Source organism: Mercenaria mercenaria, chromosome 1, assembly GCF_021730395.1.
Source record: "Mercenaria mercenaria strain notata chromosome 1, MADL_Memer_1, whole genome shotgun sequence".
Classification (NCBI taxonomy): domain Eukaryota; kingdom Metazoa; phylum Mollusca; class Bivalvia; order Venerida; family Veneridae; genus Mercenaria; species Mercenaria mercenaria.
This window is the reverse complement of record NC_069361.1, coordinates 84,460,683-84,709,730: the sequence shown is the minus strand read 5'-3', so window position 1 is coordinate 84,709,730 and position 249,048 is coordinate 84,460,683. Positions and strand designations below refer to the sequence as shown.

The 249,048-nt window shown below is 35.9% G+C and overlaps 7 protein-coding genes and 1 long non-coding RNA gene across 8 annotated transcripts; 6 read left to right on the top strand and 2 right to left on the bottom strand.

Annotated features, from left to right (window-relative positions):
• The first annotated feature begins 2,106 nt into the window (after nucleotides 1-2,106).
• LOC123531952 (uncharacterized) lies at nucleotides 2,107-4,478 on the top strand. The gene is made up of 3 exons (XR_008372755.1): nucleotides 2,107-2,246; nucleotides 3,731-3,903; nucleotides 4,262-4,478. It is a non-coding gene; the product is annotated as an uncharacterized LOC123531952 (long non-coding RNA).
• An 18,709-nt stretch (nucleotides 4,479-23,187) lies between these two features.
• LOC123531965 (protein cornichon homolog 1-like) lies at nucleotides 23,188-35,606 on the bottom strand. The gene is made up of 5 exons (XM_045313289.2): nucleotides 35,454-35,606; nucleotides 28,252-28,320; nucleotides 27,563-27,675; nucleotides 25,721-25,864; nucleotides 23,188-24,716 (listed from the first exon to the last, which is right to left on the bottom strand). The coding sequence occupies exons 1-5, from the start codon at nucleotides 35,532-35,534 to the stop codon at nucleotides 24,689-24,691; spliced, it is 435 nt and encodes a 144-aa protein (XP_045169224.1). The 5' UTR covers nucleotides 35,535-35,606; the 3' UTR covers nucleotides 23,188-24,688.
• Nucleotides 35,599-51,472, top strand: LOC128559895 (uncharacterized). Its single transcript, XM_053552919.1, has 3 exons — nucleotides 35,599-35,755; nucleotides 46,500-49,669; nucleotides 51,354-51,472. The coding sequence occupies exons 2-3, from the start codon at nucleotides 46,545-46,547 to the stop codon at nucleotides 51,421-51,423; spliced, it is 3,195 nt and encodes a 1,064-aa protein (XP_053408894.1). The 5' UTR covers nucleotides 35,599-35,755; nucleotides 46,500-46,544; the 3' UTR covers nucleotides 51,424-51,472.
• On the top strand, nucleotides 51,438-84,947 carry LOC123531973 (uncharacterized). The gene is made up of 10 exons (XM_045313301.2): nucleotides 51,438-51,777; nucleotides 52,220-52,344; nucleotides 52,634-52,695; nucleotides 53,446-53,564; nucleotides 56,035-56,192; nucleotides 59,576-59,774; nucleotides 67,923-68,152; nucleotides 77,394-77,538; nucleotides 79,186-79,271; nucleotides 80,261-84,947. The coding sequence occupies exons 1-10, from the start codon at nucleotides 51,657-51,659 to the stop codon at nucleotides 80,366-80,368; spliced, it is 1,353 nt and encodes a 450-aa protein (XP_045169236.2). The 5' UTR covers nucleotides 51,438-51,656; the 3' UTR covers nucleotides 80,369-84,947.
• Nucleotides 84,948-91,710: 6,763 nt separating this feature from the next.
• On the top strand, nucleotides 91,711-105,577 carry LOC123531983 (protein amnionless-like). Its single transcript, XM_045313310.2, has 13 exons — nucleotides 91,711-91,912; nucleotides 92,238-92,401; nucleotides 92,713-92,812; nucleotides 93,787-94,007; nucleotides 95,321-95,476; nucleotides 96,708-96,804; nucleotides 97,479-97,564; nucleotides 99,392-99,521; nucleotides 100,095-100,199; nucleotides 100,395-100,509; nucleotides 101,662-101,866; nucleotides 102,657-102,764; nucleotides 103,321-105,577. Exons 1-13 carry the CDS (start codon nucleotides 91,876-91,878, stop codon nucleotides 103,411-103,413), a joined length of 1,617 nt encoding a protein of 538 aa, XP_045169245.2. The 5' UTR covers nucleotides 91,711-91,875; the 3' UTR covers nucleotides 103,414-105,577.
• A 3,072-nt stretch (nucleotides 105,578-108,649) lies between these two features.
• On the bottom strand, nucleotides 108,650-181,773 carry LOC123564681 (usherin-like). Its single transcript, XM_053552903.1, has 48 exons — nucleotides 181,573-181,773; nucleotides 180,404-180,791; nucleotides 179,747-179,974; nucleotides 179,011-179,142; nucleotides 175,570-175,695; nucleotides 173,374-173,495; nucleotides 166,674-166,851; nucleotides 165,219-165,647; nucleotides 164,194-164,502; nucleotides 163,670-163,855; nucleotides 163,370-163,483; nucleotides 162,472-162,644; nucleotides 161,877-162,006; nucleotides 159,841-160,028; nucleotides 159,267-159,414; nucleotides 152,381-152,695; nucleotides 150,234-150,413; nucleotides 149,575-149,725; nucleotides 148,688-148,827; nucleotides 148,005-148,141; nucleotides 147,594-147,729; nucleotides 146,717-147,013; nucleotides 146,182-146,400; nucleotides 145,589-145,780; nucleotides 144,933-145,181; nucleotides 144,395-144,607; nucleotides 143,672-143,874; nucleotides 143,094-143,302; nucleotides 140,070-140,169; nucleotides 137,132-137,277; nucleotides 136,457-136,587; nucleotides 133,017-133,204; nucleotides 131,730-131,880; nucleotides 130,858-131,061; nucleotides 130,327-130,524; nucleotides 125,891-126,045; nucleotides 125,211-125,409; nucleotides 124,841-124,948; nucleotides 121,307-124,300; nucleotides 119,590-119,789; nucleotides 118,902-118,997; nucleotides 118,280-118,524; nucleotides 117,823-118,043; nucleotides 116,311-116,493; nucleotides 113,754-113,843; nucleotides 113,176-113,426; nucleotides 112,377-112,589; nucleotides 108,650-111,239 (listed from the first exon to the last, which is right to left on the bottom strand). Exons 1-48 carry the CDS (start codon nucleotides 181,747-181,749, stop codon nucleotides 111,162-111,164), a joined length of 11,820 nt encoding a protein of 3,939 aa, XP_053408878.1. The 5' UTR covers nucleotides 181,750-181,773; the 3' UTR covers nucleotides 108,650-111,161.
• Nucleotides 181,774-198,335: 16,562 nt separating this feature from the next.
• On the top strand, nucleotides 198,336-200,455 carry LOC123532004 (uncharacterized). The gene has a single exon (XM_045313339.2). The coding sequence runs from the start codon at nucleotides 198,451-198,453 to the stop codon at nucleotides 200,287-200,289; it is 1,839 nt and encodes a 612-aa protein (XP_045169274.2). The 5' UTR covers nucleotides 198,336-198,450; the 3' UTR covers nucleotides 200,290-200,455.
• Nucleotides 200,456-232,374: 31,919 nt separating this feature from the next.
• On the top strand, nucleotides 232,375-236,385 carry LOC123531996 (uncharacterized). The gene has a single exon (XM_045313327.2). The coding sequence runs from the start codon at nucleotides 232,384-232,386 to the stop codon at nucleotides 234,292-234,294; it is 1,911 nt and encodes a 636-aa protein (XP_045169262.2). The 5' UTR covers nucleotides 232,375-232,383; the 3' UTR covers nucleotides 234,295-236,385.
• Nucleotides 236,386-249,048: the final 12,663 nt, after the last annotated feature.

Genomic DNA, 249,048 nt, shown 5'->3' with positions numbered 1-249,048 from the left:
CACACTTGCCATTCAAATGTTAATATCGCATGGACAGGGTCTGTTTCGTGTCCGGTCCAGAACTCTGTCAACCATCAAGTGATTACAATATTACTTGGCGTAAATATTCCCCATATTCAGACGGCGTGTCATGCCCAGACCCAGAACCCTAGCTTAAAAGTAACTGTCACACTTGGAGATCAAAGGTCAATAGGGTTTATTTTCCTGTCCGGTCCATAACTTTGTCACGCAAAACAGGATTTAAATATCAGTTGGCACAAATATTCCCCCGGATGAGACAACGTGTCACGGACAAAACCCGGACCATTCGCTGAAAGATCAATGTCACACTTGGAGGTCAAAGGCCAACAGGGCCTTTTTCCTGTCCGGTCTGTAACTCAGCAATCCTTAAAGGATTTTAATATTACTTGGCACAAACGTAGCCCATAATAAGACAATGTGTCATGCGCAACACCCGGACCCCTAGCTCAAAGTCACACTTGGAGGTCAAAGGTCGATAGGTTTTTTTTTCTGTAAGGTCAATAATTCTGTCATCCATGAAGGGATTTTAATATTACTTAGCACAAATGTTTTGCATAGTGAGACAACACGTCTTACGCAACCCCTTATCCCTAACTCAAAGGTCAAGGTCACTGTCAGAGGTCAGTAGATTTTTTTCCCTTTCTGTTTCATAACTCTTACTTGACACAAATGTTCCCCATAAAGAGAATATGTTGCGTGCAATACCCAGACCTCTAGTGCAAAGGTCAAGGTCACATCTGAAGATCAAAGTCAACATTGATCTTTTCCTGTACAGTCTTTAAAATAATTTTCTTACCATTTTCTTATATAAGCTCATAATTAAAAGAACTGTTGAGTATTTTCTTCAGAATTACTTCCCTTTAATATAATGTCTTACATTTTTTTCTCATATTTTCCCACCAGTTCTACAATGAAATGTTATCAAAATTGAAATTAAATACTTTTTTATACCCCCACAAACAGTTTGGCTGGTTGGTTTGTCTGTTGGTCCATTGGTTTTTGTGGTTTCCAGACAATAACTCATAAAGGTTTTACAGATTTAAATAATTTTTGGTACACAGGTGTAACATCATAAAATACAGGTCAAGTTCGACTTTGGCTAAGACCACCATTTTTGACGTAGTTATGGCCCCTTTCCTACTTAAAATTTGCCAAACTCATGGTTTCCGGACAGTAACTCATGAAAGGCTTTACAGATTTAAATAATTTTTGGTACACATGTAACATCATAAAATACAGGTCAAGTTTGGCTACAAACCACCAATTAGCTAAAAACCACCAATTTTTGACATAGTTATGGCCCCTTTCCAAATTAAAATTTGCCATACTTCTTTGACAAGGCCATATTGTGGGTCACTCCTGTGACAGTTCTAGTTTATATTTAAAGATGCTATGAAACAATTGTAGATTTTTGAATATGCAAATTTTAATCCAAGTGTTGTGTTATAACATATTGTATATATTGTACAATATTGTTCATACATCATTGACAGATATCGGATCAATATGTTATACTGCAGTAGAGAAAATAAGGTGCCTTCCAGTTGGGCACTTTATATTGAATGGCAATACTTAATTCATTCACTTGTTCTTTTTCGAAATTCTTGTTTTTTCATATTTGGTACATTTTAAGTCACTTATGTGGAGATTTGTTTTTAAGTGAAAACTTTTGGTACCGCCGGAGCTGACAACACTGAGTAGGACCACTGCCTGACCTTCCACCTATCTGACGAATTATGGAATGTCAAACTGCAAAAACTGGGCACTTGATGGTTTTCTTCTCCATTTCAATTTTAAATTCAAAGAACTGGTTTGCATTTTCACCTGTTAGGATTTAGTACTATATCATTCCTACCAAAGCGTATTCTTCAAATTTTCGGAATCTGTTCTTTAACCGTATTCTTTGTCCGCTATTCAATAATTCAAACCTCTTTATTTCAGCTGTACCATCTTTAAGCACCCCCAAAACAACTATTAAGGTTCCAGTCCAAACTACCAAAGCTGTCACGTTAACCACGAAAGGATCAATCCAAACTTCCAAAGCTGGCAGTCTAACCACCAAAGGTTCAATTCCAACGCCAAACCCAACAACAAAGGCTGCAGTTCAGACTACAAAAGGTTCGAAAGTGACCACAGCACTGATAACAAAAATAAACACATTAAAACAAACTACTAAAGATATTGCGGTTACATCAGACAAATCCTCGGTGAAAACAACATTAAAGGTACAGTAGATTTTTAGCAAGTATCACTTTAGATTTGAACGAGTACTGATGGTATAAGCACGTTTGAACTGAAAACAAGAGTGCAAAACTGTCACAAACTAAATACTTATTGAGCAGGTAATTTGTTTTCTCAGTATTGCCTATTTCAAGGGCCATAACTCCATGGCAGCAGACAATCTAGGTGGTTACTGAACTTGGCCAAGTTAATATGACCACACCCATTCTGGCTATGTTTGGTGAACATTGGATTAGAACTGCTCAATAATAAGTGTAATTTGTCTCAGTTTTAAGTTATTCAAGGGCCATAACAAAAGTTAATTGGGACTAACTGGCAGTTATCAAGCTTATCTGAGATATTACACCCATAAACATTTTGACAAAGTTTGGGGAACACTGGACAACAACTACTAAAGTTTGAGCAAACACTGCCAATTTTCCTAAGTTTTAGTAATTCAAGGACATTAACCACTGAGCGACTGGGATAATTTGTATGCCAGTAAATATTATGACCAAGTTAGGTGCTCAATGGAAAGGAACTGCTGTAGTTAGGTGACACAATCATAGTTAGGTGACACAATCATGTTTCCCAATCTTGAGTAATTGAAAGGCTATAACTCCAAAGACACTAAAAAATCCAGCTGGATATCTAATTTGGCTGAGATATTATGTCCATACACATTGTAACCAAAGTTTGGACAATAGCAGAAAAGAACTGCTAAAGTTATATAGTAGGCACTGCCAATTTTCGTAATTTTGAGTAATTCAATGGCCGTAATTCCAGAGACTTTGAGGATCCAGCACATTATCAAACTCTGTTGAGATTGAAGTTTGGTCAATATTGGAGAAGAATGCTCAAGTAAAAGAGCAGACAGCATTTGCAGATGACACCTGGCTGCCCATCCGCTGTTGCAGGTGACCCCATAATATGTCCCATTTGATGGCTGTATAAATATCAGTAATCTCGTATTGTCTTTTCTATGGTAATGTGTCAAAACTCTACTGCATTGATTTAGATGATGTCATACAGTGACAGTGTTCTGTGTCTTTAATTATCAAGTGTGCTCCATCCTTATTATAAACCAAATGCTGAAGATAGCATTGCTGGGGAAGTCATTGGGGTTACTTGATATCGATTACATTGTTAAACCTGTATCTAACATTTCACAAGAAAGGCGCTTAGGATGAAACACACTGAACCTTTTCAAGACTTAACATGCTGAACATGACTGATTCACGCATCCGTGCAGTCTGATCATAATCTGCACTGTTTGCCATTCAGTCAGTAAATTTTTGGTATGCACCCCTTTTAACAGTTAATGGTACTGTCCAAATGGAGAGATGGACAAGTTCATTATAGAAATTTAGCAGGGTAAGGGTTAAGACTGTGGGCACAAGCACAACTATAGGGGGCATATTGTAGATATACTCAAAGTAGTCCCTTCATTTAGTCATTTTTTTATTCTTTTCTAATAATATTTTTGAAGCCAAGCGCTGCAGGAGAGTCGCAAGCTGAACCTGTATCAGAGCCTGCTGACACGGGCGCCACTATAGGGGCCGTTGTAGGAGCGGTGATTGGAGTTGCTGCAGTTGTTTGTGCTGTGATACTATTCTGGAAATTAGGTCTATTGAAAAAATTCAGGGAGCACTATTGCAAAAGGTAATCTTTTTTTTAACATAACATCAAATAACACATGTCAACATTTCAGAGAAAGAGACACTAATAGACATGATAATAGAAGCATAGGATTTATAGTCAAAACAACTGAAACAAATTTTTACGGAAAATTCATACATAACAGGGTGTTATTTGATTATGCACGGTATTCTCAAGATTATCTACAAATTCTACTAAGTGGATGCTTAAAGTGATTACAGAAGATTGGCTGTTTTGACAGAAGTGTACATACTATGTATTTTTCCCATTCTTCAATTTGATTTTCAAATCAAAGGTGTGTACCTATGATGCTAAAATATTTTGAACTAATTAAATTTAAGAAAATGTTCACTTTTTCCAGGTCAAAGGTTGATAACTATGATGTAGAAAATGGCGAGGCTACACAGAATGGAACAAAACCTGCAGAAAAAACATTAAAAGCATTGTAAAAGTTTATATTTCAACAGTCTCCAATTTTAGATCTCAGACTAATCTTCTGTGCCCCAAGTTTAATTGAATATGAGGACCAGTCTCACAACTCTCACATCTGATTGGATGATTCTAGGAGTAGTCATGAAATTGACCAATGGAAATGTTTCATTTGAGACTGGTTGATGGGCTAAGTTTAATAGTATTGGACCATTGTTAATAGGTTTTTTTTTAATCAAACACGACACAAGACAATTTCTGCCTTAAAGAAATATGTACATAAGTACTTAGTAGGTTATATTATTTGATTATATTTGATTAACTTTTGCCCTAGTTCAAAGAATAGGACAGGTAGTGTTAGCTTGATAAAGTGTTTATTTTTCATCATAAAGAGGTAAAGATGTACTATATTATCAGAAATATTTGCAAATGATTTATTTTTGCTGATAATGCATTTTGCATTATTTCACTAAAATAAATTCTCACTCAAAGATACACCTCCAATTATTAAACTATTCTAAAATTTCGAGAAATTTTAGCCATGCAGAAATATCTGATATTAAAGTAATGCTGTTTGTTCATCAGCGCATGCAACATATCTTAACATAATCTGACACTGGTGTTTGCACAGGCATTATACTCCATTGCTGTACCTTAATACAGACTGCATAACCTGATATTTATTTTTATTATATACCTATAGAAATCATACATGTCAAGTTCCGTGGACAATTTTCCAGGAGATTTCAGTTGAAAATCCAGGATATTTGATGAAAATCCAGGAGATTTTTTCGACGTACGTTTCTTAGGAAATTTTTGGTCGAATATAATACTATGTAACAGTTTAGGTCCGATTTCGGCAATGTTTTTAGGTGCTTAACTTGCTTTATAAAGCATTTCAACATTTATCATGTTGAATACGATTGATTCTGCCTTTGCGACCAGTGTAAATTGTCCATGCAGTCTCATCATGATCTGCACTGTTTGCCATTTAACAGTCAGTATCTTTTTTGTAAGCCCCCATTTTAACAGTTACCGGTACTGTCCAAAATGAAAATTTTAGAAATTCTGCAATGTAAACAAAACAAAAAAAAAAACAACACATAGGTTTATAATAACTTTATTTAGTTATTACAGTATTCTTTGAGCAGAGGAATAGGAATTTGGATGAAATTTTAAATTTTATACTGGCGAGTTTCTTTAATGTGAATAATCTGCAGGGTTTTTTTTTTCGGCGACGCCGTCTAAATTCGTTTTCGTTTTCCTATGCCACGTGATTTCAGTTTGCCAATCAAACTACTTGATAACGCATTATAGACAGACATCCCAACTTTTTCTGAATGCCAAGTGGGAGTTTTTGCTTTCCAAAGTGGGAGATTGAGGTGTTCAAGTGGGAGATTTTATACCGCGGTAATAATGTTCATGATAACAAAGCTTTTAACAAATCTAATGATAATATAAACTTATTTGCCCTTATAAAATCACTAGTCTTAAAAAAATTCACTTGTCTAAATCTTATTATTCATGCATTTTTAATGTTTTGGAACAATAATACATGAAGCCTTCTGTGCAAAATTAAATAGTTATGGCACTTTAAGCACTATGTCTAAATTCAAAACACCACTTAGAATTAAACCTGCACTTTTATTTAAAATATTCTTTTGTTGGAAAGAAGACTCCCCAGGTGAATTTTACATGACAAACAGTACAGCTGTTAGAACTGTAAAAACAAAATGTATATAGCTAAAAGAATAATAGTTCAAGCATAAATCTTCCTTTTTGATAAATTATCTATAATAGATAATTTATCAAAAAGGAAGATTTATGCAACACTCTGCCTGATTGGACGAGAGTGTCAATTTTTTTCACTCTGTTGACTGTGCTACGCTGAGTGAAATGTAGACAAAGCGTTTATCCTAAACGACGCTGCTCACAGTTTTAAAGCCAACTTTGGTTCAGTATATTTAGCAAGAATATTGATATATCTCAAAATAATAAGTAAGTTTAATAAATATGATAAAAACCTGTTCAAATACCAACATATATCAAATTAAAGAAAGAGCTGAATACGGTCTGCGTATCACATGAATAAGGGTGTGATAAGAGTCTTTTATGTAGAGAAGTGTTTTTTAAAAGATTTTCCTTGTTACAATTGTCGTCTGTATATGAAAAGGTTTCTTGCTTTTGTGACTTATTCAGTTTGCATATTAAAATGAGTACTTGTTTGCTTTGATATATTTGTTACAAATTATTTAACTGACTTGTTATATATGAATATTTTTTTTTAGTATTGTATGCAAGTATTGAACTCAGTTGAAATCTGTTTTCATTATATATATGCTATATAATGACTGAATCTCATTTTACACTGAAATGAAGGTACGTTGCATACAGTTTACTATGTGATATAACTACGGTCAAACTTTGCTTATGCGTCAAAATTTTGCTTATGAAACAGAAATATTGAAATAATACATGTATGTTTTGCTTGACCTTCACTTATTATAGGTGTGATGTCATTGTCCTAAGATTCACGAATAGCGAATGTGCATTTGTTAAGCGGATAGTTGGCCTATTTTAGAAATAAATAAAAAATAATATGAAAAAATCTTTAATTGATTTTTTTCATATATTCTAATCAACTTGATTTGTAGCACTTTATTGCCCGCAGCCAACTTTGTTCAGCTGGACATTTGACCTTTTATGGGGTGCTAGAGCTAAAACTAATGCCTTTATACAGCTCCATGAACAGCTTGGTGGATCTTTGTCATACTGCCTGGAGCACTTATAAGGTCCTCTTCAAATTTTATTTATACTAGGAACATGGCCCTATTAGGGACCATATGTAAAGTAATTAGCAGATTTTTGCATTAACCAGTAAAATGAATGGATTTTTACAACGTCAGTGTGAACAATATACGTAAGTGCTCCTGCTATTTGTTACAATGGGGATAGGGCTAATTAGCTTAAAAATTAAACACTTTTGAATGACCTTTTTTATTGAACGCTTATGAATTTCACGAACTACTGCGTATTTATTGTCTAAGTATAAACGACACAAAATGCAACCTACGAAATTTGCGAAAAAATAAAAGAGAACACATAAATTGTTAAAGTGCGTGTTTAGTTTTGCAATTTGAAAATGGTAGATGAAAATTGAATGATAGATAAAAATTTTATAACTTCTTTCCTTATTACAATCGCCGACCATCATTTTTAAATGATATTCTTGATCAATTCTTAGATTTTTTGCAGATGAGCAAACCTGAACATAGATTGGAAATAAATCCATTTCAGTCGGATTTTTTAATCTGCACTGAAAACTGCTTTTTATCATCAAATGATAATACAAAATCATAGCATGTTAAAAATGTTTAAAAACTATTCAAAGTTGTTTGCTCAATTATTCCAGCAGTGTAATGAATAAAGTTGGCCTTTATCATCAAATGTACCCTAATTATCCTTTACACACTGAATCTTCGATGAAACAATGTTCCTGTCTTATTCATCTATTATTCTGTATCGCACTCGCCAATTAACAAATTTAAAATGCACAGAACATCACCTGTTTCAGAATGTAACAGTGGTGACTTGTTAAACTTTTATCAATTAGCTGATACATATCCAAATAGAATGTTATCCCGCAGGTTCTAGTCAAATCTCCAATGTAAAGAGTATTAATTTTTTTCCTTTTGATTCTCGCGAGAACGTGTGACTAAGGTTACCTAACGCGCTTACAGTTTAAGCATCTTTGCATTCAGATATTGAAATCTCATGTGTTCCTACGATGCTAGATAAAAAGCGCGTTAAATTTATGTCACGAAACAGAAAATTAAAGAAGCGAATAGTGGGTATACATTCAGGGTGTGTGGTCTTTAAGAACGTGTTTTCTTATAAAAGTTTACACTCCATTGTTCTTATTGTTTTTCTATAAGTAGCGATCTGTTCTTTTGGGACTATTCAGTCTTGAAAAATGAACTGTATGCTTAGAATATGTACGAAAAAACGTTATGAAGTGAGTGAATTTTATTTTGAAATAAAAACACTGGAATTAGTGTCTGTTTCACTATAAGGGGCAATACATGGATTATTTTGAAAGTCTGAAAATGAAGGAATGCATACAGTTATCTTATGTGAAAAACGGTAACAATGCTTAAACGGTAAAATCTTGTTATGATGAATTTGAGATATAAATTTGTTGGACCAGCCTTTTATATTTTGGATCTTGTTAAAGACCTAGCAATGTCATTTCGCTTTAGCGATCAGTTGCCTAATTAAATATTAAATTAGAATGATTTGAATAAAAAAACCATTTAATGATTCTCATGATTTAATAAAACTGAATTAGATACATATTATATTGGCCTGCCAGGGCAACTTTTAGCATACCTTTTAGGGGTGCTAGAGTAGAACTGAAATGCATTGTTCATGTCTCATACATTGTATCTCATATTTGGCACATAATAAGCCTCTTTAAATTATTATAGACCCTAATGAACGCACTTATGAGAAAATCAAACCTATTTGTTCTTAAATTGTAATGAATTGTTTCATTACTCTAACATTTCTCCTGCATATTTTGTACCAAAAGGACCTTAGCAAAAATGTAAAATTAGGTGACCTTGAAGTTATATGAATTGCGAAATTCCAAGGAAAAAACAAACAAAAATTTGCGATAATTAAAAGAGAAATAAATTTTTGCTGATTAGTTTTCATGAAAATGAAGGGAAATGCCATGTAATAAAATATATCCTTTCTATTAAAACGTCCGAATCTAAAAATTCTTAAATTCCTTGTGTTTTTGGATTAGATCAAAGCTGACATAGATGGCATATATCCATTTCGTTTTAAGATCCACGTGAATTCACTCGCATTTTTAACTTCAGTTGCTAAATAATATTGAAATTAGCATGTTTTAAAAGAATGAAAACTATCTTAGTTGTTTGTAATATCCACGATAAGATAAAATAAATTGGAATCTTGCTGCTCTATTAAATTTATCCTATATATTTTGCGACTGGTGAACTCGATGAACAGTTCCTGTCTTTCATCATTTTCTCATATTTGCACCCCAATTAACAAATCTTGAAAAATAGCAGTAACCTTTCAGAATGTCAATTCATCGGACAAGTTAAACATTTTCAATCTATAGGCTGATCACTACCAAATAGAATGTTAGCCTCCGCAGGCTAGTCACAAGTAGTCCAAATGTAAATAGTACTAATCTTTTTTCCTTTCCTAGTGCATTTTCTCGGCAGCAACGTGCTTACTTTTACCCTACCGCGTTTCAGTATGTATCACTTTGCATTCTATTGAAATCGGCATGTTCCTATCGCATGCTAGATAAAAATGGCGGCGTAAGAATTTAATGTCACGAAAAGAGAAATTGAAAGAAGCGAAAAGTAGTAAATTCAGCGGGTTGTATTTAACGAACTGTAGTTTTCTTATATAAAAGTTAACACCCCATTTTCTTTTTGTTTTTCTAAAGTAGCGATCTTGTTCTTTATGGGAATATAAGTCTCTGAAAATCTGATATGCTAGAAAATGTCGAAAAACCGTTATGAAGTGAGTGAATTTTATATGAAATAAAGAACAGCTGGATTTAGTGGTGTTCAGCCTATACCAGTAGAGTGATAAATTACGTCAGGCACAGTGTGTAATTAGGGATTTAGTTTGATACAGGAAAGCATTATCTTGGAATTTTGGATTTCCGGGAGAAATGATTGATTTCCGTATGTCCGGGAAATGGACAAAAAATCCGTGAGACTCCCGGACAATCCGGGAAACTTGACATGTATGATAAATTCTGTCAAAAATACAGCATATCACAATGAACATGCAGAAAAAAAATCTGTGTTGTACCTTTTGTATTGTATGTTGCCAGACTACTTTCATTTAATATGCATGACCCGTAAGTTTTATAAATAGCACACACTAAAACTTCCAACATTGACAAACATTTAATAACAAAGATCTGGGATTTTGTATTCGGCTCTCGTGGAATTTGCAAGGACGGATCACACTCGGCAAATGCACGCCTCGAGAGATCCAATCTGGCAAATTCCATTCTGATTCAAGCCAAATACAGCATCCCAGATCGAGCTACTATTATACTAACAATATTATATATAACTTTTTTACTACTTGTGTATGTGTAATGTTTACTAGAACATTCAGGACCATTCACTTTATTAAAAAATTCTTGATCACAGTTGGGTTGATTTTTTTTTATGAAAAACCTTTGTTAACACAACTTTATCAAATATCTGCGAGATGAATATGGAATGTTAATTTTCTCCTTTATCTCAGAAGCATCTCAGATGCTGTTTTCCTTTTGCAAACATGTTTACATACATTATTCTGCATATATAATGTGCCAGTAAGTTTAAATAAAAGGTTACAATCATAAATATCAGTTTTCACAAATATAAGGTAGTTTTGCATGATTAATTGGAAGTGATGGTGTAATATCATATAACGTGAATACCTAGAATAATGCTTAGTAGCCATTATACCACCAGTGTAATAAATATTGCCAGGAATCTATCATACCTCATCTATTAACCTTTACCCTGCTAAATTTCTAAAATGGACTGGTCCATCATTCAATTTTGGCAGTACCACTTATTATTCAAAGGGGTGTTAACTGAAAATTTACAAACTGAATAGCGAACAGTGCAGACCATGATCAGACTGCACGGATCGCAATGGCAGAAACGCTTGCCACCAGCAGACTGAAGGTTAAATGTTAAAAGGTCAGTGCTACTGTCTTTCTTAAGGTTAATCTTAACAATAAATAGCTTTTGATGTAAAATAATTCAAAACTAGAAAATGCTTTTGTAAAAAAGCGCATGTCTCCCCCAATGCAAAGTCCTATAGGCAAGAAGTCAATAGGGGTCAGGAGCGAAAGTCAAAGAGACACTGATCGTTGGCTGCAATAGGGATCATCTATTTGGCATGTCCAATCATCCCGCTAAATTTCAACACTCTTGGCCTAGTGGTTCTCAAGTCACTGTTGAGGCTTCTGTGACCTTGACCTTTGATCAAGTGACCTCAAAATAAATAGGGGTCATCTACTCTGCATGTCCAATCATCCTACGAAGTTTCAACATTCTGGGTCAAATGGTTCTCTAGTTATTAATCGGAAATGGTTTTCCATGTTCAGGCCCCTGTGACCTTGACCTTTGATGGAGTGACCCCAAAATCAATAGGGGTCATCTACTCTTTATGACCAATCATCCTATGAAGATTCAACATTCTGGGTCAAGTGGTTCTCTAGTTATTGATCGGAAATGGTTTTCAATGTTCAGGCCCCTGTGACCTTGACCTTTGACGGAGTGACCCCAAAATCAATAGGGGTCATCTACTCTTCATGATCAATCATCCTATGAAGTTTCAACATTCTGGGTCAAGTGGTTCTCAAGTTACTGACCGGAAATGGTTTTCAATGTTCAGGCCCGTGACCTTGACCTTTAATGGAGTGACCCCAAAATCGATAGGGGTCATCTACTTTGCATGTACAATCATCCTATGAAGTTTCAACATTCTGGGTCAAGTGGTTCTCTAGTTATTGATCGGAAATGGTTTTCCATGTTCAGGCCCCTGTGACCTTGATCTTTGACAGAATGACCCCAAAATCAATAGGGGTCGTCTACTCCAGCAGCCCTACAACCCTATGAAGTTTGAAGGTTTTAGGTCAAATGGTTCTCCAGTTACTGACCGGAAATGGTTTTCAATGTTCGGGCCCCTGTGACCTTGACCTTTAATGGAGTGACCCCAAAATGGATAGGGGTCATCTACTTTGCATGTACAATCATCCTATGAAGTTTCAACATTCTGGGTCAAGTGGTTCTCTAGTTATTGATCGGAAATGGTTTTCCATGTTCAGCCCTGTGACTCTCTTTGATGGATGGACCCAAAATCAATAGGGGTCATCTACTCTTCATGACCAATCATCCTATGAAGTTTCAACATTCTGGGTCAAGTGGTTCTCTAGTTATTGATCGGAAATGGTTTTCAATGTTCGGGGCCCTGTGACCTTGACCTTTGACGGAGTGACCCCAAAAACAATAGGGGTCGTCTACTCCAGCAGCCCTACAACCCTATGAAGTTTGAAGGTTTTAGGTCAAATGGTTCTCCAGTTATTGCTCGGAAATGAAGTGTGACGTACGGACGGACGGACGGACGGACAGGGCAAAAACAATATGTCTCCTGGGGGAGACATAATAATGACATAAAATAAGCCTTAAAGTGGCAATGTTTAATCGACTCCGATTGATAGTTGACAAATTGTGAAAAGTAAAGCCCTATACATTTTATTTGGCCTTAGTGACTGGACATATACATGAAAAACTCATCACATTCAATAGATTTTCTTATAGAGGCCCATTGTAAGAACTGATATACTGTGAAATCATTTTTATTTGCGTAGGACTAATTTTCGCGTATTTCGTGCTAGGAACGATGCGCGAATTTAAGACCGCGCTATTATTATTTTTTTATTTTATTTTTTCATTTATAAATTGAAAATGCGCGAATTAAAGTCCATTTTTCATGCCAGCAAATTTAAATGATTTCACAGTAACCAATATTTTCAAAATGGTATAACAAAAACATCAAGCACATAACCCTATTGTTTTTACTGGCTGAATTTCCTTGTCAGAATTGGATAAAATGGTGCCTTGAAAAAGAAATAAGGGTTTATTACAGTAATTAAATTGTAGAACAATATTTGTTTCACAACTTCAATCACAAGTGCAGAACTACCTTAATGTCAATCTAGACTTTATTATCATCCTTTTATTTGTATAAATCCACTCAATATCTTAGTGAAAAATTTTGTCATACCTTGTTTCATTTTTAAAGAATTACATATAGACAAATAAGCAAAATGAGATGTGTTTAGTATTTTGGCATACTTCAATTATGTAGTTACCTAGATTTAAAACATAGCATCACAAATAATACTAGAACCATAATCTATACAAATAAACACTAAATGCTGTTCTTGTGTGTTTTTTTATCAACATCTTGTTGTAATTGTACTCTATAGTGATTTTTCATAATAAATTTTCTATTCTTCTGTATGTATTATTTTTCAATTACCCGAAGTCTCACAGATCTGAGATGAGAGGAACCGAGACTTACATAAAACATGACTGAGCAATGTCTAGCTTACCACGTTCTACATGAATGGCTGATGCAGTTTGCTAGAAGCCCATTAACTTCATCTACAGTTACACGAGATGTCATTTTCTCAAGCACCCTATGAATAAATTTCAGCTTTTCTACACAGATAATGTAGTGGTGGCCCCAGGGAAACTGGTGTTTGCTTTTACATCAGGTTATGTCATATCGGTGTGCCCTTTCTGTCTCATGATAATTTAACTCTGCAAGATGCAGGACAGCTTTAAACCAGTACAAACTTTCACTGACTGCAAGCCAAAACCTTGAGAAGTGACCAATACATTTTAGTTAATTTAGCACCCAAATGTTAATAAAATACAAATCAAGACACTGACTAAAACCTTTAAAAATATTTACTCTAGAACAAAAACTAGACAACATGATAAATCATTAAAGCTGATAAAAACAAAACATACACTGGAAATGGAACATGCAGTTTCACAATAGCAGTAGCCATTTACAACTGAATCCGTCATTTGTAATCTCAAAATGTTTTGTTGTTTCTACTAATGAATATCATCTACTATTTGTTCCACCTTTTCCATAACAAGATTTTTCCTGGATTTATCTTGAAATTAAGACAATACCATTAATATTACCAATATAATATGTCATTTTAAAGAACCCTCAAGGCGGTAACAGACACCTTTTTAATTCTATAAATACTTTTATCAGTTATAACTTTATCCTTTGATAGGTCATTTTTCATTATATTTTTCATACTGGTTGCCAAAACCATTAATTTTTTTTAGATTTATTTGTTGATGGATAGTGAAAAATATTTCACTAGTCTATGTTAATGTTTAGCCCAAAAGCAATATTCCCTTTAGAATAACAAAATCTTACAAAATGAAGCTAAAAAAATTATCAAAACAATGTTACAGATTTTGTGGATCAAACAGTATATACTAGAAAGTTATATACCTGTATGTTTTAAATAGCAAATGGCTGTTTGCAAAATACAAACTTTTGTACAATCAATATGACATGTACCTAAGACCACCTCCTAATAGAGGCCATTCCTATAAAATATGCTTACAAAGTCCACTAATATTTATTTCCGTTGAACTATATACAGTGTACATTTAAATTTTACCTGTGATGAAAGACCATCTGTCAACAAAGACCTTTTATTTCATTTCCTAAATGTGGTCTTTACAGTAAGGTTTAACTATATTGTTGTTGGGAATATATGCATACAGCACCAGACTGATACTCCAAACAACAAGACACATTATTTCAAAGAATGAAAAAAACAAAAAAACAATTTATCTTATTTGGGTTTTACGGCGCACCAACACAGTATAGGTTACATGGCGCCAAACAGGACTACAAATTTTAGTTTCACATCTCATTTACATTGAAATAACAAGAAACGCGGCAATGCCACGAAACCAGGTTTTCAACACTTTTCATAAGAATAAACAAGAGTGCCAGAATGTTACAATATACGCCCGTCACAGCAAATTTCTTTACTCTAGCACCTGTATTTGCAGATGTAATTTTAATTTTGTGGTTGTTTAGTAATCATTGTAATTCTTTTGTTTTTCTAAGTCCACAAAAAAAACTCCTTACCAGGTAGAGATACCTTAAAATACACCTAAAATTAGAAAGTAACAACTATGTAGTACCACAGAAAAGTGGTCTTGGTTTTTCCCTACGGTCAATTATAAAAAAAGTTACAATATAAGTTATTTATAGTAACAACTAAGGGAAGTTAATCTTAAAAAAAAAAAAAAAAAAAAAAAAAAAAAAAAAAAAAAAAAAAATACAAAAAAAAAAATTGTAAGTCCACACAGAAATCCTTACCAGGTAGAGATTGGTCAAAATACACCTCAAAATTGGATGTAACATGCATGTTGTACTACAGAAAAGTGGTCTCGATTTTTCTCTACGTCTAGTAATGAAAAAGTTACAATATAAGCTATTTATAGTAACAACAAAGGGAAGTAATTCTAAAGAAGGGGACTGCGCAAGACACTTCGTCTCATGATGGTGTATAATTGTGCCAAGTTACATCAAAATCCCTCTATGCATGAAGAAGATATGCTTCAGACAAAGTTTTTATTCTTGTATCCTTTGACCTCTAAGTGTGACCTTGACCTTAGACCTAGGGACCTGGTTCTTGCGCATGACACTCCGTCTCATGATGGTGAACAATTGTGCCAACTTTCATCAAAATCCCTCCATGCATGTAGAAGATATGCTAGCCCTAACCCTAACCTAACCCTATTTTTAGTAACAATGACCTTGACCTTGATCCCAGAAACCCAAAAATCAATCCCAAGCTACAACTTTATATAAGTTTTCTATACACCAAGTTTCATCATGATAGCTCATTCCTAAGTTAAGTTATTGACCTGAAGCCCTTTTTCTATTTTAAGTAACAGTGACCTTGACCTTGACCCCAGAAACCCCAAAATCAATCCCAGCCTTTGTCTTGATATAAGCCACATACATACCAAGTTTTATTCAAATATCTTTACCGAAACAAAAGTTATTGACTGGAAACCCTTTTTCTATTTTAAGTAACGGTGACCTTGACCTTGACCCCAGAAACCCCAAAATCAATCCCAGCCTTTGTCTTGATATAAGCTACATACATACCAAGTTTTATTTAAATATCTTTACCGAAACAAAAGTTATTGACCGGAAACACCAGTTTGACGCCGCCGCCGCCGCCCGCCCAACCGACATCTACCCCAATCTAATAACTCAGGTTTTCGTTGAAAACCTGGTTAAAAACAGGAGGTATGGAATCAAAATTTGCATACCTGCTGGAATCACAGAGTTACAGCAAAACCAAGTGTTAAGACCCTATTAGTTGCCTCTTACGATCATGCAAGGGTAAGGCAATGGTTCCAATTCTTTTCATACACTGATCGTCCCAGAACCACATGGGGCACAAAAAAAAACAAATTGTTTAAACAAAGTACTATTTTGGATTTCACATGACAAGGTAGTTTGACTACATATGGAAAAGCTATTCTTCATAATGATGAAATTATGCAAACAAGCAGTAAAAAAAATATATCAAAATTCATACATCAGTATTATTTGATATTCTGTATCTTTATAAATATGTATTAAGATCACTACTGGCATAGATTCTACACACTTTATATGACAGATTCCTGCCAATTTAAATCTTAACTATGTAACTACCGGTAACACAGTTTTGAGCATTTCTGTGTATTTTGCTGAAAACAAAAATTTCTTTTCATCAATAAATACTGCCGTGTACTCATATTATCCTAGTGCTTTGTTTGACCTTTTTATTTACAATTACTATTATATTTAAGAAATAATAAGTTCCCAAACGTGGTTTATCGTAGAATAACCTGTGTTTTGAGTTCTTATGCGTAAGAATATATCACGAAGGCCGTAGGCCTGAGTGATATACTTTTTCGCATAAGAACGAAAAACTTTGGTTATTCTATGATAAATCACACTTGGGAACTTATTATTTCGATTCTAACATGACATACTAGTATCAACAATATAACCCCAGATAGATTTTGCTCTACATGTATGTAAGTTATTTGCTGGTTGTGTTAGAATAAGAAATAAACATTCTTACTGGGCAACTGGGAAAAATGGCAAAAATAAGGAGGCATGATAAGGGGGCATGCCAGTTAAAGACTGGGTCTTCTTAGGACTGATCTTGGTGCCAAGTATTGTCCTACTGAAACATATGATTAGATTTTCATTTAATTCTCACACTAGTATTAAAAGCAGATAAAAAAAACTATCCTGTTTAAATATACATCATATTTATACATTAAACAAGAGGACCATGATGGTCCTGAATCGCTCACCTCTTCCCACATGACCCAGTTTTGAGTACGACGTCGTTTTTTCTATTATTTGAAATAGTGACCTAGTTTTTGAGCTCATGTGACCCAGTTTTGAACTTGACCTGATTGATCCCAGATAAAAAATTTCTGACCATTTTCATAAAGCTCATATAAAATAATGTCTTAGAGAGCAAAAACGTTTTCCCTATTTTTAGCCCTGGCCAGTCTGACCACACTAAACCCGGGTTCGTTGAAAACCTAGAAACACAAGGTGAAAAAATTCAGATCAATCTTCATGAAGATCCAAGTGAAAAATATGGCCTCTACGATCAAAAAGAATTTTTCAATTTTTCCCTATACCTGTGTTTCAGACCGCATGTTGACCCATGTTTCAAACAAGTACCTAGATGTAAATCAAGATGAACATTGAAACCAATTTCAAAATAGAATCCAATGAAAATATATCAGAATCAACAAGTATTATTTGATTATTTGATTTTATACCTATTTTTAAAGGTCACTACTGCAGATTCAAACTTGACAGATTATCCAAATAACAATGTGAACATCCGTACAAATTTTTGAAGCCATTCAAGTGTATGGCTCAAAAGTAAACAAGTTTTTTTCATTCAAAATACTGCCTGTTTTTATCCAGTTTTGGACCTTTATTTCAAATTACTATATATATCAAGAATAAACATTCACCAACTGTTATAAAAGATCCCTGAAATTTTTAGGGCCGTAGAGAGGTCACACAGCGTTCAGGTATATGTTACCTAAAAACCTACTGTTATTTTGAATCCACTGGAACCACTTTCGAAACTTGACCTAGATAAATATCCATAGATTGCTACATGTCTGAAATTTTTATGGAGATAACATTCACGGAACTGGAAATGGCCAATAGAGCAGGGGGGCTCCAGTACAAGGTTTTTGCTATTAGTATTGACCTGAAATGATAGTTTTTTGAACCACACGTAAAAGCAGATCAAATTTGTTTAGATATCATCAAGTGAACATTAACGACCAATTTCATGAAGCTCAATTGCACAAAAGTGTTGGAGTAAAGGATTTTTCTATTTTAAATACTGACCTAGTTTTTGACCACATTGACCCAGTTTCAAACTTGACCTAGATATCATCAAGATGAACATTCTGACCAATTTTCATGAGATCCATTGAAAAATATGGCTCTACTAGAGGTCACAAGGTTTTTCTATTTTTATACTACTGACCTAGTTTTTGAAGGCATGTGACCCAGTTTCAAACATGACCTAGATATCATCAAGGTGAACATTCGACAATTTTCATGAAGATCCATGAAAAATATGGCCTCTAGGAGGTCAACAAGTTTTTCTAATTTTAGACCTACTGACCTAGTTTTTGACCGCAGTTGACCCAGTTTCGAAACTTGACCTAGATTCATCAAGATGAACAGTCAGACCAACTTTCATACAGATCCATGAAAAATATGGCCTTAGAGAGGTCACAAGGTTTTTTATTATTTGACCTACTGACCTAGTTTTTAAGGCACGTGAACCCAGTTTCGAACTTGACCTAGATATCATCAAGGTGAATTCTGACAAATTTTCATGAAGATCCTTGAAGGTATGGCCTCTCAGAGAGGTCACAAGGTTTTTTTCAAAACCTACTGACCTAGTTTTTGACTCCAGTGACCCAGCTTCAACTTGACCTAGATATCATCAAGATAACATTCTAGACCAACTTTCATGACAGATCTTGAAATATATGGCCTCTAGAGAGGTCACAAGTTTTTCTATTTTTAGACCTACTGACCTACTTTTTGAAGGCAGTGATCCCACTTTCGAACTTGACCTAGATATCATCAAGGTGAACATTCTGACCAATTTTCATGAAAGATCCATAAAATGGACCTCTAGAGGGTCACAAGTTCTATATTTGACGTAATGACCAGTTGGACCAGCAGGGTGGACCCGGTCAAAGAAGTCACCTATCACTTGTGACATGTGAGCTAAATGAAGACATTGAAAATATCTCAGCAAAGGTCACAATTTTTTCTATTTTAACCTACATTTTTGGACACAAAATACTCACTTAAAACTTTTACCTAAGAATATACTCAAGATACATTAACCAAATTTTATGCAATATTAAAAATATGCCTCTAAGAGGCACAAATTTCATATCTAGACTTACAGCCTAGAAAAGGGCAAGTATCACTTCAATGACCAATACCAAAACATTCCTACCAATTTCAGACAAGATCTGAAATGTAGACATCTACGGAGTAAGTTTTATCATTTTGTAACCATATGACCATTTATCATTATTTGTACTAATAACAGATAACACTCTGACCAACTTTTACAATCAAAATTGTTTAAGATTCACATTCATTATTTCACTACTGACCTATTTTTAGTACTCCAGTTTGAACTTGATTCTAGATGACAATATGATGGGACGCATTCTGAAAAAAATATGAGCTCTAGAGAGGTCCAAGGTTTTTTTTTAGAATGGACCTAGTTTATACCTCACGTGTACAAACATGACACTGTATCAAATGACTTCTATTTTATAATCTTGTGAAATATATGCCTCTAAGAAGGTCACAAGTTCTCTCTAATTTTAAAATCATTGCTCAAGTGTTTTGAAGAGTGATATTCATACCTAGATAATTGAGTGAACACTGACCATCTTTTCATAAAGATCCATAAAAATGTGAAGATTCACACAAAGTTGGATGTATTGTATAACTGACATGTATTCAAACGAAGACTCGACAGTAAACTTGTATAATATGACAGCTGACTAAAGAAACACAATTTTCTATGCTAAAATCTAATTTGTTGTAATTACAACATTTGGAAATAAAGTACTTTTTTAACTATCAAAAATTAATTCAGTCCCTTTTATAGATATGTAAAATTGTATAACAAATATACATATCAGAGAACAAGCAAAAGGAAGTCTCACATCAATGATAGGACCATACAGTCCAATACCAACCCCTTCGTCAGAATTGTCAATTTAAAATACTTCATGTTAAACAATAAGTGCACCTAATAAATTTATCATATTGTTTAAATGCTGAAAAACTTTTGCTATCAATTTTTGTTAAATGTAAAATGGGATTTTGTCTGCATTACAAAATTGACTTAGGACTCTTTGTCTAACAGGGACATTTTCAAGGAAGCATTTTGAAAAACAAGATGGGATAGGAGTTTTTTTTTAGAAGGGTCGCAGTCTAATAAAACCTGAAAAGCAATGATAGGATAGGATCTTCACTCTGAATAACTATGTAAATGAAGAACACTTAAACCATTTAGACAGTATAAAATCAATCTCACAGTGTTACATGATGTTGAAACAATAGATACATTAGACTATGACAATTTTAAATTAGTATATATATAATATGAGATTCTAAATATATTGTTATAAGCGAACATTTTAAGATGTTCAATTAGAATACTGATCCTAATGTATAAACCATCAACAGTGCTGAAACGACACATTTTCAAGCATCGTAAACCCTAAATTAAAGACAGTCCCCATTTGAAATAAGGACCATGTTCTATTATAGAACCTTTTCACCCTCTATGCCTGACATTTTCAAATATATTCAGTTTACCTGTACATGGATTCAAAAGGAGCATCCATGTTACAACCCCCTCAATAATTTTTATTTTTATAAAATTTCAATACAGTACTCAAAACAATTAATGAAAATTGTTAAAGAATAGATTGTCATTCTAGGAAAATATTATTTCCTAATCATCATAAATTGGTTTTCAAAGAATAACCCGGAGTTTGGGTTTTGCATATGAAAATATGAAAAGCACAGGCCTTGATACTTTCTACGCATAAAAATTTGACAACGAGGGTTTTTCAAAAACTTTGTTTAGGTAGTTTTTTGATTCAACACACATACATCAAATAAACCTTAGAACGAGAATACAGGGAATTCACAACGTAAATAACTGCTGTCCCAATTAAAAACACTTTAAACATTGTTAAGTCGTTTAAATTGCAAATCAAACCAGTTAGATGTAAGTCAAAAGTAGTAGGTATATTAGATGAGCAATTAGAAGAAAATTAACATTTACTGATCATAATATATCACAAGAATATAAAGCAACTTTTAAGACATTATAATTGTTCCTGTAATAATGAAACATCAACAGTTGCTACTTGACCATTTAAGCATCTTTCACACCCTAAGATAAAAGCCACTTGCCTTCTGAAAACAGAGAAAGGCCTATCGCTCACCTGTCGACATAAGATACCATAGAATGCTTTTCTATTATTGAAACAAGGAGCCATGTTAACCATGGCAATCACGGATATCATAAGTATAAAGTCTAAAGTCTCAATTATGAAGTCCTGAAAAATATTTGGGGCAAAGTTTTAAGAACGACCAGTTAGTTGAGGCCGCCAGTTTCAAAAAGGGGACCTAGATAATCATGGTAGGTGGAACTCTAAATTTTCATGAATTTTCCCATGAACAGTATGCTATAGATGGTTTTTCTATTTTTCCTACTGATATTAGAACCGAATTGAAAGCTACAAAACGACCTAGATGTCATCAAGATACATTCAGACACAATTTTTCATATAGTTCCCATGAAAATTGCCCAAATGGAATTGAATTTTGTGTTATTTGACATTGAACTTGTTATTTAACAGTGCCCAAATTCGAAAAAACTTGATACCAAGGTGAACATCTCTTATTACATGAAATCATTGAAAAGTAATCCAGCTGACCTCAGAGAGTAAGGTTTGTCTATTTTCCTACCCTATTTCGGTCATTAAAAACCAGTTACAACTAAAACTAGATATCATAGTAAAACTAAACCGAATTTAATAACAGACCAAAAAAAATATGGTCCACTAAAGAGGTCCACAAGGTAGTTTGTTACAAATACACCTAAAATGGATGTGACCTCAGTTTGAACTCCCAGAAAATAGGTCTCGACCCAATTATAATGAAGAATTACAAGTAAAAGCCTTTAAAGTCACAAGGTGTATTCCCTATATTAGACTCGCATGACCTTTTCTCATGATGAGTTTTAATTGCCAAATTACAAACAAAATCACCCTTCATGCATGAAAAAAATGCTTCGGAGCAAAGCAAAAGTTTATCTGACCATCGGACGCACGTGACGGACCACGACGACGGACCTGGTGTTGCCAAACTCCTTGTCCTTTGGTGAACATTGTGCAATATAGACAAATCTCTATCATGAAGAAGTGCCCGACATTTTCATTATTGTATCATTTAACATTTAAGTGTGGACTCATTTCACTCTAATAGATTGTTCTTTCCAGAATATCAACTCGTAGGGGTCAACATTGTGCAAGGTAATGAAAATTGTGAAAAAATACCTCGTACAATTTTTAAAGAAAATAGATAAAGGGCAATAATCAAAAAATTAGGTTACAGATAGAGATTTGGGTTCTTTGCATATGCAATTCCAAAGCCAAAGTGTTCATTTCTATGTATAAGATGAAAAAATCCTCCAAAACTTTGGAGTTGTTGATCAGACAAAAAAATATTAAGAAAATAAGATATTTGTATCAAAAAATTGCAACTTGGTCTACGCCGCACGCATTTCCCAAGTGTTCTACAGCTGTAAGTCGGATTTTGCAGAATAACCTCCAGTACTTTGGATTTGCTCAAAAGATGAAAATGTTTTAGAAATAAGATAACAGGTGAAATAATTCACAAAAAGATAGCAAGTAACTTATTTGACCTTGCAACTGTCATGTCCTCCCAATGCTGTTCTTCAGTGTACAAAGCTAAAGTCAATCCCTCCAGTACTTTTATTATGCCTCGAAAAGCAGAAGGCACTAAGCATTTACTAATGATACGAACCTTTGGGAGGATAAAAAACCTTTGCGCTTACTGCACCAAGTATAACTTTAATTTTATCTTTTTCCATTTCCAACAAAACTATGACATAAATGTAAGAAGACTAGAGCTCGTAGAACACGAAATGCCCCCCTTGATGCATTCAGTAATTGCACAAGGAACAGAAATTATTTGCTCACTGTAAACAAAAGTTCTACTCTTCTGGTTCAATGTGACCTTTACCTTTGATCTACTGACCTCAAATTCAACAGGGGTCATCTGCTGGTCATGATCAACCTCCCTATTAAGTTTTGTGATCCTAGGCCCAAGCATTCTAAAATTATCGTCCTGAAAGGGTTAACTGTTCTGGGTCAATGTGACCTTGACCTTTGGCCTACTGACCTCAAAATCTATAGGGGTCATGATTACTGGTCATGACCAATCTCTCTATCAAGTTTCATGATCCAAGGCCCGAGCGTTCTCAAGTACAGTAATCATCCGGAAATGGTTAAACTGTTTGGGGTCATTGTAACCTTGACCTTTGACCTACTGACCTCAAAATTAATAGGGGTCATCTGCTGGTCATGAATAACCTCTCTATCAACTTTCATGATCCTTGGCCCAAGTGTTCTTGAGTTTTCGTCCGGAAACCATCTAATTGATCCTGGCCAATGTGACCTTGAACTTTGACTTAATGCCCTCAAATTCAATAGTGGTCATCTGCTGGTCATGAACAAGCTCCCTATCAAATTTCACGACTCTAAGTCCAAATATTCTTGAGTTATCGTCCAGAAACCGTTTTACTGTTCCTGGTCACTGTGGCCTTGACCTTTGACCTACTGATCTCAAAATCAATAGGGTTCATCTGCTGGTGATGAACAACCTCCCTATCAACTTTCACATTCCTAGGCCCAAGCGCTCTTGAGTTTATCATCCAGAAACCGTTCAACTGTTTCTGGTCACTGTGACCTTGATCTTTGACCTACTGACCTCAAAATCAATAGGTCATCAGCTGGTCATTACCAATCTCCCTATCAACTTCGATGATCCTAGACCCCAGCATTCTTGAGTTTTCATCTGTAAACGGATTGGTCTACATTCCGACCGACCAACCAACATCTGCAAAACAATATACCTCTCCTTCGAAGGGGGGCATAAAAATTAATTAATGTATCATTGTATGTCACTATATGTTTTCACAGCACTGTCAGATTCTTGTCATTTATATACAAAAAGACCCCACAAAACTTTTCAATTTTAGGAAGAATTTAGTGAAATTTTAACAGCCAAATAAGAAAAGAAATTGAGCAATTATCGCAAATGGCTCAAAAAAGTGAATTTAAGGCCAATCAACACAATGTCATTCATTAAAACCTGTTTTTAAGCATGACAGAGCACTGATTCCTATAAAAGCAAATAAAAACTCTAGGAGTATGATAACACTCATGGCAACACAAGGCAACTGTTGCCTATAATTATGTGACACTGTAATCTCGCTGTCAGAACTTTGTTCATGGCTACACACACATACACTGCAACTTTATGAAGAAACCAACTCGTAGATCATACTGAAATAAATAAATAAATATATAAAATATGTACTATATGCCTACACCTCATGTGCATCTCCATATATTAAATTAATACAGTGTCACCTAATTATGAAACATCATGATGATACCACCAGGGATTTAACCTTTAGCTTGCTAAATTTCTAAGATGGACTGGTCCATTATTCACTTTGGGCAATACCATTAAGATTTATTAATCAAAGGGGTGTTCAATGAAAATTTACAGACTGAATAGTGAATAATGAACAGTGCAGGCTATGATCAGCCTGCACGGATGTGCAGGTTGATCTTGGTTAGCACTGGTGCAAAGGCAGGATCAATTGCCTCCAGCAGGCTTATTGTTAACAACTGGGTACGAATCTCTGTATATACTCAATGCAAAAGTGCCAGAATCACAAGTTTAGCAAGGGAAGAGTTTACAACATTGCAATGTATCGGTCAAAATGGTAGCTATAAGTCAAAGCAACACTGATCTACATCAATTTTCTTATGTGATAAAATTACATGTATTAATAAGAAGAAAGAAATTTTCTGGTTTGCAATTACTACTGTGCCAATATCTGCTATCTCCATGAAGTAAATATGATATTCATTAAACTGACAAAAGAACACATATTTTATTAAAACTTAAGAAATAATGAGTTAAAACTCTGCCACTTGTGTTCTAATGCAGTTGGCTACAAGATTTCCAAAATTCAGCTGAGGTCACTTTTTTGACATTTCGGGAAATCATTATCGTTTGTGGGTGACTAATTTTTGTTGATTTAAGGTTGCTTCAATAAACGAAATTAAACTCCAACCAATATATAAAATTATCGTTTGCATTACTTTACTACTTTGAATCCATAAATGTATGCCCTTACTAAAATGCCATTTTGACTGAAACCATAAAATTCCATGCACACAAAGTTAACTGAATTCACAGTAGTCTCATTTCAGTTTTATGCTATCACTTCATGACTATTCAGAAAGTGAAGTGGTGGTATAACTCTAAAACACACCTGTACAAGTAGTAGAAGAACGAGATAAGATAGAAAGCAAGTTTAATCCATCCTTCTCTCATTGCTCTGTTTAACTGATCGGCGTTCATTATAGTAGTTGGATCATACAATCCTGGCTGGCTCATCACAGGTCTATTACTGTATCTGTAAAACATTGGCAGGCAAAATAATGTAAATTGAATAATATTAACAACTGTTTCATTTTCGCTATTGAATATTTTTAAACAAGAAGACTCATAAATTATAATTAGTCATGAATATAATCTTGCACACAATAAAAGTAGATTTTTCGCAAGGTATTTATTTTGACACTTTTCTCTGTCTCACCATATATAGGTAGAAACTTCTTATATGATAAGTGGGTCACTTAGACCCACTGTAAGAACTTACCTCATTATAAAAGAAGCTATAGGGGGCTTATCTGAGGATTTCAGTGAAGAACATAACAAGAGGGTCATGATGACCCTGAATCGCTCACCTGAGTAATATGAGCCACATGTTTCAAATGGCAAATTGACGCTAAAATATTAGAAAGTAGGTCAGTAGGTCACATTCATGGTCGCTGAAAGTCAGTTTTAAGATTGGTGTGCAAAACTGTATATGTAATCCAAATTTCAAGGTTGTATCTCAAAAAACAAGAAAGTAGGTCAATAGGTCAAGGTCACAGTCAAGTGACTCCTAATTGCTTGGGGTCATCAGGTAATTATAATTAAACAGTCTAGGAAATATGATCTGATAATTTTTGAAGTATTTATTCCTACATAAATCATATAACAAGTGACCCCCAGGGAAGGGCCTCTTTTGACCCCAGGGGCATAATTTGAAAAATCTTGTTAGAGATCAACTAGGCAATGCTACATACCAAATATGAAAGGCCTAGGCCTTGAACTCTCAGGAAAGAAGATTTTTTTTTCCCTATATAAGACTATGTTAAATTTGGGACCCCCAGGGCAGGGCATCTTTTCACCCCAGGGGCATAATTTGAACATTTTGGTAGAGGACCACAAGGCAATGAAGCATACCAAATATCAAAAGCCTAGGCCTTGCAGTTTCCGGCAAGAAATTATTTAAAGCTTTTCCCTATATAAGCCTGTGTAAAACTTAAGACCTCCCACCCCAGGGCAGGGCCTCTTTTCACCCCAGGGGCATAATTTGAACAATCTTCATAGAGGACCATAAGGCAATGCTTCATACCAAATATCAAAGGCCTAGGTCTTGTGGTTTCAGGCAAGAAGATTTTCAAAGTTTTTTCCTATACAAGTCTATGTAAAACTTGGGACCCCTGGTGCCGGGCCTCTTTTCACCCCAGGGGCACAATTTGAACAATCTTCATAGAGGACCATTAGATAATGTCACATGCCAAATATCAAGGCTCTATGCCTTGCGGTTTTGGACAAGAAGATTTTTAAAGTTTTTCCTTTTGGTTGCCATGGCAACCAGAGTTTTGCATTGAATTCAATTCTTTGAACAATTTTGAAAGGGGGCCACCCAAGGATCATTCCTGTGAAGTTTGGTGTAATTCTGCCCAGTGGTTTTCAAGAAGATTTTTTTAGAAAATGTTGACGGACACACGATGGACGACACACGCCGGACATTGAGCCGTCACAAAAGCTCACCATGAGCCTTTGGTTCAGGTGAGCTAAAAAAGTATACTGCGAATCACAGTGAAGAACTTACCTTCTTAATAAGAAAAGATACACCATTTATTTGAATGGTTCTGTGAAGATTTTAACTTCTTTATAAAAGAAGCAATACTCGGCTTACTTCAGGATTACAGTGAAGAACTCAACTTCACATGATAACTTATAAAAGGAAGACTGAGGATTACAGTGAAGAACTTACCTTCTTATATGATAAGCTATAAGTGGTATATTCAGGATCACAGTGAAGAATTCCATAGCAAACAGCAACAGAACGTTGAAGAAAATGTGGATAAAGTACTCAGGTAACACCAGCTGCAATAGAAAATAGAAAACCTGTGAGCCAGACCTGTTGTCTAGATACTTATTATTCATGAAATGCCTTGATGTCATTTTAGCATTGTTTTTTGTAATGCTGAGTTCATTTAATGTTATAACAGTGTTTTACAGAAGCCAGTGCTAGGAGGTGTGAGGGGAGCTTCACATTTCATCGCCTCCCACAAAAAGACTCAATCAATCCAAGTATGCTATTATTTTGATTTCCTGACTGTTCTATACTTCTGAAGGATCTCTGCATGTATTTAATTTCCTGATATAAATTAACCTTATAGTTATACACCTATATCACAAAATTAACGTCTTTTTTATCTGAGCTCTAAGGTCCATCAAGGTAGCTTAGGGAGAGAATTCAATATCACGTAAACAAGTTGCGAGTCTGATTCCTTGTTCTCCTTGATTAACAACAAAATGACAAACTCTAAAACTGAGCTTTAATTTCAACTAAATAAATGTCCTGATATTTCCTGAGAAAAACTTGTTAAAAAGTATCCAATGAAGTAAATTGATCTGTCAGGTAATTAACTCCTTGTAATAATATATGTAGATACTTACAGGGTTGAGGCTGTTACACTGATCAATAGGATTTTTATAGTCTGTCTTTAACTCATCAAAGGCAATTATCTGAAATCAAAACAATATCATTTCATTTAAAAAAATGTTTTTCAAAACAATTAAGACATTTTCAGTGTTTTGTTCTCGTTTTTCAAATTATAAAATTGAAAACAAAAGTTGGACGATTCTTCTTTGGACTGCTGAGCATGTCTAAGACTAGTACGATAATCAATCCATTCTTTGTCTTATCTGAAGCAGGTGTAGAGCTGTATCACAGAAATGCAGACCTGTATGCAACTCTGTGAAAATTATGAAAATATATCAATCTGGTCCTGAAATAACTGTACTTGGAAGTTTTTTTTATTTGTATTTCTAACTTATTGCCATTTTTTATTCTTGCCAAATAAATTTCACCATTTTTACCCTAACTGGTAATTTATCTCACAACTCCTAAGTTTTTGGTCCTAGTTCCAAACCACACACCTTGTCTATAGAAAGTACTCACTGCAACACAATTATCAAGGCTTAGGGCCAAGGACAAAAGTTTCATTTAAATGTCCTTAAGAGGTTCCTAAGTTGTCTGATTTATTGTTATCTTACTCACAAATTACCCATAATCCAACTGTTGACAACTTACAAGCATGTCAACATGATCAGAACACACACAGATGGCATATAAACTTCTGTCTCCTGCAGAAACTTGTTAGATTTTCTCAAGAAGCATGTAAGGAAATCAAATTATCTGTCACATCAGAGGCAACTGTATTTTGGCCTATCAGCAACTTTTACTTCACTTAAATCTTGTTAACAGAAGTTTGCATTCACATACATTTTGTATTGTACAAAAAATACATGGGTTAATTTGATCAAAACTAGTGAAAGAGTTCAAGGATCTAGATATATTGTCTTGGAATTATTACGGACAAGGCATGTGTGAAGTTTTGTTATTTTATCTTTTACAGAACACCAGTCCTGGGTTTATTAACAAATGTTTAGTTTAAACACATGCCTTATGCACAATATGCCATGTCTATGAGGGAGTTCAGCTGACTAACAACAGTTAGTTCTAGTGACATACTGGAACAGGGATTCAACAAAAAGAATATAGACGCCTAGGTTTTGTAAAATAAAGCAAACCCCGGGAGAGAAAATACCAAGGTCTTTACCGGCGCTCAAACCCCAAACCTCATATGTTGCAGACATTCTAACCAAAAGAGCTAAAGAGTTAACCCAACAGCAAGGCTGTTGGAAGTGGCCTATAAACCTACTATCTCTACACTTCTCACCCCTTACTTTTTCAGAGCTCACCAGCTCTCTAGAATGAGACACTCTTTGCCCACCGCATGAGTCTGTCACACACTTCTGACACCATTAAAGTAAATCCCAGGAGAGAAAATACCAAAGGTAACTAGGTCCCTACTGGAGCTCGAACCCTGGACCTTATGATTCGTAGGCGGACACTCTAACCACGTTGCTAAAGCGTTAACCCAACAGCAGGGCTGTTGGAAGTGGCCTATAAACCCAATATTCCAGCTAGGATTTGAAATTGAAATGGGTGGAGGTAAAAAAAGGGCACTTCAAGCCGCAAAGTGGTGAGCGTGAGAGGGGGTAGACCCCTCCTACTAGGGGGTTTGGGGGATTCCCCCAAAGAAATTTTTGAATAATTGGACATCACCTGTAAACAAGGCAGGAAAACGGTTGATATTTATGACGAGTCACTGTTATGCTGTGTATTGTCAAAAATATTAATACTATTTGAAAATGGCAATATATCCTCGCATGCCCGTGAGCAGTCCTTTTAATGATTTCCAACAAAAATGCATTTATAATCTATAACATTTTTTACACTTTCAGAAAATTTTAATCTTACTTTATTAAATGCCCCTATATTCCTTTCAACCAATGCATTATTTTCAGAACAGTTTTCCAAGTTATAAAAAGAAACTAACAAAAAAATGGCACATGTTAGCCATATTGGAATGCCCAAGGTTGTGTTGTCACACAAAGTTATTTGTCAAATCACGTGACTTTCATTGATGAAATGTAAACAAAGCAGATGTAAATTTTATCCTGAATAATTAGCTTTTATTACAAAGAATCTCCAAGAAATCTTAGAGACTGGGAAAAAAGTAAGTTTTGGTTGATTCAGAATGAAATTATGCTAATAATTCCTTTTTTCTCTGCATAATTTTTGTTCTTCAAAGAAAAAATTTACAATGACAGTAAAAAGTTTTTCCATGCTTTGCACATGTGCGGTGACAGATCTCATGAGATACACTTCAAAACAAAAATGGCGACGGGTCAAAGGAAGGGACGGCTCAAAGGCTCCCAATGATAGTAATTTGATGAAAAGGGCAAATGGCGCTGGGAAAAAGAGGCAAGGTGCAACGCCCCACTATTTAGGCCTAGCTGGAACACTGAAACCTACTATGACTATAACAAGAGCTGTCCGTAAGACAGCCAAGCTCGACTATTCGAAATATTGACCCAGAAACAAGAAAATATTACCCAAAAAAGTTAAATATCAAAAGAGTTTTAAGTTCAAAAGGGGGAATAATTTGACCAAAATGCATATCAGTTATGGGACTTGCTGCTATTAACTAGTTTTATAACCCCGAAGGCACATGAGAAGTTTCAATTCAATATCTGCATTAGTTTTGGAGATAGAAACTTGCATGTAAAACTTTAACCAGAATTTACAAAGTCCAAAAGGGGGCATAATTTGCACAAAATACATGCCAGAGTTATGGGACTTGATCCAGTGAGGTAAGTAATTGATCTAGAAAAAGAAAAAATAAGTTTCAAATCTATATGCCTTTTAGTAATAGCTGTATGTACTTGCACGCAAAACTTTAACCAGAATTTGCTAAGTCCAAAAGGGGGCATAATTTGGCCAAAATGAAGGTCAGAGTTATGGGACTTGATCCTATCAACTAGTTTTATAACCCCGAAGACACATGTGAAGTTTCAAATCAATATCTGCATTAGTTTTGGAGATAGTAACTTGCATGTAAAACTTTAACCAAAATTTTCTAAGTCTAAAAGGAGGCATAATTTGCTCAAAAAACATGTCAGAGTTATGGGACTTGACCCAGTGAGGTTGGTAATTGATCTAGAAAAAGAAAAAATAAGTTTCAAATCTATATGCCTTTTAGAAATAGTTGTCTGTACTTGCACACAAAACTTTAACCAGAATTTTCTAAGTCCAAAAGGGGGCATAATTTGGCCAAAATGAAAGTCAGAGTTATGGGACTTGCTGCTATCAACTAGTTTTATAACCCCGAAGACACATGTGAAGTTTCAAATCAATATCTGCATTAGTTTTGGAGATAGTAACTTGCATGTAAAACTTTAACCAAAATTTTCTAAGTCTAAAAGGGGGCATAATTTGCTCAAAATACATGTCAGAGTTATGGGTCTTGACCCAGTGAGGTTGGTAATTGATCTAGAAAAAGAAAAAATAAGTTTCAAATCTATATGCCTTTTAGAAATAGTTGTATGTACTTGCACGCAAAACTTTAACCAGAATTTTCTAAGTCCAAAAGGGGGCATAATTTGGCCAAAATGAAAGTCGGAGTTATGGGACTTGCTGCTATCAACTAGTTTTATAACCCCGAAGACACATGTGAAGTTTCAAACCAATATCTGCATTAGTTTTGGAGATAGTAACTTGCATGTAAAACTTTAACCAAAATTTTCTAAGTCCAAAAGGGGACATAATTTGCTCAAAATACATGTCAGAGTTATGGGACTTGACCCAGAGAGGTTGGTAATTGACCTAGAAAAAGAAGAAATAAGTTTCAAAGCTATATGCCTTTCATTGATGGCTGTATGTACTTGCATGCAAAAACTTAACCAAGTAGTGACGCCGACGCCGACGCCAGGGTGAGTAGAATAGCTAGACTATTCTTTGAATAGTCGAGCTAAAAACAAGAATTTGGACGTTTCGACCCCAAGACATTTCGACCCCAAGACTTTTCAACCCCAAAATTTAATTTTCTTGGACAATTCGACCCCAAAGACATTTCGACCCCCCAGAAATAGTTGTATGTTTTCATTTTATACAATGTATTTCTTCCATTTTGCATATTTTAGAAAATATGAATATATAGATCTATATAAATTGATTTAAGTTGTTAAAATCATACTTTTAAAATCATACTTTAAATCATGTGTATTTGCTAAAATATTTAATATAGAAAAAAGTAAAATGCACTCTATATAAATCGCTTGTTAATATCATACTTTAAATCATGTGCATTTTGCTAATTTAATATTTTATATAGAAATATGATAATAACTTTTTTCCCCTCACTTAACAGAACAGTACTCACATATTCTTATATTTCGCAGTAACGGGGATTTCGTGTTTGATATTTTACAACTGGAAGGAATGTCGTTCATAGAAAAGAAAAGAGCAGTTAATGCTGACACATGTTTATAAATATCCGATGTCACCACAATCGCTTAATTAATTGTTAATTGCAATGCGCACTGCAGATAAATATACACATGCTGTATATCAACAAACAATTAATCAAGGTGTGATAATCCAATCAAAAGTGATATGTTGTTTGTAGTAGCAATTAAAGGGATCTACTGAGAGAAACAATATTATTTCAAAGAAACATAAATTGTTATTTTATACGATATAAACTATTTTTCTAAGTAGTTTACTAAAATTACCCCAAAAGAAGTTATTCTTATTCCCATTAATTGAAATGTGTAACCTGCATCTCTCTGCATATATATCACGTTTTGCTGATTATGATTTTAAATATCAATATTATGAAGATGGTGACATCTTAAACTTCTATGAATGACATTATAATTATTTATATTTGGTTGAATCCCATCGAAATGAGATGCATATATCGTTCACCAAAAAAAAATATAAAAAAAATAAATAAATAAAAAGGTATTAAAGATGTGACGTACTTTATTAAAATTACTTTCGTAATTAAAATCATCGAAATCGGCACATGATTTAAAAATCATTATTTTTTTTTTTTGGAATATAGCCGTGTACTAAAATAGTCTTTAAGATGATTTGAAAAAATAAATAAACATCAAGTATGAAAATATATTATATGAAGGTTATTTTAAGATTGATAATCGGAACAATTTGTTCATAAATTATTTACATAATAAACGCGGCTGATACATAAATCCCGTTATTTTCGTTAATAAAAGAATAATTCATAAATGATGATATTTCGTTTTTGTGAGATAAAAATCACTCATTTTTCATATGAAGGCATGTACTAATACAGTCTTTAAGAAAGTAAAAAAAACGAATTTTAGAAAAATAAAGAAATTTAGACAAATATGGCCCATTTTCGTAAAAAATCTTATTTTCGCGAAAATAACCTTATTTCTACATTTTAATTGGTAATTAAGCGTTATTACATTTTGAAATTGCTTAATTATCTATAGATTAAAGATTTGCAAACATGCCTGAATCACCCTTAAAAAGATGAAAGAACAATATAATTGTTTTATTCATTTAAATTACCCTTTTTAATCAGCTTGATATTAATGACGGCATTCTTTTAATCATTAATCTGTAATTGTTTTATTCAATCATTACCCTTTTCAATCAGCTTAATTATAATAATGACGGCATTCTTAGATGTTTTCAGGCATATCATTGAATGGGGTCGAAATGTCCAAGGAGTTGGGGTTGAAATGTCTTGGGGTCGAATTGTCTCTTGGGGTTGAAATGGCTTGGGGTCGAATTGTCTTTCTAGCCAAAAACAAGGGATTTGTCTCTTTGACAGCCATGTCGGAAAATGTTTTAAACTGTACCTATTAACTGGAACAACTGATACGGGGACTGGAAACCGGCATTTATCTTATCTTATGCTGTCGTCCAATCGAAGCGTATGCCGTAGGTTATTCTGCTATTACTCAAACACTTACGCCTTACAGTTTAACTCGTCCTTTCAGTGAAAATCTGGGAAAGCATTTGTTGATTTTTTTGTTGAAAACAAAAGTTCTGCCATGAAATTATTGCCTGCATCTGTTTTTAAATGGAAAATATCTACATTAATGTTACTTTTCGCCCTGTGAAAATGGCTAAATCTAGACTTGTCTTACCCAGAGAGAAAGATGTTGTTTTTTACATGATATTTGCCTTGTTGATTCAGAGTATTTAGAACAAAACAATTAGGACATATTTTAATGAAAATAGCAAGTCAAAACTGTAAACTGTTGCCTGAAAATATTTGTTTATGATATTGCTCTGTTCTTCACCATTTAAATGCGTGTTAAACCTAGAAAATTTTCTGCAGTTTTATCTAAAAGTTCGGAATACTAAATGTAACTTCGTTGTCGGCCTTTTTTTAAAAAATATATTGTTATTTTAATTTAAATACATTGTATTTTTCACACATCAGTTTTAAGATTAAATTTATTAAACTAATTTTTGGACTAAACAACAATTTCGTTTGAAACATTCCCTACGTTCAAGAAGAATGTTTGTTTCTGTATGTAGAAATCTGACATTATAAACAATAATTATAATTATGGCTCTACAAGATTAAGAAAAGTGTCAGCTTTCTGTTATTTTCCAATTTTTTTTATTCAAATCCAACAAAAATTGGCCCTAAGATGAAGGTTTGAAGTTACGTGGTAAAATATTTCTTCAGGGAAGTGAGCTCGAGTTAATTCGTAGTAATTAAGCATATCACCACATGCAGTCGCATCCTGTTTTTGCTTTAGAATCCCTTTAGATCAATATCTGATCATCTAATTATCGCCACTTAACATGTGACTGGTAAACCCTTTGAACAATAAGTGTTATAGCTCCATGATTAACATGAGGTAATATGCTAATTACACGCTAATCGATAGTGGCGAAAACAAAATATCGATCGCTAACGACTGGTCGATATTTACAGGTATGGATGACAGCATAATACAGATAAATGTATTGATTTATACGGAGTTTCTACTCCCCGTATTAGACCTTCCTGCTATTAAGAGGCAGTAGTGAGCACAAGTTGGAAATGTAGGTCATTTGACTTCACTAGAGTAGAAAATTCTTATTCTGTAGATCGGGATCTATTAATTTGTCCGAATTCAATTTAGTCGAAAATAACGCCTCTGATACATATGGAATATTTGTCTCACTTTACAAGAAAGAAATTTGAAAGTAGGTGTAACATTAAGCATAAAGATTATTCTTTTGAAATACTTACATGGAATATTGCAAAAAATATGAGAACGGCTGTCAAAATGAGTGCTAAAATGTAGCAAGCAGCAACAAATGTAAACGCCATTTTTTCGCAGCTGGTTCTCTGCTTTCCTGTATGGGTATCAAAGATTTATGAATGAAGCTGAGGAAAAGAAAGCATTACGGTGTCTGTGAAAAATCACAATTATGCTTTTACAAGCAACCAATCGTAGCAGTTTACGCTACTCTTGCACGCGAAAAGTGACAGCGCAGCGGGAATTATTCATGGAGAAAAAAACAATGTTTATGTTGTAATTTATATAGATTGTATGTAGTTTTTAGCTCTAGTAGATTCTAAATGATAGAGTTTAAATGTTCATCTTGTATATGAGCAAAGAGACCAAGTATAGTACACTGGCGGATAGTCCTGGACTAGTCTAAATAATGAGACCTCGGGTAGACCGATTTTACATTTGTTGAATTTACGTTGTTACTATAGGTCTAACCAAAAAATCAAAACTAGTGTGTGGGAACTGGTCGATGAAATTACGATATAAGTATCACGATTTTCTTTAGCCCTAATGCTTACCTGTAAATCATAAAGAGTAAAAAAACATAAGAACAGACATATTTATTAAGAATTCTGTTGTAAAATAATTTAAACCTCTAATTTCAACATGTTCACTTCATGTAATGGCGGTCCGAGGCGTGACCAATGAAAACTCGGGTAATTTGTTCACCCGTGATCGCCATTTTCCAATATGTAGTAAACTGTGTTAAACCTTGGCATTATTTTACTGCCATAGTTTGAATTTTTCCAAGACAATCTCGGTAAATATTCATACATGAAAAGGAAACAATACAGGCTTTCTATTATGAATTTCTTTTTTTAATCCTTGCAATTATAACAATTCCGCCCAAGTTCCATGGGTGTACTTACGCAAGAAAGACATGCTATCCATCTGTTACCTTTTTGGTTTTTACCGGAGCGGATATCGACAAGTCAAAAATATAACCGATATTAAACTCTCGAGCCAATTTTTGGACTAGTCTGACTGCCAGAAGCTGTGCAATGAACTGCACAGAAGGGATTGCTCATGTCACAATGACCAAACTTACCAGACTTACTAATGTAAGGGGTCATTGTCTGTTTTTATATAATTCACATCCCATATTATTATACACATATTCCACGATTCCATTTCATACTTCATCAGTTATCACATTTCTACTCATTGTTTCGAATAAGCATCTACACCTTCATCTTAACTACATTCAACTACCATACAATACCTCATTTATAGTTACTAGCCGCCAAGTACGTCCACACCATGGCATCCAGGTAAAATTGACAACTAAGAACTGAAAGTCTGGGTCCTATTCTTTTATTTATTTATTTTGGTCCTTCAGGTAAATAATCATGTTATAGTTATTCGATTTTTCCATTCCACTCCATATCATTTTCATATTTCGTATGTAAATAAAAATAATGATGATTTTGCAATGCCAGCGCCGAGAGTAAAGATTTTGAAGTGAGAACTGAAAATCTGTGTCCCCCTACTTTTTTATTTATTTATGCTGTTTGATTGCCCTTTCAGATAATTGAAGTTGGACACTGTTTATTTCCCTAATTCCCTCGATTAACATTTTCCATTGGGTTAAATAGTGAATTGATAGGAGAATGTTGTATGCGCGCCGAGAGCTACAGTTTTAGAGCTTGAACTGAAGATCGTGTCCCCCGACTTGTTGTATTTTTTATGCTGTTGATTGCCCATTTCAGGACCTGAGGAACCACGTTTATCCGTAAGTGTCTACTGACTGGTAACAAATTTGTGGCCAGTGTGGGGGTGTATGTCACGGTACGGACTTGGTCACGTTAGGGGAGGAGATGTGTCAGGCAGCCGGTTAGCTCAGTCGTTAGAGCACTCGCCCTGTAAGCGAGGGGTCCCGGGTTCCAGCCCCGGACTGACTGCACATTTTTCTCACCCTGTGACACTTATAAACCATGAAATCGTAAAGGTCATAACAGTAATAGCTGTACAGGTCAGGATGGCCCAAGTCCAAGATGGCCAAAACGGCCCAAAACCAAGACGGCCTAGACCATGACGGACCAATTTTTATTGTACTGTATGAACCAATTGAAGAATTTTAATTTATTATATTTATTTTTATGACCCTGAAGGTGGGCATATTAAAATTGCACTGCCCGTCCGTCAGTCAGTGTGTGCGTGCGTCCATGTAAATTCACTTCCGCCCTAAAGGTATTTTAACAGTCAGGGGTGTAACTGTTTCAAGTTATCGCAGTTTATAACCCATTTGAGTTACTGCTTATTCTTTCATAACTTGTTTCAGTTATCATTAAATATTACAAAGCCCTCCTGTGCCAATTCCTCATTTTGAATGAGACTAATGCAATTATTTCCTGAATCCTTGAACTTTTATCTTTCCAGCTATGCAGTAAAAAATTTTACGCAAGGCTGATAAAGCTTTACGTAAAAGATTTAAATCTATAAAACTCTTAACATCCTATTATGCTTATCAGGTCATGATCAGACTAAAAGAGAATTTGTTTAACCACAGTTTGCTACTAATTTAAAGGTCACTTTGTGAGAATAGCAAAAAGACTTTTTTTGAATAACTTACCTGAGTTAACTATATTTTATAACTAATACAGGTTATAAAATGCTTGAAAAAGTAACTGAAATAGGTTACATAACTTAAAACAGTTACACCCCTGACTGTTTAAAGGTAAATTTATTTACCGTCGCTTTGTGAAACAATTAACATATGCTCTGTAGAGCTTTTAAGCGACCCTATTTTAAGAACAGTTAAAACCAATTATACCTTACCCCAGCAATTTGCTGGTACCCATATACAGCTGGGTCGACTGAGGCAATTGTGATAAAGTGCCTTGACCAAGGACACACTGCAATGGGTGTAGCCAGGATTCGAACCAAGGGCCTTCACCTCCGCAGAAAAGCGTCTTAGCCCTCTCGACCACTGCGCCCACAACTCTGCCATCCATACAGGGATTTTGAAATAACTTTGCATAAAATTTAATGTGACAACATGTCATGTGCAAGACCCAGACCCCTAGCTCCAAGGTCAAGGTCACACTTGGAAGTCAAAGGTTAACAGGGTTTGTTTCATGTCCGTTTCGTAGCTGCCATTCATCAAGGTATTTTGAAAGTACTTTGCATAAATGTTCCACATAATGAGAGGATCACTTACGCGCAAGATTCAGACCCTTAGCTCCAAGGTCAAGGTCACATTTTCTAGGTTAAAGATTATTATGGTCTGTTTCTTGTTCGGTCCATAACTCTGCCATCAGTGAAGGAATTTTAAAATTACTTGGCATAAATGTTCCCTGTAACATGTCATGCACAAGACCCAGATCCCAAGCTCCAAGGTCAAGGTCACCCTTAGAAGTAAAAGGCTAGCGTGGTCCATTTCTTGTCTGGTCCATAACTCTGCCATTTATCAAGGTATTTGAAAATAATGTCTCAGGTCAAAGTCACAAAATGATTCATACCTAAACTATTTTGGCATATTTTGCGCAGACAACTGTAGCATTCTTGTGCACGCTTCGGGATCATTTGCCACTAATAGTGACAGTTCTTTTTTCCTTCATAAACTGACTCTTCGCTCAATAGGGAGAGCACAGATCTACAAATCACGGGGTTGTGTTCAATCCCTGGGTGAGGCATTTGTTCTCCGTGATGATTTGATAAAAGTCATTGTGTCTGAAATCATTCATCCTCCATCTCTGATTCATGTGGGGAAGTTGGCGGTTACTTGCGGAAACAGGTTTGTACAGGTACAGAATCAAGAAACATGGTTAGGTTAACTGCTTGCCATTACGTAACTGAAGTATACTGTTGAAAAACGTCATTAAACCCAAAAGCAGTCTGTCCGCAACCGAAAAGGTGTGCTTTTTCCCCCAAATTCTGATGGAAAAAAAAAAAGAAATGGAAGGTTATAAATGTCATATGAGAAAAGTGCATCTGAAAACCATAATATAAAAAACTCCTTTTAAGGAAAACACATTCAAACTGCCAAATGTTTCTCACAGCAGACGATGCACTACATACCTTGTGATGATGTTGATGATAAAATTTAGCTTTTCATGTTCAATACATTTTGTATACATCCAGTAAACTAGTCAAATAGTTCGTGACTAGAAATGTTAGGATATTGACGGTTCAAATGTTGATTTTCATGTCCCAGAAGGTGGGCATGTTAAAATTGCACTGTCCGTCCGTGCTTCTGTGTGTACATGTAAATTCTTGTCTGGGCTGTAACTCTGCCTTCCATAAAGGGATTTTGAAATAACTTGGCATAGATGTTCACCATAATGAGACCACTTGTCATGTGAAGGACCCAGACCCCTAGCTCCAAGGTCAAGGTCACAGAGGTCAAAGGTTAACAAGGTCTGTTTTGTGTCTGGTCCATAACTCAGCCATCCATGAAGGGATTTTGAAATAACTTAGCATAAATGTTTACCATAATGAGACAATGTGTCATGCACAAGACCCAGATCCTTAGCTCCAAGGTCAAGGTCACACTGAGAAGTCAAAGGTTAACAGGGTCTGTTTTGTGTCCGGTTCATCACTCTTGTTATTCATCAAGGGATTTTGAAATTACTTGGCATAAATGTTTCCCATAATGAGACGATGTGTCATGCACAAGATCCTGACCCCTAGCTCTAAGGTCAAGGTCACACTTAAAGGTTAAAGGTTAATATGGTCTGTTTCTTCTCTGGTCCATAACTCTGCCATCGATGAAGCGATTTTAAAATTACTTGGCCTAAATGTTCCCTATATTGATATGACATGTCATGTGCAAGACCAAGACCCCTAACTACAAGGTCAAGGTCACACTTAGAAGTCAAAAGTAAACAGGGTTTGTTTCTTATCTGGTCAGTAATTCTTCCATTTTTCAAGGAATTTTAAAATTACTTGGCACAAATGTTCCCTATAATCAGGGGCGTAGCTAGCTTTTTATAAGTTGCAGGCCCGGTAGATCGAGAGCCGAAGGCGCAAGTTTGGTACGGGGGTATGGGGGTATCCTCCCCAGAACATTTTGAAAAATTAGAGTGTCTGTGGTGCATTCTGAGACATTCTGGTGGATTAAAACCGATGCTTAGCCGGAGGACTTCGGGTCAATAAAACACAATAAACAATCAAAATTCAGCTTGTGATTAAGTCAACATAACGTATGACTGACCCAACATTATAATTTAATTTTCTGACAGCATTTACAAAGAGGCCATTTACCATTAAAATGTCACACATCTGGTCCATAAATTTTAACTTTAATCCATTGACCAGATTGACGCCTTTTCGCCGTTAATTGCATCACATAGTACGAATTTTAAGCATTTTATTATTATTCTAACACGACCCGTCACATATATATAAATACACAGAGGAACCACCTACACGGTGTGTATGCCTATCAGATGCCATTATTCTAACACGACCCGTCACATATATATAAATACACAGAGGAACCACCTACACGGTGTGTATGCCTATCAGATGCCTGTCTGTGATAAATGAAAAAAGGATTTGCCTCTGTTCGCGCACAAGACCTTCTATGTGGTAAGCAATGAACTCCAACGTCGCCACTGTCAGGGAGCTAAAAAAAATCAAAATTTTCGTCCTGAATAAAAGCACATGCATACCCTTGCTTTTTTATCGTTAAGTTTGTTTTATCACTTGACACAAGTCCAAACGAAGATTGAATGAAGACGGAGGGTACTGGTTCCAATAAACGCCATGCGCTGTTTATGAAATTGAAATACAACTTTCCTTCGATATAACAAGTATCTAGTACCTTAGATGTGAAGTTATTGATTCTATTTTATTTGTAAATACATTTTATGTGGTTATTTCTATCATGTTTAAGGCTTAAAAACTTCGTTAATGCATGGGATCCTTCGCAGTCAGCGCAATTTTGCCTCTCAGGATCCTTCTTGAAACTCTGCACACGGCCGAGAACCCTCTCGGACACAGTACTCTATCGGCACCAGCACCCTCTCAATTTAACTTCAGTGTTAGAATTATGAGGTGGTATTCATATATAAAGCAGCACAATGATAATACAGACTTGTGTGCCCGGGCGGACGGGAGTTCTTATATTTTTTACGGTACAGTACAGATGTGATTGCCACCCCTACCCCCAACTCAACACCAACATGAATAGCCCCTCCTTGAATTCTAGTTTAATTAAGTGATTACAGTATTATTCAAACACTTTTAAGTCTTTTTATTATAAACCAAGAAGGGTTTTACGGTATATTGTCTTTTTGATTAAAACAAGTTTCTCAAAATGACCTACTAATGGTAATGCGTCCATTTACATCTAAAAAGGATTCCAGTTTAGTATCCCTTCCTTGTGTAATTCGTACGTGTTAGAATGGAAATAGATTTTAGTTTTGCGTTCTTTGATGGCAAATAAACACGTTTTATTTTGTTCAGATGTGTCATAATTAATTAATAAATCTCTGTCTTATCTCCTGGGTCAGGATAAGGTGAACCCGATGATGCCATTTTCAAATTTGGTGCCAACATACTTAGCAATGTCTATTTGCTGACATCAACAATGTTGTGGTGATATACGAGCAAGAAAGCAAATAAACTATCCATTTGTTTTATTTTTAGCTCGACTATTCGAAGAATAAGTAGAGCTATCCTACTCACCACGGCGTCGGCGTCGGCGTCACCCCTTGGTTAAGTTTTTTGTACCAGTCCACATTTTGACAAAGTCTTTTGAGATAAAGCTTTGAAACTTTCAACACTTGTTTACCATCATCATGGCAAGTTATAGGCAAGAGCACATAACTCCATCAAGGATTTTGGCTGAATTATGGCCCCTTTTGACTTAGAAATCATGGTTAAATTTTTCGTACCAGTTCATATTTTGACAAAGTCTTTTAAGATAAAGCTTTGAAACTTTCAACACTTGTTTACCATCACCATGGCCAGTTATAGGCAAGAGTACGTAACTCCATCAGGGATTTTGGCTGAATATGGCCCCTTTCGACTTAGAAATCTTGGTTAAGTTTTTTGTACCAGTTCATATTTAGACAAAGTCTTTTGAGATAAAGCTTTGAAACTTTCAACACTTGTTTACCATCACCATGTCCAGTTATACGCAAGAGCACATAACTCCATCAAGGATTTTGGCTGAATTATGGCCCTTTTTGACTTAGAAATCTGGGTTAATATTTCGTACCAGTTCATATTTTGACAAAGTCTTTTGAGATAAAGCTTTGAAACTTTCAACACCTGTTTACCATCACCATGTTCAGTTATAGGCAAGAGTACATAACTCCATCAAAGATTTTGGCTGAATTATGGCCCCTTTTGACTTAGAAATCTTGGTTAAGTATTTCGTACCAGTTCATATTTTTTGTAAAGTGTTTGACATATGGCTTTTAAACTTTTATCACTTGTTTAGTATAATAGTCTCTATCTGTAGGAAAGAGAACATAACTCTGTAATTTATTTTGGCTGAATTATGGCCCTTTTTGGACTTTGAAATTGGTTCTGTTTTCATACAAGTCCATGTTTTGTCAAAACTATTTGACATATGGCTTTTAAACTTTGAACACTTTTTATGCCCCCGAAGGGAGGCATATAGTTTTTGAACCGTCTGTCGGTCTGTCAGTCTGTCTGTCGGTCTGTCAGTCTGTCCGCAATTTTCGTGTCCGGTCCATATCTTTGTCATCGATGGATGGATTTTCAAATAACTTGGCATGAATGTGTACCACAGTAAGACGACGTGTGGCGCGCAAGACCCAGGCCCGTAGCTCAAAGGTCAAGGTCACACTTAGACATTAAAAGATAATGCATTGATGGGCGTGTCCGGTCCATATCTTTGTCATTGATGGATGGATTTTCAAATAATTTGGCATGAATGTGTACCACAGTAAGACGACGAGTCGCGCGCAAGACCCAGGTCCGTAGCTCAAAGGTCAAGGTCACACTTGGACGTAAAAGGATAGTGCATTGATGGGCGTGTCCGGTCCATATCTTTGTCATTGATGGATGGATTTTCAAATAACTTGGCATGAATGTGTACCACAGTAAGACGACGTGTCGCGCGCAAGACCCAGGTCCGTAGCTCAAAGGTCAAGGTCGCACTTAGACATTAAAGGTCATTTTTCATGATAGTGCATTGATGGGCGTGTCCGGTCCATATCATTGTCATTCATGCATGGATTTTAAAATAACTACGCATGAATGTGTGAAACAGTAAGACGACGTGTCGCGCGCAAGACCCAGCTCCGTAGGTCAAAGGTCCTAAACTCTAACATCGGCCATAACTATTCATTCAAAGTGCCATCGGGGGCATGTGTCATCCTATGGAGACAGCTCTTGTTTATCATTATGATTTCCATAGAGTACATAACTATTTCGGCTGAATTATGGTCCTTTTTAGCTCGACTATTCGAAGAATAAGTAGAGCTGTCCTACTCACCACGGCGTCGGCGTCACACCCTGGTTAAGTTTTTCGTACCAGTCCACATTTTGACAAAGTCTTTTGAGATAAAGCTTTGAAATTTTCAACACTTGTTTACCATCACCATGTCCAGTTATAGGCAAGAGTATATAACTCTGTCAAGCATTTTGACTGAATTATGGCCCCTTTTGACTTAGAAATCATGGTTAAGTTTTTCGTACCAGTTCATATTTTGGCAAAGTCTTTTGAGATAAAGCTTTGAAACTTTCAACACTTGTTTACCATCATCATGTCCAGTTGTAGGCAAGAGTACATAACTCCATCAAGCATTTTGGTTGAATTATTGCCCCTTTTTTACTTAGAAATCTTGGTTAAGTTTTTTGTACCAGTCTACATTTTGACAAAGTCTTTTGAGATAAAGCTTTGAAACTTTCAACACTTGTTTACCATCACCATATCCAGTTGTAGGCAAGAGTACATAACTCCATCAAGCATTTTGGCTGAATTATGGCCCCTTCTGACTTAGAAGTCTTGGTTAAGTTTTTCGTACCAGTTTATATTTTGTGTAAAGTGTTTGACATATGGCTTTGAAACTTTTATATTTTGTTCAGTATTATAGTCTCTATCAATAGGCAAGAGTACATAACTCTGTCATCTTTTTTGGCTGAATTTTGGCCCTTTTTGAACTTGGAAATTGGTTCTGTTTTCATATATGTCCATGTTTTGTCAAGACTATTTGACATATGGCTTTTAAACTTTAAACACTTGTTTATCATTATGATTTCCATCTGCAGGCAAGAGTACATAACTCTTGACAACTATTTTGGCTGAATTATGGCCCTTTTTGGACTTTGACATTTTTGTCAAAATATTTGAACTGTGGCTTTGAAACTGTTAACACTAGTATATCAACATGATTTCCATCTGTGGGCAAGTGTACATAACTCTGTCAACTATTTTGACTGAATTATGACCCTTTTTGGACTTGGAAATTAGTTAAACTTTTCATACAAGTCTGTGTTTGCCTAACATATAACTTAATAACATATTTGCCATCATGGTCACACATTGCCACTTAGTGCAAGACTAATCGAAATCCACAAATACAGGAAATTTTTTTGTTTAATCCATTTTTTTCTTTTGTCTGAAAATCTATGGAAATATTTTGACCCCATTCTTCAATCAATTCTTCGAATAGTCGAGCGCGCTGTCATACGACAGCTCTTGTTGGACTTTGAAATTGGCTCATATATTGCCATTTAGTGCAAGACTTCTCGAAATCAAAAGTAATACATGAACATTGTTTGTCTAATCTATTTATTTCTTTTGTCTGAATATCTGTGGAAATATTTTGACCCCATTCTTCAATCAATTCTTCGAATAGTCAAGCGCGCTGTCATCAGACAGCTCTTGTTTAATCATGGAAGCTCCATTTTCTCCTAATGATATGTTCAGTATTGGTTTTTAGATTATTGGCTCCTACAGGCTAACCCCACTCAACCTTCGATTTTTATTGCATATTTAGCATTTTTATTTTTTTGTTTTCTCGGATAATCTGCAGGCCCGGGCCTGCAGTGCCTAACAGAAGCTACGCCACTGATAATGAGTTGATGTGTCATGCTTAAGACCCAGACCCCTAACTCCAAGGTCAAGGTAACCTGCGGAGAACTTTTTTTTTAGTCTTGTCACAAAATGATTCATACCTTCACTATTCTGGCATATTTTGCGCGGAAAACTGAAGCATTCTTGGGCATGCTTCAGGGTCATTTGTCACTAATAGTGACAGCTCTTTTATTGTTTGTATTATTATACGCGCGATTTTATTCACACCACTCCCCAACCCCCAAAAAAAAAAGTAAAAAAAAAAGTAAAAAGTTGCAAAAATATAGAAAAAATAGTTACGTCTTGTAATTGTACAAGAAGAGAGGTATAAATCTCCTAAATGTTTTTTATTGGAATTTGAAACCACCAGTGATTCCATAATTAGTTGAGTTGCCCATGTCCATCCATCCATCCTTCCATCTCAAGAAATATTTTATCCATAGTCATCAAATCTTACAGGATTGCCGTTCAGCATGTGAAGTTGTGCACCTGGTGCTTTATTAGGGATTTCACTTAGCCAGACCAAAGTTATAGCCCTTGACTTAGTCAGAAATATGCATATAATGTGCCTAATCGTTTGTGTCGCATGTATCTCGAAAAGTATTTGACCCAGGATTTTGAAATATCATATGAATATTATTTAGCATGTGAAGTTGTGCACCTTGGCTTTTGTTTGAGATTTCACTGAGTCAGACCAGAGTTATGACCTTTGGCTGAGTTAAAGATATCCAGAAAATGGCATAAACGTTTGTGTCACATAAATCTTGAATGTATTTGAACTAGGGTGTTGAAATATAATACGAGTATTATTCAGTGTCTAATTTAACTCCATAAAACTTCCCTCACCACAGAACATTGTACTTCTTTCCCTCTCTTTAAAGGGTTCATCTTCGTTTCCTCAAAACGTCAAACACTAAACCTAGACATAATATTTAAAGAAGAGACATGCTTTGAGCTAGATATTTTAAATTTTGCATTTCAAGATTGTTTTGTATTTCAGGTAAGGGAGTCATAGTTTGCTTGGAGAAACTCTAGTAGAAGTAAGATGGCAGAATCTGTTTTGAAAGAAATAATAGAAGAAGTTGTACAAAAAACTGAAAATTACTCAAAAGAAGAAAAAAAATCAGCAGCTAGTGAAGTTGCTTTGAAATGTGTAGACACTATAGCAAAACATTTAATGACATTAAGAAAAGAAGAGTTAAAAGAGGTAGTTAGAAAGGAGACCAAAGACTTGAATGAAATGGAATGTGCATATACAGAAACTGACAAGGAAATTGAAAGTGAAAGTGAACCTAGTGATGAAATACTCAGTGATGAGAACAACAATGACATGTTAACAACAGAAGACGAGGCTGAAGATTTTCTCAAACATGTCCTCAGAGACACAAGTGATAGTGATAGTGATCAAGATGCTGAAAAGGGAAGTAAAGGTTTTGAACTATCTGCTGAAGGGTTTGAAAGTATGGGAGGTCCATTAAATGAGAATGAAACAAGTCTCAGTGTTGCTTCTGCCTTCGGAAGCATCGTGGATACTCCTGTCATGACAGAATCTGAAAAAATGTTGAAACAGACAAGCCACAGTGAACTTGGCTTGAAGGTCAATAGCATGAAATCGCCTGTTATGCAGGAATCAGATAGCGCTCTCTCTAATACTTCTAATTCTTTTCCTATTACATCAGTTATAAGTGTTAGCAATGTTGACAAAGATGCAAATACATTAAGTAGCTCCGATATTTCGTTGCAACAGACTAAACCAAGCACTGAGGAAAAACCATCAGATGCTGATATCAACAATAATTACTCTGACAACAGTAGTTCCAGTAATCTGTTCGATGCTTCATGTGTATTCAAATATGACTGGGCTAAGTGCTATAACCCGTATGTTACAGACAACCGTGATTTGTCTACCCCAGATGCGGAAATGGAAAATATCTCACCAGAATTATCTTGTTTGATGCAGCTAAGCCCGACTGCAACTTACGGGAAAGATCATGCAATTGGCTGCCAGAGGTTATATTCAAGACAACACCCTCAAACTGTGAGGTCGGGTTCTACTTTGAATACTCCTGACCCAATATTTTATGAAGACACAGATTCAAATGAATCAAATATGGCTATGTTTAGAAAGTATAATGCAGCTGTGACTGAAAATCCAGTACCCGCTTGGCCAGATTTGGATGTGAACAATGATTTAGATGCAAATGATGCCATTAAAGGAACCAAGAGAAAACATTCTGATGTTGATCATCCGGATGAAATTGGTACTTCCCCAAACATTTTGCCAGATTCTGTAGTAACAAGTATCATGAACCAGGGTCGGCCACCAGATATTTCAACGTGGAGGGCAGTAAATTCATCATGTGACACCCAGGGCAACTTCATGAATGATGATATTGATGGACATTGGAGTAAGCCAACCTGCACTGTCCAACCTTTCCAGAACAATGGACTCTTCAGCGATTCTTTGGTAAATGGATTTAACAGCTTTGGAACAAATCAACAACAAGCAATGTATACAGCGTCTGTATATAACCCTTATGAGCATGCAAATAACTTGAGTGTGTCTCAGCAACCATACAACCAGTTTAACTCGGTTTCTACATTGTTGAGGTCTTCGTGCCAGTTTACAACAAACCAGGCCAGAAATCCCACTAACTATGCATCACAGTTATATAATAACAGCTTGCCTAACTCTGCTGCATACAGATTAGATTTTTCAAGTCCTGTAAATGTTGGTTCACCAGGTGTGTTAAATTTTGTTTCCCATCCCCCATACCTTGGAGTTGATCTAACTCGACCACTTGCAGTCCATGCTAATAGCTTACCAAACACAGATTATAATACTAGTCTAAGGTATTCCAGTGTTCCAAACAGACATGGTTTAAACGTAGATGACTTTAGAAGTTTTTACCAACCTCATTCACAGGGCTTTCAGCAAGTGTCATTTAGAAATCCTTATTTGAATCAGTTGAATCAAAATCCTCCAAGTGCTACACAGACATTCGTTGAAAGTCAAGCTATTAACTCGCAAGGAACCACTTTGGACAGTATGGTTAATGTAAGTGATGAAAATAAAGAAATAAACCAAGTTACAACATCTGGAACAAGAGACTTCAATAACAATACAAATTCAAATGTCGGTGAAAGTGGTGTGATGGAAGAAGACCAAACTAGCATTGTTGGTTGCAAAGAATGTGATCTTATCACAGACAGTAGTAGCAAAAATGAAAGAAAAGAAGCTGAAAAATCTAGTGACATATCCAATAATGTTCTTGGCAATTTGAATATGAAATCCAGTTCTGAAGAACCACCAGATAAAGATACTTCATCAACAGATGATTCTTCAGCCAGCCATTTGAAAACCCAGGATAAAGGTGTACAAAGCAATGAAGCAGATTCAACAACTATTGATCTGACAGGTGATTCAGTGGAGGACAAAGAAGGTTTTGATAATGAAACAGGAGGGATTGGTTCACCAACTCCAGCTCACATCTATCCAAAAATTCAGAATAAATATTTCACAGAGATTTACATGAGGAAAAGCCGGACAAGCTCTCCGATTACATCGTTTTGTACGGCTTTGGATCTTAGTAAGAGAGAGGAGAAAAAGGATATGAAGAAAGCAGCAAGGCCAACTGTTCCACAAAAGATCTTGCCATATGGGGAGCCAGATATTCCAATATCAGCTATATTAAATTCAGTGCAGGCCCCAACACTTGCCTACAGTGGAGCTATGTTAGTACCCTACATGAACTCAATTTTTGCTGCAATGGCTAACCTGAATAAAACTCAAACAACATCTACGTACAGCTCAGTTAGTACCCTGGCAAATGCTGCTGTAGGTACAAAAATGGCAGAGACTGTTCAAAACACTCCAAGTGTTTCACCATTGACTCAAACAAACAATCTCACCTTAAATCAACAGGTGCTTATGTATTCAAACTTCCTGCAGGCAAGTAGGTCAGCTGTAAGCACTTCCACCACCACAGAGACTACTAGTAACCCGCAGAACACTGGAAATGGTCAGACAGTCAGTGTTCCAACCGTGAATGTGAACAGTATCCCGCTTCCACTGTATGCTGCTCCAATACAGTACCCAATTAGACCACTGGTCCCTGTGGTAAATCAAATTGGCAACACACAGGGGCTTGTCAATCCGTATATGTGTAGGTATGTTATCGGATATCTTCTCTTGTTTGCTCAAGAAAGCACAGCATGCTTAAGGAGAGCCATTCTGACCACTCACTGTCTGTAAATGAATCTCCTCTGAAACTGTAGGCGGAAGTTGATTAACCTTGGCTTGGATGGTCCTTTACATAAGTTGTTCATGTGGGTTCCGTTTGGTTTCACATATAGGTTGCCAAGGTTACAAATCTAACGCCTTGTCCTAAACTGCTGTCCAATTTTAAATCGCTTCACAGAAATGGTTCATAAATGACCCTCTTTCAAGATTTTCAAGTTATTCTGATTGGTCTAGAAACATTGCAGCGAGGGACAATGGAAATTTTTTTCCCGTTATGTGTTTTGTAGAACCTTTAATATCTTTTCAAACAAATTTCATCTAAACCATTGGTCCCATTTTAAAAACAGTTTTACAGAAATGTTCCTTGGATGATGCTTTATGGAGAAATAAGTCTTATTTGTTAAAATACAGGGGCTTTTGTTGTTGAGTGGTTAAGGCCACTGACATCACACCTGTGGGTTCAGAACCTCACTAGGGGTATAGAATTCTTCATGTTTGGAAGTTGTTCAGCTGACTTACGGAAGGTCTGTGGTTCTACCCAGGTGCCCACCCATGTCTGCAGTAATGCCCAGAGGGATACCAGGGGGACTTCCTCCACTATGAAAAGCTGGAAAGTTACCGTATGATCGTTAAACCAAACAACAAAAATTGTCAAATTGTCCACCAGAGATTGTCAGCTATACAAATATTTGTAGAATGACCCTTTACCAAGATCATTCAGATTATTTCAGTTCATCATATATAATTGCAACCAGTTTCACTGTATGTACATTTGTATATACATATAGTTGAATAATTTCATACAAATTTTCTTTGGATAACCATCAACCAGAATTTTTCACATAATTCCGATTTGTGGAAAAAAACATGGCCAACAGAGCTAATATAGAGAGAAAAATCTTCAAATGCAGTTGCCTTGAAAATTGATTTTGAAATAATTTCAAAGAAATGTTTTTTGGTTCACCACCTACTAACGTTATTAAAGCCATTTTGTTTTGTTAAGAAAATGGGCTACTGGGGAAGGGACTAGTTTTCCTTACATTACTCAATGTAAACTTTTCTGAATCTGCAGGCCAGTTTCCAGAGTAATTTGGTTGAAATGTTTCTTATTTCTGGTGAGCATTATAAGGTCATAATGACCCTATTGTTATTAGGTTATATAGTAAAATATTACTTTTTCAACATGAGACTTAAAATGAGCTGTGCCATGAGAAAACCAACATAGTGGCTTTGCGACCAGCATGGATCCAGACCAGCCTGCGCATCCGCGCAGTCTGGTCAGGATCCATGCTGTTCGCTTTCAAAGTCTATTGAAATTAGAGAAACCGTTAGCGAACATCATGGATCCTGACCAGACTGCACGGATGCGCAGGCTGGTCTGGATCCATGCTGGTCGCAAAGCCACTATGTTGGTTTTCCCATGGCACGGCTCAAATATGTATGACAATTAAATAATGCATTTCTGAAATAGGTAATTCTGTATGAGAAGCAAACAGCTGACTTTTTTTTTGTGAAATTAAAAGTAAAATAACTCACAATCATCTAGAAGTTTTGCTTTCTGATAGCAAGTTGAAATTGGTTGTTACACATTACATTGTTAATCAATTCCAGATTTAACCTTGGTGTGGTGTGCCACTTCAGACAGCTACAGGTGTGCCAATTCAGACAGCTACAGGTGTGAATATTCCTTTTAATACTTCTGTAACCCTAGATACAGCAAACAACAACACCATCAGCAGCTCAGTCAGCAGTAGCAGTGTCTGTACCAGTACTGTTTCTACTGCTAACAGTAACATAATTAAATCTGCTGTTGTAAAGGCAAAGAAAACTAAATCAAGTACTGTGCCGAAAAGACAGAGGAGTTCACCTATAGAAAAAAAGGGGGTGGCAACAAACTTGAGAAAGTCAGCCAGTATGCAAGAAGTATTTAATAAAACATCATTGCCAGCAGTTAGAAAGAGTATTTCAGCTGTAGAGGGATTAAATATGTCAATACAAGGCAGTAACTTCAGTTCAAGTACTCCTACACAGTCAAGTAAGCAGGTTATTTCTGAATTCGAGCTATTTGGTGCAAAAATTAAGAGTGTAAATGTAGATGTTTTTTTCCTGTTAAAATGCTTTTATATTGAAAAGTACCTTTATGTATAGGAAGCTGAGTGAAAAGTATTTTCAAAATGCCAGTATTTGGTTTGAATTTCCATCTGATGTATATTCTTACTGCAGTCAGTGCATGATCATACTGGCAGATGCCAGATGTAGTTACCATTTATATAGAGAACTTTCTTTATTATTCATTTGAAATCAAAATGTTTAATGTAAAAGCAAAGGCAGGATTTGCAGAATATGTTAATAAAAAGTTTTCGAACAAGTGTAGAATTTCCAAAGTTGAGACACATTGTTTATTTGCCACAACCCCTTTGAAGAAGGGAGACCTCTGTTTAATGGACCAATATTTATGATTTCTAGTTATATTTTAGGAAGTCTTGTAACGTACCAGCCTGTTCCAGAAGGGAGGATGTTTCGCTCATTTGCCGATCAAAAGAAGAAAGTATTCAAGGCCAAACATTTTCCATTCACTGCTTTACAAATTGGTTCTTACGAGGTATCATACACTAGTTTTCTGTTTGAAGAACTGATTTGGTTTACGGATTTATCTTTTTGTAGAATTTCACAGGGCTAATCCCAGTTATTCGGAAAAACATGACTATTTAAAATCCATTTATTCCAAGTTTTGGTAAGTTTGAACTGGCAGCTAATTAATGCAAATGTCAAAATTTTCATAGCTAGATCAAAAGTTATATGAGTGAGTCTTTACTATGAGTTTTTGCACAAATAATTTATGAGATGGAAGAATTGATGAGAAATAGGCAGATTGTTGTTTGTACTTTCAGTATTCATGTGGTCCGAATTGCAATGACAAGGTAGCCAGAGTGAAGATTCTCTTCAGTAAAAAGTAGGTCTACATTGTTTCCCTCAATAGTATATCTGTATTTTATCTTGAATTATAAACATGATTTGGCCTTTCTTCTTTCATTGAATTGTTAAAAGATATTACGTATACCTTTTAATGATTGTTGGAATATCTTCAGTTTTTGATTCGGACAACATTTTCATTAAAAACTGTCCAATTTTATATTCATCTGTAAGTCAGTCAGTCATTTGAAGTCACTCATCATACACCACCACTAACATGTTCTTTCATGTAGTATCAGTTAAGGGGCCTCCATGGTGGAGTGGTTAAGGTCGCTGACTTCAGATCACTTGCCCCTCATTGATATGGGTTCGAGCCTCACTTGGGGCCTTGAATTCTTCATGTGAGAAAGCCATCAAGCAGGCTTATGGAAGGTCGTGGTTCTACCCAGGTGCCCGCTCGTTATGAAGTAATGCAGGGGGGGGGGGGCACCTGGGGTTTTCCTTCACCATCAAAGCTGGAATGTCGCCATATGACCTATAATTGTGTCGGTGCGGCTTTAAACTCAACAAATGAATAAATAGTATCAGTTCATTTTGAAGAATAGGTTATTACAGGTACTTAATCCAAGAAAACTAATTAGGTTAACTGCCAATTGCTACAGATGTGGTACTGAAACACTACTGAACAAAGTGTGTTGAACCATGTTATTGAACTTGCCAGAAGGAAGTTAATAATGTCCTCCCCAGTTGCTACAAATATGTTGTAAGTTTCCAGATTTTTGTTTCACAGGCTGATGGTGTATGAGTTTCAGTTGGAGAGTCCAGATGGATCTCAGGGTGTTTATAAAGAGATGGTAGAGATTTCTGTCCCATTTTGGAGCATCATCAGTTTATGGTTGTATGACAAAGGTAACATACCTGTTCTATAAATACAAGTATACAAGTTTTGAAACTGAAAGTTTTATAACATGGTTAAATCACCTTTAAAAGAGTATTGGAAATTGTCTTTTTATGCCTCCGGCATCTACTGATGCGGGAGGCATATAGTGATTTGTCCTGTCCGTCCGTCCTTGTACAGGTTAACCAAATGGGACCGTTTCGTCAAGCATCAATACCCCTTACTAGAATGACTTGGTACTAATGCAGTTGTAACCTGTGACCATTCCTCATCTTCAGACATCACCTGACCTCAGTTTGACCTTGACCTCATTTTGGACTTAGGTTGCTTTATATGGGCCATCTCTTGGTTAACCAAATGGGACCGTTTCGTCCATCTCTTGGTTAACCAAATGGGACCGTTTCTTCTAGCATCAATACCGCTTACAAGAATGAATTGATAATAACACAGATGAAACCTGTGACCATTCCTCATCTTCAAACATCACCTGACCTCAGTAGGACCTTGACCTCGTTTTGGACTTAGGTTGCTTTGTATCGACAAGGATGCCACCAGGGGCATCAAGTGCTTATTGAACGCAGCTCCTGTTTTACCTCTAATTCATGCGGAGATGTTGGCAGTTACTTGTGTAAAACATGTGAGTACTTTTAAAGAATCTAAGAACAGTATGGTAAAATGCTGCTGGTACCAACATGTCAGTACTTGTCAAAGTCCAGGAGTTGTGTTAGGTAAACTGGCTAGCATTACCTACAATATGTTTGTATGCGTTCAAAATCCAGGAACAGTGTTCAGGTAAACTGGCTACCATTACCTACAACATGTTGGTATGCATACAAAATCCAGAAACAGTGTTCAGGTAAACTGGCTACTGTTACCTACAGCATGTTGGTATGCATTCAAAATCCAGGAACAGTGTTCAGGTAAACTGGCTACCATTACCTACAACATGTTGGTATGCATACAAAATCCAGAAACAGTGTTCAGGTAAACTGGCTACTGTTACCTACAGCATGTTGGTATGCATTCAAAATCCAGGAACAGTGTTCAGGTAAACTGGCTACCATTACCTACAACATGTTGGTATGCATACAAAATCCAGAAACAGTGTTCAGGTAAACTGGCTACTGTTACCTAAAACATGTTAGTACTATTACAGAATCTAGGAATGGTGTTTAGGTAAACTGGCTGCCTTTAGCTAAATGAAGTATTGTTATACCAAATCAGACAAGGCTAAAGTAACTTAAAATGTGTCTATAAAGATTTCATTTTTAGCTCATCTGATTTTTTGAAAAAAAATGATGAGTTATTGTCATCACTTGAGCGGTTGTCGGCGTCGGCGTCGGCGTCGGCGTCGGCGTCGGCGTCTGCGTCGGCGTTGCCTGGTTAAGTTTTATGTTTAGGTCAGCTTTTCTCCTAAACTATCAAAGCTATTGCTTTGAAACTTGGAATACTTGTTCACCATCATAAGCTGACCCTGTATAGCAAGAAACATAACTCCATCTTGATTTTTGCAAGATTTATGGCCCCTTTTGTACTTAGAAAATATCAGATTTCTTGGTTAAGTTTTATGTTTAGGTCAACTTTTCTCCTAAACTATCAAAGCTATTGATTTGAAACTTGGAATACTTGTTCACCATCATAAGCAGACCCTGTACATTAAGAAACATAACTCCATCTTGCTTTTTGCAAGAATTATTGCCCCTTTTGGACTTAGAAAATCAGTTTTCTTGGTTAAGTTTTATGTTTAGGTCAGCTTTTCTCCTAAACTGTCAAAGCTATTGCTTTAAAACTTGCAACACTTGTTCACCATCATAAGTTGACCCTGTACAGCAAGAGACATAACTCCATCCTGCTTTTGCAAGATTTATGGCCCTTTTTGGACTTAGAAAATGTCAGATTTCTTGGTTAAGTTTTATGTTTAGGTCAACTTTTTCTCTTAAACTATCAAAGCTATTGCTTTGAAACTTTCAACACTTGTTCACCATCATAAGCTGACCCTGTACAGCAAGCAACATAACTCCATCCTGCTTTTTGCAATAATTATTGCCCCTTTTGGACTTAGAAAATCATTTTCTTGGTTGAGTATTATGTTTAAGTCAACTTTTCTCATAAACTATCAAAGCTATTGCTTTAAAACTTGCAACAGTTTTTCACCATCATAAGTGGACACTGAACATCAAGAAACATAACTCTATCCTGCTTTTTGCAAGAATGATGGCCCTTTTTAGACTTAGAAAATCATGGGTAAGACAATATTTCTATTACACAAAAAAAAAATCAGATGAGCGTCAGCACCCGCAAGGCGGTGCTCTTGTTGTATTTGATAGCACATTCCTGCATATGCTTTAGAATGAATACATCTACTGGAGGTTTACAAGTTTAGAGTTTGTGACATTTTAAAGTGATTAATATATCGAGAGTGAACAAAAAATGATTTGACAAATGAGAAGCACTGTTTCTTTTAACTGGGTGTTGTTTCAGATATGAGAGTAGAGGTGAAAGATGCCCCAAAGATTTTTCTTGGGAAAAAAGGACCAGAGAAGAACATGGGGCACAAATGTAACAATGCTGTAGTTTACAACAGAAAGTTGAGGATGGATATTACAGATGGACAATTGTCAAGTTCACCATATCACTACGTAAGACTCTCCAGTTCATCATACTTAATGAAGACATATGTTAGAGAGTACTAACATTCTTGCATTTTTTGGGCTTGGTTGTGCCAAAATTTATGACTACACAGAATATGAGAACACAAAACTAGCATTTTAACATATACAAAAATGGAAATCAAGGTGTATTTATTGTGATATTTTGGCATCTTTTCTTGTGAACAGTTAATATATATTACAATAAGAGTATAAGAATTATGTCTTCCCAATAGGTTGGGGAGACATATAGCTTTTGCCTTCGCTGCCGTCCATCCATCCGTTTGCATTAAGCTTGTCCAGCTTTCATAGGTCAAACTACTGGCTGGATTTTGACGAAACTTCACAGGATTGATCAGTACCAAGCTTAGTTGTGCGTATTGCTGGCATGTTTCGCTTCGCTGCACAAAATAGCCGCAAAGGCTCAAAGTAGAAAAATCTTGTTGGGTTTCCACAGGTCAAACTGCTGGCTGGATTTCGACAAAACTTCAAAGGAGTGGTCAGTACCAACCCTAGTTATGAATATCACTTCGCTGCACAAAATAGCTGCTAAAGATAGAAAAAGCTTGTCCAACTTTCACAGGTCAAACTGCTGGCTGGATTTCAACGAAACTTCACAGGAGTGATCAGTACCAAGCCTTGTTTTGCATATCGCCAATACATTGCTTTGCTGCACAAAATGGCTGCCAGAGCTAAAAATAGAAAAATATTGTCCGGATTTCACAGGTCAAACTGCTGGCTGGTTTTCGAAGAAACTTCATAGGAGTGACCAATTCCAGCCCTAGTTGTGTGCATATTGCCGACATGTTCCACTTCGCTGCACAAAGTGGCCGCCAGATGTAAAGATAGACAAATCTTGTCCGGCTCTCACTGGTCAAATTGCTGGCTGGATTTTCGATGAAGCTTCACAGGAGTGTTTAGTACCAAGCCTAGTTGTGCATATTGTTGCGAGCTGGTAACACTCGCAATGACGGATGTGTAATTCTACTAGATCAGACAGTCAGGCAGATTTACTGTCGGAACATCGGACAGTCAGACAGACGGACAACGCTAAAACTGGCTAAAACTTTGACAGAGAGTCAAATGAAAAACAGACTCACAGACGGACACAGAACACCACAAATGACTCTGCAGCAATGGACGAAATAAATATAAGAGCTAAACTCAAGAAAATAAGTAAGAGCTTTAACGGTTTATGAAATTTATTAATGGTAAGATACTTGACTAGATTTAGTAAAATACCGAAGTTTAACAATGTCGGCAACAAACAACTATTCAAAGCATTGCAATGGCATCATTCAGATATCAAGTGAGATGTTGGTGGCTTACTATTATAAGTTACTAAATACAAGAATTAAGAATCACACGAAATCAGTCGTATTTTTATCTACGATAAAATTAAGACAACTGCAGAAAGTTTCCGAAAAATTATTAAACGAGATTCAGAAAGCTAAACCTTAAGAATTAGCAAAGTTTTTCTATTAATGCTTTAAAATAATTATGTTAAATATAACGTATTATTACCAAATAAGTACTAAGGTATTTTATAATGGATTTATAGTGCTGAAATGAATTTCTACAGAAAGCTATGCCCAAGATTTTACTGGCTGTGGAGTGCCGTCAAACAGTAAACACCGCCTTATATACGGGTACTTCAAACAAATCAACAGTGTTTGAGATAGTTCAAGAAAATCTAATAAAGGGGCGCAAAAGTATTTCAAACAGTTCCAAGACCTCAAACAGCAATAGAAAAGACGTACATGTGCACGGCTTAATAGCAGTTCTGCGAACAATCATCATATCAATATAGTACAGTATAAGGAGTCGTAGTTGAATGTGCGCTAAAATATACGAATAAATAATAAAAGTTTTCATCAAACACTATAGACACGAACCCCCTACTAGAAAAATGTACTAGATCTAAGAAACTTGATGATGTAAATAATAACTACCTGCACGTGTATGACGTGCAATAAACTGAAGTGTTTTAACATGGAAAAATAGATAATTAAGGCTTAAAGTATGGATTTTGTAGTCAGTAAGTGAATCATTTACATGTATTGAAAAATACTTAAGCCGATGAGTTACTAAATATTTGACACTAAAATATCGCATATGTATTGTAAAACACTGAAGAGCACATGTATTGTGAAAATGAAAGTAGGTTTGATTTACCGGCGCACTACACTATTGCTGACACGTTCCACTTTGCTGCACAAAATGGCCACAAGAGCTAAAAATAGAAAAATCTTCTTTGGATTTCATGTTAAACTGCTGGACAGATTTCGATGAAACTTCACAGGAATGATCAGTACCAAGCCTAGTTGTGCATATTGCTGACACGTTCTGCTTGGTTGCATAAAATGGCCGCCAGAGCTAAAGGTATACATGGGGGGAGACGTATGTTTTTGTGACAAAAACACCTAGTTATATTTCATATCAGTTTATAATTAATGGTTGTGAAGGAAAGAAGAATTGCACATGTTATGATATCATAAAGGAATATTTGAAAATCAAATGCTAATTTTTGTGCATAAATCATATTTGGACTTCTTGCAAAACAAACGTTTTGATACAAAATGTATAGTTACTATAAATACTAGTTGGTAAACTGATGTTCAAAAGTGTCACACATGTTGTTTGATTACATCTGATTGATCCTTTTATCATAAAACACTGAAATTGTGTTTGCATCGGTTTGCATTATGTCTACATATTAATATGCTTCAAAAATGAAACAGTTACAGATAAATTATCTTTGCCTGGCTTCAAAACAAGTTCTGCATTGCATTGCCAAATGATTAAATCAGTTGATTTGAAATGAATTGCCTCACAACTTTTTATTTGAGAGATAGCAGTCATGCTGGCTTTCGGAAGGCCTAGACACTTGCAGTATCCCAGGATGCATTTACCTACTGAGAACATAAATCTAGCTAGCAAATTACTGCGGAATTTAACTTCATATTTACTGTTTCCTAAATAATTTCAGTAACAAAAGTAGCTTTTTGTGGATAAGAAAAATTGTCTAGAAGGTTAAAAAGTTTTTGATATGAGGCAGAAAACCAAAGAAAATTGATAAAAGGCTGAAAACAAGGCACTGTCATCTTGTTGGACAGACCACGACTCTACAGAGACAGCTTGCACAGGAGACTTTTTCAGTTTCAATTAATGTTTTATTAAGAGACCATTGTGAGGGGTGAATGCAAAAGAGATATTAGTGCATAAAAAATTAAGAAGCACTTGGACTTCTTTCACATACACCTGTTAATTTTAGTTAACACACAAACTTTTGCCCTTCCCTCCATTGGTCTCTTGCTACAAGTTATACTGTAAGTGGTATCGTTATAGTAGTATTCTTTTTCATCTGGTTACAGATCCAGTTCAAGAACAAATATGCAGATCGTATCAAGGCAGAACTCAGAGAGTTTGATAGTAGGTTCGGAATGATGCTTCGTCTGCCGTTGATCGAAGACATGGGTAAATCTCTAAACTCAGGAAATAAACAGCCTTCAAGTCACTTGCTTGATCCCAGTATATGTTTGCCTACTGAGGATATAAATAATAATACTCCAGGTAATAAATACAGTAAAGTAAAGCTATTAAGACCTCCCTCCTTATTATTTATTTATTTTATTGTACCCCCCCCCCCCCCTTCAGCAACAAAGTTGTAAGGGAGGTATACTGGTTTCAGGTTGTCTGTCCGTAGACGCAATCTTGTGCGCACCATCTCTCCTTATCCCCTTGACAGAATTTAATGAAACTTCACACAAGTGATCAGTACCAATAGTAGTTGTGCATGGGGCATGTTAGGTTCTTTTAGAAAAAAAATTTGCAGAGTTATGGGACTTTGTTTTTTTGTTACTATACTATATACATAGACGCAATCTTGAGTGCACCATCTCTCCTTATCCCCTTGACAGAATGTAATGAAACTTCACACAAGTGATCAGTACCAACAGTAGTTGTGTATGGGGCATGTTAGGTTCTTTTAGAAAAAAAATTTGCAGAGTTATGGGACTTTGTTAGCTCACCTGTCACATAGTGACAAGGTGAGCTTTTGTGATCACGCAGCGTCCGTCGTCCGTGCGTCCGTCCGTGCATTCGTTCGTCCGTCCGCAAACTTTTGCTTGTGACCACTCTAGAGGTCACTTTTTTTGTGGGATCTTTATGAAAGTTGGTCAGAATGTTCATCTTGATGATATCTAGATCAAGTTCGAAACTGGGTCACGTGCCTTCAAAAACTAGGTCAGTAGGTATAAAAATAGAAAAACCTTGTGACCTCTCTAGAGGCCATATATTTCACAAGATCTTCATGAAAATTGGTCAGAATGTTCACCTTGATGATATCTAGGTCAGGTTCAAAACTGGGTCACGTGCCTTCAAAAACTAGGTCAGTAGGTCTAAAAATAGAAAAACCTAGTGACCTCTCTAGAGGCCATATATTTCAAAAGATTTTCATGAAAATTGGTCAGAACGTTCACCTTGATGATATCTAGGTCAAGTTCGAAACTGGGTCACGTGCCTTCAAAAACGAGGTCAGTAGGTCAAATAATAGAAAAACCTTGTGACCTCTCTAGAGGCTATATTTATGTCTCCCCCAGGAGACATATTGTTTTTGCCCTGTCCGTCTGTCCGTCCGTACGTCACACTTCATTTCCGAGCAATAACTGGAGAACCATTTGACCTAGAACCTTCAAACTTCATAGGGTTGTAGGGCTGCTGGAGTAGACGACCCCTATTGTTTTTGGAGTCACTCCGTCAAAGGTCAAGGTCACAGGGGCCTGAACATTGAAAACCATTTCCGATCAATAACTAGAGAACCACTTGACCCAGAATGTTGAAACTTCATAGGATGATTGATCATGAAGAGTAGATGACCCCTATTGATTTTGGGGTCACTCTGTCAAAGGTCAAGGTCACAGGGGCCTGAACATTGAAAACCATTTCCGATCAATAACTAGGGAACCACTTGACCCAGAATGTTGAAACTTCATAGGATGATTGTACATGCAAATTAGATGACCCCTATCGATTTTGGGGTCACTCCATTAAAGGTCAAGGTCACAGGGGCCTGAACATTGAAAACCATTTCCGGTCAGTAACTTGAGAACCACTTGACCCAGAATGTTGAAACTTAATAGGATGATTGGTCATGCAGAGTAGATGACCCCTAACGATTTTGGGTTCACTCTGTGAAAGGTCAAGGTCACAGGGGCCCGAACATTGAAAACCATTTCCGGTCAGTAACTTGAGAACCACTGGACTCAGAATAATGAAACTTCATAGGATGATTGGTCATGCAGAGTAGATGACCCCTAACGATTTTAGGGTCACTCCATCAAAGGTCAAGGCCACAGGGGCCTGAACATGGAAAACCATTTCCAATCAATAACTTGAGAACCTCTCGACCCAGAATGTTGAAACTTCATAGGATGATTGTTCATGCAGAGTAAATGACCCCTATTGTTTTTGGGGTCACTCTGTTAAAGGTCAAGGTCACAGGGGCCTGAACATTGATAACCAGTTCCGATGAATAACTTGAGAACCACTTGACCCAGAATGTTGAAACTTCATAGGATGATTGAACATGCAGAGTAGATGACCCCTATTGATTTTGGGGTCACTCCATTAAAGGTCAAGGTCACAGTGACCTGTTCATGTAAAATCATTTTTTGGAAATAACTTGAGAACCACTTGACCTACACTGTTGAAACTTAATAGGATGATTGGACATGCAGAGTAGATGACCCCTATTTATTTTGAGGTCACTTGATCAAAGATCAAGGTCACAGGAGCCTGGACAGTGACTTGAGAACCACTAGGCCAAGAGTGTTGAAATTTAGCGGGATGACTGGACATGCCAAGTAGATGATCCCTATTGCAGCCAACCATCAGTGTCTCTTTGACTTTCGCTCCTGACCCCTATTGACTTCTTGCCTATAGGACTTTGCATTGGGGGAGACATGCGCTTTTTTACAAAAGCATTTTCTAGTTTTCATGGGATCTGTATGAAAGTTGGTCTGAATGTTCATCTTCATGATATCTAGGTCAAGTTCGAAACTGGGTCACATGCGTTGAAAAACTAGGTCAGTAGGTCTAAAAATAGAAAAACGTTGTGACCTCTCTAGAGGCCATTTATTTCATGAGATCTTCATGTAAATTGGTCAGAATGTTCACCTTGATGATATCTAGGTCAAGTTTGCAAGTGGGTCACATGCCATCAAAATCTAGGTCAGTAGGTCAAATAATAGAAAAACCTTGTGACCTCTCTAGAGGCCATATTTTTCATGGGATGTGTGTGAAAGTTGGTCTGAACGTTCATCTTGATGATATCTAGGTCAAGTTCGAAAGTGGGTCACGTGCCTTTAAAAACTAGGTCAGTAGGTCAAATAATAGAAAAACCTTGTGACCTCTCTAGAGGCCATATTGTTCATGGGATCTGTATGAAAGTTGGTCTGAATGTTCATCTTGATGATATCTAGGTCAAGTTCGAAACTGGGTCACCTGCGGTCAAAAACTAGGTCAGTAGGTTTAAAAATAGAAAAACCTTGTGACCTCTCTAGAGGCCATACTTGTGAATGGATCTTCATAAAAATTGGTCAGAATGTTCATTTTGATGATATCTACGTCAAGTTCGAAAGTGGGTCAAGTGCCGTCAAAAAGTAGGTCAGTAGGGCAAATAATGAAAAAACGTTGTGACCTCTCTAGAGGCCATTTTTTCATGGGATCTGTATGAAAGTTGGTCTGAATGTTCATCTTGATGACATCTAGGTCAAGTTCGAAAGTGGGTCACGTGCCATCAAAAACTAGGTCAGTAGGTCAAATAATAGAAAAACCTTGTGACCTCTCTAGAGGCCATATTTTTCATGGGATCTGTATGAAAGTTGGTCTGAATGTTCATCTTGATGATATCTAGGTCAAGTTCGAAACTGGGTCATGTGCGGTCAAAAACTAGGTCAGTAGGTTTAAAAATAGAAAAACCTTGTGACCTCTCTAGAGGCCATACTTGTGAATGGATCTTCATAAAAATTGGTCAGAATGTTCATCTTGATGATATCTAGGTCAAGTTCGAAAGTGGGTCACGTGCCATCAAAAAGTAGGTCAGTAGGTCAAATAATGAAAAAACGTTGTGACCTCTCTAGTGGCCATATTTTTCATGGGATCTGTATGAAAGTTGGTCTGAATGTTTATTTTGATGATATATAGGTCAAGTTTGAACTGGGTCAGCTGCGATCAAAAACTAGGTCAGTAGGTCTTGAAATAGAAAAACCTTGTGACCTCTCTAGAGGCCATACCCTTGAATGGATCTTCATGAGAATTGGTCAGAATGTTCACCTTGATGATATCTAGGTCAGGTTTGAAACTGGGTCACGTGCCTTAAAAAACTAGGTCAGTAGGTCAAATAATAAAAAAACCTTGTGACCTCTCCAGAGGCCATACTTTTCATGGGATCTGTATGAAAGTTGGTCTGAATGTTCATCTTGATAATATCTAGGTCAAGTTTGAAACTGGGTCAACTGCGGTAAAAAACTAGGTCAGTAGGTCTAAAATTATTAAAATCTTTTGACCTCTCTAGAGACCATATTTTTCAATGGATCTTCATGAAAATTGATCTGAATGTTCACCTTGATGATATCTAGGTCAGTTTCGAAACTGGGTCACGTGCGGTCAAAAACTAGGCCAGTAGTTATAAAAATAGAAAAACCTTGTGACCTCTCTAGAGGCCATATTTTTCATGAGATCTTCATGAAAATTAGTGAGAATGTTCACCTTGATGATATCTAGATAAAGTTCAAAACAGGGTCACGTACCTTCGAAAACTAGGTCAATAGGTCAAATAATAGAAAAACCTTGTGACCTCTCTAGAGACCATATTTTTCAATGGATCTTCATGAAAATTGGTCAGAATTTTTATCTTGATAATATCTAGGTCAAGTTCAAAACTGGGTCACATGAGCTCAAAAACTAGGTCACTATGTCAAAAAAATAGAAAAAACAACGTCATACTCAAAACTGGGTGATGTGGGAAGAGGTGAGCGATTCAGGACCATCATGGTCCTCTTGTTTTTTTGTTACTATACTATATACATAGACACAATCTTGTGCGCACCATCTCTCCTCATCCCCTTGACACAATTTAATGAAATTTCACACAAGTGATCAGTAACAACAATAGTTGTGCATGGGGCATTTTAGGTTCTTTCAGAAAAAAAATTTGCAGAGTTATGGGACTTTGTTTTTTTTAGCTCACCTGTCACAAAGTGACAAGGTGAGCTTTTGTGATCGCGCGGTGTCCGTCGTCCGTGCGTGCGTTCGTAAACTTTTGCTTGCGACCACTCTAGAGGTCACATTTTTCATGGGATCTTTATGAAAGTTGGTCAGAATGTTCATCTTGATGATATCTAGGTCAAATTCGAAACTGGGTCACGTGCCGTCAAAAACTAGGTCAGTAGGTCTAAAAATAGAAAAACCTTGTGACCTCTCTAGAGGCCATATATTTCACAAGATCTTCATGAAAATTGGTCAGAATATTCACCTTGATGATATCTAGGTCAAGTTCGAAACTGGGTCACGTGCCTTCAAAAACTAGGTCAGTAGGTCAAATAATAGAAAAACCTTGTGACCTCTCTAGAGGCCATATTGTTCATGGGATCTGTATGAAAGTTGGTCTGAATGTTCATCTTGATGATATCTAGGTCAGGTTCGAAACTGGGTCACCTGCAGTCAAAAACTAGGTCAGTAGGTCTAAAAATAGAAAAACCTTGTGACCTCTAGAGGCCATATATTTCATGAGATCTTCATGAAAATTGGTCAGAATGTTCACCTTGATGATATCTAGGTCAAGTTCGAAAGTGGGTCAAGTGCCATCAAAAAGTAGGTCAGTAGGTCAAATAATAGAAAAACCTTGTGACCTCTCTAGAGGCCATATATTTCATGGGATCTGTATGAAAGTTGGTCTGAATGTTCATCTTGATGATATCTAGGTCAAGTTCCAAAGTGGGTCATGTGCCATCAAAAACTAGGTCAGTAGGTCAAATAATAGAAAAACCTTGTGACCTCTCTAAAGGTCATATTTTTCATGGGATCTGTATGAAAATTGGTCTGAATGTTCATCTTGATGATATCTAGGTCAGATTCGAAACAGGGTCATGTGCAGTCAAAAACTAGGTCAGTAGGTCTTAAAATAGAAAAACCTTGTGACCTCTCTAGAAGCCATACTTGTGAATGGATCTCCATAAAAATTGGTCAGAATGTTCACGTTGATGATATCTACATCAAGTTTGAAACTGGGTCACGTGCCTTAAAAAACTAGGTCAGTAGGTCAAATAATAAAAAAACCTTGTGATCTCTCTAGAGGCCGTACTTTTCATGGGATCTGTATGAAAGTTGGTCTGAATGTTCATCTTGATAATATCTATGTCAAGTTTGAAACTGGATCAACTGCTGTCAAAAACTAGGTCAGTAGGTCTTAAATTATTAAAAATCTTTTGACCTCTCTAAAGGCCATATTTTTCAATGGATCTTCATGAAAATTGATCTGAATGTTCACCTTGATGATATCTAGGTCAGTTTCGAAACTGGGTCACGTGCGGTCAAAAACTAGGCCAGTAGGTATAAAAATAGAAAAACCTTGTGACCTCTCTAGAGGCCATATTTTTCATGAGATCTTCATGAAAATTAGTGGGAAAGTTCACCTTGATGATATCTAGGTAAAATTCAAAACAGTGTCATGTTCCTTGAAAACTAGGTCAATAGGTCAAATAATAGAAAAACCTTGTGACCTCTCTAGAGACCATATTTTTCAATGGATCTTCATGAAAATTGGTCAGAATTTTTATCTTGATAATATCTAGGTCAAGTTCAAAACTGGGTCACATGAGCTCAAAAACTAGGTCACTATGTCAAATAATAGAAAAAACGACGTCATACTCAAAACTGGGTGATGTGGGAAGAGGTGAGCGATTCAGGACCATCATGGTCCTCTTGTTGTTACTATACTATATACATAGACACAAACTTGTGCGCACCATCTCTCCTCATCCCCTTGACACAATTTAATGAAACTTCACACAAGTGATCAGCAACAACAGAAGTTGTGCATGGGGCATGTTAGGTTCTTTCAGCGACAAAAATTGCAGAGTTATGGGACTTTGTTTCTTGTTAACATACTATGTACATACAGTCTGCATATGCAATCTTGTGCATGCCTAATCTACAAACCCTTGCACACAATTTAATGAAACTTCACACAAGTGATCAGTACCAACCCTAGTTGTGCATGGTGCATGTTACATTCTTTTAGATAAATATTCTGCATAGTTATGGGACTTTGTTTTTTGTTACTATACTGTATACATACAGTCTATATACATACAGTCCACATAATTATGCAATCTTGTGTGCGACAAATTGCAATGTACCTGTGTCAGTGCATGAGGGGGGTACATTCATCACCTTTAGTGATAGCTCTAGTTTATTTGGGTTTTATGGTGCACCAACACAGTATAGGTTATATGGCGCCAAACAGGACTACAAATTTTGGTTCCACATCTCATTTACAACGAAATAAAACATGAGGTATGGAATCAAAATTTGCATACCTGCTGGAATCACAGAGTTACTGCAAAACCAAGTGTTAAGACCCTATTAGTCGCCTCTTACGATCATTCAAGGGTAAGGCAGTGGTTCCAATTCTTTTCATACACAGATCGTCCCAGAACCACATAGGGCCCCTCGTTATTAAGACCTTCCTCGATATTAAGACCAAACATTTCAGAACCAAATAATCTCTTCTTTATATCAGTCAGAAGGGTAGTCTTATTCTATTTTTATTCTATTAACACATGTGAGTTTTTTTTAACAAATTTAATGTTGTAAAATTAATATTGCCTGCTTGATCTGGTATAACTTTGTCATGCTTACAAGCTGACTTACGATTTCCCTGAACTGTCATTGACAAGATGGCAGATGGGAAAATCCAAGAAAAGGTATTATCTATTTATTTGAACTGTATGGACTTAAAGCCTTCTTGTAAACTATCCAATGAATACATTTAACCCAGACAGATTGTATTTGTGAAAATTGCTATGATTTAATTGAATGAAAGTTGTGTACTAAAACTGACTATCAGGATAAGCAAAAACTTGAATCAAGGATCAGGTCATTATATAAATATTTCTCTCAGCCTACCATGTTTTTAGGCTTGGTTTATGTTGAACTTAACCTTTGTCATGCTGGGCAGGATTAATTCTGCCTTTGCGACCAGTGCAGATCATGATCAGCCTGCACATCCATGCAGTCTGATCATGATCTACACTGTTCGTCATTCAGTCAGTGTCTTTTTGGTAAGCACCCCTTTTAACGGTTAATAGTACTGTCCAAATTGAAAGATGGACAAGTTCATTATGTAAATTTAGCAGGGTAAGGGTTAATTAAAGAAAATGTATTTATTACAGTTTATTTACTCCGCATTTATTGCACCAGTTAACTGAAATTGTTTCCTCTTAAGAATAGTTTGAACCCCACATGTATTAGCAAGATTGGCAGACATATACGCACAGTTTGAAGGTATTTCTCCCAGAATTAGATATCACAATTGGTAAAATACAGTGGCATGTCAAGATAATTTCATAGTAGATTCAAGCTTATATCAGAATCAGAATGATGTTCCAGTTTAGTGTTTGAGTAATACGAACTGAATGTCATTCCATAATATTAAAGGTCCAGTCTATCAAAGAGAAGAGAATCAGGAAGTATCTGTGATTGTGAGTTGTTCTTGTACCGGAGGTTGTTCAGCAGAGACATGTCAGTGTTGTGTGAAGGGAACTACATGTACAGAGGGAATGTGTGACTGTGTCAACTGTAGGAACCCTCTGAATATTCTACATCAGCTTGGACTTCCGGCTGAGAGAGCAAGGACAGATCCATGTCTTATGGAAAATATTTATCAGGTAGTGTCGAGTAAATTAACACTAATTATAATTCAGTGTTAAATTTGTGTGACTGGACAATACTATGTTTCTAAGGTGAGAATATTAAATTTCCTCTGCTGAGATATGAAGTTTATACCGCAGAGGAAGATGATTTTTAGCTTGACTGTCCAAAGCATTATTTTGTACCCTCCCTGATCTCAGAACCAGCATCCTCATTGCCGATTAAAGTTTTATGACAAACTTCTTTCTTTCACTGTATCTTCTTATCTACTTTCCCTTTTATCATCAAACTTCACATGAGGATTGGTCGTTGTGAGAGGTTGACATTTGATAGTTTAGAGTCTGGTATCCCAAAGGTGAAGGTCACTGAGATATTAATAATTGAGCCATGCCATGAGAAAATCAACATAGTGGGTTTGCGACCAGCATGGATCCAGACCAGCCTGCGCATCTGCGCAGTCTGGTCAGGATCCATGCTGTTCGCTTTCAAAGTCTATTGCAATTAGAGAAACTGTTAGCAAACAGCATGGATCCTGACCAGACTGTGCGGATGCGCAGGCTTGTCTGGATCCATGCTGGTCGCAAAGCCACTATGTTGGTTTTCTCATGGCGCGGCTCAAAATTTTATATTGGTTAAAGTTTTATGGCAAGCTTTATAATTCCAGTGTATCTTCTTAATTACAGTTTCTAATAGTATCAAACTTCACATAAGGGTTGGTCTTGGTAAGGGGAAGACATCTAGTAGTTTTGGGTAAAGGTCTTCAAAGATAAAGGTCACTAGGGTCAGATATTGTAAAAGTGCAAGCTCCTTAACTACTGTCCCTTATCTATCATACTTTACATATAAAAAGAACTGAACTTGTGAAGGGACAAACGTCTTGGTGTAGGATCATGTACCCCAAAACAAGGTCACTGGGATCAAATTTGTAAGCATTGTTGAAAATTCTGTCAGTTTCTCTTTATCTTCTTATACTAACATTAATGTTGTAATGTTTCTCATACCCCACCTCCCATGAAAATGTATTTTTTAGCTCACCTGTCACAAAGTGACAAGGTGAGCTTTTGTGATCGCGCAGTGTCCGGCGTCCGTCCGTCAGTCCGTGCGTGTGTCCGTGCGTGCGTGCGTCCGTAAACTTTTGCTTGTGACCTCTCTAGAGGTCACATTTTTCGTGGGATCTTTATGAAAGTTGGTCAGAATGTTCATCTTGATGATATCTAGGTCAAGTTCGAAACTGGGTCACGTGCCATCAAAAACTAGGTCAGTAGGTCTAAAAATAGAAAAACCTTGTGACCTCTCTAGAGGCCATAATTTTCAATGGATCTTCATGAAAATTGGTCGGAATGTTCACCTTGATGATATCTAGGTCAAGTTCGAAACTGGGTCACTTGCTTTCAAAAACTAGGTCAGTACGTCTAAAAATAGAAAAGCCTTGTGACCTCTCTAGAGGCCATATATTTCACAAGATCTTCATGAAAGTTGGTCAGAACGTTCTCCTTGATGATATCTAGGTCAAGTTCGAAACTGGGTCACGTGCCATTAAAAACTAGGTCAGTAGGTCAAATAATAGAAAAACCTTGTGACCTCTCTAAAGGCCATATTTTTCATGGGATCTGTATGAAAGTTGCTCTGAATGTTCATCTTGATGATATCTAGGTCAAGTTCGAAACTGGGTCACGTGCGGTCAAAAACTAGGTCAGTAGGTCTAAAAATAGAAAAACCTTGTGACCTTTCTAGAGGCCATATATTTCACAAGATCTTCATGAAAATTGGTCAGAACGTTCACCTTGATGATATCTAGGTCAAGTTCGAAACTGGGTCACGTGCCATCGAAAACTAGGTCAATAGGTCAAATAATAAAAAACCTTGTGACCTCTCTAAAGGCCAAATTTTTCATGGGATCTGTATGAAAGTTGGTCTGAATGTTCATCTTGATGATATCTAGGTCAAGTTCGAAACTGGGTCACGTGCCATCAAAAACTAGGTCAGTAGGTCTAAAAATAGAAAAACCTTGTGACCTCTCTAGAGGCCATAATTTTCAATGGATCTTCATGAAAATTGGTCGGAATGTTCACCTTGATGATATCTAGGTCAAGTTCGAAACTGGGTCACTTGCTTTCAAAAGCTAGGTCAGTAGGTCTAAAAATAGAAAAACCTTGTGACCTCTCTAGAGGCCATATATTTCACAAGATCTTCATGAAAGTTGGTCAGAACGTTCTCCTTGATGATATCTAGGTCAAGTTCGAAACTGGGTCACGTGCCATTAAAAACTAGGTCAGTAGGTCAAATAATAGAAAAACCTTGTGACCTCTCTAAAGGCCATATTTTTCATGGGATCTGTATGAAAGTTGCTCTGAATGTTCATCTTGATGATATCTAGGTCAAGTTCGAAACTGGGTCACGTGCGGTCAAAAACTAGGTCAGTAGGTCTAAAAATAGAAAAACCTTGTGACCTTTCTAGAGGCCATATATTTCACAAGATCTTCATGAAAATTGGTCAGAACGTTCACCTTGATGATATCTAGGTCAAGTTCGAAACTGGGTCACGTGCCATCAAAAACTAGGTCAATAGGTCAAATAATAGAAAAACCTTGTGACCTCTCTAAAGGCCAAATTTTTCATTGGATCTGTATGAAAGTTGGTCTGAATGTTCATCTTGATGATAACTAGGTCAAGTTCGAAACTTGGTCAACTGCGGTCAAAAACTAGGTTAGTAGGTCTAAAAATAGAAAAACCTTTTGACCTCTCTAGAGGCCATATATTTCATGAAATCTTCATGAAAATTGGTCAGAATGTTCACCTTGATGATATCTAGGTCAAGTTCGAAAGTGGGTCACATGCCATCAAAAAGTAGGTCAGTAGGTCAAATAATAGAAAAACCTTGTGACCTCTCTAGAGGCCATATTTTTCATGGGATCTGTATGAAAGTTGGTCTGAATGTTCATCTTGATGACATCTAGTCAAGTTTGAAAGTGGGTCACGTGCCATCAAAAACTAGGTCAGTAGGTCAAATAATAGAAAAACCTTGTGACCTCTCTAAAGGCCATATTTTTCAACGGATCTTCATGAAAGTTGGTCTGAATGTTCATCTTGATGATATCTAGGCTAAGTTCGAAACAGGGTCATGTGCGGTCAAAAACTAGGTCAATAGGTCTAAAAATAGAAAAACCTTGTGACCTCTCTAGAGGCCATACTTGTGAATAGATCTCTATAAAAATTGGTCAGAATGTTCATCTTGATGATATCTAGGTCAAGTTCGAAAGTGGGTCACGTGCCATCAAGAAGTAGCTCAGTAGGTCAAATAATGAAAAAACGTTGTGACCTCTCTAGAGGCCATTTTTTTCATGGGATCTGTATGAAAGTTGGTCTGAATGTTTATCTTGATGATATATAGGTCAAGTTCGAAACTGGGTCAACTGTGATCAAAAACTAGGTCAGTAGGTCTTGAAATAGAAAAACCTTGTGACCTCTCTAGAGGCCATACCCTTGAATGGATCTTCATGAAAATTGTTCAGAATGTTCACCTTGATGATATCTAGGTCAAGTTTGAAACTGGGTCACATGCCTTAAAAAACTAGGTCAATAGGTCAAATAATAGAAAAACCTTGTGATCTCTCTAGAGACCATATTTTTCAATGGATCTTCATGAAAATTGGTCAGAATTTTTATCTTGATAATATCTAGGTCAAGTTCAAAACTGGGTCACATGAGCTCAAAAACTAGGTCACTATGTCAAATAATAGAAAAAACGACGTCATACTCAAAACTGGATCATGTGGGAAGAGGTGAGCGATTCAGGACCATCATGGTCCTCTTGTTTAGCTCACCTAAGCAATGCTCAGGTGAGTTTTTGTGATCACTCGATGTCCGGCGTCTGTCGTCTGTCTGTCAACATTTAGCTTGTGTATGCGATAGAGGCTGTATTTTTCAACTGATCTTCGTGAAATTTGGACAGAATGATTACATTGATGTAATCTAGGCCGAGTTCGAAAATGGGTCATCTTGGGTCAAAAACTAGGTCACTAGATCAAATAAAAGAAAAACTTTGTGTATGCGATAGAGTCTGTATTTTTCAACTGATCTTCATGAAATTTGGTCAGAATGATAACCTTGAGGAAATCTAGGCCGGGTTCAAAAATGGGTCATCTGGGGTCAAAAACTAGGTCACTAGGTCAAATCAAGGAAAAATCTTGTGTATGTGATAGAGGCTGTATTTTTCAATTAATCTTCATGAATTTTGGTCAGAATGATTACCTTGATGAAATCTAGGCCGAGTTCGAAAATTGGTCATCTGGGGTCAAAAACTAGGTCACTAGGTCAAATCAAAGAAAAACCTTGTGTATGCGATAGAGGCTGTATTTTTCAATTAATCTTCATAAATTCTGGTCAGAATGATTACCTTGATAAAATCTAGGCAGAGTTCGAAAATGGGTCATCTGGGGTCAAAAACTAGGTCACTAGGTCAAATCAAAGAAAAACCTTGTGTATGCAATAGAGGCTGTATTTTTCAGCTGATCTTCATGAATTTTAGTCAGAACAATTACATTGATGAAATTTAGGCCCATTTTGAAAATGGGTCATCTGGGCTCAAAAACTAGGTCACTAGGTCAAATCAAAGGAAAACCTTGTGTATGCGATAGAGGCTGTATTTTTCAACTGATCTTCCTGAAATTAAGTCAGAATGGTAACCTAAATGAAATTTAGGCTGAGTTTGAAAATGGGTCATCTGGGATCAAAAAGTAGGTCACTAGGTCAAATCAAAGAAAAGCCTCCTGTATGCGATAGAGGCTGTATTTTTCAATTGATCTTCATGAAATTTGGTTAGAATGATTGCATTGATGAAATATAGGTCAGTTGCAAATATGGGTCATCTGGGGTCAAAAAGTAGGTCACTAGGTCAAATCAAAGGAAAACCTTGTGTATGCGATAGAGGATGTATTTTTCAGTTGATCTTCCTGAAATTAAGTCAGAATGATTGCCTGGATGAAATCTAGATAGAATTTGAATATGGGTCATCTTGGGTCAAAAAATAGGTCACTAGGTAAAATCAAAGAAAAACCTTGTGTATGCGATAGAGGCTGTATTTTTCAACTGATCTTCATGAAATTTTGCCAGAATGATAGCCTTGATGAAATCTAGGTCAAGTTAGAATATGGGTCATCTGGGTTCCAAAACTAGGTCACTAGTTCAAAACAAGGAAAAACCTTGTGTATGCAATAGGGGCTGTGTTTTACACTGGATTTTCATAAAATTTAGTCAGAATGGTTGCCTTGATAAAATCTAGGTCATGTGCAAATATGGTTAGTCTGGGGTCAAAAACTAGGTCACTATGTCAAATCAAAGTAAAACCTTGTGTATGCGATAGAGGCTGTATTTTTCAATTGATCTTCATGAAATTTGGTCAGAATGATAGCCTTGATGAAATCTAAGTCAGTTTCGAATATGGGTAATCTGGGGTCAAAAACTAGGTCACTAGGTCAAATAAAAAAAATACTTGTTTATATTAAGATTTTTGCTCCAATTTTAATGATAATTGGTCAGAATATTTTGATGCCCCCAGCATTTACTGATGCGGGAGGCATATAGTGATTGTCCTGTCCGTCCGTCAGTACGAGGTTAACCAAATGGGACCGTTTCGTCTAGCATCAGTACACCTTACTAGAATGACTTGATACTAATGCAGATGTAACCTGTGACCATTCCTCATCTTCAGACATCACCTGACCTCAGTTTGACCTTGACCTTGACCTCATTTTGGACTTAGGTTGCTTTATATGCGCCATCTCTTGGTTAACCAAATGGGATCGTTCTGTCTAGCATCAATACCCCTTACAAGAATGAATTGATACTAATACAGATGTAAACTGTAACCATTCCTCATCTTCAAACATCACCTGACCTCAGTTTGACCTTGACCTTGACCTCGTTTAGGACTTAGGTGCAAAATCTATCGACAAGGATGCCACTGGGGGCATCAAGCGTTTATTGAACGCATCTCCTTGTTTTCCATGAAATCACTAGGTCAAACATGTTTACACTGTTATGGTGTGTTTCTCAGGTGAGCGACCTAGGGCCATCTTGGCCCTCTTGTTTACATTACGCACACCTGTATGTTGTACTTTTTCTAAGTACCAGTATCCTTTGTGTCCTCCAACGTCTTAGCCATACCCCCACCCATTTCACTCCTCTAATATATGTTTAATTTTGTTTCTTAGATTTCCTGATACCCTTCACTTAACTCCACCCCCATCAATCCATTGACGAAATTTACATTTTTCACATTAACTTCTATCTCATTCATTTTTAGCTCACCTGAGCTCAAAGGTGAGCTTTTGTGAGCGCCCTGTGTCTGTCGTCCGTCGTCAACAATTTGACTGTTAACACTCTAGAGGTCACAATTTTGGCCCAAACTTAATGAAACTTGGTCAGAATGTTACCCTCAATAAAATCTTGGACGAGTTCGATATTGGGTCATCAGGGGTCAAAAACTAGATCACCAGGTCAAATCAAAGGAAAAGCTTGCTAACACTCTAGAGGTCACAATTTTGGCCCAATCTTAATGAAACTTGGTCAGAATGTTACCCTCAATAAAATCTTGGACGAGTATGTTATTGGGTCATCTGGGGATAAAAACTAGGCAACCTGGTCAAATCAAAGGAAAAGCTTGTTAACACTTTAGAGGTCACAATTTGGGCCCAATCTTAATGAAACTTGGTCAGAATGTTACCCTTAATAAAATCTTGGATGATTTTGATATTGTGTCAACCTGGGTAAAAAACTAGGTCACCAGGTCAAATCAAAGGAAAAGCTTGTTAACACTGTAGAGGCCAGATTTATGACTGTGTCTTCATGAAACTTTGTCAGAATGTTAATCTTGATGATCTATAGGTCAAGTTCAAACCTGGGTCAGGTGGGGTCAAAAACAAGGTCACTAGGTCAAATCAAAGGAAAAGCTTATTAACACTAATCTTAATGAAACTTGGTCAGAATGTTACCCTCAATAAAATCTTGGACGAGTATGTTATTGGGTCATCTGGGGATAAAAACTAGGCAACCTGGTCAAATCAAAGGAAAAGCTTGTTAACACTTTAGAGGTCACAATTTGGGCCCAATCTTAATGAAACTTGGTCAGAATGTTACCCTTAATAAAATCTTGGATGATTTTGATATTGGGTCAACCGGGGTAAAAAACTAGGTCACCAGGTCAAATCAAAGGAAAAGCTTGTTAACACTGTAGAGGCCACATTTATGACTGTATCTTCATGAAACTTGGTCAGAATGTTAATCTTGATGATCTCAAGGTCCAGTTTGAATCTGGGTCATGTAGAGTAAAAAACTAGGTCACCAGGTCAAATCAAAGGAAAAGTTAGTTTACACTGTAGAGGCCACATTTATGACCATATCTTAATGAAACTTGATATGTATGTTAATCTTGATTATCTATAGGTCAAGTTCAAATCTGGGTTAGGTGGGGTCAAAAACTAGGTCACTAGGTCAGATCAAAGGAAAAGCTTGTTAACACTCTAGAGGCCACATTTAAGACTGTATCTTCATGAAACTTAGCCAGAATGTTAATCTTGATGATCGTTAGGTCAAATTCGAATCTGGGTCATGTAGGGTCAAAAACTAGGTCACTGGGTCAAATCAAAGGAAAAGCTATTTAAACACTTTAGAGGCCACATTTATGACCATATCTTAATGAAACTTGGTCAGAATGTTAATCTTGATGATCTTTAGGTCAATAGGTCAGGTCAGCGATACAGGGCCTTCATAGCCCTCTTGTATTTCTTCATACCTGCTCCACATCTTTGATTTTCTCCCCACCCCACTTCCAACACCCTGATCTGTCCTTCTGACAGCTTTTATTAACCAGGTTTTCAACGAAAAATAGATTGGGGTATGTCGTTGGTCGGGCGGGCGGCGTCAAACTGGTGTTTCCGGTCAATAACTTTTGTTTCGGTAAAGATATTTGAATAAAACTTGGTATGTATGTAGCTTATATCAAGACAAAGGCTGGGATTGATTTTGGGGTTTCTGGGGTCAAGGTCAAGGTCACTGTTACTTAAAATAGAAAAAGGGTTTCCGGTCAATAACTTAACTTAGGAATGAGCTATCATGATGAAACTTGGTATGTATGTTGCTTATATCAAGACAAAGGCTGGGATTGATTTTGGGGTTTCTGGGATCAAGGTCAAGGTCATTGTTACTAAAAATAGGGTTAGGGTTAGGTTAGGGTTAGGGTTAGCATATCTTCTACATGCATGGAGGGATTTTGATGAAAGTTGGCACAATTGTTCACCAACATGAGACGGAGTGTCGTGCGCAAGAACCAGGTCCCTAGGTCTAAGGTCAAGGTCACACTTAGAGGTCAAAGGATACAAGAATGAAAACTTTGTCCGGAGCATATCTTCTTCACGCATAGAGGGATTTTGATATAACTTGGCACAATTATACACCATCATGAGACGAAGTGTCTTGCGCAGTTCTCTTCTTTAGAATTACTTTAAATAGCTTATATTGTAACTTTTTCATTACTAGACGTAGGGAAAAATCAAGACCACTTTTCTGTAGTACAACATGCATGTTACATCCAATTTTGAGGTGTATTTTGACCAATCTCTGCCTGGTAAGGATTTCTGTGTGGACTTACAATTATTTTTTTTTGTATTTTTTTTTTTTTTTTCTTTTTAAAGATTAACTTCCCTTAGTTGTTACTATAAATAACTTATATTGTAACTTTTTTATAATTTACCGTAGGAAAAAACCAAGACCACTTTCCTGTGGTACAACATAGTTATTACTTTCTAATTTTAGGTGTATTTTAAGGTATCTCTACCTGGTAAGGAGTTTTTTTGTGGACTTAGAAAAACAAAAGAATTACAATGATTACTAAACAACCACAAAATTAAAATTACGTCTGCAAGTACAGGTGCTAGAGTAAAGAAATTTGCTGTGATGGGCGTATATTGTGACACTCTGGCACTCTTGTTTATTCTTATGAAAAGTGTTGAAAACCTGGTTTCGTGGCATTGCCGCGTTTCTTGTTTTGCAATACAACAGAGAACATTCTTTTTTCACTTAATTCATTTTCTTTAAGAGAATATTTTAGGTTTGGTTTATTGGCTTGTATTACATATTACTGCTTGACTTACTTTTGAAATCATCAAATTAACCAATATATGTCAGCTTTTTAAACTTGAACTGAAAGTTCCAGTCATTGGTATGTGTCCATGTCCTGACTGTATGTATGTTTTCACACAGATAAAGAGGTTGGACTGCTATGTAAAGACACAGTTGATACTGGAGTGTTGTCACACACCTGTGTTATTGTTTAGCTGTATACCCGGGGAGATCAGGTGTGTCAATCCTGAATGTATGGCAAGGTACAAGTACTCATGGTGTACAGGTAGGTAACCCAACTACATGTACTTACACTGTACTTATATGCATAGCAGAATTTTATATATCCACGATCAAGAACATAGTGGCTGCAATTTAGTAGGCTTAGTTTTAAATACAGATGAAACTCAATATCTTGAAGTTAAACTTTGCTTATTTCAAAGTTCCCACTATCTCAATGATAGGTGCACAAAATATCATTTTAAGTTGAATTTCTGTTATCTCTATATAAAACACTGATCCCTTGGAATTCAAGATACCGTGTTTCAACGCTATTTAAAAGTGATCCAAAAGCTTTTTTGAAGAACATTGAAAGCAGTTAATAACAGTTTACATGATCAGAGCTCCAGATAAGCTGCATATTTACGCAATTAAAATTGCAGAAATCCCAATTGAATTCATAGTGTGCGTACTGAAACGCAAGTAAAATTCCTAATACCCAATTCGTAAAAAATCGCTTGCGTATATCATTTTCCTTATGACTAGAATGGGTACGAGACTTTTAACACTAGATTTGACTGACTGGTTATACGTTACCACAGAACAGGTTGCAATTTATTTGAAAAATCACAGGACCATTCAGTCGGCTGATTGGTGTTATTTGAACGCTTTGTAAACAATTTTACGCCGATAAAATGTAAAAGAGGTTGTAGAAAAAACATTGTTGCAGCACAAACAAACAAATTAGTGGGATATTTTGCGGTTCAACAATGACAGTTATCTGTTTGTGACGATGTAGTGTCACCAGTACTGGATGACATCTTTTGGGAGAATGCATATTGCGGTGACCACATCGTTCGGGATATTGTGGATGAATTGATCTCCGACTGCATTAAAAGTGAAAAAGAAAAGACCAGTATGGAACATTCATTACAATTTTAAATACATTTTTGTATTAAACATTGAAGGGCGCCATTAAAGTAATTAGGTACTTTGTCAATCCTGTTTAATGATATATACCATGTATACTGTAAGCAAAAATTGCTCAATTGTTAGTGCGAGATTGGTAAAATACCCAATTGATTTTAGCAAATACCCAATTACTTCTGAAAAGGCTGGGTAATGATATTATTTTTACCCAATTCAAATTTCCAATACCCAATTCAGACAAAAAGTGATGGGTAAATACCCAATTGCACCAAAAGCTTATCTGGAGCTCTGCATGATCAAACTTTGTGTAGCTCAGTCTGCATGAAGAAATAAAACAATTCGCATCAGGTAATGTTTAGATTTGTTTACTTTTTGAAGAACATGGTCTGGAAAGGGAGATTATTTAAATGAATTATATTTTAATTGAGTAATGTCCATGAAGGCAAAAGTAATTTCCAGGAAGTGTCGACGTAACTTCTTATATCAACAAATGAAGAGCTCTGGGCAAAGACAAAGATTCTCTTAACCTTTAGCCTGCTGGCAGCAAGTGATTCTGCTTTTGCGACCAGTGCAGACCAAGATCAGCCTGCACATCCGTGCTGTCTGCACTGTTCGCTTTTCAGTCAGTAAATTTTCAGTGAACTCCCCTTCGAATAATAAATGGTATTGCCCAAATTGAATGATGGACCAGTCCATTTTAGAAATTTGGCAGGATAAGGGTTAAAAGAGTCAATGCTGAAATATTGGTAGTAGGCTGCTAATCTATTCTGTTCCATTTTAACAGCACGGCTATTGAATGAGGACAGTTCACCAAGAAATCATTGTATCAAATGTGGAAAATGCACAGACTTCAGGAATGAGCACTGCCAGGTAAGGTATTCATATATAGGAAAGTCACTGTTACACTAAGTGTTTCAAGTATTGAAGTAATTAATTTTGTTGTTTTGGCTCACATTATTTCATCCTCATGTTCCATCTGTTTAACCATAGCAGATGTTAAGGAACTTCTGGCCAACTTTTCATTTTTACTATAACTTTGTTATATTAGCTTGGAACCACTTTTTAATCTCAATGGAGAATAAGTAGTAAAATAAATTTATTGACAACATTCCCTCATGTTTGGATGTTGTTGAGTACTAAAGGCAAGAGAAATGCACTCTAGTTTGTCAGGTTCCTAGAGATAAAGATAAGCTTGCTTTATAAACAACATGATGTTTCATAAAATCAGTTGTCATACTGTGAGATGTATTTGATTGAAACTTGTAAGTTTGTGATATAGTGATTGAGACTGCAGACTTGAGTCCCTGTTTTTCTCACCATGATCTCACTAGAGAGCTCACATGTAAGGAGTCTTCATTCAGGTTCATGGAATGTTACTGATTCTCCCCATGTGCCTGTGTGTGCCTGAAACTATGGGCAGAGGGCACCTTGAGGTCTTTCCTCTAAAAATTAAATGTGGGAAAATCACTGTATGACCTGAATTAAGATCCATTCTAATATGCTTGTCTCTATTAAAACACTCTTAGGCTAGAATGACGTCACGTTAAAATGCGGTGGCGTCAAAGTATTTGTTGCGACCAAAAATGAGCGCTTCCGTATTTTATCTACTGTTTTAGATTAAGGACATATTAGAATCGAAATAATTTATAGCAAAAGAGTGTTTTAACACTATTTATACACTCTGGCGATAATACATCGTACAAATAATTGTGCCCTGGTGCAGTTATTACGCCCAATGTATAACCGCCATCGTGTATAAATAGTGTTAAAGCACTCTTGCTATAAATAATTTCCAAAATAAAAACAGAAGAACTTGGCAAATGTGTCATAACTGTTAAACAATGTACTTGTTGTTTCAGAGATGCAACATATGTTATTTTGCTGGGGAGAGTCACACATTGAAATGTCCTTTATGTCAGAGTAAAAGTAAGGAAGCCCTGGACTCTTCTACAGACTCTGACATTTAACATCAGATAGAGGCTTGAAATCCGATACTTTGAAGGCTTTATGACAAATATATGAATGGTTCGACATCAGGTGCTTGAAATCAAATACAAAAGAGCCTTGACAGGCTTGTTATCTGGGAAGAGACTCAAAATAAAACATGTACATCAAAGGCTTGACTTCAGATGCTTGAAATTGTACACATTGGAATCATGAAATGGATAACCAGAGATATGAACTCACATGCAAAATGCAGTTTTACATGGAATATATCTAGGTTTTAACATCAGGTTCATTAGAGGCTTGATTCCAGTTGGTCAAAGGCTGTGAAATCATATGTATGCAGGGAAATTGTGAGATTAAATACACCAGAGAAGTTGGTCATCAGATATTTATGTCTCCCACCACACAGTGGTGTGGGAGACCGATTCACTGTCTGTGTGTGTGTGTGTCTGTCTGTGTGTCTGTTGCAAATCTTGTCCGCACTTTAAGTTGAACATTTTTCATCCGATCTTCACCAAACTTGAACAAAATGTGTTTGCCAATAAATCCTCGGCCAAGTTCGATAACTAGCCAAATCGGCCCAGGCATTTCGGAATTATAGCCCTTGAAACTTGTTTTTTGATAATCAAAGCACTGAAAGTCTGATAAAGCAGTTGAGGTCTTGGTGCATGGTTGACACAGATAATTAGACAGTTGTGGGAGATATGTGCTTTTCTCAAAAGCAGCTCTAGTTTTTAAGTGTGTTATCGAAAGCATTAAGTTCTTACATCTATTTATTATATAATTAACATCAAACATATTGCATACTTAACATGTAAGACAATAGAGATTGGCTAGATAACGATATAAAATGAACATCAAATATACCTATTGTTTAACATTAAATACACCAGAGCATTACAGTAATCTAGATCAAGTGCAACACAGGCTTGATGTAAATAAATACATTCCAGGCAGAGCAGCAAAAACAATCAAATAGTTTGACACATTATCTCAAAATTGTTGAGGACATCAAATGTATTTAAGCTTGTTATCAAGTAATTTTTTGTTTGGGATCGTCATCTTCAAATACTTCGAAAGCTTCATATTAAATGCATTGGATACTTTCATTAAATAAGTTGAAGGCTTGGCATCAGGTACATTTAATTCTTATCAAATAACTGGTATCCTGCATTACACACTGAATATGTTTTTGTGTATAGATGTTAAGTTAATTAAAGGCATTTTATTAGATATTTAGAGGTTTATGTATAAACAAAAACTCAGGGACTCTATCAGGTACATGATTGGCTGGACATCAGGTACATCAGACATTTGTAAGTCTGGTTCAGCCAAGGTTGAAATATTTTGATCGAAAAATGTCATTAGTTTTCTAGTCTGTCAGTAAGTGTAAATACTTTTATATTTATTTGAAGATAAAACCTCTTTTGCATTGTTCATAATTTATTTGATTGTGTAAGGATATAGTTAATATTGAGGTCAGCAGCAGAACCCTTGTGTTAATTGTGCCCCTTATAAATGGGAGATTTATAATTGCCAACGTAATAATTTTGAGATGCACCATGGGAAAACCAACAGAGTGCATTTGCGACCGGCATGGATCCAGACCAGCCTGCACATCCATGCAGTCTGGTCAGGATCCATGCTGTTCGCTAACGGTTTCTCAAATTGCAATAGGCTTTGAAAGCGAATAGCATGGATCCTGACCAGACTGCATGGATGTGCAGGCTGGTCTGGATCCATGCTGGTCACAAATGCACTCTGTTGGTTTTCTCATGGTGTGGCTGATATATACATTGTGTGCATCAGTCTTTATACAGGAAAATCAGGTCATACAGCAGTAGTGATATCACAATTGTGTTTTAGTTTACCAAACAAAAGATGATATTATTTTGAAGTGTACAAAATTTTGCCCCTTTTTACATCAAAATTTTGTGGCAGTTTTGCATGTAAGCAAGTTTCTCAGGAATTACTTGACCAAATGTTTTAAGATTCTTCACATATTTTTTGCATCATTGGATGACTTCACATGGCAAGTTTTAAGCAAAACTTTGCCCTGTTTTCAGCTACGATAATTTAACTAAAGCTTTTTAGCTCACCAGAGGGTGAGCTATTGTGATTGCTCACCGTCCGGTATCTGTCCATCGTCTGGCCACACTTTTCTTTAAACAACATCTACTAAACTAGGCCAATTTTGTTGAAACTTAACAGGGATGTCCCTTGAATGGTCTTCTTCAAAAAAAAATTCAAAGAATTGAATTCCATACAGAACTCTGGTTGCCATGGCAACCGAAATGAAAAACTTCAAAAATCTTGTTGTCCAAAACCACAGGTCATAGGGCTTTTATATTTGGTATGTAGCATCATCTAGTTGTTCTCTACCAAGATTGTTCAAATTATCCTCCTAGGATGAAATATGGCCCGGCCCTGGGGGTCACATGGTTTACATAGACTTATATAGGGAAAACTTTGAAAATCTTCTTGTCCAAAACCACAGTACCTAGGGCTTTGATATTTGATGTGTAGCATCATCTAGTGGTCCTCTACCAAGATTGTTCAGATAATCCCCCTAGATTCAAACATGGCCCAGCCCCAGGGGTCATATGGTTTATAAAGACTTACATAGGGAAAATCTTTGAAAATCTTCTTGCCCAAAACCACAGGGCCTAGGGCTTTGATATTTAGTATGTAGCATCATCTAATGGTCCTCTACCAACTTTGTTCAAATTATCTACCTGGGGTCAAATGTGGCCTCGCCCTGGGGTGCACATGGTTTAAATAGACTTGTACTGAGAAAACCCTTTAAAAACATTCTTGTCTTAAACCATAAGGCCCAGAGCTTAGATATTTAGTATGTTTTATGCTCTAGTGGTTCTCTACCAAGATTGTTCAAATCATGACCCTGGGGTCAGTATAGGCCATGCCGGGGTAGTCCCTAGAAATAGACTTACTTGTTTTTGAAGCAGTGACAAAGAAATTTGGACCACAAGCATAATGTTTGATACAGATTTCAATATTCATCTTGAATTGTCTTAGTCATGACCTACTGACCTACTTTCTTGTTTTTGAAGGTACAGCATAGAAATTTGGCCCATGTTTATAACTTTTGATACTGATTTTAATACTCATCTTTAATATTCTGAACCCTGAACTACTGACCTACTTTTTTGTTTATGAAGCTACAGCAGAGAAATTTCGATCACCAGTTTAATTTTTTAGTAATTATTTTGAATAATCATTAATCTTTACCATGACCTAAGCAAAGAAATTTGTTTAAGCAAGCAACTAAACTCAGGTGAGCAATATAGGGCCATCATGGCCCTCTTGTATATGTAAGCTGGTATTAGGTGGAAGGGCTTCAAATAGTCGAGCACGCTGTCATTAGACAGCTCGTTATTTATTTACAGAACTAACTGTATCTGTTCAGGTAAAAGGTTTCTGGTGATTCGATGTGTTATAATTATGTATATTTTGATACCAGATGTGTTCAGATCTTTTTTGTTTGTTTTATGAAGTTTTTGTTAAAATGTCACAGAAGTACTGTGGTCTCAAGTTTTGTGTAGATTTATATGTCAGATAACTGTAGTACATATATTACAGAATACCCACATGTACATATTGCATTTATAGAGTAAAGTTACATGTACAGAAAAGGTACAGTTTAGCTTTATAAGCCGCGCCATGGGAAAACCAACATAGTGGCTTTGCGACCAGCTTGGATCCAGACCAGCCTGCGCATCCACGCAGACTGGTCAGGATCCATGCTGTTTGCTTTCAAAGCCTATTGCAATTAGAGAAACTGTTAGCAACAGTATGGATCCTTACCAGACTGTGCAGATGCGCAGGCTGGTCTGGATCCATGCTGGTCGCAAACACACTAAGTTGGTTTTCTCATGGTGCGGCTCATATAAGCTCTGTTTGTACACAACAAATTCTGTATAATTGTATTTATCGTATGTACAAAGATGGTTGGAGACAGAGGGGTTTTGTGGAAATGTTTGCACAGAGTGTTTTAACACAGCTGTTTATATGTACCTTATTTGTCTGCCAATGTAATAATGTTGAAATGGTGATCTAGTCAGGGTATTGAAACTGGATTGTAACATTTGTCAGCTAGACATTGTTGGGTCTTGGTAGTCATTTGGTTCAGGTTACTGACTTCAAACCAGTAGCCCGTCATTGATAAGAGTTAGAAACCTTGCTGAGGGTGTAGAATTCTTAACGTAAGGAAGCCATCTGGCACGCTTACTGAAGGTTGGTTGTTCTACCCAGGTGTTGGCTATGCCACAAATAACACCTGACGAGGCACCTGGGTTCTTAACATCATGTACAGCTGGAAATGTCTCCATATGACCTTAATTTTGATGGTGTGATTTTAAATCCAACACAAAGGAAAACAAGAAAAGTTGTCTTTAGAAAGATAAGTTTGGTTGTAACTGGTATTTTCGGCTGTTTGTAGCTTTAGTATAGTTCAAATCTTTTGTTGATTTATATTGGATTCCTTAGTTTTTTTATGTTCGAGGCAGAGAATCTCCTTTTCTGGCCATTAGATTTAGCAGTTTTTCTATTATTTTTGTTTTCTTATTAGAGGAATATAGTTAGTTAGTTATAGTTATTCAGTATAAATGATACTTAGGAACAATGTAACTTCATTTGACACAATATATTTTTGCCCCCTCCTTGCCCCTCCCTTAGGAGTTGCCCTTGTTGGTTCTGTTTGGGATTTCACTCAGCCAGGCCAGAGTTATGGTCCTTAAAAACACACATGAACTGCTTAAAAGTTTATGTTGCAATTAAAAATTTTTTTACCTAGAATCATGAAAGCATGTACAGTGACAGGAATAGGGGGCACTGTCCTATGGAAGCACATCTAGCTTTTAGCTCGACTGTTCGAAGAATAGTCTAGCTATTCTACTCACCCTGGTGTCGGCGTCACACCTTGGTTAAAGTTTTGCATGCAAGTACATACAGCTATTATTTAAAGGCATATAGCTTTGAAACTTATTTTTTCTTTTTCTAGGTCAATTTCCAACCTCACTGGGTCAAGTTCCATAACTCTGACATGTATTTTGGGCAAATTATGCCCCCTTTGGACTTAGAAAATTCTGGTTAATGTTTTACATGCAAGTTACTATCACCAAAACTAATACAGATATTGAATTGAAACTTCACATGTGTCTTCGTGGTTATAAACTAGTTGATAGCATCAAGTCCCATAACTCTGACCTGCATTTTGGCCAAATTATGCCCCCTTTGGAGCTAGAAAATCCTGGTTAAAGTTTTGTGTGCAAGTACATGCTGCTATTACTTAAAGGCATAAAGATTTGAAACTTATTTTTATATTTTCTAGATCAATTACCAACCTCACTGGATCAAGTACCATAACTCTGACATGTATTTTGGGCAAATTATGCACCCTTTTGGACTTAGAAAATTCTGGTTAAAGTTTTTCATGCAAGTTGCTATCTGCAGAACAAATGCAGATATTAAGTTGAAACTTCACATGTGCCTTCGGTTATAAAAGTTATAAAACTAGTTGATAGCATCAAATCCCATAACTCTGACTTGCATTTTGGTCAAATTATATCCCCTTTCCAACTTAAAACTCTTTTGATATTTTAACATTTTAGGTAATATTTTCCTACTTTTGGGACAATATATCGAATAGTCGAGCATTGGACAGCTCCTATTATTTGAAACGAAAAGATCTGCTTATTTACAGATTAAAATCAAACATTGATTTGCTTCATCTATATTGCTTTCTGCCATTTTTTTGTTCTGTTTTGTTTGTATATAACATTTTCATTTCTTTTTTGTTGATTTATTTTTTGTATTTTTATATTGTTTTATTTATTTTTCTGTTTATTTTCTTTCTACCCTAACACCCTGAGTAAAGGGATTTGAAGATATATTTGTTTTTGCAGACAGTGAATTGTATTATTATAGATTAGTACTGATAGAAAATTTTTGAAGATATTAATTTTTGTATTGTTTAATCAGAATTACTCGTACAGTAGTTATATTTTAAAACTGATTAGAATAAGTGATATTATTTCAATATTGGTTATCAGAAACCATTTAATTGTTATTTGAATTACAATTTCATGTGTAATCATTGCTGTTACTCACTAAATCATGTCGATATCTTTGTAATCATGTTGATATCTCAGAAAATCGTGTTGATATCTGCAGAAAAATCATGTTGACGTCTCTGGAAAATCATGTTGATTTCTCTGAAAAATCATGTTGATATCTCTGGAAAATCATATTTGATATCTCTTGAAAATCATGTTTGATATCTCTGGAAAATCATGTTGATTTCTCTGGAAAATCATGTTGATATCTCTGGAAAATCATATTGATATCTCTGGAAAATCTTGATGATGTATCTGAAAAAAAGGTTGATGTCTCTGTAAAAACATTTTGATATTTAAAAGTGGATGGGATGTTAATATCACTTGTAGATCACTGAAACTTATAAATAATATAAAGCTACCAAGAATAGGTATTTAATAGTGGAATAAATCATGGTTTTGATAACATTGCAGATTAGGACATGAACTAAGTCGATAAAATATCACTTCAGCATGTTGAACGCAGTTTACTTCAAGGGGAACAAGAGTTGTGTGCAAAGTTAAGAAATAAGTTTCATAAAAAAAAGATATTTGATAAATTGAAGTTAAATTTTAACAAAATATAACATGTAGTTGTATTTCATAGAATTTATTAGTTGCTGATATTTCACAGTGCCCATTGTGGCATTGCTATAGCAACAACATGACGTTATGATACACTTTTCTAACACACCTTATATGATATTTCATATCATAATATCAAACTTTGGGTAAATTTCCCTTTTACCCTACATTTTGTACCACATATTGAAATTTAAATTGTATTTGATGCGACTGATCAGATTTTCGTCCAGTGCAATACATTGCTCACTATTTTATACTTACTTGCGGTATTTTCTTTTGTTTATTAATTTCTCTCAAAGTTTATAGCTATGGTGCTAGTAGGACAGTTATGGTTTTTCTTCAGAAATAAACTGGTGAAACAAGACTTTCTTTTTTGTATGCCTGGAAATGTATTTAGGAAGTTATGATGTGAAAAAAAGGCCGTTATGCAAAGTCAGTTTGTGCTTCAGTGTAATTAAACAACAAATTTTAGCTCTATCAAGTATATATGCTCGCCATTAAGTCCATGTCTATGTTTTTGGTTAATGTTTTGATGCACTTTCACTTTATTATACGCCCGAAGAGACGTATTATGTTAGGACGCCGGTGTCCGTCTGTTAGCAATTTTGTGTCCACTCTGAAACTCATGAACCCCTTGAAGGATTTTGAAGAAACTTGACACAAATGTTCACTACATCGAGACGACATGCAGAGCCCATGTTCTGGATTGCTCGCTTCAAAGTCAGTGTCACAGGGGTCAAAGGTCGTATGACTTTGTTTCATGTCCGCTCTGTAACCCTTGAACTGCTTGTAGGATTTTAAAGAAACTTAGCATAAATATTCACCACAGAGATGACATGCAGAGTGCGTGCTTCAAGGTCAAGGTCACACTTTGGTGTCAAAGGTCAAATGACTTTGTTTTGTGTCCGCTCTGTAACTCTTGAAGGATTTCAAAGAAACTTGACACAAATGTTCACTACATCGAGATGACATGCAGAGCACGTTTTGGATGACTGGCTTCAAGGTCAAGGTCACACTTGGGGGTCAAAGGTTATGACTTTGCTTCATGTCCGCTCTGTAACTCTTGAACTGCTTGAAAGATTTTAAAGAAACTTAGCACAAATGTTCACTACATTGAGACGACGAGCAGAGCGCATGTTTTAGATGGCTCACTTCAAGGTCAAGGTCACACTTTGGGCGTATATTTCTCAGCATTGCAGTGCTCTTGTTATCTCTCTTATTATGCTATAGGTTTGCCTGAAACTTATTTAATAAGTCACAGTAACCCACATAATATGACACAAGGTCAGCAAGTTCCTATGTACAATTATACTGTGTAATTATGGAATGAATTTGACAGTTGTTTCTCATATCACCAACATCATGTATTACTAGAATTCTGAAATGTAGGTGTGTGTTATATTTTATGGGCAGATGGACAGTGATGGGTGTAAAGAGGGTAGGCATGACTTTGCCACCCACCCCTTTTAGTTTATGGAGCAGTGTACTTTGCAATGTTTTACAGGATTACATCGAAACATCCTGCAGATTATAGCCATGATTTGTAGAGGTGTATGATGTATTCATTCTTTGGAGTGGGCAGACATGGGGGCACATCCACTTTCTCATAGGGGTACTGTGCCTCCCATCTCCCACTTCTGCCAGAAACCCCTGACCTGTTTCACACACAGTTCTATATTTATACCCCCACCAGACTTTGTTTTTAGAGGAGCTATGTAGAAATCACTTTCTCCTGTTGGGTCCTTTCTAAGAGCCAGTACAGATATCAAGTTGAAACATACAATATATTGGTTAAAGATCATAAGTCAAGTTCACATATCAGATCTACAACTCTGATTTTCGTTGGAACAAAATTATCTGCCCTTTTTACTTCGAAAATTTCCCAAAATTGACATTTCTTCCAATATTTCTGAAATTTTAATGAAATTTCACACGAACATTTGAGAACATAATGTAAGTTTACACACTAAATTCTATAACTCACTCTGTTATTTTGACAAAATTATTCCCCTATTTGACAAAAAATATGGGTTTTTTAACAGCTCTCAAACAGATCGAAGAAATGCATTGAACTTGAAAATGAGTTGAAGGGATCATAAGTCCAGTTATTGGGTCACATAATTCTGACTTTTGTTTTTGCAGAATGATTTACCTTTTTCACTTTGAAAATGGCCCAAAGTGCATTTGATAGAAACCTCACACAGACCTTTGAGAACATATCTTTAGTTCACATCATTCTCTACTTCCATAACTCCTATTATTTTGACAAAATTGTTTCCCCTTTTTAATTAGGAAAATAGCAGAATTGTTGATTTCGAAAAAAATATTCTAAAACTAAGGTCTTACTTGGAGCTTCAGGATAGGTTTTTTTGTAAGAATCGTAAGGCAAGTTCATGTCCAAGGTCCCATAATTCTCACTTTAATTTGGACAAAATTACTTCCCTTTTTGCACTTTGAAAATGTCTTTAAGGTATTAGGCCCATAATAGGGTATCTCCTTTTTGAAGAGTACTCAATTTCTACCATAAACCTACTTTGACACAATTTTCAGGGGGGCGTAGGTTCAAGTCCCACTGGGACCAATTTTTTTTTCCCTTATTTTTCTTTTTTTCTAGTAAGTTTTTACTTCTTTCAAGACTTGTTATTGATTTATTGTACAGAAGTGGAAAATATTCATTTGATAAGCGATTTCTTGCTGTTCAAAGCAAATTTACCTCTGAAGTAGAAGGGGTAGAGTTAGACATCTTTAAAAATACTGAGTTACGTGTGGTAAAAGTTCTCTATTTTGCCTACATTATTTAGATTACATATTGTGGAAGAAATGTAGGTAGCTTTTACCTCTGCCCCACAGTTACTTTTGAATGAAGTGAGCAAAATTCAAAACAGACCCGCAGGATTCGACCTTAATTTTTCAATGTTGGAGATAGAATTCTGTCTCATCAAATCCATTTACTTGAGGCTCCCTAGAAAAAATGATACTGACACTTTTTTTTTTAGTTTTATAATTGTTTACCAATAGTTTGATGATTCTTTCATAAAAATAATGGTATAATGAATTCTCTGCAAACGTTTAGGATAAAGGCCGCCACTTTGAAATTTGTCCCTACTTGAGCTTGAGGAAATACCATAAATTACACAAAATTTATAAATAAAGGCATGGTAAAAGTTTTTGAAAATTTGCAACAAAGTGCGAAGCATGGTCAACTGTAAGAATATACCAAGCAAATGTCATTTTTAGCTCATCTGATTTTTTGAAAAAAAATGATGAGTTATTGTCATCACTTGAGCGGTTGTCGGTGTCGGCGTCTGCTTCGGCGTTGCCGGGTTAAGTTTTATGTTTAGGTCAGCTTTTCTCCTAAACTATCAAAACTATTGCTTTGAAACTTGGAATACTTGTTCACCATCATCAGCTGACCCTGTATAACAAGAAACATAACTCCATCTTGCTTTTTGCAAGATTTATGGCCCCTTTTATACTTAGAAAATATCAGATTTCTTGGTTAAGTTTTATGTTTAGGTCAACTTTTCTCCTAAACTATCAAAGCTATTGCTTTGAAACTTGGAATACTTGTTCACCGTCATAAGCAGACCCTGTACATCAAGAAACATAACTCAATCTTGCTTTTTGCAAGAATTATTGCCCCTTTTGGACTTAGAAAATCAGTTTTCTTGGTTAAGTTTTATGTTTAGGTCAACTTTTTCTCTTAAACTATGAAAGCTATTGCTTTAAAACTTGCAACACTTGTTCACCATCATAAGCTGACCCTGTACAGCAAGCAACATAACTCCATCCTGCTTTTTGCAATAATTATTGCCCCTTTTGAACTTAGAAAATCATTTTCTTGGTTGAGTATTATGTTTAAGTCAACTTTTCTAATAAACTATCAAAGCTATTGCTTTAAAACTTGCAACAGTTTTTCACCATGACAAGTGGACAATGTACATCAAGAAACATAACTCTATCCTGCTTTTTGCCAGAATGATGGCCCTTTTTAGACTTAGAAAATCATGGGTAGGACAATATTTCTATTATACAAAAAAAATCAGATGAGCGTCAGCACCCGCAAGGCGGTGCTCTTGTTTAAACATTACTATTAGGGGCCTAATACCTTAAAGTGCTATTTCATTTGATACTGTAAACGCACATATTTTTGCGGGGTCAAAATTTCACTAATTAAAAATTTTGAGTATGTTCATGAGGTTTAATATTCGCGAAATTGTGAAAATGGTATCCTGCTTGAATTAGAATTATACTAATGGTGAATATTTATGTGAGGATTAATTTTTGCAAGTTGTAGGACCTCGCGAATATAATGAAAATTAAACCCTTGTGAAAATTTCTGCTTTTACAGTAGAACCTTTGCATCTTCACACACTGTTGAATCATTGTACAATAATACACTCTGCAAGTCTTACTGATATCTATTTTATTGTTTTCTTGAAAACTCATCAGATTTCTTTTAAATCCAAACACTGTAATCTATAGGGAATTTCGTAACATTATTTTAACTTTTATATACAAATATATTATAATGAACCCCAGTCAATTTTACATGCATGAATGTAGTCTTATCTAAATTGACCAACAATTTTCATTAGCATAATTAAGAGAGTAGATGGTACTTAGTGTAGTGTGATACCAGATACTCCATGGTACAGCACTAGTACTGGGAGATAACAAATTTATTACTCTTTATTGCTTTTATCAGAAAATGAACACTGATTAAGGTGAATATTCATGATGCAAGCCCATTTTATAATGTTGCCTTGTGTAAAATAAATTTTTGGATAATTATTTTTTCTTCAAAAATATTGTGGAAAAGTTCTACAATGCAGATCCTGATTTATTTATTTCTCTTGGCATGTGGTAAGTGATTTTTTTTATTTACCTATTTCATACAAATCATAATGTACAATGAAAATGGTTTAAAATTGGTTATATTTATGGTTTAAATGTTAAAATGTTTAGATTGGAGATAAATTATTTGTAAAAGTTGCAATTATGGACATGTATGATTGTTACTGGAATTCTTGTGAACTGATCTAAATTACTTGCAAAAGTTACTGAAATTAAATTTATGTAAGAAATACCAGTATATTCTTGCAGCATCTTAAATTTATGAAACCTGAGAAGTAATAATATTTTTACAAAGTATTAATTAAAAAAATTCAGCACACTTTGTCACTTTCAGTTTCTAGAAGTGTTGGTCAGTACACCAGATGGTTGAGGAACACGAACCTGAACAACCCGTATAACTGGGATAGAGGCAACTTGCCGTGTGGCAATGACAGGATGATCCTACCTGATGATGGTCCTGTTGTCTTCATGCAGTTCAATACTACTATACAGGAACTGGTACTGTAAAATTATTTCATTTAAAAAATTTGGTGGTTTTAGCAAAATAGACCTATTTTGCGGGGACATGAACTCTTTGATTTCAATTTTCTTATGACAGAATTAAGAGGAAATTTACTTACTTATCCGGACTTAACTCCATGGACTGAAGCAACCATAATATCTCAGAAAATTAATTCCCATCCCAGATATTAATGATGTTACAGAATAAATTTTAATGTTTTATTAATCATCTGGGCATTGCCCCCCTCCCCCCCCCCCCCCCCCCCCACACCCACCCTCCAGGTAACAGACAGTTTGATGCATTTTAGGTGATGCCAAGAGATGGAGAGCTTGTGTTTGGTAGTTACGCTACTTTGGCCTTCACAAATCAGCCGGATCATAGTGCTGCTTGTCTAGACTCGGGCACAGGTATGTTTATTGACTATAATTTTCTGTTTCCGCAAAACAAATAAAAATCAATAAACCAGGCCCCAATTTCATGAAAAAACTTAAGTAATTGCTTAGCAAAGTCTGATGTTTTAAATGTTTGTTTTTTGCCATTTATGCAACTTCAATGTTGTTTTTCATCTTGAACAAACCATTTATGACTATTTCATAGATCAAAACACAACAATTCTCAATTTTACAGAAATCAAAGTATAGAAATGAAAAGTACTTAAGTTTGTTATATCGTGTTTAAATAGAAATATCATATTTGCTTGACTGAAAGAAGTACTGCTGACAAATACAACTAACCATAATATAATTTAGCTTTAAATACATTGTTAAAGAAAAACATCATTAAGTAACAATAACTTAAGCACTGGCATGATTTCAAAATAACAACAAAGTAATTACTTCAGTTTTTTTTCGTGAAATTGGGACCAGGCATTATTAGTCTTTTTCATGACATTTAATGGCAATTTTTCACATTTTTTAAATTGTTAAATGCGACTGAAAACTAAAAATTAAGTCATGGAAAATGAGAACTTTCATTACTTGAACCTGTTGTTGCAATAAACATTATCTTGTATTATGTGGCAAGAAATCACTTGACATTATATAAATCTATTTTGCCTTACTGATAATGATCATTTATTTGTAGTTCTTTCAAGCTTTCTAAAGCAGGTATACAGTCAGCCCTGTGCTGAAAGCTGTCATTGAAGAAAGGCCAAAAATATAATATCTGCTTGTAAAGGTTTCTATTTTCCTTTCCAAATTATCCATTAATAGTATATATTTACCTTGGCCACCTGTTAACAAAGACCACTTTTTTCTTTTCCCAACTGCTGTCCTTACAGACATGTTTGACTGTATTCTAGCCATTAGTACCATTAATGTTGAAGTCAGTTTTAACAGGACATAAAGCATGCGAGACAAGTTTTGCTTTTATTTCCTTTTAGATATAACATTCAATGCGAGCCATCCAGCAGACTGGTTGGACCCTAACAACTGGTGTCCTACTGATACAGAACAGGGGTCATGCAAGCCTCTTGCCATGCTGGACAGTGAAAAGATCCCTTGTGAGACGGACCATGTCGTGTTTCCAACTGGAAGCTCCTACTATGTGAACCTGGGCATCAATATAAACATCAAAGTGAATACTCTAAAAGTCTCTGGGAAGGTATGTTTATATTATCCCAAACACTAAATCTGTGTACCATAAGGATATTGTTAGTTCAATAAACACCATCAAAATTCTGTTCCAATATCTCGTGTCATTTAACAACATGCTAATGGAATGCATGGAACACATTAACAAAAACTAAAAAGAAGCTTTGAAAGTGTTCATTAAAAAGAATTGTTTGGGTGTAGCTCTGTTTTTTGACATAATTGGTCTCATCCATGGACATGGCCTAGTTATGAAAATTACAAGATTAAGATTTCTTATGCCTATACATCTAGACCTTTCTAAGTATTTAATACAGCCAAACTGTGACTCAATTTCGTAACATTGTGCTATTTATGGAAAAAGCATCAAACTTGGTACAAATTTAAATGGGTTTTACCTGAATTTAAAAGTGAATGGGAATGGCTGTAATATCCAAGATGGCTGACTTGTAAGTGCCAAAATCCAAATACTACCTCCCATAATCTGTAGTCATACTAGATGCCTCCAGGCACTGGAAATTTCTGAGATGCTCTTGAGCGTCTCCCACCTAAGAGGCCTGTACTGGTTCCTCCCAGGCACATTAAAGAACCAGACTCTCTATTTGCAAAGAGCTAGGCTAAGTTATCCAGACAGGCCTGTATCTAAAAATGATTTCTCTCTGTCTGTTCTGGGGGCTTTATCTCACTCTGTCCCTCTGGTCAGATCGCTCTGTGTCTGTACTAGTGGAGGATGCAAGTTTCCTCATCTGAAACTACTGTTTAGAATTAAGCAAAATTGGTATGTGCATCTCAGCACTAACCTGTCATAAGTTTGTTCACAGTTTGTTCAAATTGTTTTGCTCTACCCCTTTTCTCATGGATAATTGGATGGATCTTCAATACATTTTGGATGGACCTTTTTCAAAATTGTTAAATGGTCTGGCCTGACTGCACTGGACTGTAAGATGAACAATATCTTTAACCTTCCTCTTGGTCAGTAGCATACTTTGAAGAACTTTTCTGAAATTGGTTTATATTGTTCCACTTGACTGGACTGCTGGATGGGTCTTAACCAAATTTGGTCAGTAGCACCTTTGGGTGGATCTTTCTGAAGTTTGTTAAAATGACTGCCTCTCTTGCCTCAATTACAGCTAACATCTTTATAGTTGCCTTTCATACTAGTGTGTTTAATATGTATAAATGGTCAAAAGTTTAATGACAAATGAGTGAATTAAGGTCATGATGGCTTCTTCTTTTGCTTTAAAAGTCACTTAGCACTGTCGGGAGTGTTTGAGACTTGTAAGTGACACAAACTAGTATAACAAAAATAAACATTATCTTTTACAGGCCTACAGTACAACTTCATTTCGAGATTTCCTGGCTACGGAGAATGGTAGAAATATATTTCCTACACCCCAAACAGGACCTAGATCTACTATGACTATCATGAGACGTAGATGTACAGATGTGACAGGATGTGGATGTGGAAATGATCAGGGCCAGGTGTGGTTTGCTATAAGTAAAGACCTAAATTATATGTTGGAGTCATATTTTGTAATGCTGTGAAATCAATATTTGTGAGGCACTGTTTTTGTGGATTCTTGATTGCATCATTCCACAGTAATATTTCCCAATAAACAAATAATATTACAATTAATTTATGTTCAAAATGTGATATTTTCTCGAAATAAGTGTTTTGTCAAACAAAAAATTTTTTGGCCTATGAATTTTTGTATATCACAGAACTGTGTTTATTATGCTGTAGAACTGTACCCAAAATAAATGCACACACATGTACACCAGGTGAACTTAATTGTATATACAATAATTGGCTCAACCCTTTTAGCTCGACTATTCGAAGAATAGGGGAGCTATCCTACTCGCCCCGGCGTCGGTGTGAGTGTTAGCATGATCGTTAGCGTAAGCGTCACACAAATGTTAAAGTTTGCGTACTACCCCAAATATTTTCAAAGTCCATTGAGATATTGCTTTCATATTTTGCATATTTCTTTACCATCATGACCCCAGTCTGTAAAAAGGAGCAGGCAACTTTATCAAGCATTTTGACTGAATTATGGCCCCTTTTTGACTTAGAATAAATGTTAAAGTTTGCGTACCACCCCAAATATTTTCAAAGTCCATTGAGATATTGCTTTCATATTTTGCATACTTGTTTTCCATCATGACCTCAGTCTGTAAAAAGGAGGAGGCAACTCTTTCAAGCATTTTGATTGAATTATGGCCCGTTTTCGACTTAGAATATGCTTATTGTAATGTTAAGTTTTACTCATTGCTTATATTATACTATCAAGCACTGAGAATAGTCGAGCGCGCTGTCCACTGACAGCTCTTGTATATCATCTTGTTATTCAGGAAATACTGTGAAATTATTTAATTTCATTGCAGATTTTGTGTAGTTTCGACCAAAATGGCTTTTTCAAGGTCATATAAATTCATGGATTTCGAAGTTTGTAGATAAAAAGAACAAGAATTTCAAATATTTATTGGGATTAAAAAAAAAGTACCCAACAAATGTTAAATGAGTTTACAGTAGAATCATATTTGTTGTGCACATTGCTTTGGTAGGTATGAAATAATAATGATAAATGTGTTAGGAAATGTCTTGCAGCTTTTATTATTAACATGTATATATAGTGTATAGTTTTAGATTTATACATCATTAAAGTGGTAATGTCGTAAAAAACTCATGTATTTGTTAAATGAACTTTTTCAGATTTTGTCAACAGTTTGTCAGCTACAGCATGCTAGGTGTACAAGATCTCGATGTACCAAAACTATAAAGCCAGTAGGACACTGCTGTGATATTTGTGGTATGCTGTTTTAAAGCAAATTTTTAGGTCATCTGATTTTTTTTATCTATGAGATATTTTTATCACTTTATTGTTGGTATTGGCTCTGTTGTTAGTTTAGGTCCCTATTTTCTTGAAAACTTTGTTATAAGAGCTATAGCTTTAAAACTTTGTACACTGGTTAATATCTCTAGATGAGTAGGAAAATTAAAAATTGTAACTCTCACTTGCATTTTGTAAGAGGAATGACTGTTTAAATGGAATTTCTTTGTTAATTTTGAACATGTGTTTTTGTCTAGTTATTATATGAGGGTTGAACAGAAAACTGTTGTAACTCATGTTAAATAGAGAAAGAGTTACAACAATTTTCCATTCAGCCCTGTATAGCTGTCTGTTGCTTCATTGAAGGAAAGACTTAGGACTATAACATATTGTGGGTTGAAATCTCTTTTTGGGTGTAGAGTTCTTTCATGTTAGGAAGCTTAGAATCCCACTAGCTTGAGAAAATGTTAGTTCTGTCAGGATGCTGACCAGTGCCTAAAATAAAACCCAGAGGGTCAGTTAGAATCGTCCTTCACAGTTAAAGCTGAAAAACTGCCATGACAACCTGAAGTGAGTCAATAAGACTTACCCGGTAAATACAATACAACAAACAAATAAACTTACTTTATGACTTGCTTTCACATTTATTACAGGTGGGATGTTAAATGTCAGTTATGGTGTGGGTTTCAACTTTGATACTCTGAAAAATGGACTGCAAAGAAATTTTCTAGATGGCAAGGTAAGTGACCACTAAATATTAGAAACAACATTTCTTACCATTTTAACCCGGAACTTTTAGTGTCATGTAACCCAGAACCATTTAGTGTCTTTTGATCAGAAAACATTTATATCAAAACAATTATTGTCCACTTACACAAAAACATTTAGTGTCTTCTAACATTTTATGTCAAAACAATTACTGTCCACTTACACAAAAACATTTAGTGTCTTCTAACTGGAAACATTTAGTATCATGTAACCCAAAAACATTTAGTGTCTTCTGACCCAAAAATTTACCCCAGACTTTTAGTACGGTAACAATACAACCCAAAAAAATTTAGTGTCATGCAACTTCTGATGTAGGGGAGATAACTTTTTTTTTACTGTAATTGAGACAGTGCATGAAAGAGTTGTATTATGATGTGGTGGAAATCCCTGTATTGTTACATATTTTTACTTTTATACTTAGCACTAGTGAAATAGAAAAAGTGGAAACTCCACAGGTCGCTGAACACAACAAAAACGAAAATGTTGCAGGCTCGGTTTGATTGAGCCTGTTCATGGACGGTAATGCAAATGCATGCTACCCTCCACCCCATCTAGCCCTGGGTTGAGCGGAACTCAACATTTAGACATGCTACATGTACAAAAAAATTTTAGATACATCTGCAGATGTGTTCATACGGCAGTGCACACAGATCATGAAAACATGTTTATGGCCCCAAGCCCTAATGACAAGATGATGTTTTGTCTGTTACTGAGAGTGATAAATATATCCTAGTACCCAAAACTATTTTAAAATGAGTAAAGCATTTTCTGACAAGAAAATTTTGAAACCCTCTACTTTATACATTTATGGAAAAGTGACCAAACCCTCTGGTGGCCATTTCGTTTGACAAAAATGGATTAATTTGGACAATCTTGGCAGCGGGTCACCCAAGGAGCTTTTGGGGAAATTACTTGAAAATCTTTTCAACATTTTCTTCAAAGATTTTTCAAGATTCTACTGTATACATATAGAGAAAACTGACCTCACCCTTTGGTGGCCATATTTTTCAACAAACCATGATAATCTGAAGTCTTGGTAAAGGCTCACTCAAAGAACATTTTAATGAAATTATTTTAAATCTAGGTCAGCTGTTTCTGACAAGAGGATTTTGAAGTACGAGCTGTCCAGAAACTGACCACCCTCTCCCAGCAGCGTATTTCTTGACCAGTTTTTATAATTTGAATGAACTTGGTAGAGGTTACTTAAGGAACATTTCTTTGAAATTTTTTCAAAATTATTTCTGATGGTTTCTGACAAAAAGATTTTTTTAAGTGTTTCATTTCTGTTGCCATGGCAACCAGCATTCTTCTTGGAATGGATTGTTTTGAAGTATTTTGGCAGAGGACTATCCATGCAAAGTTTCATCAAAACTTCCACCAAATGGTTTCAGAGGAAATAGAGTGGTCAGACAAACAACAGGCAGTTAGTGATAAGAATAGCTCACCCCAAACAAGTTGTACTCCAGTGAGTTGACATGAGAAGGTATGACACATGCTAGAGTCATGTCAATACTTCCAAGGTCAATGTCATGGGTATTGCACTTACCATTTTCATATGACATTGGTACTGTACAGTAAAACTATTATATTCTGATGTTTATCTGGAAGCAAGTCCCTATAAGGTGACAGTTTGGTAGCTATTGCACAATATTAAACCCAACAACCTAGATGTACATAATCCCCGTGTCAGAAGAGCCATTCGAGGGGCATGACTTTTATTGTGTGTTTGTCTTCTTCTAAGTTATTAGTATGTAATCACTTTCCTAAGATATAAAAAAGTTTGTTTTTTTCATTTTAGGATGCTTATAAAAATGTTAGGTATATAGTCTCAAAAAGAAGTGATGGAAAGATACAAATAGTTCTGTTAGATGATGACGGTGTACAGAGCTCAAAAGTTACTGCTGAAATCTTTGCTAATCTAAATTCAGGTGAGTATAGAGGTCAAAAAGTTACTGCTGAATTTTTTGTTTGTCTATAATCCGATTAATAGGCCTACAGCTTGCAAAAGTTGCCATTGAAATCTCTGCTGATCTAACTTCTGGTGAGTATACAGCTCAAAGGTTAATGATGACACAGAGCTAAATCTTTACAGATCTGAATTATAGTGAGTACAGAACTAAAAATATGCCTCAGAAGTCTTTACAAATTTAAATTCTAATGAATACAAAGCTCAAAAGTTGATGTAGAAATCTGCTGATCTTGATGACTACCAAGCTCGTAATGTTGTGTCTTGAATGTTTGCAAGTTACAATATTGCTCTCTTGATAGCTACAGTGAAACATTGAATGGTCAAAGTTGCAAGGGGAAGAGTTTCATGCTTGTGCTATCCAGGGTTTCAGACAATCAAAATACAGAAAATGTAAGGAAAATGGTTGTGGACCACAGAAATTACTATACAGGAACCGTTGATGTTTCTAATTACTTCATGCTCATTGGTTGCAAACCAAAACATTCACAAACAGTATTTTGTATAACACTATTTTCTACCTTTATACCTTCAGATATAAACAATGGAGGAGTAAAGTATGGGATTACAGGGGTCCAGATGGTGTCGTCTGCTGCAGGAGGATCCTCTGGTGGAAAGACCAGTGCACACACAGGAACAGGCAATTTCTTTTGCTTTTGCTGCAGAATAAACTAAGTTATACTATCTACTTCACTGTTAAAAACAGAATTTTAACAAATGGCATATCTGACACCATTAAGCAAGTTTTATGAAACTTTTCAAAAGGCTGAACTATGTTTGTTAAATTATACAATAGCCACCACTTTAATATGTTTTGTATGTATTTTACCTACAGCAGGACAGAAACCATCAATGAGTAAAGGCTCTGTGGCCGGGATCACAATAGGGGTCATTATTGCTGCTATCATAGCATTGGCTGTGGGATATTTTGTGTACACAAATAAAAACAGGTAATTGGTATACACTTGTTGAATGGTTTTCCAGTTAATAATTTAAAACTATTGCCCAAGCTTCAAAGGAATGAGGGCCATTATTGACTGGCAAGCCATTCTGTAAGTATATTATTACATGACATCAGAAATTCATTCTCAGTTTTATTTTTAAATTTTTGACTCATTAGCCTAGAAAACATGTGCTGAATATAGGCTGGTAATTTAGCACAAACTGTGGTTCTGCAATTTGTATAAGAGTCTTGTAATAATATGCCTTATTCGTATTACAGCATGTCTATTTGCAGTAGACTATTAACAGTTTTAATCTTGAGTAGTTTATAGTCTCATCCTCTCAAAGGAGATCACCGCCAAATTTTTGTCAAATGTTTCAAAATTGAGGAAATGCATTCATTTGCTAGTAACTATCAAACAGGTAAAAAATAGGTAGTTCTGTGGGTTCAAGGCAATGTTTAGTTATAAAAACATTGTATGAAGAACTTAGTTGTAGTCTAAGACCTACTATTAAACATCTAAAATATCTATTATAATAATATTGAATTTAGTATTTTACAGATGATGCTATATGTTTTAAGATGTTTGATATTGAGATGTACGTTACTTAATTGATATGTTAGTTTTTAAAAACAAAATCTGGACACAGTGTTGTTCTGTACTGTACAACAGTTTGTGCAGTCACAGTATTTACTGAATTAGCATGGTATTTATGCAGTCTGACTTCTAGCCATGCTAGGCATGTTAAAACTTGTGCATTTAGTTGTTTTCCTTTATGATCTCATTTCCTATGATGCTGCTCGTCATGAATTATATGAGCCGTGCCATGGGAAAACCAACATAGTGGGTGTGCGACCAGCATGGATCCAGACCAGCCTGCGCATCCATGCAGTCTGGTCAGGATCCATGCTGTTCGCTAACAGTTTCTCCAATTCCAATAGGCTTTAAAAGCGAACAGCATGGAGCCTGACCAGACTGCGCGGATGCGCAGGCTGGTCTGGATCCATGCTGGTCGCACACCCACTATGTTGGTTTTCCCATGGCATGGCTCATTATACTTGTTCTGAAATAACCAATTATTTCTTGCTTGGTTTGCTAGAATTAAAGACCTTACATTCTACTCTGATGGTGTTTTATCATGTATTATTACACTTTCAGACAGCCGGATGAATCATCAGGTTTCAGTGCCAGCATATTTAACAAGTTCAACAGATTTAATGCCAGTCAGTTGCGCAAGCCCCAGGTGTCAGTGCCACCATCTGTAGGGTTCAGTTGGGGGTCCAGGGATAGTGGACTCAGCAGTATTAGTGCCACCACATCACAGGGGTTTGATAATCCTATATATGGATCAGTGCCTATGGAGGTATATAGAGGATATTCGTTTGTTTCAGTGTAAGATAAAAAAATATCTATCAAGAATGAACACCAAATGCAATATTTTCATGAAACGCATAGACACATGTGAAAACGTAAGATATGGTGTTCTTGTATGAAATATTTTGATGTTACATGTAAAACAAACAAATTTTATTTTTATTTTTATGTTTTGTCTAAATTTACCCATTTTCAGTTTCTTACCAATAAAAAATATATTTGATATTTTTCACTATGAAAATACCAGATATATTTATCTTAATATTTCAATAATTCACTGAAAAACATGTAACAAAGTTTGGTTTCATATTCAATTCTGTCACCATAGTAGAATGTACACTATAATTTAAGTACTATATCCTTGATAGGAATGTTTACTTTTGCATTCAAAAGGGAGTTTGAACATGAATACAGTGCAACTTTGTTGAGGCATGCCACTAGGAAGATTAAAACTTGCTTCTTGTAATCTGGCTAGAAACAAAATGTTGCTTATAGAGATTACACTGAATCAGTATTTGTTACTTTTAACAGATTACAAAATTATTAATTACCTGCTTTAATAGTTCCTTACAGTAATTAAAGAAAAGCTAAAGGAATTTTGGATAGTATACATGTACTCAAATTCTGATTACAAAACCTTGTAAAATTGGTCAACAGCTTTCCAGTAGTTGTTTGTGATGTATAGAATATAGAAAAGCTTATAGAAAAGCTTGTTGTCCTCCAAGTGAGCTTTTATGTTTATTTTCATCAGAATAGATGGGGCTTTTTTTATTCTGCAGAACATGAAGCCAATGGAGCTCGAGATGGCACCAAGTGATTTCGGATCCATGTCAGATACCCAACCAGAGAGAGGGTTTGAGAACCCACTTTATGACACAGATCACCAGGTAATGTTTCACTACATCTTATTAAAGTAATTACTGAATTAGTCAAATTAATACAGACTATCAAAAGATGTCTCCGTATGTCCCTTTCTAGTAATTTTCAAATAGCCGCAGTGGATGATAATATAAATGGGCTGTGTGATTGCACAGTGTTGCTTCAGGTATATATAGAGTTACAAAGAAATATGTCAGTTGATTCTAATAAAAGCATTGGTATGGAACTACACTTGAATGCTGAGGAATATATGAAAATTTTATATCATAAATTCTTATAAAAAACAATACTCCAAAAATTTAAGGGTTATATTTGGTATGTCAGAGACAGATTAAATTTTGCTGTAAAGTGAAATAAGGTTGGGAAGTGAAATTTAGTCATACAAATGTGACGTCCCTGCAGGCTAATCATGGTCTGAACTATTTGCTATTCAGTCAGTAAACATTCAGTGAACACCCCTTCGAACAACAAATGATACTGCCAAGATTGAAAGATGGACCAGTCCATTTTTGTAATTTAGTAGGGTAAAAGTTAAAAGATTTAAGATTTAATTTTGTATTTCAGGAATCATTGTTCAGTGATCCAACTGAGGTGGAGAATCCGGAACTACCAAAGGTCGTGACCTTAGGTCCCAGTCATCATGATACTGATGCATGATGGGAAGCAAGTGGGAGGCGATAAATCTGTTTTATTTTTTGAAGGCTTTACTGAAGAAAATTATCAGCACAGCTAATAAGTACGGATTTTCAAAACCAGTTAATCAAAATGACTCAACTAATTATTTCAAAAACTTTATAAAATATATACAGAGACATAGCAGGAACATCATTAAATGTACCTAAAGGAAAGCTGCGGGTTAACAAAGTTCAAAATTTACAGTGCAATGCATTTTTAGCTCACCTGTCACAAAGTGACAAGGTGAGCTTTTGTGATCGCGCGGTGTCCGTCGTCCGTCCGTGCATCCAAGCGTCCGTAAACTTTTGCTTGTGACCACTCTAGAGGTCACATTTTTCATGGGATCTTTATGAAAGTTGGTCAGAATGTTCATCTTGATGATATCTAGGTCAAGTTCGAAACTGGGTCACGTGCCGTCAAAAACTAGGTCAGTATGTCTAAAAATAGAAAAACCTAGTGACCTCTCTAGAGGCCATATATTTCATAAGATCTTCATGAAAGTTGGTCAGAATGTTCACCTTGATGATATCTAGGTCAAGTTTGAAACTGGGTCACGTGGGTTCAAAAACTAGGTCAGTAGGTCTAAAAATAGAAAAACCTTGTGACCTCTCTAGAGGCCATATTTTTCATGAGATCTTCATGAATATTGGTCAGAATGTTCACCTTGATGATATCTAGGTCAAGATCGAAACTGGGTCACAAACTAGGTCATTAGGTCTAAAAATAGAAAAACCTTGTGACCTCTCTAGAGGCCATATTTCTCAATGGATCTTCATGAAAATTGGTCAGAATCTTCACCTTGATGATATCTAGGTCAAGTTTGAAACTGGGTCACGTGGGGTCAAAAACTAGGTCATTAGGTCTAAAAATAGAAAAACCTTGTGACCTCTCTAGAGGCCATATTTCTCAATGGATCTTCATGAAAATTGGTCAGAATGTTCAACTTGATGATGTCTAGGTTAAGTTCGAAACTGGGTCATGTGGGGTCAAAAACTAGGTCAGTAGATCTAAAAATAGAAAAACCTTGTGACCTCTCTAGAGGCCATATTTCTCAATGGATCTTCATGAAAATTGGTCAGAATGTTCACCTTGATGATATCTAGGTTAAGTTCGAAACTGGGTCACGTGCAGTCAAAAACTAGGTCAGTAGGTCTAAAAATACGAAAACCTTGTGACCTCTTTAGAGGCGATATTTTTCAATGGATCTTCATGAAAATTGGTCAGAGTGTTTACCTTGAAGATATCTAGGTCAAGTTCGAAACTGGGTCACATGGGGTTAAAAACTAGGTCAGTAGATCTAAAAATAGAAAATCCTTGTGACCTCTCTCGAGGCCATATTTTTTTAATGAGATCTTCATGATTATTGGTCAGAATGTTCACCTTGATGATATCTAAGTCAAGTTCGAAACTGGGTCATGTGGGGTTAAAAACTAGGTCAGTAGGTCTAAAAATAGAAAAAACCTTGTGACCTCTCTAGAGGCCATATTTCTCAACGGATCTTCATGAAAATTAGTGAGAATGTTCAGCTTGATGATGTCTAGGTCAGGTTTGTAACTGGGTCATGTGCGGACAAAAACTAGGTCAGTAGGTTGAAAAATAGAAAAACCTTGTGACCTCTCTAGAGGCCATATTTTTCACGAGATCTTCATGAAAATTGGTGAGAATGTTCACCTTGATGATATCTAGGTCAAGTTTAAAAGTGGGTCACGTGCCTTCAAAAACTAGGCCATTAGGTCAAATAATAGAAAAACCTTGTGACCTCTCTAGAGGCCATATTTTTCAATGGATCTTCATGAAAATTGGTCAGAATTTTTTATCTTGATGATATCTAGGTCACATGTGCTCAAAAACTAGGTCACTGTGTCAAATAATAGAAATAATGACGTCATACTCAGTTCAACACTGGGTCATGTGGGGATAGGTGAGCGATTCAGGACCATCATGGTCCTCTTGTTCATTATGTATCTGTTTCATTGATGTTTGAACTTGAATTACATTAAGCAGAAATCTTCTTTAACTGAAATGCTGGAAAAATGGTTAAATATTGACTGTATACCCCAATAAAAGGAGAAATTGAAATAATCTTCATTTTGTTGTACTCTTATGTTCCTCCTGTCTTGATGATTTTAATAAACTTTTTAAAAAGTTGAGCCTCTTTACTTTTTAAAATTCCAAATATTATTAACGAACTGCATGTAGGTGCATGACCTTCCCCACAGATAAATATCATCTTTCTTACATTGTACCAAACATCACATTGAAGAGTAGCCTTCTTTATTTGTCATGTACAAAAGTTGTCTTGTCTATAATTGTATATGTTTGAATTTTATATCAATATCTCTGTCAGTATTAACAAGATTTCCATAACATGTGATGCAAGTGTTCCCTTCATGTAAAATTTTTTCCACCCAAGACAATCTCCTTAAAGGGGGATGTTCATTTCCAAGGGAAACATATTAGCACTTCAACATGTCAAATAATTAATAGTCATCAGCAAATTGGATACTCAGTTAGTGGTCAGCCAGATATATTTATCTTGCATATTAATTACCATCACATGTATTTTATGGTTTGGTTAGGTGTTATCAGTATTTTCTTTTTTTCAAGATAAAAAAGAGATTGTGGAAACGATGCTTTTACTGCTGTAGTATAATTTTCTTTGCGATGTAACTCATTGCAGACTTGGAGCGGTCTTCTGCACATGCCCGAAAGTGATTATCAGTTGTAGCGCACGGCAAAAATATGCATATTTTTGCATGTCCGCATGCATTTAGTGTACAATATGCATAAAATACTGACTAAAGGTTAGGGTTAGTATCACCATGGTTACAAAATATATACATTTTTGATATTTTCGTTAAAATTTAGTTAATTCGGTATGTACCGGAGTCTGTAATTTATACCGGCGCTCCAAGTCTGCATTGAGTCACAGTCTTTTCTTTGCAATGCCAGTCTCGCTATTAATTCTTTGAGGTCGTGTAGTCACAGTCAGTAAAATTTAATTCGTCAATCGTATATAACTACTGAAACAAAATGCAAGCACCTAGTTGGTTATAGTTCAATTTATTATGGATGCATTTCATAAGAAAAAATAGCATGATGTAATGAATGATTAATTATATAAATTAATTATGAGATTACTACATGTGTATATGTATACGCTGGTCAATATCAAATCGTAAATGTTATGTGCGTTGTCTGCAAATGTCCTGTATATACGACTTTTTAAGTTAAACTGAATTTCGTACTAGAGCATAAGTCGACGTACACTTTTGAGGATGAGACGGGGCAGTTCAACCTTTGAATTGGAATCACGCCGACTGGTAGACATTTGATTCCATGTCCGTGTTAATAATGCAATATTATTTGGTATTCCCTTTTATAATATTATGACGGCACATTTTGTATCTTTATAATTAAGTGAGTTCTTATGAATTTTATTTTAGAATAAATTTGCAGTATAAAATCCTCACAGTATAATACATAGAATGAATTCAAGACATTGTACACTCAAAGTGGACACCATGTAATGTGTTGGTATGAAACCTGGCCCGGGATTACAACAGATACTTTCACTCAACACTCAAATTTCAAATATACAAAATGCATTTCAAATATACAAAATGCGCTATTAGTTGTCTATGATTGCAAATGTAGATAAGAAAGACCTATGGAAATGTTATAAGTGTATTGAAAATAAAATTTGGTACCTTGTTTTGGCCTGGTTTACTAGTCATGAGGTATCTAAATGTAACTATTTAAACTAAGAGCCACATTCCGCACTCAGACTCTGGTAAATTACAGTTACACTATATAATTACAATATACTGAACTATACTTGAAAATGTAAAAGACCAATGTATATCACATATTCTTTCTCACAAAATATAGTGTCATTATGCACCTCAAAAGAGGAAATTTCACATTTTATTCTTGTAGCTGTATTAATCGCAGGATTACATGTACTTGATTATTAATGACAACCCTGTCGGTCAATTTTGAATGATATTTTCAAAACAGGGTAATAATGAGAAAAACTATTTCTGATAAAAACCTAACTAATCGTCTCTGTAGATATTGTTCTTGAAATGCATAAAATAAAATGGAAATATCTTGCATATTAGTGAACAGTTTGGTCCTTGATCACATACGTTCTGACTGGGTACATACTGGCTACTTTGACCAGTTAGTATATCAATGTACTTTTGTTGTTCATTGCAAATATATAGTATACATGTATAGTACATATTCCTGACTGATAGATAATCAAAGCAGGCCAGATGGCCAAGCTGGAAATGGATGGTCATGTTTGCTTCCAGTAATCACTGGGTAATAAAACAAATGAAACGATGATTCTTAATAACCTGACAATAAGCTACATGCTTTGACCACCAACCGCTACGAACATCCCCCTTTAATGTAATGCGCATGCAAATTCTTTTTGCCAATTACACTGTACAGCAGTGCCTTCACTGTTGCGTAAATCAGAAATGTATTATTAAATATGTTCAACACTAAGGTCAAAGACATATAGTCTTACAGACAGTTTTATATTTGACATTTTACTATATTATTTAAAAGTTCTATGCAAGTTTCTATGAACGGGACAATTTTCAAGAAACTGCTTTAATTTTTTGAACACATACTGAAGTTCAATGCATAAAAATCTTTTTCTGTTTAATATGATAATATACTAACTGGATAATTTAAGAAATAATATATCCCAAACAGTGATTTGTTGTTGAATAAAATCATTGTTTGGAGTTTAGATGTGAAGGAATTATTTCACGAGGGTGCAGCCCGAGTGATATAATAATACGCATCTAAACGACAATGATTTTATTCAAGAGCAAGTCACTGTTTAACATATATTATTTCGATTCTAACACGTTATCAAGGATTATTATGTATGTCAACTCAACTATTTGCCTGATTTCTGTTGATTTATTTTCCAGCACGCCGCTATGCCGCCTAACGCCATGACGTAATAATTGTGAGGTCAGAAAAATGAATTGTTGAATAATAACACCCAGTTTTCAGCCTTCTTTGTTTAATAGGAAAACAAATCGGGTCGTGTTAGAATATATGGTTTTCTACTGAAATTGATGCCTGTGGATGAAGTTGTTTATATGAAATAAAGAAATAACTGTCTTTGTACCATGCAACCTTTTGCAACTTGAATGGTCAAAGTACATGTTTAAAAAAAAATAACAAAGAATTTTAAATTACTGAAAATATATTTATTTTTTGTGTGATTTGTGTATGAGAAATAAATACAAATGCAAATAATAATAATATATAATGAAATGTGGTTCAGTGTAAAACAAACATATCTATAAACTCTCATGAAAATACTCACAAACGGGCAAAATATGAAAAACATATTAACACAAATATATTTGCATGTACATGGCATAATATTAATACATATTCATTTTCAAATTTTGTATTGCACTAACTAATCATCTTATTTACACAAAGATATTGCACATACACACCTTTATATTGCACAGTTAAGTTTTTAAACAAGGACTTTAACAAAATGTGTATCTGCAGGAATTGCATAAATAGTTTAAAAGATATACAATAAACAATATCACATTACACAGGTAAAAAACACAACTTTTAAACAATCAAATGGCAACTTGATAAATAAATGAAATGCAAAATGTTAACACACAAGACATTAAAATACAAAGAAACGCAGCTCACTCGGTCAATGGATCAACCACTGGGATACGCTCACAAATCATGCTGTCCCCAGACTTATACTTTATATTTTATACCTTTAGATCACCCTAAACCCTGGATAACTAGTTTTTGTTCATCTGTTTCCAGCATTTTACTGTTTCAGGAATGAAAAGAACTTATTTGATACATAAAAAAAACTTGAAAAATTGCATATCCTTACGCAAGTAATAAAAAAGCAGCATGCTGATATTAAAAAACTATCTGATTCATTGTTTAAAGTCTGCATCAGTTACTGTAGTCTCATTTACTGACTGTTCTAAATGGTATCTTCCAAACTTATAATTGCATATTCTTATGTCATTTGATTAAATGTACACATACATACATGAAAGATTTTCCTGTTTAACAGCATTTGTGTTTTGAATTTATATTTCAATCCATGTATTGCATCTATATGTAAACTATATTCTTTGGAAATACTGTTTATGCTCAGAGTAGTTTTAAAAGGGGCATACCTCCACATATACATCAAAATATCAAACAATTTAAATTACAAATGTAGGTATCAATGCTTATAAAGTAGCAAAATCATCAATATTATTAAGCATTTTAATACATGATGTAGACAACTAGTTAATTTCTGTCTACTTTTCATCTAAAGTCTCATATGTAAAAAATATATCTACTATTGCAAACAGTAAGTTTTTGACATACAAGTTTTTATAATTTAAGTCTAGCTAGAATCACTTTAATTTTACTTTTATTTACATTTTATGACAAATGAAAAGAACTTTCTACATGTAGATAACTTAAACATAAATCTAGAGGCATGCCCCTTTAATGAAGTAGAAAAACAGATTTCCATCGTTATAAATGTGTGTCTGTAAACGCTGTTCCTTTGTGACTCTACTATAAGTGGGTATCTGTAAACACTGTTTGTTCCTTGGTGATATCACTATAAATGTGTATCTGTAAACCCTGTCTGTTTCTTGGTGATATCAATATAAATGTGTATCTGTAAACACTGTTTGTTCCTTGGTGATATCAATATAAATGTGTATCTGTAAACACTGTTATAGACACTATTTTTGTTCCTTCGCATTACCACTATAAATGTGTATCTGTAAACACTGTTTGTTCCTTGGTAATATTGCTATAAATGTGTATCTGTAAACACTGCTCCTTGGTGATATCACTATAAATGTGTATCTGTAAACACTGTTTGTTCCTTGGTGATATCACTATAAATGTGTATCTGTAAACACTGTTTGTTCCTTGGTGATATCACTATAAATGTGTATCTGTAAACCCTGTCTGTTCCTTGGTGATATCACTATAAATGTGTATCTGTAAACCCTGTCTGTTCCTTGGTGATATCAATATAAATGTGTATCTGTAAACACTGTTTGTTCCTTGGTGATATCAATATAAATGTGTATCTGTAAACACTGTTATAGACACTATTTTTGTTCCTTCGCATTACCACTATAAATGTGTGTCTGTAAACACTGTTTGTTCCTTGGTAATATTGCTATAAATGTGTATCTGTAAACACTGCTCCTTGGTGATATCACTATAAATGTGTATCTGTAAACACTGTTTGTTCCTTGGTGATATCGCTATAAATGTGTATCTGTAAACACTGTTTGTTCCTTGGTGATATCACTATAAATGTGTAATCTGTAAACACTATTTTTGTTCCTTCGCATTACCACTACAAATGTGTATCTGTAAACACTGTTTGTTCCTTGGTGATATCACTATAAATGTGTAATCTGTAAATACTATTTTTGTTCCTTCGCATTACCACTATAAATGTGTATCTGTAAACACTGTTTGTTCCTTGGTGGTATTGCTATAAATGTGTAATCTGTAAACACTATTTTTGTTCCTTCGCATTACCTCTATAAATGTGTATCTGTAAACACTGTTTGTTCCTTGGTGATATTGCTATAAATGTGTATCTGTAAACACTGTTTGCTTCTTGGTAATAACACTATAAATGTGTATTTGTAAAAAACTGTTCCTTGGTGATATTGCTATAAATGTGTATCTGTAAACACTGTTTGTTCCTTCGTGATACTGTAACTGGGTGCTTCTATACTCTCACTGTCATACTGAAAATATGGTAAATAAACCTACTGTAACCTAATTATTTTCAAAAGTAACTTTACCAGTATTTAGTAATCCTATTCTGATAGAAGGACTTTCAAAAGGAGTAAAGGCATACGATGTAAACCTAATTATAAATATAAATATCTGAAAAACCCTAAGTTATTGTAATTATAGGTGTGTACTTGTCAGAAAATTTCCTGTATAAAATTATGCTTGGAATATAAATAATACTGACACTTGATAAAGGGGAACAGTGGTTTAGTGGTTAAGGTATCAGTCGCTCAACCCGGGGGTCCTGGGTTCAAGCCCCACTGGGGTCACGACCATGACCTCATATGACACCAGTACTGGTCTTTCCAGGAAGTGGACTCACAAGTGGTTCAAATAAGCTTAAAGCTTTCGTCACAATCAAGCTAAAATAAATTAGAACAAGGCAGTCTGAAAGACCTGATAATGGGAATATTACAGCCAAGTCCTATAAAAAATTTTCAAGGGGTTTTGGAGATACAGAGCAAACACAAAATGGAAGGCTCAAACCTTTGACCTGAGTTGTGACCTCGACCTTGAGCCGACATGGCTGACTCACAAGTTCTGCACATAGTCTTGATGAGGTGATCATTTGTCCAAAGTTTCATGAAAATCTTTTAAGGGGTTTAGGAGATACAGAGAGGACACAAAATGGAAGGCTCAAACCTTTGACCTTGAGCTGACATGGCTGATTCAGGAGTTCTGCAGATCGTCTTGATAAGGTGATCATTTGACCCAAGTTTAATGAAAATCCTTCAAGGGGTTTAGGAGATACAGAGCATACACAAAATGAAAGGCTCAAACCTTTGACCTTGAGTTTGTGACCTTGACTTTGAGCCCACATGGCTGACTCATAAGTTCTGCACATTGTCTTGAAGTGGTGATCAGTTGACCCAAGTTTCATGAAAATCCTTCAAGGGGTTTAGGAGATGCAGAGCGGACACAAAATGTTACGGATAGACGGACAGACCATTCCTATAACCCCCCACCACTCATGGCTGGGGATTAATAAACTAAACTCATGGTTCATGAATATTTTAATTATATGGGATTGGAGGCTGTTCAATAGGAGGTTGAGGAAGTACAAAAACCTTGATGACAGTAATACTTACACTACTGACAAGACCACTGTCAGGATTTCTGTCCCAGTAATAATCTTCGTCATCCTCCTCGGTAATATCGTCACCGAACATGGAATCAGAGCCTTTATCAATGCTGAGTTGTCTCTTGTTTCCATGACCATGGACATAAGAGGGATTAGTGACACCATTGACCACAGCACCGGAATAGTACCCAGACTTGTCCCTGCTGTTAGGTGTTTCTTCCTGATAGGTTTGAAATTTTGGTAATATGTTAATTTTTTTTAAGTTTTTCTCTGAATGCAGTGACTGTCTAAATAGATAAATATACATTGTTCAGCATCCCACCTTCCTATCTCTATCTGAGGTAAAAACTAACAATCTATTGTTTACATTTGCTTCACAGTTTTGTCTACTCACTATTTTAAAATATTATGCAAGTAAGTACACCTCTAGAGATATGTCTAACGCCAGTGTATTTGTGGAAAAGTTGTTGATTGTCAGCAAACTAAATTGAAATTGTCACAGTCTCAAAAAGGGCTGTTCAGAGTATAAGCAAGTTTGCTTCAAAATGATCTAGTCTTAACTATAACAATGACATACATGGAGAGTTCTTTTAACATCTGCTAGAAATGTTTGCCTGAATAAGATGGAATGTGTTGCCCAAACACCAAGCACCTACCCGTAGGTCAAAGTCACACTTTGTGGTCAAAAGTCATGTATGATCTTGTCCAGAGTCGTTGAGGCAGTGTGTCATTAAATGATGTGCTCAGCATTGTTAAAGTTCTTAAAGTATCAAATTTCTAGTGTATTATGACAAGTGTATAGTTACCATAGCGATCAAACTGCCATCATTAGCATCAATAATAAAGCTGAAAGGTTGTTTCTGTTGACGACCTTGTAATGGCGGCCTCTCTCTGATGTAAGGATTGGATTTACCACAGTTCCTAATACAACATGCTAGTAGTATAAGCAGTAGCAGTATTCCGACGACAACCATTAGCGCTATAAACCACACCTCTTCATAGAATTCTGGCTCTGCTGCTTGACCGTCTTTAGATCCAACAACTGCAGGTGTTGTTCCTTTAAATACGCATGTATTTATTTCTTATTTCAGGAAATTAATATTGCACAATTGTGTAATTCTTTACTGTAGAGAGTTCTTTTTATTTTTTTTTATTTCATGCAAACATTTACCAGACATGTATATTATTACAAAGAATTTTAAAAATATACAGAATCGGGTAGTTTGAATCTTCATAACGTCCGCTTATCCTTACCAAATTCAATGTTACTTTGTTCCAAATGTACCCAAACTATGTACATGTAGTTTTAAAAGTGCAGAAAAAGATCGAAGTCAAGACTTTTCTTTAAATTAAAAAGATTTTTATTATCTGTTCCACTACTCACCAACATTGTTTGCTGATCTTGGGTCAAACACTATTTTAGGTGACTGCACTTCCCCTGCCTCGGTTACACATTTTATCTTGAATATCAAATCTGAAAGAAGATACTGCCTTATTATATCATATTTTAGGACATAAGACATACCATCAGGAATGGTACTACATGTACTTTTTTCCATAAATTCTTGATCTTTATTGCACCACATTTCTACAGTACTCTTTATACATTCAAAATTACGTTATCACCATATAACGTTAATTTCAGAGAAAAAAAGCCACAAATGTTTGCTGTGCATAACACACTTTTATGCCATCTGTGTTATCATCTTATTTTAACCTCAGGGTCTTCTGTTCCAATGTTTCTGAGATTAAGGTAAATTACTAGATAAACATGAGTCTGTAGAACTAATCAAAGAGCTATACAGATCAGTGTATTAATCTAAAATTCAAACCTTTTGTATCATAAATAAAGAAATATGCTTGCATTTTTTTCTTATTCCTACCACTATTGACACTACTGAAAGGAAAATTTAAACAAGAGGGCCAAGATGGCCCTAGGTCGCTCACCTAAGAAACACACCATAACAGTGTAAAACATGTCTGACCTAGTGATTTCATGGAAACAAATATTCTGACCAATTTTCAATAAGATTGGACCAAAAAATTGGTCTCTTGCGATAAAACAAGCATTTTCTTAGATATGACCTAGTTTTTGACCCTAGATGACCCATGTTCAAACTCGACCTAGATTTTATCAAGGCAATCATTCTGACCACAATTCATGAAGATCAATTGAAAAATACAGCCTCTATCACATACACAAGTTTTTTCTTTGATCTGACCAAGTGACCTAGTTTTTGACCTCAGATGACCCATATTCAAATTTGACCTACATTTCATCAAGGCAATCATCCTGACCAAAGTTCATAAAAATCAATTGAAAAAACAGTCTCTATCGCATACACAATATTTTTCTTTAATTTGACCTAGTGACCTAGTTTTTGACCTCAGATAACCCATATTCAAACTCAACCTAGATTTCATCAAGGCAATCACTCTGACCAGATTTCATGAAGATCAATTGAAAAATACATCCTCTATTGCATACACAATGTTTTTCTTCGATTTGACCTAGTGACCTAGTTTTTGATCCCAGATGACCCATTTTCGAACTCGGCCTAGATTTTATCAAGGTAATCATTCTGGCTAAATTTCATGAAGATCAGTTGAAAAATACAGCCTCTATTGTATACACAAGGTTTTTCTTTGATTTGACCTAGTGACCTAGTTTTTGATCCCAGATGACCCATTTGCGAACTTGGTCTAAATTTCATCTAGGTAATCATTCTGACCAAAATTCATGAAGATCAATTGAAAAATACAGCCTCTATCGCATACACAAGGTTTTTCCTTGATCTGACCTAGTGACCTAGTTTTTGACCCAAGATGACCCATTTTCGAAATCGGCCTAGATTTCATCAAGGTTATCATTCTGACCAAAATTCATGAAGACCAATTGAAAAATACCGCCTCTATCACATACACAAGATTTTTCTTTGATTTGGTCTAGTGACCTAGTTTTTGACCCGAGATGACCCATTTTCGAACTCGGCCTAGATTTCATCAAGGCAATCATTCTGACCAATATTCATGAAGATCAATTGAAAAATACAGCCTCTAGCGCATACACAAGGTTTTTCTTTGATTTGACCTAGTGACCTAGTTTTTAACCCGAGATGACCCATTTTCGAAATCGACCTAGATTTCCTCAAGGTTATCATTCTGACCAAAATTCATTAAGAATAACTGAAAAATACAGCCTCTATCGCATACACAAGGTTTTTCTTTGATTTGACCTAGTGACCTAGTTTTTGACCCGAGATGACCCATTTTCGAACTCGGCTTAGATTTCATCAAGGTTATCATTCTGACCAATATTCATGAAGATTAACTGAAAAATACAGCCTCTATCGCATACACAAGGTTTTTCTTTGATTTGACCTAGTGACCTAGTTTTTGACCCGAGATGACCCATTTTCGAACTCGGCCTAGATTTCATCAAGGCAATCATTCTGACCAATATTCATGAAGATCAATTGAAAAATACAGCCTCTATCGCATACACAAGGTTTTTCTTTGATTTGACCTAGTGACCTAGTTTTTGACCCAAGATGACCCATTTTCGAACTCGGCCTAGATTTCATCAAGGTTATCATTCTGACCAATATTCATGAAGATTAATTGAAAAATACAGCCTCTATCGCATACACAAGGTTTTTCTTTGATTTGACCTAGTGACCTAGTTTTTGACCCGAGATGACCCATTTTCGAACTCGGCCTAGATTTCATCAAGGTTATCATTCTGACCAATATTCATAAAGATTAATTGAAAAATACAGCCTCTATCGCATACACAAGCTAAATGTTGACAGACGACAGACGACAGACGACGGACGACAGACGCCGGACATCGAGCAATCAGAAAAACTCACCTGAGCATTGCTCAGGTGAGCTAAAAAGTATTTTGGAAAGTGGAAAACAATTAAAGAATTTATTCTTACTGTCTTTAGGGTTTGGCCTTTCCAGACCATGTATACTGGACACACCCCTGTAGACTGTGTTACCATCATCCATAATAATCTGGTACTCAAGCAGACGACCATTCAAAACAAAGGAACCAGTCCAGTCTACCACAGCTTGAGAATCATTCTTTTCCAAAACTGGGTACCTTTTGTATTGTGGTACTGAAATTAGAACCGAATAACTGAAATATATTGAACAACTTAAACGGCATATACCCGGATAGCATAAAAAATTGTGAAGAAACCTTCACCAGGAGCCCTCTACAGTGTTAATTATGGATGGCTAATGCGGGATCATCCATCAATCCTACTAGCTCACCCTGACAATTTGGTTCTCAGATGACCTTTAAAGAATAGATTCAATCCCCTGGCCACTGAATTTCTTCTTTTCCATGATCATTGCCAAATCAGTTCTCAACAAGAACTCTACATGTATAACTTTTACATTTGGTAAAAAAATGAACAGATAGAAACCAACATGCATACTACCTTGGCTACGTCTAGGAAAGTGTACAGTTACAACTTTAAAATAAACTGCTTCAGGTAACATTAATGGCCTTTACTTTTCCAAAATGAAATTTATTTTTTCATGGGAAATTACAAAATGTGAGAATCACCAGTGAATTTGGACAACAGCCATATGTGATGCATTATTAACAAGCAAATTCGATGAATTGGAATCCCCCGCCGAAAGGGTCAGAGTTGAGGAACGGCAAAAAAATATATCCTGCAAAAAGTTAAGAATGTTACCAAGAAGCAAATAATTTCATTAGTCAATTAGTCAAATCAAATTAAAAGAAAATGAATGGTTTGTTTGGGTGGGGGGGGGGGGGGGGGGGTGAGGATACAACAGTTTACATGTTGATTATAAATATTGGTAGAAAACTAAAAAATGAAAAAAAAAAAAAAAAAATGGGGGGGGGGGGGGGGGGGGGGGGGGGGGGGGGGGGGGACCGGGTGGAGGTACACAACATAACATGTTTATAATAAATGTGCATGGAAAAGAATGGAAGAAGTTTAATGAAATTCTTCCAATTGGTTGGTTTGTTATGTACAGATCTGTGGATTTTTAAACAATTAAAGGGCAATTACTAAATGGAAAATTGACCAATCGAAAAAAACTTGAAGGGCATCGTCGCAGTATCTTGGTTCATGTCTATTTCAAATTTGATGAAATTCTACCTGTTAGTTACTGAGAAATGGCTGCAGACAGACATTTTTTATTAAATCAAGGGCAATAACTCTGAGGGAAATTGTCCAATCAAAAAAAAAATATGACGGGCATCATCGCAGTATGTTGGTTCATGTTTATTTCAAGTTTCATGAAATTCTACCAAGTAGTTACTGAGAAATGGCTGCGGACGGACGGACGGACAACGCCATTTCAATACCCCCCTCCCGATTTCATCGGCGGGGGATAACAAAAACTCTAAAAGTAAATATGATAGTTCTTTCAACAGAGCTCTGCATAAATGCTATTGCAGTAAATACCTATTGAGGTAGTCTCCACTCTAACCCATACTGGGAAGTCTAGAGGGCCGGCATCATTAACTGGAATAACCTGGAACTCGTAGGCTGTGTAGGGAGTCAGACTTGATACAACTTTCTCTATAAACATTCCTTCATATATAATCTCTGGGTCCCCATTGTTACATGACTGTTTGAATGGTTGTGCCATAGGTGGGCATGCTTTACGTTGATACAGAGTAAATCTGGAAAAAAAATCTTTACCTACAGTTTATAATGTCAAAATGGTAAAAATTGTCACATACATCTTCTAAAGGCAAACTGTTCTTCTAGTACATTAAACAATATACTTTAAATATTTCATAAAATGTAAGAAAAGTGTTAACTAATGGGGCTCTTCAGATTCTTATATTTCCGAACTTCTAAAAGAATACTGGATACTAAGAATATCAAGAATATCGGGTACCAGGTATGCGCTTACTTTCTGATCACTCCATTGGGGCTAGTAGGATGTTCCCATGCTAACTTCACTGCTGTACTATTCACACTAAGCATCTTGACTGGTTCCTGGCCTACAGGTTTTGCTGACCCAGTCTGCACAATAACATGTGGACTGGTTCTACAGCCCCCTGAAGTGCATGCCTGGACTGTGACGGCATAAAATCTGTATGGTAACAGTGGCACAGTCTCCCCAACCGTCTGCTGCAGATTTTTACCAGTACTATACTGAAATATAGACAAAGCAATAAAACTACGTTTCCAGGTCTACTTAGTTCATTCTGTCATTTATGAAATGAGTAAGTTAAAGCTGTACTGATAAATGTTCATATGCAGATGGTTAACAATGACCAAATTCTATTCTTAATAGATTGGTGTTTTTACAAGACTCTAAAATAATGCCTGGAGGAGCACCTTGGGTATTTCTTCATCATCAAAATTTGACAAGTTGCCAAATCACCTGTAACTGTATTAATGTGATGTTAAACTGATAAAGACAAAATGCAAAAGACCTAAGCAGTTTAAAATTGTCTAATGAAAAGTTTAGACAGAATTTAAATATACATGTACTTGCGATATTTACCAGAAAATCAGAAAGTACTTACCAATGTTTCATTGACAAGAACATTATAATATCTGACCACACCATTTGCTTCTGTTGGTGGACTGATCTTTACTGTAATTGTCGTTGCTGTTATTTTCTGAAATAAGAAAATGCTTTCCTCATTATGCATATAGTCAATACAGTTGCAACTTGGTATCTAGAACTTGTTTATTTCAAAATTCCATCTATCTCAAAGAATTGTTCAATTTAAGTCACGTCCCAAAAACACATGCACAAAATATCATTTAAAGTAGAATTTCAGTTATCTCAAAGTAAAACACTCCAACCCTTATAATATGAGATATAAAGTTTCAACTGTATAGGGTCCTATTAGAAACTGAAATGCAAGGTATTCTTTTGCAGAATCATGTGTTGAATCTACTACTACTACTAAAAAGTGTACTTGTGCAACTGTAGCACTAACAAAATCTGATAGAAGAAAAGAAAGAAAAATATTTCAAGCCATTCCATACAAGAGAATATGTTATCAATTTCTAAGGTGAGGTATGCTTAGAAATGGAAAGCCAAACTTCTTTAAAGCAAACTAAATGTTCAAAACTTCACATATACTCAGTTGTCTATTAACAAGTATCCCGCATAGACTTTCTTTTTTCAAAGACATTTCTCTTACACATCATCTCTATCAAAAACTTTTTCATAAGTATCTTCTCCTGTAAAGCTAAACTTACTTCTATAGCTGGAGCAGGCACAGTGTCTGGTGGGGCCTCTTTGGTCATGACAGATTTCCACAGGCTATTCACCTTGCCTACAGTGTTTACAGCAGTGACCATATACTCATACTTGGTGTATGGTAACAGTTCAGTCCCCCTGTCTGTGTACGTCTGCTGACTTCCATTGTACACAAGCTTTGTCAATCCATAGGAAATACCTAGGGAACATCAACACAATAGAACAAACATCTTTCATATATCTTTTTTCAATTAAAAGTACTGTAGGCGTACATTTATTAGCGCGGCAAAAATTTTTGGTGAAATATGTAATTAATGCGTGGACGTGAATTAGCGATCTCGCAAGACAGCTAATTTCTAATTTTAGCGCTGTCCGAGATGAGGCTCTTGGAGATTTACAGAGATTCATGGAAATATTCGAAAATAAACTTAACCGTCGGCAATTTTTATGTAATGTGTTTCTGCTGTAATTATACATCATACTGATTATGAAATCAACTTTTTTCACTGTTCGCGGGCTAAAGAAAGTACGATATATTTGAAATTATTTACTTAAGTGTTATACCGTAAATCTTTTCTTGTATTTAATTATAATAATCTGCGTGTTTTATATTCTGTATACTAGTTATAATTGCTGAAATAGAACGAGATTGTCACACATTATAATCATTGAATCCCCTTTGCCCTTCATGCATTGTGTCTTAATACAAACGTTCACACCTTTCCATAAACGAGCGACTGCAACAACGGACATACCCGAAGGTGATACGGAAATCGATAACAACTTGATCAAATGAGAAAAAAACACGAACTACAAGCTTAAATATTTTATTTTGTATGATCATATACTTAAAATAATAATATGAACAATAAACAGGAATATCATACGAGCCTTAAAATATCAGCAAGCAGTGTTACTAGTGCTAACTCTCAAGAGTATTTATTTGCAAAAGTTCGAAGAAAACATCATCAAATGAAAATGTACATGAAAATGCTTGGACAAATTAATGCGCGGACATGAATTAGCGCACGTGCGATAGCGGTCAAAGCGCTGTTATTAGTACACCGCTAAAATAAGTAAGCCTACAGTAGTGGAAAGATAGTGATAAAACCCACAAATGAAACACTATTAACCCGTACCCTGCTAAATTTCTATAATGAACTTGTCCATCTTTCAATTTGGACAGTACCATTAACTGTTAAAAGGGGTGCTTACCAAAAAGATACTGACTGAATGGCAGAGTGCTGATCTTGATAAGACTGCACAGATGTGCAGGCTGATCATGATCTACACTGGTCGCAAAGGCAGAATCAATCGTGTTCAGTATGATAAGGGTTAAAGTAAATCAAGTACAGTGAAACATGGATCATTCAAGGTCATAAGGACATGAGTGTAATGCCAAAGTTGTCTAGAATTTCAAGAGATCCAAGCATAGAAAATACCAGAATAAAGAAGCCCCAACTCAAGCCATCAATGCCTGAGCAAGTGGCATTTCACTGTCAAATGGTGTTTAACTATATTGGCACATCTGCTGTAGCATGAAATCTTTACCTTATAAAATTTACTTTTTCTGTTTGTTAACAAGAACGTTAAAATGTTAAATTTAAAAGAAGTTATTTATTCATATTTAAGGATCTAGAATACATCAAAATCAGAATTTTGCAATATCTTTAATTGATATGATTTATAAATGTGAGAAAGTTAAATGAAATTTACCTGTTGATAATTCAATAACTTGTCGGCGGTAAACTTCATATCTCTGTATTATGCCATTTGGTTTCAGCGGAGGATCCCATTCTATAAGCACACCAGCATGTGCTCCATCCTGATTGGCTAGAGCAAGTAAAGAAGGCGAGGCTTGTTCCTCTGGTCGCGCTGTAAGGGTGCGCCCAGTAGCACCAGTACTTAGAGCACAACCTCTCTCTGTGCACGCCTGGACCCGGAATGTGTATTCAGTCCAAAACTGAAGACCTGGTACAATGTAGTTCATCTGTGTTGGTCCTCCGGCATAAACAATCTCAGCATCTTTGTACACTGTGTAGTTTTTAATCAGTCCATTTGGGCTTGCTGGCATGGTCCAGCTGACTTGGATTGATGTTGCAGAAACTGCTGACAATATTGGAGGGTCAAGGCCACTAGGAGATGAGGCCCATGTCCTTGCTAAAGACTGTGGACTTTCAACACTTCCCTTGCGGTTCCTGGCTAGAACAACATAAGAATACTCCACTCCTGGCTCCAGATTGTAGTCCGTGTATGTTGTTCTAAGGGATCCTGATACACTTACACTCTCTGTGTAGACAAGTCGTTCATTCCGTCTGACATCATATGAAGTAATGACACCATTAGGATATTCTGGCTCCTGCCAAGAAATTTCTATCGAAGATGAGCTCATGACTCTGAGAATTGCTGGTGACATGTTTTTTGGAACATCATCATCTGTTTTTCCGGTCATATATCCACTGTCGGTACAGCCTCCCGTTGTACACGCTGTCAGTTTAAAAGTATAGTCAGTGAATGGAATCAATCCGGTGACGACATACTGAAATTCCATGCCCTCATAGACCACTATGCTATTCATATGAAGCTGGTAAGCACTTACCTCCCCTGTTGTTATCTGTGGCCTTTGCCAGGTAACTCTCAAAGACGTGGAATTTACAGCAAACAAGGTGGGTGGGGAAACTTTTAGAGGCGCTGACTCCTTTGTTCTAGCAATTGTTGGTTCACTTGTTGTACAACCACCACCAGAGCATGCTGTTATGGTATATTTATAGTATGTAAAAGCTATAAGTTCTGTGTCTATATATTTCTTCTCTTCTATTGCAGTGAAACTAAGAGGGATTGAATCATTTCTTTGCAGTTGGTAGCTTTGTATAATTCCATTGGGTCTGTCTGGTATATGCCAAGTTATATGTAAAGCATCTACTTGATCAGGAACCAGACTAACTTTTGGTGGTTGTACACCTTCAGGAGGTGCCTGGCTCGTAAATGCAGATTGCCATGGGCTGGCTGTGCTACCTTTAGAGTTACTGGCCTTGATGCTATACTGGTACTCAGTAAATGGTTGCAGATTTGAGTCAGTGTAAGTAAATGAGTCTCCCTCTGTAGATGTTGTCCTATAAACAACTACAGCATCACTAATGGACCTTTTCTGTATTCTTGTGTTAGTGCGTCTGTATACCTCATACAAAATTATCTTCCCATTCGCTTTGGATGGAGGGGTCCAGGTTATTGTCACAGAATTATGGGTAACTTCTCCCATCACAGGAGCATTCTGGCTTACCGGCATTGTCTCAGAGGTAAAGAAAGACTGACTGAAACTTTTTGTGCATCCAGCAGACGTACAGGCTTCAAGCTGTACAGAGTACTCCTGGTATGGCTCAAGTCTTCTCAGCTCAAACTCACGGTTCAAGCCCTGGAACACAGCCACTGAAGATCCTTCCTCATATATTCTATATGTTGTTACAATACCATTTGGATCAACAGGTGCCCCCCAGCGTAGTATTACAGCTAGTCCAGATTGAAGTCTTTCAATATCAAACAGTCCAAGTCCTGAGGGTGATGACTCACCTGTTCTGAAAGTAGTCCAAATGCTTGATATGTTTCCCGCTGAGTTAAACGCTGTCAGTCTCAACTTGTATTCTGAATAAGGCTGAAGGCCACTAATAGATGTTTGGGTTACTGCCCCATCAACTATTACAGTTTCTGTTTTTTCAGGAACTGTTGGATCATTTAAAGTCTTTTTGTATGTAATGATATACATATTAATAATGCCATTTTGTTTTGCTGGGTGAACCCATTTTAGGTTAACAGAAAATGCACCCAATACCGTCACAAAAGGTTGAGGTAATGCTTCAGGTGGAGCTGCTTTGGTACGAACAAGGCTCCAAGGGCTTGAAACATCTCCCTGTGAGTTCCCGGCCACAACTTTATGTTCATATTCTGTAAAAGCTGTGAGTTCCGAACCAGCATGACGTATATGAAAGGTAATGTTATTAACTCTGTTTATCAGAAGTTGTACGGACGACCCAGCTTCTCTATAATATACAAGATACTGAGTGATGATGCCATTTGGAAACTCTGGCGGCTTCCAATCAATGTCTATTATATTTGGTCCAACTGCAGATGTAACAGGAGCTTCAAGTGACCTAGGAGCAGATTCATATGTTTTAACAATCACACCTGGGCCTGTACCACAACCATTAGGAACACCTTGTAAACAAGCCTGTATCCGAACTTCATATTCCGTAAATGGCATGAGGTTTGTAATTCTTACTTCTATATCTAAACCAACACCTCTGTCAACTGCAGGGTGGCGCCCAGCATTTAACAACACTCTGTACTGATCTATCACACCATCAGACGGGGGAATAGCCTCCCATTGGACAAATATTTCTGTTGCACTAACAACTGTCACATTTTCTGGTTCCGGAATATTTATAGGCGTATTATCCGGCATGGTAATTGCGCTCGCCTCACTACTTGTATTTCCTGCCTTTGTTCCAGTTGTTATGAAGTACATGTATGTTTTACCAGGAAACAGGCTGTAGTCAGTCACATGAAAGTTTTCTCCAAGAAATACATGGATTTGGTTATTCACATCTGACCGCAGCAAGGCGTAAAACACAATGATACCATTAGGTTTTGAAGGTGGGGACCAGTACACATCGACTGAGGTAGAACTTTTTACTATCACTTCAGGAGGATATACTCCTGTAATGAAAAAAAATCATGAAAAAATAAAAATCTATTTCTTTCTTCATTTTACCTTCTAACAAGCCATGTATTCACTAAAAATAGCATGTATCTTCAGTTTACATACATTTTACATGCATTTTGATCTGATTTTTTGTGTAGCATTACTCTTCCATTACTGTGGCTGCTAATTAAATATCTAAAATGTTACACAGATCTGAAATTCTCCTAACAATGTAGAATGAAATCTCCCTAAACCTCATGACAGCTAAATAAGCATGGATGTGCAGGCTGATATTGGTCTGCACTGACAGAATCACTTGCCACCAGCAGGCTAAAGGTTAAACCATCTCTACACTTCTCAAAACATTGTTACTGTACATTGCAGCGATATTTTGTAATAATTTATATGGAACACCCTAGCAAAAAATACAATTTAAAAACAAATTTTGACAGTACTTCATTAGAAAAAAAAAACAACAATAATGTGGATAAGTCATTTAAAATTATGAAATATTCAATTTAACATTTGAACATTAAGAGTATATTTGTGTATACCTTCAGGGGCAGCTTCTGGCATGAGGATAGATATCAGACTGCTGTTAGTGCATGCGACCTCAGTACATGCTGATAGTGTAGCATTGTATCTGGTATAAGGAAGCAGATCTGAAATTAAAAATATAATGCCTGCAGTGCATACCGCTTTAAAACTGAAATATGTAAGACCTATATAAAGGTTCAAAGGATAACCCTAATGATTCTATACATATTTGATGAAATATTTTACAAACATTTAATCGTATGAGAAAGGAGGTAACTCTGCTAAACATGAATGGAAAGTCAAACCAAGGAAAACATTTCTTAATGGTTTGTTACATGAACAAGAAATGCAGGAAAAAGAAAAAATATTACACAATGTATCACATACTTGCTATGACCATTGAGAGATCTGTTGTGTTGTAGACAGTATGATGGTGGCCACCCACAAAATGTATCTTGTATTCTGCAATGATTCCATTGGGAATATCTGGACTAGCCCAGGACACCAACAAGGCTGTAGAATTCAATATCTCAAATTTAGGGGCGTAAACCCCTTCTGGTGCTGCTTGGGCAGTGGCTACTGTGATCTGAAAATTTTGTGTTGCATCATTATAATAAAGTTGAATACATAGAATTTCATGGACTTTATGGTTCAAACTAAATACAGTGAAACCTATTTTAAGACACCACTCAAGGGAGAGCAAACACGAAGTCTCATACGACTGGCGGTCATTTAACACAGGTTCAATCTACATGAAACGTACTATAGAGGAACCTAAAATTAATGGTCTTATAACACAGGTTTTTGCTTAACACAGGTGGTCTCTTAAGCAGGTTTGACGATATTAACAAAATGATAAATTGCCAGCTGATACTGTACAAAAATTCAAGACAAAGTTCCGACACTTGATTGCTTTTTAACAAAATTTAAAGCCAAGTTCGACAGTTTGAGCTGTAAAAATAGACTGAAAACTGTTTAATATACTTTCTTTAGAAGATAACTTATGAATTATAAGTTCTTAGTTATTTAAAAAATCACATTTGTAGTCCTATGAGAAGAAGACTTACTGAAGGACTTGTTACACATCCTGCCACAGTGCATGCTGTCAGTAAGTAGGTGTAGGATCTGTATGGTAGAATGGTTGTATCATCAGTGTACCCCAGGTCCAAGCCCCGGTACAACTCTATACCATCTCTTACTAGAATGAATCTCAGGATCTCACCTTTAATATAATAATACAATTAGAAAATCTCAATATCTAAATCCCATGACAACAAGCATGAAAACCCTCCAGACATAATAGTACAATAGGGTTATTATAATAGTAGCTCGATCTGGGATGCTGTATTCGGCTCGAGTGGATTTTGCCATCTGGGATGCTGTATTCGGCTCAAGTAGATCACATGAAGTGCGCAAGTACCAAGTGTGATCCGTCCTTGAAAAATCCACGAGAGCCAAATACAAATTCCCAGATCTAGCTACTGTTATAATGACCCTTTTATTATATACCTCCACCTTTTTGTTTGTTGTTTTGTTATTGAATGAAATCTTAAATGTTTGTCAATGTTAAAATAGAAATGAGTGAAATAATGTGTGCTATTTATAGAAATTTGTCAGGTCATGCATAATAAATGGAAGTAGTCTGGAAACATACAATACAAAAGGTACAATACAGAATTTTGTTCTGCCTGTTCATACTTATTTGTGAAATACAACCTGTGTTTTTGAAAAAAACTTATATAGGTATATAATAAAGGGAAATACTGCTCGGTCAAGCTTCCAGGATCATCAGAGCGATTTATGTGGTTCCCCCTGGATTGCCTCATTTGTTATATGGATCACTCAAAACCTCTTGTAACTTGAACATCTTGCCCATCCCTTGGGATCTTGAGCAACTTGTGTTTTATTGTATTTAGTGATTTTGCATTTTCTTCTTCTTCCAATAATATGCTTGGCCCTCTCTGGAGCATCATCGCATATGTGACTGTACAATGCCATTGTGAGGCACGGCGTGCAAGTAAAATGGTTAAAAGCTAATAAAAACAAGAGCACCGCCTTGCGGATGCTGACGCTCATCTGATTTTTTTTGTGTAATAGAAATATTGTCCTACCCATGATTTTCTAAGTCTAAAAAGGGCCATCATTCTTGCAAAAAGCAGGATAGAGTTATGTTTCTTGATGTACAGTGTCCACTTATGATGGTGAAAAACTGTTGCAAGTTTTAAAGCAATAGCTTTAATAGTTTATGAGAAAAGTTGACTTAAACATAATACTCAACCAAGAAAATGATTTTCTAAGTCAAAAAGGGGCAATAATTATTGCAAAAAGCAGGATGGAGTTATGTTGCTTGCTGTACAGGGTCAGCTTATGATGGTGAACAAGTGTTGCAAGTTTCAAAGCAATAGCTTTGATAGTTTAAGAGAAAAAGTTGACCTAAACATAAAACTTAACCAAGAAATCTGATATTTTCTAAGTCAAAAAGGGGCCATAAATCTTGCAAAAAGCAGGACGGAGTTATGTTTCTTGCTATACAGGGTCAACTTATGATGGTAAACAAGTGTTGCAAGTTTTAAAGCAATAGCTTTGATAGTTTAGGATAAAAGCTGACCTAAACATAAAACTTAACCAAGAAAACTGATTTTCTAAGTCCAAAAGGGGCAATAAATCTTGCAAAAAGCAAGATGGAGTTATGATTCTTGACGTACAGGGTCTGCTTATGATGGTGAACAAGTATTCCAAGTTTCAAAGCAATAGCTTTGATAGTTTAGGAGAAAAGTTGACCTAAACATAAAACTTAACCAAGAAATCTGATATTTTCTAAGTACAAAAGGGGTCATAAATCTTGCAAAAAGCAAGATGGAGTTATGTTTCTTGCTATACAGGGTCAGCTTATGATGGTGAACAAGTATTCCAAGTTTCAAAGCAATAGCTTTGATAGTTTAGGAGAAAAGCTGACCTAAACATAAAACTTAACCAGGCAACGCCGACGCAGACGCCGACGCCGACGCCGACAATCGCTCAAGTGATGACAATAACTCATCATTTTTTTTCAAAAAATCAGATGAGCTAAAAAACCTAGTTTGGGTGTCTAGTGGAGTCTGGCTACCCCAGCCTTGAAGAACTCCAAGGTCTGGGCGGTCGTGATGGACTCTGGGAGCTGGTTCCACAACCGGATGCCAGCAGGGAAGAACGAGTGGCGGTACACATCAGTTCTGCAGAAGGGTAGCATGTACTTCTGGCTATGGCCATGGGTGGACAGTACTGCTGGGTGTAGATATGTATTCCGGGGAATGGCAACTAGGTCGTTGGTAATCCGGTACATCATAACCAGCTTTGCATCGGTCCGCCGCTGCTGTAGCTTGTCCCAGCCGAGTTTCTGGATCATTCCACTGGTGCTACTGGTGGTTCTGTAGTCGCCCATAACAAATCGAGCTGCTCTACGCTGTACCCCTTCCAGCTGGGTGATGTTCTTGCTGGTATGCGGGTCCCAGGCTGGCGAGGCATATTCCAGTATGGGCTTGACTAGGCTGGTTTAGCACTGGGCCTTGGTGTTTCTAGGGACCTGATCAGGTTTCTGCGGAGAAAGCCTAGGTTGTTCTTGGCCTTTCTCGTCTTGTCTTCTATGTGGGCATTCCAGATCAGATTGTCTGCTATGGTCACTCCAAGGTATTTTCCGGGTTTGGTGAAGTTCAGGTTATGGCCATGGATGGAATAGGAGGCTTTGATGAATTTTTTTTCCTGGAGATGCGTATGACTTCGAATTTGGTAGGGTTAAATGACATTTGCCAATCAGATTCCCACTGCTGTAGCCGATCAAGGTCTTCTTGTAGTAACAGTGTGTCCTGGACAGTGCGGATCTTCCGATAGAGGAAGCTGTTGTCGGCAAACAGGCGTGATGTGGATGAGACTTTCTGCGGTAGGTCGTTAATGTACACGAGGAACAACAGGGGCCCCAGTACAGTTCCCTGGGGGACACCAGAGGAGACATCGGCTGAACTTGACTGTTGTCCTTCGACGATGACCTTCTGGGTTCTGTTGGACAGAAAGCTCTGTATCCTTCTCAGGGTGTTGCCGTGGATACCATAGTGGCGCAGTTTAAGGGACAGGCGCTGATGCGGGACCTTGTCAAAGGCCTTGCTGAAGTCCAGCAAGATGGCGTCTATCTGTTCCCCTTCATCGATTCCTGATGCTAGGTCTTGGAGGGTGACTATCAGCTGGCTATCGCAGGATCGTCTTTTCCGAAATCCGTGCTGGGCATCTGATAGTATGTTGTGGGCATCAAGATGTTGCATGACCTGAGTGTGGATAATATGTTCCATTACTTTGCAACAAACGGATGTAAGGGAGATCGGCTGGTAGTTCACTGGGTTGCTTTTGTCTCCTTTCTTGAAGACTGGCGTGACAAGGGCCTTTTTCCAGTCATCTGGTACCTCTCCCTCATGTAGGGAGGCTTGGAAGATTAGAGTGAGTGCTGGAGTGATCTCAGCTGCACATTCCTTGATGATACGGGATGGGATGGCATCTGGACCCTTGGCCTTGTGTGGGTTGAGATTCTCTAGTAGCTTAAGTACTCCTCCCCCATGTATGGTGAACGATTTCATTTGAGGACTCGGGCTGCCAGCCATAGACGGCATGTTGGACAGGTCTTCTTTGGTAAATATGTCACAAAATTGATCATTCAAGATGGTGGATTTGGTTTGGGCATCACTGTATGCGATCCCATCTTTTTTCAGTAGGGGAACCCCACTGCTATCACATTTCTGGCTGTTAATATATGTGTAGAGTTTTTTGGGGTTGGCTTTACCAGACTCAAGTGAAACCATGTCATTGACGTAGCTGCTACGGGCTTGTCTGCTCTCATACTGGACTTCCTTCTGGAGTTGTTTGTAGCGTTGTATGTCCTCTGTGTTTCCGCTCTTTTTGGCTCTCCGGTGGGCTCTCTTCTTCTTACGTGAGAGACGCTTGATCTTCTGGGTGATCCAGGGTTGGTGGAAACGAGCAGATGACATCTTCGATGGAATATCGCTATCAATTATGTTGGTACAAAAGGTTGAAAATTCCTTCCAGAGTTGGTTAATGGGTGTATCAATGTTGTGTGAAGTTGTGAATGAATCCGAGAATGATTTGGTATTTGATTTCATTTCCGGTAGGTTGGCCCGTGTCCAGAGAAGGATCTTCCTCTTTGTTGGCTTCTTCCTTGGAGCAAGGACTTTTGCCTCGGTGAATACTATGTCGTGGTCACTAAGGCCTGGCATGGGTTTGGTCTTGTTTACAAGAGAGACCCTGTTCGTTAGAAAAACGTCCAGTGCATTTTGCTCAACCATCGGTGCAGCATGGATAACAAAACCTTGCTAAGGTTCTATTTTCCATTCAATGCTTTCCCATCTATTCAATCTTTAAACAAGTGCTTGCTCTGAAAAGGTTGCAGTGAATCTGAAAAATTAGCAATCTTTGAGCCTCAGACATATCTATATGCTCTACTTCATTAAACAGTAAAACTAACCATTTGGTTGTTCAGGTGCTTCCCATGTAAGGAAGATCATATACAACTGTTTGGGATCAAGGGTAGCATTTGGGGCCAACAGTCCTTCTGGCGTCGCTTGTAGGGTCTTTGTTAACGTATAATCACTCTGAGTGGTTCCCGCACTGTTTACCACTGCCACTGAATACTCGTACAGGGAGAAGGGTACCAGACCATCATCTGTAATTTACACATTTCTTTATATAATCAAATCTAGATAAAACAAAGTTAAAATCCTCTGTTACAACAAAAGGAGGCAAAGTACCATCTTACATCCTTTTTTTCAAAGTTTTTACCTTCATCAACCCATTTAATGTACAAGCATTCACAATATGGTGAATATTTTCGAACATGAATTCAAGAAACAAAAGGCTGTATTATTGTATCCCTAAGGCTTGACTGTGTAAGTACTTGTGATGCAAGGTTTTACCATTTGTGCAGCAGTATCTTTTCTCCTAACAATTACCATTTCAAAATTTATTAATACGACAATAATATATCTTCATAATTTACCAAAGAAGTTAGTATTAAGTCCTGAGTAAATCTTCTCCTCATTCACCACACAGTCATCTGAGGGGTCGGGTGGGGCAGGTGTGGGCTTCTCACTGATATATCCTTTCACTGAACCACACATGTAGGTATAGGGATCAAAATCACACTGGTCACAGAAAGCGGAGTCTTTGAGCATCCTTGGACAAACTGTGCCTGAACCACACCCTAGAAATAAACAACCAATATTTTAAAAAGATATTCTTTGCATCATTTTTAAATATTTTTGGATGAAATATATGATCCAAACATGCAAGTATAGGTGCTAAAAGCATATCTGGCACAAAATGCAAGTTCTGTCAGTATCCTCAGTCAGATAATATGAGAACTACATACTGAGATGATACAATTAAACTTTTAAGTAAGCTGAGCAATTTTTTCTTACCAAATACTCTAGTGAAAAAAACTTATATAAATTCAATTCATTTATCAAACATAGACTCTTTATAACAAAGCCTGGCCATTTTGTTTCATATATCTCTGATATTCTGACACAAACAAAGACAAATGCTGCACTATAATGATACTGCTATCACACCAGGTCATAAAGAAATCTACAGAAGGCTGAAGTTAACCCTTACCCTGCTAAATTTCGACTGGTCTATCTTTCAATTTGGGCAATATCATTCATTATTCAAAGGGGTGTTCACTGAAAATTTACTGACTAAATAGCGAACAGTGCAGACCATGATCAGCCTGCACGGACGTGCAGGCTGATCATGGTCTGCACTGGCCGCAAAGGCAGAATGACTTGCCACCAGCAGGCTAAAGGTTAAAAAGTGATAGCATAAAGCATATATTTGATACAACATTTTAAATCAGTACTGCAGTTTTACCTGACTGCTGATGTGAAATATCAGCACAGAACTGAGAGACAGGATTGTATCCAACAAAGTTGCAACAGCTTAGCCCATTGGATATTGTCTCTATGCCGCAACACTTCTCATTGGCTGAAGTCTTCTCTTCCGCACTGCCATAGTGATGTACCTGTATGAAAATTACAATTCCATAATTCGATATTTTTTTTTTCATTAATGAAAACATTCATTCTGTATTTTGAATGAAACAGTTAGTAATTTACACCTGATTAAAATTGTATATCAGTGTAAAAGTCATAGTATATTTATGTGTCCAAATTAAAAACTGAAGCAATCCCCATTCATGACCAAGTTTAACACCAGATGAACATGAGGTGACTTAAGGTTTGATATGACAGAGCCCAAAACAAGGACACAGTACCAATACATTACCAAGGACAAAACAAAGTTAACGTGACAATGAATTATGTCTACAGAGTAACACAAGTATTTATATATCCTTGCTTAACAGAAGGTTACATGACCCTTTATCAAGGTTACAGTACTTTAACAATTAGTTCAACACAAGATCGTGCTACCTTTATATGCTTTGTATCACAAGTGTGCCACAAGATCAAGTTCCTTTATATGCCCTGTATCACTTATACAACACATAGTCACATTACCTTGATATATCCTCTATCACCAATGCAACTCATGGTCAAGTCACTTTTACATGTCCCTTATCTTTATGTGTTGTATCAACAGTGCAACACAAGGTCAAGTCACTTTTTTATGCCCCGTTTCACTTGTACAACACAAGATCACATTACCTTTATATGTGTTGTATCAACAGTGCAACACAAGGTCAAATCACTTTTTTATGCCCCGTTTCACTTGTACAACACAAGATCACATTACCTTTATATGTGTTGTATCAACAGTGCAACACAAGGTCAAATCACTTTTTTATGCCCCGTTTCACTTGTACAACACAAGATCACATTACCTTTATATGTGTTGTATCAACAGTGCAACGTGCAACATAAGATCAAGTTAATTTTTCATGCCCCATTTCACTTGTACCACACAAGATCACATTACCTTTATATGTGTTGTATCAACAGTGCAACGTGCAACATAAGATCAAGTTAATTTTTTATGCCCCATTTCACTTGTACCACACAAGATCACATTACCTTTAGATGTGTTGTATCACCAGCACAAGGTCAAGATATATTTATATACTCTGTATCACCAATGCAACACAAGATCAAATTATTTTTATATGCCCTGTATCACTGGTGGAAAACAAGATACTGTTACCTTTATATGCCCAGTATCACTAGCACAACACAAGGTTGTGTCCTCACTGATGTACTGTTGTCCACAGCAAGACATTCCATTCCTTTTAGCATAGGCGTGTCCATTGACCTCACCCCCACAACACATCATGGTGTCACTTACAACTTCTTTTCCACAACACTGCTTCTCATATCTCTCATACAGTTGCCCTAAAGTAAAAAAGCAAACACTTTCCAAGGTACAACATTTACACTTTCAAAGAAAACATCTATAAAATATATTAACATAAACATCTCCATTAAAATGAAAAATAATAAAAATTATTTTTCTTTTAAAATAATTTGATTTATTTTTAGAGAAATCAAATGTCACGTCCGTTGCTATGGAACCGATACGCCCTCGCTCTTATCGTTATAAATTGGTACCCGAGTTTATACAAGCCTGTAGCTAGTTAAATTTGATATCGGTAAACAGTCTGTCAAACTTACACAAAAAGCTGAGAATTCTCGTGCAGCTCTCTGTCTGTTTTTGTACGTTGGCTGGGCAAGTACATGTAAAGTTGACAATTTTGAGTTGACAATTTTATAAAGAATTTAATTTTCTACGCTTGCCGAGAGGTTGTAATAAGAGAAGCGGGCTGGTCTGACAACAACCGACAATGAAGAGAACAGGCGTAATACGAGAGTTCCGTCGTAAATGAAAAGCTGACGAGTGTAACCTTGAAAGCAGGCCTGTGGCGAACTTGTGGCACCTGAAGGTCGAACAGTCAACACTGGTGACATTGACGATAGAGGAAACAGACTACTACAGGATTTTTCTGGTGGGTCAATTGTTATTGACTTTGAACAAATTCTTTCAAATTCTGATGTAGTTCTTTCTAATAACTGTATAAGTAGCAATATTCCATGTGCTAATAATAATTCTCAAAGTGGGTGTGGCGGCATAATGGTATAAAAATCCTCTTTTTGCAAGTAAATTCCTTCAAACATCGCGGTCACAAAGATGAGTTTTTCAGTTCGGATAATTAACTCAGCCAAATCACCAGCTAATATAAACGCTTTGAAATAGTATCGTCCCGTAGAAACTGAATCATTACATTGACCTAGTTTTATGGTCAGGTTAGTTCAAAATCTAGGATGAATGGGTTTACTATCGGACGGCAAAAGTACATACTGGTTGGTGCACGGTCCGGGACAACTGGGTATGAAAGAGGTAGTCATCATAGGAAAATTTAGCAGTGAATATTAGAAAAATGTAGAAGTGAAGATGTATAAGTAAATAAACAGTAAAGAAACTAGTAATTAGTTATTTAAACGGCTCACGCGAAATTTGGGCGTCACGTACATAAAAAACATGTGTGTAAAGTTCATTATTTAATATTATGGCCTCAAACTTACAGCACCGCTAGAGAATAAATATAGCTGGAATTCTATAGCATTTTTGATAAATTATTGACAGAAAGTTCAACAAAATTACATAAAAACAGCTGATTTTATACAGGATTACATGTGAAATTTTATATGGCGCGATCATAAATAACTACTTAGTTTTTATAGTAAATACATGTAAAACACTTTATGCACATAATTCTATCTTTTGGCCGGAAAACACAAAAAACAGTATAGAAAAATATTTAATGATGAATAAGTGGCAGCAATTTAAAAACATAGAGTAAACGGTTACATGTCAAGCATTCTACTTTATCGACATGGCATATTCGACGAGGCGTGTAGGTGTGTGCGTGACCTATATATCGGCCGTGTACGTACAGAATAAATATGTCGTTTTAAAATAAACATTAGATTTACTGTTATCATCCTAAAAGTAGCGTATTGACAGTTCATTGCCACAACAGTTGCCACTTAGATGTTTTGTAAGTCATGAAGAGAACCGCGGGTCTTTGTGGATAATTTTGCTAATAAACAACTACAACATGAGAAGACAGCATTCTGGCTTGGAACTTTGAACAGAAAATAACATCTTATATTATTAGAAAACAAAACAAAAATAATTAAAATAAATATATTAATAAATGAATTAGTAAGTAAATAAATGAATAAAAATAAATTAAAGAAAGAAAGATTCTGTGTGCTAAAAGACATCATAAGGTAAATACAATCTTTGCTGCAGGGCTGGGCTATCGCATTTGGCAACTGTGTTTAAAAGATTATATTTCTAAGAACATGGCTTCCAATCGATAAGAATTTTGGGGGATAAATTTCTGAAAATTTATTGTGGCGGGAAAATTCTATCGACTGGAAGGTGACCGGGCGTTAGATTCGTTAATCGGTATCAGTTTAAACGTTTTTTGACTTAACATTATTGTAAGCCCGATTGATCTAGCTCGCGCGTTGTCATAATAGACGCAAACGTGAACCGCAATTGGTATTTAACCTTAGTTTATTTAAGTTGTTGCATTGCGTTGCAGTTACATATTTTCCTTTAAGGTATGATTTTTGATTATTCGGACTGACTGGCATGTCACGCTTGGTCTCCTTCCTGTCGAGTGAATTTTTCATCAACTTGGTCGGAGCCCTCGCACTTACCCTATCAAGTTTAATTAGAGCGGCCGTTACAACCCATCTTATTATAATATTATCCCATCTTGTTATAATATTATGTAAATGGAATTGAACCTTCAAACCAACTTGACAGGAGCTTCTGTGCCTACCCTGTCTCGTTGAAAATGTTACTGCGTATTTAAGATTGAATTAGGTTTTAATTACTTAACGGATAACTTTATTTTTGTCATATTTAATTTTTGTTGTCGAGTATGTTCAGAATTGTTGGCAAGGCAGTTAAGTTCATTAACCTTCATCAGCTGGGCAGGAGCCTCAGGCGTACCCGGTCCCGTTGAGGAGGTTACTTATTTTTGACATAAAAAGTTATTAATTATTTAACTTATGATCACTTTATTTTGTTACATTTGTTGTTATGATAGAATTGTTTGCAAGGTAATTATTAAACATATAGAGGAGGCAATGTGTGTTTATTTTTATTTCGAGTAATTTCAAATAAAATGTATATGTTATATATAAAAAAACTGAGTTACACAAAATTTGTGCTTATTCATATAAATAGCAGTAAGAGGTGTACAATGAAATGAATAAAGAATTGTGCTATTCATTTTATACAGGATAAACTTTCATGTAAGCAACTGAACATTTTACTCTGCTTTAATATGGAAGGCATGATCCATCAGTGCTTGCAGACTGCTTATTGACATTATCATTTACATTTCAAGCTTTATAATTTAATTTCTGAAAGAACATCTATGATATCAAACAACATAAATTTACATAATGTCCTCATAGATGTCATTTAGATGTCAAGTTGAAAGTAGAAATATAAATGATAATGCTATTAAGCATTATGCATGTACTGGCAGACAACCCCTTCCATACTTTAAAAGTTGTCAGAAATTTAAAGCTTATTTCCATAGCAACAACAACATTACTTACCTGCACAGCATGTCTGAGAACCACTTGTGTAATATGGTACAGTACCACAACAACTGTCTCCTTTACCAATAGCTACACGATCTTCATTGTTGTCAGGACAACAAATCTCTCCCGGCATCACCATCTCGTATCTAGCAACAGTATGAATATTTCAGTTTAAAAACAGCTTAATATGGAATAAGTACATGAAAATGTTAACTTTTTACAATTTCTTGATTTCTGATATTTTCTCATATCCCATAAATCTTCAGGGGAAAATCTATTCAAGTTAAAATCCAGAAGCATCCAAAGTTTCAAAACCACAAAATATCCATCTGCAATAACCTTCACACTGCAGTAACCAGGTCCAATGTTACAAAACTGGGTTTGGAGACCAGTCTCAGACTGCAGCCTTCCCATTGGTCAATTTCAAATTTGTGATCAGAAACAACCAATTTGAACTTTCTAGTTTTCTCTCCATACTTTATAACCTTGGGGTTTTGAGGCTTGTAATGACATTAATCTTTGTTTTACTGAAAGATGCAAACCTAACAAAAAGAAAAAGCAAATGCCATGTGGAGGCACCATTTTGGCAAACACTTAAACTTAATAGTAAAGCATTAAAAACAAGTTTGCATCACCTATTAAAGTAAAGAGATATAAAAGAAGAAATTAAAAGTTTATGAAGTAACAAACCTGCCACTGCAGCACTGATAGTTTTGTTTGTATGGATGGAACTTTCCTCCGCAGCAGACATCACTTTTATCAGACATTTTGGCATATTCTTTTCCACAACATGCAAAGTCTTCTTGACTTTCATGCAGAATACCATCACAACAAACCTACAAAAATATACATGAGAACTTGTTCTTCATATTTTGCTTGTTGAATACCATATAGGAGAGATCGTGTTTGTACACAAATCCGTTGTATATTCTATTTTTAGAACTGATAAGACCAAGATCGGGTGGGCAAACGCCGAGCGACCATGTTTTTTGTTAACAGTGACGTTTTTCTAACTGCTTAATTTTTCTTAAAACATAAATAATATCAATAATTATTTTGATCAATGGAAAGGGTATAAAACAAGCAATTTATTCATAACTTTTAATTATTATTTCGAAATGAAATAGATTAATTAAAAACGCTTAACTTACAGTGTATTTTCTAAAAGTTTGGAGCATCGCTAAGCCGCTATTAAAATCATATGTCATTTAAAACGGTAATTTATTTTCAAAAGATATTTCAATAAGAAAATATGAAAATCGTAAGCCTTTCAAAACTTTTTGAATTTTTAAAATCCATAAATGAACAAAAAAGTTATTAAAAAATAAAAATTCCGATCCCATACACAAACGATGTAAAAATATTTTGTTTTGCCCACCACCAGATAAATAGGTGTTGATGCGTGACGTCAGGGCGATCTCTCCTATATTTTAATACTTAGTAAAACTGCAACCATCAAATGCATTGGTTTGGCAAACAAAATGTGAAATTTATGCCAAATTTTACTGTTTGCAGAAATTATTAAGTTTTCCTTTAAGAGTAATTACAATCCAACCTTTCGGCAAAAATAATTTTTGTGACATGATAACAAATGCTAAATTAGTAAATTACTCCAACATGTATATTTATCATTTTACAACATATAACAAATACTATTGCATATGAGGACTTGACACATATTCGTGAATATTAAAGGTTTGAAAGTTAGACTGCTTTGTTTCATTTTGCTCTGTCACTGCTAAATAAGCATAAACAAGAGGGCCATGATGGCCCTATATCGCTCACCTGTTATCATTGCACTTGATGACAAGAAGGTCCTCAGTAAAAATATTTAAGTCCAAAGGACAGGAACAACAATGGGAAGAAATTTAACCAAAAAGAAAAAACAATTCTTACAAGGTATAGATATGTCAAAATGCACCTAAAAATTGGAGATACCATCCATGTTGTACCACAGAAAAGTGGTCTTGGTTTTTCCCTACCGCCAATAATAAAAAAGTTCCTAAAAATAAGCTATTTATAGTAACGTAAAAGGGAAGTAACTGAAAAAAAAAATTATTGTAAGTGAACAAAAGAAAGCTCTGCCAAATAAATCTGTTGACATAAATGAAATTTCAGATCAGTATCTACATTAGTTACGGAGATATACCCATTTTAATTTGAATTAAAGGGAGGAAATTTGACATAAAATCAGTCCATAGTTATCTACCCTGATTGTCTCAGTCCAACTAATGACAATTATAAAATTTCAAATAAGTCCTATAAGTACTTACTGATATAAATCCATTTTGATTACAATCAGGGGACGTAATCAGATATAAAATAACTCTGGAACCTACGATTGGATCTGATTTGTCATGGAATCTAAGATTTATTGTTGTTGAAGATATTTTGGAAGTTTGTATCAAAAAAAAACCGTAAATGAAGTCTCTATATGGCTGCAAAAGCCAAAATAGCCAATTTTGGACCTTTAAGGGGCCATAACTCTGGAACCCATGATGGAATTTGGCCAGTTCAAGAAAGGAACCAAGACTTTGTGGTGATACAAGTTGTGTGCAAGTTTGGTTAAAATCAAATCATAAATGAAGCTGCTAATGTGCAGACAAGGTCAAAATAGCTAATTTCGGCCCTTTCAGGGGCCTAAACTCTGGAACCCATTATGGGATCTAGCCGGTTCAAGAAAAGAACTGAGATCTTATGGTGACACAAGTTTTGTGAAAGTTTGATTAAATTCAAATCATAAATGAAGCTGCTATTGTGCAGACAAGGTCAAAATAACTAATTTTGACCCTTTCAGGGGCCATAACTCTAGAACCCATAAAGGAATCTCGCCAGTTCAAGAAAGGAACCAAGATCTTATGGTGATACTAACTGTGTGCAAGTTTGGTTAAAATAAAATCATAAATGAAGCTGCTACTGTGCAGACAAGGTCAAAATAGCTAATTCTGGCCCTTTCAGGGGTCATAACTCTGGAACCCATAATGGAATCTGGCCAGTTCAAGAAAGAAACCAAGATCTTATGGTGATACAAGTTGTGTGCCAGTTTGGTAAAAATCAAATCATAAATAAAGCTGCTATTGTGCAGACAAGGTCAAAATAGCTAATTTTGGCCCTTTCAGGGGCCATAACTCTGAAACCCATATTGGGATCTGGCCAGTTCAAGAAAGGAACCGAGATCTTATGGTGATACAAGTTGTGTGCAAGTTTGGTTAAAATAAAATCATAAATGAAACCACTATCGTGCAGACAAGAAATTGTTGACGCACGGACGGACGCACGGACGCACAGACGACGGACGAAGGGTGATCACAAAAGCTCCCCTTGTCACTGTGTGACAGGTGAGCTAAAAAGTAATGAAACACTGCACAAATATTCAATATGCAACTACAGACAATTCCACAAAATTTCATCAGTACAGGTATGCTACAAACAAAGTTATGGTAATCTGAATGCTTACCATTCTTAAGTATAAGTTTCACATTGTAAACCCTGCTAAATAAGGGCCCTGATCACAGAAAATGTCCCTATAACTACAAACTGCATTTAAGATTAATTCAGAACCATTACTTTACTTTTTATAAATAAAATGGAAAAGTGAGCAATAATATTGTGAGCAACTAAATCTTACTTTTGCACCAGAGTAGCAGGTGGACCCACAAAGGTTTTGGAGAATACCACACTGGATATAGGTGCATTTCATCAGCTCAGGACTCACTGTCACTAGTGGGCTGAAAAAAGGGAATTCATTATTTGTATTTCTTAATCAATTTATAAAACATTTTTGCTAGTTTAGGTTTCATGCTTAATCTGTAAGTAGGTATTACGCATTCTTTTCATGATTTTTTTCCCTATCAAATGGTACTTCAGCATTTATCTTCCTAAAATGGCTTAGTCATTTCAAAAATCTGCTTATATAATTTCTGCTCAAGTCTCAATTAAACACCTCTTCAGTCTTCAATATTAAAATACAAAAATGGCAATGTAAACAATTAAGTATAAGATATAAGCCTCAAACGATCCAATATGTAAAATACTGGACTGTCCGAAGCGCGTTAGCGCTGAGGACCGTCCAGTATTTTTACATATTGGATCGTTTGAGGCTTATATCTTACTTAAAACATTGTTTTTATGACATAACCTATAAAAAATTACGTATAAACCATTGACGTAAAATATTCTTGAATTAATTCGGATTTTATTCACATTAATGCATTTAATAAAAGTTACTATATGATTATGAAATACCCTGTAGATCCTCATGACAATTTTACGCACATTTTTCTCATAATGCACGACTGCGTTTTTCTCGGGTTTCTCGCCTTCGTGATATTGTACTTTCATTAGCCCGGGATTCTCGTGATGCTATTAATTGTGTTTACACATGTACACTGATGTACGGAATAAGCAGTAGTATTCTCATGAGTGGCGGCGGGAGGAGATAAATTTTGTGACATTTTAGAAAGGATTTATTTTAATTCATGGCTAGGATAAAGTGATTATGTTTTTTTATTTAAATGTGTACAAGGAAACTTTCTTTGTGTTAAAAATTACAAGGGTATGGCGAATTATGATAATGTTTCACTGAAAGCATAGTTGAAATCGGACAGCTGGAGAAAATGAATGCTGCATGTGCACTGAATGAGAAAATGGGTTGTTTGTTTACACGCCTGACAATATACTGTTGTGATTTATTAGTTCAATGACAGTTTTTGTTGGTTTGTACATGAACTTGCCCGAAAATCTTCAAATTTAGCGCAAGAAGACTTACAGAACAGACATTTTAATATATTATCGGATACAGCTACTGGTAAGTCCAAATCATATTATTTTCGTTCCTTTAGACGCATAGTGGCGAGGTGGATGCAGAAAACTAAGGAAAACTTGCTTTCAGTATGATTTTTATTGATGCACTCGAAGCTACTCGTGTTTATGTTGTTATTATTACAACGAATGTTTAATGTAGTCCCAACTGAAATACTGAAAAATATATTTAATATCATTCACTTTGAATCTATTAGATTTATTTTCACTAAAATCTCAGTATTTCATAAAATAGCATAGAATGAAATAGAATATACGTGTACAAAATTAAAAGATATTTCGACAAAACTAAGGTTCATGCAAGTACATGTGTCCCTTAATTGCAGTTCCGTTTTCTTTCCGAATAGGCCATCTCACAGACTGAACAAATGTGAGCAAATGCTTCACGCTGGCTTCAAATACAAGTAATAAAGGCAATTTATTCTACGTAGGGTGCAATAAACGTTTATTTTTTTTTTAAATGAACATCCTGTTGTTTTTTTTTTACAGTTTTTTTTTCAATACGGATGTAATACTTAAATAAACATAAACTGTAACTGTCAATACCCAACAAATCTATGAGCTGCACCATAAGAAAACCAACATATTGGTTTTGCTACCAGCCTGCGCAGTCTGGCCAGGATCCATGCTGTTCGCTTTCAAAGCCTAATGCCATTAGACAAACTGTTATCGAACAGTATGAATCCTGCCCAGACTATGTGGATGCGCAGGCTAATCTTGATCCATGCTGGTCGCAAACGCACTCTGTTCGTTTTCCCACGGCGCGGCTCATATCATTTTCAGGGGTTTACATGAACATTAACGTGTAAGCATTTGTTTAGTTTTTTCTATGTACAGATGAATGGATAAATACGGGAAATGTGGAATGTGACAAAACAAAATATGAGCCATGTATACGATGATGCAATGCTTCACCTAATTTTCGTATATCGCAAATTAGTATTACTATTATTTTTATGCTTCCCGAAGGGCGAGCACTTTGGTTGACACTTTGTGCGTCTTTCCGTCCGTCCGTCCATTGTATAACTTAAAAGGTATTAACGGCATTTTATTAAAATTTCACATAATCATAGAGCAATCAAAGAGCAGTGTCAAAGAACCATAGCTCTACCTTACCTAGCTGTTGGATTATCTCCCTTTATTATACAAAATAAGGCTTTTTCCGGAGCATTACTTGAAAAGTTTTGATGACATTTCATTTAAACTTAACAAAATCATAAAGGCTATTGACAGTACGGCCTAAAAGTACTATCATGATTGGTCTTATAAAACTGCTTTTTCAATAGAGAGCAATAAATTCTTGCACAATTTTTAAATCTGGAAGAAATTATTGCTCTAGGGAAACGTCGTTTAAGGAGTAAGACTACGTTGACACATGCAGAATACATATATGTATAATGCTATTTTTAAAATTTTGCATCTAGATCTATACATAAAATTTAATTTTGATATTAATTTTCCCTTTTATTATCAGTACTGTGTTATTTTATTGGACTGCTTTCATTTGATTACAATATTTCTATATGGAATTACGCTACATGTATTGATAAATATTGGACTACACGAAGACATTGATTTTGTATATAAATCGTTTTCCTCGTGCAGTCCAATATTAAATACACAGTCCAATATTAAAATAATATTGGACTCCACGTGGAAAATACTGAACTAAGTCCCATTGAAAGCAGTCCAATATTAAAAATACAGTACAGCGAGAACAAAGGAGTGACGTCATGACAAGTTTTAACTGAAGATAAAATGACAATGTACACGTAGGATATTGCCAAAACATGAACAAGAGAGAAAGTAAAATCAAGGTGAATACACTCACATTTCTGAACATTGCCTGATGGTCCTCCTATACAGGTCATATCTCAGAATGATACCATTGGGCTGCAGTGGGGCTTTCCATACCACATCAATCTGATGTGGGCTCAGTGGTTGTACCCTAGGGGAGCCAAGACTCTGAGGCAATGCTTCTAAGGTGGAGCCAAGAACTGTATCACTCTTCACACAGTCAAATACAGTGCACACTTCCAGCTGCAAAAAGAAAACGGAAGTAAAATTATTATAGTTTTCATGTTGTGCTTTAACATGTCCACCAACAAACATTTAACAACAATATGTACACATCCTCTCTATCAAACAACACTTATGAAAAAATTTTACTAAAAGAGTCTAAAGGCCATGATACAGGATTTTCTTAGTTGCTGGTAAGTTAAATGTTTTCAGAAACATCAGTTACAAATGACTGATTCAGACATTCAAAATGAACTGACTAAAATTGTTTACATAAGCAGCAATGGTTCTGTACTATTGAATGCAATTAAAAGTGATTAATAGGGAATTATAGGCTATCTTAATGCTTGTAATTTGATACAAATTCTGATTTATCCAAATACTATATACCTGAATTTCATAGACAGTGTATGGCTGTAGCCCAGTTAGAACATATGACCCTGGTAATACCAGCCCTGTTTCTGTCTTCTCATTATTGTTGTAAATATTGTAGCCAGTTATATCCCCGTTAGCTTTCTGAGGGGCCATCCAGGAAACCCGAATTGCTGCCTCACTAACAATGCTCAGTGTAGGCGTATCTACACCCTCCGGTGCTGAAAGAGTGTAAATAAAACATTATAAACCTAACTTTTTTAAAACTAATTATTTTATGGTACTGTCTGCAATCTGACCAGCTTAATCAGTAAAACCATATGACATTTTTAAATGACAGATTCATCATCGAAACAACCATTCACAATATTTCAGCAATTTATAAATGCTTTTACTCCAGGAGAACAAACTTCCAGAAAATATCCTACAATGGAAAGTAGATCTGAAAGTAGCTGAAACAAAATGAAATAAAATAAACTAAATACAAATCAATATTATACAAAGACTTAAATCATGTAAACAGTTACACAGATATAATTTTAAGTAGTTTGGCAATTTTACCAGCTTTTGACGGTGAAAACCCCGAGATGCCCCTCCAGGCATTTTTGGGCATAGGCCGGCACCTGGATAAAACCACTAACCAACCTTCTGTTAGCTGGCTGGATGGTTACGATGAATGAGTCTCATCTGCTGCTAAAACAATTATATGCTAGGCAAAATAGAATCTAAAACTTGACTAACCTCCATCCATTGTTGTGACATACACTGGGTCACTGGTAATGTATGCTCCACCATGTATAGTAATAGTAACTGTGGTATAGAACTGTGTATTTGGGTTCAAATCTCTGAATGAAGTAGCATTCACATCAGGTCCAAACTCCTGGCTATAGTTTTTCATACTACTGAACAGTTTCACTGTGTATGACTTTACACTGCCTTGAAGGTTTACTTCATCTACAAACAGAGATAACAGATCAATGCAAGATTCAGGGAAAGTTAATGTACTTCACATTTAGTCCAATTTATGTATTTAGTTTTCATATATTTTACAGTAACAAATGTACTCTAGCCTAACAAAACTGAGAAAATAATCAAATTCTTTTCTTTTGTGAATTTTTCAATTAACTGCCAAATTTCTGCCAATGTGCACTGAAACTGTCTTCACTGTCACACCAAAGTCTCAAAGTCTACTCCACCATCATTATAAGTTTATCACATTCTTTAATATTTTCTGCATAACTGTTTACAAAGAAACTGAACAGAAAGAGGAAAGTCTTACCAGGAGTTTCCCAAGACACGCCCACAATTCTGTGGCTGACAGGTATGGCTGTTACTTTAGCTGCCCTCCTTGGGAAGCCTCCAAAAGTTGTAACCTCTGGGGATGGGTCACTAGTTAATTGACCAATGTCATTAAACACTGTAACTCTGTACTGATACGTAGAATACATAGGAAGACCACGGTCCTCGAAGAATGTTCCGGTTCCAGAGAAAATTCTTCTCCATACTTCATTACTGGTATCCACAGCAGCTGTTGAAGTATACACATAGGTACTTGAGATATTCTTTTCGTCTTTGAGGTTACTTATAACATTTGAATTGTGGTTATAACTTATTTGTATGATCAAAACCACTTTTTAGTTGCTAACCTCCCTAAACACAACTCAAAAATAGTACAGTACTGATAGTTTATTTGTAATAGAGTTTACAAGGATTATTTCTAAGGTAATATAAATAAAATAAATACACTTTAGACCTTATTTTAGTTAATAACTGGGGAATACAAAAATTCTAGGGTAAAGGTCCTTGTGTGTTATTTATTACATAAAAAAAACACTTTGAACAAAACCTTAATTTACATTTACTTCATTTGTAAACATCAAAGATGTGGATAGCAGTAACAAATTGCAAGAAATTACTTTTCACTCATCTACTTACGATCTAGCGGTACCCTGAGAAGAAGCCTGGATAACTCGTATCTTATGTTGGGTCCATTGGGCCTTTCTGGTCCCTGCCACACTATGGAGATCATTGTCTGAGAAACTGGGGTTGTAACAGGGGCAAGCTGGCCCTCCGGCACCGTGGCGTGTGTTCGGACACTTAGTGGATAGCTCTGAGTACAACCTCCGCCTGTTTTATACATAATTATTTAAAAACATACTACATATGATGGAATGACTACAAAAGCTGTCAAGCACTCAAATTTTTAATACTTATTTTCTAGAAATCTGACAAGATTTTGTAATAAACTGGTTAATATATATTTGATGAAAGACTATAAAAACAATATTTTAAACATGGATTTGTGTACTTAAAATATACAGCATGTTGATGGATTAATGCAAACAATGTTAAAGAACACTTTAATAAAGAAACACTAGATCATGTGTACCGGGTAATATAGAAAATAGCATTTTTCTAACCACATCGTTATGCATATTCTAGATAACGACATCTGCTTTATTTGTTTCTATGGTAAAAATAGAAGCATTATGGGACTTTAACATGTAACATTTCAAACACTGACTTACTTGTACAAGCTGTGACTGTGACCGTATATTCTGTGTATGGTAGCAGATCTTCAAAGGTCACCGACCTGACAGAGATATTGCGTATCTCTACTTGAGGCATAGGCAGACGTACTGTGTAGAACTCTATGACACCATTAGGCTGCAGGGGTGGGTCCCAGGTTACTGTCATTACTTCTGGTCCCTTTATTTGAACTTTTGGTGGTGTGACACCAGCTGGTCCTGAAAATATCAAAGTTAATGCTTCTATAAAATTGATAAAAGATACTATTTGTGTCACTGTATTTAAATCAAAACAACAGTATTTAAAACTAAACTAAAAAGTAGATTTTTGTGTTGGGTAATAAAACAATAAACTTATAAAAGCTACTATTATGACAAAAAAATATTTTCAATCAAGCAAATAATGAGAGAAGATTTTTTCTAATGCAATAAGAAATAAAACTGTTACCTATATAATAATTAAATACATTACCCATAGACAATTAAATCTTATAAATGTAACATTTAAGATAAAATGCATATGTAAAATACTTACTTGAGGACATGGTTGTTACAGCAGTCCAGGGACTGACAGCATCTCCAACCCCGTTGCTCACCATCAGCCTGTATTCATATTCCACATGAGGTGTCAGGCTACTATCTTCATCAACATATTTCAGTTCTGAATCGGCACTCAATGACACCACTACTGTTGTAGCAACTTTGCCCGCCAGGCGGCGCTCCAGTGTGTAAAAGGAGATCACTCCATTTGGATCAGCAGGCGGTTCCCAGGTGAGTTCAACTGAGGCAGGGGTCAGTGAAACTGCAGATGGGGCTAAAACATTCTCAGGATCTAGAAATACAAGATTACAAGTTTCTGTCATAAAACAAACAATGAAGAACATTTAAATTTTATGGCAGCATGATTTAATTAACCTTTAACCAGCTGCTGGCAAATGATTCTGCCTTTGCGACCAGTGTAGACCAAGATCAGCTGATCATGATCTGCTCTGTTCGCTATTCAGTCAGTAAATTTTCAGTGAACACCCCTTTGAATGATAAGTGGTACTGCCCAAATTGAACGATAGACCAGTCCATTTTAGAAATTTAGCGGGGTAAAAGTTAAGTATACAGTAAAACCTGTATTAAGCAGCCATCAAATGGAGCAACACAATCTGACTGCTTAAGGCAGGTGGCTGCTTAAGAAAAAGTTGAAATTACAACAAAAAATCAATTTGGAAAGTTCACTGACTAGCTTCTTAAGAAAAGTGGCTCCTTAAAACAGGTAGCCACTAAGGCAGGTTCAACTATACTTTGTCTTATATAGTTTAATCCAGCATGTCCTTGGTCATTTCTCATTGTAACAAGTCCAAAACTCCATAATTATGCTAAGATCACAACAGACAATAAAATCACAGTAATGAAAATCTTACAATCTTCCTTGGTTCTTTCTGGTATTGTCTGTGAACTTCTAGTACAACCGCCTGCTGTGCAAACTTCCACTACAAATGCATAGTAGGTGTAGGGTTTGAGTTTATCAGCACGGAACTGAGTAACGTTTCCTGACATCTGAAATACACAGAAACTCAGTGAGCTGGTAATCCACTGGAATTAGTTTATTACAAACATTCATGTCAGGATTTTTGTGAAGACATTATAGGCTTAAAATCATCTGTACATTTGATTTTGTTCAATGTAAGACAGAAAAGTGCATTTCCTGAAACAACCTCAAGTAAATGTCTCAACAAACCAAGATACAGTACAAGTAAAACATTCTTCATAACTGAGCTGTTTGAAATAGGCAAGTATTAACTAGTAATTAAATATGAAAAAAAAAAACTTACTGAAACCCTGTATTCACCATTCTGGTAGACCTTGTATTCTGTTATTATACCATTTGGTGTAAGTGGGGCTGTCCATACTAGATCAATATATCGTGGTCCAATACCAACAACTCTTGGTGCACTGAAACCCACTGGACCTGGAAAATGCAGCAGAAGACATTGTAATTTGTGAGGTCATTAGACCAAAAGTATGTACTTCTGTGAACTTTTAACAAATACAATACATATTTAATGGTGTTATAAAGTAGGAAAAACTATCTATATAATTATGGGAACAATTTGCAACACTTTAACATCTGCATAATGCTGTGATTTTTTTTGCGAAATTTATTTTTTGTAATGAGAGCTAAAATTCATAATGAAAGTTTGTATACCTGCAGTACCGCAATGAACATGCAAGACTGTTCTTTATAGATACAAACTTTTTGTATAATCATAGCAGAATTTGAAAACTGAACTAACAGAATCTAACACTCTTGCACTTTTATCCTAAAGTTAAATGATTTAATGTCAGTTGTAAAGACAGATCTGACAAAAATTACCACAATGGAAAAAGGGGGTCCTTAATAGATAAATAGAACCCAAGACAGAGAGGTAAATTAAATTTTCTTTCCATATTGAATGTAAATCTTGGAAGAAACTTTTGTTTATTGGATATACTAATACATCAGAAACAGACTTACGATCTTGTCTTGTGGTTGCAGTGACCCAGTCTGATCTTGTTAACCCATTGGAATTTTCGGCGACCAGTCTAAACTCATACTCTTTGTAGGCAACAAGATTTTCCATGGTGTAGGTAAATGAAGTTGTTGGTCCAAATATGCTGTTGCAGATATAATGATTTAATAAATGATGACAAACTTTCCAATGAATATGGGAAAAGTCTTATCTTACTATTCTTATTGCCTTCATAAATTGATTTAAAAAATTCAAATGTTATGAGTAATTTTTGGCACTGTAATATTTCAGTATTCAATGAATGTAAATGAATTTTCCCTGTTTCCCCGAGATTGGACTCACTTTCTAAACATCTTGTATAACTGTGTTTTGGCTTTGGCCTTGCAGTCTTGTTTAGGGCTATATGTAACTTACAATAGCCTGACACTGAGCCATGAACGAACAGCTGAACAGAGTATTATTATAATATCTTGTTTCCAGAAGATCTAAAGGGAAAGTATTTATGACTATAAACTACAGATTTGATATGGAAGCTTACGGTGAATTTTTGCAATCAGTCTTTGTCTAGTTGATTGACGTTGTTTTTTCACCTTCTAAAATGATACTATTATGATATGAGCCGCGCCATGAGAAAACCAACATAGTGGGTTTGCAACCAGCATGGATCCAGACCAACCTGCACATCCGCGCAGTCTGGTCAGGCTCCATGCTGTTCGCTTTTATAATCTATTGGAATTGGAGAAACTGTTAGTGAACAGCATGGATCCTGACCAGACTGCGCGGATGTGCAGGCTGGTCTGGATCCATGCTGGTCGCAAAGCCACTATGTTGATTTTCCCATGGCACAGCTCATATATGAATAAAAATTCAAATTGTGTAGGATAAAACTTACTCTGCAACTAGAGCTCCTTCAACTTTCTCCCTGAACTGAAGGATAAAGTTGGCAGTATCAAGGGAATTCTCCCTGCCCACACTGATCCATGTCGCTGTTATTGTGGTAGGGGTCTGTGACAGCAGGGCAGGGGGCTTCACTCCATCTGGGGCTGAAAACAGAAAACAAGAGAAATGTACAGATTATCTCCCTTACATTTTTTAAATCAAAATAATTATGGAAATCTATCAATGTATAAAGGTACTAACAAAGATATAAATAAAAGATTTATTTATATAAAAACTATTTTTGTTAAGAATTTAACAAAATTTAAGGGTGGGTGGAGGCAGAGGAAAGTGTTTATTCAAAGCTTTGTTCATAAGAATGTATAAGGTCCTTGAATCAAAGTTTAACTATTTCCACTGAAAAGCCAAATCCTTTTTTTTCAAACTTATGTTTAGTTATAATAACAGGGAGAAACAAAACTTTGTTCTGTTCTGTTCTGATATTTTAAAATGCTCCAAACTTAAGGTTAGAAGTCCGTGATAATTATAGCAAACTGGAACACATTTATGTTCAATTAACAGTAGAGATGCTTTATTAAATAGAACTTATATTTTCAAAGATCTAATTTAATGCTATGGTCAATGAAAACTTTAAGACCAAAAGAAGTTACTTACAGCCAGGAGGCATATCAGCAGACATGACATTTCCGAGTATAAATCCCACAGTGTTTGAAGCATTCACTTGTACACTGTATGTAGACATTGGGATCAGTGAGGTTATCGTTACCCATTCATTGTACAGCTGAGAACGATTCAAACTACGTCGAGTGTGGATAGTACTGTAGTCCCAAGCATCTGTAAAAACATGGCAGGGAATGTTTCAAAATTTATTGAAAGTCAAGGCCCTTATGGGCATCTGATATAAACATAACATATCATACAACAACATGGCATATTAAACAAGATGTATTTATTGTTAACAAGAAACGCGGCAATGCCACGAAACCAGGTTTTCAACACTTTTCATAAGAATAAACAAGAGTGCCAGAATGTCACAATATACGCCCGTCACAGCAAATTTCTTTACTCTAGCACCTGTATTTGCAGATGTAATTTTAATTTTGTGGTTGTTTAATAATCATTGTAATTCTTTTGTTTTTCGAAGTCCACAAAAAAACTCCTTACCAGGTAGAGATACCTTAAAATACACCTAAAATTAGAAAGTAACAACTATGTTGTACCACAGAAAAGTGGTCTTGGTTTTTCCCTACGGTCAATTATAAAAAAGTTACAATATAAGTTATTTATAGTAACAACTAAGGGAAGTTAATCTTAAAAAAAAAAAAAAAAAAAATACAAAAAAAAAATTTGTAAGTCCACACAGAAATCCTTACCAGGTAGAGATTGGTCAAAATACACCTCAAAATTGGATGTAATATGCATGTTGTACTACAGAAAAGTGGTCTCGATTTTTCCCTACGTCTAGTAATGAAAAAGTTACAATATAAGCTATTTATAGTAACAACAAAGGGAAGTAATTCTAAAGAAGGGAACTGCGTAAGACACTTCGTCTCATGATGGTGTATAATTGTGCCAAGTTACATCAAAATCCCTCTATGCATGAAGAAGATATGCTCCGGACAAAGTTTTCATTCTTGTATCCTTTGACCTCTAAGTGTGACCTTGACCTTAGACCTAGGGACCTGGTTCTTGTGCATGACACTCCGTCTCATGATGGTGAACAATTGTGCCAACTTTCATCAAAATCCCTCCATGCATGTAGAAGATATGCAAACCATAATACTAACCTAACCCTATTTTTAGTAACAATGACCTTGACCTTGATCCCAGAAACCCCAAAATCAATCCCAAGCTACAACTTTATATAAGTTTTCTATACACCAAGTTTCATCATGATAGCTCATTCCTAAGTTATTGACCGGAAACCCTTTTTCTATTTTAAGTAACAGTGACCTTGACCTTGACCCCAGAAACCCCAAAATCAATCCCAGACTTTGTCTTGATATAAGCTACATACATACCAAGTTTTATTCAAATATCTTTACCGAAACAAAAGTTATTGACCGGAAACCCTTTTTCTATTTTAAGTAACAGTGACCTTGACCTTGACCCCAGAAACCCCAAAATCAATCCCAGCCTTTGTCTTGATATAAGCTACATACATACCAAGTTTTATTTAAATATCTTTACCGAAACAAAAGTTATTGACAGGAAACCCTTTTTCTATTTTAAGTAACAGTGACCTTGACCTTGACCCCAGAAACCCCAAAATCAATCCCAGCCTTTGTCTTGATATAAGCTACATACATACCAAGTTTTATCCAAATATCTTTACCGAAACAAAAGTTATTGACCGGAAACACTAGTTTGACGCCGCCGCCGCCACCACCGCTGCCGCCAGCCCGCCCGACCGACATCTACCCCAATCTAATAACTCAGGTTTTCGTTGAAAACCTGGTTAATAATGTACGAGAAGGATGAGAAATGTTCTAATGGTAGTGGACGCACAACCACAATTTGCAAACTATAAACCATCTATATAATCCAACTTTACACCCAAAGAATGCTGAGCCGCATGAGAAAATAGTATTTTTACAGAACTTTCATAATTCTAGAGACAATGGCAACAGTTACTATGAAATTTGGGTTGGTATGAAACTGCTGACAAAGGTTAGGCAGTAAGTGTGTACTATATTTACTGTACTTTGGTAAAAAATACTGTAAGTCTAACCTAACTTGACAGTTTTCCATTTAACCTCTAGTTGTTATTTAAACAATATAGTACCAAAATGAGCAATTACCTATGTCAGTATAAAATAATCCTTCAAAATAGACATCAAAGAACATATTTCCATTGGGTTTTTCTGGTACTGTCCATTTCACACTGACTGTTCTTGCATCTTCTACTCTCAAATCCATTGTTACAAAACCCTCTGGCTGGGACTCCTGGGTATAAGCCTTTGTCTGCTTGCTAGAACTACAACCACTTCTGGTACAGGCCACCACCCTGAAGACGTGTTTGCTGTAAGGGGTTAGTCCTCCGACATCGTAGAACATGTTGAGTCCTACATATCTCGGTATTTCATTATGAAATAACTGGTACTGAGTTATCCTTCCTGGTAAAATAGATAGTACTGAATTATCTGACCCTGATTTAAATTCTTTTTCTATTCATGAATACATCCTTCTGTAGAACCAAGAGTTTAATGTTCTCATAATTATACAGAAATGAACTTTTCTCCAGACAATAACAGGACCTAATCAAAGGCCTGAATGGCCTGAGTTGGCTAATGATTGATGTACTGACAGTATAGTCTACCAGTTTCAGTTTGTTTTCTGTTTTTTTCTTAAAATTTCATAACACAGCTCGATATTTACCCAAAATATTATATCCGAATACGATTACACTTTTCTCCAGTTTGAACAATATACTTTACAAATTGTGATGATACGAAGACATTTAGCAGCAATTGGCAGTATCTGACATTGAAGTTTACGGTTAAATTACCTCTAATTTAAATCTTTTCATAAAAAAGTTGTTTCGTTTCGCCAAACATAGACGATCTACTTTCGATTTCAAAAACTACAAGAAAATACAATTTAATGTTTCGCCGATTTGTTTATTTCTCGAAAAATAAGAATTAAAATCATTTTTAATATCAGTAGTAACTAAACAAACCAGTAAGAGCTTCTTCTTCCGATAATTTATCCGTTTACTGACTGCAAAATTCAACCCACGCAAAGTTTATAGAAATCATACGATCCCTTACAGAAGCAAGCCTCTGTGGCGTACATGCTGCGTATTTGCTGTGTATATGCCGCGAACACAGTAGTACGCCAGAGGAGTACATTTTACATACACAGCATGCCGCGTACATGCCGCGTACTATTTTGACGAGTACACAGCATGTACGCAGGAGCTCACTAGTACACTCCAAGTACGCAGCAAAGACTCTGAAAATTTAAGGAGTACACTGCATGTACGCAGGAGGGAATTGTATAAGAAAATAGTACACTGCATGTACACCGCAGATACTTTGAAATTTGTGCAGTACACTTCATATACGCGTGAAAGACTTGTACAATTTTTTTGGCATTTATACTTAGTTTTTTTTTATAAGTTGAAGTCTGAAGTAAACTTCATATACGCGGGAGGGACTTGTTAATTTTCTTTTGGTGTTTATACTTTGAATTTTTTTAGGTAAAAGTCTGAAGTACACTTCATGCAGGAAGGATTTGTACATTTTTTATTTTTTTTTTTGAAGCAAGAACTTGATTTCCGAGTAACTTTTATCTTAATAGCATAGAATAGTTCAGATTACCGGTGTAACAGCCCAGTTTTTCCCCCAGTCAGTTCTTTCCCCGGGGAAAAAACTGACTAGTCAATTCTTTCCCCCGGGGAAAAAAATGACTAGTCAGTTTCTTCCCCCCCTAGTCAGTTTTTTCCCCCCTTGGAATAAGTTTTCTGATAGGGAAAGAAACTGACTAGTTAGTCAGATTTTTCCCCAGGGAAAAAACTGACTAGTCAGTTCTTTCCCCCTAGTTTTCCCTTCAAGTACTGGATTCTTTCGGTATTGTTATTTGGGATACAAGTGTCTATTCATTTTCCATTTAAATTTCAGATGAAACAGGTATTGTTTTTCATTTGAATAAACCTGTATGTTTCTTTATTGCAACTTTAATCAGTTTTTTTTGTCAAATCAGATTTTTTTACTTCTGTTTGATTGCCATTACTATTTAATATCTGTCAGGTGCGGGGAAGAAATTGACCGGTCAGTTCTTTCCCCCCAACATATACTTGACCTGTCAGGTGGGGGAAGAAATTGACTAGTCAGTTCTTTCCCCCCTAGCCAGCACTTGACCTGTCAAGTGGGGGGAAGAAATTGACTAGTCAGTTCTTTCCCCCCTATATATAGTTAGTACTTAACCTGTGGTGTGGGGAGAAGAAATTGACCAGTCAGTTCTTTCCCCACTAGCCAGTACTTGACCTGTCGGGTGGGGAGAAGAAATTGACCGGTCAGTTCTTTCCCCCCTTGCATATACTTGACCTGTCGGGTGGGGAGAAGAAATTGACCGGTCAGTTCTTTCCCACCTTGCATATACTTGACCTATCAGGTGGGGGACGAAATTGACCAGTCAGTTCTTTCCCCCCTAGCATATATTTCACCTATCAGGCGGGGGAAGAAATTGACTAGTCAGTTCTTTCCCCCCTTGCATATACTTGACCTATCAGGTGGGGGACGAAATTGACCAGTCAGTTCTTTCCCCCCTAGCATATATTTCACCTATCAGGCGGGGGAAGAAATTGACTAGTCAGTTCTTTCCCCCCTTGCATATACTTGACCTGTCGGGTGGCGAGAAGAAATTGACCGGTCAGTTCTTTCCCCCCTAGCCAGCACTTGACCTGTCAAGTGGGGGAAGAAATTGACTAGTCAGTTCTTTCCCCCCTATATATAGTTAGTACTTAACCTGTGGTGTGGGGAGAAGAAATTGACCAGTCAGTTCTTTCCCCGCTAGCCAGTACTTGCTTTGTCAGGTGGGGAAGAAATTGACCAGTCAGTTCTTTCCCCCCTAGCAAGTACTGCCTAGAGGGGAAAGAACTGACTGGTAAATTTCTTCCCCCACCTGACAGGTCAAGTATATGATAGGGGGGAAAGAACTGACTGGTCAATTTTTTCTTCCCACCTGAAAGGTCAAGTTCTGGCTAGGGGGAAAGAACTGACCAGTCAATTTCATCCCCCACCTGACAGGTCAAGTACTGGCTAGGGGGGAAAGAACTGACTAGTCAATTTCTTCACCCAACTGACAGGTCAAGCACTGGCTAGGGGGGAAAGAACTGACTGGTCAATTTCTTCTCCCCAACCAACAAGTCAAGAACTGGCTAGGGGGGAAAGAACTGATTGATCAATTTCTTCCCCCACCTGAAAAAAACAAGGAAATTCATTGATGCAAGCATCAAAGACGCCGCCAAGTGTTGTGCCTGAAGTACATTTATTGCAATATGAGAAATCACCTATTCATTACTTTATTACTCTGACTGGCTACAAGTTATCAACATTAGCACATAAAACAATATATGTTATAAACTGTTTAAAACAAGAAGAATAAACATGATAGAAAAGTTTTACCATGCAATACAAATCCTCTACCTGCAATGACATTAACATTGCGAGTAGGTGGTCCATTTACATACAAAATTAAAGTAATTATTTCACTAACTAAGGTCAGCACCTGTGAAAAGTTCTTATATGCAGCAGCATGTGTATGAAGTTTCACAGAAATGCAGTTTGTTGGGAAATGAGGAAATGTTGAAAGATAATTATTTCAAAGTTGTGGTTCACAGAAACCATTATTTTTAATATGAGGTAATGTAATGAGGGTTTTCTATTTACTGATGAAGTTTCATGGACCTTAGTCACCTACATTATAGATTTCAGAATGCAGATTATACACAGCAATTTACTTTTTCCGTTGCCAAAACAACCAAAACTTTTGTCCAAGAAAAGAATGATATAACATGAATAATCTCTATATTGGCCCTATTCACAAAGCATGAATCTTTCTTATATACTTTTGGAATATGACAGAATTAATTTTTTTTTCGGAAGAACGATAAACTTGAAGTCCTCGTATTCTGAACAATGAAAATTTGCCAAACTATTTGCAATGTTCATTTGTGAAGCTTACATCTTGGTGATTTCTGAGCTGCACCTTGCATGCAGTGTAAAAATATATTTTCTTTTTCATTTTGAATTAATCCTGGAGCTTTCTAACTTGGATAATTGAAAAGCCTTATTTGAACTTCGTTGCATTACATTTTGTAATACATGAAATAATTACCAAGATAATGCCTAAACAGCGCCCAAATGAGAAGAATTCATAGCTCTCACTGCTATTTGAATACTATTAAGCAAAACACCATTCTATCATGTTTTATAAAGGCTTTAATGCTCATTATGTTAACTCATTAAGGTCTCACCAAATTAAAAAGTTGTTCATCAGATTTGCCGCTCATATATTTTCAGAACGTTTTTGGCTAATTGTGCTCGCCCCATTGGACAAAATCAATCCAAATTTTTTTGGTGCGCTACTTTTTACGGACGTAAAAGTATATAAATGCTTATATAATTCCAGACCTAGATTGTTCTCAGATGGATTTTAATCAAAATAAATACATACTACGCACACAACGTCTATAATAAATCATAACACTTATATTTAGTTGCATTAAAGTTGTTTCCCCTTGGTGCAGTTACGCCATTTTCTTCAGATGTTTACCAAATTACATGCTACAAAAATTGATTTATTTCATTGAAAAGTGGATGAAGAAAAGCATACTAATTTATTTGATAACCTCAATCTACATTATTTTGGTAAGGTTAAATACTTATTGATGCATGTCACTTATCTTTTTTGTTTTTTTCTGTCCGAATGATCAGCATTTGCATACGAAAGTTGGTGGGGTGAGGAATTTACATTATCACAGCAGTTTCGCCACAAGAGTACACAGCATGTATGCAGCAGGAGTACACAGCATGTACGCCGCAGGACTCGGGCCAGGAGTACACCACATGTACGCCGCAGGAGTACACAGCATGTACGCCGCAAGAGTACACAGCATGTACGCCGCAGGGGTAGTACACCGCAGGCTCATTTGCATGTGAAAAGTGTATGTGCCGCGTACATGCTGTGTACTATTTCCCGCATACTAAATTCCTCCAGCGTACATCCTGTGTACTATGTAGTCCACAGCATGTACGCAGCAAGTAGTATGCGGCAGAGCTCATTTGCATGTCAAAAGTGTACTACAAACGTACTATCGGTGTATGTGCGGTGTATATCCTGCGTACTATTTAAAGCCCTTGATTTCAGTACACATCATGTACGCATCATATACACTGTATGTACACAGCAAGAGTACGCAGCAGGCCTTTTTCTTCTGTAAGGGCGATGCGTGTTTACGTTCAATGTGGGAGAATTAAGGCTGATCTGCTATGTTACCTAACGCATCCAGACGATTCAGATTTTGTTTTTAAAAAAGCATTGTGTGCGTTTCTGTAATTTTATATACGTTTTTATACGCTTAGAAATTATTAGACATGCATATTTGCATTATTTCAATACGTAATTTACGCTAATACGCATCTTATCTGGAGCCCTGCTGGAACTACTTTTTGTCTCTCGCTGGATGTTACCCAAGCTTTGTAAGCCTGCGCAATTCTTCAAATGCACATTTATGCTTAATGAGTTACATTCGAGAATTGCACAATTACAAGTCATAAATATGACAGATTACATCGTATATTGGTCATAGCAAAGGGAATTGACACAACTTAACTTCATTCATGCAGTGAACTGTTTGAAGTTTGAGAAATCTAATGGAACTACATCCCTTCACTGTGTTATTTGGTCCATTTAGAGAATCGTTGGATAGCAAGGACTCGTCAAAAGGCTTTCAGCCTTTAGCCGACTCAAAAAACCCCAAAAGACCGTGATCTACACTCTGTGGAACAATGTTGCAGTACAGACACTGTTTGTCAGGATGATATCTCACGTACAGTGATACTTATGAACAAATAATTGTGAGCCAACATTTTTTATGGACTCTTCAATACAAATAACTCTCTTTCATGATTTTAAGTACCTAATTTACATTCTAAACACTTTCAGTATGCAAATATTCTGCTATTTATCCTGATAAAGGTAATCTAGGGTAACCAAAAACTGGTTGACTGATTAAAAATTAGTCTGATATACCCAGTGTGTTCATGTTGTCCCTCCTCCACTTTTATATAGTGTTCTAACTTTAAACTTGAAAAAAAAAATGTCAACAAAGATTCACAATTTTGCTGTAAAAATAAGCCTAACTGTATACAGCAAGTGGTGTAAACACTTAAAATAAGACAAATCAAGGGCTATAACTCTGTTGAAAAATCACTGAACTGGAACATGTCAATGATATACATAACCAGGCTTGGTGCTGATAACTCTTGTAAGGTTTGATGGAAATCTGCCCAATGATATAAGACAAGATGCTAAAATAACATAAATTTGACAATTAAAGCACCATTCCTCCCCTGAAAATCACTGAATTGGTCCTATTACACAAGAGAAGTGGCCACAACATAACATATGACGAGTCAAGAGCCATAACTCTGCTGAAAATCACCAAATCAGAACATGCCAATGACAGGCATAACTAGGCTTACTAATGATCATTTTTTGTGAAGTTTGGTGCAATTCCTCATGGTGGTATAGGAGCAGCTGCATAGACAAGGTAAAAATAAGTTAATCAAGGGCCATAACTCCACTGACATACAACTGACAACATGCCAACAATATGCAAAATGAGACTTGTTACAGATCACTCCTGTAAGGTTTGGTGGAACTCTGGCCAATAATATACTAGGAGAAGTGACCAAATCATCATAAAATTTGATGACTCAAGGGCCAAAACTCATTTGAAAATCACCAAACCAGAAAATATCAAAGATATGCACAACTAAGCTTGGCAATGATCACTCTGGGAAAGTTTGGTGCAAATCCACCAAGTAGTGTCAAAAAAGTTGTGCAGACAAACTTTGTGACATACAGACAGACAAATACAATGAAAATAAATCCCTCATGAAGATTGCAGATTTTACATATAATTATTAATTTAGTTGTATTTTAAGAGATAAAAGTTACCATTCGGTAAACCAGGCTCATCCCACTCCACATGTAGCTGTGACGGGCTGGGGGATGTTACTATTGGGGGCTGTATCAGAGCTGGAGCACTCTCTGCTGTTGTGATTTCTGTTGCTTCACTCATTGTACAGCCTCCACCAGTACATGCCTATAAAATATCATGTATATGTAAAGTACTGACAACGGATGAAGACTTTACTGTAGTAAAAATCTTACAGATAAAAAAAAAAGTTTCAGTACGATACTTGAAAATTTTTCAGGACTACTCATAACAACAGTACGCATTTTCAAGAGCTTTTTTTTTACCAAAATGGACAATAACCAAATACAGTAAAGCGCTGGATGCTCAATGACTCGAGCACCACAGCTGACTCGAGCACCGGAGCTGACTCGAGCACTGCAGCTGACTCGCGCACCACAGCTGGCTGCCATATTACTTATATTTTGTTAGACTAGTATGGAATCCTTGGATAACTCAATTTGCTCATCCCCGTGCAACTTCGAGAGATCCATGTTATACTGTATAGCAATAATAAATCGCTCACAGAAATGTCTGATTTTACAGCATACAAACCGAGAGTGTTATGTAGTAGGTACTGCCGGCAGTGAGACCAGTGATCGTGTAGTCGAGGAACAAGTCAGAATTGTTGTATATAACAGTCCCAACTTCTCCCTCTATTGTGGACTGGTACAACATGTAGCGTTCTAGTATACCATTCAACTGATCAGGGGTTTCCCAACGTGCTTCAACAGTGGATGTACCTAAATTGGATAAAATATTAAAACAATGTCTAAAAATTTTGTGCTAAAAATTTTGGAGCAATCTTAAAATTTGTAATGGACTGCCTCCATACACAAAATATTTTTGATAGGATTTTCTCATTTAAACCAATTTAAACATGCATCACCAGTAACAGCAATTCAAATATTACCATATTAAGTTTTAGGTAGCATATTAAAAGATAAAACATCATACTAGACAAATCTTTAGAATTTGATAAAAAAAAAATCAGATATGTTACAGCTGTAATAGAATGTATCAAATTTAGGCACAATGAAAAAGTTTGCATATATACAGCACTGCAAACCACTAAAAGAAATTAGTCAGGCCAAGATAAAATAATTCCTAGATTACCACACCAATTACCTTTAAATGTTTTCGGCATTCTGTCTTACATTAAACTTTTTCTTTATTATTTTTCTTGTTTACTGCCCTTGGTAAAGTGTCAAATTACACATATCCTCCATTTCCTGGATATCAAAAATGACTCTTTTTGCCAAAAATTTAATCTATCTAATTTAAGGAAGACTCTAGGAATTATATAACCATGGCCTTTAAGTTAAAGAGAAAACTAAATATCTGAACACTGCACACAACCACACTCTAGTTTTAACAAACATGAGCAACATGAAGACTTCAATGAACCAGGGACCTGAATGTCAATGCCCTAGAAATAAAGGCCTGACCATAAAAATGTTATTTGAAATGAACAAAACGGACATAGCTGTGAAGAGAAAAGCCACTTTCAAATTCCTCTTCTTTTTCATTGATCACTTGTGAAGACCGAACTCGCTCCATCAAATATTGAATGAACAGTGAGTACAGAGAGGCAAACAAGATGATTAGGATGTATCAACGTAAGTATGTATGGATAGACAGCATCGGCATGACCAAATTGTAATCATAAGGTGGCACAAAAACGACTCTCAGAAAGAAAATTTTACATGAAATGGCAATCCTTACAGTGATAACATGGTCAGAACACAATAACATTTCCTTTTATAGACAGTTCCCAATTTTTGTAATAAATTATCTCCCTTGACAAAACTGTCAGACATTTTGGGGGTCAACACTTTACATAATGTAATAAAACATAGTTTGGTAAATCAGCGCACCCTCCACCCCCACCCCAACCCCCCTCCCCACCCTCCACTAAAGAGTAAAATTCTATAGATACTTATACTCATTTATACATGTAACACAAATGTAAGATGGTGGCCAGGGGAGATAATTTATGCTATGTGAAAAGCATTAATTATTAAAAGTTAACATATTCTGTAGCATTTGCTCATGTAAGTTTTCTAGATTTAGCACTGCAAACTGTCATACCTCCAAATACCCCTAAAACAAAATACAAATATATCGTTCTGTTCATACCTATCATACTAAATCAAATATGTTCATGATAAAAGCAATGCCCATTATTTTATTACACATTTTGCAGTGAATTACTGTAATATTAGAGTGAAATATATCCGGTATATTCTCATTCTCCACTGATCAGAAACTTTAAAACGAATAAAATTTTGTCAATACATGAAATACAAAAAAAAATATTTCATGATCACCAGATCACACATTTACATGAGTGACTATGACACATATGAAAATATTTCATCTGGTGTTCACACATTAATGATTTTTCATACTTTCACTGAAACAAACAAACATCCTTTCTATGTATAACTGTAATAGACAACTTGTTTGAAAGAAAGATAAACTTTTGAAATAATATTATGTGGGAAAGATACATCACAAATATTATTCTGATACAAGTTTAGTTTACAAGTATAATAATAAAAAGATGCCTTATTCAACAAACACCCTACCTAGTGCTGTAAGAACTGGGGCACCGACAAACTTTGGCCTAAGCTGAGCGGTACTGAGTGTAGCCGAAGGTCCCTGAGTACATCCGACCTGGGTGCAAGCCTTCAGGTAGAACACATATGACGTGTACTCCTGTTGGTAAATAAATCTGTATCTTAAAATATACATTGTCTGAGTTGTATATGTTCAAGTTTCTTCAACATCTTTTTTCAATTAAAAGCATGACTTTATAAAAACTGTGAAAAAATATTACAAAAGCATAAAAACATATCTGTTTGTATTTATGTTTACTGTCACCACCAGTAAAGCATATGGATGACTCCTCCAGAACACTGTTAATGACTGTAGTAGGAGGATAACGCAAGATCAAGAAGCAGCTTCTGATTCTAGAAGCTTCCTTTGTTCTTTAGCTTGCCAGCTGAAAAGCAGCCATACAAAGGATTCTTCTATCAATGTTAGTCATTTTCGTCAAAGGAGTGAGGAATCAAACCAATGACCACTGGTTTTGTAAAAAGACAATGTTACCATTGAACTACTGCATCAACTCATTTTTTACTTCTAACAATATCTTACTGTCATTAGAGAGAATACACTTACCCTTAATTCATTGGTTACATTGAAGGCAGAGCCAGCCCCTGTATACACCAATGCCCCATCCATATATAGGAAGTACCCTGTCAGCAGCCCATTTGGGGCTGCAGGAGGGTCCCATGTAACATAGATATTCTTGGGTCCAGACTCCCCTCTCGGAGCTGGAACATGTTCCGGAACTGTAGAAAAGTTAAAGTAATCAAGTTATATAGACAGTCTAGTAGTTGAAGAAAGCGAAAATATTTGTTTATCTTTTTACATTGAAAATAACTTGCAATGTGCATTTAATGATACATTTTACTGGTAGATTCCTGCAAGATTTAATACCAACAGAAGACACTTATGTGCACATTACTCTTCACCAAGTCAAAATTTAATGGTTAAGTTCACTGAGTTCACATCACATTAATCATCTCCTCAGAATGGCACTGAATGTTTTGTGCTGCAGTGTCACTATTTTCTCTAAATACAGTTGGTTTGAGCTTTAACTAATGCTGAATGCTTAAATATACTAATATAAGGAAATGTGTACATCTGCTCTGATGCCTAAAGAATTATACAGTCTTTCTTAGAGATAATACTGTTTATTCCTATTAGATATTATGTCCACAAAAGTGCCAGACTGTCACAAAATACATATTCAGTTATGTAAATTCAAGGGCCATAACCCAAGAGTGCCTTGGGCAATTTGGGTGGTTATCGAACTTGGCCGAGATATTATTCCCACAAACATTGTCAGCAAGTTTGGTGAAGATTGGATGAAAATTTTTGACTTAGAGAGCGGACATGCTTTTGGACGCCAAACGCCTGCCCACCCGCCACGAGGGTTCACATAATAGGCCCCGCTTTTTCAGAGATGGGCGTATCAAAACTCAGAAAAGTTCAACCATCACAATCTCTTTACCTTCCTCGTTTGTCTTTATCACCAGTCCATCAGGACTCACTGAACATCCACCAGAGGTACAAGCAACCATCTTAACATTGTAACTTGTAAATGGAATAGTTCCTGTCATGTTTCCTGAAAACAAGAATTAGCAAGATAACAGAAATAGAATGATTTTATTTTTTGAAATAGGTCTATCATAAATTCACAAATTAATGTCCACTCCTTGAATATATCCTGTGCCAAAATAAGTAAATAAGATGTGAATGATTGTCAATATACAGAAGAATCAGAATCTGTATAAAGCAAAAAAAAGTTTACCTTCTCTCTTTGAAGTATTAGTGAATATAGCTTCCACAGGGGGTATGGTTTCATTGTCAAGATTATAGGCCTGCAGGACAAACTTGGTCATCAAACCCGAGGTACTGACCGGAGCTAACCACTTGAACTTTACCAGATAGCCATTATAATGGTACACTTCATATGGTGCAGTCACTCCCACAGGGGCTGTAAAAAATTTTTTTATTAATGTTTCTTGTTGTATTTATCTGAGCACTGCTGTGATATCTTGGTACAACCAAACAACTCTCAGATGTTTAAAGGATAAAATTGATTTTTTTTTCTGTTACTATTCAAAAACTTCGAAAACACATTTTCATTTAAGTTTTTCAAATGAGAAGTATTTAGTTTCCAGAGGTAAATGTGTACAAAAGTAAGAATTCTATTCATGAAAAGATATCTTTTTCAAAACAGTGATTAACAAATTTACAATACACTGGTGAGATAGTGTTCCATAAATATTGTTAAAATAACCTAAGCTGATTAACACAATAAGGATTACTTACAGCCTTCTTTAGTTCTGCCGTATCCCCAAAGACTTTTTCCTGCGCCAGCATCATTTGTAGCCACTACTCTGTACAGGTAATCAGTGTACGAATGGAGTCCAACATCATACACCTGCAAAGCTGTGCCATTGTACACCTCCGTGATAAGATCGTCCTTGCACTGGTCTGCATGCACGTGATATGGTGTGCAGCCGTCCATGTTCACGTTAGCAACTTCAATAATGTCTTCCAAGAAATTGGGTGTATAATCATCATCAGATCTTGGTCCAAAATTATCAAATGTCAAGTCCTTAATGCAGCCACCAAAAGCTATGTGAAATAAAAAAACTTACATTATAAAATTTGAAACAAAATAGTTTTAGATACCTAAATATCTCAAAAACTTGACACTAAGATAATTAAGATATTTATAAAACTGAAGCATAGTCTTTTTTTGTTATTTTATCAAAACAAAACTTTATGTTCAACTAGAAGGTGTTTTTGTCACAAAAACATATGTCTCCCCCCTATTTATACCTTAGCTCTGGCAGCCATTTTGTGCAGTGAAGCGGAACATGTCGGTGATATGCACAACTAAGCTTGGTACTGATCACTCCTGTGAAGTTTCGTTGAAATCTGTCCAGCAGTTTGACTTGTGAAAGCCGGACAAGATTTTCCTATTTTTAGCTCTTGTGGCCATTTTGTGCAGCGAAGCGGAATGTGCCGGCGATACGCACAATTAGGCTTGGTACTGATCACCCCTGTGAAGTTTTGTCGAAATCCGGCCAACAGTTTCACCTGTGAAAGCCAGACAAGCTTAATGCGGACGTACAGACGGACAGATGGCGAAGGCAAAAACAATGTCTCCCCCACCTATGGGGGAGACATAATAATGATAATGTTAATATAGTTAGAGAAAAACATCCTATTTTAATGTACACTTTGTGGATGTCTGTAAGCTTTTTTTTTCTTAAGCTGATGCAACAATTTTAGCCTCTATTTATTTGGTTTTATCAACATAAATGCACATTAAATTTGGTACTTACCTGCTACTGGAAGAGCAAGCTTGTTATTCACTATATACTCATGGGCTTCCGACTCCAGCGGTACTCCTCCCACATAAAACTCTGATGAAGTCAACACATTCAGTTCCATATTCGGATTTCCGAAAGTCTCGGAACCAATACCATCAACCGTTATCGTAGCCTGCTGGCCTATCTTCTCCAAGGTGATTATGTACCACTTGCTGTCACAGAAATTCACCCCTTGTTTACTAAATGTGACTGAGCCAGCCAGCAGTCTATTCGCAAACTCAAAATGGACTGCTCCATTGATCATTGCACAGAAGTAGTAAATGCCGATACCACCGTAAGAGAAGAAGAGTATCCCAGTATGCATTTGTGTCCGGAAACCAAACGTGATCCTCTTTTTGTTTCCTACCTGAAGATTATTATCGGCAGGAAGCCTGGCATACCCTGAAAATAGTACATACAGTATAACCTCTGTAAAACAAAACCTCTAAAGAGCAAACACCTCCCCTAACGACAATTACTTTCATTGTGACCAGATCCATTTCTAGATAATTTAAACTCTCCTGTCCAAGAAAACATTCCGTCAGCCAAGTGGTGTCACTCAACATGGGTTGTACGGTATATCAATTCATAGATTTTTTGCCCCTTGTATCATAGCCCCTTTCCATTTTTTATGATTTTGATTTTGGATTACACTGATATCTGCTGAAATTGAAAACTTGTTTGGTAAGAGTGCAAAAAATCTGTAATCAATGAATAATGAAACTGGACATGCATTCAAAGGATATGAATGTGACGTGAGGACACAGAATTGTTTGTCCTGTGAATAATGGCTCTTTGACAACAGGATGTTTATACTGAAAATGAAGTGTGACCTTGACCTTTGAGCTAGAGTAACCTGCCTATTTCTTGCAAGGGACAAGTTACAAACCAGACATGAAAATTGACAAAAACTTTGAACTCTGTGACCTTGACCTTCAAGCTAAGAATCTTGGTCTTGCTCATAACATATTATTTTGTTATGTTAGTCATTTGTGTCAATTTATTTTGAAATACCATCATGCACAACAATGTTCTGGGCCACACAATTTTTGATACACCCACACAAACAGACAGGGGTAACACAATATGCCCATCTGATTATCATTGTGGGAGTAAAACAACTGGTCACTGATTATGTTTTATGGTATAAACTTATACTTGAAATTTTAGATATCATACATTGAACTGCAAATGTATAAATTTCAAGAAGCACTGGCAGCCCCCACCACCTAATGGATGTGCATGCAAATATGTCCAAGCACAGATTTTGGACTCTGGTGCATTCTAACATACATTTGACGATATAAACTAACCCATCTTAAAATCATTAATACAATAAACCAATGTCCATGCTTGTAAAAATCATGTTTATTGCCCAGATCTTTGGGTTTAACAGACAGCTACTCTACTGATTTCTATATATACTACCTTGTCCCATGAAATGTATTCCTTTATCCAGATTAATGGGGCAGCCTTCCCAGTTGAGGAAAGCCAGTTCATTATGTATGGCATCGTTCCAGTCCAAAGTCTTCCAAATCTCCATGGGATACTTCTGCTGCATAATCTGTATGTCTCGTATACAGCCCTGGAAACTCTGGTCTATTATCTAAAAAAAATGATACAGTAAAAAATAAAATCATTTGCAAACCCTTCATATTTTTGAACACACTACCACTACAGGTGCAGTCCACTAAACTGGACCCATGACCATATAGTCCCTTCCACTATTTGGAGAGCACCAGTATTTTCCAAATTGTTACATGAACACCCCGTGATATACATTATTCAGAAAGCTTACTCTTTGTCACATTAGTCTATACTAGATTGTAGTTAGCTCAGTTGTGATGAAAGTTTTAATCAAATATTTGAATCAATCTCGTACTGCTGCCGTATTACAAGATATGGTCATGGCCACAGTGAAGATAGAACTCACAACTGTAGGGATGAGCAGCAAACACCTTAACCACTAGATCACCGCATGCACTAACTCTGTAATTCTTGTCACTGTCCTTTACAGGGCTGACTTGAGACTTTTTATAGTTTTACTGTAGATGGTACACTTACATTAGGATGACTTAAAGGGAATTCCTATAGTTTTTTATGCGCATCTTTCTGCGCAGCCGACACTTTCTATGGAAAACTGAACTGAAGTCAATTTTTGTTGAAACATGTTACAGACAATCTTAAATATGAGGAATCTTGAATGAAATAACATTTTTGGTAAGTTTTATCAGTAATCAAATGTTGATACTGGTTTATGTTGTATTTACAAGTATCATGCCTGACAGATATCTTGCTATTTTTGTGGTTGTGTTTTCACATCGCATTTTAGCACAAAGACAGTGGTGTTCATATAATGTAAGATAATTGACTTAGTACTGATAAGACAATATCACCTTTCAGATTATTTAGTATTCAATTATAGAAAGAAATAAGAATTTTTAAAACTTTTTTTTAACTTCTAGCACACATACATGTAATCAATTTGGCCAGGTTCGCGCCACTTTCCGTCCTAACAGGTGTTGTATTCTAACGGTCTTAACATAAAATTTAGCCTGGTGACCCATACATTTTTAGCCATTTTTATGTTCACAATACAATTATCTATACACAAGAAAAACAGGAAAAAATTCTATGAAAGAGTTTTTTCAAAATTTAAAAAAATATTCTTCACTATGGGTATTTTTCATTGAAAAAAGTTCACAAAAGTAAATATGAAACAATATTATTTTTTCATTTGTACCCATTATTGTAAGGATAGAGTATTACAAATATGACTATAATATCAAATAAGTATATAATAAAATTTGTAAAAAGAAAAAATCCTTATTGTGCTGTCTTGATGTATATTTTGGTTGGTATTTATAAAAAAGCAGAAAATTATGAAAATGGTGAAAAATCGTTGGCAGTTTTAGCAACAGTGGGTGTGTTCAAAACAATTTTTCACAAAAACAAGCCTGGTGACCTATTGTTTTTATTTGTTCATTGTTTTCAGCACAAAATTTCATATCATATATGTGAATTAAAAAAAATTCTATGAAAGGAAAAAAACTATAGGAATTCTCTTTAACTTGTTTGCTTATAAACATCAGTATTAGATCACCTGTCATGTGTATGTTTTTGTGGTTAAACTTGTAACTGTCCACCCAAAAGTTTTGCCTAAATTATATGCAGTGTAATAGAACTATAAATTTCAAAGATGGCTATAACTTTATTCAATTTTTTAATGTTAAATCTAATTTTTTCTCGGGAAAAAAGGAAAATAGAGACCCACAATTATACCAAAAAGTCATACTTTTAAGAAAAACTTTATAGAAGAAAAACATGACCTACCTGTTTGACAGATTCATACAATCTATTTGTAGAAAATATCCTTATAGCTATTAAAATTTCTTTTAATCAAATGTAAGAAAACCAAAAATTTACTTATTAAATGGCATTTTCTATGGAATATTAAAATCATTGAAATAGTAATAATAATTTCTTTCTATATAGATTGTTTAACTGTTTTCAAAAATCACTATACATTACAAAATGCTGATATATTATAAACAGAAAAACATTTGACAACAGCACATAAATTATGGTGGGTATAATGTAAACAATATCAAAAGTGTTCATTTATATTTAACTTTTGACAAATTTGAAAAAAAAAACATGAAACCATGCTTGTATTATTATGTTAACATTACAAATTTCAGACAAAACAGTTAACAATATACAAACAGTATGTACAGAAATTTAGTAGAAGATGTGCTTTCAAGTTGTTTCCAATGATCACAGAGAAGTCTGCATACAATTATTTTATACTAAATGGCAATTACAATGTCGTCTATGTGCCACTCATCCCAACAGACTTCACATTGAACCACAAAGTAATAATATACATATAATTGAGCCGTGCCATGGGAAAACCAACATAGTGGGTATGCGACCAGCATGGATCCAGACCAGCCTGCGCATCCGCGCAGTCTGGTCAGGATCCATGCTGTTCGCTAATAGTTTCTCCAATTCCAATAGGCTTTAAAAGCGAACAGCATGGAGCCTGACCAGACTGCGCGGATGCGCAGGCTGGTCTGGATCCATGCTGGTCGCATACCCACTATGTTGGTTTTCTCATGGCACGGCTCATATATCCATTAAAGAGCTATCTAGAAATTATATTTGTTGGGTTTAACACCACATCGACACAGTTCATATGTTATAGGTCATATGGTGACTTTCCAGTTTTTCAGGGTGGAGGAAGACCCCCAGATGGCCCTCCAGGCATTACTTCATCATGGGCAGGCACTTGGATAGAATCATCCATCTTTCGTAAGACAGCTCGATAGCTTCCCCGCATGAAGAATTCTACAACCCAAGTGAGACTGGAACCCACCGTGAGGTGCAAGTGATTTGATGTAGTTAATTTAACTGACACATACTAGCACAATACATTCATTATTAGCTAGTGCAGTCAGTACAGCACAAGGACTGCCCACAATAATACCAATCTATACTTTAGAAACAAATCTTTTTTTGCAGGTTTGATTCTCATACATGGCATAACCTATTTCTTTCATTTTCAACAAATTATTTTCTTTTACTGCTTTACTTTTATCAGCTTTTGCCACATTTGTTGCTTCACTAAAAATCTTCATTTTGAATTTTAAAGATGACTTTTGTAACAAATCTATAAGAATATCATTTTAATGTATTAGTTAAACAAAGTAAATACAATCAAACTTGTATTAAATATTAACCAGTCATCCAAGGTAGCAACACAGAATGGCTACTTTAGACTGATCATTTAAAGGTACTGACCACAAGATTTTGGCTAAAAATGGTCTTTCTTTAAAATTGAAGTTTAGTCATATTATTAACTTTAAAACATGAGTTTTTGTTTCTAAACTATCTTAAAAATGCCAAATCAAGAAAAAAATAATATTTTTTTTGTTTTCACACCATCTGGTGGCCTGTGCCTATAGGCAAGAAGTCAAAGAGACACTGATGGTTGGCTGCAATAGGGATCATCTACTTGGCATGTCCAGTCATCCCGCTAAATTTCAACACTCTTGGCCTAGTGGTTCTCAAGTCACTGTTCAGGCTCCTGTGACCTTGACCTTTGATCAAGTGACCTCAAAATAAATAGGGGTCATCTACTCTGCATGTCCAATCATCCTATTAAGTTTCAACATTGTAGGTCAAGTGGTTCTCAAGTTATTTCCAAAAAATGATTTTACATGAACAGGCAACTGTGACCTTGACCTTTAATTGAGTGACTCCAAAATCAATAGGGGTCATCTACTCTGCATGTTCAATCATCCTATGAAGTTTCAACATTCTGGGTCAAGTAGTTCTCAAGTTAGTGATCGGAAATGGTTATCAATGTTCAGGCCCCTGTGACCTTGACCTTAAACGGAGTGACCCCAAAAGCAATAGGGGTCATTTACTCTGTATGAACAATCATCCTATGAAGTTTCAACATTCTGGGTCGAGAGGTTCTCAAGTTTTTGATTGGAAATGGTTTTCCATGTTCAGGCCCCTGTGGCCTTGACCTTTAACAGAGTGACCCCAAAATCGTTAGGGGTCATCTACTCTGCATGACCAATCATCCTATGAAGTTTCATCATTCTGGGTCAAGTGGTTCTCAAGTTTCTGACCGGAAATGGTTTTCAATGTTCAGGCCCCTGTGGCCTTGACCTTTCACAGAGTGACCCCAAAATCGTTAGGGGTCATCTACTCTGCATGATCAATTATCCTATTAAGTTTCAACATTCTGGGTCAAGTGGTTCTCAAGTTACTGACTGGAACCCCTGTGACCTTGACCTTTAATGGAGTGACCCCAAAATCGATAGGGGTCATCTACTTTGCATGTACAATCATCCTATGAAGTTTCAACATTTTGGGTGAAGTGGTTCTCCAGTTATTGATCGGAAATGGTTTTCCATGTTCAGGCCCCTGTGTCCTTGACCTTTGATGGAGTGACCCCAAAATCAATAGGGGTCATCTTCTCTTTATGATCAATCATCCTATGAAGTTTCAACATTCTGGGTCAAGTGGTTCTCCAGTTATTGATCGGAAATGGTTTTCAACGTTCAGGCCCCTGTGACCTTGACCTTTGACAGAGTAAACCCAAAATCAATAGGGGTCATCTACTCTTCATGACCAATCATCCTATGAAGTTTCAACATTCTGGGTCAAGTGGTTCTCCAGTTATTGATCGGAAATGGTTTTCAATGTTCAGGCCCCGTGTTCACAAAACATTTTCAGTCTCAGCTGAGTTTGATAACGAAACTTTATTTGTCATTTATATCTAAACAGCATGTTTAAAATTAGATTTGAAGTTAATCACTATTTTCAAGTGACTATTTAGTACTGATGATCAGTCTCATTTGGAATTTAACCATGAAGTTTTAGTAAAACTGATATTAAAATTTCCAACTCAAACTCAGCTGAGACTGAAAAATGTTTTGTGAACACGGGGCCAGGCCCCTGTGACCTTGACCTTTGATGGAGTGACCCCAAAATCAATAGGGGTCATCTACTCTTCATGACCAATCATCCTATGAAGTTTCAACATTCTGGGTCAAGTGGTTCTCTAGTTATTGATCGGAAATGGTTTTCAATGTTCAGGCCCCTGTGACCTTGACCTTTGACGGAGTGACCCCAAAATCAATAGGGGTCATCTACTCTTCATGACCAATCATCCTATGAAGTTTCAACATTCTGGGTCAAGTGGTTCTCTAGTTATTGATCGGAAATGGTTTTCAATGTTCAGGCCCCTGTGACCTTGACCTTTGACAGAGTGACCCCAAAAACAATAGGGGTCGTCTACTCCAGCAGCCCTACAAACCTATAAAGTTTGAAGGTTCTAGGTCAAATGGTTCTCCAGTTATTGCTCGGAAATGAAGTGTGACGTACGGACGGACGGACGGACAGGGCAAAAACAATATGTCTCCTGGGGGAGACATAATTAGAACAAACATAAAAGTATCTGGAAGTATATTTGTATGCTGCTTTAGACTGATTATTTAGGACAAGTTAAAATTTAGAACAAACATAAAAGTAAATTTTGGAAGTATGCTGCTTAATAGACTGCCTGATTATTTAGGACAAGTTGAAATTAGAACAAAAATTAATTTTTTGGGAAGTTAACTGACCAGCTGCTTCAGGCAAAAGGGTACTTTAAATAATGGTGGCTGCAAAGGCAAGTTTGATCATGGAAATAAATTTTGATTAAGGAAGACTTAAGGTGCCCCTCCTGGCATTATTTCAGGCAATGATAGAACCTTATAGTGAGCTCAATTCAATCACAGAACAGTTCAATCGCGTTATGCCTGGGGAGCATAAACAAAACAATACCAACCCTGTGTAAACAAATTCTTTAACAATAATATTTTTTAAGCTACACAGTTAATTGGCCATTTAAAACATGAACAAAACTATACTCTTGTATCAGTACCAAAAAACAACATTCTAAGCCACTGTTTTTTTGTTTTTTTTTGAAAAATAATATATGTTTTTACCAAACTTGGCATACTTGCAGAGTTGTTTTAAGATAATTTAACCAATTTTTGTAAGTTTTATTGAAAACAAGGTTTGATTTCATAGAAAACTAATAAAACTCTGATGCATGTGCATCCCAGAAACTGATAAAAGTTTGCTGCTCAATACCTAGTTTAATTTCTTAAAAACTGATAACACATTCATCATTCTGTATGACAGAACAGTATACCAGAAACATACCAAATTGCAAGTTTTTACTGAACATGAACAACATTTTATACACATTGTACATGATATATTTACATTGTCACATGAAAAGCACATGTATAAAACCAATGACAAGTTTGCGAAAAGAAAAACATTTGAATATGATAAGCGATATCGAGTGACCAGCATTATAAAGACAACATCTGTAGGTATAGATGATAACATTTATGTTACCGCAAGCCTAGGATCTCTATTGTTAAGAGCATTATTCCTTCGAACTTCAAAGCTGCTAGGCAAGCCACCTACATAGATCCCTGTATTAGGACCTATAATTGTCCCATGCGTGCAAGTACTAGTCTTATCACCTAAAATATAAGTCACTATAATATTAATACACTGTTATAGAAAGAGTAAAATTTAATGTAAAACTCACCTTAAGTCTCTGATCTTTATTGTTTGCACGCCTAAGCTCGAAATCAGCTGGTAGTCCGCCTATGTACACGCCAGTATTTGGGCCTATGATTGTGCCTTTTGCACATCTGCTTGTCCGAGAACCTTTAACATTATATGAACTGATATTGCATCAATCTGATAAAACATTTCAAGCTGAATTGATTTCTTCAAAAAAATATTAATTTCTGCAGGTTTTTTAAGATACTGAGGCAGTCTATTCCATTTTCTCAGAAGAGGGATCTTGATGATTTAAATCATTATAACAATGGACTTGCCCATTTGCCAATAGCTATTGTGTCCGAACAAGACTGTACCAAATAATTCATCATTTTAAATCTGATTTTAAAGATAAACATGTACTAATTTAATTGAATACCGTAAGTTCTTCCATCTGAAATTCTCTTAACACTAAACTACAATGTAGTGTTACAGAATCACAATTCAACTTTTTCAATCTAACAAACATATAAACCCTGAATCTTTTTGTTTTTATATATAAGAACGATGAGCGAAACAAATACCACTGAATCACATTATTACACAATCATTTTTACAAGAAAACTGTATTTCATTATTTTGTCATGAATTGATACACGATACCTGATACTGGAATAAAAAGTTTACACTAAACATATACATATACAAGATCATTCAAAAGGGGCCTTCTCCAGATCTGTTTTTTCTTTTTTTTTTCTTTCAAAGCTTAGGATTAGTACTTTCAATTACCTAGAAACAAACAAAAAAAAAACAACTAAATGATTCCATGAGCTATAAGCAGTACTTATATAACAAGAGTTGACTAATAACAGCACACTTGACTATTTTAGATCCTTCCTCAAAGTCTTGTCAAAATCTGCTAAGTTGAAAAAATGGTCATAATTTTGTTTACTCGAAGTCAGAGATATGTAACCTGGTTGAGAATGTGAAGAGTTTGAAAACATTCAATCAAGTAGTTCAAAATTTGTAGAAACCTGCTTAACACATGCATAACTACCACATTTTTTTTTAATGTTAAAAGGGGCATATTTTTGACAAAATGTAAGCTAGAGTTATGTAGCTTGTCCTGTGGGCTGAAGGCATGTTTGAAGTTTGAAAGCACTTGGCTAAATAATTTCTGAGAAACCTACTTACATGCTAAACTTTAACTAAAGTTCTTAAGTTAAAAAGAGGCAAATTTTTGACAAATTACAAGCTTGAGTTACACATAGGCTGATGCCAACATCTATGAAAGAATGACAACAAAAGCTTATATATATAAAACATTTTAAATAGTCGAGCTAAAAATGTTTGTGAAGTGCTTTAAAGACCTTCCCCTGCCCCTTCAAACTGTAGACCTGCCCCTTTAAAGACCTTCCCCTGCCCCTTCAAATTGTAGACCTGCCCCTTTAAAGACCTTCCCCTGCCCCTTCAAATTGTAGACCTGCCCCTTTAAAGACCTTCCCCTGCCCCTTCAAATTGTAGACCTGCCCCTTTAAAGACCTTCCCCTGCCCCTTCATATTGTAGACCTGCCCCTTTAAAGACCTTCCCCTGCCCCTTCAAATTGTAGACCTGCCCCTTTCAACTGCAGATTTTCCCTTAAAGCAACTACACACATCTTTTATCAAATCATCTACTGAACATGCAGCATGAATCAGAACATAACTCCCAAAAAAAGGAAATAGGTATATCACTGAAATATATGTTAATAATATTAAATGGATACGGGCTTAATTCTAATGGCTGTACATTATTACATGATTATAACAGGCATCTGTACTGATTAAAATGACTTCAACAAGGTTCAATAATATCTTAGTCTCTGTAAAAATACAAAATTTAGATTAATAATAACTGCATAGATACATGCAACACAAAAACAAATGAGTTGTTTTGTTTTTTATTACCCATATTTAGATAAGGTATATGCTATAGAGTAATATTTTTATTATTTTTACACAAACGTCTTCATTTTGTATTCACATTTCCTGCAGAAAACCTCATTCTACAATAAATGGAACAATAGTACATAGCATTTCTTTACAATTTTACATATTTTCAAATGTAATGACTTGTTTAAAGTGTTTAAACTACTTGAAGTTAATGCAAGAAGTAAATTTTTAGTGTATGATTTTTTATTATCATTTTTAATTCATTATCACAAACAAGCATGCAAAGTAAATAAAAATTCACTCAGACCTGTCCAGACATTATCGATGGCTATATAAGCAATATTTTCATCTCTCCACGCCACCAACTGATGCCAAACATTATCGCTGTAGAGCAAACCCTCGTCATTGTTTGTTGTCACAAATGAGGCACACCCTATTATCAAGGTAGTGGGTAAAAATAAAATTAAGCAAAATTAAACCCTCACCATCCCCTTGCAAGCAAGACTTGTCAATAACATAACAGTTACTAAGATTGGGTACATAATGGTAACAGCCCCAGTGTTTTTCTGAAAATCAATAAAAATCAACACAAAATTTTTCGGAGAAGCATGCCTTTAAGGTAGATGACCCACAATGACAATCAGCATTTTCCATTCCATTACATGTTCTCCAAATACGGTTTCATTATTCTCCGCTCGTTAGTAAAAGCAATCTTTTGTTATAGCCGAAGGATGTTGAAGTAACCTTATGAGAATCCATTAAGGTACAGATATTGCTGTTTGTCTTTATGGGTCAACTATCTTAATATCCTTATTCCTAATTTAGTTTACTCTCTTTGTCTTGGTTAACCCTTAGCCTGCTGCAGGCGAAATTAACAGCCTTTGCAAACAGCTTGGAACCTGATCAGACGCCGATTAAATTGGCGTCTGATCAGGTTCCAAGCTGTTTGCTACTCTGACAATATTTCTTCCAATTTTGGAGCAAATTGAATGAACTTTACAATTTTAGCAGACGACATTTCCAGCAGACGACAATTTATCTAGCATGCTAAAGGTTAATTACACTAATTGATAACTGAAGATACAGAGTATCTTCTCAACTTGCACCAGACAAAAAATTTCCAAGAAAAGCATGGACTTAACCCCCTAAAACTGAAGTGTTTTTTTTCCAGATTAAACGGTACAGTGCAACAGACACAGTTTGGTCTTCTAGTGTTTTCCTTTTTGTATGCAGAGGTTGCGTTGTGTTTAGTTTTCAAATTACAATTAACTATGCCTGCAAGTTTGCCTATAACAAGATCTTTCAGTATGCAAAGGTCTTAAGGTTTTTGCTGTATGCTTTGCTAATCATGGCAAGCCATTATATTTTACCATCTGCTGTCTAGCTCTACTGGGTCTTAGAACAACCTCACATGACATAAAAGAAATCAAGCACTTAGGAAAGACTTGAATTGGTACTCTACACACTACAAAGGAATATAACTTTATAATTTTGTACCAACTCAACAACCAATGCTCTCTGTTCCAACATCTAAGTTAAGTCAGGCAAAAGCGCAGAAAGTAATAATAACTTTTCTGATTGTAGTTTCAACTGGAAAACTACTCTCCAACTCTCATATTGAACCTTCTGTAAATGGTCTATTAAAATTAGGTAACTAAATAGATGAAAAGATCTATATAATAATTAACAGGCTAATTTTTATAAAATATAATTCAGATTTATGTAACCTGCATGCCTTGTGATATCATCACACAATGCCAAAGATGCTGAAAAAGGGAGACAATAACAGCTCCACTATTTGAATTTTTTAGAAGCTTGTATACAATTTTCACAAGCATAGAAAATTCAAGCTGACCAAAGCCTTAGAAGTGACCAATAGGCAATCAAACTAGCTATAAATCACACAAAATGCTTTGAACTGACATCTCACATCTATAATTTTATAAATCATGCATAGTAAAATTACATCTAGATGAGAAATATTAAAGGCTTGCAATAGGTACCTCTAGGGAAAGTTAAGCAACCGTGAAAAAGTGACCCATTTTAGAATTTGATTTTCTAAAAACTGTAAAAGACTTATTAAAGAGACTTAAAATAGGACCAAACTACATTTAAAGTTGAAAAACAATTTAAAGTAATTTGCTCAGTCTGTCTGACCACATTAGAAAGGCAAACACTAACACATTTTTCACATATAATACTGCTGAAAATATTGATTACAAACACATGTTGAGAAAATAATCTTCAAAATTATTATTTTCAGCAACTTTTTTTTAAATTCTGTTTGTTCTATTCTGAATATGTGATACAGTGAGTCCAACTTTCCGGAACACCAGTCATGTTTCCCATAAAAAGAACTACATTTATTGAATAAATGCACCCAGGAATTCCATCTACATCTAGGGAAAGCATATCTACAAGTATGTAAAAATACATCTAGGAAAAAAGCAGTAAAATTCCAGCACCCGTCATGCTTCTACCTTTCTGATTGTCTACGATCATTGTGGCATTGAGGTTAAAAATAGTTGCCTCCAAATAATGCCACTCGCCATCGTCAACCAGGTATGGCTTATCATTATTAGGGTCTGGATCCAGATATACCTGCATTTCACACACTCCTATCCACAAATGATAGTAATAATTGAGCCTCGCCATGAGAACACCAACATAGTGCGTTTGCGACCAGCATGGATCCAGACCAGTCTGCGTATTCTGGTCAATATCCATGCTGTTCGCTAACAGTTTCTCTAATTGCAATAGGCTCTGAAAGCAAATAGCATGGATCCTGACCAGACTGCGCAGATGTGCAGGCTGGTCTGGATCCATGCTGGTCGCAAATGCACTATGTTGGTTTTCTCATGGCGAGGCTAATATCATTTTTTTCATGAAATCAACAAAAGCTAAAAAGTTAACGAAACAGGTTTTCCTGTAGACCACAATAGATTTCCATTATTCATGAAACCAGTCATGTCACAAGTATATTTTAAATGTATTTCTCAAATAATATACTGTGAAATAATTAATATTCATGAGGGACTACTTTTTGTAAATTTTGTGGTTGAGTCAATCCAAGAAATTAAATCCGAACAAATAAGTAAAATTCCCTATACTGATGAAGGTCCTATTGGAACAAAACTGGTTGGTCTTTTGGCGGTTTAGGCCAAAACCACAAAATTTTGTGTTCATGAAACTAAATTATTTCAGTTTTGTTAAGGACGTATGCTAGAATTTGCTGCGAAAATTTTCCCAATAACAGAATTTCTTCAAACTTTGGATATTGAAGGACAATCATCTAAGAAACAAAAAAAATACAATAAAAATCATAGGTCACCAGATTCGAAAAAGAGTTATCTGCCCTTGAAAACGGCATTTCCCCCAAAAATGACGTTTTCAAGGGCAGATAACTCTTTTTCGAATTCGGTGACCTATGATTTTCATTGCATTTTTTTGTTTCTTAGATGATTGTCCTTCAATATCCAAAGTTTAAAGAAATTCTGTTATTGGGAAAATTTTCGCCCATCTCATATACAGGGAATTCTAGCATACGCCTTTAAAACCTAACAAAACACATACTTAAAATAAATATATCTACAATAATAATAATAATTCTCTGTTTACAGGTGGCTTTTGGTGCAAGTATGACTTTGCTTATTGTTACATAATAAGTAAATGTATTCTTTTTCTTAAAAAAATTCTGAATGTTTTTCAATTTTTCAAAAAGATTATTACTGATATAGCTGAACTTTACCTTGCGGGTCAAAGAGGAACCATGGCCTGCCATGTTTGAACTGGAGGGCAACAAACTCACTTTGCTGACCCTCCGATGCAGCAAACAACAATAACCCTTCCTTTTTCCTAGTCCGGAACCAAAACCTTATTCCTACAAAATTATAAGTCATTTTGATATAAGAGATATGAAAGAAGTTTAGGTCATATACTTGTAAGGTAGATGCAAGTGTACAGTACTTTTTCAATATTTTAGCTACAAACACTGAAATCTTAACAGAAGACATTATGCATTTCCAGTAAACAAAATTTTGCAGTTCAAAACTGTGTAGAACCTTTCAATTAATAAAACTGTAGAGGCCAACATAAGTTTTGAGATTTCCTGTAACACGAAAACATACTGAAATCTAAACCTATAGAATGGTACTGCCCTCATTTCACATTTTGCTGTCTTAAATAAAATGTTAACATCAAAACATCATTTTTTGGGGTGTTTAATGTTACTGCAACTATTTAAGCCAGGTTGCAAGTTTGGGTATCATCTTAAAGTTGCATAAAGACGAAGAAAACTTTATACTGTTAAAGTCTTCAACAAAAAAATTATATCATAATTATATTCTTAAGACTAAATTCTTCATAAAAAAAATGTAGCAACTTTTCTCTTCTAAATAGATAATGATGACTTATATTATGACACACATACTAAAGGGAAGTAATAAAAAAAAATCAAAACTCAAGGGAAGTAATTTAATACAAACCTGTAAAATCAACATTTGGAGGAATAGTGTCTGGCGGGAAGAGATAGTATCCTCCACCTGGGAATCTTGTTCCGCTGATTACTTGAGGTGGGTAACTCAAGGCAGGTATGGTTTTCTGTATGGTGTAATATGGTTCAGGTCCATTGGGAAAGGCTGGTGGATTCCACACAACCGCCATAGCAGAAGAGTTCAAACCATCCACCAATGGCTTCTCCAGTCCTTCTGGTACTGAAAATAAATAAATGGTCATATATTATGCTTGTAATTTCTAAAATTGATCATTGATCAAGATTTTAATCTTCATAAACTTGTTCACAACAAGAAATGTTCGAAATAAAATAAAGGTGGACTTTGATGCCATACATCTGTGCAGAGGGTTACAGAAACATTCTGATAGACATGACAAATTAATTTAAAAACTACTATTATGTTTTAAAAAAACATTGTAAATAAAATAAGTCTGCTTTTAGACTCATCTTGAGCCTTTTGCAATTTTAATAAATTTAATTTCATTAACACTTAATAAGAGGGACCAAATAAAAAACATATGGCAAATAAACAGAGTGGTAGGAAGAAAATAAAGTATAAAAATATAACAATAAAACTCATCAAAGTTTTTAATACAATTTACAGATAACAAACTCAAAGTAAACTTACTGTCCTGGTTAGTATATCCTGTGCTTTCTGTACTGTTTACACACCCAACTGAATTACATGCCTCAACCATTAATGTATGTTCCGTGTAGGGACTCAAACCTCCAAGGATGTAATACATTGTATCTGGGCTTTGTGTTGCCACTAGTGACCACATAAAGGGCGGAGCATGAGGAGATTCTGACAGATCTGTCTCCATGTAGTAATAAACCCTATATTCTATGATTATCCCCCTTGACTGGTCGTCTGTAGGGGCGTACCAAGAGATGTTGAGAGAGAAAGGACTGAATCCTACAACTGTGGGAGCTGGAGTAGATAAAGGAGTTGTGGCCCCTGTTCTGCCTGACACCCAGGGACTTGCAGCCTTACCAGCACTGTTTTCTGCCAATACCTAAATAAAGAAATACATTAATGAAGCAATATAGGTTACAAATATTGAAATAAACATAGGAACCTAATAAAAAACATAATTTAAATTGTCTTCTCTAAAAAACTTTTTAAAAACAACCATGATCACAGTAACATGTTTTGGTGATTAAATATAATTATTAACTTTTCACAGGAAAAAGCCTTACTTCCGTAAGTACAGTATCACCTCCATTAATGATAACACCTTCATTTACAGGGAGAAGCTTCCAGACCAGATTGTCAGTAAATTACCCTTTCCACAACAACAACATTTGTACACTAAAAATATCTTTCCAGTGGTATTTGTTTGGGAGAGGCAGCACTGAAGATGCATACATTGTTTTGTAAAAATTCATTGGAAACATACTTATATATTTTCTTTTACAACAACTTCTGTGTTGTTATATTTTCTGGTCCTTTGGGATCATGGAGTCCACTCATTATCTATGTAATAGTTCAGCTTAAACCGGTGCTAGGGGGTGTGAGAGGTGTCGCACTTTTCATTTACCTCTCATGAACAGACTCAATCAAACCGAGTCTGCTATTATTTTGCTTGGTTGCATTCTGTGCTTCCAAAGTATCTTTATTACAGACTTTATTTAACAAAAGTTCAATTAGTAAGCATTACTCTGTACAATGAACAAAGAATTTAAAATAGCCCCATGGCCAGAAAACAATAGATTTTAAGGTTTGTGTCAGTTGTTTAGTTATCTCCCTGCAAGTGAAATTTTACAAATAATTCTGTTTTTGCAGCCTTTGCTTACCTGAAACTCATACACGGTAAATGGAACCAGTCCAGTGAGTATGTACTCAGTAGCAGGTGGTGGGAGAGCATTCTCCTGCGGGCTCTGGGTCGGACGGGGGTTGTACTGACCACTGGGATGGAAGATACGCGTCTCTGAGGGAAATCTCACCCCATCTGGACCAATATCTCCTCTCATCCATACTTCATAGAAAATTATGATACCTAAAAATAGAAGAATTAAGTCATAGTTTATGAACAAACTACTTGACAAGTAAAGGCTTGGTATGTCCTTTTTATCTACCACATGCTGGTCCCTCTTAAGATGTTACTGTAACCTTTCTGTTTAAAAATAGCATAATGTATGCATGTGTGTTTGGGTTTAGTATATTTTTAGCCATATAATGATACTGTCTATGGGACCGAAGGTCAACAGGGAAGGTTTAATATTCAAGAAGTTTTTGTAATGTTGACAAAGACATAACTTATGCAGGTGTCTCTGACAGAAGATAAATTACCAGTCGTTCAATATGCATAGTGCCCATATGCCAAAGTTTTCCATATAAACATATAGAGTAAAATGTTTTGTGTTTTTCAACCAAATGTTTTTCTTTACCCTTCAGAAAAGAACTATTTATGCCTTAAGTATGGAAGGGAATCTCCGCCAGGACATGCATGCTGCTAAATGACATTGCTATGTTATTTACTTACATATGCGTTCTGCAACATTGCAACTGCATTTTAGTTTCTTACATTTGCCTTACAAGAAATTCATCTTTAATGCTTCTTAATGCTAAGAAAACAGTCCTTTCATGAATATCGGTTATTCTTGCATGTAATTGACAAGTGCGTTCAACCTTTTTGTTTGCTTACTGCAATATTGAAATATATACTCATGCTATTACTAACTGTGTTCTATGTTTTCTTACGTGTATTTGACGTTGTTGCTACTGAATTTAACGAGCTATTATCAACGTTGTGACTTGTGAATATTCCGAAATTTTCATAACTATTGTTACTATCACTAAAAACACTATTCATGATTCGCTGATTTTACGGAAACTGCCGGAAATTCTGGTTCCCAGCTTTCTACGAATTTCATATTACAAATGTTAAAGTCGCATTTGATTAACTTCGTGCTTCTTAGTGCTTACTTAGCACTGTTTTCGCCTTGCATAAATTTCAATCATTGCAATACTAAGAATCTGCGAATTTAAAGTAGGGACCTACATAGAAAAGGTCTACAGCAGGGACCTATATATCAAAAACTAAAAACAACGGGCAACAACTAAATTTTAACATGCATGTGTTAGTTTTATATAATGGAGGAACAATTTAATCAAGTTCAGAAAGTAAAACGTACAAAACACTTAGAACTTGTTCACATAAACATTTTAATATGCCACAGAATGGATGCATTTGCCATTTACACGCAAGAATATGCTTTTTACATACATGCAGTGATGAAAGATGCAAGGTATGTGCCACTAACGGATGGAAGGTAACACAAAGACGCATGGATGTTGCATTTAGTTTAAAACGAATAACACAAGGCAACATGCATTTGTCATTTAGCAGCATGCATGTCCTGGCAGAGATTCCCTAAAATGCAGTTGCAATGTTGCAGAACGCATATGTAAGTAAATAACATAGCAATGTCATTTAGCAGCATGCATGTCCTGGCGGAGATTCACTTCCAAAAATTACTTAAAATCAGAGTTTTGGTACTCTTTCTACTGACAATAAATTAAAACAAGAGCTGTCCGTAAGACAGCCAAGCTCGACTATTCGAAATATTGACACAGAAGCAGGAAATTATTAACCAAAATGTTAAATATCGAAAGAGTTTTAAGTTCGAAACGGGACATAATTTGACCAAAATGCATATCAGAGTTATGGGACTTGATGCTATCAACTAGATTAATAACCCCGAAGAAACATGTTAAGTTTCAATTCCATATCTGCATTAGTTTTGGAGATAGTAACTTGCATGTAAAACTTTAACCAGAATTTTCTAAGTCCAAAAGGGGGCATAATTTGCTCAAAATACATGTTAAGAGTTATGGAACTTGACCCAGTGAGGTTGGTAACTGACCTAGAAAAAGAATAAATAAGTTTCAAAGCTATATGCCTTTTGGTAATAGCTGTATGTACTTGCACGCAAAACTTTAACCAGGATTTTCTAAGTCCAAAAGGGGGCATAATTTGCCCAAAATACATGTCAGAGTTATGGGACTTGATTCTATCAACTAGTTTTATAACCCCGAAGGCACATGTGAAGTTTCAATTTAATATCTGCATTAGTTTTGGAGAGAGTAACTTGCATGTAAAACTTTAACCAGGATTTTCTAGGTCCAAAAGGGGGCATAATTTGCTCAAAATACATGTCAGAGTTATGGGACTTGACCAAGTGAGGTAGGTAATTGATCTAGAAAGAGAAATAAGTTCAAATCATATCCTTTAGTAATAGCTGTATGTACTTGCACGCAAAACTTTAACAGAATTTTCTAAGTCAAAGGGGCATAATTTGGCCAAAATACATGTCGAGTATGGACTTGACCGTGAGTATATGATCTAGAAAGAAAAAAAAGTTTCAATTATATGCCTTTTAGTAATAGCTGTATGTACTTGCACGCAAAACTTTAACCAAAATTTTCTATGTACAAAAGGGGGCATAATTTGGCCAAAATGAAGGTCAGAGTTATGGGACTTGGTGCTATCAACTAGTTTTATAACCCCGAAGACACATGTCAAGTTTCAATTCAATATCTGCATTAGTTTTGGAGACAGTAACTTGCATGTAAAACTTTAACCAGAATTTTCTAAGTCCAAAAGGGGGCATAATTTGCTCAAAATACATGTTAGAGTTATGGAACTTGACCCAGTGAGGTTGGTAATTGACCTAGAAAAAGAATTAATAAGTTTCAAAGCTATATACCTTTAAATGATAGCTGTATGTACTTGCATGCAAAAACTTAACCAAGGTGTGACGCCGACGCCGACGCTGACGCCAGGGTGAGTAGAATACCTAGACTATTCTTCGAATAGTCGAGCTAATAATAGAAATTCTTATTAGAAATCACCCTTACAGAAGCAAGCCTCTGTGGCGTACATGCTGCGTATTTGCTGTGTATATGCCGCAAACACAGTAGTACGCCAGAGGAGTACATTTTACATACACCGCATGCTGCGTACATGCTGCGTACAATTTCGATGAGTACACAGCATGTACGCAAGAGGTCACTAGTACACTTCAAGTACGCAGCACAGACTCTGAAAATTTAAGGAGTACACTGCATGTACGCAGGAGGGACTTGTACAAGAGAATAGTACACTGCATGTACACCGCAGATACTTTGAAATTTGTGCAGTACACTTCATATACGCGGGAAAGACTTGTACAATTTCTTTTGGCATTTATACTTAGTTTTTTTTTTTATAAGTTAAAGTCTGAAGTAAACTTCATATATGCGAGAGGGACTTGTTCATTTTCTTTTGGTGTTTATACTTTGAATATTTTTAGGTAAAAGTCTGAAGTACACTTCATGCAGGAAGGATTTGTACATTTTTTTTTTTTTGGAAGCAAGAACTCCAAGTAACTTTTATCTTAATAGCATAGAATAGTTCAGATTACCGGTATTCTAACAATGAAAATTTGCCAAACTATTTGCAATGTTCATTTGTGAAGCTTACATCTTAGTGATTTCTGAGCTGCACCTTGCATGCAGTGTAAAAATATATTCTTTTTCATTTTGAATTAATCCTGGAGCTTTCTAACTTGGATAATTGAAAAGCCTTATTTGAACTTCGTTGCATTACATTTTGTAATACATGAAATAATTACCAAGATAATGCCTCAACAGCGCCCAAATGAGAAGAATTAATAGCTCTTTCTGTTATTTGAATACTCTTAAGCAAAACACCATTCTATCATGTTTTATAAAGGCTTTAATGCTCATTATGTTAACTCATTAAGGCCTCACCAAATTAAAAAGTTGTTCATCGGATTTGCCGCTCGTATATTTTCAGAACGTTTTTGGCTAATTGCGCTTGCCCCATTGGAAAAAATCAATCCGAAATATTTTGGTGCGCTACTTTTTACGGACGTAAAAGTGTATAAATGCTTATATAATTCCAGTCCTAGATTGTTCTCAGATGGATTTTAATCAAAATAAATACATACTACACACACATCGTCTATAATAAATCATAACACTTATATTTAGTTGCATTAAAGTTGTTTCCCCTTGATGCAGTTACGCCATTTTCTTCAAATGTTTACCAAATTACATGCTACAAAAATTGATTTATTTCACTGAAAAGTGGATGAAGAAAAGCATACTAATTTATTTGATAACATCAATCTACATTATTTTGGTAAGGGTAAATACTTATTGATGCATGTCACTTAACTTTTTTCTGTTTTTTTTCTGTCCAAATGATCAGCATTTGCATACGAAAGTTGGTGGGGTAAGGAATTTACATTATCACAGCAGTTTCACCACAAGAGTACACAGCATGTATGCAGCAGGAGTACACAGCATGTACGCCGCAGGACTCGGGCCAGGAGTACACAGCATGTACGCCGCAGGGGTAGTACACCGCAGGCTCATTTGCATGTAAAAAGTGTATGTGCCACGTACATACTGCGTACTATTTCCCGCATACTAAATTCCTCCAGCGTACATCCCGTGTACTATGTAGTCCACAGCATGTATGCAGCAAGTAGTACGCGGCAGAGCTCATTTGCATGTCAAAAGTGTACTACAAACGTACTATCGGTGTATGTGCGGTGTATATCCTGCATACTATTTAAAGCTCTTGATTTCAGTACACTTCATGTACGCATCATATACGCTGTATGTACACAGCAAGAGTACGCAGCAGGCCTTTTTCTTCTGTAAGGGCAGTGACCTCAATTAAACAATTTTAAGCACAAATATTGATGTGGAACTTTATGCAGAAAATTGAGAGATACATAATTTTGACAGATCGTGAAAACTGATGACAAAATTTTGCAGATGTAAGGAGAGTCATGACCTAACTAAAAGTCTGCTGACAATCAAAATAATCTGAGTAAATTTGGGAAGGGTCACCCAAAGATAATTCATGTGAAAACATTTTAAAATTGGGCAAGCTGTTTCTGATAAATGTTTTTTGTTTTGAAATCCTGAAAAAGTGACCTGATGATCTGGCAGCCGTGTTTTTTTACAAATAAGAGAAATTTGAAAAATCTTGGTAGGCTGTCACTCAAGGAACATTTCTGTGAACATAATTTAAAACTAGTGATGCTTTTGAGAAAAGCGCATGTCTCCCACAACTGCCTTGTTTGTCTGGATTGTTCAGACGAATGGTTCCTATAAAAAATGTCTAGTTTCTCTGGATGGTCTAGACAAGTGGATCCAATTAGATGGTCTGGACGAATGGATCCAATCAGTAACTCAAGGGCCTATTACAACCATAATCAGGCTGCTTTGCCAGAATAAACAACACAATGTCTTCCTCGGCTTCATCTCACACATTTCATTATTTGCCCATGCAAAACAGTTTTTTTCTTACTGTTGTAAGAGGACACTTTTAAAGCAAAACTTGTACTGTATCTATTGCTTAAAACAGGTTGTGATGTAATCCTTTGTTAGTTTTGTCCATTATATAGGTTATTGTACCGGCACGGTTCTATACACAAGATTATTTTACTATACCTGTCCATTATTAACCTGTAACCATCCATTCTTAAAATAATGAATACTTCAAGAATGGACAGGTACAGGTTAATAATGGACAGGTATAGTAACAACCTTGTAAAAAAAAACCTGAAGAGGAACGTATGACGTAAACCCAAATCGCCACACAAATTATCAGTCAAACGACAAGAGCTGTCGGAGGACTGCAACGCTCGACTATTCAACAGCCTTGTCAATTGAATGAATACAAAAGTTGAAAAAGGGGCATAATTTTGTAAAATGCAAAGTAGAGGTATTGAACCTCTGTACTGCATGTCATATCATGACAGTGAACAAGAGTGTGAAGTTTCAATCCTTTCCAATTTGTGGATACTGAGATACCAGCTTACATACAAAAACTTAACAAAAAACTGCTAAGTCAAAGGAGCATAATTTTGTAAAAATGCCAAGTAGAGTTATGGGACCTTCACAGTGCATGTTAGATCATGACAGTGAACAAGTGTGTGAAGTTTCAATCCATTCTAATTAGTGGATACTGAGATATCAGATTACATACAAAAATTTAACCAAAAACTGCTAAGTCGAAAAAGGGGCATAATTTTGAAAAAAAAGAGAGTAGAGTTATGGGACTTGCTTAGTGCATGTCAGATCATGATAGTGAACAAGTATGTGAAGTTTCAATCCATTCCCATTAGTAAGTACTGAGACACCAGCTTACATACAAAACCTTAACCAAAAATTTCTAAGTCGAAAAAGGGGCATAATTTTGTAAAAAAGCAAAATAGAGTTATGGAACCTGTGCAATGTAGATCAGTTCATCACAGTGAATAAGTGTGTGAAGTTTCAATCCATTCCCACAAGTGGTTACTGAGTTACCAGCTTACATACAAAACCTTAACCAAAAATTTCTAAGTCGAAAAAGGGGCATAATTTTGTAAAAAAAGCAAAATAGAGTTATGGAACCTGTGCAATGTAAGTCAGTTTGTCACAGTGAATAAGTGTGTGAAGTTTCAATCCATTCCCACAAGTGGTTACTGAGATACCAGCTTACATACAAAACCTTAACCAAAATCGGGACGCGGACGCGGATGCGGACGCTGACGCATGGGCGAGTGCAATAGCTCACTATTCTATGAATAGTCGAGCTAAAAATCAAACAATGTGCCAAAAGTAATTACGGAATGTTAGTTTAAATCTTCAACCGTTAGAAAGTAATAAAGTCCTCTTTGTGTACTCCTAAATTGCAATAGAAAACTAGAAAATGCTTTTGTAAACAAGAGTGCAAGAATGTCACAATATACGCCCGTCACAGCAAATTTCTTTACTCTAGCACCTGTATTTGCAAATGGAATTTTAATTTTGTAGTTGTTTAGTAATAACTAAGTGTTTTGTTTTTCTAAGTCCACAAAAAAACTCCTTACCAGGTAGAGATACCTTAAAATACACCTAAAATTGGAAAGTAACATCTATGTTGTACCACAGAAAAGTGGTCTTGGTTTTTCCCTACGGTCAATTATAAAAAAGTTACAATATAAGTTACCGTATATATCCGGCCATACGTCGACTTCGGCCATAAGACGAGAGCCTACTCTGGATAAAAAATCTTAGATTTTCAACTTGCCCCGACCATAAGTCGAGGGATGGATAGTTCTAGCATTTTAAAAACTGCTATGGCACAAAATACTGTGAAAAAAATGTTTCTATCAAGTTATCTTTATAATTTCGCTCACGATTTTGTTACGTTTCCTCGATAAATTATTACTGCCACAATATTGTTAAAGCATACTGTTAGTTTTACAGCAAAGGCATATATAATTGAAGAAACAAAAATAAAAAATAAAATTTTCCTTTATTTTATTTCCTTTTATGACCAATACATGTGTTTATAACGATAGTCAAACATTTGTTAATTACAGTACAAACAAGCATTAAAATACGCGATTTATCTAGCACCATTAATAAGCGTGAAAAATAACTAAGTGAAAAAAATCAATAATCAGACACATGAACAAAATTATAGATTTGTAGTTCTACCTACGTTTCAGTGGTTTATCCATTAGTTATTAAAATCCATCAGACTCACTAACAGAATCACTATCGAGTATTCTCTGCCAGTAATGACACTAAATCACAGGGATCAAGACCCTCTTTGCCCTCTTTCATAAATTAATGATTCATTTACTTAAAAAAAAAACCCTGATAAAATGCAATAAAACTGTCAACAACACTCAGATGAAAAATCAATGCAGTTGCAGCAAATTATGTTGTCTTCTCCCCGCCCTCCGCTGTCAATCAAACTGCCCTTTATAGCCAACCAAAGATCGATAAAGGGCCACTGTTTTTCAGTGAGACATGACATTTATCTCGGCATACTTCAAAACAACACCTGGGATGTTGTTTACAACTTGTCAAGACAGTGAAGGTCTTTTGAAGCTGTAAATTTCAAAGCAAAGGGGAGTTGTACATTTGAAGGCTGTAAGCGGTTAGAATTAATTGATTTAAATTGGCTCTAATTAGCGAGATTGAAAATGTGGCAGTGTATCGATCAGTCTAAGTGTACTATTAAACTGTTAATTGTTTGCCGATTGTGACAATAGGTGGTAAGATAATTAATGCCCCTCGGCATGTATCATTCGTTAGGCATCAGAATGAAATCAAGTTCTTAATTCAAACCAAAACTCTTGATTTGTAACGATCTGTTAAACTTTATAAATCAGATGGCCAGTAATTATCGGCAATTTGTGAGATGCCTCCTGTCAGTTTTGTTGTTCACAGTTTGATCTCGGTTAAAGGTAATAGTCGATCTTTTATTAGTATAATAAAATTTACGATTTTTTCATTTTTTTTTTCAAAATACAATTAACTTTAAATAAAACTAATTTTGTTTAGTTACGGAACGTAACGGCAATCGTTGTTTTTAGCCTAGACAGTTTAAGTGCGCAAAGAGTAGTTTCCCTCTATCAAAATGGCGAAAATCATAATAAACTTATTAGAATGCCTTATATGCGCTGTGTTCGATCCGAAAATGGATAGAGGATCATGACTGCGTTTAGTTATGCAGCCAAAAGTCGACCCTTGACTTCAGAGCTAATAATTTGGTCAAAAAACCTCGACGTATGGCCGGAAATATACGGTATTTATAGTAACAACTAAGGGAAGTTAATCTTAAAAAAAAAAAAAAAAAAAAAAAAAAAAAAAAAAAATCAAAAAAAAAATTGTAAGTCCACACAAAAATCTTTACCAGGTAGAGACTGGTCAAAATACACCTCAAAATTGGATGTAGCATGCATGTTGTACTACAGAAAAGTGGTCTCGATTTTTCCCTACGACTAGTAATGAAAAAGTTACAATATAAGCTATTTATAGTAACAACAAAGGGAAGTAATTCTAAAGAAGGGAACTGCGCATGACACTTCGTCTCATGATGGTGTATAGTTGTGTCAAGTTACATCAAAATCCCTCTATGCATGAAGAAGAAATGCTTCGGACAAAGTCATTCTTGTATCTGACCTTTGGCCTCTAAGTGTGACCTTGACCTTAGACCTAGGGACCTGGTTCTTGCGCATGACACTACGTCTTGTGGTGGTGAACATTTGTGCCAAGTTATATCAAAATCCCTCTATGCATGAAGAAGAAATGCTCCGGACAAGGTTTTCATTCTTGTATCCTTTGACCTCTAAGTGTGACCTTGACCTTAGACCTAGAGACCTGGTTCTTGCGCATGACACTCCGCCTCATGGTGGTGAACATTTGTGCCAAGTTATATCAAAATCCCTCTATGCATGAAGAAGAAATGCTCCGGACAAAGTTTTCATTCTTGTATCCTTTGACCTCTAAGTGTGACCTTGACCTTAGACCTAGAGACCTGGTTCTTGCGCATGACACTCCGCCTCATGGTGGTGAACATTTGTGCCAAGTTATATCAAAATCCCTCTATGCATGAAGAAGAAATGCTCCGGACAAAGTTTTCATTCTTGTATCCTTTGACCTCTAAGTGTGACCTTGACCTTAGACCTAGGGACCTGGTTCTTGCGCATGACACTCCTTCTCATGATGATGAACAATTGTGCCAACTTTAATCAAAATCCCTCTATGCATGAAGAAGATATGCTCCGGACAAAGTCATTCTTGAATTTGACCTTTGACCTCCAAGTGTGACCTTGACCTTAGACCTAGGGACCTGGTTCTTGCGCATGACACTCCGTCTCATGATGGTGAACAACTGTGCCAAGTTTCATCAAAATCCCTTCATGCATGTAGAAGATATGCTCCGGACAAGGTCTGTGGACGCCGCCCGCCCGCCCGCCCGCCCGCCCGCCCGCCAGGGGCGTTCCCATAATACGTCCCGTTTTTCAAACGGGCGTATAAAAAGCGCATGTCTCCCCCAATGCAAAGTCCTATAGGCAAGAAGTCAATAGGGGTCAGGAGCAAAAGTCAAAGAGACACTGATGGTTGGCTGCAAGTCCAATCATCCTATTAAGTTTCAACATTGTAGGTCAAGTGGTTCTCAAGTTATTTCCAAAAAATGATTTTACATGAACAGGCCACTGTGGCCTTGACCTTTAATAGACTGACCCCAAAATCAATAGGGGTCATCTACTCTGCATGTTCAATCATCCTATGAAGTTTCAACATTCTGGGTCAAGTGGTTCTCAAGTTATTGATCGGAACTGGTTATCAATGTTCAGGCCCCTGTGGCCTTGACCTTTAACAGAGTGACCCTAAAATCATTAGGGGTCATCTACTCTGTATGACCAATCATCCTATGAAATTTCATCATTCTGGGTCAAGTGGTTCTCAAGTTACTGACCGGAAATGGTTTTCAATGTTCAGGCCCCTGTGACCTTGACCTTTCACAGAGTGACCCCAAAATCGTTAGGGATCATCTACTCTGCATGACCAATCATCCTATTAAGTTTCAACATTCTGGGTCAAGTGGTTCTCAAGTTACTGACCGGAAATGGTTTTCAATGTTCAGGCCCCTGTGACCTTGACCTTTAATGGAGTGACCCCAAAATCGATAGGGGTCATCTACTCTGCATGTACAATCATCCTATGAAGTTTCAACATTCTGGGTCAAGTGGTTCTCTAGTTATTGATCGGAAATGGTTTTCCATGTTCAGGCCCCTGTGACCTTGACCTTTGACAGAGTGACCCCAAAATCAATAGGGGTCATCTACTCTTCATGATCAATCATCATATGAAGTTTCAACATTCTGGGTCAAGTGGTTCTCAAGTTACTAACCGGAAATGGTTTTCAATGTTCAGGCCCCTGTGACCTTGACCTTAAATGGAGTGACCCCAAAATCGATAGGGGTCATCTACTCTGCATGTACAATCATCCTATGAAGTTTCAACATTCTGGGTCAAGTGGTTCTCTAGTTATTGATCGGAAATGGTTTTCCATGTTCAGGCCCCTGTGACCTTGACCTTTGAAAGAGTGACCCCCAAAATCAATAGGGGTCATCTACTCTTCATGACCAATCATCCTATGAAGTTTCAACATTCTGGGTCAAGTGGTTCTCAAGTTACTGACCGGAAATGGTTTTCAATGTTCAGGCCCCTGTGACCCTGACCTTTAATAAAGTGACCCCAAAATCGATAGGGGTCATCTACTTTGCATGTACAATCATCCTATGAAGTTTCAACATTCTGGGTCAAGTGGTTCTCTAGTTATTGATCGGAAATGGTTTTCCATGTTCAGGCCCCTGTGACCTTGACCTTTGACAGAGAAAATCAATAGGGGTCATCTACTCTTCATGATCAATCATCCTAAAAAGTTTCAACATTGTGGGTCAAGTGGTTCTTAAGTTACTGACCGGAAATGGTTTTCAATGTTCGGGCCCCTGTGACCTTGACCTTTAATGGAGTGACCCCAAAAACAATAGGGGTCGTCTACTCCAGCAGCCCTACAACCCTATTAAGTTTGAAGGTTCTAGGTCAAATGGTTCTCCAGTTATTGCTCAGAAATGAAGTGTGACGGACGGACGGACGGACGGACAGGGCAAAAACAATATGTCTCCTGGGGGAGACATAAATATCGCAGATATACACCTGGTATGGCATTTTCAGTCAAAAATAGATGAAAATAGGAAACGTAATGTAAAAACAAGAGCTGTCGGAGGACAGCAACGCTCGACTATTCAACAGCCTTGTCAATTGAATGAATATTAAAGTCGAAAAGGGGGCATAATTTTGTAAAATTACAAAAAGGGTTATTGAACCTGTACAATGCATATCAGCTCATGACAATGGACAAATGTGCAAGTTTCAATCCATTCCCATTAGTGGGTACTGAGATACCAGCTTGCATACAAAAATTTAACCAACAGCTGTTTAGTCGAAAAACGGGCATACTTTTGTAAAAATACAAAGTAGAGTTATGGAACATGAGCACTGCATGTCAGATCATCAAAATGAACAAGTGTGTGACGTTTCGATCTATTTCCATTAGTAGGTACTGAAATATCAGCTTACATATAAAACCTTAATAAAAAATTATACAAAATAGAGTTATGGAACCTGTGCAGTGTAAGTCAATTTATCACAATGAATATGTGTGTGAAGTTTCAATCCATTCTCACAAGTGGTTACTGAGACACCAGCTTACATACAAAAGCTTAACCGAATCGGGACGCCGACGTGGACATCGACACATGGATGAAATAAAAAAGTGGAAAACCACAGGTCGCCTAACACAACATAAACGAAAATGTTGCAGGCTCAGTCTGATTGAGCCTGTTCATGGACGGTAGTGGAAGTGCAAGCTACCGTCCATGCCCTCTAGCCCCAGGTTTAGCAGAACTCAACATGTTACACATGTTAAAAGTACCAGAATGTAATTTAGAGTGCAAATCCATGAAAAGCGGCGTATAGTCCCCAGATAAAATAATGGCTGTGCCCAAAACGAGAAAACAGTGGACAGAATTAAACAATCTGGAGTCCAATAGCTCCACCTATTTTTTGAATAATTGAGCTAAAACACATAATTTTTCTTTCTTTTTCAAATGCTGCAGACCTATCTTTCTCATGCAGTGTTCGTGTAAAATTGGTTAAATTTGTGCCATAACTGACATTCGTTGCAGTCCTACCAAGAAATGTGCAATTTCACCTTTCTACTACAAAGACAAAAAAAAAAAGAAAAAAAAAAAAAAAAAAAAAAAACAACGTCAATTTTCCCTAAAGTTTTACTGCACGTTTCGGTATTGCCAGAAAATTTGGCCGAAATGATCTTCAGATTGAACTTGAATACAACTGTCTTGCAATAACGATGCTATTTATTGTAATAACGAAATATTTTCTCCAAAAAACAAGATATGAGTCATTACGAGTAAATATCTCATGTGATACGGATAAATTTCTTCTAATAAGATTGAAAGAATATTTCGTAATTATGGTGGCTGATTTCTGCCATCTCGTTCTGGCATGTTAGCGCGTTTGCAGGGCACCCGCTGAGAACACCAGGATGGCAGGACGACAATTATACGCGCCAAGATGACAAACAAAAGGCATTTGTCGTTCTGGCGGGGGCGCCAACCCGCTAAATTGGGAAGTTGTCGTCCTGGCGTTCTGGCGTCTTAGCGCTCTGGCGTCTTAGCGCATTTGCAGGGCGCCAAGACGCCAACACGCCAGGACGAGAATTATACGCGCCAAGACGACAAAATCCTTATTTGTCGTTTTGGCGCTTTCACTTGTTGTCTTGACGTGTTGGCGCTCTGCAAACGCGCTAAGACGCTAGAACGCCAACTTTCCAATTTAGCGTGTTGGCGCCCCCACCAGAAGGACAAATGCCTTGTTTGTCGTCTTGGCGCGTATAATTGTTGTCCTGGCGTTCTGGCGCCCTGCAAACGCGCCAACACGCCAGAACGAGATGGCAGAAATCAGCCACCATACGTAATTACAAGATAAGAACGATTGTTTTCTAATAACGATATAAAATACATATACATACATTTTAGAATGTCTTCACCTGGACCCTTCATTTATTAAATTACTTAATTTATATAAAACTGCAAACTCAGCACAAACAAGGCATGGGCAACTATACATCATAAGGCCAAGTTTAATTTTACTTTTTGTAAAGGTACTTCAAATCATTCATGAATATGACAAAACGAGATATGTTAGAAACTTTCCTAAGAATCAGCACTGAATATCATTAGTGTTTAAAAAAACTTTTAATTGCAATAAATATTTATATGCAATCTAATTTAAACTCCATTTGACTTGGTATTTTTATTTAGCACAGAGACACAAATCAATGAATTATCTTTGCCTCAAAGAGGACAATATTAGAGACATTATATAATATCACGACAATCTTGATTTTTTTGTGAGGACCGTGTTTTAAGTCAGAGAAAAGCCTCAAACTATCCATTATGTGAAAGAAAGGACAATCTCGGTGCGTTGCACCTCAATTTGTCCATTCTTTCACATAATGGACAGTTTTCGGCTTTTCTCCTTTACATAATGACAAAAAACAGTTTAGCATTTACCTTGAAAAATGACACCTAAATGAAATGACTTATCACCAAGTTTATCACCATGCAGTTAGTTCATTGTTCCTTAACCTGTGTCATATGGGTGCATAGACAAATACCTCGTAGGGTTATTCGATGATTGATCTGGTATTACTGTTGTTTGCATATCTGATAACAAAATTAAAAATCTTTCCCCCAAATGTGCAGTATTAATACAGATACCGTTAGTTATTTGAAGAAAACAGAACCAGTCCAGTTCATATATTAAACAAGATGGCCTTAGGTTGCTCACCTGAATAACACACCATAACAGTGTAAACATATTTTACCTAGTGATTTCATGAACACAAATATTCTGACCAATTTTCATTAAGATTGGACAAAAAAAATGTGGCTTCTTGAGTGTAAACAAGCATTTTCATTGATTTGACCAAGTGACCTAGTTTTTTTAACCCACATGACCCAGATTAAAACTTGTCCAAAACTCCATGAAAACAAACATTTTGACAAAGTTTCGGGAAGATTGGAGCAAAAAAGTGGCCTCTAGAGTGTATACAAGCTTTTCCTTTGATTTGACCAAGTGACCTAGTTTTTGACCCCACATGACCCAGATCTGAAATCACCCAAGACTTCAAAACAAACATTCTGACCAAATTTTCCGAAGATAGAATCAAAAATGTGTCCCCTAGGGTGTAAACAAGCTTATTCTTTGATTTGACCTGGTGATCTAGTTTTTGACCCCACATGACCCAGATCTGAAATCACCCAAGACTTCAAGAACAAACATTCTGACCAAATTTTCCGAAGATAGAATAAAAAATGTGCCCCCTAGGGTGTAAACAAGCTTATTCTTTGATTTGACCTGGTGACCTAGTTTTTGACCCCACATGACCCAGATAAAAATTCATGTGGTATAACATGCAGACAATTTGTTTGTTTGTTTTGGGTTTAACACCATTTTTCAACAGTATTTCAGTCATGTAACGTCGGGTAGTAAACCTAACCAGTGTTCCTGGATTCTATACCAGTACAAACCTGTTCTCCGCAAGTAACTACCAACTTGCCCACATGAATCAGAGGTGGGGGACTAATGATTTCAGACACAATGTCGTTTATCAAATAGTCACGGAGAACATACATTCTGACCAAATTTCATGCACATCAAATGAACACGAGTATTAACAAGCTTTTCCTTTGATTTTTTGACCCCTTATGACCCAGTTTTGAACTTAGCTTATGAATCATCAAGATAAACATTCTGACCAAGTTTCATGAAAATAGGGTCATAAATGTGGCCTCAAGAGTGTTAACAAGCTTTTCCTTTGATTTGACCAGGTGACCAAGTTTTTGATCCCATATGATCCAGTTTTGTACTTGGCCTAGAAATCATCAAGATAAACATTCTGACCAAGTTTCATGAAGATAGGATCATAAATGTGGCCTCTAGGTTGTTAACAAGCTTTTCCTTTGATTTGACCTGAAGACCTAGTTTTTGACCCGCCATGATCCAGTTTCAATCCAGACCTAGAAATCATCAAGATTATCAGTCTGTGCAAGTCTGTATCAAATCAAAGCATAAATGAAACATCTATATGGCTAAAAGGGCCAAAATAGAAAATTTTGCTCCTTTCAGGGGCAGTTACTCTAGAATCCATGATGGAATCTAGCCGGTTTTCAAAAGGAACCAAGATCTTATTGTGACTTAACTTGTGTGTAAGTGTGGTTAAAATCAAATATAAAATGTCACTTCTATCATGTTCACAAGGTAAAAATTAACAAATTTTGGCTCTTTCAGGGGTCAATCAGGGGCCATAACTCTGGAACCTATGATTGGATCTCAGAGATTCATCATGGAATCCAAGTTTTATTGTTGTTAAAGATATTTTACAAGTTTGTATCAAATCAAACCATAAATGAAGTCTCTATATGGCTGCAAAAGCCAAAATAGCAAATTCTGACCCTTTAAGGGGCCATAACTATAGAACCCATGATGGGATCTGGCGATCACAAAAGCTCACCCTGTCATCTAAAACAATGTTTAAATTTAAAAAAAGAAACAACTTCTGCTGCCAGTGTGCAGCAGAGGACCAGTCTCTTTTTTTCTTCAAAACAACATTGTCTCCGTTTTTTCTTCAAAACAACATGTCTCCATAGATCTGCCACCAATAACATAACTAATCTCCTATATCACCTTATCAGTTATTAAACTAAAATATCTTGCAGACATTTATAGTTATCACAGGATCTACATTTTGTGGAGGGGCAGAGGGACAAACAGACAGACAGATCTCAAACCTACAGTCCCTCAACCCTTCCTAGTCAAAACAGGTATGGGTCTAATACACTAGACAAGTCACAACTCATAAGTAGTAGTTGATACTACAACCTTTGCAAATGCATACAGTGTTATTATATATTTTGAAAGCCACTGGTAAAATAAAGTGAAAAATTGCTCCTTGTACTTATGTCAAGTAAAACTCGTGTTTCATAATGGCCTTGTATTAGATCTGTGTAGAGTTCAGAACACAGATAGAAATTTTACAAGTTTTTACCTCAGATGGGACTAAAAAGGCTTTGAAAATTAACTGTACTTGTGTGTCAAAAAAATTATGATACCTGCATGTTGTGCATGTATTTGCATAATTTTGAATTTGGCAAGGAAACTAAATTTACTCTGAAAAATGGTTAGCCGGTTAACATGAATCAAGTACAAATGCATGCTATACTGTAAAGACAATGGAGGCTGGTGCTAAAAGGTGTGATTCAGAAGGTGTATCATGTGACCTCTGTGGAAAAGAAAAAGCTGTTACTGCATTCTGTGTGGATTGTAAGGATTTGATATGTGAGAAATGTTTTGCACATAACTGCCTTCCAGAACCATTGAAACATCATAGACTAATGCAAAGACATAAAATGCCAAAGATGACAGATGGCACATACGTCTATGAAAAATGTGACAAACACAATGGCGAGACTAAAAAATTCTATTGCGAAGTTCATAGAGAAATTTGCTGCCGCAAATGTATTTCAACACTACATAAACGTTGTAATATAAGAAACCTTGGGGATGTGATAGCCGAAAAGGACAAAGAATCAAAAGAAAATCTTAAGATGGTAGAAAATTTACTCAGAAGGCAGGAAGAGGAAGTTGAAGATAAGGTGAAGTCTAGTGAAAGATATGTTAAAGCTGCCCTTGAACAATTAGACAAACATAGACATAAAATCAATAAACATTTTGATAAGTTGAAAAAAGAAATAGAAGAAGAAGCAAATAACACAAAGAAGAAGAATAAAAAGAAAATGAACAACCTAAAAGATACATGTGCAGCTATGCAAAATGATATTGAGGAAATAAAAGTTGAAATCTTTGGACAAGAAAATAGAAGGAAAAGTAAACAAAGTTTTGCTGATGTAAATGCAAACTATTGGCAAGTTGACCATCTGAAATCTAAACTGGAAAGAATACAAACTCAGACTAAAATAAAGAAAGTGAAATTTTGCCAAAGCAGAATGTCCACCTCTATTACCTTAAGGAAGGACATACTTGGCTATTTGCAAATATATGAAGAGCAAAATGATGATGACAATGATGGTAACCAAGACAACGCTGATAATAACATGGGCAACAATGATGATGGTAATGAAGACAGTAAAAGTAATAGTCCTTGCAAAAATTGTGAAACTGGAAACATGCTTGATTGCCAAAAGTACCAAGAAATAGAGCTTCCTAAGCTGCTGCAAACATCAGAAACAACTGTAGCCATCTTAGATTATTACCAAAGTAAGGTCAGTCTTCACACAAAAAGTAACCCAAAACATTGTGCCAATGTCCTCTTTTCAACTGGTCCTTGGGACTTTACAAAGATTGAAGAAAACACATTAGCAGTAACACTACCACATGAAAGAAAAATAAAATTCCTACATGTTCATAATGGAATAAAGGAAGCAGATGAAATACAAACTCCAGGATTCTGTAGAAGCATTGCATATGTCTGTAACTCTGATGGTAACTCTGATGGTAACTTTCTTGTGGTGACATTCACAGAGCCTGCAGGTCTGAAACTACTCTGCAAATCTGGCGAAGTCTTAAGAGATATCCCAATGATAGAAGCTGGAAAAACCCTGTTTAGAGCACCATCATCAGTGGCTGTGGCAGAAAGAACAATTTTTGTAACAGATCCAGTAATGAATACAGTGACAAGAATGGCCACAGATAGAAAAAAAATTGGCAAAATTGAGGAGATTCTGAGGCACAATGATTTGATTCATCCATCATTTGTCTCTTACTCAAATAACAGGCTGCTTATATCATTGCGCAAAGGTTTAGAATTCTTTTCTACAACATGTGATTTCACAAACATTGAGACTAAAAGCTGTACAGATGACAATGTTTACTTTCTTGGTAGAACACAAGCAACAGATTTTAACAATGTGGAAATTCATGGCATTGCTATTCATGATAGCAACATTGATGATAGACACAGAAGTAATGCAGATGAAGTAAGGTTATCGAGTGATATAGATGAGGATTGGCCAAGAGAAATTTCACGAAGAAAACAATGTATTGTTTCATAACAGTGACATCAGCCTTAGAAACTATAAAACATAAGTTTCATCTTGTGACAAACAAAAATACAAAAATGTATATCAAACAAGGGAACATTTTTAAACAAAAATATTTTTCTGCTGACTGATTTTAAAAAAATGTTTAAGGCATGAAAGAAACTAACTGTACTAATTAGCGATTGATTATTTATGTAATGGTGGCCCTATTTAGCGTCAACAGGACACTAATTTCATAGATGTAACCAATCTCTGTATATTCATAAAGTTCAAAATGATACTGTAAAAGCAGAAATTTTTGCAAGGGTTTAAATTTCGCTATACATTGTATTCCCATGGCCCTACATATCCCAAAAATTGATTCTCACGTAAATATTCACCATTAGTATAATTCAAATTCAAGAAGGATACCATTTTTACAATTTTGCGAATATTAAACCTCGCGAACATACTCAAAATTTCAAATTCGCAAAATTTTGACTCAGCAAAAATATGTGCTTTTACAGTAAATGAAGCTTCTACTGTGTTCACTATGTTTTTTCTATGATCTGACCTAGTAACCTTACTTGTTTTCCAACATACCTAAGTAATATTCAGACATGACCAGGCACTAAAATTATAGAAAAAGTTCAATGAAGATATAACTAATTTAACAGCAGACTCGTGATGAAAGAGACCAAAATATTGCTTAAAAAAGAGTATGTAACTCCAGCTAAATTGGTCCTGTCTAGCTAATAGGTATCCACATTGTGTATAAATACGATTATGGTTTGTGAAGAAATGAAATTGCTGGAGTATTAAACACCATTTTCTTCATTACTTCTGGGGCTGTTAATTCAATTAAGCAATCTTGCCAAATTTTTAACTTGTGCTATATCTTGTGACAATATAAATTCCATGTAAGTTTCATGAATACTGCTGAAAAAATATTCCCTCTTATGTGTAAAAAATGTGAAATAAGGCAATTCAAACTAATTCAAGGGCAACAACTCTGATGTAACAAGAGCAATCTCTGCTCATTATCACAGAATCAAGTTATGATTTGTATCCATGATTAATGATACAGCAAGAGTATGAAAAGGCAACTGCTTCAGCCTAGCAAACAAATTGGAACAAGCCTCATATTTATTTAGCAGGAAAATAAACATAGTGTTAAAAAAGTTTGTATCTTTTACCTTTTACTGTAATATAAAAATCTTAAATTAAGCCTTACAGATATCATACCATTTTTAGGAATTAACTTAATATATTGCGCGTTTTATTCGACCTGGCGGAGCGGAGTTAATCTCTGACTTATGCAAATAATGGTAATCTCAAAAAACGAGCAAAATAGGTAGAACAATATAATTGTTAAAGTCCGTAATCTTTGGTAACCAACAACTAAAATTCAACGCTACAATAGTTACAATGTAAGGTAGATGGCCACTGAATAAGAAATCAGGTTCCCGAATATACTACATATCCTGCACAATAATGCAGTGGACCGTCGCGAAACCCCGCCCTGCCAAGTCAATTAAAACACACAATAACCTCATTCACAATTCTTTGCAATTTCCAGTCATAACCTGTTAAGTTAATATTGATTAATAGATTGATGTATTGAACAATTATCTCTGCAACAATTTCTATTTAGAACATAAGGGGACACAAATTTATAAACGTTTATAAGATAGAGTTTTTCTTGCAGTGAGACACTTCCTCTCCTTGCTATCTATACCAGATGCCAACTGTCAATATATATATTAAAAGTTTCATCAAATTCTGTTCTATAGTTGCAACACTGGAAGAAGGACTGATGGTGTTAAATATGCAATCTTATCCATTATCAGCCTTGTTCTAGACCTTGTCTGTGTCCTTGTTTTGTGTTTAATGCCGTGTTTAAACGTATTTCAGTTATGTAACATTGGGCAGTCAACCTAACCAGTATCCCTGGATTCTGTATCAGTACAAACCTGTTCTCTGTAAGTAACTGCCAACTTCCCCCATATGAACCAGCGATGGAGGACGAATGATTTCAGACACAATGTCTTTTATCAAATTGTAATGGAGAACATATGGCCTGCCAGTGGACAGAACTTGTGACCCTGCTATCCGTAGATCTGCGCTCTCCCTACTGAGCTAAGCAGAAGAGTTTCTATAGACCTTGTAGCCATACACATCCTGTATTAGTTTCATGAGGATTGCCCAAGAAATGAGGTCTTCATTGAGTTTAGAATATAAATAATAACAACTTTATTGAAATAGCAGTCACTCTAGTCTTAAGAAAACAATCTTGTTCATCATCATTCTGGTATGAGTGAGATCAGATGGATATGAGCATTCTATATAGGTTTTATAAAGACTGCTAAAAAAGGTAGTTGTTGCAATTTTGATTAATTAAATGGTCATAACTCTGGTGTTACTGCAATTTGCCCAGTATTAAAATTACTCAAAAGTTAGTGGCCATTAAATTCTGTGCAAAGCTTTATGAAGATTGCTCAAGAGCTGTAGCTGTCACAATTTTGTTTAATTCAAGGGTTATAACTCTGGTGTGACTACAACTACTACAGCAATCTTGGACAGTATTAAACTGGATCCAGATTTTGTGCCATTTACATTCTGTGTAAGCATTATGAAGATTACTCAAGAAACCTGGTTTCTTATGTGTTAACAATGTGAAATATTTTATTCAATTTAAGGTTTATTACTCTTCTGTTCTTTGATAAATAACTATCATTCAAGATATGTTGTTCTCTAGTGTGTTAACAATGTGAAATAGGACATTGTCATCTTATTTAAAAGCTATAACTATAGGGCTACAAATGCAATCATGGACAGAGATCTTGTGACCATAAACATTCTGTGTAATAAAATCTGTAAAAAGATCCTTTGGAAGCAATGCAACCAAGAAGAATAATAGCAGACCCGGTTTGACTGAGTCTGTTCATGAGAGGTAATGAAATATGTAACACCTCTCATGCCCACTAGCACCGGCTTAAGCGGAACTCTATTACACATATGTTGAATGGACTCCATGATCCCAAAGGACCATGAAGTATTGAGCTTCATGAAGTAGGTCTGCAGTGTGTACATCGTAAAACTGTTGAAAGACTGATGGACTAAGGGTAACACGAAAGTTGAAGTGCATATACAATTAAAATGTACGTTATACTGCATACCTACACATACCATTTAATTTGCTGAATGAAACTAATTAACCCTCTTGAAATATTTGGAGGTCTGTTCTTAACCTTGCTTAAGATATTCACAATGCATTTATAAAAAGAATGATAGTGATACATATCTAAAATTCAATTGTAACAGAAGAGCAAACCTTAGAATCATTGTGTAGGATAATGTTACAAACAAAAACTCTTCAACAAGAAATTGAATCTGTACAGCTATAAAGTACAATAAGTTAATGGGAAATAGTGAAACTGTTGTATGTACATTTAACTGAAGAAAGATATACAGCAGTATCGTCAGTAACTTCTACAATTTCACTTCCTAGTCTGCTTATCAACTTAAACAATATACCATATCCTGTTTTAAGGTAGTTCTGCATGTTTTTTTATCAACCAGAAGTATACACACAGACATGATTTTGCAACCTAGCCAAAAAAGCTGAAAATTACGGCGTGGGGATCTGGGGGCCGCTTAAGGCCCCCAGAAGCTCTTGGGTAAATGGTGAAAAATCCTGCATTCTAGGCTTCTCCTGGCATCTAATTTCAATTTCAAAACTCATGTTTTTTAAGTGGTTCTTTTTATTTCATAAAAATTCATTCATATTTATAAGAAATATAATAATAATTATAAATAATTATTCCTTTCATAGTTTGCAATTTTTGAATTATCTCCCTTTAATGGGTATTTTTCACTACTTAGATGTTTATTAAGCATTAATATTTAGTTCTTTATTTTTGACCTTTGTATTTCAAACTTTATATAAGGTCATTTATCAAAAGTAGAGTTGTGTTTTTTAATTTTATGACTTTTAAAAAGCTTTTTAAATGCTTTAAATTGCATTATATATAAATCTCAATTCACAATCTACTCCATACATATTACTGTATAGCGAAAATACCACCTAAAGGTATGATTAGCACTTTGATTTGAAGCACTTGGGAGGTGCTTAAAAAATAATCCCGTGTATCAATGCTTTACATTGGGCACGTGAAAGAACCAAACAAACTGCTTTAGTTCATTTGTATCTCAAACTTTCTTCACTGAGATTTAACAATGTGAGTGAAATGTTGGGCACACAGAAATGTTTACGCTTGGACTGAAATGAACGCGACTGAAATTTTCGAGTCGATTGAAATGAACGCGACGATCGCGCAAATTATTTGTGAGCCATTACAATAATTCCGATTTTTTCGTTCCCCGAATCGGCTTGTTATTATTATAATTCCGGAACAGAAAGGTTTTTCTTTGGAAAGGAAATTTCCGGACCGACGCTAACGGTAATATCTGAGATGTTCCGAAAGCGGCGTTTCTAGACGGTTAGAACGCATATCGTCGCCTCAACACGAAACTAGTCTACGTGTATATAGAAATAGAAGCAGATAGACTAGTTTCGCGTTGAGGCCACGATATACATTCAGATCTAATAATCCATCCGTGGTGGAAATTTTCACTGATAAAAACGACTTACAAAATTTTAGTGTAGTTGGGGATAAAAGTATATTATTTTGCTTGGGGAATGGGGCCGAATTTCGGCCCCAAAATCGGAGTAAAAAAGGGCTGCTGAGGTAGAAGCGGAAGCTGTGCGATTCTAAATGCCGAAATGTGGTGAAAATACCGAAACGGATTCGAAAAAATCAGATTTTTCAGCGGTCATAAAAAAATCGGAAACGATCATAAAAAATCGGTCTTTGAGGGAGTGAGAAGCTGATTTCCGCTTAAAAGCGGAAAAAAAATCATGTCTGTACACAATACTATAAGGCTGTAACATCATTTATCCGGATAATGTAGAACAAGAAACGCGGCAATGCCACGAAACCAGGTTTTCAACACTTTTCATAAGAATAAACAAGAGTGCCAGAATGTCACAATATACGCCCGTCACAGCAAATTTCTTTACTCTAGCACCTGTATTTGCAGATGTAATTTTAATTTTGTGGTTGTTTAGTAATCATTGTAATTATTTTGTTTTTCTAAGTCCACAAAAAAACTCCTTACCAGGTAGAGATACCTTAAAATACACCTAAAATTAGAAAGTAACAACTATGTTGTACCACAGAAAAGTGGTCTTGGTTTTTCCCTACGGTCAATTATAAAAAAAGTTACAATATAAGTTATTTATAGTAACAACTAAGGGAAGTTAATCTTAAAAAAAAAAAAAAAAAAAAAAAAATTTAAGTCCACACAGAAATCCTTACCAGGTAGAGATTGGTCAAAATACACCTAAAAATGGGATGTAACATGCATGTTGTACTACAGAAAAGTGGTTTCGATTTTTCCCTACGTCTAGTAATGAAAAAGTTACAATATAAGCTATTTATAGTAACAACAAAGGGAAGTAATTCTAAAGAAGGGAACTGCCCAAGACACTTCGTCTCATGATGGTGTATAATTGTGCCAAGTTACATCAACATCCCTCTATGCATGAAGAAGATATGCTCCGGACAAAGTTTTCATTCTTGTATCCTTTGACCTCTAAGTGTGACCTTGACCTTAGACCTAGGGACCTGGTTCTTGCGCATGACACTCCGTCTCATGATGGTGAACAATTGTGCCAACTTTCATCAAAATCCCTCCATGCATGTAGAAGATATGCTAACCCTAACCCTAACCCTATTTTTAGTAACAATGACCTTGACCTTGATCCCAGAAACCCCAAAATCAATCCCAAGTTACAACTTTATATAAGTTTTCTATACACCAAGTTTCATCATGATAGCTCATTCCTAAGTTAAGTTATTGACCGGAAACCCTTTTTCTATTTTAAGTAACAGTGACCTTGACCTTGACCCCAGAAACCCCAAAATCAATCCAAACCTTTGTCTTGATATAAGCTACATACATACCAAGTTTTATTCAAATATCTTTACCGAAACAAAAGTTACTGACCGGAAACCCTTTTTCTATTTTAAGTAACAGTGACCTTGACCTTGATCCCAGAAACCCCAAAATCAATCCCAGCCTTTGTCTTGATATAAGCTACATACATACCAAGTTTTATTCAAATATCTTTACCGAAACAAAAGTTATTGACCGGAAACATCAGTTTGCCGCCGCCGCCGCCGCCACCGCCACCGCCACCGCCCGCCCGCCCAACCGACATCTACCCCAATCTTATAACTCAGGTTTTCGTTGAAAACCTGGTTAATAAAGCCTGGAATCAGCATATGGAAGTCAAAATCATTTTATGTATTAATGGCAACCTGTAAGTAAATTATTTAAAATGGCAACATTACTATCTTTTTTAAGATAACATAATAATGATACTGAAATGTTTGACACATTAAATAATTCCAAATAATGTCAGTTGAAATATGCAGTTCTCTTTGATCTTGGGCAAATATCTAAAACAAGAGGGTCATGATGACCCTTTATCACTCACCTGTTAAACTTGGCCTTGGAATCATGAAGAAAAACATTCTGACCAAGTTTCAAGAAGATAGGGTCATAATTTGGCCTCTCCAGTGTTAACAAGCTTTTCCAATGATATGAATGGTGACCTAGTTTTTGGTCTCATATGACCCAGTTTTGAACCTGGGCTAGGAATCATCAAGATAAACATTCTTACCAAGATTCATGAAGATAGGGTCATAAATCATGGCCTCTAGAGTGTTAACAAGCTTTTCCTTTGACTTGAGCGGGTGACCTAGTTTTGGATCCCACATGACCCAGTTTCGTAATTGGCTTTGGAATCATCAGGATAAATTTTTTGACCAAGTTTCATGAAGATAGGTTCATAAATGTGGCCTCTAGGTTGTTAACAAGCTTTTCCTCTGATTTGACCTGGTGACCTAGTTTTAAAACCCACATGACCCAGTTTTTAACTTGGCGTAGATATTATCAAGATAAACATTCTGTGCAAGTTTGTATCAAATCAAAGCATAAATGAAACCTATTTTAGCTGAAAGGGCCAAAATAGAAAATTTTGCCCATTTCAGGGGCAGTAACTCTAGAACCCATGAAGGAATCTAGCCGGTTTTCAAAAGGAATCGAGACTGTATTATGATTAAAGTTGTGCGTAAGTTTGGTTAAAATCGAATATAAAATGTCACTTCTATCGTGTTCACAAGGTAAAAATTAACAAATTTTGCCTCTTCAGGGGCCGTAACTCCAGAACCAATGATTGGATTCAATAGATCCTTCATGGAATCCAAGATCTATTCTTGTTACAGAAATTTTGCTAGTTTGTATTAAATCAAACCATAAATGAAGACTATATTTGGCTGCAAAAGCCAAAATAGCAAATTTTGGCCCTTTAAGGGGCCATAACTCTGGAATCCATGATGGTATCTGGCCAGTTTTTGAAATGACCTGAGATATTATGCCAATACAAATTGTGTGCAAGTTTGATTAAAATCAGTTGCAAAATGTTGTCTCCATTGTTTCCACAAGCCAAAATAGCCAATTTTGACCCTTTAATAAGACATAACTCTGGAACCCATGATGGGATCTGGCCAGTTTTCGAAAGAAACCAAGATATTATGCCAATACAAGTTGTGTGCAAGTTTTATTCAAATCTTTTGCAAAATGTGTTCTCTATTGTGTTCACAAGAAATTGTGAATGGATGATGGACGGATGACGGACGAACGGCGATCACAAAAGCTCAACCTATCACTAAAAAAACAAGCACATGGACCTGTATATTTTATTTCACCCTATTATAGACCAAATGTTTATTTACAACTGTAAGAAGTTTAATTAAGATCTACACTGTAGAAAAAGTTCTTTTTGTGAAAATGATATCAAAATTGTTATTTCTCTATAGACTCCTATGATGAAAACTTGAGTGAGGTCCAAATTTTTTAAATCAGCAAATAGCAAATTCAAATAGCAAACTAGAGGTGCTTTTGAGAAAAGCACATGTCTCCCACAACTGCCTAATCATCTGAATAGTAAGTCTGTCTTTGTATACTGTTTGTGGTCTATTGGTATTCACATGCTGAAGTAACCAGTCTACAATGCTGTGTCAGTCGTAGTAACTGGTCTACAATGCTGCACCGGTCTACAATGCTGTGTCGGTAGCTGAGTGGAGTAACCGTCTACAATGCTGCACCGGTAGTTGTTTGTAATTATGTTCAAGGGCCATAATTCGGAAGTGTCTTGGCCAATTTGGCTAGTTATCGAACTTGGCCGAGGTCTTATGGTCAAACACATTTTGTTCAAGTTTGGTGAAGATCGGATGAGAAATGTTCGACTTAGAGTGCGGACAAGCTTTATGACAGACAGACACACAGACAGGAGTAAATCAATATGTCTCCCACACCACTGTGTGGTGGGAGACATAATAATCAAGCATATAACCCTATCATTTTTATATGCCTAACTTTCTAAGTATATTCTGAAGTTTTGAAAAATCGGGGTTTAATGAAATTTCAAATTGTAGAAAAAAATTGATGCGAATATGCAGAACTGCCTTAAATGGATTTGAATGATTTACAATGTAATTTCACAACTACTCCATACAAACATATTAATTGCACTGATCTGCATATCAGATGGGAAGATCGGGAATACATTCAAAATATTTTTGTGTGTTTTGATAGAAACTGAGAAAAATGGCTAGCAAACTTAAGACTGACTGCAATAAACCTGATGGTGAAATGGAACTTAAAACTGAAAAAGGCTGTGCAGATCTGACATGTGACTTATGTGAACAAGATGGATTAGATAAAGCAGCAGTTGTATTCTGTGTGGAATGTCAAGACTATTTATGCACTTACTGCTCTATGCAGCATTGTAGACCCAAACCAATGAGACATCACAGGCTCTTAAAAGAAGATGAAATGCCAAAAAAGAAAGCTTTACATCAGTATCAGAAAATTGTTCTTATCATACTAGAGAGATCAACAAATTCTACTGTGAGAACCATGACAAGATTTGCTTTGTATTGCAACTGTACACAGAACATGTGATATTAAACCACTTAGTGAGATTGCAAAAGATTACATCACATCTGAGAAATATGTTGATTGTAAAAAAGAACTAAAAGCTGTTGAAATGTTATTTAGAAGGGAAATTGACATCATTGAAAAAAGCATGGAGTCTAGTAGAAAATCTGTTGAAGAGGCACTTAAAGAGTTGACCAACCATAGAAATGACATAAATAAACATTTTGACCAGTTGGAGAGAGAAATAAAGGATGAAGCAATGAATATACAGACTGAGGACTCTAGAAAACTATACAACCTTTCTAATACATGTGCAGCAACACTTGCATAAATTGAAGAAATGAATGCTGATTTAGCTGTGTTAGAAGATACAAAACAAGAAAAGCAACTTTTTGCTGCATTAAAATGCAATAAAAAGCAACTTGGTGACATAAATTCTGAACTGGAAAAAAAAAATAAAATCTGAATCTACAGTTAGACTGGTAAAGTTCTGCCACAATAGAACATCAACCTCTATGACTATAAGAATGGATTTGCTTGGATATTTGAAAATCTCTGACAGAGAAAGAGAAGAAGGGGAAACAGGATCAAGAGGAGGGGATGGAAAAACAGAAGAACAAAAGTGCCAGAATGTCACAATATACGCCCGTCACAGCAAATTTCTTTACTCTAGCACCTGTATTTGCAAATGGAATTTTAATTTTGTGGTTGTTTAGTAATCATTGTAAGTCTTTTGTTTTTCTTAGTCCACAAAAAAACTCTTACCAGGTAGAGATACCTTAAAATACACCTAAAATTTGAAAGTAACATCTATGTTGTACCACAGAAAAGTGGTCTTGTTTTTTCCCTACGGTCAATCATAAAAAAGTTACAATATATAGTAACAACTAAGGGAAGGTAATCTTTAAAAAAAAAAAAAAAAATCCAAAAAAAAATTGTAAGTCCACACAAAAATCTTTACCAGGTAGAGATTGGTCAAAATACACCTCATAATTGGATGTAGCATGCATGTTGTACTACAGAAAAGTGGTCTCGATTTTTCCCTACGACTAGTAAGGAAAAAGTTACAATATAAGCTATTTATAGCAACAACAAAGGGAAGTAATTCTAAAAAGGGAACTGCGCATGACACTTCGTCTCATGATGGTGTATAATTGTGCCAAGTTACATCAAAATCCCTCCATGCATGAAGAAGAAATGCTTCGGACAAAGTCATTCTTGTATCTAACCTTTGGCCTCTAAGTGTGACCTTGACCTTAGACCTAGGGACCTGGTTCTTGCGCAGGACACTCCGTCTCGTGGTGGTGAACATTTGTGCCAAGTTATATCAAAATCCCTCTATGCATGAAGAAGAAATTCTCCGGACAAGGTTTTCATTCTTGTATCCTTTGACCTCTAAGTGTGACCTTGACCTTAGACCTAGGGACCTGGTTCTTGCGCATGACACTCCGCCTCGTGGTGGTGAACATTTGTGCCAAGTTATATCAAAATCCCTCCATGCATAAAGAAGATATGCTCCAGACAAAGTTTTCTTTTTTGTGTCCTTTGACCTCTAAGTGTGACCTTGCCCTTAGACCTAGGGACCTGGTTCTTGCGCATGACACTCCGTCTCATGATGATGAACAACTGTGCCAACTTTCATCAAAATCCATCCATGCATGAAGAAGATATGCTCCGGACAAAGTCATTCTTGAATTTGACCTTTGACCTCTAAGTGTGACCTTGACCTTAGACCTAGGGACCTGGTTCTTGCACATGACACTCCGTCTCATGATGGTGAACAACTGTGCCAAGTTTCATCAAAATCCCTCCATGCTTGTAGAAGATATGCTCCGGACAAAGTCTGTGGACGCCGCCCGCCCGCCCGCCAGGGGCGTTCCCATAATACGTCCCGTTTTTCAAACGAGCGTATAAAAAGGAGAAGAAAAAAAGGAAAGATTGAAGAAAAAGTAGGACTGAAAGAAGAAAAGGATGTTTATTCAGATGATGTTAGCACAAGTCAAGATGAATGTCCATGTAACCATTGTGAAGCTGGAAAAACACATTTCAACTGCAAAGAATTTAAAGAAGTTGTGCCATCTTAGATTATCATCAAAACAAAATCAGTCTTCATACAAAAAGTGATCTTAATGAGAGCGCCAACATTATTTTCTCCAGCAGTCCTTGGGATATGACAAAAGTAGGAGTAAATGAACTCACAGTGACACTGCCACATGAGAAACAAGAGCACCGCCTTGCGGGTGCTGATGCTCATCTGATTTTTTTGTATAATAGAAAAATTGTCCTACCCATGATTTTTATAAGTCCAAAAAGAGCCATAATTCTTGCAAAAAGCGGGATGGAGTTATGTTTCTTGATGTACAGAGTCAGCTTATGATGGTGAACAACTGTTGCAAGTTTCAAAGCAATAGCTTTGATAGTTTAGGAGAAAAGTTGACCTAAACATAAAACTTAACCAAGAAATCTGATTTTCTAAGTCCAAAAGGGGCAATAATTCTTGAAAACAAGAGCTGTCTCCATAGGATGACACATGCTCCCGATGGCACTTTGAATGAATAGTTATGGCCGATGTTAAGAGTTTAGGACCTTTGACCTACTGACCTGGGTCTTGCGCGCAACACGTCGTCTTACTGTGGTACACATTCATGCCCAATAATTTTAAAATCCATGCATGAATGACAAAGATATGGACCGGACACGCCCATCAGTGCACTATCATGAAATATGACCTTTAACGTCTAAGTGTGACCTTGACCTTTGAGCTACAGACTTGGGTCTTGCGCATGACACGTCGTCTTACTGTGGTACACATTCATGCCAAGTTATTTGAAAATCCATCCATGGATGACAAAGATATGGACCGGACACGAATGCACTATCATGAAAACTGACCTTTAACGTCTAAGTGTGACCTTGACATTTGAGCTACGGACCTGGGTCTTGCGCGTGACACGTCGTCTTACTGTGGTACACATTCATGCCAAGTTATTTGAAAATCCATCCATGGATGACAAAGATATGGACCGGACACGAATGCCCTATCATGAAAACTGACCTTTAACGTCTAAGTGTGACCTTGACCTTTGAGCTACGGACCTGGGTCTTGCGCGCGACATGTCGTCTTACTGTGGTTCACATTCATGCCAAGTTATTTGAAAATCCATCCATCGATGACAAAGATATGGACCGGACACGAAAATTGCGGACAGACTGACAGACCGACAGACGGTTCAAAAACTATATGCCTCCCTTTGGGGGCATAAAAAGCAGGATGGAGTTATGTTTCTTGATGTACAGGGTCAGCTTATGATGGTGAACAAGTGTTGCAAGTTTCACAGCAATAGCTTTGATAGTTTAGGAGAAAAGTTGACCTAAACATAAAACTTAACCAAGAAATCTGATTTTAAGTCCAAAAGGGGCAATAATTCTTGAAAAAAAAAGCAGGATGGAGTTATGTTTCTTGCTGTACATGGTCAGCTATTGATGGTGAACAAGTGTTGCAAGTTTGAAAGCAATACCTTTGATAGTTTAGGAGAAAAGCTGACCTAAACATAAAACTTAACCAGGCAGCGCTGACGCTGACGCCAACACTGATAAGTGATGACAGTAACGCATCATTTTTTTTTTTTCAAAAAATCAGATGAGCTAAAAATCATATTTTTTAATGTGGATGTTAGAATTGAGGCAGCAGATGAAATAGCAGCTCCAGGATTCCGTAGAAGTATAGCATATGTCCATGACTTTCTGTTGGTGGCCTCCTCTGAGCCTGCAGGACTAAAACTTCTCAGCATATCTGGTGAAGTCTTAAGAGATATCCCGATGATAGAGGATGGAAAAAACTCTGTTCAAAGCACCATTGTCAGTTGTTGTTGCAGATTGAAATATTTTTGTGACAAATCCAATGATGAATACTGTGACAAGAATGGACTCGGATGGTAAAATTGAGGAGATTCTGAGGCACAAAGACTTAACTTACCCATCTTTTGTAGCTTATTCAAATGAAAAGATATCTGTATCATTAAACAAAGGTAAGAAATACTTAACAATGACACCCAATTTCAAAAACATAGAGACTGAAAATATGAACGTTGAGAATAGGGTTTTGGGAAATGCAAGAATGATATACGAAAATACTGCGATTTTTAGATACATTTTCTTTGCTCCTGATGATAGTGAGGATGATGATAGTGGTGAGGAGGAGGAAGATCATAGAAATGACTCATCTAGGTACAGGGATGAAGTAGGGAAATCAAGTGATGTTGTTGACTTATAATAAGCCTCAAATGTTCCAATTATGCAAATTAAACAGAAATTATTTTGATTTGTAATCTTTATGGAAATCTTAAATTTTGTAAAATAAAAACGACAAATGAAATAAAAATACTGAGTCCGGACCAGTCACCAGACAGAAATCGGGGTTTTTCCTTTGCCGTTTTATGAAAAATGAACACAAAAGTGTGAAATTTGCTCCAATAAAACTTCAGCTCATTTGTCATTGGAAAATGTAAAAAATTAAAACAATCAGACATAAAACATTGGATATTTTGAGGCTCAAAAGGGGTAATGAAACACACTACATCAAACAACCCCTTACAGAAGAAAAAGGCCTGCTGCGTACTCTTGCTGTGTACATACAGCGTATATGATGCGCACATGATGTGTACTAAAATCAAGGGCTTTAAATAGTACACAGGATATACACCGCACATACACCGATACTACGTTTGTAGTACACTTTTGACATGCAAATGAGCTCTGCCGCGTACTACTTGCTGCGTACATGCTGTGGACTACATAGTACACAGGATGTACGCTGGAGGAATTTAGTATGCGAGAAAAAGTACACAGCATGTATGCGGCACATACACTTTTCACATGCAAATGAGCCTGCGGTGTACTACCCCTGCGGCGTACATGCTGTGTACTCCTGCGGCGTACATGTGGTGTACTCCTGGCCAGAGTCCTGCGGCGTACATGCTGTGTACTCCTGCTGCATACATGCTGTGTACTCTTGTGGCGAAACTGCTGTGATAATGTAAATTCCTTACCCCACCAACTTTCATATGCAAATGCTGATCATTTGGACAGAAAAAAACAGAAAAAAGATAAGTGACATGCATCAATAAGTATTTACCCTTTCCAAAATAATGTAGATTGATGTTATCAAATAAATTAGTATGCTTTTCTTCATCCACTTTTCAATGAAATAAATCAATTTTTGTAGCATGTAATTTGGTAAACATTTGAAGAAAATGGCGTAACTGCATCAAGGGGAAACAACTTTAATGCAACTAAATATAAGTGTTGTGATTAATTATAGACGATGTGTGCGTAGTATGTATTTATTTTGATTAAAATCCATCCGAGAACAATCTAGGACTGGAATTATATAAGCATTTATACACTTTTACGTCCGTAAAAAGTAGCGCACCAAAAAATTTTGGATTGATTTTTTCCACACGGGCGAGCGCAATTAGCCAAAAACGTTATGAAAATATACAAGCGGCAAATCCGATGAACAACTTTTTAATTTGGTGAGGCCTTAATGAGTTAACATAATGAGCATTAAAGCCTTTATAAAACATGATAGAATGGTGTTTTGCTTAAGAGTATTCAAATAACAGTGAGAGCTATTAATTCTTCTCATTCGGGCACTGTTGAGGCATTATCTTGGTAATTATTTCATGTATTACAAAATGTAATGCAACGAAGTTCAAATAAGGCTTTTCAATTATCCAAGTTAGAAAGCTCCAGGATTAATTCAAAATGAAAAAGAATATATTTTTACACTGCATGCAAGGTGCAGCTCAGAAATCACCAAGATGTAAGCTTCACAAATGAACATTGCAAATAGTTTGGCAAATTTTCATTGTTCAGAATACCGGTAATCTGAACTACTCTATGCTATTAAGATAAAAGTTACTCGGAGATCAAGTTCTTGCTTCCAAAAAAAAAAAATGTACAAATCCTTCCTGCATGAAGTGTACTTCAGACTTTTACCTAAAAAAATTCAAAGTATAAACACCAAAAGAAAATTAACAAGTCCCTCCCGCATATATGAAGTTTACTTCAGACTTTAACTTATAAAAAAAAACTAAGTATAAATGCCAAAAGAAATTGTACAAGTCTTTTCCGCGTATATGAAGTGTACTGCACAAATTTCAAAGTATCTGCGGTGTACATGCAGTGTACTATTTTCTTGTACAAGTCCCTCCTGCATACATGCAGTGTACTCCTTAAATTTTCAGAGTCTGTGCTGCGTACTTGAAGTGTACTAGTGACCTCCTGCGTACATGCTGTGTACTCGTCGAAATAGTATGCGGCATGTACGCAGCATGCGGTGTATGTAAAATGTACTCCTCTGGCGTACTACTGTGTTCCCGGCATATACACAGCAAATACGCAGCATGTACGCCACAGAGGCTTCCTTCTGTAAGGGACAAGTTGGAATAGTCACCTGACAAATATTTCGAAGACTGTTTATTATTATTTGAGGATGACAATTGTACTGAAAAAAAACTGATTATTTCCATCTGTCTTCTGTGCCTTCTAAAATTTAAAAACATGTTTTCACACATATTCAAAGGGTTAAACTATACTCGAGTCGAACTACATAACAGCAGTTACCATTTTAAACAAAATTCTATCTGCGGAAAATATCTTGGAGCTAATGCCACTGATACGAAGCCAACAAAATCAAATCTATTTAAGTTTGTGGTATTTTCGGACAACCATGAAATCTATAAATATATTTTTATGCAAATGAGGCTGGAAGTGGTGGGTAAAAAAAAATACAAGGGCATTCACTAATGTAGGTGTAATCTATAAGTAGTCTTGCACGTTTTGTCTCCCTTGAATTGAAAAAAAACTTGAGACGCAGTTCACCCTCCACTTTCATTTTAAAAAAAAATATGTTGTTGTTTTTTCTTTTAATTAATGCTCAGTGTGTTAACAGGAGATGCTGATATACACTTTTTATAAAGTAAATGACAGCAATCTGTTTTCTGGCCACTAGTCACCAATACTGCAGTATTCAGCACATGGACAAGCAAATGATGCAGATGTTGAAACAGTATTTTTACCAATATATAATTATGAACTAACTTTTCTTTTGCCAGTAAAGAATGAATCAAAAAGAAAACTGTCATCTGCAGGTCAAGGGGTCTGTGCTACAATTGTTTGAATCCCACTTGGTACCCATAAAAATAAAAACAAGAGGGCCATGATGGCCCTATATCGCTCACCTGTTATCATTGCACTTGAGGACAAGAAGGTCCTCAGAAAAAATATCTAAGTCCAAAGGACAGGAACAACAAAAGAAAGAAATTTAACCAAGAAGAAAAAAAAAATTCTTACATGGTACAGATATGTCAAAATACACCTAAAAATCGGAGGTACCATCCATGTTGTACCACAGAAAAGTGGTCTCGGTTTTTCCCTACGGCCAATAATAAAAAAGTTAATAAATATAAGCTATTTATAATAATGTAAAAGGAAAGTAATTAAAAAGAAAATTATTGAAAGTGAACAAAAGAAGGATCTGCCAAATAAATCTGTTGACATAAATGAAATTTCAGATCAGTATCTTCATTAGTTACAGAGATATACCCATTTTAATTTGAAATAAAGGGAGGTAATTTGACATAAAATCAGTCCATAGTTATCTTTTCTGATTGGCTCAGTCCAACTAATAACAATAATGAAATTTCAAATAAGTCCTATAAGTACTTACTGATATAAATCCATTTTGACTACAATCAGGGGAGGTAATCAGATATAAAACTAGAGCTATCACTAAAGGTGATGAAAGTACCCCCCACATGCACTGACACAGTACATTGCAATTTGACGCACACAAGACTGCATAATTATGTGGACTGTATGTATATAGACTGTATGTATACAGTACAGTAACAAAAAACAAAGTCCCATAACTATGCAGAATATTTATCTAAAAGAATGTAACATGCACCATGCACAACTAGGGTTTGTACTGATCACTTGTGTGAAGTTTCATTAAATTGTGTGCAAGGGTTTGGTAGATTAGGTACGCACAAGATTGCATATGCAGACTGTATGTACATAGTAGGTTAACAAGAAACAAAGTCCCATAACTCTGCAATTTTTGTCCCTGAAAGAACCTAACATGCCCCATGCACAACTACTGTTGTTACTGATCACTTGTGTGAAGTTTCATTAAATTGTGTCAAGGGGATGAGGAGAGATGGTGCGCACAAGATTGTGCCTATGTATATAGTATAGTAACAAAAAAACAAAGTCCCATAACTCTGCAAATTTTTTTTCTAAAAGAACCTAACATGCCCCATGCACAACTACTGTTGGTACTGATCACTTGTGTGAAGTTTCATTAAATTCTGTCAAGGGGATAAGGAGAGATGGTGCGCACAAGATTGCGTCTACGGACAGACGGACAGACGACCAGACAGACAGACGGACAGACAGACAACCTGAAACCAGTATACCCCCCCTTACAACTTTGTTGTCAGGGGGTACAATAACTCTGGAACCTACGATTGGATCTGATTTGTCATGGAATCCAAGATTTATTGTTGTTGAAGATATTTTGGAAGTTTGTATCAAATAAAACCATAAATGAAGTCTCTATATGGCTGCAAAAGCCAAAATAGCCAATTTTGGACCTTTAAGGGGCCATAACTCTGGAACACATGATGGAATCTAGCCAGTTCAAGAATGGAACCAAGATCTTCTGGTGATACAAGTTGTGTGCAAGTTTGGTTAAAATCCAATCATAAATGAAGTTGCTATTGTGCAGACAATGTCAAAATAGCCAATTTTGGCCCTTTCAGGGGCCATAACTCTGGAACCCATTATGGGATCTGGCCAGTTCAACAAAGGAACTGAGATCTTATGGCAACACAAGTTGTGTGCAAGTTTAGTTAAAATAAAATCATAAATGAAGCTGCTCTTGTGCAGACAAGGTCAAAATAGCTAATTCTGGCCCTTTCAGGGGCCATAACTCTGGAACCCATAATGGGATCTGGCCAGTTCAAGAAAGGAACCGAGATCTTCTGGTGATACAAGTTGTGTGCCAGTTTGGTAAAAATCAAATCATAAATAAAGCTGCTATGTGCAGACAAGGTCAAAATAGCTGATTTTGGCCCTATCAGGGGCCATAACTCTGGAACCCATAATGGGATCTGGCTAGTTCAAGAAAGGAACCGAGATCTTATGGTGATACAAGTTGTGTGCAAGTTTGGTTAAAATAAAATCATAAATGAAACCACTATTGTGCAGACAAGAAATTGTTGACGGACGCATGCACAGACGGACGACGGACGAAGGGTGATCACAAAAGCTCACCTTGTCACTATGTGACAGGTGAGCTAACAAGAGGGCCATGATGGCCCTATATCGCTCACCAGAGTTTATCTGGCCTATTGACCTAGTTTTTGACCCCAAATGACCCAGCTGTGAATCTAACCTAAAGATCATCAAGACAAACATTCTGACCAAGTTTCATATAGATTGAGTCACAACTGCTGCCTTTAGAGTGTTCACAAACTTTTCCTTTGATTTGATCACGTGACCTAGTTTTTGACCCCAGTGACCCAGATTAAAAGTGGACCTAGAGATTATCAAGACAAACATTCTGACCAAGTTTCATAAAGATTGAGTCACAACTGTGGCCTCTAGAGTGTTGACAAGCTTTCCTTTGATCTGGCCTACTGACCTAGTTTTTGAACCCACATGACCCAGTTTTGAACTTGACCTCGAAATCATCAAGACAAACATTCTGCCAAAGTTTCTTAAATATTGGGTCACAACTGTGGCCTCTAGATTGTTCGCAAGCTTTTCCTTTGATCTGGCCTAATGACCTACTTTTTGACCCCACATGACCCAGATTCGAACTTGTCCTAGAGATCATCAAGACAAACATTCTGACTAAGTTTCATAAATATTGGGTCACAACTGTGGCCTCTAGAGTGTTCACAAGGCAAATGTTGACGGACGACGCACACCGGACAATATAACCGGTCACAATAGCTCTAGTGTTCACAAGCTTTTCCTTTGATTTCACCGGGTGACCTTTTTGACCCAACATGACCCAGATTCAAACATGACCAGTAGATTATCAAGACAAACATTCTGATTAATTCTCATGAGTTTCAAACTTAAATTATGGTCTCCAAAAGTGTTGACAAGATTTTCCTTTGATCTGGCATAGTGACCTAGTTTTTGATCCCACATAAACCCAGTTTCAAACATGATCTAGAAATCATCAAGACAAACATTCTGACCAAGTTTAATAAATATTAGGTCACAACTGTGGCCTCTAGAGTGTTCACAAGCTTTTCCTTTGACTTGGCCTACTGACCTAATTTTGACCCCAAATGACCCAGATTAGAACTTGACCTAGAAATCATCAAAACAATCATTCTGACCAAGTTTCATAAAAATTAGGTCACAACTGTGGCCTCTAGTGTTCACAAGCTCTTCCTTTGACTTGGCCTACTGACCTAGTTTTTGACCCCACATGACCCAGATTAGAACTTGACCTAGAAATCATCAAAACAATCATTCTGACCAAGTTTCATACATATTAGGTCACAACTGTGGCCTATAGAGTGTTCACAAGCTTTTCCTTTTGACTTGGCCTACTGACCTAGTTTTTGACCCCACATGACCCAGTTTTGAACTTGTGTGTGTGTGTTCAGGTTTAACGTCTTTTTCAACAATTTTTCATATAAACAACAGGGTTTCAAAGTTTCGAACTTGACCTAGAAATCATCAAGACAAACATTCTGACCAAGTTTCATAAAGATTGAGTCAAAATTGTGGCCTCTAAAGTGTTCACAAGCTTTTCTTTTGATTTGACCAGGTGACCTAGTTTTTGCCACATGACCCAGATTCAAACTTGACCTAGAAATCATGAAGACAATCATTCTGACCAAGTTTCATAAATATTGGGTCACAATTGTGGCCTCTAGAGTGTTCAAAAGCTTTTCCTTTGATCTGGCCTACTGACCTAGTATTTGACCCCACATGACCCAGTTTCGAACTTGCCCTAGAGATCAACAAGAATAACATTTTGACAAAGTTTCATAAAGATTGGGTCACAAATGTGGCCTCTAGAGTGTTCACAAGGCAAATGTTGACGGACGACGCACACCAGACAATATAACCGGTCACAACTAAGCTCACCTTGAGCACTTTGTGCTCTGGTGAGCTAAAAAGGGCGCATGCGCACTGCCATTCCAATTGACAGCAGCTGCTGCAGTTTTGTAAACACAGGTGAGGACTGGTACGATATTCCTCGTCAACGCTTATTTGTCAGTCAATGCTGATACATGACAGTCAAAACAAAATGCCGAAGGTTTCCAATTAACCAATAACTCTGATATAATCGCAACAAAGCCGTAATTACATTTGTCTGGTATATATTCCCATCCGGTGATTTGTCAGCACCCAGTGTATACTTAAGAAAATATTTAAAATATGGTGCCTGGGCTTTATTATCTACTCTTGTATGAAATTAATCTGAATTTATTAGAATTCTGTTGAAAATTATATGCGGACAATGCTGATATTTGTTACTGCTGAAATAAAATACAGAAAACACCATGAATTTCTTTGTGACTGCATCCTTAATCCCCTAACGTTGCATGACACAAACTTGGCGAACTCAGCCACCCTCACATATGTCCGAATTAGTAACATTTTAAACAGCAATCATCATCATCATATGATAGTCTTCAAGATAACCTACAAACTTGACTTCAATAATTATCATGAAAGTCTAATGTCAGACAAGGAGAGCTATCAAATCAAGGGAATGACAGTGATAAACAAGAGAGCCATGATGGCTCTACATGTCATGGCTCACTTGAGTTTAATAGATTGCTTGAAATATTTTGGTCGTGGGTCATGCATGGAATTTAATATCTGTGAAATTGTTTCAAAATTGGGCCAGGTATCCACTGTATGCATTCAGGAAATACAAAAATGTACTATATACATATATGAACAAGAGTGCCAGAATGTCACAATATACGCCTGTCATAGCAAATTTCTTTACACTAGCACCAGTGTATTTGCAAATGGAATTTTAATTCTGTGGTTGTGTAGTAATTATTGTAATTCTTTTGTTTTTCTAAATCCACAAAAAAACTCCTTACCAGGTAGAGATACCTAAAAATACACCTTAAATTTGAAAGTAGCATCTATGTTGTACCACAGAAAAGTGGTCCTGGATTTTCCCTACAGTCAGTTATAAAAAAGTTACAATATAAGTTATTTATAGTAACAACTAAGGGAAGTTAACCTTAAAAAAAAAAAATCCAAAAAAAAATTTCTAAGTCCATACAAAAATCCTTACCAGGTTACCAGGTAGAGATAGGTCAAAATACACCTCAAAATTGGATGTAACATGCATGTTGTACTACAGAAAAGTTTGCCCTACGACTAGTAATGAAAAAGTTACAATATAAGCTATTTATAGTAACAACAAAGGGAAGTAATTCTAAAGAAGGGCCCTGTGCATGACACTCCATCTCATGATGGTGTACAAATTGTGCCAAGTTGCATCAAAATCCCTCCATGCATGAAGAAGAAATGCCCCGGACAAAGTCATTATTGCATTTGACCTTTTGCCACTAAGTGTGACCTTGACCTTAGATGTAGGGACCTGGTATTGTACATGACACTCCGTCTCATGGTGGTGAACATTTGTGCCAAGTTATATCAAAATCCTTTCATGCAGGAAGAAAAAATGCTCTGGACAAAGTTTTCATTCTTGTATCCTTTGACCTCTAAATATGACCTTAACCTTAGACCTAGGACCTGGTTCTTGCGCATGACACTCCGTCTCATGATGGTGAACAATTGTGCCAAGTTACATCAAAATCCCTCCATGCATGAAGAAGATATGCTCCGGACAAAGTATGTGGAGGCCACTTGGCTGCCTACTCGGCCACCCGCCAGGGGCGTTCCCATAATACATCCCATGTTTCAAACGTATTTTCTGTAAAATTATCTAAACCAGATTTCATACAGACTAACATTCAGACCATAAGACTAACATTCAGACCATATTTTATGTTAATCAGGTAGTTAGAGTGTTAATGTGTTAACAGTAAAATTGTTGATAATGGACAAGGCATGACACACTTTGCACAATGAAGGACATCAGACAAAGGGCTATTATAGTAGCTCGCCTAGAGGTGAGTTAAACATAAACTATCTTTTTCCTTGGTTTTCTCAGAAGTTTTATTACCCCCTTAGGGAAAAGTGGAGGGATAAAGTTTTGGCCATGTTTCCATCCATCCATTCATCCCTCCTTCTGCAGTCATATCTTGGTAATTGTAAGCCACAATGAGTTGGTATTTGATACAGGTGTCTGTACTGTCAAAAGGCTGCTAAATGGCAATCTTTTTTTAAAGTTTAATGACTATGACCAGAATTATTACCTCTGATCACGTAATAAATGATCATTCTGCTGATATAGATATATATATATGCAAATGCAGTGAAAATCTTAACACCAATACCAGAGTGGTCGCCCTATAATTCTTGTCTGAAGATCTTTTCTTTGTTGGTCACACAAAGTCGATATTTGGTGTGAGTTTTACTCAAAACTGCTTCCCTGAAAATGTTGTTTAAAAAAGATCTTTCTTGTTCCTGATTTGGTTAAAAACTGATCTTTTTGCTGGGAAATTGATTATAGTATATATACCATAGTTAATAGGGAATCGATCCTACACTGCTTCCCTACAAATGTTGTTCATATCAACACAGAATGTTTGTGCCAAGTTATTAGAAAAAGTCATAGACCAGACAACAAAAAAAGAATACATTTTTGATACCCTATAATATACACATCAGACATACTAAAAAAATTCCAGTTTGATTCACTTGCAAAACATTGTATCAGTAGCATGTAGAATTGCTTAACAGGACGGAACAGATAACAATCAATATTTAAAGCTATTATTTGGGTAAAATTGCTGTCTTGAAAATTTAAAAATTTCAAAGATGGCTTTGTGTCAAATATTTCATGCTCAAACCTACATCAGACTGCTCCATTTGAGATATACTTTCCAAATAATATTCAAGGGGCATATCCCTGAACCCCTTAAGTTGTTGCCCCTCCAACCACCAAACCAAAATCCTACATCTGCCCCTGTACTCACCCAAAGTGCAATGCTTACAGATAATGAAGTACTTGAACATTAAAATGAAACAAACCTTTGTACCCACTAGAAAACAGATAAGCTGAAGTTGTCCATGAAAAATAATGAGGTAGAGATTCAAACTTAATGCTGTAAATATATCTGATCCTTTTGGATTATTCAGTCTGTTAAATTTAAACTTGAGTTATGCTTAAGCTGGAGCCAGGTGGCATGAGCGATGTTACACATTCCATGATTCTACTTCCTTGGTTACCTTCTATGATATTCTTTCATGATGGTTTAGGAGTATATCAATCAAAACTCAAAAAAATGTGGTAAACAAATAAGATCTTTACCAACAATCTACCAGTCCACCACATTTTCTACCGTACTGTCCAGCATAACTGGATACTTAATCAGGGCTCTAAATGTGAGTGGCCAACTTGAGCGAAATAGGCACTTTTGAACTATAAACTTCGCTAAAATCTAACCTCAAAGCGAAATGCAAGTCGCCTGATTTTCTTTGATTTCTGCACTCATTAATTACTGTTGCCCATGCTGTTGGCAATTTGCATGGTGTCATAATGGTTGTTGAATACACACACGCCGATAGCATAATTTAAGCTCCACCTACTTCAGGTACTTGCAAGATTTTCCCCCGGGAAGTGTGAAAACGAATTAAATTATCCGATACACCAGAGTCGATTGTGTTCAGCCAATTATTTAACGCCGCGGTAACGTCTTTGACACTTTGCATTTAATTGACAACATGTTCGAGTGCAAAAAAAACAATGTTTTATAAAGAAACTGCTGATTAACTATGCGATATTAATTGGAATATTGTGTCACAATTATGTGTTATCTATGATAAAAGAACGACATGTAATGTAGTACCTACTGTAGGCGTACATTTATTAGCGCGGCAAAAACTAAGTGCAAACGCAATTTTTGGCGAAATATCTAATTAATGCGTGGATGTGAAATAGCGCTCTCGTGATACCGCTAATTTCTAATTTTAGCACTGTCCGAGATGAGGTTCTCGGAGATTTATGGAAATTCATTAAGATTTTTGGAAATAAACTTAACCGTCGGCAATTTTTATGTTATGTGTTTCTGCTGTAATTTTTGTAATACGAATCTGACTGTCGATCCTTTACAACCTGAACATGTACCAAGTATGACTTTAAGATAGTGTGCCATGATAATACTTTATTTTTTAAATGATACTTTCAACTGTCATACATATAAACAGGAATGGAATATAAGTGTCAATAATAGTTCAGTACTAGATATGTATAGAATATTTAAAACAAGTCATGGTTACGAATGCTATTTAGACGTACTACCTCGAAGTCTTAGATTTTATTTTGTTAGACTAAAGACTTTCTGCTCATCCTTTAAGAATTCAAACGGGAAGATATTTACGTAACAATATTCCATGAAATGAACGTTATAATGTTTGTGTTGTAATAAACGAGACTTAGAGGATGAATTTCATTTTATTGTATTTGTCCATATTATCAGCAAATATGTAAAAAATATATTAAGCAACAGTATTTTGTAAATCCATCAGTTTTTAAGTTCCATTCACTACTAAATTCGACCAACAAAGATGAGCTTATTAATGTGTATAAATACATCAAAGAGGCAATCAAAAATAGAAATTTAGTTATTAATAATACATTATAAAAAACCCATGTCATTGTATTCTCACTTCCTATTTTATTATAAATTGTTATTTACATTATATTTGATTATATATTATATGTCTAGGTACTGTTTTCTCTTTTCTAGTTAATAACATGTTTGTTACTTTCTTTAAAATTGTATGAACGTGACTATGTATAATGTAATATTGGTGTTTAGACAATGTACGATGTACAAGTCTCAATAAAATTCTGTTCTGTTCTGTTCTGTATGTTTACGTACAGTATATAAAGTATAATATTGTATTGTCTTCTTGTATTTAATTATAATAATCTGTGTGTTTTATATTCTGTATACTAGTTATAATTGCTGAAATAAAACGAGATTGTCACACTTTTTAATCACTGAATCTCTTAATACAAACGTTCTCAGTTTCCCGAAAACAAGCGACTGCAACAACGGACATGCCCGAAGGTGATACGGAAATCGGTAACAACTTGATCAAATGAGAAAAAACACAAACTACAAGCTTAAATATTTCATTTTGCATGATCATATATTTAAAATAACATACCTGTCAAGACACACGCATTGCGCCTGTGTCACACGCATTTCTGCCCTAGATCACGCCCACATGCCTACTATTCAAGGTCACACACATTTTAAAGAAATAAACCAATCAATTGTTTTTTTCGTAGAAAATTATTGAATCAAACATGTGAGGCGACGTTGACATGGTGTTTTCATACCGTATAATACAGCTTTTACATTCACCGGTGCAACGTGTTATTTCTACCGCATGAATAAACTTCACAAAAAGTAAACATGGAGGGAGACTATTCAAAACCAGATCTATTTTGTGTTAAAAATCTAAATTTTCCATGTGAGGGCGTTTCCGGCTTTTAGGGATCATCACCCTCCGGACCCTGAGGAGGGACAACCTTCCCTTCGAACCCCGATCACACCCGTGGTCTTTGTGAAGCCTTGACAGCTATGAAATAATAATATGAACAATGAACAGGAATATCATATGAACCTTAAAATATTAGCAAGCAGTGTAACTAGTGCAAACTCTCAAAAATTTATTTGCAAAAGTTTGAAGAAAACTTATCAAATGAAAATGTACAGTTCAACGCCTCAGAATTAGAAGGGCGTAATTGGAAAAGCATAGTTTTCAGCAAAATGAAAAAAACTGTCTATGACAGATACGCCCTTCTAATTCTAAGGGCGAAAGTGGACTTTTCTGGTACAACAATTAAGTGCAGATACGCCCTTCTATTACTGGGATTCTGAAGAACTTTTCACTTACGCCCTTTTATTATTGATGAATTTGGTTAACACAGCAGTTTGTGACAAACATTTTTTTTACAGAATTATGCCCCTTGGTGTGTAGTTTCAAACAGTGTATGATTCATAAAAGGACATAACTAACACTTATGCCATTCTTATTCTGGGGCGTAAAGGCTTGGACAAAATAAAGCGCAGACATGAATTACCGCACGCGTGATAGCGCTAAAAGCGCTGTTATTAGTACAAGCCTACAGTACGTTAAATTGACTTCCATTGATGAACTGATCTGAATATGTATTTCCAGTTTGCACAGTTTACTTTCAGTTTCATTCCAGTGAGATACTGACATTCACCAAGGTGGTGATTCGATGTTAATTATAAACACTTCATACAAGATATGACCAAAATTGGCAGGTTACATTTACAGCATCGGCTTGAAAATGACTTTTTTCAGAATTTTGTAATGAAACAATAACCACTGTATCGGAAATGATCTACCGTACATAACCGCGTATAAGACGCACTCGCTTATAAGACGCATCCCGACATTGGACATGCAATCTGGGGTCTTTTCCACTAACCCTCGTATAAGACGTGGCCATTTTTTGATATCAACAATGTCAAATATTTGTAAAAATGCATTATTTTTCAAACATGATGTATTTTGGGAAAAATAAAATGGTAAAATCGCCGATTTTTTTTTGCAAAAAAAATGCAAACTTCAGTTATTAAATTTTAAAATATATAATCAGCTTATATACAATTATTTTTCTGTGATAAACACATTGAAATTAATTAGAAACGGAGAACTTACGTCTACAAAACAGCCGATATTTTGACGATATTTGCCGATGTTGCACAATGAAATAAAATAAAGTATTTTTAAAAATATTTTCATGTATAATAAAATGCATATGAATAACCAAGATATGGCAAAAATACGTCTAGAAAAAATTGGCGTTATTCACCAAGGTTATTCAAAACTTTGCAGACTTGTTTAATTAAACGTAAATCCTTTTTTGTATGTAATAAAATACATTTATGCTCCTAGGAAACGGCGAAATTACGTGTACAAATCGGCTGAAATTTTGACAATATTTGCCGATGTTACTCAACGAAATAAAATAAAGTATTTCAAAATGTATTTTTATGTATGATAAATTACATTTAAATAACGTATATTCGGCGAAAATACGTCAGAAAAGATTATTCAAGAGTTTGCAAGACCTGTTTTATAAAACGTAAAACTAAACAGAATGTTTTAAAATCCTATTTTATACGTAATAAAATACTAGGAAACGGCGAAATTATGACTACAAATCGGCCGAAATAATATCGGCGACTTTATTGCTGGGCTTTTAAATATGACACGTGTCAATCAATCATAGCTTGACATCTGCCAGTCAAATACAGGTATGCCCACTTCGATATATTACCCAGTCGTGTTCGAGTTTCAAGTAGCTAGCCATCTCTACATGCCCGTCATTTGGCAAGAAGATTAGTCCAAAATTATGCAATAATTTCCGTTCGCCATTCTTTGAAGATGCCGAAGTTTGACATCAATCAGTGTCAATCACAAAGCTGTTTATTTGCGGATCTGAAGCATCAAATATTTCGTAACGAGTATGTTTTAACACTCTAAAACAGTTCTCTGTAATTGGCGCCAATTAACTTTTAATTGTCTTCGGTTTGCGGGCTGTGAAAATATTTCTATGTTCCATTACAATTTACATGTTAATTTAAAGCCAATACATTCTGGTGTTTTAAAAGGAAAAATAATACATTTGTAAAAAAAAAATACTTTTTTGAATCGTAAAATAAATTAGTATCGATTTTTATAGCGAGCCGAAATACGGTACGTGCAGTTAAAGATTTTATCACCTCTATGTAAATGGCGGCCGAAAAACAAAAGTAGCGGGTTGCAGTGACAGAAATAAAGATGTACTGAGCTGTAACTTGAAGATTTTTTAAAATTTTCTTTTAATTTTCGTGTAGAACGCGCTTATAAGACGCGTCCCACTCTTTGGCCCGGAAATATGACTCCTAAAAATGCGTCTTATAAGCAGTTATGTACGGTAACTAAGAAAATGAATGGTCACGTCAATGTTTTTTATCTAGAAAAAAGAAAATTACAGCAACCTTTCAAATAACTAAACAGCATTGCGGTAGGAAAAGTCTTCCTACTTCTCCCTTAGTCAAAATAATTCGACTTTCAGACTGTTTTATATTTGTGACTGGCAATCTAAATGTCAAAACTTTGAAGGACCAAAATAATGGAGGATGAATCACAGTACACAGTCATGTAAAGTTATTGGTTTTATCGCTTGCGCATATTTGCATGTATACACGGTAAACGTTAATCATGTACAGTATATACATAGGTTTAAATCACAAGAAAATTCATAATTTTAGATATTATTTGATAATTTTTACATAAATCAATAAGGAATTGAATCCCCTTTGGAACATGTAAGTTTTATTTGAATTTATGGTCAATTCGTGAAATAATCGGCATTTAAACCTATAGCATGTAAAGCGTCGGCAGCGATGAAAATTTCATCAGAAATTGCCTCAACTATTTTGGTCTTTCGAGTGTTTGATGCAAGTGGGGATATTGCCCATATGAAAAAATTATCTCAATATTTCCTAGGATCGCGTCAAATTAGTTGGACTACTCATACATGTGATCTCCCGTGCGGGAGGGTCAAAATCCCGATATTTTCACCTTGCCTCCCGTCTCCTGACCAAAACCATAATTCTCCCGCTTTTCAAAAAAAAAAAAAATCAGATTATGACTTGGTTGATAATTACCGAGGAGTGCCACACATGTTTACACAGTAAATCAAAGTGTCACTAATTGTTGTGTATTATACATGTTTGAATGTTTACACACATGTAGCTGGAGGAAAGAGTTAATTTTCACAGGTGAATTTTGATAACATAATTGTTTGTTTTGATAAGGGATTAGACAAGCAGGGCCTTTTCCACCTGTCTCAAGAGGCCGAATATCGGTCCATTCTCAATGCTAATTAGGCTCCATTTTTTGCCAATTTGAAGCAAAAAACTCCCAGTCATAAGAAATAATTCCCAGCTGAAATGAATTTTTGATTATTCAAAGTAATAAAATCACATAAATAATTGTTGGAAAAACCAACCCATTACTATTTTTAGAACATGAATGTTACTTCCCCTTATGCAGTTACGCCATTTTCTTCCAGTGTTTACCAAATTAATTTGCTAATAAAATTGGACTTATATTTCATTGAAATTTGGATGAAAACACACACTCATTTATTTGATAACATCAATATACATTATTTGGTAAGGGTAAATACATGTTGATGCATTTTTGTTTTCTGTTTTTCATGTCAATATCATTAATGATCAGTGTTTTTATACGAAAGAGGGTGGGGTAAGAAATTGACATAATTTATGAGTTGTGTTCAGACCAATTTAGAGCTTCGCTTTTTTTCAGTCCTCAAGTAGACTGAAAATGTGAATGCAATGTTCACCACCATTTCAGACCTAAATTGAGACTTTGTTTCTACAAATTTAATCTGTTAAGGAAGTTTTAAGTTGGAACAAGAGGGAGCTTCTGTAAGACAGCATGCTCGACTTTTCTCAGTGATTGACTCTGAATTAAAGCTTTGCCACTAAAAAGGGCATAATACTCAATAGCTTTGAATGTAACAGGGATATTGGACATTATATAAAACTTTAACAATAAAAAAAGTTAAAAAGTGGCATAACTCTGTCAAAATTCAAATCAAGAGTTATGAGGATTGTTTCTTCTGGTGTACACTTACGCGTTATTGTGTGGCCTAAAATGTTGGATTTTGTCTTTAAGTTTTGTGTCCGCGCGCTTAATTTATGTCGATAAAAAACCTCCAGTTCTGAGACCCCAACTCCAGCTGAAAAATGACAAACCTCCAGTTTTGGGATTCTGAACTTATCACATGTATGGACTACTTCTCCCTAAAGTCTCCCCACTTCTCCCTAAATCAGCTTGAGGGAGGTGACTTCTCCCAAAAAATTGGACCTAACTAGAGGCCTGTTAACATATTCTTAAAAATAAATGCCATTTGTAAAGAAATGAAAATAGAAAATTGAAAAACTACATTCTACCTAGAGATGTGGGACATTATTGCAAATGCATCAAAACGAAGATGTTAACACTTTTTTGAAAATGGTGTTTCTTAAAGTCGTTGAACTGTCAGAAAGTGTAGCATTTACAAAACTGAATGAATGGATCAGTAGATTGACAACTTTTTTATAGAGTAATATTTATAGGTTAATAGCTTTGTATTGGGAAATATGCATGAGTTCTGCAGCGGAAATATTGTGTGACTTTAGGACAATATTCTTTTGCTAAAGAACGAGTGCATGCATTTTTCCCGATGCAAAGGTAATAACCTTTTTATTACATACGTATCTACACTTATATATGTAATGTAAATGTCATGAATTTGTTCAATTATCTGAATAAGAATGGCAATCCTGAACTAAAAAGAATTAATACAACAACACACATTAAATGATATCACATAACCGATATGAAATTCAGGCGTCAGTGTATGGAAAAATATTGACAATTCTGGTACTGTTGTAACTTAACAGGGAATAGAAACAAGTATGTAATAAACATGTTTTATATGCCATTTATTTTCATATAACGTTTTCTTTCTATGATTTGGTGTTATTTGAATTTTTTTCTCAAAGTATGAGGCTAACCATTAACTTTGTTGCACTGACTGTCTTCAAAACTTGAATACAGAGGTAATCTAAACTCATTTTTCTACATAAAGGTAGAGATATATTTGACAAAATCTTGTCTCAATCTCAATTCGCGACGTACCGTATATGTGTATGTTTAACATGCATCTTTTTGATATAATTAATGTATAAAGAAACAAAAATAAAAGGCATGATAAAACCTAAGCAAGGTAGCAGTTCACCAGTACAACAATCAAAATCTAACTCAGTAAAATGTGTTTGGTGTTGCTGTTGTTTTTGTTTTTTTTACAATACAAATTTTTAAGATCATGAAAAAAAAATGTTTGCATTGCTTTGTTTGGCAAACATATCTAAATAAATCTAATTCATTGAACTAAACAGTTTTATTCCATAACAGTTTATTGCCAATATGTCTTTACAGTATCCCAATGATACTGTATATATGTAAAATCATTTAAAGTTGTTGGCATGAAATTTCATGTTCTGTGCCAATAAGGGCTTAAATTTGTAGATTAAGAAATTCAAAAATAAAATATGTAAGAATTTTCTTAGTTTATTGAAACTAATTTCATAGAATGACACAATTAAGAACTCTATGAAAATTAGTCGCCTATTTAGTCGCCTATTAATTAATTAATGCGTGAACAGTATTACTATTTCTTATGATTTTTTTTTCTCATTTTATCAATACATGTATTTCTCAGTCTGTCATTAGAAAATATATAAAAAAAGCAGGTTATTTAGCATTGCCAGTTTATCTTTATTTCTTTTGTCAGTTGTATTAAGGTGTGGCTTGTTTGCAGGAATTTTTAAGATAAGCAACAAGATACAAATCGACACAAACACCATTTGGTTTATTTAAGTTTTGTTACATTTATTACAATAAGAAAAAATATTTATTTAGCACCTGAAAAAAAATGTGTACAACAAACTGTACATTGCAAGAATGAAAACAGTAACAGACTTGTCAAGAGTTCAGGCAAAAATATATTTGAATCATCTATCTATTCTACTCTTTTGAAAAGATTTTATCAATATGGTAGATTTCTGAAGCAGTGAATACACCAGAACTTAATTTTTCAGGTGAAAATGTATATGTTCAAATTTGATACATCAGTGCACGTAAGACATCAGTGCGCATAAAAGGTACATTTACATGGTAAAATACTTCATATGTAATATCATAAATATTAACATCAAGTTCACTTCTATTCATTATCAGTAAGGGTGGAAAATGGCCAGTGTAGCCAGTGCTGAAAGTAATGATCCCGTATATGATAAATCACTGCAAACAGAATTTAAGACTGGAGACAGCCAAGCAGAACATCAATCATGCGAACAATGTGAACAAGAAAAGCCAGTGAAAGCCTTCTGTGTGGAATGTCAGGAGTTTTTATGTGAGGAATGTTCCATACATCATTGTCGCCCTAGGATAATGCGACATCACAGACTGTTGAAAGAAAACGAGATTCCAAGGAAAAAAGCCACTAAACTTGTTTCAGAAAATTGTGTTGAACATGTAGATGAGGTTAACAAATTCTACTGTGAAAGACATAATGAATGTTGCTGTTCCGTATGTATTGCAACTTTGCATAAGTCTTGTGAAGTCAAAGCACTGTCTGCCATTACACAGAATTATCTACTTTCAGAAGAGTATGATTATGCAAAAAAGGACTTTAAATTAGTTAATGATTTAGCACAAGAACAAATTAAGAAAATTGGAAAGAACATACAGGCGAGCAAAACATCTGTTAATGTTGCACTTGAAAAATTGAGCAAACACAGACATGACATAAATAAACATTTCGAAGAGTTAGAAAAGGAACTAAAAGATGAAGCAATGATTTTGCAGGCTGAGGATTTGAAACAAATGCATGACCTGTCTCAATCCTGTACAGCAATCGTTAAAGATATTGAAGAAATTAAGGATGATTTAAATGTTTTGGAAGATACAAAACAAGAAAAACTACTTTTTGCTGCAGTTAAAATGAATAAAAAGAGAATTGAAGAGATGAAGGATTGTCTGAAACAAATAAACAGTGCGAACAAGGTCAGACTGGTGAAATATTGCAAAAGCAGAGCAACAAAATCTTTGTCTGCAAGAAAGGATTTACTTGGTTTTTTGCAAGTATTTGCAGTAGAAAAAGAAGAAAACAGGGTGAAAGAAGGTGAAAAAGAAGAAGTTTCAAAAAAAGTTAAAGAAGATGGAGGAAATTGGAAGAGCAAAGTTGAAAGAGAACAAGAAAAAGAAATGGCACAAGAAAAAGATTATAATTTCGATTATGTCGTTGCAAAATTGTATGAATATGCAGTTCTGCCAAAAATACTGACAGTGTCTGAAAAAGCTACAGTCATGTTAGAATATTATAAAAGTAAAATAAGTCTGTACACAGTTGCTGATAAGATTGAATATGCCAACACTGTCTTTCTAACTGGTCCTTGGGATATGGTTGAAATTGAAACAGATATGCTTGCAGTGACACTGCCACATGAGAAAAAGATTAAATTCCTTAACTTGCGTAACGGAATAGCAGAAGCAGATGAAATACAAACTCCAGGATTCTGTAAAAGCATTTCATCTGATGGTAACTTTCTTGTAGTGACATTCACAGAGCCTGCAGGTCTGAAAATACTCAGCAAATCTGGTGAGGTATTAAGAGATATCCCAATGATAGAAGGTGGAAAAACTTTGTTTATAGCACCATCATCAGCTGTTGTGGTACACACAAACATTTTTGTGACAGATCCATTAATGAATACAGTGACAAGAATGGACTCTAATGGTAAAATTGAGAAGATTGTTAAGCACAAAGATTTAGTTATGCCAACATCAATCTCTTATTCAAATGCAGATGAAAGTCTATATGTTTCATTTCCCAATGGATTCAAAACCTTATCAATGACAAACAATTTGAAAAAATTAGAATTTGAAAGTGAGGATGATTTAGGCTTTATTGCAATTTCAGCAATGATAAATGATAATTCAGTGGCTATTCTTGGGTTTGTGGAGGGTGAGAATAATGCAGAACTTCAAAGTAAAGACTCATCTAGTAAAAGGGACGATGTGGGGAATTCAAGTGATGATGTTGAGGATAGGCCGAGAGAATCTTTGAGGAAGTCTAAAAAAGACTGCGTTATTTCATAGAAATATATCTGGCTTATGGACTGAACACAAACATTAGTAATCTTGATGAGTAATCTTGAACCAAAGGAAATTGAATAAATTTTCTTTTTCAATAAAATAATACTTCATTTGATTACTAATTTGATTAGAACATATATTATGCTGTTAATTTTGAACATTTGTGTTTTTCTGATATTGTTTTTTAAATCCTATATTTTTACCTTAATTTATTAAACAAACAATATTTAAACTCTCTGAAAAAAAAACAACATCCTTATTTGCAATTACTATTAATCATTATTTCCTTCTCAAAATGTGTCATTTGTTACTTAAATAGTTGTCGAGTATATAAAAAGAATTGCTTTCAAACAGATTTTATATATTATGGCTTTTAGCACTTTTTGTCTGTATGTGATAATCCTACATCTTATGATTTTACCACTTGTAAATTTTCATACTTCTTTTGTTTGTTCATCTACTCTTGTAAGTATCTAAAAGTGACTGAAAGCTGTCACTCAAAATATGAGATATAAGAAGTCTAAGGAACTTTGTAAAAAAACTGGACTTAGTGATCAACCTTTGTGAAGTTCACCTGGATAATATTCTTTTGGATAAAATAACATAAAATAAGTTGATACTTTATAACTGTTGGACAGTGTTATACATGTATATTGTTATTAAAAACTTTGTGTCAGATTTTAAAAATAGAATACAAATGATTCCCCACCAGTGCGTTGTGTTTTATGGTAGTCAAATCAAGACTTAGTGACACTTGATCTACAACCTTAACCTGGCGTTGTTATACATAGTTAAATACAATGACATTCACCTGTGAGTTTTATTTGCACAGTCTAGACTTTTTTTAGGGATGGGGTTTGGATATTGTAATGCAATTGTAGAATTTTCAAAATCTGTGGTCAGTACTGTCCTGAACATACCATAAAGGGTAGCAGTGTTATAGTGGTTAGGGTTTGGCCTCTCAACCATCATATAAACATATAAAATCTCTGAATTTAACTGTACACTGCGACCGCTTTAAAACGCTGTCGTTGGGGTCCAAGATTCGAGACCTGCAGATCTAGCGGGGTTAAATTTATAACGCAGGTTGGCTGTATATGCCGTGTATGCAATACCCCACCAACCCATAATGCATTAGACGTATTTTGAATGATGCGTGTTATATAAGAAATTCTAAGCGTATAAACGGGACTTCTATTTACCTTATATGCTACTGGAAAATACATTTAAAAATTTATAATGCTGTGTCATCTTCCCATTTCATTGTAATTCTAAAAGAAAGAAAGTTGAAATTCTATATCATGAAAATAAACATGTAAACTGTGTGAGAAACAAGGGGTCATGATAATTACAATAGCACGGGGTTTTTAGATACGTGGAAAATAAATAAAAATGTATGAAAGAGCATAAATGCGGACAGTTTTACAAAACAGATAAAATAAGATTGAAAATGGGAAAATAAACTAGATCTATGATAATAAAAAGTGAGAATGGGATGATTACGAAAAACGGCTGCATTTTATTACAAAACTGGGCATGTTGTTTGATTTTTTTTATTCACACAAATTTTTGTGTCGTCTGCTTAACTGATGCAAACTTAAATGGTTTGATAGTTGACTGACCAATGTTACAGCTTGTTATCAATGCAAATACAACCTAATTTTGACACAGTGCTGACTGCCTTATTGTCTCATGTCTACATGTATTCTAAATTTAACAAAGGCGTTACCCAAACAAGTAAGCTAGCAGACGGTTATTCATTTTTTGTCGTAGTTGTCATGGCAAAGGTGTTAAAGTACACAGGTATATGCAGTTTTATCGCTGGTTATGATCAGCTTAAATAACATCCACGGATTTTTTTTGATTTTTTTTTTTGAAAATTCGGGAGCCAAGAGCGTACCGCATTTATACTGAGTACCGCGGTATATCGAATAGCATTATAAAGGGTTTTGTGTGTATTGTTTTTGTCAAGACATGCATGTAATAGACCAAAGCATGGTACTGAAGTTACATTACATCTAAAGTCAACTCTTAAGTTACCTTTGGTACCACTTTCAACATTATTTACAAGATTTACAAGATGTATTCATAACAACTCATTCTCTTATACAATTTTGACTTTTTAGACAATTAGTGACTTTGATGAAATTGTTTCCTTCATCAAAAGATATTTGCTTATTAGAACTGTATGTAAGATATGTCACGATGTATGCACTTATATACCTATAACTAGAATATATACAAAAATAAGCTAGCCTTGTTACTTTATTGATAATTTTTTTAAGTATTACAGGAGGAAGAAATATTCCCACATTTGTTAGTCTGATGTTGATTTAACATCATTGTTTAAAAAATTCATCAGTTATGTAATGGCGATCATTTCACCTAAAACATGGTTCCCATATTTCTTACCAGTACCAACTTTTTCTCTGTAAGTAACTGACAGTTCAAGGGTGAATGACTTCAGACATACTGTCCACTGCAGCTGTCACATAGAACAGACATTAAACTCTCCCTCTGTGTAAATACATTCTGAGCATACTGAAAGTGTGGCCAATGAGAACTAGATTGGTGTTTAAAACACCAAAGAAACAACAAGAGGGCCATGATGGCCCTATATCGCTCACCTGTTATCATTGTACTTGAGGACAAGAAGGTCCTCAGAAAAAATATCTAAGTCCAAAGGACAGTAACAACAAAGGGAAGAAATTTAACCGAAAAGAAAAAAAAATTCTTACGAGGTATAGATATGTCAAAAATCACCTAAAAATTGGAGGTACCATCCATATTGTACCACAGAAAAGTGGTCTCGGTTTTTCCCTATGGCCAATAATAAAAAAGTTACTAAAAATAAGCTATTTATAGTAATGTAAAAGGGAAGTAATTAAAAAAAATTATTGTAAGTGAACAAAAGAAGGATCTGCCAAATAAATCTGTTGACATAAATGAAATTTCAGATCAGTATCTTCATTAGTTACGGAGATATATCCATTTTAATTTGAAATAAAGGGAGGTAATCTGACATAAAATCAGTCCATAGTTATCTACCCTGATTGGCTCAGTCCAACTAATGACAATAATGAAATTTCAAATAAGTCCTATAAGTACTTACTGATATAAATCCATTCTGATTACAATCAGGGGAGGTAATCAGATATAAAATAACTCTGGAACCTACGATTGGATCTGATTTGTCATGGAATCCAAGATTTATTGTTGTTGAAGATATTTTGGAAGTTTGTATCAAATAAAACCATAAATGAAGTCTCTATATGGCTGCAAAAACCAAAATAGCCAATTTTGGACCTTTAAGGGGCCATAACTCTAGAACCCACAAAGGAATCGGGCCAGTTCAAGAAAGGAACCAAGATCTTGTGGTGATGCAAGTTGTGTGCAAGTTTGGTTAAAATCAAATCATAAATGAAGCTGCTATTGTGCAGACAAGGTCAAAATAGCCAATTTTGGCCCTTTCAGGGGCCATAACTCTGGAACTCATTATGGGATCTGGATGGTTCGACAAAAGAGCTAAGATCTTATGGTGACACAAGTTTTGTGCAAGTTTGTTTAAATTCAATTCATAAATGAAGTTGCTATTGTGCAGACAAGGTCAAAATAACTTATTCTGGCCCTTTCAGGGGCCATCACTCTGGAACCCATAATGGAATCTCGCCAGTTCAAGAAAGTACTAAGATGTTATGGTGATATAAGTCGTGTGCAAGTTTGGTTAAAATAAAATCATAAATGAAGCTGCTATTGTGCAGACAAGGTAAAAATAGCTAATTTTGGCCCTTTTAGGGGCCATAACTCTGGAACCCATAATGGGATCTGGCCAGTTCAAGAAAGGAACCGAGATCTTATGGTGATACAAGTTGTGTGCAAGTTTGGTTAAAATAAAATCATAAATGAAACCACTATCGTGCAGACAAGAAATTGTTGACGCACGGATGGATGCACGGACTGACGATGGACGAAGGCTGATCACAAAAGCTCACCTTGTCACTATGTGACAGGTGAGCTAAACAGAACCAAAAAACGCATATCTCCCCATACAGTTAAACTTGATAGGTAAGGTTTCTTTAGAAAAAAGAATGTGGAAAGTAAACAAGAGGGCCATGATGGCCCTATATCGCTCACCTGTTATCATTGCACTTGAGGACAAGAAGGTCCTCAGAAAAAATATCTAAGTCCAAAGGACAGTAACAACAAAGGGAAGAAATTTAACCAAAAAGAAAAAAAATTCTTACAAGGTAGAGATATGTCAAAATACACCTAAAAATTGGAGGTACCATCCATGTTGTACCACAGAAAAGTGGTCTCGGTTTTTCCCTACGGCCAATAATAAAAAAATTACTAAATATAAGCTATTTATAGTAACGTAAAAGGAAAGTAATTAAAAAAAAAAATTATTGTAAGTGAACAAAAGAAGGATCTGCCAAATAAATCTGTTGACATAAATGAAATTTTAGATCAGTATCTTCATTAGTTACAGAGATACACCCATTTTAATTTGAAATAAAGGGAGGTAATTTGACATAAAATCAGTCCATAGTTATCTACCCTGATTGGCTCAGTCCAACTAATGACAATAATGAAATTTCAAATAAGTCCTATAAGTACTTACTGATATAAATCCATTTTGATTACAATCAGGGGAAGTAATCAGATATAAAATAACTCTGGAACCTACAATTGGATCTGATTTGTCATCGAATCCAAGAATTATTGCTGTTGAAGTTATTTTGGAAGTTTGTATCAAATAAAACTATAAATGAAGTCTCTATATGACTGCAAAAGCCAAAATAGCCAATTTTGGACCTTTAAGGGGCCATAACTCTGGAACCCATGATGAAATCTGGCCAGTTCAAGAAAGGAACCAAGATCTTGTGGTGATACAAGTTGTGTGCAAGTTTGGTTAAAATCGAATCATAAATGAAGCTGCTATTGTGCAGACAAGGTCAAAAGAGCTAATTCTGGTCCTTTCAGGGGCCATAACTCTGGAACCCATAATGGAATCTCGCCAGTTCAAGAAAGGAACCAAGATCTTATGGTGATACAAGTTGTGTGCAAGTTTGGTAAAAATTAAGTCATAAATAAAGCTGCTATTGTGCAGACAAGGTCAAAATAGCTAATTTTGGCCCTTTCAGGGGCCATAACTCTGGAACCCATAATGGGATCTGGCCAGTTCAAGAAAGGAACCGAGATCTTATGGTGATACAAGTTGTGTGCAAGTTTGGTTAAAATAAAATCATAAATGAAACCACTATCGTGCAGACAAGAAATTGTTGACGGACGCACGCACGCACTGACGACGGACGAAGGGTGATCACAAAAGCTCACCTTGTCACTATGTGACAGGTGGGCTGATAAAAACATATATTGAATATTAGGAATGGGGCTAATTGTATACCTGACATATAAGAATCAAAGGGCCATTACACAGTAAAAATCATTTAACCGTAATATTTCCGCAACTAGCGCTTGCTACTGATCATTCCTAGAAAGAGTAATTCAAATCTCACCAATAGTCTGGATGAAATTCATCAAAACCAAGAGTGGCAAACTGTCACAATATATAGCAAATTACTTAAAACTTTTAAAATACTCTACTTATAGAGCAGACTAGTTGTCAGCTCAACTAATTAAAGAGCCACAACTCCAGAACAACAAAGACTATACATCTGGTTATTGATTTGTGCATAGATAATATGCCAATATACATTCTGACTATGTTTTGTGAACATTGAATAAGGTGCTTAACCTTTATCCTGCTAAATTTCTAAAATGGACTGGTCCATCATTCAATTTTGGCAATACCATTTATAATTTAAAGGGGTGTTTGCTAAAATTTACCTGAAGATAAGCATGCATAGATCTTTGTCTGTACTGGTCGCAAAGGCAGAATCACTTGCCGCCAGCAGGCTAAAGGTTAAGTTATAAAGTAATTCTTGCATAAAAACTACCTTTTTCACTGGATCCGCCCATGTATTAATGGGAGAAAAATCATGTGCAAACAAGGCAATTCACGTGCTGTTAATACCCGATTTTTATTTTTGAAATGCTTTCCCAGGGACGTATATGTATTTCTGCGCAGATTGATATCTGGTATCTGCATCTTGTTTCTTTCATAAAAACCTCTTCTTGAAGCATAAAAGATGCAATCTAAACCATAGAATGTTTTGTTGTATCAGTAACTAATGCCAAATGCGCTGCCCCCAACAATGTTCGTACTAGTTTCTTCCCTTGTTTACTCCCCTTTTAGAACTCGGCATCGATTCAGATTTTGTAGACAATCGTGAATATTAAAGAATCGTGTGTAACCTGTGTGATTCTTTGTTTTTAGGAATCATATTTATGATTTTGGTAAGTATCAGTTGGTATGTTTTTATCTAATTTCTCGAAGAATTTTTATAAACAGCTTGGAAGCTTGACACTACGTTCGCACTCATCCGTACTCCAAACTGTGTCCGTACTCAATATAACTCGAATGTAAAGTTATTATTCTTGAAATTGTGCTCGAGTGCACCAAATTGTGAAGTGATATGAACAGTTATTGGTAATTTTATGTCTGTAATAACGAGAAATAAAAAATCATTTAAAAACCTTCAGGATGCGCTTTTGATAGTGTTGTTTATTTCTGGGCCCTGGATACGGATATTGGATAACATGTTTACCGTTTCCAAGAACAACAAGAATGGTAAATAAAAAATGTACCGGAATCGTGAAGTCATCACATATGAAAACAAGAGGGCCATGATGGCCCTATATCTCTCACCTGTTATCATTGCACTTAAGGACAAGTCTTCAAGGTCAAAAGATCATAACAGAAATCAATCAAAAGAATTATGAGAAAATATAGTTGAAATTTTCTTTTAAGTAACTTTAAAAACAAGATTTGAAAACTTTTTGTAGAGGTCCACTAGGCAATGCTACATGTCAAATATCTAAGCTCTTCTGGTTTATTTTTAGAAAATTTTGAAGATTTTTCTATGTACAATCAAGTAACCCCATGGGGCAGGGTCAATTTGACCCCAGGGGTCATGATTTGAATAAACTTTGTAAAAGTCTACTAGGCAATGCTACATGTCAAATATCTAAGATCTAGCCTTCTGGTTTTATTTTTAGAATTTTTTTTAAAGATTTCCTATGTAAAATCAATGACCCCTAGGGCGGAGTCAATTTTGACCCGGGGGACAAGGTTTGAACAAATTTTGGTAGAGGTCCACTAGGCAATGCTACATGTCAAATATCTAGTCTCTAGGCCTTCTAGTTTATTTTTAGAAAATTTTTGAAGATTTCCTATGTAAAATCAAGTGACCCCTGGGGCGGGGTCAATTTTGACCCAGGGGGTCATGATATAACAAATTTGTAGAGGTCCACTAGGTAAATGCTACATGTGAAATATCTAAGCTCTAGGCCTTCTGGTTTATTTTTAGAAAACTTTTGAAGATTTTTCCTATGTAAAGTCAAGTGACACCTAGGGCGGGGTCAATTTTGACCCCCGGTCATAATTTGAACAACTTTAGTAGGTCCACTAGGCAATGCTACATGTCAAATATCTAAGCTTTAGGCTTCTGGTTTTTTGAGAAGAAGATTTTTAAATATTTCCTATGTAAAATCAAGTGACCCCTGGGGCGGGTCAATTTTGACCCCGGGGGCCATAATTTGAACAAATTTTGTAGAGGTCCACTAGGCAATGCAACATGTGAAATATCTAAGCTCTAGGCCTTCTGGTTTATTTTTAGACATTTTTTGAAGATTTTCCTATGTAAAATCAAGTGACCCCTGGGCCGGGGTCAATTTTGATCCCGGGGTCATGATTTAAACAATTTTAGTAGAGGTCCACTAGGCAATGCTAGATGTCAAATATCTAAGCTCTAAGGCTTCTGGTTTTTGAGAAGAAAGATTTTTGAAGATTTTCTTATGTAAAATCAAGTGACCCCTGGGGCGGGGTCAATTTTGACCCCGGGTCATGATTTGAACAAACTTGGTAAGGTCCACTAGGCAATGCTTCACACCAAATATCTAAGCTCTAGGGCTTCTGGTTTTTTGAGAAGAAGATTTTTAAAGTTTTTCCTTTCAGTTGCCATGGCAACCAGTGTTCTGCATGGAATTCAATTCTTTGAATAATTTTGAAAGGGGGCCATCCAAGGAACATCCCTGTGAAGTTTCATCAAAATTTGCCTGTTGGTTTAGGAGGAGATGTTGTTTAAAGGAAAGTGTGGACGGAGGACGGACGGCCGGACGGTGAGCGATCACAATACCTCACCCTGAGCACTTTGTGCTCAGGTGAGCTAAAAATACATAAAGTCATCGTGTATTGTTTATATGCAAGAATAGCGACAATACACGTTTGTTTTGTGTATTAACGTCTGCAGAAGCCCTTGGGATATGTTTGTGACCTTGAACAGCCTTGTCAATTGAATGAATAAAAAAGTCAAAAAAGGGGCATAATTTTGTAAAAATGCAAATCAGGGTTATGGAACCTGTACAATGCTTATCAGCTCATGACAGTGGACAAGTATGTGAAGTTTTAATCCATTCTCATTAGTGGGTACTGAGATACCAGCTTTCATATAAGAATTTAACAAAAAAGTCAAAAAAGAGGCATAATTTTGTAAAAATGCAAAGTAGTGTTATTGAACCTTTGCATTCCATGTTATATCATGACAATGAACAAGAGTGCTTAGTTACAATCCTATCCCATTAGTGGATACTGAGATACCAGCTCACATACAAAACCTTAACCAAAAACTGCTAAGTCCAAAAAGGGGCATTATTTTGAAAACAAGAGCAGTTGAAGGACAGCAACGCTCAACTATTCAACAGCCTTGTCAATTGAATGAATACAAAAGTTGAAAAAAGGGCATGATTTTGTAAAATGGGAAGAAGGGACATAACTTTGACAAAATGCAAAGCAGAGTTATATGACCTGCACAATGCATGTCAAATCAAAACAGTGGACAAGTGTGTGAAGTTTTAATCCATTGCCATTAGTGGGTACTGAGATAGCAGCTTACATACAAAACTTTGGCCAAGAATTTCTAAGTCGATAAAAGGGGCATTATTTTGTAAAAGAGCAAAACAGAGTTATGGAACCTGTGCAATGGAGGTTAGTTTATCACAGTGATAGTGTGTGAAGTTTCAATCCACACCCATAAGTGGTAACTGAGATACCAGCTTACATACAAAACCTTAACCAAGAATTCTAAGTCAAACAAAAGCTTGTTGAACACGAAATGCCCCCCTTGATGCATTCAGTAATTGCACAAGGAACAGAAATTATTTGCTCACTGTTAACAAAAGTTCTACTGTTCTGGTTCAATGTGACATTGACCTTTGACCTATTGACCTCAAAATCAACAGGGGTCATCTGCTGGTCATGATCAACCTCCCTATAAGTTTCATGATCCTAGGCCCAAGCGTTCTCAAGGTATCATCCAGAAAGGGTTCAACTGTTCTGGTCAATGTAACCTTGACCTTTAGCCTACTGACCTCAAAATCTATAGGGGTCATCTACAGGTCATGACCAACATCCCTATCAAGTTTCATGATCCTAGGCCCAAGCGTTCTCAAGTTATTGTCTGGAAACAGTTTAAATGTTCTGGGTCACTGTAACCTTGACCTTTGACCTACTGACCTCAAAGTCAATAGAGGTCATCTGCTAATCATTATGAATCTCTCTTTCATCCTTCAGGACCCTTGGCCCAAGCGTTCTCAAGTTATCATCTAGAAACCGTTTAACTGTTCCTGGCAAAAGTGACCTTGATCTTTGACCTAATGACCTCAAAATCAATAGGAGTCATCTGCTGGTCATGATCAATCTCCATATCAATTTTCTTGATTCTAGTCCCAAGTGCTCTTGAGTTATCACCCGGAAACCATTTTACTGTTCCTGGTCACTGTGATCTTGACCTTTGACCTACTGATCTCAAAATCAATAGGCTCCCTATCAACTTTCACAATCCTAGGCCCAAGCAATCTTGAGTTTTCATCTGGAAACCGTTTAACTGTTCCAGGTCACTGTGACCTTGATCTTTGACATACTGACCTCAAAATCTATAGGGGTCATTTCCTGGTCATGACCAACCTTCCTATCAACTTTCATGATCCTAGATCCAAGCGTTCTTGAGTTATCATCCGGAAACTATTTAAGTGTTCAGGTCACTGTGACCTGGACCTTTGACATACAAATCTGAAAATCAATAGGAGTCATCTGCTGGTGATGAACAGCCTTCCTATCAACTTTCATGATCCCAGGCCCAAACGTTCTTGAGTTATCATCCAGAAATGGATTGGTCTACATACAGACCGACTGACCGACAGACAGACCCACTGACATCTGCAAAACAATATACCTCTCCTTCTTCGAAGGGGGGCATAAAAAGGGGCATAATTTTGTAACAGAGCAAAATGGAGTTATGGAACCTGTGCGATGTAGGTCAGTTTATCACAGTGAATAAGTGTGTGAAGTTTCAATCCATTTCCACAAGTGGTTAATGAGATACCAGCTTACATACAAAACCTTAACCAAGAATTTCTAAGTCAAAAAAGGGGCATAATTTTGTAAAAAAGCATAATAGAGTTATGGAACCTGTGCACTGTAGGTTAGTTTATCACAGTGAATAAGTGTGTGAAGTTTCAATCCATTCCCACAAGCGGTTCCTGATATACCAGGTTACATACAAAACCTTAACGAAATTGGGACGCTGACGCAGACGCACGGGTGAGTCCAATAGCTCTACTATTCTTTGAATAGTCAAGCTAAACATGCAAAGTAGAGTTATCAGACCTGCACAGTCAGATCATGACAGTGAACAAGTGTGTGAAGTTTCAATCCATTCCCATTAGGAAGTACTGAAATACCAGCTTACATACAAACCTTAACCAAAAATTTCTAAGTCGAAAATGGGGCATAATTTTGTTAAAAAGCAAAACAGAGTTATGGAACCTGTGCATTATAAGTCAGTTTATCATAGTAAATGAGAGTGTGAAGTTTCAATCCATATCAACAAGTGGTTACTGAGATACCAGCTTACATACAAAAGCTTAACCAAATCGGGACACCGATGCTGATGCAGACGTACAGGTGAATCCAATAGCTCTACTATTCTTTGAATAGTCAAACAAGCTGTTTAGGTTAAGGAGCGGACACAATTTTTAAGGAGCAATTTTGCGAAATTCAAGGACTGTAACTCTGGAAAGATTGGAGGATCCAGCTAGCTATCAATCTTGGCTGAAATATTATACCCATAAACATCCTGACCAAGTTTAGAGAATATAGGATAAGAACTGCTAAAGTAAGAAAGCAGACAATTTTACTGGATGCTGCCTGCACGCCACAGCTGATCACATAATACATCGATCCTGTTTCAATGGTGTTTAAAAAGAACTTTAAGAGGCTAGAAATCAGCAAACAATAATCAGAGCAGAAAAAGCCAAGGTTTTGCACAACTTGTCTTTGTACCAATCACTCCTGTGAAGTTTTTTGGAAATCTGGCTAGAAGTTTTGAAGAAGAAGTGCCAACTTAAATCTAGACTTCTGCATAATTGAAAAACGAAAGGGTCACAAAAGTGAAAATTCAATCAACCATAAAATCTGTGATATCAACTAAGCTTGCTTCTGATCATTCCTATGACGTTTCAGTCAAATCCCACAAGTATTACAGCAGAAGTCGTCAAGACAAATATTATTAAAAAATGACATTTAAAGGGTCACAAGCCTGAAAAAAAAATCAAAATAATATTCCAATAAATTGAACATCTAAGCTTCATACAAATCATTTCTGTGAAGTTTCATTAAATATTGTCCAAGAATTTATGAGAAAAAGCACTGACGAGCTTAACCAATACTTTGGGCTGACAACAAAGGCAAAACAAAAGGGTCGTGATGACCCTTAATCGCTCACCTGAGTAATATGAGCCACATGTTTAAAATGCAAAACTGTACATGTCATCCAAATTTCAAGGCTGTATCTTAAAAAGCAAGAATGTAGGTCAGTAGGTCAAAGTCACGGTCAAGTGACTTGGGGTCATCAGGTAATTATAATCAAACAGGCTAGGAAATATGATCTGATAATTTTTTAAGTATTTATTCCTATATAACTCATATAATAATTGGGCCTCTTTTCACCCCAGGGGCATAATTTGAACAATCTTGTTTGAGATCCACTAGGCAATGCTACATACCAAATATCAAAGGCCTAGGCCTTGAACTTTCGGACAAGAAGATTTTTTTTCCCTATATAAGTCTATGTTAAATTTAGGACCACCAGGGCCGGGCCTCTTTTCACCCCAGGGGCATAATTTGAACAATTTTGGTAGAGGACCAAAAGGCAATGCAACATACCAAATATCAAAAGCCTAGGCCTTGCAGTTTAAGGCAAGAAGATTTTTAAAGTTTTTTCCTATATAAGTCTATGTAAAACTTGAGACCCCCCGGGGCTTGGCCTCTTTTCACCCCAGGGGCATAATTTGAATAATTTTGGTAGAGGACCACAAGGCAATGCAACATACCAAATATCAAAGGCCTAGGTCTTGTGGCTTTAGACAAGAAGATTTTTAAAGTTTTTTCCTATATAAGTCTATGTAAAACTTGTGACCCCCGGGGAGGGACCTCTTTTCACCCTAGGGGCATAATTTGAATAACTTTGATAGAGGACCATAAGATGATGTCACATGCCAAATATCAAGGCTCTACGCCTTGCGGTTTTGGACAAGAAGATTTTTAAAGTTTTTCCTTTCGGTTGCCATGGCAACCAGAGTTCTGCATGGAATTCAATTCTTTGAAAAATTTTGAAAGGGGGCCACCCAAGGATCATTCCTGTGAAGTTTGGTGTAATTCTGCTCAGTGGTTTTCAAGAAGAAGATTTTTTTAGAAATTGTTGACGGCTGCACGACGCAGGCCGCTCAACGCACGACGGACATTGAGCGGTCACAAAAGCTCACCATGAGCCTTTGGCTCAGGTTAGCTAAAAATACTAGAATGTCTCCAATAAAATGGGCAGATGAAATTCTTCACAAGTACTAGAAGTAGATCTAGTATTTCTTATAGAAATGCTTAGATTTTGTTCAAATTGGTATATCAAATAAGCAGTCAAAAAACTGCAGACAAACAAGGGAATAATAAATCATACTAAACTGAGTTATTTGTAACCACCTAAAATTAAGCATGTATATGGACTTAAATGTTGTTATATTTCCTAGTCCTTTAGGATTTTGAGTCTCTCAACCATTTAAATTGGTGCTAGGGGGAGTGAGTGGTGTTGCACATTTCATTATATGTCCTGAACAGACTCTATCAAACTGAGTCTGCCATTATTTTGCTTGGTTGCAATTCATGTGCTGAAAGATCTATAGATTTAATTCATAAGAGTCACTTTGTAAGATCCTAGCTTCTCCATGTTGAAATTATGGTGGTAAGATCTACAGAATGTGGCAATTACTTAATCACAGTAATTTTCCCAAGTCATACTTCCCCCTTATAATTCATTTAGGCTTAAATCACATCGAAGTTCCAGAGAAAGGTAGGCTGTTGTGTAAATGATACTTACTCCCATTTGTAAAGTAACTGACCAGTCAGAAATTGGGCCCTAGAAATATGTAACAAAAAAATTTCCTTGCACATTGAGCGCTGGGATGAAAAACAAGGAACCAGTAAAGCCTGCCTCTTAGTGGAGTTTGAGGAGTTCAGGTCTTCAGGGAAGGTACGATAGGTGTACTAACTTATACCGTTCAAGTGGGTTATCGATTATAGTGTCAGTCTCTACTCAACCCCAGTGCTTCGTCATGAACTTAGCCATGTTAAAGGCATATAGATAAGCTCTGCTATTCTAAGCCTGTATTTGGACATAACAAAATGTAAAAGCTTTAAAAATAACCTCATTAAAAATTCTACTTCATGCACAGAGGTTCATTAGATGCCATAAATTCCTCTATCCATAACTTATCTACTAACAGTACTTACCATTAGGATATTCAGGTGGTTCCCAGCTAATATGAAGTGCAGTATTGTTCAATGCCATAACAACAGGTGGTGTCATGCCTTCCGGTACAGCCGACATTGTCGGAAACATTACTGGCTCGCTCGTCAAACACCCACCTGTCGTGCAAGTGTCTACATGAAATATGTAAACTGTAAACGGAATAAGTGTAGTCAATGACACCTGTAACTGCTGTCCTTCCCATTGGTCAACTCTTGTCGAGTTCTGTTCGGTTTCTGAATACAGAACATATTTCCACAGCGGGCCATTCATTATCTGTGGAGCGTTCCAGAAAAATTGAGCGCTCTTGGCTTGTATGCCCGTCACATTCAGAATGACAACACCATATGGGGCACCTGCAGGTGTTCGGTATGAGTTTGGTGCACTCTGCACGCTCCCAAAAGCATTCTCTGCTTGGATAACGTAAGAATAAAAAGTAAAAGGATGTAGACCAGCATCAACTACTGTCCTCTCTGAAATAAAATAAGTAGTATTTCATAAGCGCCAAAAAATATAAATATGTTATTTCCCTTGTATTCAGATATCAGTCCAATTATTGAAACCTAAAGTGTATTAAACTTAATCTGGTGCCTGTAAATTAGTCACAGAATCAGTAGGTCATTGATAATCAGTAGGTAGAAGCTGATCTTTAATATTTAAAATGGCCTACATAACAGCATACTTCTTCAGAAATATTAAGGGAAAACATCACATAAACTTTGTAAAAACCACTTAATGAGTAGTTTAAAACTCTGCTTATTTTTAGTATTATCATTTG

What these genes read in the sequence shown, in the direction of transcription:
- LOC123531965 (XM_045313289.2), bottom strand. Translation starts at nt 35,534, where the DNA reads ATGGCGTTTACATTTGTTGCTGCTTGCTACATTTTAGCACTCATTTTG. An exon ending in AGTGTAACAGCCTCAACCCT is followed by an intron (nt 27,676 to 28,251) that starts GTAAGTATCTAC and finishes TTTCTATTGCAG; the next exon opens with CTGGTGTTACCTGAGTACTT. An exon ending in ATAGCTTATCATATAAGAAG is followed by an intron (nt 25,865 to 27,562) that starts GTAAGTTCTTCA and finishes AATGTTTTACAG; the next exon opens with ATACAGTAATAGACCTGTGA.
- LOC123531983 (XM_045313310.2), top strand. Translation starts at nt 91,876, where the DNA reads ATGCAGATCCTGATTTATTTATTTCTCTTGGCATGTG. An exon ending in GTGGAAATGATCAGGGCCAG is followed by an intron (nt 95,477 to 96,707) that starts GTGTGGTTTGCT and finishes GAACTTTTTCAG; the next exon opens with ATTTTGTCAACAGTTTGTCA. An exon ending in GTGTACACAAATAAAAACAG is followed by an intron (nt 100,510 to 101,661) that starts GTAATTGGTATA and finishes TTACACTTTCAG; the next exon opens with ACAGCCGGATGAATCATCAG.
- LOC123564681 (XM_053552903.1), bottom strand. Translation starts at nt 181,749, where the DNA reads ATGAGAGGAGATATTGGTCCAGATGGGGTGAGATTTCCCTCAGAGACG. An exon ending in AGGATATACTAACCAGGACA is followed by an intron (nt 179,975 to 180,403) that starts GTAAGTTTACTT and finishes ATTTATTTTCAG; the next exon opens with TACCAGAAGGACTGGAGAAG. An exon ending in TAATACTTCAAAGAGAGAAG is followed by an intron (nt 163,484 to 163,669) that starts GTAAACTTTTTT and finishes TCTTGTTTTCAG; the next exon opens with GAAACATGACAGGAACTATT.
- LOC123532004 (XM_045313339.2), top strand. Translation starts at nt 198,451, where the DNA reads ATGGAGGCTGGTGCTAAAAGGTGTGATTCAGAAGGTGTATCATGTGAC.
- LOC123531973 (XM_045313301.2), top strand. Translation starts at nt 51,657, where the DNA reads ATGCAAGAAGTATTTAATAAAACATCATTGCCAGCAGTTAGAAAGAGT. An exon ending in TACAAATTGGTTCTTACGAG is followed by an intron (nt 52,345 to 52,633) that starts GTATCATACACT and finishes TTGTACTTTCAG; the next exon opens with TATTCATGTGGTCCGAATTG. An exon ending in TATAAATAATAATACTCCAG is followed by an intron (nt 59,775 to 67,922) that starts GTAATAAATACA and finishes ATAATATTAAAG; the next exon opens with GTCCAGTCTATCAAAGAGAA.
- LOC123531996 (XM_045313327.2), top strand. Translation starts at nt 232,384, where the DNA reads ATGGCCAGTGTAGCCAGTGCTGAAAGTAATGATCCCGTATATGATAAA.
- LOC128559895 (XM_053552919.1), top strand. Translation starts at nt 46,545, where the DNA reads ATGGCAGAATCTGTTTTGAAAGAAATAATAGAAGAAGTTGTACAAAAA. An exon ending in GTCAATCCGTATATGTGTAG is followed by an intron (nt 49,670 to 51,353) that starts GTATGTTATCGG and finishes AATCAATTCCAG; the next exon opens with ATTTAACCTTGGTGTGGTGT.